The 288,358-nt window shown below is 40.9% G+C and overlaps 1 protein-coding gene and 1 pseudogene across 3 annotated transcripts; both read left to right on the top strand.

Annotated features, from left to right (window-relative positions):
- The first annotated feature begins 5,442 nt into the window (after positions 1-5,442).
- LOC137227144 (protein ARK2N-like) lies at positions 5,443-6,538 on the top strand (annotated as a pseudogene).
- Positions 6,539-169,074: 162,536 nt separating this feature from the next.
- ADRA1A (adrenoceptor alpha 1A) lies at positions 169,075-268,339 on the top strand. 3 transcript variants are annotated; one of them, XM_067745204.1, is made up of 4 exons: positions 169,075-169,401; positions 170,687-172,228; positions 252,278-252,663; positions 265,724-268,339. In XM_067745204.1, the coding sequence occupies exons 2-4, from the start codon at positions 171,346-171,348 to the stop codon at positions 265,793-265,795; spliced, it is 1,341 nt and encodes a 446-aa protein (XP_067601305.1). In that variant the 5' UTR covers positions 169,075-169,401; positions 170,687-171,345; the 3' UTR covers positions 265,796-268,339. The 3 variants fall into 3 exon arrangements, with proteins under 3 accessions (XP_067601305.1, XP_067601306.1, XP_067601303.1); XM_067745205.1 differs by lacking the exons at positions 252,278-252,663; positions 265,724-268,339 and adding an exon at positions 257,106-259,070; XM_067745202.1 differs by lacking the exon at positions 265,724-268,339 and having other exon boundaries at positions 252,278-255,533.
- Positions 268,340-288,358: the final 20,019 nt, after the last annotated feature.

Here is a 288,358-nt window from a genome sequence, read left to right as displayed (position 1 = left end):
TCATGCAGAGGTGGGGATCTAAATCTTGAGTGAGGTGAAGCTGGCCTGTGAGTGAGCCAAACTGACCACATCCTAGTGTGAAGTTTTCTTCCCCAGTTATGTCTGCACTTCAAGTGGGACGTGTTAGAGCAAACTTTTATAAATTGGAATTTAATTGAAGTAAAAAGTCTATTATATATGTTTAGAGGGAAGGTAGGAGCCCAAAAGATGGGTGTGGTAGAGTATCATTCACATTTTGTGTGTGTGTAATGCAATCATGGTATGATTGAGTGTAACCATGCCAACCTTTGGTCAACAGAATGAGTAAATGAAAAATTAAAGAGGAAGTAATGAGAGGAGTGTGTTTCTCCTTAACACCTTTACCTCTGTCATGTGCTTTAAGTTCATTACTTTAATGATCATTCGACCATATTAAGTGCTACGAATACAGGCCACCTGACGCTCCTGGTGGGTTTGTAGTGATCCTTCAAAGTCTTTCTTTAGACCTTTCTTATTGCGAAATGATGATATGGAAATAGATTCAGCAACCATAATCCCCCAGGAAAAGATTCCTGGGAAAGATGCTGAAGTCTCTGTTTAAAAGAAAGAATGTGGGAAGTTTATCCATGGAAATGTTCCTACAAGAGATTAGTCACTGGATATACATTTTTATATTTTATTTGTGCTAATATTTCCCGTCAATAACAAAATGTAGCTGCTTCTGTTTCTCGTTGCTGCTTTCAAATCTTGTTTCCTACAATGGAGTCTAATTTAGATGAAGCTAAGCAAGGCGTAAGCACATCTGTCCAGGTGGGCCAGGGCGAAGGCTAGTGAAGTGACAGTCGATGCCTTCCAATGAAGTGTAATTACTTCCATTTAAGCATTCACTGTGTAAACAGCACAGTCACCTTCAGATACGATCTTGTTAATAATTACGTGTCTGAATTCCCCTCCACTGATTCAGTGAGAAGCGGTTATCATCCCTTGCAGGATGGTCTCTTCCTGGTGGCTCATGTCCCTGCTTCATTGCTCTACTGATTGTATGACTGTTGATCAGTGTTCAGAATCACAGCTCCCTTTGACAGAGCTGCTTAGAAATCAATCAAGAGCATATTTCCAATTTAATTACACCTGCCCTTGCCTGAAGTGTAATAAAGGTGATGGGTTACTCTCTCATTTCCTTAAGTAAAGAACTTTTCACAAAAATGATGTCTGGATCATGGTTTTATGTATACATAAATCTTCACAGCCAGCAAGTAATGCTTCCATTATTATTGCATATTTCATTAATTAATGTGTTCCTTTAAGCCCAAGTGGAGGGCAAAGCTCCATGGAGAGCTCATAATAATCGGGATCCCTAAATTTAAGACATTTAACAGCTTTTCAGCATATGGGAGATGTGTGCTTTGTAGCTGGGTCGTCTTAGGCTAAGAGAATAGGTCCACATAGATGAGCGGGGTTCCCTCGTAGATCCTCGATGTCCTTGTTAGTAAAAACCTTTTCATTGTTAAAGGAATGTAAGTGTGATTGCATATTTAAGATATGTCATACTAACAGGTGCACAAAATATGTTACTTCTTTTTCAACTCTTCATAGCCTTATTATGTGACTCTAAGGTTTCCCCCCATCTCTTGAGCAAATAGTGGCATAGCTAGTAACCTCTGTGCCCTGGCTAATTTAATTTGTGGACCCTTATTTGTCCCTTAACCTCAAATATTTTCCTAACTTCTCCCATAATCTGTTATAATAAAATCACATACCATGAATGTTTAACTCATGGGAACGTAATTGTACACAGGTGGGGTGGGAGGGAATGCTGTTGGTAATTGTCACAGTCATGCCTCCTTTATGACCTGATGCCCACTCGCCCCAAAAATATGCACTGGAAGATGTGATCTACTCTTTCCTAGCAGATCTCAGTTCCCATTTGCTTCTTGCAGCACCAATGTGATTTTAGTGTTTAAATAAACATTAAAGAATAAGGTATGATCTCTAAATAGAAACCAAATACTTTGTCAACTGAAGAAATACTTTTAGTGTTGAAGGGAAAACTGACTTTTTTTGGACGTATGGAGAGTTGGAATGTCAGTCCTCTGTGTGGCTTGAGATATGAATATGTTTATTCTACTTTGTGGGCCACTTAAGAGTTTTTCAAGGATTTTTTTCTTTTCTTCTTCTTTTTTTTTTTTTTACAACTTACCAACCTACAAGTCATTTTTTGCCTTAGACTTCAGAACCTAATCCTCTATAGCAGGTATGATTGGGTCAAGCTCCTCTCACTCTCTACTTTCAGTTGTGCTCATAACTATCAGATGATAAACATTTATAGAATTTTTAAAAATCCTTTGAAAAAATATGAATCTGTTTGCTGATGCTAGCCCTTTTATGCTCTGTCCAATCTTAGTTATCACAACAAAACTGTCCTTTGGTGTGTACCATTAGGGTCAGGGAGCTATAAAATGCCTGAGCTAGAGGAAACCTAGCCCTTTTTTCAATCCCATAGTACAGTGATTTGCCCAGCATCCCACAGCAAAGGAGAGGCAGAAGATAGGTCTTTTTTGGTTAGAAGTTCAAATGTCTCTAGTAAAATATAGATATTTTAAAAATAAACTACATTCAGCCACTGAAATATTAGTTTTTCAAAGTAAACTAACTTAACTACCCAAGAGAGAGCTTCTCATGAAGGATGGGCTGAAACAAATAGTTCTGACAAGGGCATTGAAGTCCAGAAAACAAAATGGTCAGAGAGGACAGGCCCAGGTGAAGGGCCACACCCTGAAGGGTCTGGGCATCTGTGGGAGTGGCATGGAGCCAGGGGTCTCCTCCAAAAGACAAGGACACTGAACATTCAGGACATGCCTAGGATGGGTTATGCCCCGGAAGTAGGGGCAAAGCGGAAACAGATCAGCCCTCACCAAAACTGAAAACAGTCTTGAATCCTCTCAGTCCCTGATTGGATTAAGATGACACCTCCACCCCCTTACCCTACCTGCCCGCCAGAAGAAAAGTAAATCTTCACTGAAGTAAGATAATATCATTCACAGTCTCTACGGTTTTTCACACACAATGCCCAGCATGCAATAAAAAAATTACTAGGCAGGCAAAGACACAGGACACAGGACAATGTATTTGAAAACTAGGAGAACAAAGACAGTAGATGCAAGCCCACCGATAACCCAAATATTGGAAAGATCATATATTGATCATTATAATGATCATGATTAATATATTCCAAAAAGAAATAACAAGATCAAAAATTTCACCAGAGAACTGGAACTTAGAACCTAGAATTTAAAAATACTATAACCAGTAGAAAGTCATCAGTGAGTTTAAAAGCAGATTAGATATATCTAAAAAGAGATCTACAGAAATGGAAGGTAAATCAATAGAAAATATACAGACCAAAACCTTGACAGAAGCAAAAGGATAGAAAATAGGGAAAAAAGGTGTAAGAAACATATGGAACATGGAGAAGAGGTTAACATGTCATTTGATAACCAGATGGAGAGGAGAGAGAGAATATGGCAGAAGCAGTATTTGAAGATACATTAGCAGAGATGTTCCCAAAATTGATTAAAGACTCAAATCACAGATTTGATGAGGGCAACAAATCCAAAGAGTTGTGAATAAAAGAAATCCACACCTGGGTCTCAAACAGTGAAACTGTTGAGGTCCAAAGATAGATGAAATCTTAAAAGAGACAGAGAAAAATGATACGTATACTTCAAAGGAGCAGGTGATTTTTCAATACAAACAATTCAAGTCAAAAGACAATGAAATAACATGTTAAAGTGCTGAAAGAAATCAGTGACCTACGTGGAATTACGTATGCAGGAAAAATACCCTTCAAAAATGAAGGAAAAATAGACATTTCAAATGAGCAAAGACTAGAAGAATTTGTCACTAGCAGGATTGCATTGAAAGAAAAGCTAAAAGTTGTCTTAATGCTTTCGAGGAAGTGTGGAAATTAAGGAAGAAATAAATAGCAATAAAATATGTGAGTATACATGTAAGTATATATAAATGAATATTTGCTTATAAGACAATGAAAATAATTCCTTGTGAGACTGAAATATATGTAAGATAAAAACATGACATCGAGAGCACAAAAAGTTGAGATGGTAGTAAGTAGAGTATATTAGCCAGACTTATCCAGAGAAGCAGAACCAATACCAATAAGATGTGTGTCTGTGTGTGTATATATATATATATATATGACATTATATATGTGTATGTATATACACACATTATAAGACATCTATTTTAAGGAATTGGCTTATGTGATTACGGAGGCTGAGAAGTCCCACGATCTGCCATCTGCAAGCTGAAGACCCAGGAAAGTTGTTTGCAAACTTGGCTACATGTTAAAATCACCTGGGGGAGGTTTTTTTTAATTAAACATTGTATTTTGAGATAATTGTAGATTCACATACAATTGTTTGGAATAATACAGACAGATCCTGTGTACCCTTCACCCAGTTCCCCCCAGTGGTAACATCTTGCAAAACTGTAGTACAATATCACAACTAGGTTATCACCACTGATGCAGTTAAGATACAGGGCATTTTTATCACCTCAGAAACCCCTCAAGTTGCCCTTTTATAGTCACATTCATTTCCTTGCGGCCTCCACCCCCTCCTTAACCCCTGGAAGTCATTAATTTCCATCTCTATAATTCTGTCATTTCAATAATGCTCTATAAATATTACAGTTTTGTGATTGGCTTTTTCACTCAGCATAATTCCCTGGAGAATCATCTGATTTGTCGCATATATCAATAGTTTGTCCCCTTTTATCGCTAAGTAGTAGTCGTTATGGAGGTACCACAGTTTATTGACCCACTGAAGAACTTATGGGTTGTTTCCAGTTTGGGACTATTTACAAATAAAACTGCTATAAACATTCATGTACAGGTTTTTATGTGAACATAAGTTTTCATTTCTCTGAGAAAATGTCCAAGAGTGCAATTTCTGAGTCTATGGTCATGGCATGTTCAGTGTTTAAAGAAACTGTCAAAACTGTACAGAGTTGCTGCACAATTTTCTGTTCCCATGAGTAATATTTCTTAAGAGGTGCTCCACATTCTAGGAAGTAATTATTATGCTCAAGTGGGTGGTGCTTCAATTGGTCAGTCCTGGGTTATTTATGTGCTGCTGGAAGAGGCAAGTTCAGCTCCATCCCAGACACAGAGCCTAAGAGTAGCTCCCTAAAGAGTATCAGGAAGCCATTAGAAAAAGCCAATATTTGGAGGTGGCGATCTGTCTGCAAGGAGTGCAAGGTTCATCCAGAAACTTGAATGGGATGTTGATACCACTGCATGAGAGGAGCACAGCCAAATCTCCCTGAGCCGAGCTGTTGGCATCTGCAAAAAGGTGGGGAGAGAAGGGAGCAGACTCCCTCCTGGAGTGACTCAAGGATTCAAACACCACGAGCTTCATTCGCGAAGGCTTCAGGAGGGGTTGCTTTCCCGTTGCATCTTTGACGTAGTTTCCTAGACTCTGCTCCATGATTTAACTTGCAAGTCTGAAATGAAGATGGAGGAAGCAGTGGGAAAAGTTGAAGAACTCATTGAGTCTGAAGTCCCACCAAAAACATCTGAACAAGAGTCAGCTAAGGAGGAAGATGGATCTGTGGAACTGGAATCTCAGTTTCTGAAAGATGGTGTGGTGGATTCTACAGTTCTTTCTTCAATGCCCTGCTTGTTGATGGAACTGAGAAGGGACTCTTTGGAGTCTCAGTTAGCATCCACGGAGGGTGACAAACCGACAACTGGCTGAGTTTATGAGGGAGACTCCTCTAACCACTGCATGCTTTCCACTTCCTCTACTGGTCACCTGGCCGATTCAGATACGCTGTCTTCTGCAGAGGAGAATGAACCCTCCCAGGCAGAAACAGCGGTAGAAGGAGATCCTTCCGGTGCCACAGTTGGGCGCAAGTCTCACCCGTCCTGATCTGAAAGTGAAACATCCACCATGGCTGCCAAGAAAACCCGGCAATCCAGTGATAAACAGAATGGCCCAGTTGCCAAGGTTAAAGGTCATCGGACCCAAAAGCACAAGGAGAGAATCAGGCTACTGAGGCAGAAACGGGAGGCTGCTGTACGAAAGAAATATAACCTGTTGCAGGACAGTAGTACCAGTGATAGTGACCTGACTTGTGACTCAAGCACGAGCTCATCAGACGATGCTGAAGAGGTTTCAGGGATCACTGCAGAGATACCAGGTCGTTTGGATCCAAGATTCCTAGCAAGTGACAGAACATCTGCTGGCAATGCACCACTCAATGAAGAAATTAATATTGCCTCTTCACATAGTGAAGTGGAGATGGTGGGAGTTCAACGACATGCAAGGTGGGTTCATCCTCAAGGAGGTGTGCCTCAGAGTGTCTCTTCATGGAAGCAATGGCTCTGGCATGCAGTATGTTAGCACCCGGCAAACACAGTCATGGACTGCTGTGACTCCCCAGCAGACGTGGGCGTCACCTGCAGAAGTTGTTGACCTTACATTGGATAAGGATAGCAGACGTAAATACCTACTGTAATGCAGTGTCACTGTGTTTCCTCTGCACTGTTCTCTTCCACTTACTTCTCTTCCTCTTTGTGACATGGAAGCTCATTGTCATAGCTTCAGCCTCAGAAGCTGTTTGTGGCATTTGTATAATCAAAACTCATGGAAAATTGCTCCCTTCCCCCCCCCCCTTTTTTTTAAATTAAAAGAAGTCACTTAGGAAAGTAACATCACAGAGAAAAGAATTTCTTCTTTCCCTCAGTAGGAATCTGAGAATGATGAATTTTATTAGACGACTTCATTTTACTTGGTGACTTTCAATCTTAGGAAACTGCCTTCCTTTTAGAATGATATTTTAATTACCAGGTGAAATGGATTTCAGTTTTTGAATCTTGTATTTATTTTTCTGTGTAATAAAATTAATACGTAGACTTGGGAAAAAAAGCCAATATTTGATTACCTACTATTACACTACCAGGCAGCGTTCTAAGCATTTACAGGTATTAGCTCATTAAATCCTTTCAACCACACAGGTACTATTACTCCATTTTACAGATGAAGCACCTGAGGCCCCAAGATTTAATAACTTGCCTAAAGTCACACAGCTAGTAAGTAGGGAGCCCAAATCCCACCTCAGCCTGCCTGGCTCCAGAGCCTGTGCTCTTCTCCATTCTGCCATGCTTCCCCCAAAGGAGGGGAGAGGTGCCCGGGCAGGCAAATTGAATAGATCCTATAGGAAGGCTCTTCCCTGTCTGGGACTTGTCCTCTTCCCTCAGCGTCAGCTATTTCCACTCTTCCTTCCAATCATTTCTCCTACCCCCGCCCCCCAAGATTTCACAGAATCTCCCTCTGTGATTCTAGGAACACTGGTGTCCTCACACTCCTCTTACTAACTCACTGTTATAGATTAAAAGAAGAAAATCAGCAACAACAATGCCAACAGAAACACAAACAACCCAAGCAGAAGGCCAGCTCTCCAGTGTCTCTGGATTAATGCAGCTTCTCAGGTTTCAGAGGGGACAAATATCTGATGGGCAAGCACCTGTCTGGCAGGTGAGGACATCTCTCTCCCAGGGTGTGCTGGCTCAAGCTGGGATGGAATGCTGCTATTTTCTTCTTGACCTTGAGGTGACCCATGCAAAGCACAGTCAGCACCTCATGAAAGGCTGGTGAAATCTGTCTGTCTCTCCCCACTGACTTTGCTTAGCTTGGGTGCCAGCACAGTGCAGTTTCAAAATCAGCATTGAGCATTTGCCAAGCATTGCCTGGGGTCAACTGTTTGTTGAAAGCAATGAGGGTATTCACCTTCACGTAAGAGTCACAAAATTTTCTTCCAGGAGCTCTATAGGTAGAGGAAGGAGGGAGAAGGAAGGAGTCCAGAATGACCTTTAGCCTTCTCAGAGCTCCCTTGCCGGAGGATTGGAGCTGGGAGGAGGCTGTAAGAGGGGGAAGAGGATGGACAGCCAAGGAGGAAGGAAAGAACGGTATAGGGGAGCATTCAGTCAGGGCAGGACTGGCTGAAGATACCATCAAAGCCCTACTAATTCTGATTTTTCTATTCTCCCCTTTCTCTGCCATAGGCTCTTCATTGCCATGTTTTCTCAGCTGACAATTTGGCCACAAAGTCAAATCCATAGTCTGACAGTGGAAGAGAATACTTTTGTTTGGGCATCTTTTGGAAATAGGGGGTATATTCTTGCCATGCTTCTGACTCTCCTGTTCATGCTTCCTCTACTCTCTTCACACGCGGGATGAGGTGTATGTAGATTATTTATGGTTTTCACTATAGATGTGGATTTGACATCAGCTAAAATGTGCCCACTGAAGAGGTCATTATAGAAAGAGGTTTTTCACACCTCAAAATATAGGCTGAAATAAGCATCACATTGTTGCATCACAGACCCATCTAGTTGCTCTATATTATAATTGAAGCATTATTTCCCTGACAAGAATGCATGCTGTTAGATTCTAAATCCCATCTTAAATGATTTTAGCCAACATTTAGCCAATAATCCCTTTTTATTATATTGGCAGTATTTTCTTTTTAAGGAAAGAATAAAAAGTCCTCAAGAATCATTTGACTATGCGAAAGGCAATGTGAGGGCACATTGATTTTTATTCCCTGCCATCAAGGTAAATTTAGCTCTGGCCTGATTATAAGCCATTTAAAAAGTGTGGTACAGCCAGGCTGAAGGTTAGAAATGCCTGATGTAAGCAGATTTTTTAAATATATATATATTCATGTTTATCAAAGTGATATATGTACATACTTTCAGTCAAATGTGGTATAATATTTATAATGACAAATAGCTACCCTTTTCCATCCCAGATTTTTACTTCCTAGAGGTAACCACTGTACATTCTTTTCTCTTGCTATTTACTTTGATTATTCTACATAGATACTTAAATGACTGTTTCTTGACTTTTTGGTTTTGTATCTTATCAGTATGACCTGGTGGCTTCTCACTCTGGAAGCCAAGAATTTAGCATTCTTACTTTGTTTCACATACGTATCATCACAGAATTCTCTTTTCTTGGTTATATTCCTACCAAGTGCGTGCAGTATTGGCTGTATGCAAATAAATATTGTTCCCTGATGAGCCAAGTAGTTTATTATGTTTGCATTTCTGTGTCAACCTCTAATTTCCCAAAGTACGTTTCCTCGGATGTTACTTTTCTGGGGCTTCCTTAGAATTTCTTGTTGTTTGCACATCAGAATACCCACCAGTCAATTTTCCACATAATCAAACTAATCCCCCACCATCCCTCCTGGATCCCTCTGTGCCTGTTTCTAATCTCGACCAGGTTTGCACTCTCAGCCACTGCCCAGCTGTAATTCTGGGAACACTCTTTGCAATTCCGCTGGACATTCCCATTGCTCCATCCCCTGCATTGGATCCCTTACTGTCTCTGTTCCTTGTTTTATCATTTAAGATGATGCTTGCTGCTATAACAAACATACCTCAAAAGTTGTTGGCTTAAAGTAATAGAAGTTTATTTTGAGGACTTCCCTGGTGGTCCAGTGGTTAAGACTCTGTGCTTCCAATGCGGGGGGCATGGGTTTGATCCCTGGTTGGGGAACTAAGATCCCACATGCTGTGTGGTGTGGCCAGAATAAATAAATGAAGTCTGTCATGTACGATAATAATTTTAAAAAGATGGTAAATTTAAAAAAAAAGAGTACGCAGACTCTCTTTGTCTTGTGATTTTGCTGTCCTTTAGGGTCTTTACGTATTTTGCTTCCAGCCTGTAGGCAGAGGAGAGAGGATTGCCTGTAGGAGATTTTGTTCCTTTGGCCAGAGCCCAGTCATATACCAGCACCTAATGGCAAGCGAGGCTGAGAGATGTAGTCTGTGTGTCCAGGAGAAAGAAGTGGTGGTGAAGAAGCGATACTTGAAGAGATGCTAGCTGAGAATTTTCCAGAATTAATGAAAGACGTGAATCTTCATTGAAAATGTTTGGAATTCTGAATCCTACACAAAACAAATAAAAATAAATCCACACTTAGACTCATTATAGTGAAAATGAAGGTCGTTTTTATTAGTTTTATGACTCACAGCCTCCCTTTTCTTTTTTCTAAGCTTGATATTCAATTTTGGTTCATGACTCAGTTGCCTGTAACATATCCTTAAGTCGTTTTCTTTTTCTTTCAAGAGTGGTATCCTTTATATGACTCGGAGTCTGAAACTGGCAGTTGCCTTCACATATAAGTGGCAACTTGGTTGATGGTATCATTTTTGTTCTCAAATATATAGACCAGTGGTTCCCTACAAGGGATGAGTACCCTTCCCCTACCCCTGGGGACACTTGACAATGTTTGGAGACAGTTTTGGTTATAATTGGGGGGCAATGTTCCTGACATCTAGAGGGTAGAGGCCAGGTGCGCTGCTAAACATCCCAGGATGTACAGGACACCCCCCTCCCCATTGGCCCCAAATGCCCATAGTGCTGAAGTCGAGAAACACTGCTCTAGACATTGCCTCATTGCTGTCACTGTCTTAATGACAATTAACAATGTGGAGATGTCTGAGGTCAATCTGGCTTTTAAAAAACAATTATAGAGGTGTTGATAGAATTTGTGAGATTTTAGAAAGCTTATACTTGAAATGTAACAGAATTTCATAAGGCTACGTCTAAATGTAGTTTTTTAACCTGGCAGATTCAAGGTTTTCCTTGGCACAGGAGAGATTCAGTGGTTGGTTCCCACCACTGATGAAGAAGATCCCTGATGAAAACCTGCAAATTGGTCTGACGCCTAATCATTGGCGTACAGCACTCTTTCATCAGGGTTGTTCTCACACATCTCATTGGACACCCCAGTCTAGTTTGCTTCCAGAATTAGAACTTTAATTCATGTAACAAGCATTAACAAATGACTACTGTGTGTCAGGAACAGTTCTAGACTTTGAGGATGCAGCAGTGAAGGAAAGAGGAGAAAAAAGGCCCTGCCATCACGGCGTTTATATCCTTTGGTTTTGGGAAAATGTGCCTGGACTAAGTGACTTTTCCGAGCCAACCTCGAAGCTAGACCATTTTCCACCACTATTGCTCCATTTGGTTCAGAGTTTTTCATCTCTCTGTTAGTCCAGAGTTGCTGAGATCTCAGCCTGCCTTGCCAAAGTAAATAAGTAAAACGCAACACACATAGAAAGAGAGGCATTATTGGAAATTATTTGTCTAAAGCTGGGCTGGGGCTGCGTGGATTAGGACCGCGGTTAGAACTCTAGTGCAGACAAGTCTACCTCGTGTCCTCAAATAGGGATGTCGGGGTCTTGACCAATGGGTTGCAAGATGATGATAAGCCCCCAGGAGGGTTGCAGTTTCACAGTTTAGGACACAGTTCGTGGTTTCTGGTTTTAGTCTACTTAGTTCAGAAAACATAGTGAGGCAGCACGGAGGTTTTAGCAAAGTTCTTCATTCTCTCTTGGTTCTTCAAGGCCAGAAACTCCCCTTCCAGGTACTCTGTCCTCTTATTTCCAGGTATCCTTAGCTACCCAAAAACTCGACCTTCTAGGCAACAGCAGTGCTAATAAGCCTAAAAGGACATAGGTAAACACATTTATCAGACTAGAATACATATATAGCATATTCAACCAATTTATATTTGGGTGACTGACTTTCAGAGTCATAAGCTGTGAGCTTATCTTCTAGGTGAGTTTCTGTACATACACAAACTTTATAAAGTTACCGGTGAATACGTCACCCAGCTCAGCCGGGTTTCCCTTCCCTACACTTCTCAGCTGCCCTTCTATGGGAGGGAATTATCTTCGTAAAATAAATACTATCTCTCGAGGACACATGGCAAAGCAATACATTTTAAATGGTGCTTGACCAAGTCCCTAAAACCTACCTTTATAGATTTATAGACCACATACCGTCTCTTTGTGAAGTACAAGGCCAATACTTTGAATTCGGCATGATGAACTGAAATCCCCTGCTTTCAGAGGAAAAATTCATAGAGAAAGCAAAAGTACACACTGGTGATGTCATCTGTCTGTATGGCTCAGAAAGGTTCATTTAATGTTAATACGGGGGTCTCTTGCTATAAGAACAGGTCCAGGAAGAAGGTGAATGAGTTATTAGCACAACAAGGAAATTTAGGAACAAACTAAAGATCAAAGATCTTCTCGTGCTTTTCTTATTCCCAGCACCCGACCTTGGGACCAGATGTTACCGATCCCGCCACCCAGCTAGTAGGAGCCTTTCTAGGGAAGACTCTTGGGGTAATAAGGTAAGGTACAGGAAGGGATAAAAAGGTAAATATCTTATTTAAGATTTTGCATCTATGAATATAACTGAGATTTCTGTAAAATTTACTTTTCTATAATCATGCAGTTTGGGCAGAGAACTACCTCATCAATTAGCGCTTAAAATTAGTTGGGTAGATGTTTATCTTTTTCTTGTGTCTGAAGCAGTTTAATAAGAGATGGATTATTTATCTGTTCCTTGAAGGGTTTGGATAAAATAATTTATAAGCCCATCTGGGCCTGATGTCTGGTGGGTGGATGAGTGTGGGGCAGACTTGAGCAATGATTGAATTTTTTAAAAGGTTGTTGATTTACTCATGTTTCCTATCCATCACTGAGTCAATTTCAATTTTTTTATATTTCAGAAAAAATCCATTCCATCTAATTTTAAAATTTCGTGGTATAAATTTATTGTTAATATCTCTAACTATGATCTCATTTTCATTCTTGATATATTTTTGTGTCTTTTCTCTGTTTTTCTTGACTAGTCTTATCTATTTTATTAGTTTGTTCTCTAAGTACTGACTTTTGGTTTTGGTGAATGTCCTACAAGGTGAATCCCCTGTAGATTCCATACTGTCAGACCAGGTGGGTCCCTATCTGGGTTTCCACCTGTCATCACCAGGGTGTGGGATGAATCCGCAGCACTGCTAGAAGACAGGGATTCAGGAATAGGCTTCACTGAGAAAACTTACAGAGGTCAAGGTGAATCAACAGGAGAAAAGGCAAGGGTTCCCCTCCATGAACCAGAGAGAGGCCTGTGGGTGAGCTGCTCCTGGCCTGCAGTGAGTGTCTTCCTCTCCAGTGGACGGACCTCCTCCAGCCATGGCCTCTCCAGTTATCAGGTGAAGGAGGGAAAGCAGCTTTTTGGTGGGGAAACAAACAGGTAGCTGGATGCCAGGATGTCTGGATTTGGGGCAGTGCCATCAGCAGTGTTAGCTGCCAGGCACCTGGAGAGCTTGTCACTGACCCCCGCTCATGGCAGGCCATGAGAAAGCCATTAGTCCCCAAGGAAATTGAGTTCAGGTGCAGACCCCATCTGGCTTCAGCTAGCTCATTTCCAGAGAGTTCAGCACGAGCATTCAGGTCACTCCATCTGCCCACTCTCTCTGTTTCTGCTTGAGATGCACTGTAATCACCCACTTGGATTTGGATCATGTCAATACTTCCTTGCAACTGGGTGGGATTTTGCTATGTGTGTTTCAGAGTTATGTACATGATCACAAAACTTTATGATTATCTTTTTGACGGCGTGTTCTCTTATTATTATGTAGTGTCCCTCATCACTTTTAATATTTTTCTGGGAAATTTTTAAAAATAAACGTTTTGTTTTTCAACAGTTTCAGGTTTATGAAAAAATGGGAAAGATAGTACAGAATTCTCATACACATCCCCTACACCTAGTAGATAGTACAGAATTCTCATACATATCCCCTATACCTAGTAGATGTCTCTACTAATAACATCTAACATACATTTTTATGGTACATTTGTTATGACTAATGAACTGATATTAATAAATTACTTTTAACTAAAGTTCCGTACTTAATTCAGACTTCCCTAATTTTTACTTAATGTCCTTTTTCTAGTCCAGGATCCCCTTCAGGACACCACATCCCATTTAGTCACCATATCTCCCGAGGCTCCTCTTGGCTGTAGCAGTTTCTCAGATGTTCCTTGTTTTGATGACCTTGACAATTTTTTTAAAAAATTTATTTATTTGGCTGCATCGGGTCTTAGTTGCAGCACATGGGATTTTTCATTGTGGCACGCGGGCTCTTCCTTGCAGTGCGCGGGCTTCTCTCTAGTTGTGGCACACGGGCTCCAGAGCGTGCGGCCTTAGTTGCCCTATGGCATGTGGGATGTTAGTTCCCAGACCAGGGATTGAACCCATGTCCCCTGCATTGGAAGGCGGATTCTTAACTACTGGACCACCAGGGAAGTCCCAATGACCTTGACAATTTTGAGGAGCATTGGTCAGGTGTTTTATAGAAGATCCCTCAACTGGAACTTGTTTGATGTTTTTCTCATGATTAGACTGGGGCTGTGGGTTTTGGGGAGGAAAATCACAGAAGTAAAACGCCATTCTCATCATATCACGGCTTCATACTATGAGTGTGACTTAACCACATTGATGTTAAGTTTGATCACCTGGCTGAGGTAGTGTTGTCAGTTTTCTTTTTAAAGTTACTCTTTCTTTTTAAAGTTACTCTTTTTCTCCTCTTTTGATACTGGACTCTCTGAGAGGAAGTCACTATGTGCAGTCCACACTTAAGGAGAGTTATGCTGCATCCCCTTGAGGGCAAAGTATCTAATAAATTATTTGAAATTCTTCTGCACGGGAAGTTTGTCTATTCATCCCCATTTATTTATTTATTCAATTATTTGTATTTATATCCGTATGGACTCATTATTTTATACATTGGATTAAAGTGTAACTCTAGGGACTTCCCTGCCTGTCTAGTGGTTAAGACTCTGTGCTTCCAATGCAGGAGGTGTGGGTTTGATCCCTGGTCAGGGAACTAAGAACCCACGTTCCAGGTGATGTGGCCAAAAGAAAAAAGAAGTAACTCTATGTTGCCCAAAATGCTCCACCTTTGGTGCTTGGGAGCCCTTTCAGTTGGCTCTTGTGTCCCTTTGACGTACCCCCTTCAATGTAGGCTTTTGTTTGTTTGTTTGTTTTAGCACTTCCTCACTTTCTGCCATTACAAGGCTTATCATGGGTATCTTCTGCTACAGCCATAGGATTAGTCATTTCAAAGAATCCTGGTTCCTTTTATTGGAGGATATTAGAAACCAAAATCTGGACACTATACCGAGCATCATTCCTTCTAGTTCCTCTCAGCTGAGAGAGCAAGAAAATATATGTGTGTACGCTAGCCATATACATGCACATATCTATATTTCTATGTGTAACCATCTGTAATTACGTTAAGCTAAACATGAATTCCTACTGATGTCACCAACTGTAATCCATTATCATGTAGATCATTCTAGCCTTTTATCCTAGCTTACCTGTAACCTTCCATTCCAACAGTGAGAAAGCCAGCTCCAACCAACTGTCATTCATTTATTTAATTGTTCAATTCTGGTATACATGTATAGCAGTAGTAGAAATATTAACCCATACCCTTGTGAGAAATAACTTTACCAACTAGACTGCAGTGCTTATGTGCAGTTTCTTTTACCTTTAGTCTTATGAAGTACACGCATTTTCAGAGTTACTTAAATCAGCACTTTTCCCCCCATCCCTTTCAGTGAGGTTGTTTCATACATTTGTGATGTAGTTAGATTGTTTTGTCACATTCTGCATTCCTTCCTTCCTACGAATATTTCAGAAATCAACTTTATTGAGCTATGATTTATGTACAATAAACTTTATCAATTTAAAATGTAATTCAGAAGAGTCTCAAAGAATTTGTGGCCATATTTTGTCACCCACATCAGCATTTCTAAGAGCAATTTCTAAGTGCACGGGGACTGGTACTGCTGGAGCCCAGCGTGCATGTGTGAATCATAGTCGGAGATGAGATCTGGAAGGTTGATTGGGTGACTCAATCATGTAGAGAATTTGCTGCCAAGCTGACACCCTAGGCTTTTACTTAATGTAAGACAGGAAGAAATTGGAGCATTTTTGAGCAGGCTAAAAAAGGTCTCACAGAGTTTAACGAACTCACTCTGGCTATTGTGTCAAGAGCAGACTATAGGAGGACAAGGTTGGACATGGGAAATGAGTTAGGAAGTTTTTACAACAATCCAGGCAAGGACGAAGGTGGCTTAGATCAAGGTGGAAGCTGTGGTGGTGATAAGAGGAGGCCAGCTTTTGCATATAATTTGAAGGTAAGCCCAAAGATTTGCTGGAGGGCTGAATGTGGGATGTGAGCAAAAGAGAGGAAGGAAGGATAACTCCAAGTTCTTTTTGGCCAGAGCCATTAGAAGGATGCAGTTATAATTTATGAGATGGGGAAAGCTGCTGGTAGTTTAGAGAAGAAAGAGCAGACTTCAATTTTGTATGTGTTGAGATGCCTATTCGATAATTTTATAGTAAGTTTGAGGAAGCAGTGGGATATACAAAAGAGTTTTGGGAAGAGGTCTAAGCTGAGGATACAAATTTTGGAGCTGTCAGCATATAGGTCATGAGAGTAGATGCAAACATCAAAATAGGGAGTATACAGAGATGATGACATTCTAGGCAGAATGTTCCTAGAATTCTCCAACATTGAAAGGTCAGGGAGATGAAAAGGGACCAAAAAAAAAAAGAAAATGCTAAGTATTCATGACTATTGAAGTAGAAGGAAACCAGAAGTGTGTATTGTCTTGGAAGTGAAGAAAGTGTTTCAAAGGGTTGGAAGTGATGAATTCTGTCAAATAATGTGCAGATTGAAAATTGATTACTGAATGTAGCAGCATGAAGGTCATCCATGAACTTGATAACAGCAATTTTGATAGAGTTGAGTGGAGTGCAAAAATCTGATGAGAATAGTTTCAAGAGAGAATGGAAGGAGAAAAATTGGAGATAGCAGTCACTTTCAAGGTGTTAAGTGCTAAGAGAAGGTGATAAATAGAGTGGTACCCAAAGGGTGAAGGGAAAAGTTAGGGTGGTTTTTAAGATAGAACAAATAGAAGTTTAGAGTAGATTCAGAGGATTCCACATAGAGGGGAATATGATGGCAAAGAAAGAAGGAATAACTGCTGGAAAGATCCTTGAGAAGCCCAAAGTGATGGTCCTAGATTGGTCTTAGCTAGGAGCGAGGTCCTAATTCCACAGGGTTGGTTCCAGCGAGGAGCAGGTAGAACATCCACATTTTGATCCCGTCTGCCCAGAAAAGCCAGTTATAGATTAAGAAAAGCCATAACATTTAGGCAGCAATCCTTTGCTCATAGGAAATCCAGCCCCTTATTTTAGAAAACTAGAGCAGTCTCTCTAGAACCTAAAGAAATAAAGGGACTTGCTTATATTTAACCCATGATTTTTATGGCTTCATCTTTTCCATTTTATCTTTTAATTTTTAAATGACTTCTATAAAACAGTTTATAGAAGAACTGATTTGAGAAACAATAATTAAGCATAATTAGAAGACAAGTTTCTTAAGTAAGAACTTTATAGGGAAATAAAGAAACCTCCATTTTGTCCACAATCTGTCACTGAGAGAATGAAATTTCCCCCCCGAACCTGTGAACAGCATTTCACAGAGAACATTCAAAAAAGCTCGTTTTAGTAATGCTCTCTAAAAAAATATCAAATAAATACTAGAAAGCTATGAAGCTGGTTTTGCTATAAAAGCCCAAGTACTTCCAAATTTCCATAAATAACTAAACATTCTCAGAGGCTGCTTGGGTTCAACTAGGAACAACATACAGTTTCATCACTTTTTATCCCCTGTGAGATAATCTCTTATTGGAATTAAACACAGTGGCAGGCCAGACATTTCCTGGAGTTAGTTAAGCAGGAACTTTGAGGGATGGCTGTTCCCTACATAGACATGAGGGTTCATAGCAGCGCTATGCACAATAACCAGTAGGTGGAAACAACCCAAATGTCATCAATGGATGAATGGATAAACCAAATACATTATGTCCACACAATGGAATATTATTCAGCCTTAAAAAGGAATGAAGTACTGATACGGACTATAACCTCGATGAACTTTGAAAGATTTATGCTATGTAAAAGAAGCCAGACACAGAGGGCTTGTATTGGATGATTCCATTTTTATGAAATATCCAGACTAGGCAAATCCGTAGAGACGGGAAGCAAACTGGTGGTTGCCAGGGGCTGGGGATAGGAGAGGATTTGGACTGACTGCTTAATGGGTACAGAGTTTTCTTTTGGGGTTATAAAAATGTTTTGAAACTAGCAAGAGGTGGTGGTTGCATTGTGAATGTATTAAATGTTACTGAATTGTGGACTTTAAAATGATGAATTTTGTTGTGCGAATTTCACCCCAATTGAAAAACTTAATTTGGGAAAAAAAGCTTCAATGGCTCCTCATTACATTCAGAATAAAAAACAAATTCTTTGGAATCCATAGCAGGGCTCCTGCCTATTCTCCAAGCTCACCTTGTACATCTCCGTTGCTCACATGTTCCAGGCACTCCAGACACCTTGCTGTCCCTATGTTTTTGTCTTAGGGCTTTTCCCCTTGCTCACATCTTACTGGGCATCTCTCCTTTAAGCTTCAGTCTACATGGGACCCCCAAAAAGACACCTTCCGCTAAAACTGAATCACTTTCTGTACACCTGAAACATTTTAAATCAACTATACTTCAACAAAAATTTTTTTAATTAAAAAAAAGAAGAAGAAAAAATAAGAGAGACACCTTCCCTGACCTAGCTGTAATAGGCACCGTTTCACTCAGTTTCTCTCTGTCATCTGATTCTACTTATTTCTTTCATGACAATTACCACACCCTATAGTTATCTGTTTTCTTATTCAAAATTTGTTTCCTCTTCTAGGGTGTATGATTTTTTTCCTCTTTAACAATTATTTTTTAATTGAAGCATAGTTGATTTAAAATGTGTTAATATCTGCTGTACAGCAAAGTGACTCCGGTATATCTATTTAAATATTCTTTTCCATTAAGGTTTATCATAGGATACTGAATATAGTTCTTTGTGCTATACAGGAGGACCTTGTTGTTTATCCATTCTATATATAATAGCTTACATCTGCTCACCCCAACATCTCACTCCATCCCTCCCCCAAGCCCCTCCCCCTTGGCAACTGCCAGTCTGTTCTCTATGTCCGTGAGTTTGTTCCTATTTTGTAGATAGGTTCATTCGTGTCATCTTTCAGATTCCACATATAAGTGATATCATATGATATTTGTCTTTCTCTTTCTGACTTACTTCATTTAGTATGATAATCTCTAGCTGCATCCATGCTACTGCAAGTGGCGTTGTTTCTTTTTTTTATATAGCTGAGTAATATTCCATTGTATATAGGTACTACATCTTCTTTATCCATTCATCTGTCGATGGACATTTAGGTTGTTTCCATGCTTGGCTATTGTGAATAGTACTGCTAGGAACATAGGGGTGCATGTATCTTTTTGGATTAGAGTTATGTCTGGATATATGCCCAGGAGTGAGATTGCTGAATCATATAGTAATTCTTTTTTTGTTGTTATCATTGGTTTATGTAATATTTATTTTTTTTTAATTTTTATTGGAGTATAGTTGCTTTACAATGTTGTGTTAGTTTCTACTGTACATCAAAGTGAATCAGCTATACATGTACATATATCCCCTCTTTTTTGGATTTCCTTCCCATTTAGGTCACCACAGAGCACTGAGTAGAGTTCCCTGTGCTATACAGTAGGTTCTCATTAGTTACCTATTTTATACATAGTATCAATAGGGTATATATGTCAATCCCAATCTCCCAATTCATCCCACCCCCTCTTTCCCCCTTGGTATCCATACGTTTGTTCCCTACATTTGTGTCTCTATTTCTGCTTTGTGAATAGTGGTGGGAATATAACTGTTTACTATGGAAAACAGTATGGAGGTTCCTCATATAGTAATTCTATTTTTAGTTTTCTGAGGAACCTCCATACTGTTTTCCATAGTAGCTGCACCAACTTATATTCCCACCAATGGTGTATGAGGGTTTAGGGTGTATGATCTTGAAGGCAGATCCTTTTCTATCTTTTTCAGTGAATCTTCTATTCCTGACGCATAGTGCTTGACAAAATAGGTTTTCAGCGTGGTCTGCTAAATAAATGAAGGACAGTGGTACCGTGGCACTGTGAGCTGTGAAAAAGTGTTGAAACCCCGTGCTGGACAAAGCAGAGACAAGAGGCAGAATGTGAGGACTCCAGTTCCCACTGAAGATGAGGTCTTGCACCCTCATCCTTCCTGGGGTAGGGCTAGTAGCACCCTCTTTGGATTCTGTGATCCAATGTGCTCCCATTTTGCACAAGCCGCTGTCAAAGATGAATAAAACTAGATGTTAGTTAGAGAGGCGATCAAAAATGATTTCATTCTGTAACTGCTGCAGTAGGGGAAGAGCTGAGCTCCACCCTGATTTGCAGGAGGTGACTGGGCATTTTAAAGGGAGAATGAGGGAGACGGGAGGAGAAGTGATAGGGGGAGGAGGCTTGAGCAGTCCAGAAAGTGAAAAGTGGGCTTCCCTGGTGGCACAGTGGTTGAGAGTCCGCCTGCCGATGCAGGGGACGCGGGTTCGTGCCCCGGTCCGGGAAGATCCCACATGCCGCGGAGCGGCTGGGCCCGTGAGCCATGGCCGCTGAGCCTGCGCGTCCGGAGCAGGAGGGGCCACAACAGGAGGGGCCGCAACAGTGAGAGGCCCGCACACCGCCAAAAAAAAAAAAAAAAAAAAAAGAAAGAAAGTGAAAAGTTACAAAAAATGAGTAAGAGGGCTGGCCACCGTGGATGTGAGTAGGTAGTGTGTGTGTCTGCTGACTGACATTTATGGAAGTTAGGCTTCTACCTTCCCATAGAGACTGGAGGCAGAGACCCCTTCCTTTCTAAAGACTGCATTTCAAAGGAATGGCTTTCAGGTCCTTGAGGCAGACTTTCCTGTGTCATAGGAGATGCCTACACATCTCGAAGGGACGGTGGAAGGGTTTACACCTTGAGCTTTTCCTGACCTGGCTCAAGGGGAAGGAGGCTAGGTCATCCCAGGGACATGGTCCTAGGCTACTGAAAGCCGTGGGAAGTTTGGTCAAGTCTTTCAGTGCAAGGATTTGAAAGAAGTCACTCATGAGGAACTTTTGCAGTTCTCACTACTATAACTAATCTCACGTCCCTTGAAACCTAGAGTTCTGATTTATAAGAGGTAACATTACTAAAGGACACGACATCGTATGCACTTGACAGGTAGGTCATCTGTCTATTTGTCATTCAGCAGGATGCTAAGGGTGATGATGACCCTTGTGGGTGATGGGTTGATGAACTGGAGCAGATCACCAGTTAATCTGCTGCTTGTCTCGGCCAAAAAGGTCAGTGAAAAGGAAAGTCTGTGGCTCAGCTGTGTTCACAGGGGTGGAAGGTTTATACTCATCAGGCCTGTACTTTATCCCTCTGCTGTTCGTTTGTTGCTCAGTGTGCCTTCTTGGTGGGGAACAAGCCATCTCTTTCTGTAATATAACATGATTCATAGTCTCTCTTCCTTGCTATGCCCCTGATGTCTCTTGTAACATTTAATGATCAAAAGGCTTTCCCCCTGGGGGCTCAGCAGCAGGCCATACAGTAAAACTGGGTGATAAAATCGAGTACAATCATAAAACCTAATTTTTTGCCTGTAAGTGAATCTAGAATGGGATTATCTCTTAACTAAAATATTTATGGTTGTTCTTTTTTTAATTTCATAGAGCCTGCGTGAGGTGGAAATAAAGACATCCCCACACACTAAAACAGAGCATCCCTCTGACATAAGAGTAATCATGGCTGTTCTGCAGAGGCATCTTGAAGGCTCACACGCCATGCATTGCACTGAGAATTTCCCCGGTTTGTTAAGTAAATACTCAACTATCTAAGACTACAATCCTTAACATTTTTAGAGATGGGCTGTTTTGGAAATTTGATGAAAGCTATGGACCTCCTTTATAGCTTACACTCATAGACACAAACTTTTTATTATTTTAGCCTTTACAAATGAGGAAACTGTGGCACAAATAATTACATAATTTGTTAAAGTCACATGGGCTTAGGACCAGGGCTTAGAATAAGGATTGTCTGACTCTGAAGTTCATGCTCTTTCCAGTTAAGTGATGAGTAAATAATTATACTATTTGGAGACTAAAGAAAGTGGGAAACAGAGACTTCAGCAGTTGGTTAACATTTACCATTTCTATGAATTGTTGCCCAATTTTTCTAAGGCAGAATAAATTATTTTCCTTCACATGGTTCCTCCTTCTTGCATATATCTCCCTTTGTATGTGTGCAAGAGTGTCTCAGTATTTACACAGGGATGGAATTTTGGGTAATACGTTATGCAAATTCAACTTTACAAGATAATGCCCAATTTTTCTACAAACTGATGGTACCTGCTTATAGCCTCACATGAGAACATAAGTAACTGTTGCTCAGTGATACGTGATATTGTCAGACTTAAAGTTTTCACGTATTTACTATTTGTGTTTCCTGTTCTATGAATTACCTGTTCATCTCTTTTATCGATTGTCCACATTTGGGATTGTTTGCCTTTTTTTTTGCCTGACGTATAGAAGTTCCTAGTTGATTCTGGATATAAATACTTTGCTATGTTTGTGACATTTGTCTTTTTTTAGTGTGAGACTTATCTGTGGATCTTTAATAAGAGTAAGGAAGCTTTTGTCCCAGAAGCTACCAGAATACCTCTTCTCAACTCTTATGAGCCTCCAGTGGCTTAGGACTTCTTGTCCCTAAACCAGTCACTGGCAAGAGGAATGATGGGGTTATCACTACTGAGTCAGCTTAATGAGGGCCATCTTTGGAGATGGGCAAGGAGTATAGTCCTCAGCAAAACCAGAATTGTGTTAGAAAGGAGGAAAGAGATGAAGGCGAATGCTGTGTATTTTCTTCTCCCCACATACCTTTCCAGCTACCATACATTTTCTAGACTCTCCTTCCAGCAAACTCTAAAAAAGAGTTGCCCATAATCACAGCTACAATTCCTCAATAAGGCTGCCTCCATTTGAGGTTTCCCCCTGCTATCCCACCAACAATGTTCTTGTCAGTGTCACCACTGACCTCACTTTGCTAAGTCCAATATGAAATGTTTAACATTCAGATGGCCTGGCAAGATTAACAGCTCGACACAGAATTCCATGTCAATATTGCCAATATCAGCACTTACTTTGCTTCTAAAATTTTTTGTTTCTTGGAATGCCACTAATAGGATTTGTAAAGTATTCTATGAATGTACATTTACTTATGTTTATTTAATTTACAAAGATGCAGACAGGGTCACAAACACACACTTTAACATGGCAATAACTACAAGCCTGACAGATTGATTAAATTATGACAGATTGGGCTTCCCTGGTGGCGCAGTGGTTGGGAGTCCGCCTGCCGATGTGGGGGACACGGGTTCGTGCCCCGGTCCGGGAGGATCCCACATGCCGCGGAGCGGTTGGGCCCGTGAGCCATGGCCGCTGGGCCTGCGCGTCCGGAGCCTGTGCTCCGCAACGGGAGAGGCCACAGCAGTGAGAGGCCCGCATACCGCAAAAAAAAAAAAAAAAAAAATTATGACAGATTTCCTGCTACATACTACTGTAGTAGTTCCAGGAAATGATGCCCTTAACTTCTGACTCCTGTTCTTGCCCGTTTCTGTTCTTGTTGTAGACCTGATTCAGTGAATCCCTTCCAATCAGCAATGTGTTTATGTTTATGGTGAAGCTTTAATTTTTGCAGGAGAATTATAATATATTGCCCTATTTTTCTTGACTAATTTTTTTCAAGCTTTATGATGATATGATTAACATATAATATTGTGAAATTTGGGGGGGGGACCTATGAGCTTCATGAACTTGAATAGCGAAATCTCTCCCCTGCTTTGTGAAGTTCTTATTCATTATTTCTTTAAATAAGCTTTCTATCCTTTTCTCCCTCTCTTCCCCTTCTGGTTCTCCAGTAATTCTGTAGATTGTTTCTCTAATGGTGTCCTGTAATTCACATAGGCTTACTTCACTCGTTTTTATTGACTTTTCCTTTGTTCTCCTCTAACTGGGTAATTTCAAATGATCTGTCTTCAGCTTGACATATTTTTTTTTCTGCTTGATTCAGTCTGTTGTTGATGTTCCTGTATTACATGTTTTTTAATTAATTAATTAATTTTATTTTTGGCTGCGTTGGGTCTTCATTGTCAAGGTGAGCAGGGGCTACTCTTCATTGTGGTGCATGGGCTTCTCACTGCGGTGACTTCTCTTGGTGCAGAGCACAGGCTCTAGGAGCACGGGCTTCAGTAGTTTTGTGGCTCACGGGCTTTGTTGCTCTGCGGCATGTGGGATCTTCCCGGACCAGGGCTCGAACCCTTGTCCCCTGCCTTGGCAGGTGGATTCTTAACCACTGCCCCACCAGGGAAGTCCTGTATTACATTTTTGTATCCATTCAGCCAGTCTATGTTTTTTGGTTGGAGCATTTAATCCATTTACATTTAAGGTAGTTATCAATATGTATATTCCTATTACCATTTTCTTAACTGTTTTGGGTTTGTTATTGTAGGTCTTTTCCTTCTCTTGTGTTTCCTGCCTAGAGAAGTTCCTCTAGCATTTGTTGTAAAGCTGGTTTGGTAGTGCTGAATTCTCTTAGCTTTTCCTTGCCTGTAAAGGTTATAATTTCTCCATCGTATCTGAATGAGATCCTTCTTGATAGTTTGATTAATATGTGTCTTGGCGTGTTTCTCCTTGGATTGATCCTGTATGGGACTCTCTGCACTTCCTGGACTTGACTATTTCCTTTCCCATATTAGGGAAGTTTTTAACTATAATCTTCAAATATTTTCTCAGTCCCTTTCTTTTTCTCTTCTTCTTCCGGGACCCCTATAATTTGAATGTTGGTGCATTTAATGTTACATTTTTCATTTCAGTTATTGTATTCTTCAGCTCTAGAATTTCTGTTTGGTTCCTTTTAATGATTTTTATCTCTCTGTTAAACTCATTTTATTTGAGTATAGTTTTCCTGATTTCTTTGAATTATCTTTCTGTGTTTTCTTCTAGCTCACAGCTTCCTTCAAACAACTATTTTGAATTCCTTATCAGGTCGATTCCAGATCTCCATTTCTTTGGGGTCAGTTATTGAAAAATTATTATGTTGCTTTGCTGGTGTCATGTTTCTTTGATTTTTCATGTTCCTTAGCAGTCTCACATTGCTGTCTTTGCATTTGAAGAAACACTCGCCTCCTCCAGTCTTCATGGATTTGCTTCAGGAGAGAAATACCTTCTGTTATCCCTGTTAGGGATTCAGATACCTTCTCAGAACTTTTCCATGGATACACCTGTACCACATTTCTTGTTCCCTCTTGAGGGGGGAATTTTTTTTTTTTTTTTTTTTTTGCGGTACGCGGGCCTCTCACTGTTGTGGCCTCTCCCGTTGCGGAGCACAGGCTCCGGACGCGCAGGCTCAGCGGCCATGGCTTACGGGCCCAGCCGCTCCGCGGCATGTGGGATCTTCCCGGACCGGGGCACGAACCCGTGTCCGCTGCATCGGCAGGCGGACTCTCAACCACTGCGCCACCAGGGAAGCCCCGCTGAGGGGGAATTCTTAATGTTGTATGCATGCAAAGCCAGGCTGAGTACTGACAGCCTTATGTTTATTTTCAGTAGTGAAGTTTTGAGTTCTCAGGTTTGTGTCCTTCCTCCCAGTCTTGCAGAGTCAGGCTGGCTTTCTGCTGTGCTCAGTAGCTCTCTACAGAGGTTTACACTCTCCCCACTGTGAAGGAGCACACAGGGAACTGACCACGGCAATGTATGTGTGTGTGTGATAGATACGTGGAGCATTGGGGGTGCCTGTGGGCCAGGTGGGAGGATCTGCAGGTGAAGTTCCCCCACAATTCATGGAAGGGCTTCCTGGTAGAATCTGCATCCCCTTGATACATTCTGTTCCAAGCCCTGCTCTGTGTCTAGCCACAGACCACCCCTCAGTTGAGCAGTTCATGACTCCGTGTTCTGAATAGGATGATAAAGAGATGGGCTTCCTTGGAAGCATGCTGCACAACTGGGGAACCTGGGTGTTCATTCGTACACTCTCATTTTCCCCTGTGGAAATAATCGCTGGCCAGTAAATCTCTCTAGGACTGAAGTGCGCCACTTTGTGGAAGGGGTTATGTAGGTAACATAAAACTGTTCCTCTTACTGTCTTCAGTGCGTCCGGTCTTGGATTCTTTTGTCCTCTCTGACGGTGTGCTGGAACTTCTCTGTTGGGCTCTTGGATTTCCACAAAGACTCACTCATCTGTGGGTAATTGTCAAAGTAGGTGTTCTTTGGTTGGAAGATGAGAGAAAACTCTGATATTGCCATTTTGATGCTGTCACTCCTCTCAACTGATTTTCTTGGAATTGGAAAAGCCATTTCCCAAGAAATACTGGGAAGAAATTCCTGTATAGATGTGCTAGTCTTTTAATGTTTAAATGCACTATTTTTTCTTGGGTATGTACTCAGAAGTGGAATGGCTGTTACAGGGGAAGATTTAGAATCACAATTTTCAAAGTGTTTGCATTATTTTAGATTCCCATTATCATGGGAATTTACCCATTGCCAATTCCCTTTTTGGGAATTCCATTTTTCTACAGCCTCAAAAAGTACCCAGTATTGTTCATCTATTTCATTTTATCCATTCTGGTAAGTGTGTTGTGATATCTCACTGTAGTTTTTTTTTTTTTTTCCTTGCGGTACACGGGCCTCTCACTGCTGTGGCCTCTCCCGTTGCGGAGCACAGGCTCCGGACGCGCAGGCTCAGCGGCCATGGCTCACGGGCCCAGCCGCTCCGCGGCACGTGGGATCTTCCCAGACTGGGGCACGAACCCGCGTCCCCTACATCGGCAGGCGGACTCTCAACCACTGCGCCACCAGGGAAGCCCTCTCTTCCTTTTAATTTCTGCTCACATTTGTTTCTTTCTTTCTTTTCCTTGACTTTTTTCTTTCATACAGCAAGAATTGTTTTATTATGGAACTCAGTTATGAGTATTCAGTTATTGAGAAAGCAAGCTAATTTGCTGTAAAAAAAAATATTAAAGAAAACCCACAACGCTGTTTTTCTGCAGAAGGAAATAAAGGATGGGAAAGGAGATAGTCTTATAGGAACTCCCTGCAGGAGTTCTGAAGCAGGCTACCATTATAGAAAAATACAGTTTTTGGTGGATCTGACAAGTGATTACTAATTGATGTGATAGGCATTTAATTTTGGTTGCTGTTCGTGGGAAAGCTTGCGAAAACTAAAGTAGTGCACATTAAGTACTGCACATCTCATGCTTTTATAGCAAATACAATTAAATATGTTAAGATAGCTATTGTCTATTAGCAGAAACTTATTAGAATAAGTTCTGAAGCCTCTAGCAAATGTGCATCCTGTGTTCTCAGCAGGGAGCAGAACAATCTTCACATAATTACTAATCAGATATGGAGGCAAGGAATTGATGAGCAACAGGAAGTTATCAGCATCTTCTGTTATTGGCAGAGGATTCCACTGCATAAGTCATCGGATTTTCATCAAGGCTCATTTGAACTGGGTGCCATTGGTGTCATGTTTGCCGTGGATGAATCAAATTATATATATGCATAGTGGAACAGTAAAATGATGTTTCTCTCACGGAGATAATGTCCTCATGGCATTTTTTAGTCCATTGATCCTCAGCATGGCAGATACTGATAGCTGATAGCCAGGGTACGAAGGCCAAGTGACAAGCATAAGAAGAATAACTCTTTTTGGTCCTGCTTATTAACCAACTGGTATAGACTTTATGTTCCCCCCCCCAATTCATATGTTGAAATCTCATCCTCAGTGTGATAGTATTTGGAAGAGGGGTCTTTGGGAGGTGATTACACCATGAAGGTGGAGTCCTGATGGATGGGAGTAGTGCTCTTATAAAAGAGACCCCAGGGCTCCCCTGGTGGCGCAGTGGTTGAGAATCCGCCTGCCGATGCAGGGAACAAGGGTTCGAGCTCCGGTCCGGGAAGATCCCACATGCCGTGGAGCGGCTAGGCCCGTGAGCCATGGCCGCTGAGCCTGCGTGTCCGGAGCCTGTGCTCCGCAACGGGAGAGGCCACAACAGTGAGAGGCCCACGTACCGCAAAAAAAAAAAAAAAAAAGAAAGAAAGAAAGAAAGAAAGAAAAAGAAGAGAGGTTTGCATTATGAAGAATTTTAATTGGAGTTGGAGGCAAAAGCTAGTCTGGACCAAATATGATCGATTGCTGAAGCTACCACTAGAGGGAGGTAAAAAAAAGTCTGTTGCTGTGACAAGTTGCAGGTGTTCTTGCAGAGTCCTTGGAATATTTGTGGTTTGGTCCAGTTCAGAGGATGTATGTAAGGTCCACTCTTTGATATCCTCCCAGGTCCACTTTAAAACCACTCGACATAAGTGACTTCATTTTATTTCACATTTCACAAGGCCCTTCAGATACGGTCTCAACCTATGTTTTTAGTCTTACAATTCTACAATATGATCCCACCCTCCAGAGGTACAGTTGTATGAAGGGCTTAAGCTCCAGAACTGAATTGTTCCTTCATCACTTACTGATGTAATCTTGGATATATAATCTTGAGCAAGTTTCTAAGTTTGTTTTCTCATCTCTAAAATAAGTATAGGGCTTCCCTGGTGGCTCAGTGGTTAAGAATCCGCCTGCCAATGCAGGGTACATGGGTTCGAGCCCTGGTCCAGGAAGATCCCACATGCCACGGAGCAGCTAAGCCTGTGCACCACAACTACTGAGCCCGCGTGCCTAGAGTCCATGCTCTGCAACAAGAGAAGTCACCACAATGAAAAGCCCCGCTCACCACAACTAGATAAAGCCCGTATGCAGCAAGGAAGACACAACGCAGCCAAAAATAAGTAAAATAAAATAAATAAATTTATTTTTTAAATAAATAAATAAAGTAAGTAAGTATAATAATAGCTAAATTTCCCCTGTACTTTTTCTTCTATTATCCTTCCTTGCCATGAACTCACCATACTGGGATTTCCGCCTCTGATATTATAATATATTAAGAAATATATATTTAGCCTTCCTCCCTTTGCTTCTGGAACACAGCTCTTAGAATGCTTTTAATTTCTTAAGTGATGAGATTGAGTAGCAAAGTCTAAAAGACCATCTTCTGTTATTCGCAGCAAGCCCCTTTCAACCACACCAGAGTTTGTTTATGAGATGATTTTTGGAAAGGCCCCAGATAACCACCCAAGTAGGAGGGGAAGCTGGTTGCCAGAGGGGAACCAAACGTGATTAGAGAGTTGGAACTTTTAGCCTCTGGGGAGGGGAAAGAGGCAGTAGATTGAGTTTAATCAATGATGTCCAATGATTCAATCAATCACTCCTATGTAACGAAGCCTCCATAAAAAATTCCTGAAGCAGGAGGTTCAGAGACCTTCCAGGTTGGTGAACATGGGGAGATGCTGGGAGGGTGATACACTTGAAGAAGTCATGGAAGCTCTGCCCCCCCATTTCTTGTATCTCTTCCATCTGGCTGTTCCTGAGATATATCCTTTTATAATAAACAAGGGATGTCATAAGCAAACTGTTTTCCTGAGTTCTATAAGTCATTCTAGCAAATGATTGAACCTGAGGAGAGGGTTGTGGGAACCTTCGATTTATAGCTGGTTGACCAGAAGTACAGGCGACAACCTGGACTCATGATTGGCATTTGAAGGGGGGGTGGGGCAGTCTTGTGGGACTAAGCCCTTAACCTGTGGAATCTGATGTATATAGTGTCAGAATTGAGTTGAATTGTAGCACACCCAGCTGGTGTCACTGAATTGCTTGGTGTAGAAAACCCACACCTTTGGTGTCAGAATATTGTGAGTGTGGTAGGGTAGTAGAGTACAGAAGAGAAGTAGTTTTTCCTTTAAAAGCCAGGGACAACCAAATCTCCCTGGGAATGACTTATGTGTTTGTCATGGCGGTCTTGGCCATCCAGTGACCATGGAGCCCTGATATTTGGAGAGAGAGGGGCCCATGGAAAATTTTCTTGGGTGGGATTGACTTTTACTTATTATGGGAAGTTGTCAGCTGCTTGCCAGCTAAGAATTGGATTATTTGGAATGAAGAGAAATCATCTCAGTCTTGAATAAAATGAAAACAAAGTGGGGGTCATAGGAGGTAGGAGTTGGTTTTGACATTGGAAGGACTGACAGACTGAATATAAGAAAAGTGAACAGAATCATTTTAGTGCAAGAGCTGAAATGGGAACAACCATAGCCACACACCAAAGGGGATTTGCTTGGGTTGGGGTTTTCCAATGTGTGTTTTTTCCCACACCACCAAGCAATTCACTCAGTTCTGCATGGACCTTTGCAAGGTGTCCCACAGATTTAACTCAATTCTGCCGCTAATCTGGAGTTAGCGTTAGATCCCACAGGTTAAGGGCTCAATCCCACAAGCCTGCCCCACTTCAGACAACAATCATAAGTCCAGGTTGTTACCTTGTTTCTGACCCAACAGCTATAAATGAGAGGCTCCCAAGACCCCATCTTGGGTTTGATTAACTTGCTAGAGAGGCTCACCGGACTCAGGGAACCAGTTTACTCACTAGGTTACTGGTTTATTACAAAGAATATTAAAGGATACGAATGAACAGCCAAATGAATAGATACCCGGGGTGAGACTCTGAATGCAGGAGCTTCTGTCTCCATGGAGTTTGGGGTCTGACATGCGAATGCATTCTAGTTCACCAACCTGAAAACTCTCTGAACCCTGTCTTTTGGAATTTTTATGGAAGCTCCATTATGTAGGCACAATTGATTAAATCATTGACCACTGGTGATTGACTCACCCTCCAGTGGAAGTTAGGGGTGGAACTGAAAGTTCCAGTCCTCTAACCACATGGTTGATTCCCCTGGCAACCATCCCTCCAACTTGAGGGGATTTCCAAAACCCATCTCATTAACATAAACTCAGCTGTGATCGAAAGGGACTTGAATAATAAGACATCCATTTCATCTTTGAGTCCCTGAAGCGATTTTAGGGCAAAAAATACATATATATATATAGTAACAAAAGATGCTCCCATTGCTCTTACTGCCTAGGCAATTGCAAGGGTTTTGGGAGCTGTGAGTCAGGAACCATGGCTGAAGACCAAAATATATATATTTATTATAAATCACTATATCACAGGTTACTGTGCAACTATTATCATTTTCTTTGTGTTCTATGACCTAAAAAAATTGGCAAGCATTTATTTAAATATCACGTGTAAATCTAGCAAGTTCAATTTATGAGAACCCTTAATTCCTCTTAAATATTCCAATGCTGTTTATAGGCTTAATAAACTACTCGCGGTACGCCGGCCTCTCACTGTTGTAGGCCTCTCCCGTTGCGGAACACAGGCTCCGGATGTGTGGGCTCAGCGGCCATGGCTCACGGGCCCAGCCGCTCCGCGGCATCTGGGATTTTCCCGGACCGGGGCACGAACACGTGTCCTCTGCATTAGCAGGCGGACTCTCAACCACAGCGCCACCAGGGAAGCCCATAAATTACTCTTATACCTTCCAGTTAAACTAACTATTCAGTGTGGTAGGCTGAGTAATGGCCTCCCAAAGATGCACCACATCCTAACCCCTGGAACCTGTGAACATGGCAAAGAGGCTTTGCAGATGTCATTAAGGTTATAGGCCTTAAAATGGGAACGTTATCTTGGATTATCTGGGTGGACCCAATCTAATCACTGGAACCCTTGAAGATAGAGAAATCTCCAGCTGGAATTGGAGCAATGCAGCAGAGGTGTTATGTAGTGGTTTGATATGATTTCAAACCCACTTGTTTACAAAGAAAACAAAGTCACTTTGTTAAGAATGAAGAATGTTTTCAAGAATGGAGTTATTTTTTGATATAAAAGTGAAATTGGGGCTTCCCTGGTGGTGCAGTGGTTGGGGGTCTGCCTGACGGTGCGGGGGGCGCGGGTTCGGGCCCTGGTCTGGGAGAGTCCCACATGCCTCGGAGCGGCTGGGCCCGTGGGCCGCGGCTGCTGAGCCTGCGCGTCTGGAGCCTGTGCTCTGCAATGGGAGAGGCCCGCGCACCGCGATGAAGAGTGGCCCCCGCTTGCCGCAACTGGAGAGGGCCCTCGCGCAGGGGCGAAGACCCAACGCAGCCAAAAATAAATAAATAAATTTATAAAAAAAAAAAAAAAGTGAAATTGGGTGTCAGTATGTCAGCATTCACATATGTGGTTGTCGATACACACTCAGTAGGCCAGCTGCTGAGGGTCCCCACTGGGAGCTTATCAATAAGATCATGTGAAGAAGCAACTATGGTGAGGGGATGCTTAAGACTATAAACACCCGAAGTTTGTGAGGACTGTCCGACAGCGTTGCATCTAGGCAAGGCTGCCCTTTGCTGATCTAAATAGCTCTCCAGAGACCTTGGGCATTAGCTCCTGCCATGGCAGTGGTGAAAACCGTGAGGTGGCTGGAGAGCAGGAAAATCTTGCCTGTCAACAGAGCACTGTCGTTTCTTAGCAACATGCCCTAGCAACAAGGGAATTTTACTTTTGTACTGGCAGCTGGACTGTCAGGCGGCTAAGCCATCTCTCCTGAGTACCAGTTTGCACTAGAATACACCTCAACAAAATGTGGACTTTTTCCCTTTCATCTCCCCTTGCCTGGAAGAACAGTAAGCCCCTAAATTTATTGTAATTTGTTGAGACAGCAGTAGAAAGCTTACACACTCCAAATAGTTTAAAAATTAAATCCAAAGATTAAAATTATGCCAAATTTCATATCTATACTATATTGTAAGTTACTTTAGGACTTTCCTGGTGGTGCCGTGGTTAAGAATCTGCCTGCCAATGCAGGGGACACGGGTTCGAGCTCTGGTCCGGGAAGATCCCACATGCTGGGAAGATCCCACAAGCCCACGTGAGCCACAACTACTGAGCCCGTGTGCCACAACTACTGGAGCCCGTTCTCCACAACAAGAGAAGCCACCACAATGAGAAGCCTGCGCACCGCAATGAAGAGTAGCCCCGACTCACCACAACTAGGGAAAGCCCGCACGCAGCAACGAAGACCCAGCTCAGCCAAAAATAAATAAATAAAATTTTTTAATGTTACTTTAAAATCAAACATATGAACTTTACTTATTTCATTATCTCAGTGGTTAATTCTAAATCTTCCTAGATGCTTGTGTACTCAGCAGTAACGGTCTTTGCCATTCAGACCTACTCTAGACCATCTTCCCAAGTAAATTTGGAGTAACCTTCTCAGCTGGATGAGGTGGTAGGGACCAGAGATTTTGATCCATTCATGAGATATGAAGTTATAAACCCTGAGAACATTTTCCCCACAGCCCAGGTGTCTAGTCTGAACTCCTTTCATTAGTGTTGGGGCATTTGGGGATGCCAAGTCCATGCCCTGTAAATGGGGTTGATTTCACAACTGGTGTCCTCAAAATTCAAGGTAAGCTCTCGCCTAACTAACCTTTGTCTCTAGATCAGAGCTGGTGAAATTCTGAACTGTCGGCCAAACTACTTCACCACTAGATTTCATTCAACCAATCTATGTACTGCTCCATTCTGAGTTATTTCCCGATTCTCCCTCTCTTGCAGGACCATAGCACTTGTATTTAAATGACATCTAATTGGATTTGGGGTGTCTGTCAAGGCTGTGGCATTGTGCGGTTACAGGACTAAAGTCGTACTGGTGACAGAAATCAGCACATTTATACATTGGCACTGCTTTCCAACCTTCAACAATTGTTCTGGTTTGTGACTTCTAAAAATAATCACCTGACACTGATGTGCAGAAGAAAATTTGACATTTCACAAGAAAATTTAGATAGCAAAAGAATATACCTGTCTTATTTTCTTAATATAAGAAGCATTTTATGTTTTGAAAAATAAAATACACTATAAATTCATCTGGAACATTCAAGTTTTCATTTTAAAAGGAAGTAAACTTGGGAATCTTTCTTGAAGAAAAACACTTGCACTCAACAAGAATTAACCAGGCCCTGGTTGAAATAGTACTGCTCAGTGCTGTAACAAACACAATAGAATTTTAAGAAAAGGTCACAGCACACAAATAGTTTAAGACCTAGAAAAATATATAAGGAAAACATGCACAAAACAACCAGAGCATATGTGGAAAATTTTAGAAACTATATCTAGATGTCAAAGGAAGGCCAAAGAAGTGAGAATCTGTGCCCAAGATGATTAGTTAAGGGAAAGTGGGACATCTTGGAGATTTATAAAGGATTTAATGCATATAAAATGACATAGGAAAAGAGGAAGGACATTCTAGATTTTTCTGGAAATACGTGCATTTATTAATGACATTTTGTATTTCAGAATCTACTGTTATTTTTATCAACCATAGGTCTTGAAAAATGAATAATGCTGTTCAGAACAGTTATGATTCATCCAGCTCTCACATCTTCAATCTTCTCGTCAAAATGTCAGTATTCATAAATAAAATAAATTATGAGTATGCTAATGTGGTTAATAAATACATGAATACACAGGTGCACACAGTGGAAACAAAAATAGGTCTGCAAGAATAAGGCAAGAGGAATAAAAAGGATTAATTTGATAAATAGTGTGTGAAATTCCTCAGTTTTGCTAGGAATTTATTGCCAGGAACCTAACATTTGGGAGAAAGAGCCTTTAGAGAGGCAAAAAAGTCCATAAAAACCACATGATAGAGAAAGGGATACCCCAAAGGACAATAGCAATCCCATCTTTCAAGAAATTAGATAACAGTTCTTAGAACTGCCAAATAAGTCTAGATGTGCTTTAAAAAATGGCTTAAAATTACTAAATTTGAATACAAAATTTTAGGCAAAGTGGCCATTAGTCAATTTGATTAGACATTCTATGTTTAATGGATGTGTTACCACTCCAGACAGGCAGATGAGAGTAAGTGAGCCTCAGGAGAGGGTCAATGCTCTCAGGACCCTTGCTATACACTAAGATATTTGACTATGGGATTTTGAGAAGGGAGAGGGAAATATGCACGTGTGTGTTTATCAATTGATAAACGACTTGTCCAAAAGGATGACGATGGCAACAGAGTTGGCTTGATCTTTCTCCATTCAAAGTCACAAATAAACCATAAAGGAAAAGAATATAAAAAAGAATGTATACATGTGTATAGCTGAGTTACTTTGCTGTACAGCAGAAATTAACATTGTAAATCAACTATACTTCAATAAAAAAATTTAAAAATTTAAAAAAATAAATAAATTCACAATAGTGCTTGTGAGAAGTGTCCTGGAGGACTTCAAGGGCATAATTTGGAATATACTGTTTGGAGGATGTTTAAACTACTCTCACCTGGAGAAGCATCTGCCGTGTTGGAGACTGCAGCTCTGTACTGTATGCATCGATACAGGCTCATCCGTTTCAGAATGAGCCTGGTGGCCACCCAGGCTCTGAGGATTTAGATCTATCATCAATGAGTCCCTGTCTTTCTTGACACTTAAAATCGATTTTTAAAAAATGTGCAAGTAATACATGTTAAGTAATGAAAAATTTAAAAATTGGAGGGTCTTGAAAAACAGACTAAAAATCATGTTATTGCACCTCCAGAGGTGACTGTTATAGTTTTCATCCTTCCACCTTTCCTCTCTGTATATATTTAACCAGTGTGTAGAGGGAGACATCTCATCTCAGTGGCTGAATAAACAGGAAGCAGTTCAGTAGTTCTGTCTAAACTCTTTTTTGTCCCTTACCACCATCTTTGGCAGATTCCATCTTTCTTGTGAAAACTGACTATTCAAAGTCCTGTCTGGGATGAGATGTTAACTTCAAATTTAATTGAGGACACTTCCTGTCTCTCACTACAGGGCAGACTCATGTCTCTGGAGGGACATGATACCCTTTCCCCTTCCAGGCCTCCCCTTCGTAGCTGATCCTAGTTGATCCTAGTTGAATCTAGACTGATCCTGCCTACCTGGGGCAAGCACTGTAGAATGTGTCTGGCTCCACTTGCAGGGGCTCTTTCTAAAATACTGGGGACTGAGCATCCCTTTGTCTTTAGCATTGCCCTCAGCACTAATTCTGGGCAACAAGAGTCTCACTCTGTGTTCCATTACATGTATAGATTTATTTTTCTTACAAAATGCAAACACGTGTACATATTAATTTATTATATGCTGTTGTTTTAATTAAAAGAATATTATGTGACCAAGATGAAGCAGCCACACTTCTCTCTATGCTTCCTGCTAAGTACAGCTGAAAACTCTGCACACTGTGTATAAAACAGAGTCTTTATTGGACTCTGAAAGACAGAGAGAAGGCAGACTGGCCAGGGACCTGGAGACCTAAAGATCAATGTGACAGTGAGTTTGCTGGGTTTTCTTTTTAATCTCATATATTCCAGACTAAAACAGGCAACCTGGAAACTCCAATGGACACAACAACAAAAAAAGACCCCAAGAAGAGTCTGCTCTTGTGAGGGAAAAACCAGTAAAGGAGCAGCAGGTTGGAAACGTTTTAGACAATAACTAGGAGAACTACCATATGACCCAGCAATCCCACTCCTGGGCATACACCCAGAGAAAACCATAATTCAAAAAGATACATGCACCCCAATGTTCATTGCAGCACTATTTACAATAGCCAGGACATGGAAGCAACCTAAATGTCCATCAACAGAGGAGTGAATAAAGAAGATGTGGTACATGTATACAATGGAATATTACTCAGCCATAAAAAAGAACAAAATAATGCCATTTGCAGCAACATGGATGGACCTAGAGATTGTCATACTGAGTGAAGTAAGTCAGACACAGGAAGACAAATATCATATGATTTCACTTATATGTGGAATCTTAAAAAAAAGGGTACAAATGAACTTATTTACAAAACAGAAGTAGAGTCACAGGTGTAGAAAACAAACTTATGGTTACCAGGGGATAAGGGCTGGAGGGATAAATTGGGAGATCGGGACTGACATATACACACTACTATATATACAATAGATAACTAATAAGGACCTGCTATATAGCACAGGGAACTCTACTCAGTACTCTGTAATGGCCTGTATGGGAAAAGAATCTTAATAAAAAAAAGAGTGGATATATATATAATGTATAATTGATTCACTTTGCTTGCTGTACACCTGAAACTAATATAACATTGTAAATCAACTATACTCCAATAAAAATTAAAAAAAAAAAAAAAAAACTAGCCCACCCAAGTCAAACACAGTGGGAAAAACTGCGCCCCCTACTCCACTCCCCAGCCTGTCAGCAAAGGCCAGGTGCAGAGAACAGACTTTCACCCTTTGCTTGGCTGTAATGAAGCTCCCTCTCCCCACTTCCCCTCCCCTCCCATTGGGGTGGTACCAGTGGAGGCCTAGTGGTGGAGGCCTAGTGGGTAGTAGAAAATCTCACCTCTGCTCAGCAACAGCAAGGCACTTCCGCTCCCTGGGGCATCAAAGGAGGCTAACTGGGCTTTTACCCCCATGTGGTAGTAATGAAGTGTTTCTCCCCTTTCCTTACCAGCTTGATGTCAGAGAAGACACTCCAAAAGAGATTATCTAAATAAAATCCAGAACCTCATGATTTAATACCCCAAATGCCCAGGATACAATTGAAAATCACTCATCATATAAAGAACCAGGGAAATCTCAAATTGTGTGAGAAAAGAATCAACAGATATCAACAATGAGATCACACAGATGTTGGAATGACCTGACAAGGATTCTAAAACAGTCATCATAAAAACGCTTACACAACCAATTATAAACATACCTGAAACAAATAGAAAACAGAAAGGCTCAGCAAATAAATAGAAGATATGAAGATGTCCCAAATGAAAATTTTATAACTGAAAAATACAGTAACTGAAAAAAAAAATTCAGTGGGTGGGCTAAGTAGCAAAGTGGCACAATGGAATGACAGAGGAAAGAAATAGTGAACAAAGATGGAACAATAAAAATTAAACAACGTGAACACCAGAGAGAAAAAGAGAACTAAAAAAAATTTTGTAATTCTTCCTTTGCCTCAATATTTTTATTGAACTTTTGCTAAAGTGAAGTTTTAAATTCTTTGATATTTTTCTTTACAATTTTTGCCTTTGATTGGCTTTCTCAGCTCAAGATTCTGAAACTATTCACCAAAATGTTTTAAATACTTCATTTATGTTTATTTAATTTTTCATAATTGACTCTTCTTTGGGGTCCATTCATTAACCAAAGGCATGTACATGAAATATTCATAACTGCCTTATTTGTAATAGCCTAAGCCTGGAAATAACCAATTCTCCATCCACAGATGTGTGGTGTATCCATACAGTGGAATACTTACTCAAGTAATCAAGAGAAATAAATATTAACACACGCAACATTATAAATCTCACAATAATTATACTGAATGAAAGAAGCCAGACAAAAGAAGAGTGCATGGGGTGTGATCCCATACATATAAAATTCTACGGTGATTCTATCGCTAGTGATAGAAAGCATACCAGTCGTTGCTGGGAGATGGGGAAGGCTGGGTGGGAGGAGCAAAAGGTAACTTTTGGGCGTGATTGATGCATTCATTATTTTGATTATGGTGGTGGTTTCACAAGTATACACATATGTTAGTACTTAATCAGACTTTATACTTCAAATATGTACAGTTCATTGTATGTCCATTATACCTCCATAAAAGTCTTAGAAAAGAATATGATCACCTTTACATGTCACTAGATATCCTTCTATAACAGTTTTAAATAACTATTTGATACTCATTAGATGGATACACCATAATTTATCTAATGACTTATCTATGACTTGTTAACTAATTTTCAGCTGTAATAAACGATGCTGCAATTAAAATCTATATACATACGTGGGGAGTGGATATGAAATACACTCTAAAGTCTACAGTTTGAAAGTACTTATTTTTTCATGACAAATTAAATCTAATTGTAATTCCCCATTGAGCCTAGTAATAAAGTTAGGTTTTTTTCATATTAGATTATCCCAGGGTCACTACTTCGTGCCTAGAAAATGGGGGGAAGCCTACTGATTTGATTAGTTTCCACTAATGCTTCTATGCCATGCATGGCCACTTGACCATTCCCAACTTCACCAAGTGTTGTCACAGGGTCAGGCATGGATCCTTGCGGCCAGCAACATTCACAGACACTTAACCCCTTCTCAGCTCAGATGAATCTCTCCATTCTCTCTCCTTGCCCTAAATCAGCACTGTCCAACAGAAAATAAAGTGAGCCATCAGTGTAACCAAAACTTTTCTGGTAGCATATTTAAAAAAAGGAAAAATAAACAGGTAAAATTATTTTATTTAACCTAATATATCCAAAATATTATCTTACAACGTGTAACCATGAACTATATTAAATGGGGAATTTTGTATTCTTTTCTTTTTTTTTTTTTAGTAAGTCTTGAAAATCTCGAGTGTATTCTATTTTACTTACAATTTGAACTAGTCACATTCCAAGATTTCAACAGCTACACGGGGCCAATGACTTGCAAAAAGGACTGAACAGCCCTAACTGGTACCATTTTCAGACTTTCTTCTCTTAGATCACAGCAAAACCTTTTATGAAAATTAGGAAGAGCAGTGCCTACTTACAGTTTCTATTTTCCAAACCTGACAAAGGAAAACAGTATCTCGTCACTGTTTTAGTTTCTATTTCTTTGGTTACAAGTGAAAGTGAACATTTTCTTATCCTTGTTGATCAAAAGATTGTATCCAATCTATTTGAAATGGTAGTTTATGTCATTTGCTTGTTTTTCTCCTGTGGTATGCATCTTTTCCTTTTGGATTTGTAAGAGCTCTTTACATATTACATCTCTTTTGCCTACAAAATATGAATGTTTTCCAATTCTTCCTTTGCCTCAATTTTTTTACTGAACTTTTGCTCAAGTGAAGTTTTCAATTTTGTGCATTTAAATCTCTTGATTTATTTTTCTTTACAACTTTTGCCTTTGATTGGCTTTCTCACCTCAGGATTCTGAAAATATTCACCTAAGTGTTTTAAATAGTTCTTTTATGCTTACTTAATTTTTCATAGTTTACTCTTCAGTTCCTTGGAATTCATTGTGGTGAGTTGTTGTAAAATAAAGACCCATATTTTAAAAAGAGGTAACTAATAATAAAGGTCTGTTAATTTAGCAGCTCATCCTTATGCTACTGATCTGAAGTCCATCTTTATCATGCACTGAATTCTTCTACATGTTTAGATCTGTTTCCAGGTTTTCTTTTCTGTTCCTTTGATGTGTCTATTTTGATGCCAGAAACCCATTGTTTTAATTATCATTGATTTAAAATATGTTTACACATCTCCTAGTGCAAGTTTTCTTTCATTATTCTTTTTTCTCCCTGATGTTTTCTAGGCTATTCTTACTCATTTCTATTTCTAAATTAACTTCAAAATTCCTTTGAGAACTTAATTAGGATTGCATTAACTTTATGAACTAATTTAGAAAGAATTCTTATATTTTAAATGCTGAATCCTCCAGTGCAGGGGGATGATCCTTCTCTCTTTCTGCCCCTCTCTCTCATTGTCTTCATACTGATGCAGCATATTCCTTGTTCAATTTACTCTTGGTTACTTCGTACTTGTTACTGCCATTGTGAATGACTTCTTTGTATCTTCCAACAGGTAAGTATTATACTGGAAAACTTTTTTGTGAGTGTATTTTGTAATTGCAAACTATTCAGATTTCATTTTCTTTTTACAGCTTTCCAGTAGATTTTTTTGGAAGTTCTGGGATTTAACAGCATTGTCATTTACAGCTAACGATAGTTGTCTTCTATCGAAGAGCTTTTCCTCTTGTATATTCATCTCCTCACTGTAAAGTATAGAATTTCCAGGGCAATGGTAAGTAATGGAGGCTATAATGCTCTTGTTGCTTAATGTTTTTTTTTTAATAAGAAATTTATTTATTTATGGCTGCATTGGATCTTCATTGCTGAGTGTGGGCTTTCTCTAGTTGTGGCGAGCAGGGGCTACTCTTCATTGCGGTGTGTGGGCTTCTCATTGCGGTGGCTTCTCTTGTTGCGGAGCACGGACTCTAGGCGTGTGGGCTTCAGTTGTGGTGCACGGGCTTAGTTGCTCCACCACCTGTGGGATCTTCCTGGACCAGGGCTCGAACGCGTGTCCCCTGCATTGACAGGTGGATTCTTAACCACTGCACCACAAGGGAAGCCCTGCTTAATGGTTTTAATGGTTTGATTTACTTTCACTCTTTCACTCCTCTTTGCGGCATGCTGGCTTCTCTCTAGTTGTGGCATGTGGGTTTTTCTCTTCTCCAGTTGTGGTGCATGGGCTCCAGGGCTCATGGGCTTTGTAGTTTGTGGCACTCAGGCTCTCTAGTTGAGGCACGCGAGTTCAGTAGTTGTGGCTCGCGGCCTTAGTTGCCCCGCGGCATGTGGGATCTTCTTTCCCTGACCAGGGATCGAACCCACGTCCCCTGCATTGTAAGTCAGATTCTCTACCACTGGACCACCAGGGAAGTCCCCGTAAGTTTGTTTACTATGTCTTTGAGTCTGTTCCTGTTTTGTAAATAAGTTCATTTGTATCATATTTTAGATTCCAAATATAAGCAATATCATGTTATTTGTCTTTCTCTGACCACTTCAGACAGTTCTATGATGAATCAACAAGTGAACCTATTATCAGTTGAGAACACATCAGTAGCTGCACTTGTGCAAAAGCCATCTATGTCTGATACACCCGGAAAAGCAAACAGGGTAATTCTCCCCCCATCCCAGACTCTGGAAGAGCGATGGTTAACAGCATGAGCAAGTGGTACAGTATTGGGAAAATTGCTTAACCTCTCTTTTACTTCAAGTTTTCACATCTGTAATATGCAATGATCTAAATAGTACCTACATCATAGACTTGTTGAATGGAGTAAAGAGATCATATGTGAGAAAGTGAAAAATGGTGCTGGCAGCTGGCAGCCAGGCTGTGATGTTCCCAACGGAACATAAACTTGCTCACAGAAGATAAGTAATGCTCGGACAAAGCCACCTGAAGACCATGCTTGAAACAAGCTGAGACGAGGTCATTCTGCAACCACAAAATGACTGAACATCCCCCTCTTCAAACTTGTGCAGTGACTACTGCTTCTCTGTTTGTTTCTTAAAGTAAAAATCTTCCTTGCTGTCTGAGCTGAAAATGTGCTCAAAAATACTTATTCTTGCCTTGACTCAGGGCTTCCTAAAGCACCATGGAATGTGTGTTCCTACTACTGTGTCAGTGACAACTGGTTCTAATCCACCTGCCTCCAAGATAACAACTATTAAGACATCCCATCACCAAATTTTCCGCACTTGTAGATAAAATCCATTTCTGAACTGACCCCTCACTACCATCAACCCTCTTGAAGATGACCCAGAGTAGACCCAAATCTACCAGAAGCTCCCACTCGCTCCCTTTTACTGAGATGTCCTACAGTTCCTCTGCGGTATATTTTCTCTTGCTGCAACAAGCCAAACAAAGGTAACTTTCTCCCAATGGGTAAAGTGTGCATGTTGTGCAGTGCCCTTTTGTGTACTAAGAGTCTGCTTCGTTTCTTATAACACATTTAATTTGGCAGACTCCTATTGTCAGCCACCCAGACCCTCTATCTCATTAGGCTTTCACAATCCCCAATAAAGTTATTTGGAGAATTTCCATAGTAAGCCAAAGAGACCTCTGGTTCTAAACAGTGCCTGGCTAACAGCCTCCATGCAGCCTTTTCCAGCTCCTCATTGACAGCCCACAAAGTCATAGAAGAGCCAGCTACAAACTGAGAGTGGCAACTCAATTCCAGAATCTTGGAACAAGTGACACTAATTATAAAGCATATGGAGCAGGGCTGAATAGCCCACCATGCTTTAACTCATGGCAACCCCGGACTGGCTCACAAATTAGACAACATCTGATACACAGAGATGAAGATGGTCTGTAACCCTGGCTCACAGACCCAGGCTCAGGTCAACCAAAAAACAGAGGAAGTGTTCGTTATTCCATGTGTGCTTTTCAGGGAGTTTTGTTTCTCATCTCCACCTGTCCCCAACCCACCATCTTTCTACATTCAGGCAAAGATGGAAAATCCCAGAAACCATTGGAGATGAATGGGAGAGAATATGAGGAAAGACTAAGGGAGGCAAGAGAGACTGGGGATGATGCACCAACCACAAGTCAGGAAGGAGAGGGGGCTTAGTAGCAGTGAATTCTGGGAGTTGTAGTTTCTGTGTATTACATCAGCAGTAAGCAAGAAAATCCTTTGGGACACAGGCAGAAAATGTTGAAAATTTATTTCTATTTCTTTTGTTTAAAAATTTAAAAAGAAATTAAGCTAGTCAATAATAATATTAATATCAGGCCATTAATTGTAACAAATGTACCATGCTAATATACAATGTTAATAACAGAGGAAACCAGGTGTGGAGTATATAGGAATTCTGTTTTATCTTAATTTTTCTCTGAATCCAAAGCTGTCATAAAGATAAAATCTATTAAAATACTTGAAAATAAAGAAATGAAGATTTATTAATATTTAATGTATGATAAGACTTGTGCCCTAATTTGTTCTATATGTTAGATGGTCCTTGTCACCTCCTATAAATAAGGGAAAAGTGGGAGTTCTATAGCATGGAGGGTTGACAGAGGTACTTTCACTAGGTCATTCACTTCTAGCATTTAACAACATATTGTGGTTTATACATGCTTAATTAAGTGGATATGTGGATTACGACATTAGGTTTTATGAAAGCCAATCTTCCCAAGATGATAAATGGGTTTGAAATATTCCCACAAAGAAAATGTGTATTATATATAATAGTAGTAATGTTTGCACAAGTGAATAACAAAATGGCGGAACTGACTCTGGTCTTATTCCTGGTTGGGCTCTTTTTTTTGTCACATTACTAAAAACAGTGACTCTCTTGGGGCTTCCCTGGTGGCGCAGTGGTTGAGAGTCTGCCCGCCGATGCAGGGGACGCGGGTTCGTGCCCAGATCCGGGAAGATCCCACATGCCGTGGAGCAACTAAGCCTGTGCACCACAACTACTGAGCCTGCGCCCTAGAACCCGCGAGCCACAACTACTGAGTCCACATGCCACAACTACTGAAGCCCGCATGCCTAGAGCCTGTGCTCCACAACAAGAGAGGCCACTGCAACGAGAAGCCCACGCACTGCAACGAAAAGTAGCCGCCGCTCACTGCAACTAGAGAAAGCCCAGCAACAAAGATCCAACACAGCCAAAAATAAATTTAAAAAATAAAAGTAGGGCTTCCCTGGTGGCGCAGTGGTTGAGAGTCCGCTTGCCGATGCAGGGGACACGGGTTCGTGCCCCGGTCCGGGAAGATCCCACATGCCGCGGAGCGGCTGAGCCCGTGAGCCATGGCCGCTGAGCCTGCGCGTCCGGAGCCTGTGCTCCGCAACGGGAGAGGCCACAACAGTGAGAGGCCCGCGTACCGCAAAAAAAAAAAGAATAATACCCCCAAATAAGGGCAATAACCACTCCACCAGTTGTAGTGAGAATTAAATGACATCTTGGAGACGGAGTGTTTCCGCTTTGAAATTGTTAGTCATTTGGAGGGAAAGCTTGTGCTGTGCACTTGGGTCATTTTCTGAAGCAATTTTCTGTCTCCCCAACACTACCCCAAAGGAGAAAGGGGCCCTGGGAGGACAAGAGGTGGCAGAGAAATAGCTGTGGCCCGGGCTTGCTGGTTGCAGGCTTTCGGCCTGGAGGATGATGACACAGCTTGTCGTGTCTGTGGAAAGGGGAGCAAGGTCCATGTGAGCTCCAGTGAAGACAGCCACAGCCTCCTTCCCAGAGCCCAGGTGATGGGCACAGCAAGAGGGGGGTCCTGGCTGCCTGCACCCTCCACTCCACGTGGGGCCACTTCCTTCACCCTCAAGCTCCAGCTCTCATTCCCAAGCTTATGCCTTACTCTGCTGTCTGTGTCCAATCAGGAATGACCTTTTGGGGGATAAATTATTTTGCGTTCTCTTAGTTTAGCTCGTGAAAATATTTCAGCTAACATAGCATTCTCCAAAGCATTATTCTTTTAAAGGTGTCAGAAGGAGTTTTTAAAGTTAATGGATTTTTTAGTACAAAATGCATGTGCATTGTAGAATAATTTGGACAACGGAAATAGTTAAAGGAGAAAACTAAAACCACCCATAGCTCCAGGATCCAGAGAAAAGCCTGGCTTTTTCTGCTGTCACTGCACACTTCAAAAGGCCATTTCAGCATGCAAAAGCATGACGGTTTTCTTACAGTATCTTTCCCTCATTCAGCACCAAACTCCTCTCCAATCTGCTTTCCCCAACTTTATCCTGATGGGGCTTTTAGATATGCCCCCTTCTATCCTCCTGTCTGTCTCACATCATCACCGTCGGTTGTTGGCTTTTATGTTTTTTTGTTTAAAGTATGGAGGTTTATATTATAACGTAAAGGTTCAAGGTACAGGGTTGAAGTCAGGGTTTAAGGATTTGAAAGTAAATAAAAATGTTCAGTTGCAAAGAACAGAAACCCATTCCTAGAAGCCCAGGTGAAACAAGACCCTCTTACAGGTCAGCTTCCAGAACTCAGCTGATAGAAGGACAGAGGGCTCTGGTGAGGGATTCTTCTCCCAGCTCTCATTCGGGCACCTCCTGGTTTTGTATGTCTGCTCCTGTCTGTGCACCGATGCATTCTATCCACTTAGAGATTTAGTTGTTATCTTCTTTTCAAGGCTGTTCCCACCCAGGAGAAGGACCCTCCACCTCGATCCCTCCACCTCTCGGTCTCGTTGTCTCCTGCCTATTTGGCCCAGTGGCTCAGGCACCTATAACTGGAATGGGGATGCGGTCTGCTGTACTCCAGGAACATGGATGAGGTGAGTTCTCTAAGACGCAAACCAGAGCTGGAGCACACCCTAAACGGTATCCACTATGAATGTGAGAGAGAGACAAGAGGGAGCAGATAAAATCAGCATTTCCAAGAGAACCGCTTCCCTCCAGACATCACCAGTTTGTTGCAGTGTCTGACTCCCTCAGGGCAGCTAATACCTGTTCCCACCTTGAACTTTATTGCGCCAGCATTTATCGCGTTGTATTTTAATTTTCTACTTGCATTCCATACTTTCCGTTATTGATGATGAACTCCCACAAGGCAGAAAATATTCGATTTATCTTTGCACTGCCACTCATATTCCAGGATCGAGCACATGATGGGTTCAGAATAAATGTTTGTGGAATTAATGCTGAAAGAGTAGGACATGAGGAAAGAAATAAGAGGAATACAAGCCATAAGGGATTTCTAGCTAGATGGTGTATTTTCTCAAATAAATAGGAACTCTCCTCATCAAATGAATTGTGGTTCGTGTGGTTCGAAGCAATAAATGATTTCTCTCTGATTAAAAGGAAAAACAGTTCTTTTGTTGCCTGGCTTTGCTGTGATCCTTTCTGAAGGCTTTGAGCGTGATGTACACTGAGAGAATGTGAGGGTTTTGAGTCCTACATGCTGTTTTCCAAAAGGCATGACCCTGAACTTGAAGGGCTTTGTGATGGTTCCAAGGCTGCCTGGGAAAATTGGTTGGGTTGAGGATCTGATTAGAGTGCACTGTCTTTTTTCATTTGTGGTTAGGTGCCGTGGATACTTGGCAAGTTGTAGAGCAAAGAAAACTAAAAATGTCCCCAGTCAGTGAGCGGGAAAGCTTGAGAACTTAGCGGAATTTTCATCCCTGCAGGTTCTATAGATACAGGCTTTAAAATTTTAATGTTATTTTCCCAAATGACCACAGCGGTTTGGCAAAGAGTCATGCCTCCAAGAATGATCATTAGAGAATTGGGTCATGTCAAATGCTAGAGAAGGTTAGAGGAGGGACCTTATTCACTTTTATGGACTGTGTAGTGTTAGGGAGAGAGCCTCAGAAATCAAGATACCTGCACCCCATTTCAACCCTATTAGTCATTAATCATGGCATTTCACGTCAGACACCTAAGTAAACAACACTATGTTGTAATATTAAGGTTAAAACTAGGGGAAGAAATTGCCTTAGAGATTTGTACCATCCTTGGCTGCCTGGTTCCCTAGATGTACTAACACTTTTCTCCAACAATGCTCTCATGGTCTGTCCTTTAAATAAGACTAAACCTGCCAAACAGCAATTTCCTTGCTAATTAGCAAATTCATTTTCAGTTTAAAGATACTATTTGTGTATAGCTCTGTCCTAGCCCCCCTACGTCCTATTAGTTTATTGTTTTTGACTCGATTCTGCCCTCTCAACATTTCGAATATCAACACAACTCTCAATAAGCTTCTCAAAATTCACAGATGAACTTTTTTTTCTGTGTGAAGAGATAATTGCCTTTCAACCATCTAGATGTGTTCTTTCTATTTCCTCACCTACAGTTTAAATAACGAAGCTCTCCGAGAAAGGATCAAGTTGGCCACCAAAGAGTCAGAAAGAGCTTTTCAATACTTAAAACTTGCCAGACCTCTGTAATATGTTCCTGAACTCCCAGAGGCCAGTTTTATTCACTAGCTCTTCAGAATCCTGAAGCCCCAGAGAGTTGTTTTGATAACCGTATCCAACAAATTAGACAATTATTATTCAGTTCTGCATTTCCTGTCAAGGTGCCTAGCAAACGTTTTACAGCTGATGTTTCAACTGGGTCGGTCCACAGTCTGGAAGTGGCGTGCCATTCACAGACGTTTTTTAGCTACTTATTTGCTAGAGCTGTCATTAAATGCTCTCACTCAGACATATCTTGAGGAGACATTTCAGCTGCAAAAATTGGAGGTTGCTGGTCTCCTTGAAGCTGGTGCTATCAGAGCTCCAAGGGGAGCTGTCGATGGGCCTAAATGACATTTTCTCATTATTGATTTGATGTGAACACCTGGCCCATGTCTACAAGATGTAGAAATAGGTCATAATTGGTTTCCGAAGTACCATATAAGTCTGGCAACTTGTTGCATGTGTTTAGGTTCATTAACTCTTTCCTTCTCAGTGAATTAATTTTTATTATTAGCATTGCCCAGACATGGAATTTTTATCTGAACTCACGTAGACTTTAACACTTTGAATAACAAAGCAGGTTCTTGGTTCTGTTCTCTATTATTGCAGTGTTGCTAGGTGACAATACATGTTTTCATAAATTCTCTGTTTATATGGAGTAACATGGCAGACACATGAAACAACTTCCAGAAATCTTAGAAGAGCATACTTCTCAAATCACATCATTTGGGATTCAGAAGAAAATCAATCAAACAATTTTTGGCTTCCTAAAAACAGGCCATCAGGGATACATCTGACATGTGTCATGCTAAGCACTTTCCATGTAGCATTCCATTTAATTCCTCCATCCTTATGAGGAAAGTGATAATGCTATTGTCCGCTTTAGAGATTGGGGTATTAAAGCACAGAGACGTTAAATGGCTCGCCAAAGAAACCGACAGAGGAGCCCAGATCTGAGCAGAGAATTCAGATTGACAACCTGGGCTCCTAATCATTACACGACCTGGTCCATGTACAAGGTGCAGGGGTAGAGTCATAGGAAAAGACACCAGCTGCAATGAAAAGATATAGGATGTCTTTATAAAGGCAACAGGGGAATGAAACTGTGGTACATCCAGACAATGGAAGATTATTCAGAGATCAAAAAAAAAATGTCCGTGAAAAGATGTGGAAGAACATTAAATGCATATAACTAAGTGAAAGAAGCCAGTCTGAAAAGATTATACGCTGTATGATTCCAACTGTATGACACTCTGGAAAAGGCAAAACTATTGGAGACAGGAAGAAGACCAGTGGTTGCCAGGGGTTGCGGGGAGGGATGAATCACTGGAGCACAGAGGATATTTAAGGCAGTGAAACTACTTTGGATGAAACAATAACGGTGGATACACATCATTAGATATTTGTCAAAATGCATAGAATGTGCCTCAAGAATGAAGCTTAAAATGTAAGCTATAAATCCTGTGTGATAAAGACGTGCCACTGTAGGTTCCTCGACTTTAACAACTGTACCATTTGGTGTGAATGTTGATCGTTAAGGAGGCTGTGCAGGTGTGGGGTAGGGGGATATACGGGAACTCTGTACTTTCTGATTAATTTTGCTGTGAACTTAACAGTGCTGTAAAAATGAAGGGAGTTCAGTACAATGCCTGGTACTTAGCAAGGATTCTATAAAAGTTTGTTAAATAAAATAAATTTCTATATGTAACAGCAAAAAAAAAGGCAGTGGGATGAGACCAAAAAATGCAAGGGTGAGATGAACAAGAAGAGGTATAATCTGAGGATGTATGTATAGCATAGGGAATATATATAGTCAATAATATTATAATAACTTTGTGTTAATATTACCGTGACCAACGGTAAGTAGACTCATTGTGGAGATTATTTTATAACGTATAAAAGTATTGAATCACTATGTTGTACACCTGAAACTAGTCTAATGTCGTAAGTCAATTATACACCAGTTTAAAAAAAAAAAAAAAAAGGAGGGCCGGGGGTATAATCTGGAAGAGCAGGGGAATTAATTCCCTGTATTACTTTCCTAGGGCTGCCGCAACAAAGTACCAAATTGGGTGACTTAAAACAACAGAAATCTATTGTCTCACAGTTCTGGAGGCTGGAAGTCCAAAAATGGTATCAGTAGGGCTATGCTCCCTCTGAAGGTTTTAGGAAAGAAACCTTTCTCGCCTCTTCCTGAGTTCTCATGGTTGCCAACAATCCTTCGTGTTCCTTGGTTTGTAGATGCATGACCCCAATCTCTGTGCTACAGTGTTGGGTTCAGTAGGTTTATATTTCATTTAGAGTTATTGTTTAGTCTTAGTTTTATTTTATGAATTATTCTTGTTGGGATTTAAAATCAATGGTAAGCTGAATTCTTAAAAGAAGAGGACAGTCTTTTCTTTTATGTTTGGGAACAATTTAATTGTATTCAATTGTTCTTTAAATGTTTGAAAGAAGTTCTTTGAAAAATTGCTTAGAACTAGTGCTCTTCTGGGCAGTAGCTTTTTAAAACCTCTTTCTAGGGCTTCCCTGGTGGCGCAGTGGTTAAGAATCCGCCTGCTGAGGCAGGGGACACGAGTTCGAGCCCTGGTCCGGGAAGATCCCACTTGCTGCGGAGCAACTAAGCCCGCGTGCCAGAGTAACCCCCGCTCACCACAACTACAGAAAGCCCGCGTGCAGCAACGAAGACCCAACGCAGCCAAAAATAAATACATAAAAAAAATTAAAATTAAAAAAAAAACCTCTTTCTATTTTTCTCTTTAATTGGTATGCTTGGATATATAGTTTCATTAATTTACATTACTTCCCCCAAAAGTCATCAGTTTTTTTCCATTTCTCAAATGTATTTGCCTAGAGGTGACAGAAGTTGTCTGATGATTTTCTAAAATTTCTCCAATCCAATCTTTATGGTTGCCACGCTCTCTTATTTTGTGTATTTGGAGGTTTTTTTTCACATTGTTTCTTTATTAGGTGTGCTAATGATTTATATTTTGTTCTTCTTTATTTCCTAGATAACCAGATCTTGGATTTATTTGTTGAATTTTAGAATTTTTCCATTTTTAAATGTGCATTAATTTCTACTTAAAATTTTTTCTTCATTATGTTTCCTTAGGTTTATCTTATTATTCTTTTTAGAACCCTTAAGTTAGATGACTAATTTGTTTTTAGTCATTCTAATTTTCATCCAGTTGGTTGGGTGTCTGAGACTGAAGTATTTCCATTGATCAAAGTGTAGTGCTCTCTCCACCATGAAAAAAAGAAGGTATCAAATTATGGTAGTCCAACAATCAGTGGTATCCTACCATCAAGAAAACCTAATAATTAACCAATAAGATAAAAATGATGCAAGCAGTAGCCATTACAAGATCTTCTGTTTTACAAGGGGCCAACCTGCCCTTGAAAAGAATAAAGGGTATAATGAGTGTTTGGTCTCAATTAAGGGTATTGTGTAGGGAACTGAGCAGCTGGAAGAAAGCAGACTTCCTCAGGAAGAACCAACAACAATCTTCTTGTTGAAGTCAAAAAAGTATGTTTAGCGTATCATGAGGGAGAGCAAAAGAAGATGTAGGAGAGTGAGGAGAAGTACCAAGTTCAGTGGCATCAAAGGTAAGGATTAAGATTAGAGTCATAGAGTCAAGAATTCAGAAACTGAGATATAATACCAAGCAAAGGAACACAAGAGATGTAGAGAGTGGAGGGTCTGGGGCAATTTTCTCAAATGCCAGTTAGCACTTGACACTGCATTCCATGGATGTCCTTAGCAATGAGAAAGGGCTGCCCCAGTCCTAAGTGGCTTTCCTGTGTTAGGGAGTAGCCATGAAGGGCTGACCCTCTGTCCCATCCTTCTTAGCCTTTTCTGGTCCCCATAAAATATTTCTGAAGAATACCCTCTGTTCTGTATAGGAATTATTCCAGACCTGTTTCCTGACCTGCATTCTGAACTTTCTCTCTCTGGTTGGTAGCCAGTTTTACAATCTTTATTCTTTCTCTTGGATAGAGACTAGCCCTACAAATTGACCACGTAGGTCACACTGCCTTCCCCCCCAACCCCAAGGGTCTGCATGTGCAGTGAGTCTAGTATTTTTTAAACCAAGAGTTATTTAGTTAAACATATTAATCTTATACACAGTGTAAATTCAACCCTTGGTATACAGAAATAAATATTGTGTTCCAAGAATCTCCAATGGTGAAACTTAGGTAAAACTCTTTATTCAAGTTCATGCTATGGCTGTTTGTAATGGCAACAAGTGAAATACTAGCCTTATACTATCTAGAAATTGAAGAAACGGAAACAACTTACTTATGAAATTTCCTATAAAATAAACTATATTTATAAATACTATCCTAAGACTTATAATTCTATCTAATTTCCATCAGAACAATTATACGATCACTTAACCATAGTAGTGAAACTAAATGAAAGAAGATTCAGGAATGCAGAACAAAGAAATGGTAAACCTATGAGTAAATTGAAAAAATCATAGACTCTAGGACAGTAATAGTGCTAATTAGCATAGCGATGACAGTGAATAATGTGGAGCTATAAAACCATATTAATAAAATATTTCACAGTACTGTGTAGAATGATGGGATGGGGTGGGGTGGAGAATTGAAACTAAAGTATTCTAAAATCCTCATGCTCTTCAGAAAGGTAAAGATATTGATTAAAATGAGGTAGAAAGGGAAAAAATTAAATAACCAGTAAAAGAACAGAAATAGAATGTCTAACTTCCAAACCTGGTGGGGGGAAACAGTGGATTAATCAACTAGAAAGAAGAAAATGAGAAAAGATACAGCTTACAAAAATAACGGTTAATAGAAAGCCAAAATAAGATGATAGAAATAAATCTAAATATAGAGGAAGTAACACTATGCGTATCCTCTTATAGAAATATTGCTTTCGATAATACTTTAGTGCTTAGCTTTCATCTGCATTGTTGGACCACTGCATGATCATGAAATCATTGATGTCTAATAATTCCATCTCAGATAACACACACAGTACCACAAGTTAGCAAGTTAACCATGGACCAAGTACATCTTTAAGAATCTTCCCAATCCTTTATTTTCTTTGTTTCTTACAGTTCCCCACAAAACAGGGTATTAGATTAGAGTGCTGTGTCTTAGACAGTTTGGGTTATGTGATTTAAGTCAAGATTGGTTGACTCAGCGCTCTCTCTAGTATCCACAGCTGCAGTTCTTTGATTCTCCTATTCATCATATTTTCTATTCTTGTCATCATTAATGTGGGACGATTTTATTCTGGCTTAGGTTTTTAAAAGAAAAAAGCATAGAGAAATTAGGAGGCTAGGGAGAATGGTAATACTGAGAAGCTTTTTTAAAAAGGAGTATCACAAATACGGAATAAAAATTGAAGCTAGAGTGACCTCAAAGCACTCTACCCTTCCTCACTCTTTGCCTTTGATACCAGGTGTTTGGGTAGCCACTTCTTTGGAGAGACAAAGAAAATATACAAGTATATTACTCCAGTATCTGGGTAATAAGTTTTCAAAATAGCTGTTAGTTTTCTACTAATTTCCAAACTCCCATCTCTGTTCTTTCAAAACTACTGGGACAGGAAATTTATTTGGTATAGAATTTCCAAGAACTCTTGCAGGGAGCTTAGAATTGTTCATTGGCTCTGTATCATCAGAGATAGGCAACAACTAATTGTCCTTGGTTTATTCTTGATCATATCCATTTGAAGGCTGAACCTCAAATATGGCTCATGGCTAGGGTAAGTATATGTCCTGCTTTGTTCGGGAGAACCCTAGTTAATATGATATTTTAGCGTCATCCTATTGATAGCATGTTGGTGGAGAGTTCCCTTAAAGGACTCAAATTGTTTTAAAATACAACTTCTCTTCTCCATTTTTAAAGGCAAAGAGCTCTCAATTCCAACTCTGAATTGCGAGAGATTCTGTTTTGATTGGGCTGGGGTCATAATTTTAAAAACATTCCTAGTGACTCTAATGAGTAGCCATAATTGCAAATGATCGTCCCAAGAAGTCCAGTGGCAAGCAACACTTAACATCAAGAAGATCTTCCAGCGCACACGTGCACAAATATAGGTGGAATTCTTTCAATTTAGGACAAAGATGCCTTGCAAATGAGCATATTGTTTTGATAGATCATGGTTTTTAGTTGCTACTATCTTGCTTTTTAATTTAGAAATTACTGTCAGGTTATCCCCAATATTACTAATTGAGTTTGTTTGTCTCTACTTTGGTTAACCCTACAAAGCCCATTGATGATTATAATTTTGGCCTAAAATTGCCCAATAACTAGACATTATGATGGGCAGGCATTGAAACCAATTACCCTAAAGAAGATACGAAAAAAGATTCAGATGAAGCGATTAATTTACTTAATCAACATTTATTGAGCACATATTATGTGCCAGTCACTTTGCTAGGTATTAAGATAAAGAGGTGCATGAGGGGAAGGTGGTGTGTGAATAAATCAGTGCAGTCAAGTGCTGTAGCTTTTCCCACAGACTAATCTACATGATCCTGAGGGAATGGGCAGAGGTCTGCCAGGAAATGCATGGAAAGGCTTCGCAGATGAGGAAAAATTAAATTGAATCCTGGATAATAGTAGATGCTCTCCTGCTTGACATGTGATAAGAGAGGGTCAGGGCAGAAGGCAGAGGAGAAAGAATTCTGGGCAGAAGGAGCAGCGTAAGCAAAGGCACTGAGGCAGGACACAAGGTGGTTTAGGGACATTACAGGATACTGAATATGCTATTTATTCAACATCGTTGCTACAGGTTTGGTGACCCCTATATCTATTTACATTAACATTTTATTTTTTAATTTTATCTATTTATTTTTTTGGCCGCACCCCACCACGTATGGGATCTCAGTTCCCTGACCAGGAATCGAACCTGTGCCCCCTGCATTGGGAGCACGGAGCCTTAACCACAGGACCACCAGGGAAGTCCATTAACATTTTATTTACGTGCATAATGTTTGTTTCCTATCAGCAATGTCTGTTCACCTTTTGCATGCTTTTAAAATAATTTACCTGTATTTTTTCCCTTTTCAGGACTTGTAGAACTAATATAAAAATGAGGGAAATGTGACATCAAAAAGAAGAAAATTAAAACCACCTATAATTTCTCCACAGAGACGACCACTGTAAGGGTTTTATCCTACCTCTTCCCTGTAGCTTCTCTGTGTTATCTACACATACTATAGTGTGGTGTTTTATATATCCAAGCCTTTGTTCACAACAATATATTTTGAACATTTTCTAGACTATTAATATTCTTCTACAGCCTCAGTTCTCTTTACTTTCTTATTATATTTGCAATACATGTTCATCATTGAAAAATGAGAGAATATAGGTAACTATAAATGAAGCAATAAAAATCGCCTTTAAACTTTATGAACCAGAAGTAATCGACATCTTGGGGTTCATCCTTCAATATATTTTAAATGCACATTTTCCAGGAAGCTATTGTTTAATATCATCTTTCCCGTTAATGAAAAGAGTAACCCGTTGAGCACATTTTATGTTTTATTAACTCTATGAGGTTTTCACATCCATTATCATACTTTCTTCCCACAAAATCATGGGCTCTGTTTCACAGACGAGGAAACTGAAGCCCGGCAAAGGTCAGTGGCTTCTCCAGGGTATCACAGCCCCTAAATAACAAGGCAGAATTCAAACCCATGTCTCCTTGTGCCGTGCTCTTTTTCAAAAGGCAAAGGTGAAGGCAGAGGAGTTAGGGACACACAGAGGGTGCCAACGCCCTGTGGGCTTTTCCATCCCTCCCTACAAGACCGCAGAGCAAATTGAGTCCTTGTTCTCCCTCCCTGGGTGGCTTCCCAGGAGTCTGGTGTTTTCTTCTAGTTCTTTTGCAGCTTTGCCTCTATGTGCTTTTGGCACCAGCATTCGGTTGGCATCTGCTTTGGAACAGTTCCTGCAACTGAAGGCAGAAGAGGCATCTGTTGTGAAAGGTAAGCCACTGGTAGAGTTTTGCTGCAGCAGTCAACAAAATAAATACAAACAGAGAAGAGTGGGCTTGTCATTTGTGTTCGGCCTTTTCCTGCCTTTCCTGCATGGGGGAGTGCAAGGAAACACCCTCAAGTATGGCTGCACCCAGAAGAGAGTGGCTCACTCACAGGGGGAAAGAGAAGAACAGGTGGCAGCCAGCCCAGAATGCCCTAGGCAGGGGCCCTTGATGAAGAGCACACCATAAACACTTCCCTTTACATTTGGGGTCATCTCTCTCTCTGAAAGAGCCCAGAATCTAACCCACTCTCACAGATTTCTTTACCTGTTTTTGGTTTTCCTGGGAAGGTACTGTTCCCTTAGGCTTGGGGAGGGCTTGGAAATGAAGCAACATTTATTTTGATCTGAGAGTGTTTAATGAAATAATTCTGTGTTTAGAGCAAAGGCGAGGAGAAGGAAAAGAGCTAAAACTTATTACTCACTGCAGTGAGCTGGCTGCCTTCACACGTATCGTCCATCTAACCTCCAGAGCATCTCAGGCAGTAGGGACCGTTGGTCCCAGTTACAGATGAAGAAACTGAGATGCAGACAGATTAGCTCATCCAAGAGCAGCCGAGTGGCAGAGTGAATCGTACTTTCATTCTGACCCCTCTGATGCCAGTCTCTCACCGTGTGTTTCTGTTAGAAGCACTCAGAGGTCACTAATATTTAAGAAGCACATTTCTCTTATCCATTTACATTCTTAACGTGACAGGAAGCAGAAAAGACAGACAAGAAGAAAACCAAGAGTTGACCACTCTTTTAGAGCAGCTCAACAACGTGTTTTAATGCATTTTAATGGTCCTTGGAATGCCTTAGGTGGTGGCCACAGAGAGGTGCCCGAGAGCCCCAAGCCTGCTTTCCCAGAAAGTTCTAATCTCTGACATTCAAAAAAAAAAAACAAGAAAAAAACCATTGAGTGTGTAAATGAACCATGTTGCCTGCCAGCTCAGTAAACAAAGGGTGTTGCGGCCATCAAGCCATCACATTACAGCCACCCCATGACAGTGAGCCCTGAGGGAACTCAGGATAAAAACAGGATGCCCATCAAGCCATCAGCCAGTGCAGCCACCCTCAATGGTGCACCCTGAGGAGACTCAGGGATGAGAAAACACAGGATACTGGCCCCAGATAGCTGAGGTATATACCAAAGGGATGATTTCAGTGAGCCCAGACTTTTGCATCTTCCCATACATAGAAAAGCACTAAATTCATTAACTTGAGAGGTCTGTTTTCCTTTAATTAACAGTAATCTTTTGATGTTCCACTGATCTAGTTTTTGTTACAAAACTCCTATATATCCTGGCTCCTCCCTTATCTCTTTGGGGCAGTCCCTGAGAGGCTGTATCCCGGGCTTGAGATCCTCAGAAAGTCCACTGAATAAAACATAACCCTCGACTTTTAAGTTGTGCATTTTTTTTCAGTCGACAAGTGGCTGTTCAAGTTAGTATCTGAGACCTTCCATGGACCAGTAGGCCTTAGATGGCTGGGTAATCAGTGTGACACTGGAGGTTAAAGCTCAGGGGTGGAGGATTTAATGGAGAGTCCATCGTGTAAAGATCCTGGCACCGTATCCAGGATGTAATATGAGCTCCATAAATGTGAGCTTTCCTTTTCTTCTTCCTTCCCCTTCCTTGTCCCTCCCCACCTCCACCCCCACTATCTCTCACTCTCTCCCCACCTATCTGTGTTTTCAAAGAGTCAAGGGAGTTCTTAGGCATCAAATTACAGGAATTTCAAGCAAAATTCCACCAACAAAAGCAAGAATCAAACTGTGCTGAGCCTTTGTGGGGAGGGAAGCCCGAGCACACTCGTGAGCCCAGACAAGGCCCTCAAGAAGGTTGTGCAGGGTGCTGAAGCAAAAAGAAGTGGATGTGAGTGTGAGATCTCAAGTCAGCTCCCAGCTCAAACAGGTCACAGCTGTGTGACCAGAGGTGTTTTGCAGACCTTCCCTGGGATTCAATTTCCTCTTCTATAAGGACAATACCTACCTCACAGGATTGCTGCAAGGATTAAATGAGAGTCGATTCCATAAGGGTTACTGTCTCAGTCTGTTTGGGCTGCTATAATGAAGTATCCTGGGCTGGGTGGCTCATAAGCAAGAGATATTTCTTTCTTATAGTTCTGTAGGTTGGGAAGTCCAAGATCAAGGTTGCCAGCAGATTCAGTGTCTGGTGAGAGCCTGCTTCCTTGTTCATAGATGCTGTCATCTTGCTGTGTCCTCACATGATGGAAGGGGCAAGGAAGCTCTTTGGGGTCTCTTTTATAAAGGCACTAATCTCATTCAAGAGGGCACCACCCTCATGACCTAATCACCTACCAAAGGACTCACCTCCTAATACCATCACATTGGGGATTAGGATGTCAACGTACAAATTTTGGGAGGACACATTCAGTCTATGGCAGTTACCTAGTGGGAGCCTGCAGGCCAACAGACTCCCTGTAGAGGAAGAAGATGGTCTTCTGTTCCATGGACAAGCCACGTTTTTTTTACCACCTTGGGCTCTCCTTCCAGCCTTTCTGCCTGGACGGCTGTTTCCCCGAGTCCAGAGGTTGACTCCTGTGGCTCATTCAGATTTCAGATTAAATGTCACCTCCTTAGTCTGCCCTTCCCTGACAGCCCATTCTAGAGAAGCTCAATACACCCTGTCTATCACTCCTTTATCTTGAGAACATTGACCATGTCCTGACATTTTATTGTTTGTTTTCTTATTGCTTGTTTCCCCTTCACTAGAATTTAAGCTCAATGAGAGCTACAATTTTGTCCATCTTTCCATCTCTCTTATTACCTCCAGAAGTGTCTTGTAATAATAGGAACTCAACAAATATTTGCAAAATGTTGAAGTAAATATGTGTTCTTGTACCATAAGTCCAAAGCACTCTAGACTTAACTTTTAAAGAGGAAATGGAAGCCATTCCAAAAAAAAAGAGGGGGGAGGAGGAATAAAAAGAAAAAAAAAACTGCTAAAGAAAAGAATATGCTTAAAAATTCTGGTTTGTGTTTTAAATTTTTTTGCAAAGGAGACATAAAGTGTTTCACTCTCCTCCTGGACCTCTGACAGCAAAATTAGCATGAAGGAAAACAGTACATAATAGAAAGTAAAGGTAGGCATTAAAATGTTGTTCATCTCATGCAAATTGCACAATTCAGTTCTGATTCATGATGAAAAAAATCTTTTTTCAGGAGTCTTAGAATTGATAGATGTCAGTTTGAATACTTCAGAAACACAAAGCCTTCACGTTGAGTGCAGAGCTTTGTGTAGTATGTATTTATTGAATGCTTCTGAAATGCTCTCTACCATGCTAGGCACTGGGGTGACAAGGATAAACAAGAATTAGTCCTCTCCCCTGTCTAAGGGTAGTAGAGATAAGCAACGGGTTAACACAGCATAGTGTAATAAATGGTATAACTACGACTGCTATAAAAGCACAGGGGGTGGTACCTGCGGCTTCGTGAAAAATTTGGCTATGAAATAATGAAGTGGAGGAACATTTAATGGTCTTCAAATATATGCCTGAAGTAATGAAGGCTTCTTATGGATACGTAAGAAGCACACAGAAATCAAATGTAACAACAGCAGATGTGACACATTCGTCAATCACGAAGTGTTTACTGAGGATCTCCTTGGTTTCCGGAACTTTTCTAGGTGCTGTGACTCAAGCTCTCAGCTGACCATCATGCTAGGTCTGTGAAGCCACCCCAAAGAAAAGTCAAGTCTTGCTTTCTGCTTTCAGAAAGCATTGGGTTTAAACCTCAATAACCCACAAGAAGGTCTTTGGCGCTTATGGAAACAATCGGATTGCTCTACTTTACCCCGTTAGCATGCCAACATTCTGACCAAACCCGAAAAGGATGTTGGCATGGGAAGAGAGAGTCTGTCGGATAACTCAAAGGCCATCCCTAGCCTTTGGGGACTTATGCCAAATCCCTTGGGAAAATCTGTGCCCTCGTTGGTTCCTGTTACACAGAATCTTCCCTTTTCAAAAGCTATTCAATGCTCTCAGTTTTGCATGCAACACTTGAATAGGATCCAAGTTTTACTGAGATTGGTGGGATGATTCGATTTATGACAGCAGAGAAATAGGCTTTCAGCGAGTTTTTGAGTCAGAAACATTAACTCCCAAATAAATTGTGACAGGAAGTGCAGTCCCTGTCAAACGCCCTGCATCGTGTTGAGTTTAGGCGTCAAATTTAAAGAGAATGTTAATAGCCTTTGCTCGCTAAGAAATCTGCAGCTTCCTTGTGCAGGAAGCCATGATATTGAATTCCCCAAAACGCCGATCCTCTTCCCCTTTCTGGTTTCTTGCTCAAATCTGGTTTTTCCTGGATTTCTCCTTTCTGTTCATATGGGTTTTGGGTCAAGTGATTTCTGGGAGATTGACACAGTCAGAATTAGGTGCTGCAGTTGCCAAGCTGGTACAGCCTTTCTGACTGGTATTTGAGACCACGAGGGGGTGACTGCGGCAACCCTTTCTAGCAGTGCCTTGTAGTGGGGAGAGGGGGGTGAGAGCAAGGCCACCAGTGCCCCTGGTAGGTATGAGGAAACCCAACTGCTGCTTGGTAGACCCCATGTGGCACAAGTCCTCGCACAAGCACCCAGCAGTAAGGATGCTCCCTCTCTGCCTTGGCATTCCTTGAGAGACTTTTGATTGTAGCTCATCCAGTCACCAAGAGAGAGAGCTTCAAGTTCACAGTCCCAGAGCTGAAAACCAATGTCTCATATATGCTTCCAGGCAGAAAACATTAAGAACGCCTTACCCTGACAAGCAGAAAATATCAATGGATTCAGAGAAGGTTTAAATATAGTGCCTAACCTTATAAAGAAGAGATTGGAGATATTTGGACCATATCTCCAAAGCCTTTAAATCAACATTATGGGAAGCAACTCCCACAAGTCTTGCCAAAGACAGATATATGGGTTGGCATTTTGACATACAGGGGCATTTGAGAATGCACTTATGTCTAAGGGTTCCCAGATTATTAATTACTTTTTTAGTTAGAGTGAATTATTATACTTATTTAAATAGAGAGATGAAGACAACTGCAGCAGAAATAAATAGTAAAGAAACACCCCCTCCTTCCATGTATGTCCCACCTTCCCCACCACCATAGCCACCACGAGCGGGGATAGCTGGCATTATCATGAATCCAGCACTGGGAAGTCTATTCACAGGCAAGATCTCATTTCATATTATAGAAAAACCTACGAAGGAGATGCTGTTATCACTTCCATTTTACAGATGAAAAAAATTTAAGATTTCAAAGGTTAAATAACTGACCCAAGATTACACAGCTAGTAAATCATAGAGGCAGCCCTAACAGCCTTTGTGATTTCAAAGACCTTGCTTCATGACACTGTATTGCCTCTCCTTAATGAAAAGTAGCTCTAAAAAGTGGGGCCTTCCACTTTCCCTCCAACTGGTGTTTCCCAGGCTGGGTTTGACCTCCGGCTGGGCTAGTGTATTTCCAGCTTTCTCCATTCCACTCATGGACTCATATGGATTGTATGGTCTCATGTGGATTGCATGTGCATTGCATAAACCATGCACAAAACAAATGCCACTAAAGAAGTACCAGACCAAGATAGAACCTTTAATTTTGCCCTTAAAAAATTTCTCTAGAAGAACGATAAATTACACTACTTAGTGTAATGCTAAATTTTCTCTGCTTTACTTACTTGCTTATGTGGTCCATTCTTCTCTATTCTGGTCCTCTCTATAGAACCTAATGAATTTACTTGAAACCTAGCAATTTTGTGGCCTTCAGTTTATTTATCCCTTAGGAACATCTGGCAGCTAATTATTCCCTAGCTGTGAGCCGCTTTTAGACCACACTTTTCTGTGGTAGCCTCAGGAGTCAGTCTTGACTTAGGCTCAGACATATCTTTTTCTAATTTGTTCGTGAACTCAGTTCGTTTCCTGCCGGCCTCTTACTTTTTCCTTCCAGCATTATCTGCATTGAGGTTTACCAGATGCTTCTATTTAGTCTTGTTTATTTAGGTTAAATTGTTAATGCTGTTGGTCCCTCTGCTCTTCCCACTAGACTGTGATCCTGTGGAGGGTCCTGGTTTTTAGTCATCTTTGTGGTTCTGGTATGGGCCTGACATGGTGTGAGCTGTTGCTACGTAAAACTTGGAAGGAAGGCAGGCAGGCAGGCAGGAAAGAAGGAAGGAAAGAGGGAAGATAGAGAGTCCTTCCCCTCCTCTCCTTCTTCCCCTTCTCGTTCCTCTCCTTCTCCTCCTCCTTATTCTTGTTATTATTATTATTTGGGTTTGTTTTCATATGGTATGGTTTCTGTGAAGATACTTGAAGTAGAGAGAGGATAGAGAAGAGGGGGTTGGACTCCTCCACCTGACCTCTTGGACTCTTTTGAAAGAAGTAATTCAACGGGAAGTTAAGAACTCTGACTCTGAAAGCATACCGTTGATGTTCAGAATCCCAGTTCTGCTGTCCCAGGCTCAGAGCCAAAGTTGTTTGATGTTCACGCTACCATGTCCTCACTTGTACTCAAAGACTGGTGATGTCCAGGGCATTTGGGTCACTCGCCAAAAATGAGAGTTCTGCAATTTTTTCTATTGACTGTGGCCGTTTTTAGAAGAACTGCAATTCCTTCCCTATAGGTCTAAGAACTACAGAGAGTTAAGCTATAAACTGGTCTCCTGTACTCTTCATTTTTTTAAAATTTGGAGTGTGTATATCTGACAATTATTTTTTTCCTCTTAGGATATTATTAAAAATTGATTTGTGTGCTCCTTCCTTTTTAGCACGTGTTTTCTGTTTCTGACCTAAAATTACTATGTTATTGTATATTTCTTGAGTAGGATTCATTTTTTTATCTTTTTAACTTCTGGCAATAGTGAGACTCCTTTGGTATTTCTGAATTTTTACAAGAACAAGATGTCAAACTCCTGATTCCATTAAATCATTTAAGGATTGGGAATGACTGCTTTTGTGAGTAATAATAAAGATCTGGTCTTCTTTAAAAAATAAAAAAGAGCAAAAAGAAACAGAAATTATTCATCTACACTTTTACATGAGACTTCTGTTTTATTCTATATTTGAAATTTATCAGATACAGTATTCTTGTAAAGAACAAGCTCTATTTAAGACAACTGGGGGGAATTCCCTGGCCGTGCTATGGTTAGGACTCGGCACTTTCCCTGCCGTGGGCCCAGGTTCCATCCCTGGTGGGGGAACTAAGATCATGAAAGCCTTGAGGCATGGCCAAAAAGAAAACAAAAATGGGCTGATGAACTTGGAAAATAATGCTACATTACTTACAGAAGTTAGCACTGTTTGCATCAGTTTTACTGACAAGTGTATATATATATATATATATATATATATATATATATGTGTGTGTGTATATATACACTTATATAATATATAATATGTGCATATTATATATTATTTCAGGAAGGAAACCCTCCATTTCATTCAATATACATATTGTGATATATGAAATATAATTTCTTATGTTATTTTTATAATATTTTATATTATTTACTATATATAGAATAAATGTAAGTTATGTACTATATAATATATATAATATTATATATATATGTATATATATATGAGGTTTCCTTCCTATAAACCATTAGCTGGATACTCTGAATTAGTGATTTCCCATTTGCTTCTCAATTCCTGGACAGTTGATATGAGTACCCACGTGAAAGTGACTGAGTGATGGACTAAATCTAAGCAAACAATATGATTTGTGGAAGAGATGCATTGTAGAAATAGTGTTTCCAGAACCGAACAAATGGATACAAGCATAGCCAACGTTCAGCATCCTCCCCAAATTCCACTTTATTGCCAACTGACCGCTCTCTCTCTCCTCTTCTTCCCCCCACCTGCCACCATCTTATAACTTGCTCTCCTGGAAACTGCTTCTGCCTCTGGAAAGCTGCTCCTACCCTTTGTCACCTGCTACTGATGGCATGAACCCTGCTCCAAAGCAGACCCTCTATGAAGCCAACTTTTAAGAACAATCAGAAATGACCTTGCGGGACAATGGCTCAGACGCAGATCATTCTTTCAAGGTAGATTTCCAGTGTGTCCTCTTCTGTGTAAACATTCTTCTTCGCTGCAGCTAGAAATGAGAGACTTCTCTTCCACAGCCCTGTGGCAAGTCGCTTTTATTTTTCCTATGGTATTTAGGATTGGTGAGGTCTTGAAGACCAGAGAGTAATCGTCTCTGACTACCACTTCCTGTGCCTCCCCCCACCCCGCCCCCATCCCAGCAAATAAAAAAATGGTTTTGAATGAATTAATGAATCAGAATGAAACAAAGTATCAAGTATGATCAGTTTAATTTATCATGGGCTACCTGAATACCACTTTGATAAAAAAAAGAATTTCTCTTCTGGGTCTCCTTGTCAGTGGACAAGTCACAGTGCAAGGAACTGGCCTTGCAATCCGATACTGTTTTTTTCTCTCCGGAGAATACATTACAATCACTGAACTTTGCTCTCCCCGCTCATCCGCCTTCTCCTCGCCTCCCCCTTTCCCCTTCTCCATAGAAATGCCAGAAAAAACACAGGTCAGTCAATTACATTTTAATGTCAGTTGACAAATTTTTGGTATAAGCCAAATATTGCATGAGATATGCTAAAAATTATTTATCATTTATCTGAAATTCAATTTAACTAGGCATCCTTTGTTTTTATTTGCTAAATCTGGCAAATCTACCTCTTTTGATTTTTCTCAGTATCCTTAAGAATAGGAAAAAGTGAAATTCTATGGAAACCCTCCAGCCTTCGGCCCTATTATCAAAGTTCCAAACCTATCATATTCTAAAAGTTTCTGAAAAAAGAAAGCACACATTTTAAATAAAATTGGGCAATAGAAACAGAGGTCCTCTTTTCCTAATATTGGGACCATAGTGCATTTGCTGATCATACATCCGTATTTTAAAAGGAGGAAATGTGGTACAGGTGGAGGAGAAGCGAGAGCACATTATCCATTCTAAGGAGAGCTAGGTATCACTCCGTTTAGAGAAATGGTCAGGAAGAGAAATTCAATAGGGGCACATTTTCCTCACAGTTAGTTTTCTCCCAGGCTCACTGTGAGTCAGCATCCTTGATAACTAGGAGGAAAGATTTTGAGTTACGGTACAAGGGCCACCTTGAGGACGGTATTGAATTTTTTCTTTTTTCTTTCCCATTGCAATAACAGCCTCATTTTTTTTTTAACTTTTTATTTTGTATTGGAGCAAAGTTGATTCACAATGTTGTGTTATTTTCAGGTGTATAACAGAGTAATTCAGTTATACATATACATGTATCTATTCTTTTTCAAATTCTTTTCCCAGTTAGCTTGTTATAAAATATTGAGCAGAGCTCCCTGTGCTATAAGGAGGTCCTTGTTGGTTATCCATTTTAAATGTAGCAGTGGGTACATGTCAATCCCAAACTCCCTAACTATCCCACCTTCCCGTCCTTCCCTCCTGGTAGTCACAAATTCGTTCTCTAAATCTGTGAGTCCGTCTCAATAGCAGCCTCGTCTTAACAGGAGGAAAAGTGAAACTATCAACAGCACCAGGTTTTCATATTTGTCATTTAGATTTTAAAAAGATGTGCATTTCTAGAATGCTGTCTAACTTTGATCAGATGGAGAGCTGCATTTTAGCTTTTTATGGAGCAGAGAAAGCAAAAAGGAGCCAGGAGTCCAAAACCCCCCCCGCTCGCCACTGCTGCTAACTGGCTGTGTGATCCAGAACAGACCGGTCAGCATCTCTGATCCCTAAAATCTAGTGGGCATGAAATCTCTAAGGTCCTTTCCTGGTTGCAGTCCTATGAGTCCATAATGATCCAAAAACATTAGCAGTAGGTCTTTGTGAAATTCTCCCTTCCAAAATGCTAGACTTAACGGTTTGTCCTATCTCATTCTGCGTCTCTCCCCTTTGCTCTGTTTAGTCAACAGTAGGGCAAAGGTCTGTGGAAAGCCCTAAAATAGCAACAGCCAAAAAGCCGACACGGAGTCCGCTTGTCTCCACTGTGCCCAGATCCTGCCAAATACTTGTCATCAAGTCACCAGCAGGACATGGGAAGGAACCAATGCTCGGGCGGCAGTGGCTCAGATTTGTGACTTGTGTCATTAACCTCCCCAGAGAACCTGAGCCAATGAGGAAGTCGCTCAAAGAGCCCCTAGAAAGCCAAAATCCCTGCTAGAGCAAAAATGCCCACAGGGACAGCAGCCAGTTAACTGCCTGGGTCCTGGCTGGGCTGAGAGCTGAATCAGTGCCTGGCCATGGACTCTCCAACCTGCCCCCAGAAACCCTTAGTTCCTACGGTAACCCGGAGGGTTCTTTGAAAGAACTCTGAGACTGGGCAGTTTTATCAATCGTGTGCCGGGGACTCCGTCCTGGGCGCCACCCGAAATCTACAGAGAAGAGGGCTTCTGGTGCCCACAAGGCTCCAAACTTTCGAAAACCACGGTAATATGTTCCACATTTTGGCCCTTGACATCATTTACTAAACATGGAATGAACTGAATGCTTACTAGAGAACTAGCTCAAGATGAAAGTGGTTTCTGGTTATTGGTACCTAGCAACTGGATTTCTATAGTAATCATTCCCAGCTTTATCAATAGTTCGACTTAATCCCCTGGAAATAAAGGTGGCTTTAGCACTATGGGATGGTGGTTTGTACCTTCTTTTGAATTCAGTTTGATCAAAGTTGTCATGGAATAGTTATCCTTTGAAATGCTGATTTATATATTACCCTAAATTCATTTTATTGTATATCTTTAAACTGATCTTACACATACAGATCTCTCCCCGGACTGAAAAGCAGAATGTGAAATGCTCTGAAGTGTGGGTTGTAATTTCCATTAAAAGATTTTAAAAAATTCAAGTCCTGGAAGATAAGCCATCTGCAATGTAAATTGCAAGGTTGCTACATTTGGAATGCAACACTGTGTAATTTCAGGGAAGGGAGGAAAATAATGCAGTTCTTTTTCTCATGAAACTTGCAGTTAACAGTGGATTTTCACTTACCAGTTCAAGTCTCCTAACATATACTAAGTACCTATGATCTGCTAAACTTCACACCAGGCGTTGGAGGTATACACATAAACAGATCATTAAAATGCAGTGCTGGGCGGGTGGTGGTGGTGTGATGAATTGGGAGATTGGGACTGACATATATACACTAATATGTATAAAATAGATAACTAATACAAACCATCTGTATAAAAATAAAATAAAATAAAATAAAATGCAGTGCATTAAATAAAGAAATCCATGCTGTACTGTAAGAACAGTAGCAGTACTTAATCCAGGAGGTGATTCTATTGAGAACTTAATCCTTTGAGGAAATGTTAAAAGTTCTGTTTAAAAGAGAAGACTAAAGCTGTGAAAATGCACATGGAGGCCAAGTCCATGCTCTTGGCAATGTCTCAGTACCAGACCTTTTTCACTTTCCCTTTTCACCAAAAAAATGCTAATCATTTATGCAAAATGCTAATCATTTATGCAAAAAAAGCAATCACTTTTTAACAGATCTCCTATGATCTATTTTTATATCTCTTTACTCTTGCCATATGTTATCGTTCTCTTTTCTTGATTAGATTTCTCAAGAACCAGGTTTTGAACTTGTTTTATTTGAAATCAATTTTATCTTTTCCTTTTATATTCATTATCATGAGTCTTTCTTCCTGCTTAACTAGGTCCTTGTTTCATTTATTTTGATATCTTAACAGTGAAGATAAATTTCTTTTCTCCTAAGCTTCTCTTCCATAAGTTTTCTCATCTTGACAGGATACTCCAGAATGAAAAATCTCACTCATCAAGAAAATGTGGTCTGAATATCTAACAACGTTAGTTTTCTCTATAGTCCATCAGCATATGAAATCCTCTAATATTTTTTTTCCCTTTGGAAATAGCAGGCTTAAATCTGAACACAAGAAAGGACTTAATGTTAAATTCTGATCTGCGAGATCTGCGAGAAAGCAGACCACTAATGCAATGTAAGAAACAAGGTGTCACATTGAAGTCATACATTGTGTCAGATATTAGACTCTTGGAAAAAGATCCTTCACAGTGGAAAACAAGCTGAATAAGAAGATTTTAGCGAGTTGGCATAATCTAAATTTTTGTGGCCAAGAATATGAGTGTGATAGGTGGGGGAAAAGTGGAGAAGTTCCTCCCGTATATTGGTGAACTGGGAGATTAATGAGAAGGATTGCAAACAAAAGCCCAGAAAGGGATGAGTGCCTTGGAGCAACAATGTATCTTGGTCTATAGTACTGAGCAAAGAATAAGGCTTGTAAGGATCAGAAACCTGTGCTACATGCAGGCTAGTGGTTTATACATGTAGCTGCTCTGAGATTCACTAGGGAAATAGCACATAAATTACAAACAGTAGACTGAATTTATGTGTGAATGGTGATTTAAGTACTAGTGTTGGAAACACACCACATTTTGGGGGGGGGGGTGGATTTCTAATTGCATGTAGAACAACTGTGTCTAAACTAAGAAAAACACTCTCAGTAACTCTGCCAGCTATCAAATGTTTCAAATTTTGCTAGTGTTGAAGGGAGACTTGGTGTCTAGTAGTTTTAACCGGCAAACCCTTGGATTGCAAATGAAGTTATTAACTTCGGGCAATCACTGATCTTTTTACTATAGTTTTGGTTTTCTAGAATTTCATATAGTTGGAATCATACAGTACGTAGCCCTTTCACACTGGCTTCTTTCACTAAGAAATATACATTTGAGGATCCTCCAGGTCTTCTGCTGGCTTTATAGCTTATTTCTTTCCTAGCACTGAATAACATTCCGTTGCCTGGATGTACCACAGTTTGTTTATCCATTCACCTATTGAAGGACATCTTGGTTGCCTCCAAGTTTTGGCAATTATGAATAAAGCTGCTCTAAACATTTGTGCGCAGGATTTTGCGGGGACATAAGTTTTCAACTCATTTGAGTACATACGAAGGAGTGCAATTGCTGGATTGTGTGGTAGGAGTATGTTTAGTTTTGTAAGAAACTGTCAAGCTGTCTTCCCAAGGGACTGTACCATTTTTCATCCCTACTACCAACAAATGAGAGTTCCTGCGTTTTCATATTCACTGCAGCATTTAGCGTTGTCAGTGTTTTGGATCTCAGCCATTCTAATATGTGTGCAGTGGTATCTTATTAGTGTTTGAATTTGCAATTCCCTAATGACATATGACGTTGAGCATCTTTTCAAATGCTTATTTGCCATCTATATATATTCTTTGGTGATGTGTCTCTTCAGATTTTTTAGGCATTTTTAACTGGTTGGTTGTTTTCTTATTTTGAGTTTTAAGAGTTTTTAATATATTTTGGATACAAACCTTTTATCAGATAAATGTTTTGCAAATATTTTCTCCAGTCTGTGGCTTGTCTTTTCATTCTCTTAAACGTGTCCTCTGCAGAGCAGGAGTTTTTAATTTTAATGAAGTTCATATTAATCAATTTTTTCTTTCATAGATTGTCCTGATGGTGTTATATAAAAGGGTCAAAGATAGCTCTTGCTTTTGGCATAAAATAGCCCATGTTGTTACTTTTTCACATCAGGTTAGGACCATTAGCCCAAAGCCCACTGGTACCAAATTCAGATTCTTGCAAGTCCAATTGCTTTACCTATGATGCAAATAAACATTCTTAGCCATTTAGAACTTACCCACTTTGCATACCCTGTGAAACTGCATTTAACATCTGCTAACCATAAATAAGACAAACCCTGTAGCCATAAAAGACCAGACACTGCTGCTACCCTTCAGAGCTCTCTGACTCAAAGACGCTTCACCTTGCTGCTGACCAACATCACCCAGACTCGCAGCCCCCTTCTCGGATATCCCCCTCTTCCCCAAGAGATCCCCTGCCCTACTCCCTTTCTGGGTGACGGGCTTGTTCCAATGTCTCTGGAAAGTCCCTTCTTGGGAAAGACTTCCCCTTTCCTGCAACCCTGTTCAATAAGTTTGTTGTGTGTTACTGCATCTCATGTCCATGTCTCTTCCTTAATCAACCCCAAATCTTGAAATTTACCACAGTGTTTAGACCAAAACTCATTGCTAAAGCCAAAGTCACCTAGATTGTCTGCTACATTATCTTCTAGGAGTTTGTAAGTTTGTATTGTACAAAATTTAGGTGCATGATCTATTTTGAGTTAACTTTTGTAAAAGTTGTAAGTAGGCTCTGTGTGTAGACTAATTTTTTTGTACGTAGATGTCCAGTTGCTCCAGCACTATTTGTTGAAAAGACTACCCTTTCTCCATTGAATTCCATTCATGTCTTTGTCAAAGATCAGTTGACTATGATTGCGTGGCGTTTTTTTCTGGGCTCTCTCTTCTGTTCCATTGATCCATTTGTCTGTTCTTTCACCAATACCACACTGCCTTGTTTATTGTAGCTTTACTGTAAGTCTTGAAGTCCAGTAGTGTCAGTGCTGTGACTTTGTTCTTTAGTATTTTGTTGGTTCTTCTGGGTCTCTTGTCTCTCCATATAAACTTTACAATCCGTTTGTCAGCATCCACAAAATAAATTGTTGGGATTGAAGTACACTTTTATCAACACATCTCTCATTACATTCTTAACCAACCAATCTAGTTAGATCTGATAGTTTTCCAGTTAATTCTCTTAGGTTTTCCTCTTTCCTTTCTACAGCTCTTTTTTTTTTTTCAGTTTCTTTGTATTGGCTAGTTCTACCAAAACAATATTAAATACAAATTGCATTTGTAGGTATCTCTACCTTGTTCCTCTATTTGATAATAATGTATTTATTATTTTACCTGTGAGTTTGACATTGCTTTTAGTTTTAGACAGACTTTTGTTCTATTTTGTCAGTAAGACTTTGCTTGTTTTTTCTTGATCTCATCTAATTGATGTTTCCTTTTATGGAGTGTTTTTGTATACTTCGAAATGACTATTTGATTTATTTATGTTGTCATGTTAATATAATCATATGTATCAACTTATTTCTCAATCTCAAATTCCCCTTGAATTCTTAGTTTAAGCCTTTCTTGAATTTATCTGGGGAATTCTTTATTTTATTATACCCAGATTTAACTTGTTAATGTTTTAGTTAATATTTTTGCACTTATAGTCATAAGTGAAATTGATATAATTTTATTTTTTTAAATAACCTTTGCTCTTCTCTATACTCTCCAGCAGTTTAAATAGCATATGAATTATCTGTTTTTTGATGGTTTGAAAAACGTTGTCTATAAAACTGTCTGGGCTTGATGCTTTTGTAGGGAGCCATTCTTTGATAAAACTCTTCCAATTTATTCTCTGATGAATGTCTATTCAGGATTTTAAAACATGGGTTGGTATTCAACTTCGGGCATTTGTATTTTCTGAGAAGATTACCCATTTCAATGTTATTTTCAAATATTTGAATATGGAGTTGTATATAGATTATGTCACAGCTTAGAAAATCTCCTATGATCTATTTTTATATCTCTTTACTCTTTCTATATGTTATCGTTTTCTTTTCTTGATTAGATTTCTCAAGAACCAGGTTTTGAACTTGTTTTATTTGAAATCAATTTTATCTTTTCCTTTTATATTCATTATCATGAGTCTTTCTTCCTGCTTAACTAGGTCCTTGTTTCATTTATTTTGATATCTTAAGTTAAATGCCTAGTTTACTGACATCCATTAATGTTCAATAAGAAAAGTACCAAAATCTATTAAGTTTCTTCTAATACAACTCATTCCTTGCACTTAATTTTTCACATATAGTATTCTCATTGGTATCAATTTCTTTTTCAAAGCACACGGAGGAAGTGTATTCTTTGCAGAAAAATGAGAAAAGTAAAAAATCACTCGTAGTTCCACCCGATCTAACATCTGTTATTAGTTTTGACAACAAAATTTGTTTAATTGCCTAAATGTCAAAACCCATAATGAACAAAGTTAAGAGGGCCAACTGGGAGAAAATGTCTGCAAGGAAGTTTAATATTCTTAGTATAAAATCAGCTTCTGTAAAGTTTTACGAAAACGTGGAAGGATAGGCCTAGTGTCTGATCAGGCACCTCAAAAAGGAAAAGGTGGGGCTTCCCTGGTGGCGCAGTGGTTGAGAGTCCGCCTGCCGATGCAGGGGACACGGGTTCGTGCCCCGGTCCGGGAAGATCCCACATGCCGCAGAGCGGCCGGGCCTGTGAGCCATGGCCGCTGAGCCTGCGCGTCCGGAGCCTGTGCTCCGCAGCGGGAGAGGCCACAACAGTGAGAGGCCCGCGTATAGCAAAAAAAAAAAAAAAAAAAAAAAAAGGAAAAGGTGTGTTGGCCTGAAACGCATTTTAAAAAATCAGTTTCATCTATTAAACAAAGAAGTGCAAGTTAAAGCCACAGTAAAAAACCTTTTCTGCTTATAATTACCATTTTTTTCCTTTAGTTATAATCTTCAAATTTGACAGAGTGGTGGGGAAGTTGGCTCTCTCATCATCTTTTGGCAAAAGCTGAAATAAGTGTAAACAGCCTTCAAAATGGATATATCTTAAAAGACATAACTACCAGTGTGCCAAAGATTTAGCTCCAAAGACGCTTAGTGCACCTGAAAATCATAGACAACCTGAATGCTAAACAAACGGGACTGGCTGAATTAACTATGGTAAAGTAAATTATCTAATTAGATAGCTATTACAAATGACATTACAGACAATATTTATGGAAAGAAAGGATTGTCATAATATACTGATATATAAAAAGGCAGGTTAGAGTTGTATCTATTGCATGATCTCATTTTGGAAATATAAAGGTAGGTGACTTGTACAATTTTATCATATATTTAGGTTTGTATATCCACAACCACAGTCAAAATACTGAAACTTCACCATGAAGATCCCTCATGTGACTCTTTTATGACAAGACCTCCCTCCCTCCTGCCACCCTTCAGATGCCCCCTGAGAACGACTACTCTGTTTTACATTTCAAAAACGTTATCTAAATGGAATCATACAGTATGTAACCTTTTTGGACCGATATTTTTTTTCCCTCAGCATAATTCCCTGGAGATTTTCTCAGATGCTGTGTATATCCACAGTTCATTCTTTCTATTGCTCGGTAGTATTTCATGTTATTGGTGTACCATGGTTTGTTTAAAAATTTACCTGTGGAAGGACATCTGGGCTGATTCCAGTTTGGCACCATTATGAATAAGCTGCTATAAATATTTGTGTATGGAATATTTGGGTGAACATAATTTTTCATTTCTCTGAGATAAATGCCCAAGACTGCCATTGCTGGGTCATACATTAATTGCATTGTTAGTCTTGTAAGAAACTGCTGAACTGTTTTTCAGATTGGCTGTACCATTGTACATTCCCACCAGCGACCTATGAGTGATCCGGCTTCTCTATATCCTCAGAAGCATTTGGTGTTGTCGCTATTTTTTATTGTTGCCATTCTGATATTTATATAATGATAGCTCATTGTAGTCTTTTTTTTCTTTCAGTTTTATTGAGATATAATTGACATACAGCACTAGTAAGGTGTACAGCATAATGATTTGACTTACATACATCATGCAGTGATTACCCTAATAATTTTTTTAAATTTTTTTTTAACATCTTTATTGGAGTATAATTGCTTTACAATGGTGTGTTAGTTTCTGTTTTATAACAAAGTGAATCAGTTATACATATATCCCCATATCCCCTCCCTCTTGCGTCTCCCTCCCACCCTCCCTATCCCACCCGTCTAGGTGGTCACAAAGCACCGAGCTGATCTCCCTGTGCTATGCAGCTGCTTCCCACTAGCTATCTAGTTTATGTTTGGTAGAGTATATATGTCTATGCCACTCTCTCACTTCGTCCCAGCTTACCCTTACCCCTCCCCGTACCCTCAAGCCCATTCTCTAGTAGGTCTGCGTCTTTATTCCCGTCTTGCCCCAGGTTCTTCATGACCATTTTTTTTTTTTTAGATTCCATATATGTATGTTAATATACGGTATTTGTTTTTCTCTTTCTGACTTACTTCACTCTATATGACAGACTCTAGGTCCATCCACCTCACTGCAAATAGCTCAATTTCGTTTCTTTTTATGGCTGAGTAATATTCCATTGTATATATGTGCCACATCTTCTTTATCCATTCATCTGTTGATGGACACTTAGGTTGCTTCCATGTCCTGGCTATTGTGAATAGAGCTGCAATGAACATTGTGATACATGTACCCTAATAATTTTAATACACATTCATCATGTCATATAGATATAAAATTAAAGAAATAGAAAATTTTTTCCTTGTGATGAGAGCTCATAATTTACTCTGTTAACTAGTTTCATATACATCCTACAGCAGTGTTAGTTATATTTATCATGTTTCATGTTACATCCCTGTACTTACTATCTTTTAAGCTGTGCTTGACAGGAGGAGCAGGGAAAGACAGGTGGCGTCTTGTCAGGACTGGAAGTCCTATTTTGCTAAAAACTTAGAACTTGATTTCTGAAGAGATTTCACAAATGCAATGAGTCCGTTTCTGTGCATTGCCATGCCAAATAACCCCTAAATAATCTGAGAAATGAATATAGTGTAGAGATATGTATCAATTTAATGTGATTAATTCTCCATAGGTTTAGGTGTACCTATGACTAGTACTGGTTTGAGAAGCAAACCTGAGAATTAGATAGAAGAAAAGCATTTTGCTCTATAGCTATGGCATATGAGGTTTCCCTCCTGATGAACACGAGAAAAATTATGCTAAATAACAATATAAGCATATGTCTGTCCTCTAAAAGCAATATGTTTAAAAGAACTTGCATAATTACTATAAGGTTTTAGACTAAAGAATTTCATTGTTAAAATGACATCCACTTACTAAAAATACACAAACCAATGATGTGATGCTGTATCAGGCTCCCCTGATCCCTCTCAACTGAAATTTACAACTGGAATTAATTGCAGATGACTTCAACTCATGACTGTGTAATTTATTCCAGGCTAGAGGTTTCAGAAACAAAGCATCTCCTTCTGTCTCTGTCTTCAGCTCACATGAGGACCCCATTTATCAGCCTTCTTTATTAACTTTTTATTTGTAGAAGTGATGCAATATGTACTAGACATTCAAATAGATTGCTGACCATCCTTCTTTGCATGGTTCTGAATCTCAAAAAACTGTGTGCATATATGGCCTGTATCATTCTGTTATATATGAATAATTGATGATACTAGCAAGTGCTCACCCTTTAATTCATACATGCACAAATATGCATATACAACCTACCTGGCTTTTTGTTTTGTTTTGTTTAGAAATGAGAATTCTATCGACAGGCTATTTTTGATATCTCTAAAGGGATCGTTTCGTTTACATTAGCTATTATTACGATCTACAATTGTATTTATGCGTAGACTGTTTAGGTATCTTATATTTGTGTCTATTACAATTTTTTCAGCACTTTTACATTCCTGGTCTTTAAAAAGACACTGCTTTATAAAGTGTCTTCATTTTGCAGATGTGCAACTTGAAGAGAGGCGTTGAACTTCTTTTTTTGTCAAGTCAAATCGTTATCTTCTAGCAGCCCTGAGACCAGAATACAGATCTTCTGACTCCAAGCTCTTTGCAGTAAACATCAATCCCTCTGTGACTAAAGTCTAAACACAGAATGAAAGAAAACACGGAGCAGAATACAAAAGGAGTTATTTTGAGCTGCATCTAGGGGTGTCATCCATAACCAGGGAACATTGCTAATTACCAACCCGGTGTTAATTTACTGATCTGTGTCTTGTCTATGACTAAACATTACTCCGCCTATGTTGATTAATTTTGATATAAATCAGATAATTTCATCAGTGGGTAAAATTCATTCTTTAGCTGTACCTCTGTGAGCAGTCTCTTACCCCATATAGCCATATACAGAGACTATTTGAAGTTATTTTAAAAATGTGATTCATAGAATTTAAATGTATAAATTTCCAAAAATGCATAGAATATCATTATATTGAAAATGATGTTAGACTCATTAGATGCCAGTTAATCTAAGTTGCATTCAGGATTCTGTGTAGAACAGGAAACTAAATTTAGGACTCAGTTCTTTGTATGCTCATGGATTTAACCAGAGAATGCATCTCTACCTTACATGAACAATATAATTTTCTTTGTTTATTCAGTACATTGCATTCTTCTTTTTATCATAAAAATTGCCTGCTCACAAGGTTTTAAAGTAATTGAGTCCATTTGTTTCATTTCCCCTGATGTATTAATATTTTCTTTGCATGGTGCTTTAGAAAATATATGACCTAGAAAGCAGCCTAATTCTTGTCACAGCTGCAACCTTACTGAGGCAGAAAATTTGGCATTTATATAAAATGAAACCATCTCTAATGCTTTGTTTGCCCTTCCAGAATCCCCTTTGTTTAATCACCATGTTTGGAGTCTCTAAAAAGGGACTGCTTTCAGGAATAAGTGGATAGGAATGACGGGATGCTGATGTGTGAATAAAATGATGATATAAAAGAAAATGGATTTCCCCCCTTCCAGATGAAGTCTGTGGAGGTTGCCCTGATGGTCACTGAGAGCTGTATAAATCAGTCTCTAATTCGTGAATTTCAGTCCTTACCCCGTCCCATACCGGGATTGCCCTGCTACACGTTTCCATGGTGCCGACTTCCCCATCATAGCACATTATTGTTGTCGCTTATTGTGTCTTCTGTATTCTCTGATAGATGTATGGGTCAGGGAGAGGGTCTGCCTTGCTTTCATTGTCGCACCAGCATCCAACACAATGCTGGCACGGGGAGCCCTTAATAAATGTTTGTTCAATAAAAGAATAAAAACAGTTTTAAATCTGAGCTCAGTTCCAACTCCTATAATTCTTAAAAATTTTTTTAATTGAAATATAGTTGATTTACAATATCGTGTAATTTTCAGCGGTACAGCACAGCGATTCAGTTATATAATTCTTTTTAAAAAACAGCTTTATTGAGGTGTAACTGATATACTAAAAACTGCACATATTTAATGTACAATATGATGAGTTTGGACGTATGCAGACACCTATGAAACCATTACCAAAATCAACTAATAAACATATTCATCACTCTAAATGTTTCCTTCTGCCCTGGCTTTTTTTTTTTTTTTTTTTTTTTTTTTTGTGGCAAGTATACCATAGACAATTCAAAGCCAAACTTTACTACATTACCCGTCGTTGTTACATTTCTAAGCTGCTTGTTACTGTCTCTTTCTGCCCATCTTCCACCCCTCTTACAAAGGTTGTACAAAGTAAACCATACTGGAAACAAATAAAATGAGTATGGGGACTTTCCTGGTGGTCCAGTGGCTAAGACTCCCTGCTCCCAATTCAGGGGACCCGGGTTTGATCTCTGGTCAGGGAACTAGATCCTGCATGCCGCAACTAAGGTTCGCATGCCGCAACTAAGGTTCGCATGCCACAACTAAGCGTTTGAATGCCAAAACTAAAAGATCCCACGTGCTGCAACAAAGACCTGGCACAACCAAATAAATAAATAAATACTTTTTTTTAAAGAGTCATTTAAAATTTTTTTAATTAAAAAAATAAAAATGAATGTGGAAAAATAAAAATAATAACATTGAATAAATACAGGGAAAACACTGACTGGAGCAGCCTTCCCTCATTCTCCAAAAATAACGGGCATGAGCTCTGATATTCGTATTTTCATCATTTACCTGCCTCCTCTTTATCCTGAGTGACAGTTTTGGAGCAACGAGTTGGAAATTGAGTATTCATGGCAGCATCATAATGCTTGTTTGATTAGCTTAAAAATAATTCTGACCATCTATAGAAACTGTGCCCTAAACTAACTGCCTGTTTAGTCTTAATCTTCTAAACATAACAACAGGTACTCTACGTTATGGCAAGGGGTTCTTTATCTCACGGGAGCGGGTGGAGGAGAAGGGGAGGCATGAATTCTGCAGAGTCTGGGTCTCCCTTTGACAATGCTGGTGGGAGAGGAAAGGACTAATTAGAGGAGAGAGCAGATGCTGAAACTGAAGGAATAAGTTTAATATTTAATATAATAATAATATCAGCCCCATGAGGTCAGAGAGTTGTTTTTCACTGTAGTGCTGAAGACTAGAAGAATTGTTAGCCTGCTCTAGAGGTTCAAATGTCTTGGAATGGACTATTTCTTTCCCTCCATGGCCTAACAGAATCGGCCTTTGAGAGCCTCTCAAATGGGAAGCTCTTCTTGTTCACAAGAGGTGATCCTCAGACCACCTGTACCAGAACCACCTGGAGTGGTGTGAACATGGAGACCTCAGAGCTGAGACGTGGAATCAGCATCCTCCTTCTTCCCAGTATCTCTTCTGAACTCCTGATCCTTTGAACGCCATGCCATTTCTCTCCACCCACCCAGACCACTCTACTTACTATTTCTATGAACCTCCTGGTCACTCTCCCTCATACATTGAAGACTTTGCCTCAATATCCAGTGGGTATCGCCCTTCAGAAACAACATCCTTGGGCTTCCCTGGTGGCGCAGTGGTTGAGAGTCTGCCTGCCGATGCAGGGGACACGGGTTCGTGCCCCGGTCTGGGAAGATCCCTCATGCCGCGGAGCAGCTGGGCCCGTGAGCCATGGCCGCTTATGTTCCCTTTGGTAGTATCAACATCTAAGTCAATGTCTGGCCCATATTAAGTGCTTGATAAATGTTCCTTAAGTAGTTGAATTAATGAGTCATACAATGAATTGCTAAAAAAAAAAAAAGAAGTAATAGACTGGCTTTCTGGTTGGATTTTGGGTAAAATGTGCTTAAGGTCAGAGCTCTTCCATGTAGTTCATTTTTTTCAACTTTAAAAAGAAAATAAAGATAGGTGTTACATTTATATCTGCCTGTTTAAATTCTGTCATACTTCACTTCTAGGCTTCTCATGTGGCAAATCATGTTTTACTTTCAATTAAGCATTGGTAATGGAGTATCTGGTAATACTAGGAAATAATTCTGCAGTTGAGTTTTGTACTCACCGTATATGGCTCATTCCTCATCTGTAATGTGCCCCAAATGCAGCTTCCTTTTCCAGATACCTTGATGCAGAATCAAGTATTTCATTATTAGGTGCAAAAAGAACAACTGTTCTCACCTTGGCAGGGGGCCAGTTCATCTGTGGCTCAGGTCTGGCTACCCTCCGTTGATTGCATCAGCTAAGTGTTGTCTTCTGGACTGTGTAAGCGTAGGGAACAGGCACATTTACCTGTCAGTGGCATTTCCCTGACGCACAAGTTAAACAAAGTTTGTATCCCAATTTCAAACCTACTATAAGCTAGACACCCAAATAAATTCAACAGTTCAATTCTGATTTTTCTGGCACTCTGACTTTGCATTTTGATAGGACCAATGAAGAATGCAGTCCCAAGTCAATTTCTGACCATTCTTCATTTTGATTCTGAAAACTGTCACATAGTGATGAGCAGCAGCCCTTCGGGTGTGCTGGGTTTCATGCCTCTGACCTGGCATTTTTTCTGGGTCTTTTTCCCCCCTAAATTCAAATCCTCTCATGTGGCATTTGGAAGACTGACAACATTTTCAGCATCCCTGAATCAATAAAGATTTAAGTTCATTTTAAAAAGCCAAACAGATCCGGTCCCTGTAAAATAGAGCACCTAAGAATGCCAATAAACAGAATTTTATGTTTCTATTACTACAGAGCTGTGCAAGCTATGCAATAGTCTTGTGTGTTGGGTTAGCCAGCTTATCACAGAAAGGACCTAGGATGCAGTAATTTTTTGTTGAACTGGTGAACACAGGTTTATAAAACATTCTACTCAATGGGAAAAATTTGGAGACATAGAAAATGTGGTATAGTCTCTCTAGCTGTTGCAAAATGAAAATGGGGAACAGAAGATACAAAAATGAAAAAAAGGATAGGAGGGATCTTGGTGGAATATTGACATTCTCAGTGAGGAGTAGGGAAAATTAATTTGCATAGCTGGTGAGGGAAATCTGGATGGGGTAAAAGAGATCTTTCCCAGAGAGAAAAGGGAAAGAAAGGCAGAGGGGTCACATCCTCTGCCTGTTAAAAGGAGGAACGCATTCCTTCTCAGACCAGGGGTTAACACTGGCCTCCTACAGGTACCTCCTGGCGCCAGATCAGCACAGAGGAGAGCCCATGAGCCGCAGGGCAGGTCGGTCTGCCAGGCATCAACTGTGCAACCGTCCACAGCTTGAGGCTGAGCCAATCCGCTGGCCTGAATCAGTCTGGGATGGTGGTGCTGGCCAGGCAGCATGAACAGGTGAACAAACAGCCTAGAGTGAGGGAGCAGTGACCCAACCTCAAGGCCAGAGGAGACTCGACTCAGGTGCAGCCCCAAAGAAGAGAGTGATGGGCCACCAGGGAATGAGTTGTATTAACGGGGAGGGAGTCACCAAGAAGATACTAGCCGGATGCCTGGGTGAGTGGTGTGTTTAGCAGTTGGTAGCGGGAAGGAGGTTTCCTGAGTCTCCCCAGGCGCTTCACACGAGGTGGAGTGATCTGGGGATTTTCTTGGTCAGTTTGTGTGGCAGCAACAAAATACCATGGACTGGATGGCTTATCATAAACATTTATTTCTCACAGTTCTGGAAGCTGGGAAGTCCAAGATCAGGGTGCTGGTGAGGACCCTCTTCCTGGTTTGGGATGGCTACCTTCTTGCCGTGTCCTCACCTGGCAGGGAAAGAGCAGTCTCTTCTCTCTTCCTCTTCATATAAGATCACTAATCCCATTATGAGGGCTCCGCCCTCATGACCTCATGGAAATCTAATTATAATACTTTCCAAGGTCCCACCTCCAAATATTATCATACTGGGGATTAAGGTTTCAACATAAGAATTTGGTGGGGGTGGGGGGTGGGGGAAGGGCAGAAACATTTAGTCCACGGCAGTGATTAAATGAATTAGTATACCTCCAGTGTTCAGAGAAAGAGGTATTTTTATTTCCCGTTACATGATCTACAGCCCCTCTTGATATTTCCTGTGGAGACTTTCAGGTGTCAGTACCATATATCAGATGACATGTGATGTGGTGCCTCTGAAGGTGCTGTTCTGACCCTCATGTCCCCTTCAGGGAAAGCACTGCGTCCATCAGCAGAGCCTGAAGTGCTGAAGAGGGGAGACCTTGGGATAAAGGTCCACTCACACAGCATCCATTAATTATGTGGAAGTCACGCTTCAAGGTTACAGAGATACAGATGCAAAGAAGAGAGATCTACTTCCTTCTCTCAGGAAGCTTACACTCTAGAGAGGAGGCAGAGATCATGCAGGTCAATTAACACATTAACAAGATAATGTTGAAAAGTGACACATGCCATGAGAAAAATAAAATAGGAGAAACTGACAGAGCGACTGGGAGGGGTGGAGGGATGTACTTCAGATTTAGAAGTAAAGAACGGATTTGGAGGGAAGAAGTGACGTTGGAACTGGATCCAACATAAGGATTCAGGCAACCATCTATTTTCAGGAAGTCTCACTCTCAGATTTGTCATTGCACCTTGTGTTCCCTCGAATCACATGTTGAAACCTAATCCTCAATGTGATGGTTTTAGGAGGTGGGGCCTTTAGGAGATGATTAGGTCATGAGGGTGAAGTCCTCATGGATGGAATTAGTGCCCTTATGAAAGAGACCCCAGAGAGCTCCCTCACCCCTTCCACCATGTGAGGAAACAACAAGAAATTGGCCGTCTATGAACCAAGAAGCTGGTCCTCACCAGACACCAAATATTCTGGTGCCTTAATCTCAGACTTCCCAGCCTCCAGAACTGTCAGAAATAAATTTCTGTTGCTTTTAAACCACTCAGTCTATGGTAATTTGTTATAGCAACCCCAATGGACTGAGACACACTTTGTTTTTCAAATGTGTTTCTTTTCACTAGACATTTGCAACTGGAATGCCCTTCACCTACCTTCCTGGCCCTCTTAGAAACTTTATCTTGTTAATATATTTACACATATACTTTTGCATAAGCTCATTAATATGATTATATCAAATAAGGTTTTTAGTGCATTTTAATAACAAATTTAATTTCTTCCATAGTTTTTTTCATGCATACATACATATATAGTGTCACATACACACATAAATATATGTGTAGGATCTTTGTCAGCACTTTTTTTACCAAAAAAATGTGATCATATCATACACACTTTACTGAATATGCATTTCTTTCTCATCAATAACTGGAAATATCTCCAAATTAAATTAGTATAATTCTAACTCATTTTTTTTTCAAAATTGCACAGCAATCCCACTATTGGGCCTAGAGCCTGAGAAAACCATAATTCAAAAAGAATCATGTATCACAATGTTCATTGCAGCTCTATTTACAATAGCCAGGACTTGGAAGCAACCTAAGTGTCCATCAACAGATGAATGGATAAAGAAGATGTGGCACATATATATACAATGGAATATTACTCAACCATAAAAAGAAACGAAATTGTGTTATTTGCAGTGAGGTGGATGGACCTAGAGTCTGTCATACAGAGTAAAGTAAGTCAGAAAGAAAAAAACAAATACCGTATGCTAACACATATATACGAAATCTAAAAAAAAAAAAAAAAAAAGGTTGTGAAGAACCTAGGGGCAGGACAGGAATAAAGATGCAGATGTAGAGAATGGACTTGAGGACATGGGGAGGGGGAAGGGTAAACTGAGACGAAGTGAGAGACATTAACATTGACATATATACACTACGAAACGTAAAATAGCTAGTGGGAAGCAACCGCATGGCACAGGGAGATCAGCTCAGTGCTTTGTGACCACCTAGAGGGGTGGGATAGAGAGGGTGGGAGGGAGGGAGAAGCAAGAGGGAGGGTATATGGGGATACATGTATAACTGATTCACTTTGTTATAAAAACAGAAACTAACACACCATTGTAAAGCAATTATACTCCAATAAAGATGTTAAAAAAAAAGTCGATACAGTTTATATGTTTTTTGAGACAGAGGGCTGTACATTAAATGACATAATATTGACAGCTTATACGGTGGATCATGTGACCCCTTACAGGACCAAGAAGGAATGTTATCTTTTAAGGAGTTGTCTTTTGATGCTAGGAGACCGTTGCTCTTTATGGTTGAGCAGGTGGTCCTGCCAATGGGAGAGGTTTGGTCCAACATAATGTGGATACACAAGGCAGAGCGGGGGGAGAAAGGAGGCCAAAGGGCAGAGAAGAATTTTTATGTTTAAATTTTTCTTGTCTTGCCATAAAATATGAATTTTATTTTACAATATGAAGTAAAGGTATACACATGAGAATGACACAGCAACTTTAAGATAGCAGAAACCTCCTGGAAAAGAAGGAAAGAAGGGAATGAGCTGGTAGTTTTGATTTCACTTTAAAATTTGTACCATTCTAATGCTGTACAAAAAGTGAGGTTTGCTGGATTGCAAGGCAATTCATTAGTTAGTGGCTCATTCCCAGAGCACAATCTGGAAATGCTCCAGGGTGAAAGTGAAATTGATGGACCTGACTAATTAACTTAAACGCTGTCAGAAACCTCTGGCAACATCTGAAGTGGGTGAGTTGTGAAGAATCACAGGCCAGAATGTAGGAGGACGGTGAGCCATAGCAAGGGAGAAGCAGAGAGACAGCTGGAGGAAGAAAATCTGAATTACAGTCTAGTACTGGAGCCAGAGCCTAGCAGGTATGAGAGACAAGATTGCAATAGGTCCTGGTTACCACCTGAGGAAGGTGATAGCCCTCCGTTAACATGAGCTCATAGAGAAACATAATGACTGTCCAAAATTTAGCTGGAGACCCAACACAAGGCAAAGCACAATCAGTCAATTTAATGTAAACAAAAGAACGATTTTTCAGGAGGATATTGGTAATTTGAAGTAGGAACAAACGGTTATAAGAAAGAGGCAATTGCAAGTTAGCATTACAATAAGAAACTGTAGATGGATTGAATATTAGAATGGATATAACGAAAGAATGAGCTAGTAAACTAAAAAAATGTAAAGGAATCCTCCTAAAAGACATCAAGTATGTACAAAAAGAGCAAAATATAAAAGAAATGTTGGGACTTCCCTGGCAGTCCAGTGGTTAAGACTCCGTGCTTCCACTGCAGCGGGCATGGGTTTGATCCCTAGTCGGGGAATTAAGATCCCGCATGCTGCAGGACTAAAAGAAAAAAAAAAGTTAAGAGAAAGAGGATAGAATGAACTTCAGGAGACAAGAATACAGTAAATGAAGAGGAGAAAATATTTGAAGAACTAATGATTGAGAATTTCCTGTAATTAAAGAAAGAAGGAAGACCACAGATTGAAAGAGTTTAGAAAACATCAAGAGACTAGATAAGAAAACCCCACTCTTGGTTATACTATAGTAAAATGTAAGACCATCAGAGTGGAAAAAACATTCTTGAGACAAAGGAGCAAAAACCAAATTGATATTAGACGTTTTAGCAATGGTATTAGATGAGACGAGGCTAATATTTTCAACGTGTTGAAGGAAAAAGTAATTTGAACCCAGAATGTTTTCATCCAGCTGTTTTTGTTTAAGTGCAACAAAGATATTCTCAAGCATACAATTGTCTCAGAAGGATTAGCACAAAGACTCTTTGGTATCACTCTTAGAGGAAGTATTCCAGCAAAAGAGATCACATTCAGAAGGTGCAGAGAGATCTATTCAGGAAGTAAAGATGAGTAAACCTGAACTTGGATTTCATACACAGGATTCATACTGTATGTACTTTTTTTTTTTTTTTTTTTTTTTTTGGTACGTGGGCCTCTCACTGCTGTGGCCTCTCTCGCTGCGGAGCACAGGCTCCGGACGCACAGGCTCAGCGGCCATGGCTCACGGGCCCAGCCGCTCCGCGGCATGTGGGATCTTCCCGGACCGGGGCACGAACCCGTGTCCCCTGCATCAGCAGGCGGACTCTCAACCACTGCGCCACCAGGGAAGCCCTGTATGTGCTTTTTTGTTTCTGGATTCTTCTGCTTAGTATTGTGTCTTTGAGATCCATCCACATTATTACACATGTCCTCTGTGATAGTTTCAATTATTCACAATTTTAGAAATGAGAGGGAAGAGAATCAAAAGGGCAAACATCATACATTTGAAAGACCTGAGTTGAAATCCTGACTCTTTTTAATTGTGTGACTTTGCACAAATGACTAATCTCAGTGCTGGCTGTTTGGACAAATCTCTCTAAACTTCAACTTCCTGCATTTAAAACGACTGTGAAAATACTCCGCTCATAACGTGATTGTCAAGATTGAGATAAAATAATTGAGAATGTGGTGCTAGACACATAATAGCTGTTCCAAAAAAAATGTTTTATTCAATCTGAATATAGCAGGCCAGTCACAGATATTGACTAATTACACTCTTTAATGACCAACGGCAGAGATGAAAGTGAGCAGAAACTGTTCTTTTTCCATCAAACATGACAATATAAACTTTATTCATCCCCTGGAATATGATTTCAAGGTTTAAAAGGTATCCTACATAAGAATATATAATCTCAGATTTAAAACAAACGAGCAAGCAATTAAACCTACAAAGCTAGCAACGAGGCTTCAGACTGGGAATGCTTTTGTCAGTCTTTTCTGTGTACTTCAGAGTGTGGAACCTGGCCATTCCATTTGTCTTTCCTCAGGGAGGATGGAATTAATTTTAGAGATTTAAAAGTAGACATTCTTGCTATGTTAAAATATCATGATGTTCTTCAGCAAATTTGCTATGACTCAAGCAAAAATCTTTTTCATGAGAATAAAGCAGAGCCAATATACCTGGTGGCAGTAAAATGAAATGATTGATTAAAAAAAAAAACAGACATTTTTCTGCCTATGTTTCAATCAGCTTAGAGAAATTCTTCACATGCACATTAATTATTCCAAGATGTGAGAAACTTAAAATGTAACGATCGTTTTCAACTATTTGTTCTGTTCTTTAAGAACTACGGGGCCATGGACTTTACTGTAAAGAGCTATATTGTGAATGAAGGCAGTCTTTTAACACATTGAACATTTAGACAACCTGGAGTTACACTGACACTTTGTTATTATCTGGTTTGATGCGACAGTTGACATTACCATTCAACTGAGACTTTTCTCCATTAATACTTCTTGCACTGGGCAGCTGGTGGTGAAAAAAAATACTGAAGCAATTGTTTTTCTTCTTGTGATTTTTACATGTATAGAAAGACATAATACAAGTTGGTTCCTTTCCTAATATTTATGAATAGGGTTATCCTTGTAGAAATCTAATTATAAAATACATTTATGAACCATAATGAACCTATTAGGTGGCTGTAGCATAGATAGAGACATGAAAGTAATTTCTCTCAGATAAGACCTACAAAGTTAAGAAAAATAAATATGCCATTGATTAAAAGAATACATCTTATAGTGTTTTTAGGTTTCATATATATTTATTCACTTATCTATAAATACTCTTCCTATAAAATAGGTAAGGTGAGAGAGGATGCATTTTCCCGATGTTACCACTGCCTTAAATTTTTATAGCCCCCGTATCAGGTATGAAACACTTAGACAGACATGACTTGCTAAAGCAGAAACTCAAACCAGTTTAATCCAGAAAGAAGGGAATTCACGGATTTCCATGACTGGGAACCCAGCATGACTGAATGCGGATAGGTTTCTTGCTTCTTCCCTTGCCTCAGCCTTCCTCTGCGTGCTGTCCTCCTTCCTTCCCTCTGCAGATGGGCTTCCTCCATAAGACTGGGAAGGTAAGTGTCAAAAGCCCTCATATGGGCTGTAGCCCAGCAACCAGATTACAAATGCCAGGGGCACTCTTCTTCATTTCCTCCAGTTGAAAACCCCACAGCCCAGCTTGAGTCACATGCCAGGTTTTGAAGCCCAGAGACTAACTTCTAAGACCAGATGTGTAGGGAGTTCTGATTGGCCCATGCAGGACTCCTGTCCCTCTTGTGTCAGGTGAGGACAGAGGACAAGATTGACCACATGTGGTGGGAGGGGTGATGCCCCAATGAAAGTGATGTTGGCAAATATTAAATGTCTCCTATATACTGGCATAGAAATAAACAGGTAGGCAGCTGCATGGGCCAATTAGAATATCTAGAAACAGATACATGTGTATATAAGGATTTATTACAGAGTTTTTCTGGAAATGCAGATACGTGGGGAAAGGGTGAACTATTTAATAGTAAATGATATGAAAACTGAGTTGATGATCTGAAAGCATCGACTTAATATTTGTTGAATACAATGAAATGAATAAATAAAATGAAGAATGAATGAATGAAGAGGTCTGCATTAGAGTCTCAGTTCTGCTATTTATAGCTCTGGGATCATGGGACAGTTACTTAATAACTTCCACCTTCATTCCACTTCTTCATTGTTGGAGGATTAAATGAGCTCTTAAAACCACAGAAGCTCCAGTGGAAGTATTGGCAGAGGACACGAATACATAATAAAGATTTACAACCCTATACGAATAAATGCAAAAAGTACATTGGGAAACATTAACACTAATGCTCCACTTTGGTGGAGAGGCAGGCATACTCACACATCACCGATTCAGGTTTAAATTGGTGCAATCTCTTTGGAAAGTGATTTGGCGACACTTTGTCAAAATTCTACAAACTTTGTTATGTCCTTTCATGCTGGCATATCACATCTATGAATATTAACTCTATAAGTTATAGATGTGAAATTATCATTTTTGAATTACAGATTCCTTTCTAGCATCGTTTGTTAGCACGATTAGAACTGACCAAAATATCTAACGATATGGAATCACTAAATAAATTATGGTAGTACTTCAATAAACGGAAACACTATAGTCATTGAAAGTGAATCTGTAAAAGAATATTTAATGGATTTTTAAATTAAAACAGAGAATTTACAAATAGTAATGGAAATGATTCCATTTCAATAAATAACATGTATTTAGGTGATTAAAAAAAGGAGTTGAAAGCTGCTCCAGTGTAGCATGGACTGTCAGATAAGAACAAAGGCTTTTCAGTCTCGCTGACCTTGCTCATTCCTGAGCCTGATATTTTCACACTTCAGAAATAACCATACATACCTTACTGCAAAACTGTACACTTTAAATGTGTTAGTGCATGACCAGCACTTAGAAGACTGGCCTGAAGCACATAAGTACTCAGTATATAGTATGGAAAAATTGATATACCCTCAAATGTTAACTGCTGGACAACGGTTTGTTTCCATTCTGTTTCTTTGTTTTCTATAAATTCTTTATGATTCACATGTTCGTTTTGAAACAAACACAAAGATAAAAGTGATTTTATAAAATCTATCAAAAATGTGAAGAACATTGTAAAATGACTGGTGGGAAAGAACTAACATGAAAATCGCAGTTATCTTTGGAAGGTGAATTTTTGGCCATGTTTTTCTTTGTATTTTTCTCCATTTTCAAAACTTTTCATAATGAGCATATATTTCTTTCAGTGCTGGTTTTCTATTCTAGACTCCTTGCTGTTTCATGCTCAGCATCCTTTCCTCTTACAAGGGAAAGGTGGAGAATGCGAGTATGAAGTAACGGAAACGGCTTTCTTTGCCAGCAAGGAGATTCTGTTCCACTTTCTACACATGCTTCAAGCACAGCAAAGTCAGTGATAACTGTGGACTTTTTTTTTAATCCAAAACTTGGTCATGCCAATTTTTATGTCATCTGAAATAGTATTGCTATGGAACTTAATATCCGAATTTAAGACTTTCCAGAAAATCAGAAAGGAAATCTCTCAGAAGTCAAGCCCCCTCTTCTTTCTTTGTGGCACACACATGTACAATGTTCAGGAACAAAGCATGTTACTGTGTCCTAACAGAAGAATGATTATTCTTTTACCTGTTTTCCCACTACTCCTCTCATGTAAGAAGGATCCAGATACTTTTTGCACACCATTGTTTCCATACTTAAGGAGGAGAAGAATTTGCCATTGCAGTCATCGTTACATTAAAGTGTATGTGTCAATTCACTGCTATTTCATTGGATAGATTTTCTTCTGTAAGGTGATCTTTCACTTATCTACAAAGGCTTAATTTTTAATTTAACATTCTTAGAGGGAATCATAAAAGTTACCCCAAAATACAAAGAAATATTTATATGTATATAGTACTAAGATGACAACCTAAGAACAATGGAAGAATGTATCGTACCCCACGTCTCTCAATTTTTTTGCTGCTAAAGAAAGTGAGTGAGCTTGAGCCCAATGTAAGCTCAATCTTTTTCGTTTAAAAATGTATTTTTGGTCTTATTAACTTAAGAGTCACAAGTTTTCACCCATTTTTAATTTTATGTTGAATTTCTCTGCTCTTTTTTGGCTTCCTAAAGCAGGAAGACAGCCTAGAGAAGATCAGAATAGATCCAAACAAAATCCACTAGCACCTTGCACAGAATCCATGAACATATTGTTTCTTTTTGCTTGCCTTGCCTTCTCTCTCATAATTTGCAAATGGACCAAATGATGCCATGGGACCAACATGCTTGCCCAGTGGTAGGTGTAAGAGTGATCTGTATTTATATGGATGACCTCCATTCCCAAGAAATGGACTTAAAGGGAATTTTCCTAGCTTGACCTGTTAAGATTGCTTCACAGTGTATGACTTTTGGCACCAATGACTCCGCTAGCTCTCCCTTGTACAATACTAGGTTGTGTAGGAGCTAAAATAATATTTTGATGTAGTTTTGTTACCCACCGGGGTTCTTGGCCTTCCCCAATCAATAGAAATTGACTAGAGGCCAGACAAGAAATTCAGGCAAGGCTTTACTGGGGCCCCAGCTGCAGCAGAGGGGAGTGATAACAAACAACAGGTCCCCTGGCTTGCTCGCTCTCTGAGGAGGGGGCAAGCTTGTTTCTCATACGGGGTGAGGGTAGGGGTGTGTCCAGGGGTCTGACCGGAGGGGTGGCTTAGGAGTTTTGCCCACCCCTTAGGTGGTGTTGCGTGCAGGGGGCATGCACAGTACCCTGCTTTTGCTCCCGACACCCTGTTTTTGCTCCAGGCTCTTCAAAAGGGGCAGTTGGGTTTTTTTGGTTACTTTGTATCTTTTGTCCAGAATTTGTCCCAACTGCTTATGCACGCAGTTATTTTTAGTCCCATACAGTTTCTCTGTATTTTGTTGCTGGAGGAGAGGTGAGTGCAGGTGCAAGCACTGCAGCAGAGGGTCCCAGGTCCCCGCCTGTCTCGGTTTGACTTTCTAAAGTAATATTTAAAAGGCAGAGTATCTCAGGGTGAGAAGCATAGGCTTTGGGGTTAGACAGACATCATCAACTCAGTCTTTACTGAATGTGATGAAAGGAATGACAAGCAAGGTGAATAAGTTCTAGAGATCTATTATATTGTATATTGCACCTATAATCAGCAATAGTATATTGTACACTTAAAATGTGTTAAGGGGGCAGATCTCATGTTGTGTTCTTTCCACAATTAAAAAAAGAAAAGAAAAGGAAGGAACAAAGAGGTCTGACATAGACTCTCAGGTTTGCCACTTAGAGCTCTGGATCTTGGGATAATAGTAATCTCTTATAGCTTCCATCTTCATTGGATTGCTGGAGAATGAAGTGAGGTAAAATGTATAAAGCACTTGGTGAACTATATATGTGTTCAGTAATTGCTTTGAGATGATGTCCCAGGCTTCATAAGCACTGCGAGAAAAAGTAGTTACTCCACCGTCATGTCAGCCAAGATACAAAAATTTCTTCCTGGCTGGTGCTTTTTTCCTCAGGCGTGTGGCAAATCTTCTCACACGTGAGGGGGCGTGGCCCTGAGACTGTTGCAATAGCTAAAGGACACCAGTAAAGGGAAAACATTTCCCCCAGAACAAAAGACAAGCCTCCCTAAAGTTGGAATTGCACCTTTGCTACAAATCAATACAAACAAAGAAAGGTTATTCGTTCTGTGTCGCATGCCAAGAGTAAAAAAGAAATCTTGGACTTGGAAAATAAAAAAACATGTTCACATTCTTTTCACTTTAAAACTGTTGCTTCCTGCATTTATGTGCATATACTCTAATAAACATCCCTTTTATTTACTTTGAAAAGAGGGTTGATATGCTTCTAGAAAGACGATTATTCTCAGAATTTCTGACTGGAAATTCCGGCAGTTCTAAAGGCACTTGTTTTCTCCTAGGTTCTCCCTTCCCCCATTTTGTGGTTTTAGATCTTCCAGGGTCACTGGTCAAAAGTGAACATTCATCTGAAAGGTAACCCACGTAACTGTTCTCTTTTGAATTCATAGCCTGTTGTACTGCAGCAAGCAACAAGCTCGTGTTTAGGAAAGGAAATGAACAAACAACAAATATCCTGGCTTCCTTCTAAGCTGCAGAGTTGGACAGGGCAGCCAGCTCAGTCTCAGCTGCATAAGAACTTGGCCTCTACTTACGCTGCAGAGTATACAAGAGACTGGAAAACAGATGCAATGATGTCGGCAATGCCTAAAGAAAGAGTGTGGCAATCCATTTCCCAAAGAGCAGTGATTCCACAGACCTGAAGCAATGTCTAGGAGCAGAAAAAAAAAAAAAACAAATGCATGCTCAGGATTTTATTGCCACAGGACCAAGCAGATGACCTGCCTATGGAAAGGAGCCTGGGTCTGAGCAGTTCCAGTGGTTTGTTTCCTAACGGGTACTTAAGTTTTATTCTTTGACAAAGTTGCATTCAGTTTGCCTATAAACATGTAAGAATACTTCCACCAAAATATGTTATCTCCCATTTGCTTGAAACTCTTGCCTCTCTCAGTCTCTCTAGCATTTTCTCACTTTGGAAAGAGACCTATACATAATGACTAGTTCATTTCCTCTTACATTTGGTAGAAGAAATACACCAGCCCATGTGTGATGACGAATGGAAACTGATATCCCTCAGTGTTAGGGAAACCATAAAGAATAGTGGAGACGGTGGCCAGCTGGAGAGTATATGCCTTGTGCTCTGTACTGAATTGTGTCCCCCTGCCCCCAAATTTGTATTTTGAAGTCCTAACATCCAATGTGACTGTATTTGGAAGTAAGGTCTTTAGGAGGTAATTAAGTTTAAATGAGGTCATAAGGGTAGTGTCCTTATCCGATAGGATTATCATCCTTAGAAGAGGCACCAGAGGGAGCTCTCTCTCTCTCCTCTTCCCAATTACACAAAGAAAAGGTCGTGTGAGCACACAGTGAGATGGCCCTACACCCGTAGAAGAGGCCTAAGAATGAAACCTACCTCGCTGGCACCTTGATCTTGGACTTCCTAGTCTCCAGAACTGGGAGAAATAAATTTCTGTTATCTAAGCTACCCAGTTTGTTATGACAGCTCCGTCAGACTAATATACCTTGTCAAAAGTAGGCAGCTACTTCTTAGTTACAGATTATTATCACCAGGTAGGAAAGAGCCCAGGATGACTATATATTACTTTTTTTTTTTTTTTGCGGTACGCGGGCCTCTCACTGTTGTGGCCTCTCCCGTTGCGCAGCACAGGCTCTGGACGTGCAGGCTCAGCGGCCATGGCTCACGGGCCCAGCCGCTCCGCGGCATGTGGGATCTTCCCGGACCGGGGCACGAACCCGTGTCCCCTGCATCGGCGGACTCTCAACCACTGCGCCATCAGGGAAGCCCTATATTACATTTTTATAATAAGACAGAAACCTAGATTTTTACATGCAAGTTTTCTAGATTTTTAAAATTAGTAATTAATAAAAATTTTAAACCCTGTAAAGATAGGAAATGATGGATACAAACTTTTTCATAGCAACGTTATTTGTAAAAGTAAAATGTTAGAAATAACCTAAATCAGTAAGGGACTTATTAAATAAATGGTGGAACATTCATGAATGGATGTAGAACTAGTATACACTTTATTAACAAATGTTTTGCAATGTCCTCTTGCAGTGAAACTGTTAATAATAAAATTGATCTCCAGACACAGTTAAAAAACTGATCAAGTGTCTTAATTCTAATATGAAAACTATATAATTTATAATTAATTACAAAATATTTATTTCAGAGGCAACTACTCTAGATAATATAACAACACTGTCAGGGATACCTAGTCATAGAACCATTGTAAATGCAACAACTACAAATGCAGACCAACAGATCAAGTGGCATTGAAGAAATTTGTGAAGAAAGCAAAGTATATTCTCAGTTTCCATAATCTGGCAATTTCAGTGTAAAATATATTTTCTGTTTCTAGGTAAACTAGAATCAATCCTATGAATATATAATTATAAATAATCCTATGAATGTCCACTAATGCATTTGAAAAAGCTGCATAGCTCTTTCCCTTTGGCGTGCCACTGAAGATCCTAGTGTTGCCATGGGCTACTGCCCTGCCGGTGTTAACGGTATTATAAGAACAAGCCGTACCCAAAGTCCTGCTTCTGCGGAGGGGTACCTGATGCTACGAGCCGTATCTTCTTAACCTGGGGCGGAAGAAGGCAAAAGTGGATGAGTTCCCACTCTGTGGCCACACGGTGTCAGATGTAGGGCTAAGGGTTCATGGGCTGCATTCTGAAGGAGGATCAGGCACACTGGCATAGGTAGACATTGCTTCTTGTGACGGCCACGTCAGGTGGATCTCTGCTATGGAAGCAAGAATGAAACCAACTCTGGATATCCGAACTCAGAGTAGTCTGATTTCCAGTGCATTTTGCACCCAGTTTTCCATAAATAAGTCTCCCTTTACTTCTGAAAATTATAACCTGGATCTAGTTTTGCAGAGGCAAAAAACAATCCGTCTTTGATGAGTCTGAAGAGGATTTGAAGAATCTTCAAACTAGGAACTTTATTTACCTGCCTCTATGTGAAGTCAATAACTTGGAAGAGTCTGTTTTTCGTGATTCATATAATTAAGTTGGCTTTAAGCTTAGAAATTACTTCTTTTAAAAAAGAAAGAAGATTTTTTTGAGCTTGTGAGAGCATAGAAAACTTTGAAGACTGACATCATTTGTGAAATTACTGGAGTGACCTTGTTCCTAAATAAGGTATCTGTTTTGAGATGATCTTTTCTGAGGAATGTTTTAAAAATATGATCGAATAGCTTAAGCATAATCCTGCTTTCTCTTAGCCGAAAAAATCATAGAAAGTTCTTAACTAAAACTATAAAGTCTAACTAAATTAAACCGATAAAACTCTTACCATAGGCAAAAGATATATCATTATCTTGCTATAATACTGTATTAGGGTTCTTGTGGAGGCTAAGTGCCCTGATCTGTTGTCTACAAGCTTAAGACCTAGGAAAACCGGTAGTATAGTTCCAGTGCAAATCTGAAGGCCTGAGAACCAGGAGAAATGATGGTGTAGCTTCTGGTCCCAGTCCGATGACCTGAGCCAGGAGCACTAATGATGTACGTTTCAGTTTGAAAGCAGAAGATTGATGTCCCAGCTCCATCAGGGAGAGAGAGAGACAGAGAGACAAAGAGATGAGCAAATTCTTTTTCTCCACATTTTTGTTGTATTCAGGCCTTCAGTGGATTGGAATATGCCCACCAACACTGAGGAGAGCCATTGGCTTTACTGAGTCTACTGATTCAAATGCTATTCTCATTTGGCAAGACTTTCACAGACGTAGCCAGAAATAGTGTTTAGTCAAATATGTGTGCGCTCCGTGAACCAGTCAAGATAATACATAAAATTAACCATCACAAATACCTTCAGACGTTGTTTTCCAAACACCTTTCTTTCTTTTTGAATCAATTATGTGTGCCCACAGCTAAAATTGTCATATAGTTTTATGAAACTTACTCCAAAGGACTTCCCTTGCTGTCCAGTGGTTAAGACTCGGTGCTTCCATTGCAGGGGGCACAGGTTCAATCCCTGGCTGGAGAACTAAGATCCTGCATTCCAGGTGCCGCAGCCAAAAAAAAAAAAAAAAAAAAAAACTTCAAAAACCAAACAAAAACGCTTCTCCCTCTCCTCTACCCACATAAATACCAACTCATACTTGCAAGAAGCAACCACTCTCAACTTTTTTTTTTTTTTTTTTTGGCGGTACGCGGGCCTCTCACTGTTGTGGCCTCTCCCGTTGCAGAGCACAGGCTCCGGACGCGCAGGCTCAGCGGCCATGGCTCACGGGCCCAGCCGCTCCGCAGCATGTGGGATCTTCCCGGACCGGGGCACGAACCCGTGTCCCCTGCATCGGCAGGCAGACTCTCAACCACTGCACCACCAGGGAAGCCCCACTCTCACCTTTTTTAGCTATTTCCCTTGGTTTCTATCTTGATATTTCTAAATAACATGGTTTTATTGCTACTTGTTGGTTTTTCCATCTTACCCATTATCTAATGTATGTCCACGATGGAAAATGATAATTTAACTTTCATTTACACACTCAATCCATACATATTTACACTTTTCATAGCCTCACCTTCCCAGTAGATTTATACCATAACTTTGGTTAGATCAATATGTATGACTATGTACACTGTTAATCGTATGCTCTGGCATAAGTCATGCTACATATTAAAACTTCTTTTCCTTTCTTGCACAACTGAGTTCTTTTTGGAGATAATGATTCCTTTGTTTTGTTGTTGTCACAGTTTCCTCTATACTTATAAATGCATCCCCAATTACTACTACCCAAACTGTCTATCAGTTTTCCCTACTTTACGATGACTTCCTGATATCAAGACCAATGGCATCTTAGGGCTCCTCTACAGTTGTCACTGCAGGATCTGTTTTCATTATCACGCTGGGGATTCTCTCTCCCTCTCTATTCTATTGTATCTCCCTTTTCTTGGTTCACCCATATTTCTATCTTTTCATTTATTACATTGTTTTAATAAAAAGTACTGCCTCCAGTAACTTACTAAGAAAGGAAATATAGGAGATAAATTTTTTGAGACATATTTGAAAATGTCTTTATTATCAAATATCATAATTCATTAATGATGGGTTTGGACTTTTTGGGTAGGAATCCATTTTCCCTCAGAATTTGGAAAGCACGACCCCCATTCTCTTTTTGCTCCAAGTATTGCCATTTAGGAAGTCTGATGCCATTGTGTTTCTTCTTATTTTGTGTAGAGCTTGAAATTCTTTCCCTCCCCCTGTTTTTGGATCTTGCTTTTTGTCCCCATTGTTCTGATATTTCACAATGAGGTGCCTTAATGTGGGTCTATTTTTAACCATTGTTCTTAATACCCAGTGGGCTCTTTCAATCTGGAAACGTTTGTACTTCCCTTCTAGGACATTTTCTTGAATTATTTCTTGGATCACTTCTTCCATTCCGTTTTATCTATTCCCTCTTTCTGAAACTTCTACTGTTCAAATGTTGGGACCTCCTCTAATTGTCTTGTATTTTCATCTTTTCTGTTTCCCTTTTTTGCCTTTTTCTTCTACCTTCTGGTATATTTCCTCAAATCTATTTCCCAAATCCTCTATTGAGGTTTTCCTTTTCTGATCTCATGTTTCTTTTTTATGATTTCCAAGAACTTTTAAAATTTTATATTATTTATCGTTCTGTCTACACACACACATACATACACACAGGATGTATATATAAAATCATCCTGTGCTTGTTTCATGAATGCAATGTCATTTTAAAAATCTCTTGGAAGATATTGGTAATTGTTTTAAAGTTATCATCTCCTTAGATAATCTGTATTTCTTCCAAGTGGCTTTTTTCTGCTTAGTTGTTTTTGTCTCTAATATTCTTATCAGAATCTTTCACCAGACATCTGCAGATATCTGGCTTTCTCTTTATATGTTTAAGTGTGGATACTTTAAAAAGCTGTTGCAAAATCTTATTGCATGAATAGGGCTTCTGTGCGTCACTGTGAAGTGACCAAGCTGAGATTTTCACTGTGGAACTCTTGATATCATTCTGTTTAGTTTTTATTTTGTTGTTGTTGTTGAGTTTTTTATTTCTTTGGCCTAGTCAGATTTCCCAGAGAAAAATCTTCCAACATCTTACCTGAGGGATATAAACGTAACTGCCAGTGTTCCAAGAACCAAGATAGGAAAAAAACTTGGAACTATCAACAAGGAGTAGTAGATTCTGCTTAAACTCTGGTCCAGTTTGTACCCCCTCCTTCCTCTGTGTCTACTGCCCCTCCCCCAATATCCAGAGAACAAATCTCAATTTTTTTCCTGGGGTGTGGAAGGTCCTGAATGCTTCTTAAACAGATTTTGAAACATTCCTCTAGTTTTGGGAGAGCACTCACCCTTCAATGGAACCTGGTGCCTCTAAATCCTGAGATTTGGGAATTCTGTGGTGGACATTGGATTAGTTCTCCCCTGTTCCTCCTGCCAACTTGGCATCAACTTTGTTATGTCTAGTTAGTTATTCACCATTTCTCCTCTGCTTTTCAGTTTCCAAAATTTTGTCCTAATGGTCTCCAAACATTGTGCAGGTTTATTCCTTTTGTCACAAATATAATCCCTTTTCTGTTATTTTCTGTTTCGGGAGGGAGCAGAAATAAAGGTTTGAGTTCAATCTGCAAGCTTTAAACACCATCTCCACCATCAATTTCTAAAGATAGAATTTTTCTTTCCTTATTGTGGGGTTTTTTTCCCACAATGCTGCAGGTAAAGGAGAAATTTTTGTTTGACATTTTCCCTCAGTTAACTATTAATAGGTTTTCTTTTTATTTAAAAATGTCCTTAATTATTTTAAGGCATTGCCGGGGTTTTTTTGTTTTGTTCTTTTTTTTAGCTACTACAGTCTCAGATAAAAAAATGCAGTTTTGGGCTTCCCTGGTGGCGCAGTGGTTGAGAGTCCACCTGCCGATGCAGGGGACACGGGTTCGTGCCCCGATCTGGGAAGATCCCACATGCCGCGGAGCAGCTAGGCCCGTGAGCCATGGCTGCTGAGCCTGCGCGTCCGGAGCCTGTGCTCCGCAACGAGAGAGGCCACAACAGTGAGAGGCCCGCGTACCGCAAAAAAAAAAAAGGAAGAAAAGGGCAAATTTGGACACAGAGACATGCACACAGGGAGAACCCCATGTGAAAATGAAGACGAAGATCAGGGCGATGTATCAACAAGCCAAGGAATGCCAAAGATTGTCCACAAACCACCAGAAACTAGGAGAGAAACGCGGAACAGATCCTTCTCTCACATCTCTCAGAAGAAACCAACCCTGAAAAGACTTGATCTTAGACTTCCAGCCTCCAGAACTGTGAGACAATACATTTCTGTTGTTTAAGCTTCCCAGTGTCTGGTACTTTGCTAGAGCAAGCTAATACATTACTCTTTCTGGCGTGGCACCTGGATCATTGCCTATTTGCCTGATCCTTCATTTGCTTTTAACTTAAGCTTAACAATGGGCTCTTAAAGCTGTGTACTCAAGTTATTCAACCTCCTGAACATCAGTGTCTTCATCTATATAATTAGGATAATAATCATATCTACATTGTAGGAGTATTGTCAGAATTTTAAAAAACCTGTATATAGGGCTTCCCTGGTGGCGCAGTGGTTGAGAGTCCGCCTGCCGATGCAGGGGACACGGGTTCGTGACCCGGTCCGGAAAGATCCCACATGCCGCGGAGCCGCTGGGCCGGTGAGCCATGGCCGCTGAGCCTGCGCGTCCGGAAACTGTGCTCCGCAACGGGAGAGGCCACAACAGTGAGAGGCACGCGTACTGCAAAAAAATAAAAATAAAAAAAAAATAAAATAAAATAAACCTGTATATAAAGAACTTCTTAAAATGTCTTGGAAGTGTAAGTTTTTCATAAATATTTACTATCATTATTATATACTAAGTCACAACCTCAATAAATTCTCAAAAGCAGAACTTGTATAAGCCTCATCCTCTGGAACACAGAAACATGCACAAAATAAATAAAAATAAATTCTCCTTAATAAAAAACATGAAAAAGGAAATCAAAACTGTAGTTACAGACTATTTGAAGATAAGGCAATCATGACATTAAATCTTAGGGATATAGACACAATATAGTTCTTGGATAAAAATGTAAAGCTTTAAGTGCTTTTATTTTTCATCAAGGAAAATTTTAAAGAATAAAATAAAGTGAGTGGCACAATGAACTAGAAAAAGCAAGATGAAGAAACTGATAATGACAAAAGCAGAAAAAAAAATAACAGTAACCAAAAGTGTCATTCTGGGAGCTAAAAATTATGAAGCATTTTCTTCATACCAACCCTGTGGTAAATGTTCTACCCAGATGGTCATTGAATTCTCAGTATTATGGGATAGGTGCTATGATTATTCCCATTTTACAAGTGAGGAGACTGAGGTTTTGAAAGGTAAGGTGATTTGCCCAAGGTCACAAAAATGAGAGGGAAATTTTGCTCCAAGAAGTGACTACAGACCCTAAGTTCTTAATCACTGTAGACTACATGGTCTTCAGCCACCGTACAACTGGTCACATTCTAGAGAATACCTTGCTGCTGTTCATACACTGTTTCTACTCTACTGCATATCCTGTGCTTTTGAATTTAATCATGTCTTATAACCCAACCCACAGCATCCCTGGCTACACACATACACACACACACACACACACACACACACACACCTGACACTTGCTTGAACTCTCTCCATTAGACATGAATGACAAAACAAAGATGAACAATTTCTCATTCCTAGGCTGGACCTCTAAACCGTTGATGAACAACTGGACTTCCTACCATTCAAATATGGGAAGGTTCTCACTGCACAGCCCTACTGTGTCCACCTTGCCTGTGGCCATGTCCAGTCTCTGCTTCTTTGTGCACATGTGTAGCTCTTGGAGCCCACCTCTGCTCACGCTTTGCTGCCGGTTCTCCTGTCTTATCCTGTCCTTCCAAAGACTTTTGAAATTTGCAGTTCATGGCTTCTTTTCCCTGAAAATGATTTAAAGTCAAGTTGAGAATAGATTTTTTTTTTTCACTTAAAATCCTCAAATAAGAACAAGTTCCAAGGACAGAATTTTTTAAAATATCAACATTTGTAAATCTCTGGTCCCTATCAGTTTGGCAGACAGTGATTATTTTTAAAAAATTTACATCTCCACTTTCATGTCATGCTCTCACAAAAACACATACAGTTAGCTGCAATATATCTTTATTAGACTGCAGTATTTTTTTCAGGTATGACAAAAGTAAATCTTTTAAAAAAAAATTTTTATACAACATAAGCAGTCAGTTGGCACATACTAAGACAAGCCCCACAAGTAGAACAGAGGTAAATTGCAATTAATTGTTTTGTAGGCATTGTGTTCAGAAAGCCCCTTGTTTATTTCAGCTTTGCACACACTGTATAATGATATAGTATATCTGGAACCGTACACATTTAGAGACTATAATTATAGCAATGCTGCACTTTACTCCCTTATTTGCTAAGCTTAGTTGAAAACTGAAGCTAAGTGGAATGAGTCTACTAATTTATTCTACAAATTTATCTCAATTAGAAATAAAATTCCAAAAACAATAACTCTTTTAAAAAGAAATGAAATTGCTGTATTTTTCATCCATTTAGAGTTTGACGTAGGTGGAAAGCAGAAAAATGGAATTTTTCATTGGGTTTTTATTGCCATTCAAGGAAGCAGGTTGGGTTATGTCTTTTGGCTTCTATTAATGTGACTCTGTTATAATTAAAGATGGATGGACCTCAGTTTGGCTCTCTTTGCACATTTCATACCCTTTGTAAAAATGTTTTGGGTTCAGAGAAATTCAGAGTGTACTTTGTCCTAAACACTTTTTCTTTTTGTTTTTAAGTGGCTGTGTAAACATTTACATCAGTTTCAGATTCATTTACACTTATCTCATCAAAACTTTTCACGGCATAACTCTGGATGGACTAAAATAAAACCAAACACTCTTACTTATAAAAGACACTGGATTCCAGAATCTCACTGCAGATTCTACCAGATACTTTCTCCTTAGAAGCACAAAATCATATTTTGCCAAATATAATTGGATTAAAATATCCACTGGGCTTTCATTCCATCTGAAATTCTCTGTCCTATGTGAGCACTGGGGAGCTGCTGGGCCTAGGATTTTCCATCCTACCTGATTCTTGGTTTCATGATAAACCCACAGTTGAAGCCCAGTGTACTCAAAACTCATCATCTTCCCTCCCAACCCCCTTTTTTTCCCTTTCAAGTCCATTTTCTTAGGAAGTGGCACAACCTGTAATCTCACCCAGAACCTGGAATCATCCTTGACTCTTACTTCTCCCTCACCTCCTGCCTTCCTACCAAATCCTGATCATTTCACCTCCTAACTTTCTAATTTTTGTGTGTGCTTTAACTCCTTCAATCTATGCAACACTATTTCTTGTCCATATTTATGCAACAACCTCCTTAAACTAGTTGATCTTGAAACTGAGTAGGACCCTGTGGGGCTCCTGGGCACAAAAGCCTTTCTGTGTCCCCCATTTCTTGATTACAGGAAATAGGCTTCATTCAGCCTCCAAGACCTTTTCTGCGTTCCAACCAGCAGGTTCAAACTGTTGTTAATCAGGGAAGGGAGGGATTGGGAGACAAGGGAGGACCAGTCAAGAGAAACAATAGTGCAGCCTCGGGGCAGGGTCCTGGTTCCCCATCAAGGGATACACATAACAATATCTTTGAGATGTTTTGCAGATACTGAAGCCCCAGCTAAGTGGGAGAAGTTAACGGTTGACAATGGTATGCTGCCCACAAACAGGTAGACCCCAGACCCCGTTGGAACCAGAAGGTTGATGATGCCGACTCCCACTTACCTCCCCACCAACCAATCAGAAAAGTGTCCATGAGCTGATCACGCCCTCTTTGAACCATTACTATAAGTCTCCTCACTACCCACTCCAGGTCAGGACACATGGTTTTGAGGGCATTAGCCCACTGTGGCCCCCTTCGCCTGACAAAGCAATAAAGCTATTCGTTTCTACTTCACCCAAAACTCCGAGATTCAATTTGGTGTTGGGGTACAGAGGCCGGATTCGGCTTCCATCTGCCTCTAGACTTGTCTCTCCCCAGCCCATTGTTCACGTAAAACCAGAGGGGTCTTTCTAAAGGGAAAATTTGATCATCTGAATCCCCTTCTCAAAACTTTTCAATGGTCTCCCATTACTTTCAGAATAAAGTTTAAGCCTCTTAGAGTTTACCAGGCCCTTCTTGCTTCTATCTTCCTCTTCACTCCTCCCTGCCTGCCTCTCAAAAAGAACTTCTTCAGTCCCTCAAATGTGTGCTGGTATTTCTTCCTCCAGGCCTTCAATCGGTTTAGCATAATAATTAAGATTTATTGAACTTATCAGGTACCAGGCACTGTTCTAAATTCAGTCAGTTCTGCTCTAATGTGATATTTGCATTTCAAGATGTCACAGCGTTATGCAAAATCATGCAAGGAATACCCTTATGGAAAAAAATGGAGTTGGGGCACAACCCTTGAAAATTTTATCAGTGACAAATTAATAAAAGATAGAAAACTAATAAAAATGCTAGCACACTTTGATATATATTAGATAGTTAAGAAACACATAAATACTAATATATGTATTTGTTCTTGTGCATGGTTTCTGACCCAGAGCTTCTAAAACCCTTGGAATTTCCTAAGTGATAAAGGTGAGATAGATGGGCCCACGGGGCAAACGGTTGGAGTTCGTTCCCTGTGGACCAATATTCTGAGACAAGAATAACAGGACAATTGAGAGAGGTGGCTGGGCCCTGCCCAGACAGAAGATAAGAGACCACATATTCCTCATTCTCAAAGTCAGGAGACCTCCCCGACTACACAGGCGCAGAAGGGCTCCTTAGAGGTCAAAAGGGGAATGATGCTAAGTGGCTAAATCTACCCATAAGCCTCTTCGGTAGAATCCATCTTGGCTAAGGGATGTGCGCAGACACGTGGGAAGATCCTGAGATATACCAAATACGGACTTTGAACCAGTCAAATCAAAATGATTGGCCAAAGGAAACCAGGAAGAAATGCCCCATATAAGTGATTCAAACTGCAACGAGGACGTGACTCTCTCTCTGAGCCCGCCCGTGTGTCTGTCTACGTGTACTGTACTCTTTTTCTCCTAATAAATACTTGACTTGTTTCACTACTTTCATCTTTGTGGGAATTCTTTTTCTGCAAAGCTGGAGAGCCAGGGCCTTGTCACTGATCACTGGTCTAGTGGCTAGGATTCGATGCTTTCACAGCCGCTACCTGACCTCAATCACTCGCCTGGAACTGAAACCCTGCTTCAAGCCACTGCAGGCCGAGGCCTCCTGATATCAAGAGGAGTATATTTTGTTACTCACAAGCCCTTTTCAGAACCTGAGTGTTTGCTAGTGAGGTGACTCTTGGACTATAGGGACTGGTTACCAGAGAAACAACCGTGTGAGGCAAGGGTTGGAACTTTTGGCCCCCTGCCTTTAATCTCTGGGGAGGGGAGAGGGCCTAGAGATTGAGTTAAACCACAGTGACTAATGATTTAATCAATCATGGTTATGTAATGAAGTCACCATAAATACCCTAAATGATGGGGTTCAGAGAGCTTCTGGGTTGGGGAGGCCCTAGTAAGGGACTGTGCATCCAGGGAGGTCATGGAAGCTCTGCATCTCATCCCTATATCTTGCCCTGGGCATCTCTTCCATTTGGCTGTTTCTGAATTATATCCTATATAATACACTGATAAGAGTAAGTAGAGCAGTTTCCTGAGTTTTGAGAGCAGTTCTAGTAAAGTATTGAACCGGAGGAGGGAGTCATAGGAGCCCCCAATTTATAGTTGGTCAGTTAGAAGTATGGGTGGCCCAGACTTGCAATTGGCATCTGAAATGAGAGCCGTCGTGTGGGACTGAGCCCTTAACCTGTGGGGTCTGAATCAACTCGAGGTAGTTAGTGTCAGAAGTGAGCTGAATTGTAAGCCGCTCAGTTGGAATCTGGAAAGTTGGAGAATTAGTTGGGTGTAAGAAAAGAAAACCCATATGCTTGGTGTCAGAAGTGTTGATAGTAAGAGAAAGCTCAAATATCACCGTATCTTCCAACAGTCTTTATTAGAACTTCTGTTTTTAATTGTATCAAACAGCAATTTTCAGGAGCCAAACATGGCCTGAACACCCACTGTTATCATGATATGTAGGGGAAGAAAATAGGTTTTGAGTCAAACAGATGTCAAATTTCACGTACAATCTGTGGTAAGTCAACTTCAGCGGGTCCTTTTCCTTATCTCATAGTGTTTGCATAGAATAAAAGAGATATCTAGGAAAATAATAAGATATCCCCAGTTCTTCTTGTTTATAGCTGAAATTTCACAACTAAAGATTCATTTTTCAGGTTAACGTTTGCCTTCTTCATAAAGTAAACATAATCCACTGAGTCCCTAGGAGCTTCCTCCAAATAAATTTTTCAGATTGCTTTCTTCCAAGAGAGGGTAGTATAAAAGCACTAACTTCCTTGAAGAGAATACAATCAATGAGGAGAATTAATGTAGAAAAGTTTTCTTACTTCACAACTTTGCCTGGAGGTGGTTATATTTGCAGCATCAACATGGTGACGAAGCATCCTCTCTCCAGCCTTAGCTTTTCACACTGTGGTAGTTTCCAGTTCACACAAAACCCAAAGGAATATAGAGGGAGAAAGCATAATGCCAACAAAATTATTTTCTATATATACAGTATTCATAACTTTTTCAACAAAATTATAAGTCTGGTGAATGGATTGTATTATATTAAACAGTTAAAGAATCTTAAGCACAGAGCTTAGGTTAATGGACTTTTAAAGAACTTAGAACTAGTTAGTGGCAAGGCAGGACTGGACTGGATCTCCTGTTTCTCTACTTCTGTGTCTCTATGTCTGCTTTGCAAATAAGATCATCTATACCATTTTTCTAGATTCAACATATATGCGTTAATATACGATATTTGTTTTTCTCTTTCTGACTTACTTCACTCTGTATGACAGTCTCTAGGTCCATTCACATCTCTACACTTGACCCAATTTTGTTCTTTTTTATGGCTGAGTAATATTTGGATCTCCTGTTTCTGATTCTAATAGCAATTTCAATTATTCTGCGGTTTTTTCATAAAAGCAGAAGAATATATTATTAAGTCCCTCATTCATTCAAAATCTTCTGTAATCTAAACTGTACAAGCCCTGTGGGAACTCAAAGATGAGTACAAGGTAGCATAAACTCTCAGCAAGGCCAGGTCTGTAAAGTCTGAGGGAAAGGGCTCTTCCTTTCTGGATCACGGAGAATGGAGAAGCCTGGGCAGGAACTGAAGAATGTGTTGGGTTAGTGATGGATCTGTCCAGAGTTTTGTTTTCTGGGAAAACTGAGAAGCAAGACAATAGCCCAGATCAGAAGAGGTTAGGTTCTGGGGAGACTGTTACTGTTACCGAGTCCAAGCTCGCTCTGCTTCCTGCACGAAAGGCCAATAAATTGGGAGCTGAATTGTTGAGGCAAGGGATCCGACTTTATTCAGAAAGCCAGCAGACCAAGAAGATGGCAGACTAGTGTCTCCAAAAAACCATCTTATCGGAGTTTGGATGCCAGTTTCTTTTACAGAACAGAGAGGGGGAGGAGATGAGGAAGTAAAGTAAAAAGGCCATAAGTTTTGCAAAGATCCCCTGGAATGACCAGCCTCCAGGAGGGGATGTATTAATTTCTTCTTCCTTGCAGACATCCACAGGTGGACAGGTTCAGCATACTTCCCTGAACAAAGGTACTTTGGTTTAACATTCAGGCAGAGACGCAGGGTTCCCCGAGGCAGGCCACTGTGTATAGACAGTATCCTTTTAGTGAACAAAAGCAATGGGAAGCAAAGGTTAAAGTAAAAGAAATGGATCCAACATGTAGTCCAATTTGGCCCTTCCCTGTTACATTACTATATGGAGTCAGGTCTCGGGAGGATTATTGGGTTTCAGGTAGAAAGTGCAACCCAAGTCACAGAAATAAGGCAGTAGACAGAGTACTAGAAGTTGGACACAAGATTAAGATCAAAAGCAAGTGGGCTGGATGTTGAGTTCCACAAATCGGAGCATCTTTGAGGTTGCTAATTTCCTCTGATGATATAGTAAACGGACTCTCTAGCTCATGGTTCTCTGTGTTGAAAAATGACCTGCATTCAGCTAGGAAACTTTAAAACATAAAAACTTAACGTTCAAATCTCCACCTCCCTGGGGTTCTGATTTCACTACAGCAGCCCGATGTCATTTGTTGTTGTTTTTAGTTTCTCAAGTGATTTGAATGTGCAGCCAGGGTTAGGATCCACTTAGAGCAAAGCTGAACCTCCAGGTGGGAAACACCTGGTGGCAGAGTGTTATGGGAGCCAGGAAGGTCCTTAGCACCCACATCAGCATTTGGGCTGGTTGTCATTGAACCCTCTACTGGTCCCAGAAGCCTCCGAACCTGGGATCAATAAGACTTCATTGAGGAGAGAAAGAGTCAAAGCCCCACCACATTAACCTGGGTTTGAAAGTATTTTTATGGTCTCCTCAAGCTAGATTTTACATTATGAATTGACTTAAGTACTGTGCCCCAAATTAATTTCTGCAAATTCTGAAGTAATCTTGTCTCAGAACAAGAAAATCAGCTTTAGAAAACCTATTAAGTACGTGAAGAAGTGTCAGATGCATGGAAAAACTTTAAGAATTGTGACAATGATACTTTCGGGTGATGAGTATAAAATAGAAAAATTGACCAGGACAGCATTATTTTCCATGAAGGTCTAAAAGATTAAGAATCAAAGTAAACTCCTGACACCAGGTTAATGGGGCAGGTTAATGGTCAAAGAATGTGTCATAAACTACTAAAGTTTTCTATACAGCAGGATGAAGCGGACAGAGGACAGTGTTTCCCAGTGTCTATTTCATTAGATACTGATTTCTTAAAATTTTATAGGAAATGTTAAGTAAAATAAAATGAGATAGGTTTCATTACTGTTAGATTGCTTTCAGTCTTTATTATGAAGGTGTATGTGGTGAACCTCTAAGAAGGAGATGACAGTAAACCATGTTTCCAAAATCTCTCTACTCTTTTTCTGTCTCTTTCTCTGTAGATCTGTGTCAAAACACATACTTTTAGTAGTCTCAGCATAGAGGATTTGGGAAAATGAAAACCAATTAATTCCGTCTTTCTCAAAACTGCTTCTACCCAGTTCAAATGTTGGGTTATACTCTATGCCTTAGGTTCTTTCCCTTCTACTGACTTGTGGACCCTGTCAGGCTACGGGCATCAAGGCCAAACTCTGCAGCATCAAGGAGGAAACCTGGAGAAGAAGGAACAGAAGATGCAGGAGAAAGTGAGAGCTAGAAGCCAAGGTGGGGATCTGATGTCAGGTCTCTTTAACAAGCTGGTCATGAGGTGCAAAGTTATTTCCAGGAAAGGACCTGGGACAAGGGCCAGCGAGGCGCCAGAAGGCGCCTTGCCCCAGATGTCAGGCTCTATCCCGCCTCTGCCTGCCTCATAGCAGCCGCTTGGAGAGGAGGACAACGAGGATGACTGAGAATCCTAGCGGCTCAGCCACTCCTTCCTCCACAACCCAGACTTAGGCTACTGCCCTCACATGGAAACATGCAGGGAGCTCCTCGGCTTGCCAAGTCTCTGTTGCCCTTGGAGGGAGAGGGATTGTAAAGGACTGTCCCAGTGTAACCAAGCAGGACCCCGTGGGGCCTTCCCGGGGCGGGCGGGGAGGGAGAACAGACCTTCCCCCATATCCTCTGCTTTAGCTCCTCTCTGAAGTACCTAGATAATAGTATTTGATGCACATTTCCTGAGTTGTTTTGCAGATGTAAACCACCGCCCCTCTCCAACAAATGGAAGATGTTAACTACTTGACCACCGTGAGCACAGAGCCCCAGGCCTCCTGGAGCCTAAGGACTGATAATGTTAACCCCTGTGACACCACCCACTACCTCACCATCAGCCAATCAGAGAACTGTGCACAAGCTGATCGCGTACCCTGTGACCGCCCCTCTCCCCCTCAACCTGGCTTTTAGAAGTGATTTGCCAAAACCCTTCTGGGAGCTTGTGGCCTTTTAGGGCATGAGCCATCCTCATCTCCTTCCATGGCTTTGCAATAAACCTTTCTCTGCTCCAAACTCCAGCGTTTCCATTTGTTTGGCCTCACTGTGCATCAGGCCCACGAACTTCCGGGTCTGAGCCTGGACCTCCTTCAAGGGAAGGGGAGGCTGGCTTCTGGAGAGGAGTGAGGAGTGGGCGACCCTTGTTCTCTGCCAGTGCTCTACCCACCCCTTTCACCAGCAGGCTCTCCTCTTCCCTAAAGAGACTTTGAGGTAAAAGAGTACATGAATCAATGAAGAAGTATAATGCAAGAATTGAAAAAAAAACCTTTCATCTGCATCTCAAATTAACAAACTAATATATAATCTAATATAAATGAATCAGCTATGTATTAATGTGCAAAAAAACAACTCTCTGCCCATTGATGAAAATAACCCAAGACCCTGTTCTGCAGTAATAGTGCACCCTTGGTCTTTAGCGTCGGCTGTATCTGGGTTCATCGTGGCTCTCTGATGGGTGATTTTTAGGGCTGTCTGTCATTATTTTCCTGTGATTTGTGATACTTCTCATGTCTATATGTGGTCTCTGTGCTTCCTCTCAGCTTCTGAATAGGTGCTATGCAATTTAAAAATCACCCTGAATAGTAATATGGACAAATGAGTTTTCTGTGAGCATAAAAGACAAATTGAGTAAATGGACCAGCCTAGTCTGGGAGCCAGAACTTCAATGAATTTTCCAGCTTCCAAAAGAAATAATGCTGTTTTACAGCAAGTTATTCTTCTCCATTCCATTTTAGTAGTATGAATCCTGAATTTAAAATTAGCATGAAAAAGCACTTACTTGTAGATAGATCCCTGCTTCAGGCTGCATTAAAGTTGCAAGGGTTTTGGTTCAGCAAGTACCAACCACATAAAAGTACCACCTTCAGGCTCAAAGAATGTTTTTTCTTCCTTGCAATCTTCGGACTGCTGGATCCTCCCAAAACTGTCAGGGAAATCTTTTTTCTCTTCTTTCCAGGGAAGGGGAAATTCTAGAGTGGAGAGTAACCATTTCAATAATGACCTGTAAATCCTTTCATTAAAGTTGGAGAGCAGAGTCCTTTGAGTGAGGGAGTACAGACTACAGCCACCGTTCAATTTGCTGTTTCCTGAAGCCCTGCGGGAAAAGGTGTCTTCTCTAAACCAAGGGAATAATAATCACTGCCAGCCTGGCCAAAGATGGAATCAAGCTCTCTCTTATTCATATGCGCTATCCACAATGCCCCAGGGCCTCCCCAGAAGCTACAGAATAAGAACTAAATAAATACACAAACAGAAATTAATAAAAAGTAGAAAGCTCATAGAATTGATAAATAAACCCAAGGGCTCATTGTTTTATAAGACTAATAAAACACAAATGCTGTAACTAATCACAGTCCTGATCCAACGTTGCCATCTCAGAGAAGCCTTCTTTATTATTATTTTTTTTTTGCGGTACGCGGGCCTCTCACTGTTGTGGCCTCTCCCATTGCGGAGCACAGGCTCCGGACGCGCAGGCTCAGCGGTCATGGCTCACAGGTCCAGCCGCTCCGCGGTATGTGGGATCTTCCTGGACCGGGGCACGAACCCGTATCCCCTGCATGGGCAGGCGGACTCTCAACCACTATGCCACCAGGGAAGCCCCTCAGAGAAGCCTTCTTTGACTTCCCTAAAGTAATTCTACCTGTCCTTATCACCTCATCACTCTCTTATCCCTTTATCTTCCTTTAGTTTCTTCAGACCACTAACATTCCGTTGCATATTGTTGGGGCAGAAAATTTTTCCTTCCACCCTTCTAGATTCTTTGGCTTGTCAGATAATTAAACTGACCGAAGACAGAATAACAGGAGAAAAACAAATTTCATTTTGTACCTACGGGAGTCCCATAAAAATCTGAGACCCAAAAGCAGCCAGGCAATTAAAGCTTATGTGCCATCCTGAGCTAAGGAATAGGATGGACCTGGCGCTTCCAAGGGGAAGAGGGAAATTACCAGGAAGACAAGAAGAGCTGTTTGGTAATCAGATGTTTGCCCTGCCATGCAGGTAAGTCTTTCAGATAAAAAGTTATGTCTACTAGGGCTTCCCTGGTGGCGCAGCGGTTGAGAGTCCGCCTGCCGATGCAGGGGACGCGGGTTCGCGTCCCGGTCCGGGAAGATCCCACATGCCGCGGAGCGGCTGGGCCCGTGAGCCATGGCCGCTGAGCCTGCGCGTCCGGAGCTTGTGCTCCGCGACGGGAGGGGCCGCGGCAGTGAGAGGCCCGTGTACCGCAAAATATATATATATATATGTCTACTAATAGCTCTCTCTCTGGGCCAGGCCACCTATCTAAATTTGTTTAAGCAGTTAAGGGAGAAGTAAAAGTTTTTCTTGAGTCTGCTAGGTTTTGATTGCCTTCAGCTCAAAATAATTCATAGCCCAAAGAGACATATGTTGGGGTGGCATATTCTGCTCCCCTTTAATATGTACTTGTTTCCTTTTTATTGCCTCCCTCCCCTTCTGTGGTATAATCTCCTGAATGGAAGGGATTTTTTCTGTTTTGTTCACAAAGATACCTCCGGCACCTATTAATTTCAGTGTCTGGAATATAGTAGGAGGTCAATAATTATTGTTGACTGGATGGATAATAAAGAAGGAAAAGAAAACAACATATGCTCAATAGTAAACATGAGAAAAATATACGTAATCTTGGTATATATATATATATATAATCTATGTCTATAGATAGATTAATATATATGTACAGTCTTGGAAAAATTGGATAAAAATGTATAAAGCAATAGCCACATGTTAGTTATATTTTATGTCTGTTAAGTCCCAAGTATATTAAACATGATAATGTCAAACAAAATACTAGGATAAAATATATATGACTGTGTAATCATGGGTCTTGAGCTGGGAAGGGTCTTTATAAAATGATCCCAGAACAAGCATAAAGGAAAAGAATGGTAGTTGTGAATATCTTAAAATAAAAAGAAAACCAAAATTTTAGAAACAAACTAGGAAAGTATTTGCAGCATATACTATAGACAAAGGATTCACATCTTAATGTAAAAGAGACTTGAAAATTCAAGAAAAAGATGAACATCTCTTTCAAAATAAGCAAAATGTTTAGGCAGGCAATTTACTAAAGAAGAAATGCAGGTAAGGTGGCTGGTAAACATATTAAAATGCCCTACCTCCCGTTAGCATAAAAATGCAAGCTTAATGCAATTCCATCTTCACCTATTATAATGGCCCAAAAGATAATCAGTAAGGTCTAATCCTCAGTGTGGAAGATGCAGAGGGAGAGATACTCAAATACTGGTGATGGCAGTTGATGGTGATGGCCTGGCAAATTGAGCCTTTCTGGAAGAGTCTTGCAATTATATATACTAATACAAATCTTTAAAATGAGTATAACCATTTATGGTTATAAATGAGTATAACAGTAGTTTTACTTCTTAGAACTTATCATGAGAAAAATGCTAAGGGAATAGGTCAAGATTTAGTTACCGGGATGTTAATAACAATATTGTTTATAGTTACCCTAAATTAGAAACAAACTTAATATCTATCAATTTTGGATTCATTAAAGTAATCATGGTTTGTCCATGGGATTTATATAGCCATAAAAGCAATTATGAACTAGGTGTTGAAAACTACTCTTAATATTATTAAGGGTGATAATGGACTTTGGTTGTGTTTTCTTTTTACGTTCTTATCTGTTAGGGATGCATTCAGAAATAGGTGAAATGATATCATGTCTTCACTTAGATTGCATTAAAATGACCCACCCTTTGCCATTCCAAAAAAGCATGTGGGTAGGATAGATGAAAAAATAAATCCTGACTCTGGGGGGGGTCACTACTCTGTGACTCTGGGCAACTGACTTAACCTCTCTGTGCTACAGCCCCCATGGGACATAGGGCTAATAATAGAACCTATTTCTTTGATTGTTGTAAGACCGTACAGGTATCAGGCGTCCCAGTGTGCCTGGCGCAGAGTGAGGTAACTTCCGAGGATGTGGAATATGCAAGATCATAGCATGGGCTCAGAAGCACTTGGAGAACTAAAGAACACCTTAGCCAGCATCACCCTCCAGTTTTTTTTGTTTTGTTTTGTTTTGCTTTGTTTTTTTGCGGTACGCGGGCCTCTCACTGTTGTGGCCTTTCCCGCCGCGGAGCACAGGCTCCGGATGCGCAGGCTCCGGATGCGCAGGCTCCGCGGCATGTGGGATCTTCCCGGACCGGGGCACGAACCCGCGTCCCCTGCATCGGCAGGTGGACCCTCAACCAATGCGCCACCAGGGAAGCCCCACCCTCCGGCTTTGAAAGTTTAGCTTCTTTCTTCCAACAGATGCCTGAATTTCAATGGTGCTGAATGAGGGAGGCCTGAGTAAGGTATAACATCATTGGGTAGAACCCCCTGCTGCTGGGAGAGAGTCAGAAACCAGCGAAGACAGCTCTTAATGGGTGAGAGTGTATCTGATAGAGAAGAAGAAAAAAAATGCTTCTTTTAAAATTTTGCCAGATGCCTCCCCTGTTGCCTGTAATAACTCAAGAGGCAGTAATGATGGGACAGCAGTAGGGCGAGGAGGCCAGTCCAGAGACTGACTTTGGAACCTGTTCTCAAAGCTGCTGACTCCTTCTTAGGAAGCTCCTACCCACTCTTGGTTTTCCTTCCTGAACATCATTTTCTGGACCTTTACTGCTGAATGCAAAGGACTGGCTGGAATGGGAATTAACTTACAGCTTGGAGAGAGCATAGCTGTGTACCAGGGCCCTGCAGGGAAATTTGTCCTGTAGTTACTTTCCAGCTGAAGTAACCATTCTGAGTCTCAGATCCTTCCCTTTTCCAATCAGGGGGCCATGGCTTAATCAATGAAAAGAATTATAGGGTGGGATGGAAGGTTGGATGAAGTGTAGAGAAATAAAAAACACCTTGATCTGCTTCAAATTAGACTTAATAAAACACAAAGTGCAGTAGGTGAGCCGAGAATGGAAGGAGTCAAAATTATTGTTTTTATCTAAAACATTCAAACTAATCTCCCAAGCACTGGGTAACTAGACAGGCAGTTGTGGCTTCTCGTACAGGCTTTAAAATAAGACACAACCAAGCGAAAGACTTGGTTCTTTTAGTTCTATGTGGTTATGCCATATCCTCAACATGAAATCACTATTTCTTTCAGGAGTGAATACTGATAACTCAACCCAGTTGCCTGTCATAGAAGCAAGAGCGTCTTCATTTTAGTCATTCCCTCCTTTGGACATTTTTTTTTTTAATAAGAAGGAAGGTTTCATTTTTACAAATAATCCAGAAATGTGGAGTGTCAAAGCTGTTATCCTATTTCCAATCCTCCATCCACATGCTCTGTTATTTCAGCCACATCCTTAATGTGTAGGGGATAAGTAACAAGGACCCTGGGAACAGCCAGTGTAAGGAAATTGGTTCAGGAAGGTGTGATTATCCAGAAATACTGATTGTGCTTTCGACTATATAATTAAGGGTAGTATGTTAGTTTGCAAGGGCTGCCATAACAAAGTACCACAGGCCAGGTAGCTTCAACAAACAGAAATTGGTTTTCTCACAGCTCTAGAGACTAGAAGTCTGAGATCAAGGTGTCAGCACAGGTGATCTCTTCTGAGGCCTCTCTCCTTGGCTTGTAGATGGCTGTCTTCTCCTTGCAAGACCCATGTCATCTTGGTCTCCCATCTGTGAGCTAATCTCCTCTTCTTCTAAGAACACCAGTCATATTGGATTAAAGCTCACCTAGATAGTCTCATATTACCTTAATTACCTCTTTAAAGGCCTTTTCTCCAAACACAGTCACATTCTGAGGTCCTGGATGGTTAGGACTGCAACATGGGAATTTGGGGAGGACACAATCAACCCATAATACTCAACCTTGTTCCCCCAAATTCATATCCTTCTCCTATGCAAAACAGATTCACCTATTCAGACTATACTGGTATCTATTCAAAGTAAAAACTCTTACCTAACTATCATCCCAATCAGATATGAGTGAGACTTGAGTTATGATTTATCCTGAGTCAAAATTCCTTTTCTGCTGTGAATTTGTGAAACCAGAAGACAAGTTATCTGCTTCCAAACTACAATGGACGCAGGCATGGGATAGATATTCCCATTCCACAAGGAAGAAATAAGAACTAAGGAAGGAGTCATGAGTCCAAGCAAGTCTGAAAATTTCAGGGATTTTTCAGGCTCAAGATAATCTATTTTGGCTCAGTGCTCTGTCCTCCAGGCCCACCCTGGTGGCATCCCTGCCTTTTAGGCCCACCAGGACAGTGGCCCAGATTGAACAAACCATGTGGTTTGGGGAGATGAGCAGTAGAATTGAAGAGACAGTAGATATGGCTTTATTCAACAACCAGCTCTGTGACTTTGAACATGACATTCAAAGTCTCAGCATCATGGTTTCCTCGTCTGTAAAATGAGATGGCTACCAACTCTAGGCTCTTTTTTATCTCTAAAATTACTTAGTTTGATAGAAAACATTAGCCTTCTTTTTTGACAATCTCTGTTCCCAAAAGAGGATAGATGGATAATGCTCAATGATTTTGAATATAAAATTGCAATAATATTTAGGGCACACTTATCTGTCTACAGAGATCACTAACACGATTTTTACAGAATAGTAAAAGAAGAATGGCCATTTTTCAATATTCCTAATCAAGTAGTAAATCAATAAAGCTTGAAACTCAATTTGAAGACATGCTTAATACAGTAAAATGCAGACTTTTAGGTTTTGATCCAAGAATATGAAGTTCAGGTGCCTAGTTACAGACATGGCAAATACGGTAGCTCAAATCGCCACTGTGGAGAAATACTCTGAATAACCAAATCCCTTCCTGCAAATCTGGGGAAAATTATATTTCCAGTGACACTTGGTCCATCCTTCAGCAGCTAATTGCCTACTCATTCAGTAGTTCTCCAGTTCTCCCGTTAAAATCCTTAGTATTTTGTCTTTAAGTTACAGGCAGAAAGGGTTTCAGCAGGGAAATTAGAAAAAATAAAATGCAGAGGAGTTAAAATGAGAGCTGATTCATGCAATTAGAAAAATGTGACTCAGCAGGAAATAAAACTAAATTATAAGAACGCTGAGGTTAGCAAGTCTCACAGGCTCAGTGCATCAGAGCCCTGTCATCTCATTAGGTAGGAAATTGTGCCAATGAATTAATTCACATCGTCATTACTCACTAGTATTAAAAGAACCTCAAGAAAGTCCCTTCAGCAGCTTCAGCCGTCCACATTTCTGAAAGTTTAGATCCATCTTCATTCCAAGTATTCCATCAAGTAGACTCTAAGCCATAAGCTAAGATCGGTCACTCCTAAAACTGAGCATTAGGTTGGGGGTCATTTGTATTTGGATGATCGTGCATATTGTAGGAGGTCTACAGGTAACTGGGATTATTGAATATTAGAGACAAGAAAAAATTTTGTCATTGTCCAACCCAGTATTGTCACTTAATGAACGGACCTCAGGTTCAGGAAAGTCACCCAAGTCATCCAGAAGACATAGCAAGTCGTCTTCCACTACGTTCAACACTCTCCCAACTAAACGGATTTTGAGTGTACCACAGAATGCAAAGGATTTTGTCTTTTGTGGGTCGGGGGGAGGTGGTGAGTTTTTTTCATTATGGAAAGGATATATCTGACAGTTCTTCATCTCTATAGAGGCCAGAAGAAGAGAAGTGAAGGTTTTAGCCAAAGTGTGTTTAATTTAAGAAAAATATATATATATTCAACAAAGCTCATGCATGTATTGTATATATATATATGCATATACACATATATGTGTGTGTATATACTCAACACTGCTCATGTGTATATGTGTATGCATTAGTGAATATTTGAACATGCTTTATAAAAATGTTCAGTCAGTTTTCAGGCCTGGAAAAAACACTTTTAATTTTGCTAAAATGATTATTCAATATAAAAGGCAAGTAGGGAGGGGGGGAAGTTGCATTTGGAATAAACACACTATGGCTTGAGTTTGCTTGTGTCCCTTTTCTCGCTTTGTACTCTAGGACAGTATCAGAGTTGTTTTAGAGATTAAATGGCTGACGTTGAAAGTGCTCACATACATGCCTGGCAACCTGGAGGTAATTAACTGTTTCCCACAAGACACATAGTCTTTTGTGAATGGATGTTTTCATCCATGGTGTAGCAGGTATCATTACTTCATTCTTTTTATTGCTGAAAAATATCCCATCGTATGGCTATACCACATTTATTTATCCATCAGTTGATAAACATTTGGATTGTTTCCATATTCTATTATAAATAACATTGATATGAATATTCATGTACAAGTTTTTTTTGTAGAAAATGTTTTCATTTCTCTTGGGGATATTTCTAGGAGTAAAATTGCTGGGTCATATGGTAACTCTGTGCTCCCAATGTGACTGCACCATTTTACATTCCCACCACCAGCGTGAAAGAATTCTGATCTTTTCACATACTTACCAACATTTGTACTGTCTGTCTTTTTTGTTATAGCCATAGTGGTGGATGTGAAGTGATATCTCATTGTGGTTTTGATTATCATACTGTTACCAAGCAGCACCCTGTGGGGCTCCAGGGCACAAAAGCCTTCCTGTGTCCCCTATTTCTTGATTACAGGAAATAGGCTTCATTCAGCCTCCAAGCCCTTCCCTGAGTTCCAAAGGGCAGGTTCAAACAGTTGCTAATTAGGGAAGGGAGAGGATGCGGAGACAAGGGAGGAACAGTCAAAAGAAACAATAGTGCAGCCCTGGGGCAGGGTCCTGGTTCCCCCTCAAGGGATACACATAACAATATTTTTGAGCTGTTTTGCAGATACTGAAACCCCCACCAGGTGGGAGAAATTAACAGGTATAGTGCCCATAAGCAGGTAGACCCCAGACCTGGTTGAAACCAGAAGGTTTCTAAGCAATTTTCTCTTCTCCAGGACTCTGTTACCTGGACTTTCAGTTCTGTGTTCTCAATTCAAGGAGCCTACTATGTTTTACCTGATTTCCTCTCCTTATTTTAAGTGGTGGATGCTCTCTCAAGGCTCTAAGCTTGGGCATTTACAGGGTTCATTTCATTTGTTTCCCATCTCTTGGGAATCACTATTTCTCATTGTTGATGTCCAGTGTCTTAAAAACTATTGCTTCATATATAGTCTGTTTTTGTCTTTTGGTTGTTTCAAGCAGAGAATAAATCTAGTCCCTGTTATTTCATTTTGGTTAGAAGTGGAAGTCTGGAGAACATACTTTTAAAACTTACAGGAAATGGAATGAAATCTTAAATATCATCTGGCATCTTTCACAAGGAAATTAAATAAAACAAAATTCTATGTAAAAAGAGAAGATGAGATTGAGATGATAAAAGAGCTGACAGTGTTAAAAAATTCAGAAAAAGAAAAAAGCCACGATAACTTTTTTAAAATAAACATTGTTTTTAAGAACAATATTAGGTTTACAGAAAGATTGCAAAGACGGTACAAGGAGTTCCCATATATACCACGCCCAGTGTTCCCTATTATTAACACAACATTATACAGTACATTTGTCACAATTAATGCACCAGTATCAATACATTAGTATTAAGTAAAGCTCCTAATTTATTTGGATTTCTTTAGGCTTTACCTATTGTCCATTTTATGTTCCAGGACCCCACAATAATTTTAGTTGTCATGTCTCACTCAGCTCCTCTTGGCTGAGAGAGCTTCTAAGACTTTCCTTGTTTTGATGACTTTGACAGTTTTGAGGAGTACTGGTCAGATATTTTATAGAATCGGTTGGAATTTACTTGATATTTTTCCTCATGATTAGACAAAGGTTATGTGTTTTGGAGAGGAAGACCACAAAGATAAAGTGCCTTTTTCATCACATCAAGAAAAGAAACTATCGGGCTTCCCTGGTGGTGCAGTGGTTGAGAGTCCGCCTGCTGACGCAGGGGACACGGGTTCGTGCCCCGGTCCGGGAAGATCCCATGTGCCGCGGAGCGGCAGCCGGGCCCGTGAGCCATGGCCGCTGAGCCTGCGCGTCCGGAGCCGGAAGAGGCCACAGCAGTGAGAGGCCCGCGTACTGCAAAAAAAAAAAAAAAAAGAAAGAAACTATCACCACAAATTTTGACTGTTGATATTGACTTTGTTCACCTGACTGAGGTAGTGCTCATCAGACTTCTCCATTGCAAAGTTCCTTTTGTGCCCCCCCTGCCCCCATCCATACTACACTCTCTGGAAGGAAGTCACTATGCACAGCCCACACTCAGGGAATGGGGATTTATGGTCCACCTCTTGAGGGTAGAGTATCTAGATAAATTATTTGGAATTCTTCTGCATAGGTGATTTGTCTATTTTTCCACATTTACTTATTTTTTAAGTCATTTACTGAGATCAGTGTGAACTCATAGATATTTATTTTATACTTGGGTTATAATCCAGTACTGCTTTATTTTTTATTTTATCGCTCAAATGTTCTGGCTTTGGTCATTGGAACTTCTTTAAGTTGGCTCCTCTCTTCCTTTGGCATACCCCCATCATTGCAGATTCTAGCACTTACTTTCTGGCACTACAAGTTGCTCCAGACACATCTTGTATATTTCCTACCCCTGTCCACGAATCAACTACTTCTTCAAAGAGCCCTGGTTTCTTTTATTGGAGAAAGGTATTAGAAACCAAGATCTGGGCATGAGGTATGCTCATTGCCACTGGGAAGTCATGTCTTCTAGGCCCTCTCAGTTGACAGAGCAAGAAAATATATGTGTGTATACTGACCCGGGTATATACACATTTCTGTAAATATTTCCACATCTGTATCCGTATTAAGCTAAGTATGAGTTCATACTGATACCCGTAATTCTAATCCATTACCAAATGGATCATTCTAGCATCCTTCCTTTGTTTATCTATAACCTCCTGCTCCATCAGTGAGAAATCTGGCTCCCACCATACACCATTCATTTACTTAATTGTTCAGCTCCAGTATACATGTATAGTGTATGGGAATTGTTAACTAGTACCTCAAGGGAAACAAATTTATCACTGCTTATGTGCAGTTCCTTTTGCTTGTAGTCTTATAGACTCCAATTATTTCCACAGGTAGTTAGGTTACAGCCTTTTCCCCACCTCCCTTCATCGAGGTTGGTTATATGTTTGTAGTACAACTAGATTATCTTGTCACATTCATCATTCCATCTTGGATCCCCTGAATAACTTTTTAAATACTTTAGATGCAGCGAATAACGGAATCAACACAGTATCAAATAGAATAAATGATAAAAACTTGAAAAATTTTCTCAGTTTGCTGAGGCAAATGCCAGAAACATGAAAATGATCAGAAAAGAAAGCATTACCCAAAATAATTAAGCTCAAGTAAATCCCCATAACAAAGAAAATTTTGAAAGAAATAATAGTAAGAAGTTTTCCTATGGTACACTAAAACATATTTTTAAAATTATAATAATTATAATTGTGTAGTAAAGATATATGAATAGACTAAAAGCTCAATAGAATAAAACACAGAGAACAGAAACTAATCTAAAAATATATCAGAATTTAACTTAATATGAAGGTGGCATTTGAAATCAGCCTCTTCTGATATTCTTTCAGGGTCTATTCTCCCATACCAATCTTCCATCGTATCTTCTTCAAATGAAGTCATTGCTATAAAAAGCACTGTTCTTCAGGGGTCTGTTCATGGGCTATGCTGGCCTTGGCCACACAGGCTGGTTTGGCTGATGTATGAATGCCTAACTCCTTTGTATAATTGTTCCCCAAAGGTGGTGACCAACTACCCCTATCACTGCCCAAAGAGGCTGAGCAAACCTGTTTCTGGTTAGAGTAACTGTAATAGGGAAGCGAACTTGATGCAACTGATAATTCAAACGATATAAGTTCACAAGCCTCTAGTGAGAGGAAGCATTTGTGATAAACTTCAGCTAGAAAGCCTGGAGTGCAGAAAGCATGAGACTGTCCCTGGTGAAGATGATCTAGTCTTGGTCAGCAGCAGCAAAGCTCTAGCACAGTTTGCTGAAGTTCAAAACCAAACTTAAGAGGAGCTGGGCGGCAGATCAAGAAATCAAGGCAGATGCCTACGCATATAGAGTAAGTCAACTGAGGCACTGAATACCAGGAATGAGGCAGCGGAACTACTTCTGGTCTAAGATTGGTAGAGCCTGGGGCTGGCTGAGCCTTTTTGAGGATTAAATGCCCATAGCTGGCAACATTGGAGATTGCAGGTATTATGTAAACAATACCTTGGAAATGGGTTGAATAAATAAAGGTTGATAAACAAAAGAAGGGGATATATGTAGAGAGATAAAAAGCCACTGCAGAGAGTGTACCTTGCGATTTCTTCAGCAGATGTGTTCATAACATCACTATTTTTGTAACTCACTCTGAGCGCGGTCTGGGTGAGAAATTGATCAGCTGTAGTCTCATAAGGAAAGTGAACAGGTTTAGCTGATTTCTCTTAGGGTGGGGTTTCTCAAAGTAGGAACCCTGTACCCCTGGATGATGTGTCACGTACCATTTCTTCATATCCCTGAAGCTGATCACGATGCCCATATCCCACCTCCTCTTTTTTTGGTCACTACCTCCCCATTCTTCTTTTTGCGATACGCAGGCCTCTCACTGTTGTGGCCTCTCCCGTTGCGGAGCACAGGCTCCGGACGCGCAGGCTCAGCGGCCATGGCTCACGGGCCCAGCCGCTCCGCTGCATGTGGGATCTTCCCGGACCGGGGCCCGAACCCATGTCCCCTGGCATCAGCAGGCGGACTCTCAACCACTGCGCCACCAGGGAAGCCCTCCCCATTCTTTTCGTCCACCCTGTTCTGGAGTTCAGGAAGGTGCTGAAAGGAGTAGACTTGTCAAAGTCAAATTTGAAAGATTCATAATTTAGCCTTTGGCCAGGACTGCTGTTTTCATGTGTGAGCCAAGAATAAACCTAAATCAGACAAATGCCACTTTTTGAAGCCAAGAAATTTTAGAATCACTACCAGAGCATAATTCTAGAAAATACAAATTCTCCTTTGCTGTCATATTTCTGTTGATGCTTCGTGTTTCATATTCACATTGTGTGTGTGTCTGTATATGTAAGAGTGAGACTAAATACACTAACCTGTGTCCTGCAGCAGCTGCCTCCTTGATTCTTTGACGTGAGCTCCCAGATGAAGCCACCTTAATAGTTTTGATTTCATCTATACACCCATCCCCTCCAGTTTTTCACTTTCCAAGAAGCGCCTAAAGCTTACTTATGATGTAAATAACTTCTACTCTCTAAAAGGAAGCTAACATCAATAGAGCACCAACACTTCATCCAACTCTAAAGATCAAGATGATACTATCGTTAATTTCATAAACTTTTAGGAAAACTAATTTGTTTATGATCTCACAGCTCTTAACTGACAGAAACAATTTTTGAGTATAAGAGTGTGGCTCCCAACACACTTGTTCTTCCTACAAATTCTCATGTTAGTGCTAAAAGGTAGAATTCTTTTTGAGCTGTAGGGGGAACAATATGTGCCTTACAAATAACCCCCAAAACACAAGAGTCAATCAAACACAACCTAACCAATTCAGCAGAACTTTTCCAGCAACACTTTGTTCATACATGCTAAGAGGAAAACAGAGGGAAAAAATCAGATTTCTTCAAAAATGCATTCAGCCCCAATCTAATTCATCCTTGTCCATTTTTAGAACTTGGTGCTGCTTGGAGGGAAAGAGAGGGTATTGGTCCATGAATATGGAATGCTCAGTTAGAGGAAAGTTAATTAGAACATTGACTGTTTACACCTATATTTCAGCAACCATAATTTTTTAAAGCACATTAAAATCACTGAGAAATGTGATCTTTAAACATTACCAACTTAGAAATGAACAACATCAAAGAATCAGAATTTTTAATATTTTATACACCCTTAGAAATTATCTTAGCTAATGATTTTCAAACCCATGGAACCCTTAGGATTCTATGGAAGAAGTCCTCCAGGACCTTGGGAGGGACCAGGGGGGCAAGGAGTGTCAGAGGAAAGTAAGTGGGCCACCAAAGATTTTTGGGGGGGAGGGAAAGAAGAGAAAAATGTTGCTTAGCTTAAAGAAGTCTTTTCTCGTTAGTACTCACTAGTAACAAAATCCTAATCATACTTGAGATGACAAGGTACCCGGCTCAGAAGACTACATTTCCCATGCCCCGTCACAGAGATGAAGATCTAGCCAATGAGATGTCAGCAGAACTATTACATGAGACTTCTGGGAAGACTCCTTGAAAGGTAGGGCCACCCTTTGGTTCTCCCTTGCTTCCCCTGCTCTGGCTTGGAATGTGCAGGTGATGCCTAGAGTTCCAAGCCTCACCTTGAGCTCTAGGGGACACTGGAGACAGAAACCATGCATTGAGGATGACGCAACTCAAAGTGAAGAACTTCAGTTGAGGATGTTAGTATGGAGCCGTCATACTATAGCAGGTCCCAGACTGCCTATTTCCAGACCTATTTTAAGTGAAGCATAAAATTCTGTCCTGCTCAAGCCAGTGTTCATTTCTGTCAGTTACCACCAAGTGCAATTCCTAGTGATCAACCACATTTAACATATTAAAAATCAGAGGTCCTAAGAATTGCCTTTGAGGAGTCAGTTCTAAAGAAGTTAAACATTTATCCACTGTTCTTTTCGGAATACCAGTTTGAATAACTTCCCAACCACCTGGGTGTTCTTTTTTTTGTTTTTTGGGTTTTTTTTTGCGGTACGCGGGCTTTTCACTGTTGTGGCCTCTCCCGTTGCGGAGCACAGGCTCTGGACGCGCAGGATCAGTGGCCATGGCTCACGGGCCCAGCCGCTCCACGGCATGTGGGATCCTCCCGGACCGGGGCACGAACCCACGTCCCCCGCATCGGCAGGCGGACTCCCAACCACTGCGCCACCAGGGAAGCCCTGGGTGTTCTTAATAAAGAAGTTGTGACCATCTATAAACACGTGCTCATATTTCAAAACAAATTTTACAGCAAGAAAAGGAATTTTTATAAGCAGTTCTGTGAAATTAAGCCATATAAGCTTATTTTCAGAAACAAGTTAAATTAGTTGACCATGAAAATAAACACATAAGTTGAAATAATTTAAAGATGATAGTAAAAAATACTATTACATTAAGTCAAGGTATGTTTACTTTTGGACAAAGCCTCACAAAAACTTTAGAAGAAGAAATGTATGTAAACTGCCCATTAAAATTAGGTATAAAGTTAAAAAACAGTAGGAAAATACATAGTATTTTGAGTTAAGAGAGGAAGTATCCAAACAGTGTACTACTGTGAACACGTCTTTTTTCAAGGATGTTGAAAGAGATTTTGAATTTGGTTTTGAAGTAAGGATTATGAAAAAGAGAGAGTCTAGTAAGTATTCCTGCTCACCTGTCAAGGTGAAAGCTTGACTCCACACCATGTAATGTCTATTAATCCCCTTTTATTTGTAAAATATATAAAAATTGTATGTAAAATATAGAAGAAATAAAATTAAATCCTCTCTACTCTACATTTCACCAAAAAAAATGGCCAATAAACCTCCATGCCTTTCTGTTTTGGTTTGATTTTGCTCTGAGAGATTGTTTGAAGGAATATTTACATCTCTAGATCAAAATTCCTTAACCTTGGCACTGCTGACATTTGGACAAGATGATTCCTTGTGGTGGGCTGTCCTGTGCATCATGGGATGTTTAGCAGTATCCCTGGCCTCTACCCACTGGATGCCAGTAGCACCACTCCCCACACAGTCATTTTGTCTGGAGACAAAAATGTCTCCAGACATTGCCAGAAGTTCCAAGTGGAGCACACCCACTCTCCATTGAGGACCACTGTTTAGGCTGTGTTTTACTTTAATCAAAGGTTAGAGAGCTTGCCTGTTGCTAAGCACGTTGGAAGCAGGAAAAGAATGAAATAAGATTCCAAGCCCTTCTTCTGCCGATTCTGTAAAACCCGTTCTCTTAGAGGAGTTAGCAGAGATGACTTGGAGAGGCTCACCAGCCATGTGCTCTTCCCAGGCAAGGGCCCTTTCCTCTCTGCTGAGGCCCTAACAATTTAGTGTTTCTTATGGCCAAGTTGTCCTGTAACCGAGTCCAAACTTGCTCTGCTGGCCTCACGACAGGTTAAGAAATCGGGAGACCAGGCGCTGAGGCAAGGAATAGCGACTTTATTGGGAAAGCCAGCAGACTGAGAAGATGGCAGACTAGTGTCTCAGAAAAACATCTTATCAGGGTCTAAACGTCAGTTTCTTTTATAGAACAGAGAGGGGGAGGAGGTGAGGAAGTGAAGTAAAAAGGCCACTTACCTTGCAAAATACCTCCTGCTTGGCCCGCAGAGAGGAAGGGAATGTGTTAATTTCATCTGTTCTGCAGCCATTCTCAGGTGGGCAGGGTCAGATTGTCTCCCGGTGAGCTGAACAAAGGCACTTTAGTTTAACCTTCAGGCAGAGGATCAGGGTTCCCTCAGGCAGGCCATTATGTATGATTATAATAACAAAAGCACCCAAAAGCAAAGGTTAAAGTAAAAGAAATATATCCAGCATCAGTCAGAATTGGCTCTTCCCTATTACAGTCCTGGGCACGGTTATTGCAAAGAAACCCTCTCCCTGCTGGTAACTGGTGTCTACCTACTACTCCTTGTTTCCTTCCCTTTGGCCTTGAGGTCACTTCCTGGCAGGGAAGGAAATAAGGTCTAAATACTGTAGAGGAGGAAAAAACTTTCCTGTACCCTTCTAGGCATTTCTGGCTGGTCTAAGAATGACATTGACATGAGACAGATTAACAGAAAAAAAATCAAATTTAATTACATGCATACATGAAGGGGATATATATATATATATCTCCTATTTAAAATAAATTAATAACTTTTTAAGCCTCCCCTTAATCCCACATCTCTCTCTGCTTCCATTCATCTGCTTCTGTTCACAGACCAATTTCCTAGTCACGTTCTACACTCACTATCTGTTTCCTTCCTCCCCATTCACTCACCCCTCCACCAGCTCCAATATGGCCTTTGTCCCTGTTTTTCTATAAGAAAAGCATTTACTAAAGTCCTGAGTGACTTGTAGCGTTCAAAATGCACTGGACATTTTTCAGCTCTCATCTTATTTAACCTTTAATCAGCGTTTGACACTGCTTTTCTCTCCTTTTTGAAACACCCACTTTCCTTGCTTCCCTGACAACCTACTCTCCCGGTTTTTCCTACTGGTTCGACCTTCTCACGGCCTTTGTAGGCTCATCCCCTACCTGGCCGTTCCATTCTCGCAATGCTCAAGGCTCAGCCCTAGGCATCCTTCTCTCCTCTCTCTGTCCCCCTCCCTGCATGTTCTCACCCTTGCTCATGGCTTCATTTGGCCGTGCTCATATCTATACACCAATGATTCTCAATGTCTATCTTTTGACCAGTTCTACCTTTTATACATTGGATCCTTACGTACAACTATCTACTTGAAATCTCCACATGGACTTCTCAAGGATATCTTAGGCTTAACAAGTCCAAGATCAAATTCTTGATCTTCCATGCTGTCCAAACCTGTTTAATCTTCCAGGATTCCTGTATTGGAATGACACCAGCCCTCCGCTTCATCTCGTACCATACTTCACCTTATTCTCTGGCTTTGGATCGTATTCGCTCTCCATATGGACCATGATCTTGTCCCCAAAAGGCATGTTGTTCTCTCTGTCTTGAATACTCCGCTTGCTGTCCTCTTCTAAACCTGGACTCATCTTTCAGCTCTCCACTCAGCATTGCTCTGCAGGGAGTTTTTCCTGATATCTCAATATATGTGGGACTCATCTGATATCTGCTCTCGTAGAACCATGCTCCCTTTGCTTCATGTAATTACATGTCCATCGGTCAGTGTCTGACTTCTTTGGATTGTAAAATTCATGAAGGCAGGGGCCCCATCTGTTTTTAATCTCCATTTTACTCCAGGGCCAATATTTTTGGAATGAATACATGAATGAATCAAAAACAAGAGAAAATTGCTTTCTCACACTGAGTTGTTTGCCTTTCCTCATTATTTATAGTGTTTTCACATACTGACTTTCTTATTTTTATGAAATCTAATGGGTCCATCTTTCTTACTTTAAGACCGTTTTTCAAATGGCCTTTGCCATCCCAAGATTACATAAATATTCACCAAAATTTTCTTCCAGTACTTTTATGATTTCATTTGCAAGGTTTAATTCTTAAATCCATCTGGAATTTATTTCCAAAAGCAATGAAATAGTGCCAGCTATTTTATTTAGAGCCAATTTTTCCTAAATTGAAAATTTCAGCTATAAGCGGTAGTGTGATGTCATTAAAGATAATAAGATTTGGAATCAGAAGTCCTGGATTTAAGTTCAGCTCCCTCGCTCACTGTGCAAATTTTAGCAAGTCATTTGATCTCTTTGAGAAATCAGAAAGCTTTATGAGAGGAGGACTCAGGGGAAGAGACATTTCAGAAATCCTCATGAGGAAGATGGCCATTGAAGGGGAAAGGGAAGGGAAGGACAGACTAATGGTTAAGAGCATGTCTGGGTGTCAATCACTATGCTCCTTACTTTACCATCTGTCAAACAGGACAACAACTGAAACCTTTATATGGTTTATTGTGAAGACTACACAAATTAATGAATGTAAAGCACTTAGACCAGAGTCTGGATCTTGGTAGTGGTAAGTAATAAGCAATGGTCCTTATACAAAAGGGATGCCATTATTTCAGCGAGGATAACAGAGAAGATGTCTTTTTCATACTCTCTTGAAGAAACTAGGAAGGAACGCTGTCAGGGTGTACTCCATAATGAGCTAATAGGAACAGTAAAGAAATGAAGTCAAAACATCAGCTTACCAGCAATACAACCAAAAGCAACTCTCTCTCAGGTCTAATTTCATGTTCTTCTTGCAAATCTGTTGCCTGTGGTATATTTTTATTTTTTTAATTAATTTTTATTGGAATATAGTTGATTTACAATGTTGTGTTAGTTTTGGTTGTACAGCAAAGTGAATCAGTTATACATGTACATGTCTTATTAGTTATCTATTTTATATTTAGTCGTGTGTATATGTCAAACCTAATCTCCCAATTTATCCCTCTCCCACCCCTTTCCCCCTTGGTAACTATAAGTTTGTTTTCTACATCTTTGACTCTATTTCTGTTTTGTAAATAGGTTAATTTGTACCATTTTTTTAGATTCCACATATAAGCTGTGGTATATTTTTAACACAAGCAGAATAACCTTTCATGTTTTCCAGTTTAAGGGAGTAAGTTTATTAAATTCAGTAAATTATTAAGTCTAAGGTTATAAAAACCAAGTCCTTTGACATGGACAGATTTTAATAATATCGCTGGATATGAATATTTTTCAAAAAGAACTGATAAATGTGTCACATAGTGTAAGTGAGCGAGTGAGTGGGGGAGAAGTGTTACCTCATATGCCCAATCTTAATGAATTTTTCATTACCATTTTGGTCCCCAAAACGCAGGAGTAACCAGAGAGGTGGCATGTTTTAACTGCACAGTATCACAGAATAATAAACACGAAACCACGATTTTCACCTCTCCTTTCCTTTCTGAATATTTCCTTAGGTTGCAGACCCTGATATGGCCTAACCTCACATCAAAACAGTCATGGCCAGGCCAAGACATGTGGTGTCCAGAAAGCGATTTCAATGATGAATGGAATTATGTGTCTCTTTCATTGAGTTCAAAATAAGGGATTTATTACTTGCACAGAGTTTAACACTGTAGCTCATTTGGAATAGCTTATCATTTTACAGTTTGTCACATAACTATATAACATCAGTCACTCAACTAAGGATAAAATAAATCTGTTTTATTGGTTTTTGTTTTGGAGTTTTTTGTTTTATTTGTTTGTGCTTTCATGCTGGAAAAAAAAAGTGTTTTTATTTTCTGATGTGTTCACTTTCATATTAGAAATATTTTCAGCCGGCAAGTTCCCACAGAGAATTCAGGTGCTCATTTGACATCAATGATTATAAATACAGTAGTTTAGTCATTTTATAAAAATTATAAAATATAATTTTATATTGTATTATATATATTATGTATACACTATAGTAAAATTTCTAAACAGAATTCCTGTTAGCAGTTTTTCTATAATGTATTGAATCAGAGAAGCAGCAGTTATTGGAAACTTCAAAATAAAAGAATTTTTTCCCACATGTATCTACCCCCCTCCTCCATCACCGGTTCAGTGAGTAGGGTTGGAGGTGGAGCAGGGAGCAGGTGTGAGTCGTGGTTAAAAAAAGCCACCCGGGCTCCCCTTCTCTGGTTAATTCATGTTCAGTGATTAACCATCCACGCCCACCCAACTCCTGGGGTGTGTAGACCCAGCTCTCACTGCTGGGACTGCCCAGCCAGGTCTCTTGATCCTTTGCTTCTGGCCTCTGGGTGCATAATTGAAGTCAGTTCTTCAGTGGGGGCCAGTTAAATTCAGAGGCAGGAGTCAAATCCCCATTTGCTCTCAGGTTCAAGCCAGAATGTCCAGTCCAGGGCTGGCAACAGCAAAATTGGTGCTTCGAAGCCTCCCCCAATCCCACCCCCTTTTGCCATCTTGTGTTTCTTCTCTACATATTGGAAGCCAGAGAGAAAACGTCCTGATTAACCCGGGCTCGTGCTCTCATGGCATAATATGATCAGAGTTTGCTCGATCCAGGGCACCGGGCAGAATCCTCATGATTAATTTTACCAGTTCTAAAATTATATCTGGCCAGTTCTATTAGTTTCCTAGGGCTGCCATAAGAAATGAGCACAAACTTGGGGGCTTAAAACAGCCAACATTTATTCTCTCACAGTTCTGGAGACCAGAAGTTCAAAATCAAGGTGTCCACAGGGCCATGCTCACTCCGAAGTCTCTAGGGAAGAATCCTTTCTTGTCTCTTCCAACTCTTAGTAGCTCCAGGCTTCCTTGGTTTATGTCTCCATAATTCCAACCTCTGCCTCTGTTTCCACATGGGCTTCTCCTCTGTGTGTTCTTCCTTCCTATTGTTCTATCAAGTCTTTTGTCATTGGATTTAGGGCCCACCTTTACCCAGGATGATCTCATCTTGAGATCCTTAATTACATCTGCAGAAACGCTTTTTCCAAATAAGGTCACACTAACAGGTTCCATGTGGACATATCTTTTGATGGGCCACCATTCAACCCACTATGCCAGCTATGTAAGAAGAGGATGTTGGAACCTGAGTTAGCTGGTCCTGTATTTCTGATGTATTTTAATGATTTCAAGCCCCTTAGAGAACACATTGCCTTTTTTTTTTTTTTAGTTTAAAAATTTTTTTTCGCTGTGTCACACGGCTTGTGGGATCTTATTTCCCTGACCAGGGATTGAACCCGGGCCCTCAGCAGTGAAAGCACAGAGTCCTAACCACTGGCCCACCAGAGAATTCCCCCACTGCCTTTTGAAGCTTCCCAGCTGGCCCTATCTCACATCTGGCTCTTGGCTAGGGAGGGGAGGGCAGAAGTTGTGCACTGATTTAAGAAACAGACATTTGAAAGAAGTCTTACAATGGCATTCTGTACGTTCCTCCACCAGAACGCCACTGGTGAGTGTTCAATAAACCTAGTTTCGTGAAACTACGTCTACCACTATAACTAATATAACTCCCTTCATTATCCTCCCCAGTCAATATTACCATCCTGCTTAAACCCAACCTCTACCTTCCCACTCTTATTCCCAATTATTGACCAAAGTACTCACCTGCCTCATATTAAATTCATGACCACCACCAACAAATGGACATTAAACACTGATCAGCAATCCTACCTTGTTTTCCTAATAAGTATACTTCCCATCTCCCAGAACAGCTATTTCATACCTTCTCCTCTAACATCAAGAGTTTATCCCCCAACACTCTTAGCCAATAATTGTGCTTCTCAATGTATTGGTAAAATTGAAACAGTATTTCCATTCTCAAATCTGTAATCAGCTGGCATGTATATCCATAATCTCTGTCTATCTTTGTCTTTCCTCTTGTTGTAATTTTTTCCTATCACACACTACTTCTTTTGGATAGCTTCTCATAACCCCTTCTGAAGGACCTCACTCCTGCAATGAGCTCTTCTTTCTATCAGCAGCTCTCCCTCCATGGATCATTCCTACTTCCATCTATCAATCCTGCTAGTATCCAAGCATGTTCTAGCAGCTCCAATACATTATGAATAAGCTCATCCTTGGCCTGAAAGCCCTCATCTATTTGGCAGTCTTTTTCTCCACTCCCTTTTTCAGCAATTCTTTTTCATTTTACAACTCATTTTCCTTGGATTTCATTTCCCATTACTCTATGGATTCTATCCATGTTCACGTCTCAAACACTTTCATGTTGTCAGTTTCATTGATTATCTCTGTATCCTCCGCTTCCTTAAATTTATTTGAACAACTTCCCTGTTCTTTGCAGATTTCTGCACATTTTATTTTCTTTATTGTATCAGTGACTTCATTTTTTTGTTTTGTTTTGCTATATCCAATTTATGCAGAAATAAAATCCTATGGTCAATCTACCTACTGCAGTTTTCCACTTGGGGGACTGATTTTTTTTAAATCTTGGAGCACTGCTGAATTATGCATATATCTGTTTCAGCAATAGAATTAAAACATCCCTCTGTAGTATAAATTCTATGTATCAAACAAAATGGTCATTGGGTTCTAAAATCTACCAGAATAATGAATAATTATCTTTAAAAGTTGTCAGGACTTTTGTTTCCTGCAGAAGTGATGGAAGCATGACTTTTTGTGCAAATTAGACTGTTAAATTATTTCTTTACAGCAAGAGGGTCTAAATATATTCTAATAGTGTACATTTGTATAGCCCTTTATAGCTTTCAAGGAAATTTCATATCCATTATTTTATTTCATCCTTACAACCACCCTGTAAGATACTGGTATTTAGCTAATTTTCACAAACAGGAAGAATGAGGCTCCCAGAGTGTGTATGACTCAAGGTATTAGTATTTTTGAAAACTCTCCAGGTAGTTTTAGTGTGCAGCTAAGTTTGAGAACCAGTAGATTACCTGTCCTTTTTGGAGGCGTGTTGTCTCTCCAATTCAACTCCTTCTACTCTTACCTCCAAAGGGATTTTTACTGCAGTTTAAAGGAGAAGATGACCCTCTTGGGACCAGGTTTCTTACAACACAGATATCAGCCATTTATAAGGGAAAAAAAGGAATTAAAAAACACTATAAGCCCCTTTAGATATATAATTTTCTCCCACGCTAATGGATGTTTCTGCATCTGTATTGATTGGAAGATAAAGGAAGTCAAAATGTATACAGTGTGATTTGTGGGAAAGTATCAAAACATTCGGACCTGTCTCATAGGTTTTCACACCTCATATGGATATTCATATTCAAATGTACATTTAAATATCTTATGAATATCGCCATCTTCTGATTCTTTCTAAAGGAATTACAAATGTGGCTCTGATAATATGGCTTACCTGTTTCTTTTTAATAGCTGGGGATGACATTAGAATGATTTGAGAAAGAGCCTAAGTATCTTAACACATCCCAACATATGCAAGGTCTGAGAACTGTTGGTTGTAAACTAATTTTTACATTTCTCCACTAAGCTCTGAGGCTGAACTGGAAAATGGGAGTTATTCTGCTGTGATGATGAAATGGCTCTGCTCCGAAGCATGCACTGGGGAGAGGCAATGTTGGTAAAATGTAAACTAGCAGCACACTGCAGTTCTTCAGTTATTAAGAGAGCATTTTTCTTGCAAAGTTGGGCTACGAATGAAGAACAAATAAAAAATAAATATTCCCAGAGCGCAAGTATATTCCAAGACGGATAGCAATATTATTGAAAGAAGAGTATAAAAATTGAATTAAAAATGATGATCCTTATATCTTGGAATGATATCAAGTCTTAGGAATATAAGGTTGCATTGTTACATTATATTCTGAAATCTTTGCTTCAGTTTTGCTCTATGTAAAAATGGAGAAAATAGCTTTTAAATTCACACAAAGCCCGGAGAGTTTCCTACTTAGTTTTCTCAGCGCATAAAGAGCAGAATGAAATCATTTTTTGTTGTCGTTGTTACCGAATTAGTTTCCATTACTGCATTTTAAGTGAAATACACTTAATTATGATTGCTTAGGTGACTCATTATAAGGGAGCTGTTGAAGACTCATGCTCTGTCCATTTATTTGTCTCTGAGTCTTATACTGAAATGGCAGACAACACTTTCTTGAATGCCATTTTCATCAGATGCATGCCCAGCTCAAGAACATGGATTCCTGTTACTATTAAATGAAACCTAAATACTTTCGTCTAATTTCTAAGGTGCCGTCTCTATCCATCTTGTTCCTTCCGGTTTCCCAGCATGCACTTTGTCCCAGTCAGACTGTTTTCTGTCACCCCTCCCACTTCCTCATGCTAATGCCCAGACCTGTGGCTGTGTTCCTGCTGCTTTCTCAGCTGGATTGCCTTCTCTCTCCTCTCCATTCAGGAAAACAGTCTTTCTCCAAGGCATCGCTCAATTCACATCACTTCTGTGAAACCCCTTCCAGCTGCTTCGGGCCACACTGATCTTGCCATCTTTCTAAGCTTCCATGATACACCAGCAGCAGATTTTCCTGTTCCACCTGCATTAAGAAATTTCTAGCACAGGGCCCTTGCTCTCAGGTACCGAGCGGAATGCAAACTGATGTCCAAAGTTGAGATGCCAAATCCTAGAGTACACACCACTGACCTTGTACTTCCTGTGTAAGGGCAGGGTCCATGGGAACCAAAGGGCAATGTAGCTCTTGTCCAGACAACGCTACAGTTACTGTCTCAAGATGGAAGGGTTCCCGTAAGCAGGTTTTTTGAATGTTTGTGTTGTGCTGCCAAGATCAGTTGACTTATTGGTGCCCCTGCTTACTCATCAGAAAATATGTTAGGTTTACTGCTCCTTGGGGAATAATCCATTTTCAAAATTCTGCAACTGATTTTCTTTGTGTTCAACAGATGGACTTTTTTTTTTTGCGGTATGCAGGCCTCTCACTGTTGTGGCCTCTCCCGTTGTGGAGCACAGGCTCCGGACGCGCAGGCTCAGCGGCCATGGCTCACGGGCCCAGCCGCTCCACGGCATGTGGGATCTTCCCGGACCGGGGCATGAACCCGCGTCCCCTGCATCGGCAGGCGGACCCTCAACCACTGCGCCACCAGGGAAGCCCCAAAAGATGGACTTTTGCTCATTGATTTAGCACCATGTTGGCATCATTAAATTTAATTAAACAAACAAGTTGGTTATAATCCCCTTTCTTCTTATCATGTACTTCCCTGAGTGACATTGACCATGTATAAATGGCATGTCACCATTTCAGCTGAGGTGTGAATTACGCCCTACTATAGACTATTAGCAAGTAATCCAGACTATTCCTACCTCAATCCATACCCCTTATGTGATTCACCAGTGTGTGAGGAACCAATACTGCTTTGCCCTGTTTTCTCCCCAAGTCTGAGGTGCCACTGAGCAGACTGAGCCTGTTGCACCTGCTGGTATAGCAACCCGCCAAGGCTACCATGATTTTTTCAGGGAGGGAGGACTACAGCTTCTACTTCCTGTGAAATTCAATCAAGAATATCCCATGCCCAAACTGACCTGGTTTCTCAAAGTTACCACTCACAAGTACCTCCACTGCACCTCGTCTTACTCTCTGTCCTCCAGGGATGGGTTAGAATAGGTTAGGACAGAGGTTCTCAATTCTAGCTGAACATTAGAATCACTTTGGGAGGTTTTTTTTGGGGGGGAGGGTGTGGTAGCAGCTTTATTGAGATATGATTCGTATAGATGTATAAAGATGTGTGAATTCAATGGCTTTAGTATATTCACAAAGTAGAGTAACAGTTAGTTTAGAACATGTTCTTAATCTCAGAAAGAAGCTCTATACTTTTTAGCTATCTCTCCTCTAACTCCCACCCCCATACTCTCAGCCCTAAGCAACCACTAGTCTACTTTGTCTCTACAGATTCACCTATCCTGGATACTTCATAAAATTGAGATCATATGATATGTAGTCTTCTGTGACTGGCTTCTTTCACTTAGCATAACGTTTTCAAACTTCATCCATGTTACAGCATATATTAGTACTTCATATAGTACTAATGAGTAAATTTTTATGGCCAAGTAATATTCCATTGTATAGATATATCACGTTTTGTTTATTCATCCATCAGTTGATGGACATTTGGGTTGCTTCTACTTTTTAGCCATTATGATCTTTTATCCATCCTGAATAATGTTGCTATGAACATTCATGTACAAGTTTTTATGTGGACATAATTTTCAATTTTCTTGCATATATATCTAAGAGTACAACTGCTGTATTCAAATGATAACTCTATATTAACATTTGAGAAACTTCCAGACTGTTTTCCAAAATGACTGCACATTTTTATATTCCTACCAACAGTATGACTTCTAATTTTCTCCATATTCTCACCAACACTTGTTATTATTTGACTTTTTAATTCTGGCTGTGCTTGTAGATGTGAAGTTTCTCATTTTGACTTTTATTTGCAACCTTTTGTCTAATGATGATGAGCTACTTCTCCTGTGCTTGTGGGTAATTTGTTTATCTTATTTGGATAAATGTCTATTCGGGTTCTTTGCCCATTTCCAATTGAGTTATTTGTCTTTTTATTACTGAATTATAAAAACTATAAAATTTCATAAATCATTTAAAAAATCTTTGTATATTCTAGATACGAGTCCCTTATCAGATATATGATTTGCAAATAGTTTCTCCCGTTTTGTGGGTTGGAAAGTTTTTAATAATGTTAATGCCTGGATGTACTTATAGAGATGCAGGTTTACTTAATCTGCTGGCTACCTCCACTCATATTTTTTTTAGTGTGCCAGGCATAGAAGTACTGCGTTAAGGTATCTACCACCTTAGAGTCCTAGAACTGTCCTCTTTTGCCTTTAGAGCAAGGACCAATTTACTGGTAACAACTATTTCCAGATCCAAAGTAATTTTCTTTGGAAGTTTTATTGCCCTTTGCTGCCCCAGAGCTTTGAGCGGGGTCACCCAGGTTTTCCTAAGCAGACTGATCTAACTTTGAACTTGAGAAGAAGAGATTGAGAGTCTCATTCCCTTTTCTCCCTTTGAGTTCCTCGTGCAAAATCTTTGATGATACCCTCACCGTCACCCAGACTTCTGCGCAGATCTCAAGTAGTTTTGGAGGGAACAAAATTTACCAAGTCAGAAAGAGCAAGGTAAAAGTAGAGGGTCTTCTAACACCTTTCCTCAGAGAGCAAAACACCCTTCCTTTGTATTTATAAACCTACAAAGACAAATCTATTGACATTTGCTACACTAAAGAATATGCCCCAGATGACCTGCTATTGTTACTTCTAGATTCAGGTGCAGTTGCATAATTTTGAATGGCAGTTTTCCTTGCTTAAAACATCAATAGATAGGTGATAAGTAGAGGATACATAGATGATCGATAGATAGATAGATGATTGATTGATAGATGATAGATAATAGATAGATGATAGATAGATAGATAGACAGGTAGATAATAGCTAAAATCCTATACCCTCTACACAGGCTTATGATTTCCACCACTGCATCCACTGTTTGTTAAGAGGGTGCTAACTGATATTTAGAAGGTCAGTTCCTCATCTTTTTCTTTATAGGATAGTTCAGCATCCTTCTTCCTCCCTTGAATTTAAATGTAGTCATTTTGAAAACCCCAAATGCCCCCATTTAGTTTCAAATTATGCTTTTAAAACACTGATTCCCAAATCCCCAGGGACAGATTGTCCCAGCCGGGACAATCTGTGCCCTAAAGCCCTCACCCGAATTTCTAACTGCCTGTGCTGTGAATCAGTCCATGTGTAAATCCCACGGGCACCTGAAATTCCATGTTTCCCTGGAAAACTCATTTTCCCTCCTTCCAACCTGCTCCCCATCTGCATTTCTTGTCTAAGACACCTTCCACTGTGCGTTTCATCACCTTAGGCTTCTGACCTCTCCTCCTGCTCTCCTCCAAGTTAATTACCTCCTAAAAATCTCTTGATTTCATCCCTTCGAATCCCTGGTTATATAATAAATAATAAATAAGTCACAGGGATGTAGCATACAACATAAAGAATGTGGTTGATATATTGTAATAAATTTGTATGGGAACAGATGGTTAGTAGATTTATCCTCATGATCATTTCCTAATCTATGCAAATGTCAAATCACTATGCAGTACACCCAAAAGTAACATAATACTCTGAGTCAACTATATTTTAATTTAAAAAGGGAAGAGAATTAAAACTATATTTTAATACTCTGAGTCAACTATATTTTAATTTAAGAAGGAAGGGAGGGAGGGAGGGAGGGAGGAGGGAAGGAAAGAAATAGATTGGACACAGCAGCCTAAAATCTTCTCTTGTCTCATCATGTAGAAACATAGAAATGAAAAAGTTGTTTCTTTAATTCATGAGCAAGAAGACAGCTTTTTGCCCTCTTTTAATGAAGTAATTAATATTTACATTTAATATGCATATTAATACACATTTCATTACCACACCAAAACAAGTTAGTCACTCCTAATTTGTCAACAAATTATACTTGCAACAAATTATGCTTTTTACATAGTTAATATAAAGTCAAATAGTACAGATCATTGATAATGAGAAAAGGCAGATTTTGTCTATAATAGGACTATTATTAAAATTAAAATTATATTTTAATTGGATTTTTTTAAATCTAGAAGAGGCAAGATCAATTGATTCACATGCTGCTGCTAAGTAAAGAAACATGACTGAGAACGCCTTCACTCATCCAGTTTTTCCCCAAACCCACAGAAAATCAGAGTTTTCTTTAGGCAATGCTATCAAATACTGAACTCATATAGTCCTCAGTTACTCATTCAGCAAATATTTTGAGCACCTATCATGTTCCAGACCCTTAGATACAATGCTAGCAAGTGGTCTCTGCTCTCATGAAGTTTAGAGTCTAAAAGAAAAAAAAAAAACTAAAGGGGGCTTCCCTGGTGGCGCAGTGGTTGAGAGTCCGCCTGCCGATGCAGGGAACACGGGTTCGTGCCCCAGTCCGGGAGGATCCCACATGCCGCGGAGCGGCTGGGCCCGTGAGCCATGGCCGCTGAGCCTGCGCGTCCGGAGCCTGTGCTCCGCAACGGGAGGGGCCGTAACAGTGAGAGGCCCGCGTACCGCAAAAAAAAAAAAAAAAACAAAAAAAAAACGAAGGGAAGAAGCAATCTATTAAATAATTACAAATTGTTATGAGTACTATGAAAGTGTCACTTTCAGTCTACCTGAGAAGGGGACATTTGAGCTGAGACTTGCAGGGTAAAAAGTGAGGACCTGCCGAGGAAATATTTTGCATCAATAACCCCGAAGGAAGATAACTTGAAGGATTCATGGAATTGAAAGGAGGCCAGTGTGACTGGAGCTTAGGAAGGCATGGGGGAGGGAAGTAGCCAAAATGAGGTTAGGATGGTAAGAAAGGGATATGGTGAGAAGTTTCGATTTTTTAAATAATAAAATGGGAAAAAAAATTTTTAAGTGTTTTAGCCAACTGACTAACATGGTTCGATTTACATTTAAGAAATATAAATCCGGAGAGTTCTGTTTTCGGTGGAGAGGAATGAACTCCTGACAAACCTATCTCCCACATATAATAGTGTAAACTCTGTGAAACAAGAAAAAGCAACTACTTGAGGTTTGTGGAAACTCAACAAAAGGGAGAGATTCAGGGCCCTGTGTAACCTGGTCCCGACCACTTTTCTGATATTTTTTCTTTTCCTCTCTCCCCCTTGCTCCTTCTTTTCCAGGCACTTACTGTGCTGCCCACCTGGAGCCCTCTTCCCTCACACATGCTTAGCTGGCTCACATTCTCTGCACACCTGCACAAAGCCCTCTCCTGACCCTCTAATAGAAAATAACAACCTTCTGGTCCTCCACCCTGCTGGGACAGCCTACCCCCTTGCCCTGCCTTATTCTGCCTCATAACACCTGTCACCATCTGACACACCATATATTTGCTTGTTTGTTTATTGTCCCTTTTATCCGAGCAAACCCAGTAGAATGTAAGCTTCATCAGAGGAGGGACAACTCCAGGACCTAAAATGGTGCCTGGAACAAAGCAGTAAACAAAACAAAACAAAACAAAAAGCAGTATAGAGTAATTGAATGGATGGATGAATCTGAGATATTCTGAAGGACTGGAGGGATCTCATTTGACAGTCTGATAACACAAAGTCCTTCTGCACATAGTGATGTCCGTGGACAAAGGAACAAGGGCTGGTGCACTGACCCGACTGGACAGGCTGGACATGTCTGATGTTAGTGTGACCCATAAAACCTTGGAAGGTCAAGTCCACAGAAGCCTTGTGATTTTTCTAATGCAATTCCCTCAGATGAGATAATTAAGAGTTGAAATGTGAAATGACTTGCTGAATTCACATAGCAACAGGGGAGATAATGGGCTTTTTTAAAAAAAAAATTTTAAATTTTTAAATAAAGCTATCTTTTAATAAATAAAAATAGCTTTATTTTTTTCTTTTAAATCTTTATTTAATCCTTTTTTTTTAACTTTTTATTTTATATTGGAGTAACGACCTAATTGGGAAAAGAATCTGAAAAAGAATAGATACATGTATATGTATAACTGAATCACTTTGTTGTACAACTGAAACTAAGACAATGTGCTCTCTGATTCCTGGTCCAAATCTCTCCACATATACCCATATCCCCCAGCCTACCTGCGATGGACTAAATTGTGTCTCCCCAAATTCATATGTTGAAGCCCTAACCCCCAATGTGACTTTAATTGGAGATAGGACCCATAAAGAAGTAATTCAGGTTAAATGAGGTCATAGGCTGCTCTGACAGAATTAGTGCCCTTATAAGAAGAAACAGCAGAGAGCTTACTCTTGCTCTCTTCCCCGTACACACTGGGGAAAGGCCTTGTGTGGACACAGTGAGAAGGTGGCCATCTGTAAGCCAGGAGGAGAGCCCGCACCAGGAACCAAACCCTGCCAGCACCTTGATCATAAACTTCTCAGCCTCCAGCCTCCAGGACTGTGAGAAAATAGATTTCTTCATTCAAGCTGCCCAGTCTAGAGTATTTTGTTATAGCAGTGAGCTGACTAAGACACTTCCCTCCCTCCTCAGTTACTGCCTCTTGTACAACAGGAGTCAAGCTGCTAATCTACATCACCAGGTGGTTGTGTCAGTCACTTAGAGAGGAATAAGGAATAAACTGGGAAGTGGGTTATAATTAATATCTTTAGTCGGCTCACATTCTCAGGCATAGCCTTCACAGGTGATTCACTCGACCAATTCAGTGGCTTCAACTTGACGTTTATAACAGCCATCAGAACCATATCTATGTGAACATTTCAGAAGAGATTCCAACCATCTTCTCCTGTTGTCTTGTTCTCTGAGCACAAGCTGAATATGAAGGTGGAGGCAGGAACAGTCAGGGAAGACAAGCTGCTGTTTTCCAATTCAGTCTCTCAGCTTCCCTGGGTAATTCACCCAGTGTGAAAGCAATGAAGCATGGATTTCACTTATAATGATATAGACTCAGGCATATTAACCCAATTATTTTATTAAATTACTTACAGAAAATTTCTCTTATCTGGTGTTTGAATTACCTTCTTATTCCTAAAACCGAAAAAGAAAACTGGAGACTCAAGGCTTATTTTAGAAGAACCCCTGCCAGCAAAATTATTGATATTTAAATCCTGAGTTGGAGGTAAGAAAGTGGGGGAGACTGTGTTACAATTCAATCCAATTCACCCACAGTTTATAAAATGTAAATGATATGAAAAGCTCTGGTTATGGTGTTGAAAATGCAAGAAAACCTACGGCTTGCTCTGCCGTCTAGTTAGAGATACATTCAGGACTCAACAGAAAGCATTCAGAAGCAATGTGGAGACCAGGCAAGATGATGACATGTGTACAAACATCAAATCGCTTTTCCCCAATTCCTACTGAAATGATGATAAAGATTATGGAAGGGGGCTTCCCTGGTGGTGCAGTGGTTGAGAGTCCGCCTGCCGATGCAGGGGCTGCGGGTTCGTGCCCCGGTCCGGGAAGATCCACATGCTGCGGAGCAGCTGGGCCCGTGAGCCATGGCCACTGAGCCTGTGCGTCTGGAGCCTGTGCTCCGCAACGGGAGAGGCCACAACAGTGAGAGGCCCGCGTACCGCAAAAAAAAAAAAAAAAAAAAAAAAAAAAGATTATGGAAGGACCTCCAGTGCTGCAGTTCAAGAAAAGATTGTATATACATATATACATGTAGATGATAGATAGATAGATGCCATAAACATTGAAGAAATCATTTAGATATAGTGAGATAGGATTGGATTAAAAGAAAGAATCATCTTCTACCATGCTGTCTGCCCAGAAAGTAAGGGAAGAGAATCTAGCAAAACTGCATTAAAATCCTACGATGCAAAGCAGTGAGGATTAGTACTGACAGGCTGTGGGGTAATGTGGAGGGAGATGATGATGTATTACTTCCAATATCCATTGTAATATTGAAGAGCTGGATGAAACCTTTCCATTCTTCCAGCATATTTGGACATTCTCGTGAGCTGTAGCCATGTAGAAGGTACACATCACGGCAAGCATCAGTGGGACTGATCCTCTAGGGATTCAACACAGGGAAGGTCCCTGCTGAGATGCCTTCCCAGCCTGGGTCAGGCTGTACAGTGACTGATGTTGAAGAGGGGATGGAGGTATGCCAGAAGGGAACTTCTATGAAGTAAACCAGAGAAAAGCTGAGCACTCCTGTCTCCCTTCCATTAGACTGAAAGATTGAGGAAGGGGTAGAGTCATCCAATCTTAGACAAAGCACACACACAAAATCATGAAATCCTAACTATACAAGCTAATCTTGAGCAAACATGGACCTCCCTCCTAAATGGACAATAAACAGAAAGCTATGTAAGCCATCAAATATTTCATAACAAAAGGAACAAATGTCATCTTCTGAAATCCACAGTTATTATCAGAAACAGGGGCATTTAAGAGAAACTGTGTAATCTTTGTTCTCAGTTTCTTATATTTCACGTTTGTCCTGTGTGTCCAACTTTAGCACTTAATGCCCTCCACCACCATCAGAGGTGATTCCTCTTGCATGTTTGCCCTCTCTCAGTAATCCATGTGTTCATCTTTCACTGATTTCCCAGGAGCCATTCCATAGTGGCTCAGCTCATAGTAGTAGTAGTAACTCTTTTTGTTCACGTCAAAACAATAGAAACATTTAACCGAAACATTTCCTCAAAATAGATCATCACGAATATGCACCTACCTATCGGGTGTGCTTATCCGATTTCAAAGGAGTATATGCCATAAGCCTCCTTTTCAACAATGATTGCAAATAGAATTGATTCCCACCTTAACAGCTGACTATTTTCATTATGAAAAGAAATTAAATATTATTGTTGGAGATGAACAATGAAGCATATGAGACTTCAAACGAATCTGAGTTAGTTGAAGATCAACTCCGCCCCTTTCAGCTGGCATAATGTCTAAAACCCAGTGACAGAATAGATCACTGAAATAACAAACCAAGTCAGATACTTAAAATCACTGGAATCACCAAACAATTAGATCACCTTCAAGGTCATCTTTAAGCCAATACTCCCTAGGCAATCTGCAATCAGTGGCTGATAAACATTAATAATTGTACATCCATTCCCTGTGCAGAGTCAGTTGAGGGCTATGTCAAGATGGACCACATTTCTGATGGGCATGCAATACATCTGAAGAACATAAAAGACCAGAACTGGCAAGGGGCTAGCCCAGTAAGAAGAGAGAATGGGTGGAGTTGGCTGGGGGTGGGTAGGCAGTAAGGGTGAGACTAGTAACAAATGATGGATGTGTAAGCCTGCATGCTGTAGGATTCTCCCTACACGGAAAAGGCAAAACTATGGAGACAGGAAAAAGATCAGTAGTTGCCAGGGGTTGTGGGGGGAGGGAAGTATGAATACATGAAACACAGGGAATTCTTAGGGCAGTGAAACTATTCTGTATTATACTGTAACAGAATAGATACATGTCGTTATACACTTCTCAAAGCCCATAGGATGCACAACACCAGGAGTGAACCCTAATGTAAACTACACCCAAGTTGGTCCTTAGTTGTGACAAATAGACTAATGCAGAATGTTAATAATAGGGGAGATAGGGTAGTGGATGAGGAGGGGGGTGTATGGGGACTCTCTCCATTTTTCTGTAAACATAAAGCTGCTCTAAAAACATTAAATCTCTTATTTTTTAAAAAATGGATGAGTACAAGAAAGACACCATAGGAATAATGGGAGAAAATGAAATAAGACTCTAACAGATTAGCACCCAAAATGAGCTCAGACACAGGGGGCAGGTTTCAGGAATGTTGAGTAGTTAATAAAGAATAGAAGAGGTGGAAGTTGAAGATCCTGATCTGCACAGAAGGGCAGATAGAGCCTTCCTTCAGAGCACAGAGGGCTCCTCTCCAAAGCAGCTCCCTTCTACTTAAATTTCTTCATTATACAGAAGCTGAATTAGTTAATCAGCCATGAGATCTAGTTAGATGCTTGTATAATTCGCTTAAATATGTTTGAAAACACATGTCTAGTTTTACTGTGAATGTAAACCTTGTGTAACCATAGTTTCTTAAAAAACATGGAACATTATTCCTCATCTGATAGGGTCACAGATGCTTACCAACTGAGTAATAGCGATCCAAGTTTTTATTTCACTGGTCAAGGAGCTAAAGATGAAGATACAGGTGAAGTTTTTAAAGTTCTAAAGTCTTAGCCTGTGGTGAATTTGAAAAAAAAAAAAGGAGAAATCTGTTGCATTTCTATACACTAGTAACAAACTATCAGAAGAGAAATGAAGAAAGCAATCTCATTTACAACTGAATCAAAAAGAATAAAATATGTAGGAATAAATTTAACCAAAGAGATGAAAGACTGTACTCTAAAAACTGTAAGACATTGATAAAAGAAATTGAAGATGACACAAATAAATGGAAATATATACCATGCTTATAGGTTGGAAGAATTAATATTGTTAAAATAACCATAATCCCTAAGGCAATCTACAGAGTCAATGCAATTCCTATCAAAACACCAATGGCATTTTTCACAAAACTACAAGTAATTCTAAAATTTGCATGGAACCACAAATGACCCCAAATAGCCAAAACAATCTTGAGAAAGAAGAACAAAGCTGGAGGTATCATGCTCCCGATTTCAAACTATAATACAAATCTGCAGTCATCAAAACAGTATGTTACTGGCACAAAACCAGATGCACAGATCAATGGAACACAACAGAGAACACAGAAATGAACCCACACTTATTATTCTTGGCAAAAGGGGCAAAAATATATCAGGAAAAGACAACTTCATCAATAATAAATAGCGTTGGGAAAATTGGACAGCTACATGTAAAAGAATAAAACTGGATTACTTTCTCACATCATATACCAAAATAAACTCAAAATGGAACAAAATATATTACCATTTTAACAGCAAAGATTTTAGATGATCAGATTATTGATGGTCCTTTTTCACTTCTATACTTGTTATTAATTTTATATAATGTGTCTATGTTACTTTTTAAATGAAGATAAATGACCATGACTAACATTAATTACTGTTTATACTTAGCTATTTTCATCAAGTTTTTTAAGGCATAATTGAATTTTAAAATTGTTCTTCCCTCTGTTTCTGTTAACCACAACTCTGGGAGGTCAGCTGTTTGGATGATGAAATCGTAACCAGGGTACAACTAGTGGGAAAAAGAAAGGATATACAAATTGTAGGCAGAAAAACAAAGGAAAAGGTAAGCAGACATGTATAGCTAGCATTAAAGATTTAAATGTTCATTTTGAATTGACAAAAAAAATAAAGAAGAAGAAAGAAAAACTCTTCTATTTATTCTACATATGACAAAATTAATATCTCCAGAGAACTGAGTGGCAGGCAGGATTAGCGATGGGTCCACTGGGTCTTATCAGGAACTTTGAGAAATGGGAAGACAATTTCTGGTGTTCCATTTCTTTCAAATACAGATGTATTAACCTAAGTGAAAATTTCTCCAATAAATGGATATATAAGCAAAAAAGAAAAGATTTAAATGTTCAATTGGTAGCAAATATCAAAATATGGAAGTCACAGTCTGTATTGCAAGTAGCATTGTTATAAGATGCTACTAATGAGACTCTTGTCTAATGAACAACCTAACCTCAGTCCAAATTGTTTCATCAAAGTTTAAAGTCTTCCCAAAATCTCGTCTTCATCATGTTCAATAAAATCAAAAACATTATAGCCCTTGGTTAAAATATCCTTAAGAAACATATTAAAAATTATGGCTTTTATAATGGAAAAAAGTAGCTGGCTGTTTTTAAAATTCCCCTAGGATTAAAGAAACTCTAAGCTTGTATCTAATAAAGTAGAAACTAATTTAAATGATATTGCAGATTTAATGTCCTCCATTAAATTTCTCCCCATTCAGCAAGGAAAACATTTTCTTTCTGTCTCCTTTTGCAGTTATCAGCCACTGACCTTGCACCCCAGTCTGACTCCCTGAAGAATTGTGACCCCAGGGCCTGGGGACAGGAGCTGGTTACTTTGAGTCACAGCTGTCTGAGCCAAAGATGTCAGTTTTGTTCTGTTTTGTTTCTTACTGAGAACCGGATTATCGGAGAGGGAACTTTGAGTTAAATGGTGCTTACAATACAACCCAAGGCAGCATAATATTGCACCTCTACTCTTGGAGAGGATGCAGGCTAATAGCTTATTTGCCTTTAAACATTTTGTTTTCTTCAACAAGTTAATGTCACACAAAAAAGGTGGAGGAGGTTGCTTGGTATTAAAAGAGAATTTTAAAGCATAACAACCCGATGAAATGTGTGGACCCTAACTGGTTCAAACAAACCAAAGGTAGAAAGTATTTTGGGCACATCTGGGGAAATCCGACTAAAGGCTGAATATTAAGCAATGTCAAAGAATTGTTATTAATTTTATTAGTTGTGATGATGGTATGTGACTATGTAAGCAAATGTCTTTATTGTTTAGGGGTGAATGTCAAGGTATCCAAATTTTAAAAAATTAAGCAAAAATAGATAAAGCAAAAATGTTAATAATTATTGAATATAAGTGAGGAATTTTTAGAGGATTATTATAGCATTTTTTTCTACTTCTCATTATGTTTAAGTTTTTTTTTACTACAAGAAGTTTAAGCTTTGCAGCAGTAGCAACAATATAAGGCTTGAGAATACATCGATAATATCAGAGAATTTTAGAACCGTGAAAGATATTAGGGAACATTTATTCCAACACCCTCACTTAGAGATATGGAAATTCCTGCCTCAAATGGTTGGCAAGTTACCCAAGGCTCCATAACTGGTTGGTGACAGAAGCCAAAGAAGAAACTTTTGGTTTCTTACTCCCAAGCACCATTTTACAAGTACATCCTGATTCCTAGGTTCTGTCCTGCCCACACATGACATGTAACTAAGCCAACATGGCTGCCACTCCAGAGCCACCAACTCCACTTCTTCTGGGGAATCTGCTGTGACCTCAAGCGCAATCCTCACAGTTGTCCCTGCTGCTGCTATAGAATCACAGGAGTTTCCGTAAATCACACCATCCCTGTGCCCCATCCCAGCTGAGACGCTGCCCCCACCAACAATGCAACAATGAGACATTAGCACAGCCCCTTCTTCCTAACGGCACTCAAATTTCTTCTACTGCTCATTGCTTAGATTCTACCAGAGTGAAGTGAAGTTTCATTGTCATTTTTAACAAAGCGGATTTCCTCCAAAAATGCTTTACTCCCAAGAGATACATTAATTGAGCTATACTGGCATTTCTCTAACGTAGTAATTCTGCTTTTTCTTTTAATTTATAAACGTCTGAGGTATGTTAACAATGAATAGAAGAAATGACATGAATTAGATGTGTGTTCTTTATTTTAGCAGGAAGGCCCTGCAAGCATTTAGGCAGGTTATAAAATTACAAAATGCCTAAACTTATAAAACAAAATTGGTTGCACAGTTCATATTTATAGAGTTGAAAGTTGTAAATTCAATTCTCATTTCTCATTCTAGATTCACAGTATGAATATCCATCTCTCCTTCCTTCCTTCCTTTTTTTTTTTTTTTTTGCCGTATGTGGGCCTTTCACTGTTGTGGCCCCTCCCGCTGCGGAGCACTCTGGACACACAGGCTCAGCGGCCACGGCGCACGGGCCCAGCCGCTCCACGGCATGTGGGATCCTCCCAGACCGGGGCACGAACCCGTGTCCCCTGCATCGGCAGGCAGACTCCCAACCACTGCGCCACCAGGGAAGCCCCCCCTTCCTTCCTTTTTTAATGCATTCATTTTTATAATGAAACTTACCGAAGGTGAAATTGTTGAAAAATGCAAAATACTGCACTCAGAGAGAAAGAGAAATACTAAAACATCACTTTCATTATGACTTTTCTTTACCACAAAACTTTCATCAGCCTATGTAGTCTTTTGGTAAGGAAGTTTAGTTTCCTTATTTCAATTAGGGATTAGTTTCAGCAATGGGATTTTTCCTACTTTCTAGTTCATTTAGTGCCTGTCCACAGGCCTGTGACACCCAACAGGCAGCAATATAGGAAAGAGTAAGTCACTCCTAGGCTCAGCATCCATTGACAATGCTCAGTACTCCTGCTGTAGATGGCTCTCTGAGACGGTGGTTCTGAACCTCATCTTCCTGCGCTTTCCTGCTTTAACTGGCCTCTTAGGACTTCCCTCCTCCAATGTCAGAACTTGCACAAGTGTCCAAACTTCCTCCCATCTCTCCTGAAGTTTTCCTGGTCCTAAACCCTCCTGAACAACTCTGTCCTATTGCTTCTTGCACTAGAACATAACAGTAATATCTCGTGATTGAAAACAAACCCCCAAATTTCTAGAACTGAAAAGTATAATGATCAAAAGTAAGAATTTAATTATTTTGGAATTTAGGCACTGTTTTGCTATTATTTTAGTAGTTACTCTAGAAATTTACTAAGTTAACTAAATATCTTTTACAACAAGTTACACACAATTGAAAAAAGAGAATTAGTAAATAACATATAGGTCAAAAATTATATCAAGAGAAAAGCACAGAGTGATAAAATGATGAAATTTAAAAAAGAGCAGATAAGTGAGGCGGGAAATTCAGTGACAAATTCTAATATATAGTTGATTAAAGTCCCAGAAGGAGAAAAAGAAAAATTGAAAGAATAGTGACTAAGAATTTTTCCAAACCAATGATAGAGATCAATCTACAGACTTAAGAAGCCCAATAAGGGGCTTCCCTGGTGGTGCAGTGGTTAAGAATCCACCTGCCAATGCAAGGGACACAGGTTCGAGCCCTGGTACAGGAAGATCCCACATGCCGCGGAGCAACTAAACCCGTGCACCACAACTACTGAGTCTGTGCTCTAGAGCCCATGAGCCACAACTACTGAGCCCCCCTGCACAACTACTGGAGCTCGCCTGCCTAGAGCCCGTGCTCTGCAACAAGAGAAGCCATTGCAATGAGAAGCTTGTGCACCACAACAAAGAGTAGCCCCTGCTCGCCGTAACTAGAGAAAGCCTGCGCACAGCAACAAAGACCCAATGCAGCCAAAAATAAAGAAAGAAAATAAATAACTTTTAAAAAAAGGAAACCCAATAAGTTCCAAGTGGAATAAATAAAAAAGAAACTGAAACTTAGATGCATCATAGTAAAATTGCAGAAAACTAAAGATAAAGAGAAAATCTTAAAAGCAGTCAGAGTTAAAACAACAGACTACCTTCAAAAGAATGACAGGATATAGTCTACCTCACAGGAATCAGAACACAGTAGAACAAAAAAACCTTCAAAATACTGAAAGAAAATAACTGCCAATCTAGAATTCAACTTCAATATCTCCAAGAACCAAGTTGAACTAAAGATATTTTCAGGGAAACAAAAATGAGGTAATTTGCCCCCAAAAGATTATAGTAAATGATATCCTAAAGGTCTTAAGGCAGAAAAAAAGTAATCCCACATGGAAGGCTCAAGATGCAGAAAAACAAGGAAGAAGAACAAAACTGATAAATATAAAGGTAAACCAAAATGAGCACTGATGTTATCACAACAGTGATAACGTCTTGTTTGGATATTATATCTATGATTGAATTAAATGGGAACAATAACATAAAAGTCAAGAGAGGATTAAAAGGAAGCCAAGTGTTCTTAGGTCCTTTATTGTTTCAGAGAAGGGTAAAATGATCGATTAAAATTAGACTTTGATAGTTCAAGTGTACATACTTGAATTTCTAGGGTAAGTACTAAAATAAGAGTTAAAAAGTGCATAAATTCCAAACTAAGAGAAGAAATAAATGGAATAATATAGTAAATCCAAAAGAAGCCAAAAATCAAGAAAAAGAAACATACAACCAGTAGGGCAAATGGAAAGTACACACTAAGCTCTTTTGAAGGATTACCAACCTGAGTGTGTCGTTTAAACTCTGGGATATCAGTATAAGTTGTTTTTCTTGTTTGTTTGTTTGTTTGTTTTGTTTTTTTTTGTGGTACGCGGGCCTCTCACTGTTGTGGCCTCTCCCGTTGCGGAGCACAGGCTCCGGACGCGCAGGCTCAACAGCCATGGCTCACGGGCCCAGCCGCTCCGCGGCATGTGGGATCTTCCTGGACCGGGGCACGAACCCGCGTCCCCTGCATCGGCAGGCGGACTCTCAACCACTGCGCCACCAAGGAAGCCCTCAGTATAAGTTTTTATGACTCATTTTTGGTTGTCATCACCTGCGATTATGGAAGAGAAAGAACAAAATCCACCCAGGTTTCTCAACACTTGAACTTAAGGAGTTCTAATGTGTTAAACCAACGTGACCTCAACCAAGTCCCAGTTACAGGGAAGGACAGTGGGGTCCCTGAAATACAAGTTCATTGAGAAAAGTGGAGTGCGAGCTCAAAAGGAGGATTCAGGATAAGAACTGAAGGTTCCATATGAAAGGATTGGTTTCTTCAGTGGGGCTGACCCTGCGAGCTCCTCCAAACCAAACACACTGTCATAGTGCTTCTCACCTTGGAAAAATAGCTGAGCATCAACTAGACAAAAGCCCAAATAGGAACCTCCTGGTATGAACCTGGCACTCATCTGCCCTCAGAGGACTTTAACAACCTACGTATTAATTACTTATTGCTGGTTAACAAATGACTCCCCAAATTAGTGTCTGAAAACAATGAACATTTATTATCTCTTGGTATCTCTGATGGAATTAGGAGGTAGGGCGTTTGAGAGGTAATTAGATTTAGATGAGGTCATGAGGGCAGAGCCCCCTTGATGGGATTGGTGTCCTTTTAAGAAGAGGAAGAGGAACCAGAGTTCTCCATCTCTCCACCACATGATGACATAGGAACTAGGAGGCTGTGTGCAAACCAAGAAGAGGGGTCTCCCCAGACACTGAATCTGCTGGCACCTCGATCTTGGACTTCCCAGCCTCCAGAACTGTGAGAAATACATGTCTGTTTAAGCCACACGGTCCAGGGTATTTTGTTATAGAAGCCCAAGCGCACTAAGATGCATCGATTAACTCATTTAATCCTCACAGTGACTCAGTGAAAATGTGTTATTACTATACATTGCACCACGGAGGAAAAAGAGGTACAGAGAGGCTAAACAACTTGTCCAAGATCATAAAGCTAGTAAATGGCAGAGTTGGCATTCAAACCCAGGAAGTCTGGTCACAGAGCCCATCCTTTCATCCATTCATTCCACTGAGTGGACGTCGGTATGAGCACACTGAGTGGACACAAGTGTCCTCCCTTAAGACTGTGTAAGTCCTTCGGGTTTTGGAAAATTTGTAGTGGGGAATGTAGACAGATTTATCTGATTTCTTTCCAGTATGGCAGGTGGGGCTTTGAGCAAGTGTGAACCAGAAAAATAAAGAAATATGACTACATCTGTTCCTGTAAAGGCAAAGAGTTATGAAGTGACTTGCTCTAGTCTGCAAGCTGACTCTGGGGTGTTTACCTTCTTTGGACTGAGCTGCAAATCCCTCTGCTATTGGGTAACTGTGGTATGTTTCAGGGAGCAGAGAGGTTGAAAATCCCAGGAAAGGCGTCTATGGTTCTGACTGAACTCCACAAAGATTAGCTCAAAGAAAGTCCTCAGAAGACAGCCCACTTTCCTCAATGGATTTTGATTCATCCCTTTCCCATATTCATCCTGAAAGTATGTAATAGACAAGCCTCGCCTTACATTGACAGCCTGCCATAAAAATGAGTTGGGATAGGGCTTCCCTGGTGGCGCAGTGGTTGAGAGTCCGCCTGCCGATGCAGGGGACACGGGTTCGCGCCCCGGTCCGGGAAGATCCCACATGCTGCGGAGCGGCTGGGCCCGTGAGCCATGGCCGCTGAGCCTGCACGTCCGGAGCCTGTGCTCCGCAACGGGAGAGGCCCCAACAGTGAGAGGCCCGCGTACCACAAAAAAAAACAAAACAAAAAAACAAACAAACAAACAAAAAATGAGTTGGGTTAAATTGACTTGAGTTGGACATAATAAAAAAGCAAAGGGGATTTTTCACTTGTACCTCTGAATTTTTTCCTCTTCAATAACCCTACACCTGAAATCATGGTTCATCTCTCAACAGCCATCACTGTGTCTCCCCACAAGTACAAGCTGTTTGCAGCACAGCATGGGGATAAGCTTTCTCACAAACTGGGATTGGAACCTATTTGCGTTTCTTCCTACAAATATGAAAATTCCGAAATGTCTTTGATTAGTTTTGTTTTACCTTTGAAATAGAGTCCACTTACTTCTCCAGCTCACTTAGTTCCATGTGGTCTTCCTTGCAGTGGAGGACATTCTCAGTGGGTACATGCTGCACCCAGGGTTTGCACCCAGTAAATATTTGTTGGGTGATACAGTGAAGGAAACCTTCCTCTAAATGCTTCACATAAACCTAAGTTTTCATTGGCCTAAAAGGAGAATGACTATTTCCATTTGAACTTGGCCTGGCATCAATACTTTCGGCTTCTCTGGTTTTGATACCACTGCTCCCTCTGCCAATTTCTCATAGTTCATCTGGAAGCCTGGGACAACTCAAAATGCCTTGATAGCCAAAGAAACTCCAGAGCGTGAGAGAGTAATTCTGTGAGCACCAGTCAACAACATCTAGGGACTTGAGACCAGTTTAGATTGAAGCAATGCTCCTTTTGGAATCTCTGGGTACAGAGGGGAAAAAAATTGCCACGGGTAGGTTTCGTTTTGGTGATTCTTTTGCTCCAGTGTAAAGTAGAAGCCGTGACATCTGAAAGGGAGTAAGCAAAACTGGGAAGTGAAAAAGCAGAGCCAGTCTGCAATGGCAGCAGATAAAGCTTATATGTGCATGGGATTCAAAACACTGAGAACAGAGCCTGCCCCAGTAGCTGTCATGTAGCATACGTATCCATGGGTCAACGCCTCAGCCATTCCCTCTGCCAAACCCTCTCACTTTCCCAAACTCGCTTTGATTGCTAGATGTGAATTACCACTGGTTTCCTTAGAACTTTCTCAGGTTGACACAGCAAACAGATTTTGTTGCTGCCAGCGCCTATCTGAGTTGCCATTCGGCAGTGGTGGGATTCCTGGTTCCGTACTTACCTGGAGGCTTAAGTGGTTTTTGGTGTTGGTGTTACTTGCCATTTTATTTGTAGAACTTTCTTAGGTGGAAGGACAAAAAGCCTTCCTGGTATACAGTATGTTCCTAGTAAATGTTTGCAAAATGTCCTGGACCTCCACTTCCTAGTCATTGACATAAGGCTATCTCTAAAATTCATTTTAGCAGTAAAAAGCTATGGGTATTGTCAAGATCCAGGCATATTGGATATTAAAAATGCATTTATCTGTTTCATTGAATTTCTCTTTAATACTTATTATAATGTGTTAATGCAGTTATTTACATGTCTAACTCCTTCTCCTGTCCATGAAGTCCCGAGGGCAGGTATAGCTGTTATTCATCTTCATACTCCTAGCTTTGGGCACAGTGCCCTTCCATACTAGGTATTCAATAAAAGTCTGTGGAAAAGCCATCTTTAGAAACTACGTTTCTCAATTATGAGTCCCATGTTAAATATTTTAAATGATATATAAAAGGGGGAGGGGGCTTCCCTGGTGGTGCAGTGGTTGAGGGTCTGCCTGCTGGTGCAGGGGACACGGGTTCGAGCCCTGGTCTGGGAGGATCCCACATGCCGCGGAGCGGCTGGGCCTGTGAGCCACAATTACTGAGCCTGCGCGTCTAGAGCCTGTGCTCCACAGCAAGAGAGGCTGCGATAGTGAGGGGCCTGCGCACCGCAATGAAGAGTGGCCCCCGCTCGCCACAGCTGGAGAAAGCCCTCGCACAGAAATGAAGACCCAACACAGCCATAAATAGATAAATAAATAAATTTTTTAAAAAATTAAAATTAAAAAAGGGGGAGGGATAAATTGGGAGATTGGGATTGACATATACACACTACTATACATATAAGATAGATAACAAATAAGGATGTACTGTATAGCACAGGGAACTCTACTCAATACTCTGTAATGACCTATATGGGAAAAGAATCTAAAAAAGAGTGGATATATGTATATGTATAACTGATTCACTTTGCTGTACAGCAGACACTAAAACAAGATTGTAAATCAACTAGACTCCAATAAAAATTTTAAAATAAAAAAAAATTCAAATAGAAGGAAACCTTTTCAACCTCTTTATCGCCCCCCTAGTATGAGAATGGGAAAACTACCCTGTTTTTGTGCTCATTATTGGAAAATACTCCTTAGGCTACCACCTTCATGTAGGGTTCTAAGCCAGACGTTTCAGAATATCATTGGATAGTTTGAAATATAGAATGACTCGAAAATTGCTCCTATCCTCACCAAAGGTGGACAGCCAGCCTGCCCTTGAGGCAAAAGCCTAGGGAAAAGCCAGGCCCTTTTCCACTGGGGACCAGTTCCTTATCTTCAGAAGTCACACAGGTCAGTTCCTAGAGACCTTCTGCGAAGTACAGGCCACAGGTGCCCTGAAAACCCCTAAGATTATCCTCCTCCCAAAGTCTTCAGGCTAGAGGAGCATTTGCAGTCCTAATACCAACCATGCCATAAAGCAGGGATCAGCAAAATTTCTCTGCAAAGGATCAAATTTTAAGTATTTTAGGCTTTGCAGGTCACATACATATCAGTTGCATATTCTTCTCTGTATGCTTGTTTTCACAAACCTTAAAAATATAAAAACATTCTTAGCTGGAGGACATCTACAAAAAATTTTAAGGAGCCAGACGTGGCTCATGGGTTCACCAACCCTGCAAAACGCCAAATGGATATGCTTGATGTTAGCACTATTCTTTCACTTTGTTGATACCTCCAAACCAACAATAAGTTCATTTTCTTTTGGACCTTTTCTTATTTAAATGTGTTAAGGATTTAGGTTCTGAAAACCTAGGTTTCTATCTCTAAGGCACTGTGTGATTGGGCCAGCTCATATGACTTCTTAAGCTTCAGTAACCTCATCTTAAAAATATGAGTAATGAGTATCATATAGGGCCGTTCAAACCATACGTGACAAACCCAGTGACAAACCATACGTCAAAGTTCTTTGTAAACTATAAACTTTATTTAAATTTTAGCTATTATTACTCTTAATGTTATTGAACTCTTAGGAAGTAGAATCACTCTGATGACATTATGGTTTAGTTTGTATATATATAGTTCCAATGATAGAGTGTGGGAAAAGTCCCAAAGAAATATTTGGTTTGAATCATAAATTATTCAAAAGCTTCAAACTTTTCTTAGAAGCTATTATTTGGTTTATGTGGGAAATTACTTGCATGGAAAAGAAATTGTGGTTTTTTAACCTTTCACACTCAAAGTAGAAAAACCACAAAAGAAAAAAATATATTTTTCCGAAAACTATTTGTAGAGATTTGTTTTCAAATGCCAAAGCTTCAAAAAAAAATTAAAAAAAAAAAAAAAAAAAAAATGCCAAAGCTTCTATCCTCCTGAAGTTAAAATGAGTGAAGACTCATTTCTTTAGAAAAAGAGAAATTCAAAATTTTGCTGCAAATTAATATAATACGTTTGGTAAGGAGAAAAAGCACATTCAAGTAAATGCTGCTGGCTGATTGTGACCACAATGCTACCTTGTCTAATACATTCAGGAATTGAAGAGCTTTTAAATGTCTCCAAACTTGGCAACAAACAAACAAAACAGTGAAATTATATTCCACCCATGAGCCTCTTAAGGTATTTCTGCCTCCTCAAAAGTTAACAAATTGTGGTAAATGGTGATAGCAAATAGTGTGTCCATTTCCAAAATGTGTATAATAAATTATCTCTAATGCCTCAGTCTTTCCTTTTGAGCCTTAGCATTTGACATCAGATCACGCTTTTTTTTAAAAGCCTGAAATTTTTGATATTTTATTCTCCCAGCTTTTTATTTTTCCCTGGCTCCTCTTCCTTACCGCACCCTGAAAACTTGAGTATTTGCCAACATTTTTTGATTGACCCAATTGTCTCCTCAGCTGCGTCCTCCAGAAAACAAAATCACTCATACTTATAAATAGTTGTCTAATGCACCTATTCCCGTTAGATTTTTTTTTTTTTTTTTTTTTTTTTTGCGGTACGTGGGCCTCTCACTGTTGTGGCCTCTCCCGTTGCAGAGCACAGGCTCCGGAAGCGCAGGCTCAGCGGCCATGGCTCACGGGCCCAGCCGCTCCGCGGCATGTGGGATCTTCCCGGACCGGGGCACGAACCCGTGTCCCCTGCATCGGCAGGTGGACTCTCAACCACTGCGCCACCAGGGAAGCCCCCCGTTAGATTTTAAGCTCCATGAGAACAGGAACTTTGTTTTCCTTCCTGCTAAATCCCTATGTAAGAAACATGGAAGGTGGCTCACAGTAACAACACCCAGTGTTTTAATCACCACTGTTACCCAGCATTCTCTGTAGGACTGTATTCTGCCCCATAGCTCACTAGCAACCTCAAACTCATCATATTCAAGCCACACTTATCACACTTATCAGCCACCTCCTAAATCTTCTCCTCCTGACTTCCTTCATATATGTCACCAGCTATTTTCTCAGTCACTTAGAGGCATTTCCTTTTATCAAACAGCAATTTAATTTCTAAGTTATTGTCAATTCTGTCTTTTGAAGGGGGGGAGCTTCTAATATGGGTAGAGAGACCAAATAGTGCCACATATACACTAGGACAATGTTGAGAGTAGAAAGGAGTGCTAACTAGTTGGACCATCAGGACGACAGCAAAAACATGGGCCGTCCTGAGAAAATGAAGCATGTACCTTAGCTATGGACGAATCACCTTAGCTATGGACGAAGAACTATACTAGAAATCATAATACATAATACAAAGGTGTATACAATACAAATAGTTCCCGCCTCACAGACTATAAGCCTTATTACAGGAGGTAAACACAAGTAACTCTGAAATTAAGTACAAAGTGATAACTACCAAAATTCTGGAAGTTTAAGAGCAAGATTAATTTTGGCTGGGTTTATCAGGGGAAGGGTCATAGAAGATGTAACATTTGAGTTTTGAAATACAGAGCTGATTTGCCCATGTAGATATGGCAGCAAATAAGGCTGAATGAACACTGAGAACAAAACTTTGTGATTGGCAAGTAATTCAACACAGCTGATGAGAAAAGGGCAAGAGTGAGAATTAGGGCAGGGAATACATATTGTAGATTTCTAGTCAGACTGGCACTGTGAGTTTCAGCTTTTATTTGCCCTTCCTCTTCCCCACTGGTATAAACAGCAACAATATACAAAACATTAAACATTTTAAAAGGCTAAAAATAAAAAGCCATACTCTAAGAGAAATACCTTTATGGATCTAAAAAACAGATATGGTCAAAGTAGTAAGTAAGCTTTAAACAGGTTTGTTGAACCCAGATTTTAGAGACAGAGAAAGGCAAAGCTTTTATTACTCTAAAGAATAAGGAACAAAATGCACCAGAGCCAAGTTTACCACTTGAGTGTTTTTGTTTTGTTTTGTTGTTTGTGTGTGTGTGTTTGTTTTTTATGTTTTTTCCCCAGAAATTAGCAAAGGATTCCAAAGTCTATATGGAAGTGTGAAGGGGCCAAATGTAGTTAACACAATAATGAAAGACAAGATCATAGAACTTTCACTATCAAAGTTACTGGAAAGATGCAGGAATTAACCAGTTTGGTATGGTGCAATGATAAACAAATAGACCAGTAAAACAGAACAAGACCAGATGCTAGCCTTACACACTCAATTTATTTAAGACCAAAATGACACTACAGAGTAGTAGAGAAAGGATGATCTTTTCAATAAATGCTTCTGGGACACTGAAAAATAAAAAAATAATTTGGCTCACATGAAAAATAAGTCACCTTGATCCATACCTCACACCAAACACAAAACCTATTTCAGGTGGATTAAAGACCCAAATTTGAAAGGCAGGTAATATAGCTTCAAAAGATAAGATGAGATAATATTTCCACAGCTTTGGGGTATAAAATATATGAAACATAAAGGAAAAGACAGATACATATGTTAACATTAAAAAAGGAACCTCTGTCCATCAAATGATACCATTAAGAAAGTAAAAAGACAAGCCATACCTCAGGAGAAGCGATCTGCAATACATATAACTGCTGAAACACAGATATTCAGAATATATAAAGAACTCCCACAAATCAATAAGAAAAATACAACCCATTAGAAAAATGGATAAGAGATTTCCAAAATTAGGATATTCCAAATAATTAAAAAGCATTTTTAAAGATGTTCAACCTCATTATGCACTAATTAAATGCAAATTAAAGTTGCTGTGAGAGACAATACACATCCACTAGAGCGACTAAAATGATAAAGATATTTGAGGAGGTGAAGGAACTAGAATTCTCATATTCTGACCTATGAGAATAAATTAGTATGAGCTACTTTTGAAAACCATTTGACATTTATCCACTAAAGCTTAATATACATGTATGCTAAGATTCAGCAATTTCACTCCTAGGTATATACTCAACAAAATGTGTACATAGGTGTGCCAAGAGACTTATGCAAAAATGTTGCCGGCAACTTTTTCGTTAAAGTAATCCTTACATCCATAAACAGTAGAACTGATAAATAATTTGTAGCATATTCATACAAGGGATTATTTTAGAGATGTGCTAGATATGGTAGCCACTAGCCACGTGTGGCTATTTAAATTTAATTATTTAAAATTAAATAAAATTTTAAAATTCAACTACTCAGTCACACTAACCACATTTCAAGTGTTCAGTAGCTATATGTGGCTAGTGGCTTCCGAATTGGACAGCACAGAATATAAAAAAATTTCTATCATTACAGAGGCTTATTGGAAAGCAAAATATATATAATATATCCATATATTATATATATATATATATGCTTGGGACTCCAATCATATAAGTATTAAAAAAAAATAGGGAAAGTAACCTCTGGTCTTAGAAGTTAGTATAGTTGTTAACTTTGGGAAGGACAGAGATAATAATAATTGGGAGTGAGCAGGAAAGATCCTACTGGGATTCTAGTAAGAAAGTATTTCTTAATCAGAATGTTTACCTTGTGAATATCTAGCTAGCTGTACACTAACAATTCTACTGGGTTTTTTTCACATGTTATCCCTCAATAAAAATTTTATTTAAAAAATAAAACCTCATAAGAAAAGAAAATTAGATAACTCAATAGAAATTTCAGAAAGAGACCTGAACAAACACTGCACAAGAAAGAGAGTCGACCAATAAACATATGAAAAGTTTCTCAAATTCATTAGTAATCAGGAAGACGCAAACTAAAGCCACAATAAGCTATTTCTACATACACACCAAGATGGTTAAAATTAAGAAGACTGACAACAGAGACTCTTGTTCCTATGTTAGGAGTGTAACTGGTACAACTACGATGGAAAAGTATGTGTCAATATCTACTACAGTAGAACATCTAGGAATTACACTTTGCCCTATGAGCCACTGATTCTATTTCTAGGAAATATACCCAATGGAAATTCTGGCCCATGTGCACCAAGAATCTTTACACAAAGTTCATAACAACATTATCCATAATAGCTAAACAGTGGACAAAGAAAGGATAAATAAATACTGGCTTATTTATATACTGACATACTATAAAACAGCGTCAATAAATGATCTACGTGATTTATACGAAAAGCATGATTGAATCCCACAAACGTAATTTGGAACTAAAGAAGCTAGATATGATTGAATATGTACTGTATGATCTACATAAAATTCAAAAATAGACATAAGTGTAAAGTTAGACATCAAGATAGTGGTTACCTTTAGGGAAGAAGATAATTGCCTATGAAAGAGGCGTCTAGGGAATTGGCACTGTTTTTGTTTACAACCCGGGTCACCGTGATAAGCCATCGAGTTGCACATTTTACAATTGGTGCATTTTTCTGCATATGTGTTTTATTTCAATTTTAAAAGTTTAAACAAAGAATAATAGATAAGAATTGTCCAGAAATGATTACATGAATCTTCACTTTGAAAAGACAAAATAGTACCCAAGGCTAGTCTATCTATCTAAGGCTAGTCCAATAACAAAATGACTCAAAAAGCTGAAAATAAAGGTCTTGAAAAGCATAAACCAGAAATAAGCTGCTTAAAACAAACGCTGTGTTATAATATTAATATCAGACCAAATAAAATTTCAGGTAAAGATCCTTAATAGGAGAAATAAAAGGGCATTACATTATGATGTGGCAGGGAATTTTTCTTGCTCTACCCCTCAATACTATGAATATTATGGAATGAATAATCATGAATTGGATGAACCTGGCTACAATATCAACATACACAGTGTAACAACTGTCAGAATTATGAGACAATGTTATATCCATAATCATAGTGGAAGACATTAAGTCACTTACATCAGAAACTTTTAGACCAAGTAGACCTAAAATTAGTAAGGGTCAATAGAATTTTCATAACAAAATTAATGTGTTTGGGATTCCTGTGCCCAAGAAATAGAGAAGATACATGCTTTTCAAGCACATATGAAACCTTTCAAAACTGATCATATGCTAAGTTACAAAGTTAGTCTGAGGAATTTCAAAGACTCAGTATCATATATATTTATTTTCCTAGGTATCATGTAATCAAATTATGTATCAACATTAAAACAGTAGCTTAAAATTTTGATACAAAGAAAAATCACACTCCTAATTAATTCATGGGATAAGAAAAAAAAATGTATTGGAAAGTGTGAAAAGTTTCAAACTAGATGACTATGAAATCACTATAAAACAAGTCAAACCTTGTGGGAGTGTTAAGTGGAATTGAGAGGTAAATTTCTTACTGTAATGGTGTTTGGTTTGAAAAGAAACTAACAAAATGTCCAATTTGTGTATGTCCAATGTGACAGAAAAAATAACATCAGAATAAAACCAAATGAAGTAGAAAAAGAAAAAGGAAAGGAAAGAGCAGAAATTATTGGAACAGTAAGCACAGTAACATGTGTTATGATTCCAGAGCAATTAAATTTGAAATCAACAATATAAAGATAAGTTTCTTTAAAGAGACAAAACCAATACTAATGGAAACTAAAAGCGTGATGTTTAAAAACTGAGTTAAAACTATGAAACTTTTAGAAAAAAAAAAACCATAGGAAAGCATCTCTGGGCTAGGCAGCGTTCTCAGACTTGATGACAAAATCACAAGCTATGAAAGGGAAAATTGACATAGCGGATTTTATCATTAAGAAGAACTTTTGCTTTTGTTAAAAAGTAAAGCTAAAGACTGAGGAAATTCAGAATGGATCAAAGATTTAAGACCTGAAACCATAAAACTCCTAGAAGAAAACATAAGGAAGAAGTTCCTGGACATTGGTCTTGGCAATGATATTTTGGATATGACACCAAAAGCACAAACCACAAAAATCAAAAAGTGGGATTATACCAAATTTCTTTTTTGGGGGGGGTGGATTGTACCAAATTTAAATGCTTCTGTACTGCAAAAGAAACAGTCGACAAAATTAAAAGGCATCCTATGAAATAGGAGAAAAAAATTGCAAATCATATATAGAATAAAGGGTTAATAATCAAAATTTATAAAGAATTCATACAACTTAATAACAACAAAAAAAATCTGATCGTAAAATCGGCAGAAGAACTATACAGACATTTTTTTCCCAAAGAAAACATCCAAATGGACAATAGGTGCATGAAAAGATGCTCAACATCACTAATCACCAGGGAAATGTCAATTAAAATCACAGTGATATATCACTAACACACCTACCAGGATGGCTAAAATAAAAGAGAGTGACAATACTAGTAAGGAGGCAGAAAAACTGGATCACTCATACATTGCTGTCGGTAATGTAAAATGGTACTGCCACCCTGGAAAAATAGCTTGGTGGTTTTTTATAAAACTAAACATATCCTTACCATACAATCCAGCAATTGCACTCTTTGACATTTATCTCGGAAACGTGCAAACTCGTGTTCACATAAAAACCTGTACACAGATGTAGATAGCACCTTTATTTGTAATAGCCCAGAATTGAAAACAATGCATATGTCCTTCAAAAGGTGAATAGTTAAACTAATGGTGGTACATCTATACCTTGAAATACTGTTCAGCAATAAAGAGGAATGAACTATTGTTACATGCAACCACTTAGATGAATATTTAGGGTATTATGCTGAGACATAATAATCAACCCAAAAAGATCACAAACTGCATGATGATATTTTGAAATGACATATTTTAGAGATTAGTTATTGTCAGGGGAATGGGACAGGTGAGGTGGGAAAGGGAATCTGAGCAGCTATAAAAGGGCAACATGAGGGATCTTTGTGGGGTGAGGCTATTCTGTATCTTGACTCTGTCAGGGTCAACATCCTGATTGTAATATTGTGCTATGACTTTGTAAGACTTTATCAACGTGGAAACTGGGTGAAGACTGCATGAGATCTCTCTGTATTATTTCTTACAATGGCATGGGATCTACAACTATCTAAAAGTAAAAAGTTTAACTGAAAAAACTAATTAAAGAAAATTCCTGATGATATTAAAGTATATCTAGAACTTAATAAAAAAGTAAGGACATCAAACCTCTAGAATATAGCTAAAGTGACATTTAGAAATAAATTTATATTCTTAAATACATGTCAAAATATAAAGATTAAAATTAGTTATTCAACACCAAAAAACTAAGGTATTAATTGCAGTGTAAAACCAAAGGTGGTAGAAAGAAGGAAGGAAAGAATGAAGATAATGGCAGAAATTAATAGACTACAAATAAGCAAAACAACAAAAGAGATGAACAACAAAATCAAAACCGGTGTTTCAGAAAAAAAAAAAACCAAACTAAAAAACACTAAAAATAGGCTTCCCTGGTGGCGCAGTGGCTGAGAGTCCGCCTGCCGATGCAGGGGACACGGGTTCGTGCCCCAGTCTGGGAAGATCCCACATGCCGTGGAGCGGCTGGGCCCGTGAGCCATGGCCGCTGAGCCTGCGCGTCTGGAGCCTGTACTCTGCAACGGGAGAGGCCACGACAGTGAGAGGCCCGCATACCACACACACACACACACAAAACACTAAAAATAGAACTACCATACAAGCCAGCAATCCCACTACTGGGCAAATACCCTGAGAAAACCATAAATTCAAAAAAAGTCATGTACCACAATGTTCATTGCAGCTCTATTTACAATAGCCAGGACGTGGAAGCAACCTAAGTGTCCATTGACAGATGAATGGATAAAGAAGTTGTGGCACATATATACAATGGAATATTACTCAGAAATGAAATGAAAAAGAAATGAAAAAGAAATGAAATTGAGCTATTTGTAGTGAGGTGGATGGACTTAGAGTCTGTCATACACAGTGAAGTAAGTCAGAAAGAGAAAAATAAATACCGTACGCTAACACATATATATGGAATCTGAAAAAAAACAAAACAAATGGTTCTGAAGAACCTAGGGACAGGACAGTAATAAATATGCAGACATAGAGAGTGGACTTGAGGACACAGGGAGGGGGAAGGGTAAGCTGGGATGAAGTGAGAAAGTGGCATGGACATATATACACTACCAAATGTAAAATCGATAGCTAGTGGGAAGCAGCCACATAGCACAGGGAGATCAGCTCAGTGCTTTGTGACCACCTAGAGGGGTGGGAGGGAGATGCAAGAGGGAGGAGATGTGAGGATATATGTATATGTATAGCTGATTCACTTTGTTATAAAGCACAAACTAACACCATTGCAAAGCAATTATACTCTAATAAAGATGTAAAAATAAAAAAGCTTTCCTGAAAGACTGATTATGAAATAGGACAGAAAGAGTATTTAAACAATATTAAGAATAAAAAGACATAAATAGACATAAAATAGAATAAATATTTTAAAAGTTGTATGACAATATCATGAAAATGCATATTTTCATAAAAAGTTAAATTAAAATATAACTTAAAAAAGTTAAAACCAGAGTAAACTATAAACTAGTAAAGAAATAGAAATAGACAAAACTTTCCCCTCTAAAAAGATATTAAGTCAAGTGTTTTGTACCTGAATTAGCACAACCTTCAAATAACAGAAGTTCTAATTTGTTTATACTGTCTCAGAGAACAGAAAAAGAGGGAGAACCAGGTATCATTTTCTGGGCGAGTACAATTATAATTTCAAAGCAGAACAAAGAAAACATAAGAAAAGGAAATCATAGTCCAATCTTACTGGTAAATATCCCTAGAAAAAAGTATAAATAAATTACAGAAAATGAAACAAAAAGTATATAAAAGAAAATACTATATTAAGACCAAGTAGCGTTTATATCAAGAGCAGAAAAAAATATTCAATATAAAAAAATCAATCCATATAATTCACCATACTAATAAATTATAAGTGAAAAATCATATGATCATCTTAAGAGCGAGAAGAATTTTTAAAAGCCTCTTAACAAATTAGAAATATATGGGAACCAATTTAACAAATTATTAGCAAAAGATATATACACATCATACTAAACATTGCAGTCTAAAAGCATTCCCATTAAAGTAAGGATTAAGGCAAGAATGTCTATAATTATCCCTAAAATTCAACATTATACTGGGGCTATAATTAAATATAAAAAGACTAAGAATAGGTATAAACATTTGAAAGAAAGGCATAAAATTGTTACTAAATATAGATAATTGTCTCTGTAGGAAATCCAAGATGATCCAGAAATTTTAAAAATCAATAATAATTTTTTGAAAAGGAAAAGAAATAGAAGAAATTCAGCAAATAAGATCAGTGTACAAAAATTAATGCCATTCCCATATGTCAGCAAAATCTAATAGGGAAAAGACACTGTTTATAATAGGAACAAGAAACATAAGATATCTAAAAATTACTAACCAAAATCAGGCCAGATGCTTACGAAAAATTGTTTAAAAATTATTAAAGAATATATTTTGAGTAAAAGGAGAAATAGACCAATGTAGCTGATAGGACTATCAGAAATTTGCTCATTCTCCACAGTCTAACTCTTGCAATTACAATTAAAATTCCAATAATATTTTTGTTGAAAACCAATGAACTCATTAAAATTCAAATGACATTTCTACCTTCTGGAAATGGTGGAGTATTTTTGTCATAGTTATCCCACACATAACAATTACAAATCCTGGATTATCTATATGTATGTGTGTGCATATGCACACTGTGTACATGTCTGTGTGTGTGATACAGACATACCCAGACAGACACACACAGTTTATTCACACTGGTGGTAGTTATATTCCATACAGTCACTGCAAACACTGAATTAGTGAATATGGTACCATTGCTCCTATGGGAAATACAGGTTAGGTTCTTGCAAGCCTCTGGTCACATCTTCACCAGCTGATCAACGTGAATCAGCTAGAAAAAACTGTATATTATCTACAGTGACAGAATGATATAAATTTGTCTGACTTCTCAGAAACAATGAAGGTTAGACAGTAGAACATACATACTCTGGAAAATAATTTTGGTGTGTTATACATTTTATAATACTTGCTCCCAATTAAAGTTATAATTTAGCCTTGCCCTTTTGTCTCTTTTATCATACTGAAAAGTATTGAATATTGATGTAAATTTGTCAGTTTTTCTAAAAAATTCTATTCTTTATGTTTTATTTAAAAATTCATGAGATGTTTTCCTTTAAATATCTGTGAATGGAAGAAATGACAACATATATCACAAAGGGCTAACATCTTTAATGTATATGTTAATTTTGTCCTCCAGTAAGCAGACACCAAGACATAATTAATCATACAAAATACATAAGGGGGAAATTCCTGTGAAGGCGAAAGGAAGAGCTGGAGAAGGAGAGCCTTCAGACCATGATCCAAGTCAGAATCCTATGAAGCAGAGAGGACAAAAGGAATACTGGGAAAGAAAAGCATCAGACAGTTGCACAGTTGGAAGAAAGTTTTGGCCAGCTGATGGGGAGCACTTGAGACAAAATCCCCTGTTCAAGAAATCCCAGGTCTTGGGCTTCCCTCGTGGCGCAGTGGTTAAGAATCCACCTACCAATGCAGGGGACATGAGTTCAAGCCCTGGTCTGGGAAGATCCCACATGCCGCGGAGCAACAAGGCCCATGTGCCACAGCTACTGAGCCTGTGTGCCACAACTACTGAAGCCCACGCGCCTAGAGCCCATGCTCCACAACAAGAGAAGCCACCACAATGAGAAACCCGCCCACCGCAACGGAAGAGTAGCCCCTGCTTGCCGCAACTAGAGAAAAGCCTGCGCCCAGCAACTAAGACCCAATGCAGCCAAAAAAGAATAAGATAAATAAAATAAAATAAATTAATTAAAAAGAAATCCCAGGTCTTGTAGTAACAGGCCTGCTTTAGAACTTCTGCTATGCTTAGCCATCGGTAGGGAGCAGCCTAGAGGAAGTGTGAGATCTGATGGCACATTTGCACGGTTGCCATAATATATAAAGAGTACTTACAAAGCAACAAGACAAAAGGGGGAAACACCAATATAAAAATGGCCAGTGGACATTATACAAAATTACCCATCAGCCACTTAGAACTATTTTCCCCCTTCTATGCTCCTCTCTGCATTGCAACGGCTGGAAGGATCTCTGTCAACCAGATTTGGGGTTACAATGTACTAATAAGAGGAATTCCTGTAAAAGAGAAGCAGAAGCCATTGTGCACCATGTAACACTGTCATGTAGGAATGAAGGCTTCAGCCCACAGCACATGTGAGGATTTGCCAGAAGATTCTTTCTGGGTGTCCTGCACGTTATTGATGCTTCAGGCACCTGAACTCACCATTATGATTTCCTGATATTCCTGTGCTTACAGATTTCCTGAAAGAAAATAGCAGCTCTCCCTGATCTGTTTTCCAGTCTTTCTTAACTGTCTTATGAGCCTCTAATTCCTTGTATTAAATCACTCCCTGTTTGAAACACCTACAGCAGTTTCTGACTAAATCCTGACTGATAGAAACATGGACAAGCAAATCAGAAAAGTATAAATGAAAATGTCAAATCAGTGCATAAAAATACACTTATAACTACAGAATAAAAATTTTAATGAGATTTTTTTTACTTGTTAAATTGGCTAAGGTTTATTTCATTTATATTTATTTATGTACTTATCGATTTTATTATAAATACTCAAGGTTAACAAGAGGAAAAAAAAGGAGGTTCTGCCATACACTACTCTTAGGAGTTTACACTTTCCATTTTTGCATTTGTAAAACCTTCTTAGAAGGCAATATGTATTATAACCTTTTAAGTGTTCATAATTTTCGATTCTTTAATTTCACTTATAGAAGTTATCCTTAAGAAAAATTTAGAGTACAATGTTATATATGGGTATTTATCACAGTACAAGTTATAAATCAGACATCTGTTAAAAACATAAATATCCAAGTATTAATTATCCAAATATTTAAATTTATCATGACATATACACACAATGAAATTGCTAGGCAGCCATTATCAGTCATGTTTGGGCAGAAATTTAATAATATAGGGTTAATAATATTAAATGAAAAAATAAGATATATAACTGTAGATACAGTATGATCGTAGTATTGTATACAATGTATATTTACACACATAATATTGTAAATACATGTATGTAATATATTTCATATATATAGCTATGTATGTCATTTATACACGTGGGTTTAGAAAAAGGGAAAATATTGCAAATATTTAAGTGTCTATTTCTCCAATGACAGAATTACAGATTAGTTTTATTTTTATATATTTCTAACTTTTTAAAATGTGCTAGTCTGAGCATATATTTTATAATGAAATTCAGGTCAATAAGCATTTTAATGTGCCTGTAAGAGCAGGTCAGCAGATGGAGAAATGAGATAAAGAATTTCTAAATTTGTTACAGATATTGATTTAGGTGTTTCAATTCCCTTTCTGTTGTTATTGGAGAAAGGTATTGAAAGAATTTGATTGATATGCCTCAACTAATATTTGCTATGCAAAGAGCAGAGTTTTATTCTTTTAAAAGTATAATTGGCTACAGGCTGGCTTGACTCCACATTCCCACCATAACATACACTGTAGGGATGGGACGCTGTGACTCCCATAACTTGAAGCAAGTAATTTTCTCAGGGCGACGAGAACAATCGGGATGAATGATGCCAGAGACAGAATCATTATCTCATCCTCGGCTTCCTTCAGCAGTGTCTGTGCACTGTGAGTCTTCTTGGTTCATTAAAGGATTAGAACACAATGTTTGTTTGGAGAATCATGACTTGGATACTGCATCAGTATCATTCTGAGCAAAGTTTTTCATTTCCCTCACACTTTTTTTTCAGCCTTAGGAGAATTCCTGGAAAAGCCAGGTCTTCTTGGTGGATACTAACATTAAACCCTCTACCCTGTCAGTGGAATTATAAATTCCAGAAAGCAGTTCCTAATTTCATTGTGTATTGTCTTGTAAGATAATGATTGACAGATTCTTTTTTTTCTTCAAAGCTTCCCACACTAGCTGACTTTCTCACTAGTCACTAACAGAGTCCTGCCAGTCTAAGGCATCAGTGTATGTCGATTGCAAGCCCTTCTTCTCCAGTTAGGTTGGTTCCCCCAGTGTCTGTGAACACACACACACACACACACACACACACACACACACCACTCTACTGTACAGCTGTTGTTCATCTGCTTACCTTACCTTTTTCTACCAATCCTGCTTATCTGAGCAAGCACTAAATCAAGCAACATCATCTCGTGAGGCTTCCCAGAACCTCCCCTGCAGGAGATTTCTCAAGTTCCAGCACATTTGAAGTCTACAGAGTCGCACCCTTAGGTCCAGGTAATAGGACCCGTACCTTGGGTTTCGTGCTTTAGAAAGCCCTGCTCGGACTCCCTCTGGCTGTGGCCCTTCCCAAGGAGCAAAAAGTCCACAGGAGTAAGGTAATATCCCAGCCTGGAGCCTGTGCCCTCTCTTCTAGATCATGCTCTGGGATCTAGCATCTCCTGCCCCAAATGGCCACACAACCACTTTCAAGGACTTTAGGCCTGTTTTCTGGGTCTACCCTCTCAAGGGAAGACCATATCACAGGTGTGTGCACCCTGAGGCCCAAGGCCAAGAGGCAGCAGTTTGGGTGTACAGACGTTCACACGTATCTGCATGGCCCTTCAAGATGTGGGACAAGAAGGGATGGGAGGGGTGGGATAGGGAGGGTGGGAGGCAGGGAGATGCAAGAGGGAAGAGATATGGGAACATATGTATATGTATAACTGATTCACTTTGTTATAAAGCAGAAACTAACACACCATTGTAAAGCAATTATACCCCAATAAAGATGTTAAAAAAAAAAAAAAGAAGGGATGGGAAGAAAAGGAGGAGTAGACAGGAGTCATAGCCAGCTCTCCCACTCTGCCATGTAGGGTCACTCTGGTTACATCAGTGGACCGGGGCATAGTTCGCAGGGCATTTCAAACACCTCTCTAGCTGAATACTTTGTGTTCTTGTTAAATGTGGAATTTGGACCACTCTGGGTTAGAAGTATGTTTCACTTTAAAGTAGCACACAAAACAAGCAGAAAGGAAAAGGGTTAATAAGATTAATAACAGGAGAGTTGATAAGCTTCATGAGATATAATCTCACTCAGTCCAAATAACCCTGGGGTTGGGGGTTATTGTCTCCCTTTAAAAATTAGGAAACCAAGGCTCAGAAAAGCTGAGTTTCACCCTGGTTTCATAGGAGGGCAGGAGTGGATCTTTACCACCCCACAGCCTCCTCTTTCTTCACTCCACCTTCCCATGGGTCTATGTCAACATCTTCTGGGACACCGGCATCAACCATTCTTTATGAAGATGAATAGTGTCCTGTTCGCAGGTCTGTGATCAGCCATGGAAAAATTGGTTCTGAGAGCTAGTTTAGCCAAGATTGATGTTCACCGGCTTGGAAGTGGATTTGAAAACCTACCTGGTAGCATACAGAGGCCAAGGTGGAAATAAAGAGCTGCTTTTCTCCATCTGGGCACTAGCTAATTGGTTGAGGGGGTGGGATTGTGAGTCTGCTTGTTTGTTGGAGGTGGGGTCCTGGTGGGTCCAAAAGCATTTGTACATTTTGACCCTGCAGAGTTGAGCAATTTTCAGTCGCTCTTCTTGACAACACTACTTCCCTTATTTGCCACGGAACAGGTCTTACTAGAAAGCTTGCATTCACGGTGTAAGGTTAATGAATACGAAACTAATATCATCCTCTGGTGGATGGGATTTCTGAAGAACAGACTTTGTACACATATTTGATGATAAGATGTAGGAGTCTCAGGGAGCTGTATTAAAGCCTCTTCCACGGAGGGGACGGCATCTCAGAGAGCAAGTGACTTAGTAAATAGAGGGAACCCAGCTCTCCTCTCTCCTCACCCCATATGCTTTTCCTACAACATAAAATTCACCCCCCTATAGATGTGGCGGGTGGGATGGCATCGTTTACAGGAAAGAGGTCATCTAAATATTAGGTCTTTGATGAAGCAGGGCTCCCTGATCCTTCTGAGGGCATTCCTCTGAGGCATTTGGAGGTATACTGCTATAAAAAAGTCTCCCAAACATCTCCCTTGGAAAAGGTAACAATGTTAATAAACTTTTGTTCAGGTGAGGGAATTCAAGTACGTATTTACCTGTACTGAAAGTTATCTCTTTATTACTAGGTTTAAGAGAACCTACTAACTACTTTATGAACAGTGTGTTTTGTCTGAATCAATAAAGATGAAAGGAGGGGACTTCGAGGTAGGAATCAGAGTGGAGAAAATTCTGGTATTTCCCCAATATTCTAAAACACAGGTGGTTTTCTTCAATTTTAAGCTAGACAGAACATGGAATTTACCAGAAAAAAAAAAAGTAAATAAGACAGGTGATGTCACCTTTTCATACTCCAACTATTCATGCATTAAAGAGAAGTAACACTCTTTTAAAGGGTACATTTTCTTACGTAAACTGGAAAATAATTAATAGCACTTTAATAACACAGCCACGTAAGAAACTGCAGTGCGACCATCTTACTTTCTAAGTCCATTTGTCTGAAGAAATGAGAGATGGATCGTATTTCAGAAGATTTAGATATGCTTACTTTATTTTCCTAGAACTATAATTTTATTATAATCAGATTTATTGAATTTTATCTGATTTTACATTCATCTTAAAACATCTGCAAATAATATAATTTACCTGCATATTTGGCATAACAATATGCTTCTTTTTGATTTTAACAGAACCTAAGTGTTCATTGAATCAAGGTGTTCAAAAGTAACTTTACTGGGCATTTCTTTGAACACATCATACACACAGTAATATGTGTCTGGCAAGTGTCTATTTTTCTTTACTTTTAAAATCAGATCATTTAAAAGAGTTATTTACTACAGATAAAAAATCCCTTCTCCCCGCTCCCCCCACCTCCACGCCACACACACACACACACACACACACACACACACACACTTTCTTAAAGTGAAGCGAGAACCCAATTCACCCAAGGCAAGTGAAAAAAATACTGCTGTGCGCACTGTTCCTGTTACCTCAGACTAATACGGTAACAGCAGGAGATTACGGTACTAGCTGGGGCTACTGACTGTGTTACGTCAGCGAGAGCTGCAAAGTTCCCTGCCATTCTTTGCTGATGTCGGGGAGCTGAATATTAAAAGGGTGAAGGTGGAGTTATTGCCTGGCTGTATTTGGTTTTTTCTCTTTCTATTTTCTCTCTTTATTTTTAAAATCTCCAGGTAAAGCGTCTGTGAGACAGGCGCTTAAAGACGTCTGTGGTAGAGAAAGGGGTGAGTCAGCGGGTGCAAAAGGACTAGAAATTGGTTCGTCGGAAACGGTTCCCTCTCCCCCGAGGGAGGAGGCGGCAGGGCTGCTCCTGGGACCGAAAGCCCGTCCAGTCCCCGCCACGCGCGCGCGAGTGGCTCTGCATCCGCGCTCCAGGTGAGTGCGCTGCAGCGCCGGGCGCCGGCGTCCAGCAGGGCCGGGTGGATTAGGGAAAACCTCCCTGGGCCTCAGGGTGAGACCCAACTCCCACTTTTTCCCCCAAGCTCCTCCCGCTTCTTTCACCCGCACCCTTACGCTACCTCGTTTCCCTTATATATTCTGGGAAGTTATCTCCTCGTTAACAAGTGTGTTTTTTAACCCCGTATTTACCGCTCCGAGGTAGGGGGAAACGGGTTTCTGCAGTTGCTTGCTTTTTGTACCGCCTGTGAGCTCTAGAACTTGTGATGTTCACAGCAGCCTTTGCCCGGGAATCCCGCCTCAAGGCCCAGCCGCAGAGTCCTTACAAGGCAAGGTGTGTCCCCACTCCCTGCATTCCTGCCTGAGTCCCTGCGGTCGGCCCGCAGCTGTGGAAACCTAGCTTTCGTACGCAGACCGTGGTCCCCAGCTCGGAAAATACGAGGCGTCCCCTGTCCGCCGGCGCGCGGACTTGATTTTTACACCTACTGTACAAAATCCGCAGTGACTACCGCCTGCACAGCCCCTTAGACAGAATGACGCTCCCCGCTCCCACTCTTCTTCTTGGACCCCCCGGAGCCCGCCTGAGTGTGGCTTGAGGCTCGAGTCCTCTGGGACCGCTGATCCTCTGGCTAGGAAAAGAATCCTGGACCGATCTAGGTCGCATTCAGCCCTCGTTGGGTCGCGAGGGCTTTGCTCTGGACGCGGCTCTCAGGCTGGCTTGGCTGGTCGACAGACCGACGCTCTCCGCACACTCAAGTGTGAATTCCTCGAGCGTGAGCGTGCGCGTGGCACTGGCCCTGCGGTCTCCGGGTCGCAGCGGCTCCCTCTCCCAGGCCGCCTCCTCCAGGTGACTGCGAAGCAACCTGTTCAAGTGGCAACCGGGTAGATCCTCCGGGTTTCCACCGGCTTGGCTCGGCGCTGCATGCCCGTCAGCCGCAATCGCGTTTCTCGGGCTCTGGGATTTTAATTTCACTGCACGGCTGCTAGCAGTCCGACCGCCGGGCGCTGCAGCTTGGGGTGTGTGTGTTTCGGATCTCGAACCCCGCGAGAGGCCGCGCGGCGGAGCGCGCCAGGGCAGATTCCCAGCGGCGGGGCACGGCTCGCGGTCCCCTCCCGCGCGCTCGCCTGCTGCTGGGCGAACCGCTTCGGGATCGCAGAGTCGGCGGGACTCCCCGCCGGGTCCGACCGCCAGTCGAGGCAGGGCACAGCCTCGCTCCCCAGGGCGCCTGGCTTACACCCCGCATTTCTTTTTGCGCTCTTTCAGGAGGACGCTGGCAAACGACGCTCCGCAGCCGCCTCGGTCTCGGCAAACATTTCACATCCACGTCCCCCGGCCTGCGCGGCTAGAAGCTGGATCTACCATGAGTCCAGCCACACTGACCGTAACTGCGGGTGGACAGAAGTGCCCAGATGCCAACGGTCCCCGCCTTTGAGAGTCGACGGCAGACCCGTACGTGCTTGTGGTTTGTGGGAGAGACAGGCGCTGGATTTTTGAGTTCCAAATTATGTGCAGAATGCTCAGTCTTCACACCCGGACGGATCCGACAGTACAGGAAAGGGGACTCGCGTAATTCTGGGACTGCATTTTTCATCGCGTCTCCTCGAGCTCCGTGCTGAGTCTCGCGTAGGGAGGGAGTTGGGGCCCCGGGCCAGCGTTGCTGGTGCAGAGGGTCGGCGGGCAGCCCCGCGCGCCCATGGCCATGTTGCCTTTAATGCCCTGCCCCTTTGCGTGGCCTTCTGAGGGTTTCCAGGGCTGGCCCGGGTTGCTTCCCACCCGTACGCTCTCTCTTACCCCCAGACAACCCCAGCAGGCAAGGCTCCTCGGAGCGGAGACCTTTTGACTTCCCGCTCCCTCGCTCTCACCTCCGCCCAGGCCCGGAGTGGCCCTCAAGAGCCGGACCTCGCCCGGCCCCGGCTGGGACCATGGTGTTTCTCTCTGGAAATGCCTCGGACAGCTCCAACTGCACCCACCCGCCGCCACCGGTGAACATTTCCAAGGCCATTCTGCTCGGGGTGATCTTGGGGGGCCTCATCCTTTTCGGGGTACTGGGGAACATCCTTGTGATCCTTTCCGTGGCCTGCCACCGGCATCTGCACTCGGTCACTCACTACTACATCGTCAACCTGGCGGTGGCCGACCTTCTACTCACTTCCACGGTGCTGCCCTTCTCCGCAATCTTCGAGATCTTGGGCTACTGGGCCTTTGGCAGGGTCTTCTGCAATATCTGGGCGGCGGTGGACGTCCTGTGCTGCACTGCGTCCATCATGGGACTCTGCATCATCTCCATCGACCGCTACATCGGCGTGAGCTACCCGCTGCGCTACCCCACCATCGTCACGCAGAAGAGGGGTCTCATGGCTCTGCTCTGCGTCTGGGCGCTCTCCCTGGTCATCTCCATCGGGCCTCTGTTCGGCTGGAGGCAGCCGGCCCCGGAGGACGAGACCATCTGCCAGATCAATGAGGAGCCGGGCTACGTGCTGTTCTCCGCGCTTGGCTCCTTCTACGTGCCGCTGACCATCATCCTGGTCATGTACTGCCGGGTCTACGTGGTGGCCAAGAGGGAGAGCCGGGGCCTCAAGTCCGGCCTCAAGACCGACAAGTCGGACTCGGAGCAGGTGACGCTCCGCATCCATCGCAAAAATGTCCCGGTAGGAGGCAGCGGGGTGTCCAGCGCGAAGAACAAGACACACTTCTCCGTGAGACTCCTCAAGTTTTCCCGGGAGAAGAAAGCGGCCAAAACACTGGGTATCGTGGTCGGCTGCTTCGTCCTCTGCTGGCTGCCTTTTTTCTTAGTGATGCCCATTGGTAAGTCTTTACAGCACCTCATTTTAGCATTTAGGAGTCTTCACCCTCTTCCCATTATGCTACCCCAGACTCACAGTCAGGGGTGGAAGAAAAAGGATCTGCATTTCAAACAGCAAAGCTAGGGAGGGCAGTTTTAAGGAAAGGCTCCTATGTAGAAAAGTACATTTTCATTCCCTTTCTGCTCTGGTTTCATTTATATAACGTCCTAGGGCACTTTTTCAACTACTGCAAAGTGGCATCCTACTGAAGCAGATTAATTGTTCTCCTTAATAAGAACGTCAAGTTTTCTTAATGCCTTAAAGCATGTGTTTAATTTAAATACATCCATCCTCGGATTTCAAGTCTCAGTCTCCACCAGGCACTTAGGCAGGGGCCATGGAGTGCCACTTTCACCCCTGCTGCTGTGGACTGCAGATTCTTGTGTCCTAAAAGTAAGCACCATGCTTATTCTGAACAAACGTGTAATTTTATTAGTAGATTAGATTATTAAGGGTTAGTTATAACGGTCTGCTTATGTTCTGTATCTGTGTTCATTTTGTTTTCTGGATTCAGTGAGGAAGAAAGCACGGTGAGTCACTGACAAGAAAAAAATAATAATATTATGTCCAGACCAATTTAACCTTTAAAGAATTCAACATAATGTTTCCAATAAGTAAATACATTCCGCTTTATTTTAATACCAAGTATTAAAGCAAACACTACTCTTATCCAAATTCATTCAGGAAGCTTCAGATGACACTGTTTGAAAGTAATACAGTAATGTTACAAATCCAATTTTCGCAAATGCTAAATTAGCTGTTGTCCAACTAATTAGTTCAGTATAAACTAAGCTAATCCACTTGGAATCGTCGTCTATCTCTGGAAGGCCTTCCTGAGATCCCAAAATGGTTGTTTGCTATTTTTAGTTTGTGAGCTCAAATATAGACCCACACATTGGTTATCCACTAACTCTGGCAAACAAAAAATTACAATAAAAAATGAAGAGAAGTCTGTTTCTGGACTTTAGAGCCAATTTACATGGCACGTACTGAAAGTAATTTGCAACGCTGTGTAGTAATAGCAGCTATTATTTTTTGAGGGCTAACTATGTTTCGGACATTGACAATTTTCCATCATTAGTCCTGTCAATAACTCAGTGAGGGGGGAAGGGATTCTTCGGGTTCTAGAGCTTTGCTGTCTAATGCCATAGCCACCAGCCCCACGTGGCTATTTAACGTAAGTTAAAATTAAAGAAAATTAATATTCAGTCCCACCAGCCACACTTCAAGTGTTCAGTAGCCACATGTGGCCAGTGGCTGCTGTTTTGAACAGCAGATACAGAACATTTCCATCACTGCAGAAATTTCTACCCAACATGGCTGCTTGGGAGGCCCTTCCAAGCCCATTCCCTGGCCTTTCCTCATTACTGCTTTCTCTGCTCCTAGAATTATATCAGAGTTTTGAATTTATTTAAATAACACTCTTTGCTTGAGCCACTGGCTGCTCACCTGCCTGTCTGCATACCATCCCCTCCTCCTGAAGTTTGCACGTTTATTCATGCATCTATCTGTTCACTTGTCGAGTATTTATTAAGCACTTGCTCTAGACACTTAGGATGAACAAGGCAGAAGAACCCTTGCAGTAAGATGTTTGCAATCTTTGGGGGGAAATAGACAAAAACAAATAAATATATCTTAAGAAGTCAATGACTAATAAGCAGTATTTTAAAAATGAACAGAATAAGAGGATAGAGTGGTGCTCTATCTATCGATGTGGCGAGTGGTCAGAAAAGTCCTCTCTGAAGAGGTGATATTTGAGCAGAGACCTGACTGAATTGAGGAGCAAGCCTTGCAAAGTCTGGAAGGAAGAGCTTTCTGGGTAGAGGGAACGGCAAGTGCAGAGGTGGGAAGGAACCTGACCTATCTTTTAAGCCAAAGTAGAATTTGCATATTCTTCTAATTGTGATGGGAAGCCATCCAATCAAAGGGGCTTTAGCAGGTGAGTGGCTGGCCTTATATTTTTAAAGGATCATTCTGGCTTCTGGGAGGAGTGAGGGCTATTTTGGGGTGAGAGTGGAAACAGGGAGACCAGTTAGGAGGCTGTTGGAGACGTCAAGGAGAGAAAGGTGAGGATGCCCTGCACTCAGGTGAGACAGGTGGGGGTGATGTGAAGTGATCACATTCGGCACTTATTTCAAAGGTAGAGCTGACAAGTTTGGACATGGGATATGAGAAAAGGAGAGGACTAGAGATAAGTCCCAGGTTTGGGGACCTAACAACCGGGTAAATAGTAGTGTGTTTTACTGAGATTGGGAAAACTAAAGGTCGTAAGGGGCTGGTGGGAGTGTGAAGTACAAGTGCCTATTTTGTACAGACATGTTGAGAAGTGTCTACTAGATGTCTAAGTAGAGATGTCAAGTAGGCAGTTAGATACATGAATTTGGTGCTAAGCTGGGCTTATGATATAAAGTTGGGACACATCACCATACTTAAAGACACAGAAATGGAAGGATCTGCAAGAGAGAAAGTCTGGAGAGAAAAGAGAGATAAGGACCGAGGCTTGGGGTGTCCTGATATTTGAAGGTCGGGAAAAGGAGAACCAACCAGCAAAAGAAATTGGGAAGGAGTGGCCAGGGAGGTAGGAGAGCCTGATGTCCCCGAAGCTGAATGGAAATGTTTCACCAAGGCAAGAGTCATCAGCTGTGTCACATGCAGCTGCTAGGCCAAGTCAGAGGAGGACGGGGAATCAACATTGGACTTGGCCATGTGGAGGTCCTTGGTGATATGAGGAGGTGCTTTGAGGATAGTAGTTTCCGTGGAGTGATGGAGACAAAAGCCTGACGGTGTGCTTTCTTGAGAGAATGAAAGATGAAGTGGGGACAGTGAAAACAGGCAACTCTTTGGAAGGGTTTTGCTAGACAGTGGAGCAGGGAAATGCAGTGTACCTAGAGGGATCTAGAGAGAATTTTCAAAGGTGGGAGACAGGATATCATATTTATATTCTGTTGGAAATGATGCAATAGAGAGATCCTGACGGTGTAGGCAAGGAAGGAGACCAGAGGGTTTAGAAGTGACAGGGAAACCATGGTGTATGAGCACAGAGGCAGTAGGTATGGAGGGAGAAAGGTAAACCTCTCTTCCAAATATATGTATATCCTCAATGAGATAAGAATCAAGATCATGTCAAAATTTGATGAATTTTATGTATTTTTAAAACTAAGTTATTTTTAAATTTCATAATGACCAAGAGAATAGAAAACATGCGAGTTTTTAAAAAGCAAGTGTTCCTCACTACCAAGCCAAAAACATTGTTGTGAGAGTTAAATTTTAGATGTGGGTAATGGCAATTGCTTGTGCTTTGCTTTGCACCTCAGGAGCAAATTGGAGTCAGACAGATAAAACTAGACATCAGCTTAATTCCTCTTTCTTCAGGTTCCCTTCTGTATCGTTCTGCTCATTCTTTTTTTTTTTTTTTTTTGCGGTATGCGGGCCTCTCACTGCCGTGGCCTCTCCCGTTGCGGAGCACAGGCTCCGGACGCGCAGGCTCCGCGGCCACGGCTCACGGGCCCAGCCGCTCCGCGGCATGTGAGATCTTCCCAGACCAGGGCACGAACCCGTGTCCCCTGCATCGGCAGGCGGACTCTCAACCACTGCGCCACCAGGGAAGCCCTCTGCTCATTCTTAAAAAGAAATGAACCAAGTATCTAAATGTCTATGAAACTATCCTGTGATATCTATATTCCCTATCTTCAGTAAATCGAGCTGAGTTGAAAAGAAAAAAGCAAGAATCAAGATCATCACCTAAGAGTGGGGAAGGAATAGGAAATGAGGGAGGTTTGAGGAGCAAAAGAAGATGTGAAAGATTAATCTTTGAGATGACGGAGTACATAGATCACGGACATTTAGGAGGTCCTGAGGATGTGTTTGAGACTTAGGGTCATAAATTTAAAGGAGGGCCAATCAGGAAGGCTGGATACTGCTTTCTCACAGCTAAGAGGCTGAGGGTGATAGGGAATGTTGCTGATGGCTGACTGTATCTAGGGACCCTGGTAAAGAAGGGGAGTGTGCTATAGCTGATTCACTTTGTTATACAGCAGAAACTAACACAACATTGTAAAGAAATTATCCTCCAATAAAGATGTTAGAAAAAAAAAAAGAGGAGTGTGTGAAGGGACATAGGCTAGATCAGATTAGGGGTCATACAGAGTTAGATGGTGGAAAAAGTTTAGGTGATTGGGAAAAGATAGGTGATTGGGAGTTTGGGACTGCTGATGGTGGCTTAGCTATCCAAGGAGATGAGCATGATAGAATGGGTCTTGAGGTCCTCCAGGGGAAGGGAGACTCTGGTCTAATCATAGCCTCCCTCTCGGATCTGCTGCCTTGGAGACCTGGTAATGTTGAAGTGAAGATGGGCACAAGATCACCGAACATACCACATCTATGGTCCACGTTTTCTTCCTGACACTAAACTAGTAAGACACTATTTCTTCCAGGAGTTATGGCTGTATAATAAATTCCAGGCACTGCGTTAGACAGAACAAAAAAAAATGACTAAAGCACATTCCCTGCCCTCAAGGGCCTCACAATCTAGTTAAGGAGACAAATTGAAAAAGATTATCACAAATCGGTGAGATTGGTCCCCAAAGTGGTATTACAAGTGCTGAGGAATAGAACAATGAACTGTGTCTGGAGATCACTACAGAAGCTTCTAGAAGTATTGCAGTTGACTAAGCAGGGACTTGAAGACAGCACGACGTCTGCTGGGCCATCAGTGAGATGTTATTTGTTTTTAGTAACTATCTGAAGTACATAGTTCATGCAAAATGTGAATAGAAGGATAAACATGCCGTTATTATACACAAGGGACACGAGCTCTTAAGTATAACAAGTAGTCTCTTGGGAAGAATAGCTTATCAGTTTGTGCTAGGCTGCCAGAGAACAGTGGGATTGGAAACTAAAACCAGAGCAGGGATGAGCGACTGCAGTGTCCAAAGCTGAGAGGTGAAGCACCCACCTGTGTAAGAACCAGACCAGGATAATCAGGTGAGTGAGGACTTTCCATTTCATTGCTGAAGGTCCCTCTGGATTTATGAGAAGGTTCTGTCTCCTCCTGGACTCTACACTTCACTCTCTCCCCAGTTCCTCCCAACCAGGGCTGGGTTGGTTGCTGGATTTAATAGTGTGATTTCAGGTAGGAATCTAACTTGTCTGCTCTCAAGTCTAAGTCTTGCTAGTCGTGTTTTCTTTCTGCATCCTAAATGTTTGTTTGGCGGAGGGGGCGGGAATCATGCTTCACGTCGTTATCAGTCACTTATACCTTAGAGTGAATGTTTTTAAAAAACAAGTTTTGATCATGAAGCTAAATAAAGAGAATGTGAAGGTGTTAGCCTTCAACAGATGAAAGAAGGAAGGGTATACCTGTGCCTCAAGGAAGCTTGGGCACCTGAAGTGCGTGCATCATCTTTGCTTATTTCATCCTTTTGTCTAGAGCCCAACAGTACCAAAGGCAGTGTGCTGGGTGGAAAAAGTGTTGACCTGAGATTTCAACCCAGGCTTTCTTTTTCATAAAATATGCCTAGCATAGCACCTAACACAGAGCAAAGGGCAATAAATGTTAATCTTACCTGAATTCATATGATTCACAGACCATCACTGACATATGTTTTTTTTTTTAATAAATTTGTTTATTTATTTTTGGCTGTGTTGGGTCTTCATTGCTGCGCACAGCCTTTCTCTAGTTGTGGCGATCGGGGGCTACTCTTTGTTCCAGTGCGCGGGCTTCTCATTGCGGTGGCTTCTCTTGTTGCGGAGCATGGGCTCTAGGCGCGAGCTCAGTAGTTGTGGCTTGCAGGCTTTAGAGCGCAGACTCAGTAGTTGTGGCTCACGGGCTTAGTTGCTCCGTGGCATGTGGGATGTTCCTGGATCAGGGCTCTAACCTGTGTTGCCTGCATTGGCAGGCGGATTCTTAACCACTGCGCCACCAGGGAAGCCCGCACTGACATATGTTGATGCAGGATGTTGCCATGAGGAGTGGATGCCCTTGGAGGTCTGAGAAAAAGAAAGCATCAGAAAGAAAAGGGATGAAGGGGGGCAACATCTACTGAACATATGGTTATGTGTCGGAACTCTGGGCACATTATCTGATTTAAATACAAAACAGGCATTATCGTCAGACTGAGCCATTGCTATTATCTCTGAATGAAAGGAGACAGCGTTGGGCTGAGCTGTGGTTCAGGTGGAAATCAACTATTTGAGAATTAGTTTAAAATAAAAAAGGCAGCAGACAGCACATGGTAAGGAAGGAGAATAAGTTTTAAGATGGAGTGTTCGGGGAAAGGCGATATTGGGAAGGAGATTATCAGGTGGAAGCAGTGAGGCAGAGAATGATTCCTTCACTGAATCTGCAAAATTTCATTGAGTGTGTAGTATGTGGCAGGCAGCTAGAGAATCCCTGGAGATAAAGACAAACAAATCCCTGCCGGGACTTCCCTGGAGGGCCAGTGGTTAAGACGCTGTGCTCCCAACGCAGGGGACGCTGGCTCGATCCCTGGTCAGGGAACTAGGACCCTGCATGCTGCTCCTTGGCGTGACCAAATAAATAAATACTCATCTGCTTTATCCCACAGCATATATACAACACTCTTAGAATAAAAATAACGGCACAACCAGCAATATGATTACTGTAAACATTAAAAAAAAAATCCCTGCCCTAGTGGAGCTGAAAATCTGCACAATTAAATACATAGCAAAGTCTCAGATGCTGACGTGAAAAAAAGCCGGGAAAAGGGGCGAGTACATATAATGACATAATGACTCTGACTCTTGTGCACGCCCAAGACAACGTGAGACTGTTGCTTCGCTGCAGGTACAAAAGATCAGGCCCCTGATATCTATGGAAAAGGTTGACTTCTGAGAGTTAATGGGGTGGAGAGAAGCTAAGAGCCACTGTGATTTTAACATGAGACCAGTTTTTCAGTTACTCTTGCTGTACCACCAGTCATCTCAAAACATAGTAACTTGAAGCAGCAGTCACGTTATGGCTTGTGACTCTGTGGGGCAGGGATGAGTCCAGGATCAGTTCACTGGACTGTCTGGCTGGATGTCAGAATCGGTGGCCGCTCTTCCTCCAGGGGTTGAGACTCGCTCTCCTGCAGTGTGGCAGTTCTCTCTCCAAGAGGGCAGGAGCTGCCGGGCTACTGAAGAGAGCGGCCCAGACCGGGCCCAGTGTCACTGCTGCCTCATTCTGTGAGAAAAGCAAGTCATGAGGCCAGTATACGTTCAAGGGGGGGAGAGAAATAGACTCACCTCCTGATGGGGGAGCAGATCCACAACGGGATGAGGGGATTTTTGTGGCCATCCTGCAGCACCTCTTCCTCACAAGCATATCAAATAGCGTTTCTCTTTCATCCTCCAGTTATTTATGGAGAACTCCCCATACGCTGGGCTTTACACGATGCACCATGTAAACACCAGTCTGGGTGCTTGCCTTCCTGCAGGCTTCTAATCTCCACAGGGAAATAGACATTAATCAGATATCCACATAAAAAGTGCAATGAAGATGATGGGGTTGTACCTTGGAAACCTACGCTGTGGATAAGGGTGACCCTGGGCACGAGGGCAGAAGAGTCTTGCTAGGAAGGAGAGCTTGACCTTTGAGCTGAGATCTGAAGAATGAGGAACTCTTCATTGGCTAAAAGGAGGAGGGAAGGAATGGGATGGGTAAAAACTCTGATAGGACTGGCCTGATGCTTAATGAGGATTTTCCAGGAGGCCAGTGTGGCCAGAGATGAGAAAGGCTGATAGAAAACTAGTATCGAATGAAGCTGGACAGAAAGAGATCTGACCAAATAAGCCTTTAAAGTCATATTATGAGTTTGTGATTTTATCTGAAGAGAGCCGGGAGCAGAGATGACATGATCAAGTCTCTATTTTAAACTATCAAAGGCTTAGAGAAAAGAGGACTGTGTATAGACCAGTTGGGAGACATTTACACAGGACAGTTGAGAGGTATCCTGCCAAGTAGGATTCTTCTCACTCGTGATTGAAAATATTTATTTCTGTGAGCTGCCACATAGCTCTTGAATGCCTCTTCTGTCGTTGCCTCCAGAGCAGATTTACGAGAAAAGCTTTCCCTGATCACAAATAGTCTGACCAGACTTGGGTTTAAGTTAATTGTGGCTCTTTTCCGCAAGACGCGTGTGTCAACAGAGATTTACCGTCATATTCAAAAGAATGTGCTGCAGGCTCAGAAAACGTCTCCTGTAAGTTCTAACAAAGCTTTGAGCCACAGCCACCTCTTTCAGACCAGCTGCACGCTGGCAAGTCATGACTTTGAAGGAGACGATACTTAGTGACCTAAGCATTGCTGTGTTTTGTTACTTCATAGTTTCAGGTTCAGATGCTGGGATGTTTTAACCTGAGGCATTTTCTTTGGTGGTTTCACTGTCTTTTAGCCCTTTTACTTGGTTTTCCAACTGGACACTTACATAGTGGCTTCTCATTTTGAAACTGCATGTTTCTTTACTGTTTGAAAATTCCCCCCCCCCCATGTTTATATTTCGATTTTGTGATGTGAAATTGCTCATCAGTGCTCTTGGGCCACATTTTATTAAGTCATTGATTTTCTGTTTGTAAGATTATTGAATACATTGAACATTTATCACTTCATATCCTGGGTTGCCAGCTTTCTCATGCTATATTCAGACATGCTGAGAAAATGTACTTTCTTTATTTTTCAAAAACTGATATGATCTTTTTCATGAACTCCAGCGGAGACACACACACACACACACACACACACACACACACACACACACACTTTTAGTTGAATCCAATAAGTTCAGTTAAATCCAGTCACTTAAGCAGCGTCTCTATATACTCAGCCCCCCTTGGATAACTCAGCCTTTCAGGTTTGCCTGCTAAATTGTTAATCAGGGGCACACAAAACCTCGTGGTTATTGGGGTCGGGGAGAGAGGAAATTGTCGGGCCCTCAGTTGACCTTTCATGGTGATTTTTAGTTTCCTGCACTGGGGATGTTGGCCTAGTCTAGTGACTGGTCCCCAGGCGCTAGTCCCCAGCCATCACGCAGCTGTCTCCCAATAAGTCTGAGGGTGCTCCCCCATGGACCATTGACCCACCTGATGACTCAGCCCCACTCAATCCTTACTGCGACTACAGACACTCAAACGTTTATGTGTGTCTCCATTTGGTTCCTGGCTGGGGTGACAAGTGCTCTGTGGGCATTAGCCAAGGAGTCACTTTATCCATAACAGCCCCCGTGATCACCTTTCACAAGCTTCTGAGCTAAACCCTCAGCAATGTTTCATCCCTGTCTCAAGGTATGGAGAGCCCTGTGGGTTCCTTCCACACCCCTCCATGCCACACCATCTCATTCCACACCCAAGCACACCACACCAAACAGGTGTGCCAACCCAGACTTACTCTCTGCCCACCCACATTGGCTGTCACTTTAATGGGTGCTAGAGAGCCCTCCTGTGTCCTCTCCCAGATGCCCAGAATGGAGAGTGAGGAAAAGCACCTTCACTACCACCTTTATCTTCTTAAATGCCTCTGTGGTCCTTGTTGAGAGGGGAGCTCAGAACAAACACCAGGCTGCCTCTTTTCACTACCTCCTTCCCCACTTTTCCCCACAGTCCACCTGTGGAGGACAGATGTGGCAGGCTTTCCCTTCCTTTTTCTGGCTGAATGGGACCCTCCTCAGAACCATGTCTTCTTCCTTCCTGGGGGGCATCCATCTTCTATGGAATAGCAATGGCAAATGGATGCAGGCAGAGAGAGAGAGATAGGTTCACTAAAAAGGGAAATAAGACCAGGAGTATTTAACAATGTTATAATCTTGATACATATTCAGCAACTATTTTTCCCATTGGTTATTTTGCATTTTATCCTTTTTGCGGCTTTTACAAATACATAGACATTTAAAATGTTTATGTAGTCACATATTTTAATCTGTCTCTTCATGGACTGTGCCTTCTCAGGGATGCTTGGAGAGATCTTCCCCCACGTAAGTCAGATAACCTCTATTTTCTCCTCGTTCTTTTAAAGCATCATTTGTCATCTACCTGGAATTTACTTTTGTATTTTGGTAGGCGATGTCTGACTGTATTTATGTAGAAATGGTTAACCAGATATTCTTAAAAGATTTATTGAATAATGTATCCTTTCCCATCTTCTCTGGAAAACTGCCTTTGTTGTATTCGAGAGAATCCTGAATCTAGTTTGGAACTCCCACTTCTGTTACATTTATCTATCTCTCTAATATTGGTGCTACATTATTTTAACTACTGTGGTTTCATAATACATTTTAATATTTTCTAGGTTAAGACCCCTGGATGAATATTCTTTTTTAAAAACTAAATTTATTTATTTTATTTATTTATTTTTGGCTGTGTTAGTTCTTCGTTGCTGTGCGTGGGCATTCTCTAGTTGTGGTGAGCGGGGGCTACTCTTCGTTGCGGTGTGTGGGCTTCTCATTGCGGTGGCTTCTCTCGTTGTGGAGCACGGGCTCTAGGTGTGCAGGCTTCAGTAGTTGTGGCTCACGGGCTCTAGAGCACAGGCTCAGTAGTTGGGGTGCACGGGCTTAGTTGCTCCGTGGCATGTGGGATCCTCCCGGACCAGGGCTCCAACCCATGTCCCTTGCATTGGCAGGCGGATTCTTAACCACTGCGCCACCGGGGAAGCTCTGGATGAACATTTTTTTCAAAATGATTTTGTCTGTGTTTGCACGTTCTCCCAGGAAAAGTCTGGACTCATTTTGTCAAGTTACATCTCTTAGCCCCACCAACACCAACACACACACACACATGCACACACACGCACTCACACACACATACACACACACACACAAATCCTGTCACATGTTAATCATAATTTTTAGTATGTATAGATTAATTTGAAAGGAGACATCTTTATCACATTGAGATCTTCTGTTAAGAAATATGACATATGTAAATCAACTCTACTTCAATAAAAAATATATGACATGTTTCTCCATTTACTTCCCAAACTACTTTCGGACTATTGTTTAAACTTTACTTTTAATCACACTTACTATCATGTCCTAGAAAAATGATTGTTACAGTGAAGTCAGGAAATGCTGCTTTGGTATTTACGTTAGATACGTAAGATACGTAAGATACGTTAGATACAACACGTTGGTTTTTAGATCAGTACCCTTCATCATGTCAAGGACATATCTTTCTATAGTTTACAGAACAATTTTATCAAAAATGAATTTTTAATTTTATCAAATGCTGCTTTTTAAATATGCATCCGTATAATATTTTTCATTGATACTGATTTGATAAATTTTATTTCCTAATATTAACCTATCCATATATTCTTGGAATAAATTCTATCTGATCAGTGACATTATTCTTTTGTATGTTACTGCATTATACTAAGTATTTTATTTCTGCTTTGCATCTATATTTCTATGTGAAAGGAGTATATCGTTTTATTTTACAGTGTGTTTTTGTTGCATGTTGGTTTTGAGTTTATATTAACTTTATAAAACGAATTGTGACACTCTCCGTTTTTTTTTCTACCATCTGTAACAATTTAAATAGCGTAAGAATTATGTGTTCCTTGAAGGTTTGAAAGAACTTGCCCATAAAACATTTGGGCACAGCTCCTTTTATGGAGGCAGCTCTCAGAGACTGGTTTCTATTTCTTCCATGGATAGCGGTCTATTCTGATTGTCAGATTTGATAATCTTTGTTTTCTTATTTTCTATTTTCCTTCTCATTGAGGTTTAACATTTTAGCACAGAATTCTACATGAAACTCTGTTATTTTTCATTTCTTTTCTATCTTTCTCATTTCCCACATCATACACTTGTGTTTTGTTGCTTTTTGTCTTCACTGAGATATCTTGAAAGATTGTCTATTTCATTAGTTTTCTCAAAGAACCCATGTCCTAGAGTTATTAATCACTGTGCTCTGTTTTCCAGTGCACTAATTTAGTCTCTAGAAATTTATTTTTCTGGTTATATTTTGTTCTTTTATATTAACTTGAGGAAAATGTTTGGTTCACATACTTTAATTTATTCCTGTCTAAGATTAAAAACAACCAAAGTTGTACATTTTCCTCCAAACAGACTTGAATTCTTTACTTAGGTTTTGCTAGGCAGTACTCTCATCCAGTTTTTGTTTTTCCTCTTTTAGTAAGTAGCTCCTTAGTCCTATGTGGACAGAAGAGGATTCATTGTATTATTGTTGTTCGTTAATTTAAAAAATAATTGGTGTTTTTATCCCCCCATTTTTAAAAATTAATTTTGAATTTACTGTATAGTGGTCAGAGAATGTGAATCCAATAATTTCTAGCTTATGAAATGAATTGAGGCTTTTTTAATGACTTGATATATGACCAATAATTAGCACATTTAATAGATTTAATGTTTGAAAGATATATATTAATTAAACGTTAACAGGGGTGTTTTTTTTTTTTTTTTTTGGCGGTACGCGGGCCTCTCACTGTTGTGGCCTCTCCCGTTGCGGAGCACAGGCTCCGGACGCGCAGGCTCAGCGGCCATGGCTCACGGGCCCAGCCGCTCCGCGGCATGTGGGATCTTCCCGGACCGGGGCACGAACTCGTGTCCCCTGCATCGGCAGGCGGACTCTCAACCACCGCGCCACCAGGGAAGCCCAGGGGTGTTTTTAAGATCATCTTTATCCAGTATTCATTATCTTTACCTTTATCCCTGATCTACTTTATTTGTTACATATTGAGAGAGGTATGGTAAACCTTCCTACCGGGAATAATTCTTCCAATTATTTCTTATATTTTTAACAGGTTTTACTTTATATATGTTGATGCGGATGCATTTTACTTAAGAGATTAAGTCAATAATACCTTCATTTAAAGTATTATTTAGATTCATTTATTTAATTAATACACTTTTTGTCCTATTTATTTTTCCTTGATACGTACATTTTGGAAAATTAATATTGCAATCTCTAATATATTTTTATTTGCATTTACCAACATACTTTTGCCCGTCTTTTTTTTTTAAATTTTATTTATTTAATTTATTTATTTTGGCTGTGTTGGATCTTCGTTGCTGCGCATGGGCCTTCTCTAGTTGTGGTGAGTGGGGGCTACTCTTCGTTGCGGTGCGCGGGCTTCTCATTGTGGTGGCTTCTCTTGTTGTGGAGCACGGGCTCTAGGCACGCGGGCTTCAGTAGTTACAGCACACGGGCTCAGTAGTTGTGGCTCATAGGCTCTAGAGCGCAGGCTCAGTAGTTGTGGCACATGAGCTTAGCTGCTCCGTGGCATGTGGGATCTTCCCAGACCGAGGCTCGAACCCGTGTCCCCTGTATTGGCAGGCGGATTCTCAACCACTGCGCCACCCAGGAAGCCCCTGCCCGTCTTTTTATACATCAGCTTGTGTAACTTGCATCAAATGGATTTTGCAGTGTCTACGTGTCTTATCTGGGTATTTGTCTCTTAGTAAAAATATAACTAATTTCCACTGATTATAACAGATATATTTGGGTTGATTTTTGTCTCCTGGTTTTATGTTTCCTTCCTTTTCTTTGTTTTCTCTTGCAAACTGGGCCATTTTATTCTTTGCTTTTTAAATTCTGCAGTATTTGGGAAAGGTGGTTTCCTATTTTTAATTCTACTAGAGATTATCTTTGAGCTTTTCAAAAGCATTTTTTTAAACCTTCGTTTCTCTCTTAAACAACCATCCCTATCACCCACCTTTGCCCACATAAGGGAGGAAGTTTATCACACTCTTATTTTCCCTTCCTCCAGAAACCTACATCTTTTGGTTAATAAAATTTTGTGTTTTAAATGTCGGTTACCGCTATTAAATGTTTATATTTCCTATCCTGTCTTTTGTATCTTTCTGTAATTTAGTTTAGTAATACAAATAGCCTTCTATACTATGATTTACTCACTCATGAGCTCTGGATTTTGCTTTATCTACCATGGGAAATAGGGACCAGCACACTATGGCCTGTTTTTGTAAATAAAGTTTTATTGGAACACAGCCATCTACATTTGCTTACAAATCATCCATGGCTGCTTCCACGCTACAGTGGCCGAGTTGAGTAGTTGCTGCAGAGACTGCATGGCCCACGAGGTTTAAAATGTTTGCTATTATATTAGAGTATAATGCCAAATAAATTTTGACCAATAACAACATAAGCCAAACGCGTTTTTTAAGCGCGTATATGCCTGAGTCTAAATACATGGAAGACAACTTCTCTGAGTATAGAACTCGAGTTATATATTTTTTTAATTTCAAAATACTGTTGTTGGTACTCCTCTGTCTCTTGATATTTAGTGCTTTATAAATGACTTGAGGCCAACTTGATTATTGTTTTCCTTTTCTCATGTATTCTCTTTATTTATGTGTTTATTTTCTCACCAAGATGTTTATAGAATTTTTTCCCAATCAAATTAAAAAATGTCCCCTGGACATTTCTGGTTGTGGGGTAACTTTTTCATTGTGATTACCTGGAACCCCGTGCACATTTTTTTTTTTTTGTCCTGAAGCTAAAGATAGCATCCTTTGGTGATCACTTCATCTGCTTCACTCTTTCTCTTGGAATTCATATTAGCTCTATTTTGGATCTCCTGTACCTGCCCCCTTTTTCTCTTGCTCTTTTACTCACATTAGTCATCTTCTCGCTATTTTCCTCTGACTTCCAAGTTTCTCACGTTTCTCCAGTGCGTGTTCTATTTTACCTATTAGCCTTAGTAGCTACCTCCACCACCTTTGCTCCAGTCCACTCCATTTTATTGGCATATTGTTCCATCTTCATTATCGCCTACACTGAATTTGTAAACCCAATAGCTCCTTAAATCACATTTCAATACAACATAGAGATTTTCTTCCATATCACTGTTTTAAAAATGGAGTTTTATTTTTTATTTATTTAAAATATTTATTTAGTTGCACCGGGTCTTAGTTGCAGCATGTGGGCTCCTTAGTTGCAGCTCACCAGCTCTTTAGTTGTGGCATGCAAACTCTTAGTTGCGGCATGCATGTGGGATCCAGTTCCCTAACCAGGGATCGAACCCGGGCCCCCTGCATTGGGAGCATGGAGTCTTATCCACTGTGCCACCAGGGAAATCCCAAAAGTGGAGTTTTATATTTGAGGATCTCAGATTCCTCAGATCGATCTCATCTCCTGAACAGCTGAATCTTTTCACGGGAACAGTAATTCTTCTCTTTTTGTTCAACCTCACCGAGAGTGACATAGGGATAAAATTTGCAATGGGTTCTGTTTGGAGCTGGTTGGGTCCTGGTCCAAATCTTTCAGACCCATATTAAGGGGAGAAGGAAAGAATTGTCTTTGTTGTAGTTTATATTTGCCAGAGTATACCGATCTGTTCACCCAGAGTGAGCAGACAGGAGGTAGAAGGACAAAGATTTCACTGTGGCACAGCAGAAGAGTCCTTGTCCTGTTTGGTTGACACAGTGGGTGCAGTGATCTCTCCTCCAGGTGGGATGACCGGCCCCCTGGGATCCATGTCCCGAAGAGCCTCCCTTTACTTGTTTGCTGGTCTTGATGGGAAAACCGCGGGATTTCCCACCCTGTGTGGACCTCAGCATCAGTACTCTCCTCAAACGCTCGAGTGCAGTTACGATTTGTCTTTGAAAAGCTACCCCTGAGTCTGCCTGTATCTCTAGCATCTGCTATTCCAAGCCCCTGGGGGTGTCACCTGGCAGCAGTTGGGAGCCATCTTCCCTTCACCCCTTTTCTTGAGGTAAACTGAGGACTCATTAGTCCTTCATTCAGGCTGGTGGTGATGGAATTATAGTTTCCAGACGTCTCTGAGACGTTCTAGCTTATGGATATGGCCCTTCCCTGGTGTTTTTAGTAGTGATGTAAAATTTCACCTATATGTGTATTCTTTTACATTCATTAAGAATTTAGAAAAGGGATGAGGAAGTGCAGCTCTACACATCACTGCCTCAGCCCTGGCGGCTTCTCAGGTTGACATCAAAATGTGAAGCAGAAATGAGAAGAGCCTGACATGTGACCATTTCCTTTGGTTTCATGGAAGCTTGTGGTTCAAGACAAAGCAATCCGAGGGAGATACCTGTGGATGGGGCAGGGTCTGTGTAGGTAAGCAGGCTGAACTTTCTCTTGATCACAAGTGGATGAGATGAAATCATGTGAAAAGCTTAACAAGTCTTCTTCTAGGATAAAGAAATGAAGGAGTTTACGTATGGGACGTGAGGGGTGGTTGCCCTGGTCAGGTTAAGCTGCTGTAACAGAACACCACAGACAGGATGTCTTAAACAATGGATCTTTATTTCTTACAGTTTCGGAGCTGGGAAGTTTCGAGGTCAGGGTGCAGCGTGGTCAGGTTCTCGTGAGGACCCTCTTCCTGGTTTACAGACGGCTGGTTTCTCGCTCTGTCCTCACACCGTAGAGAGCGAACCAGCTCCGGTCCATTTATCTCCTTATAAGAACACGGATCCCACCATGGGGACTCCACCCTTGTGACCTCATCCAAACCTAATTACCTCCCAAATTGGAGGCTCTGCCCCAAATGCCATCACAGTGAGGGGTAAGGCTCCAACAGATGAATTTGGGGTGGGGGACACAAGCATTCAGTCCATAGCAGTGGTGCTTGCAGGCCACTTTTTGCATCTAATTTAATTCCTAGAAAAAGCCTGTAAGATAGAAATCGCCAGGCTCATGTAGAGAAGTGGAAACCAAGGCACAACAAGGAGGAAATGACATCTTGATGGAGCTACCTGGCTGCTCTCCCTGGAACAGAGGATAGTGCTCTGGCCATGAGTTAAAAGCCCTGGGGGGCTTCCCTGGTGGCGCAGTGGTTGAGAGTCCGCCTGCCAATGCAGGGGACACGGGTTCGTGCCCCGGTCCGGGAAGATCCCACGTGCCACGGAGCGGCTGCGAAAAGCCCTGGGTTCCAGCTACTCATCTGTAGAAAAAGGGGCTTGCATGGGACCAGTAGATTTCCAGCTTCTCAGCTTCACAATTCCTTGTTCCAATGATATCCTACTCAGAATCCCAAGATATGAAATGGATGAAAGTGATGCTGCACCTATGGAAGCGGCCAGGGAACCCCGAGTCCTGGACACTGAGTCCTCGCCTTCCCGCTGGCAGTGGCCGCTGGGGGCGTCTGGAGCACAGGTTGCTCTCTGTAATAGTATCTGATTCCAGACTCACTCAGTAAAGGGTATCAGAAGAAGTTCGGTTTGCATTTTCAAAGGAGAAGGAGGGAAAGTTGACAAAGGGCACATTGGCTGTCATTGTTCTGGAATGCTGGCAGAGCCGTAGTCTTTGCCCAAAAAGGGTTTGAAAAGGGAACATTGCACACTTTATTTTTTGTGTACTCTCCACATTTAGCTTATCGCTGGGGCATTTGGTTGCCAGTGAGAAACCTGCTGTTTACAAATTGGTCATGTAGTTTGATCCCATAGGATGAGAAATGTTTTTGAAGGTTACCTGCCATCTGCAATCATTTGCTTTGTAAAATGATTTTGCTGTCATCAAGAGATAACTAAAGGACAATCTCAGAAATGGATTTTCTTTTTTTAAGGAAACTCTAGGAGAGGGGGTAAGTGCGCACATGCAAGGGACAGCCATCGAAGACAACATTGACCAGGCTTGGCGGACGCCATTCTCCTGTGTGTCTTATTGAAAACCAGACAAGGATTTTGGCCTTGAATTAAGAAAAACTGGGGAGCCACTGTGGGTAGAGAGCAGGGAGGTGACATGGTGGACAAGTGTTAGAATAAGATGAGATCAACAGGTGGGCCAAGACCCAGGCTGACTGTCTATGTTTGAATGAGAACCTGAACAGGGGTGAGGCCATGAGGCACAGAGAATAGGGATATTTCAAGGTAGAATCTATGGGAATCAGAGGCTGCATGTGAAGAATCGGAGTGGGATAAACAAAACGTAGCATTTGTGCTTTGAGTGTGGAGTGGGGTTGTAGTGCCAAGGACAGTGACACTGGGAGGATGAATATCTTCTGCAAGGCCTTCAGTTTTGACCACGTTCAGCCTGAAATGATGGTGTTTAAGTGAAACTATCAAGAGCTGTGCTGTTCAATACAGTAAACTCTAGCCACATGTGGTACATTGAAGTTAAATTAGAATTCATTGACTTCAGATAACGTCAAAAACTTAGTTCTTGTAAAAACACATGTAACATTTTCCCCATGTGGTTCCACTCTAAATCCCATCTCATACATCCCCTCTCCCCTAAATTTCTCAGTGCTTTGGAAATACCCCATACTAGATATAAATGCCATGTCAGCTGCAAACACAGTTCCATAAAAATAAAATAAAAATAAAAACTTAGTTCCTCATTCAGGCTCACACATTTCAAAGGCTCATTAGTGACATATGGCTAATGGCTACCATATTGGACAGTTGCAGGTATAGAACAATTTCTGTCATCTCGGGATGTTCAGTTCACTGGACTGATCTAGACATCAGTAGCAAACATCGGCATTTTGGTGATGGGGTAGCTCCTGGGATGGGAAGGGTAAATGGTGATGCTAATTCAATGGGTCATCTCTCAAGGAGGAGGGCCTAGGGATGAATCTTAGGACATACATGAAGTTGAGAGAATGAGGCATAAGAAGAACAAATGAAAATTGCCCTAAGTTTTAGGAAAGTGGGAGACTCAGCATAGCATAACCTCCTGGCAGCAAAACAAGGAGAAAACGTCAGTTAGGAGGGAGTGGTACCAATGTCAAATGCTGCAGAGACGTCACGGAGAGAGAGAACCAGAAAAGAAATCGTGTTTAGTAATCTGAGGTCGTTGGTGACCTATCAAACTCGATGGCGGAGGGAGTGAGAGATGTGATTAAATAGGAAGGTTACCCTCTCTCTCTGAGACCGGGGTAGGATTTCGGGAACTAGGAACAGTTTCAGGAGAGTGGTGGGACCAGGGCTTGGTAAGGAGGAGATGGAGGAAGAAAATAAATGTGGGGTGCAGAGCCAGCAGCCGGGAGAAGGGAAAGGAAGGAAGCAGATGGAACTGTCACCACCAAGGGTGTCACAGTCAAGTATTCTTTCCTTCCCCAAGAAAAGGAAGATGGATACAAAAGAGAGACTCTTCAGGGATTGGTTGAGAAGATTAGAAGAAGAAGGTACCTGTGAAAACGAGACACCTTTACTGTTGGGATGGAATGAGAAAGGGGGCATGAGGAGAGGGTTTAGACTTTGGGGGGCCCAGGGGATGGGGGAGCAGGGGAGCCGTGGGTGGGCTTGTGGCCGTTGTCCTCTGAGATCAGAAGAGTTGCATGAAGCCGGGGAATTGCTCAGTTTGGTCTCGCTCTCCTGTCTTCCCCACTTCCCTTCCACTGGATTCTTCCTTCATATCGATTTAATTCTGACTTTTTTTCCTAATGCATTAGACCTTAACATTTATGCATAGTATTACTCCCTAGCTTTCTAGATTTCTCTAAAACGCTTGCAATTCTACATGTACACTTATTATTTGTCCACGTCAGTGTCATCTGTTTTATAAACTTTATTTATTTATTTATTTTTGGCTGAGTTGGGTCTTTGTTGCTGCGTGCAGGCTTTCTCTAGTTGCGGCAAGCAGGGGCTACTCTTCGTTGCGGTGCGCGGGCTTCTCATTGCGGTGGCTTCTCTTTTTGCGGAGCACAGGCTCTAGGCACGGGCTCAGTAGTTGTGGCTCGTGGGCTCTAGAGCACAGGCTCAGTAGTTGTGGTGCACGGGCTTAGTCGCTTCGCGGCATGTGGGATCTTCCTAGATCAGTGTTTGAACCCGTGTCCCCTGCACTGGCAGGCGGATTCTAAACCACTGCGCCACCAGGGCAGCCCGTGTCATCTGTTTTAGATTGTAATGACAAGGACGGGCTCAGTTTAACTTGAGCTGCACAGGGCTCATCACACTACTATGAACATAGGGGCAATTAATTCAATACTATTTAATTATAAAAATCAGTAATTACACTTGTGTTTGAAGAGCTGCTTTTAAAAATAGATGTATACAGGGGCTTCCCTGGTGGCACAGTGGTTGAGACTCCGCCTGCCGATGCAGGGGACACGGGTTCGAGCCCTGGTCTGGGACGATCCCACATGCCGCGGAGCAACTAGGCCCGTGAGCCACAACTACTGAGCCTGCACGTCTGGAGCCTGTGCTCTGCAACGAAAGAGGCCATGACAGTGAGAGGCCCGTGCACCGCAATGAAGAGTGGCCCCCGCTTGCCACAACTAGAGAAAGTCCTCGCACAGAAACGAAGACCCAACACAGCCAAAAATAAAAAAATAAATTAATTAAAAGAAGGCTCAACATTAAAAAAAAAATAGACGTATACAGTTGAATACATGTGCATGCGTGTGCACATATGTGTTGGCAACTCTATTGGCCAGACAAAGATCATTTATCCTCGTTGCCATTAGGGTGAACAGTTGTTAGAGACTGATTTAATTTTGGATTTTAGTTTATTGTGGGCCGACAGTAAATGCTTTGTGTGCATTATTTCATTGAATCCTTGCAAACGTTTGGAGTAACAGGTACTCTGATTCTCATTTCAGAGATGAGGAAGTTGTGGCAGAGGCTGGTTAAGTAACTTTCCCAGGTTCATGCAGCAAGTGCACGTGGCAGAGTAGGTATTGGAACATGATTCTCTCTGGCGCCCAACCCTCGTGCCCTTAATGTCCTCTGTGTTCTCAGGCTAGTGTGCTAAAGCGACCAGTCTATTCCTGCTATCATGACCATGTTGACCACAGCTGTGATCATGCCCACATAAGGATGTGTCTGCTCTCTAGAGCCGTAATTCTCCTCTTGTTACTGAGAGGTGGAAAAATGGCTATGGGGAAATAACACAAATAACACCTCCTGGTGTCAACCCAGCCTCCATGGGGGACAAAATGCTTAGCAACTCTTTTCCAAGTATCCAAGACAAAACTTGACCTTTACACAGTTTCTCCATTTAGAGTTAAATTTGTTTTAACAAGTATGGTTTGAATAAATAAGACCTCCTGTTTTAGCTATGTAACTGGGAAGGTAATATTTTCAATACGATTTAAAATTTTTCTGTTGCCAAATTCCGCAGGGCAAGGGGAAAAAAGGAATGCTTAAGTTCAGGATAAAAAGAAACTTCCCAGGAAGTGCGCTGATACAAACCATAGCTGTGGTCATCCTAAATATCACTTTTACCTTCCAAAGTAAAGTCGGGGGTTTCCATGGGAACTGCTTTTACCCCAGCTGGTTTGCATCATGTTTTTTGTATAGACGTCAGTGGAGCAGAACCCAGCTGTCACAAGGTTCAGGTGTCAATATCAGACAGGTCTCCTGGGACAAACACCAGCGAGAAGAATATTGCACGCACACCTTCTCCACCCAACCGCTGCCTCCCCACACCCTTGTACCTTGCTGCTGTGCTGACCAGGTGCCCAGAGCTCCCCAGGGTCAGCCGTCCTCTCAAAGTCAAACGGTCAGCTGCGTCCAACTGTGACTTCTCTCTCTCTCTAACTGTGTTCATTGGATGGGAGTTAGAGCCACACGCTTAGATTTACCAATGTTGCATCTGTCAGTACTCTTGGGCAATCGTGTTTCATCAGGGTTAGAACGTGGATTCGATAGTCCAGGCCAATTGCAAACTGGAGAAATTGCATCCTGCCCTCCTGTGACTCACCCCAGCTTCCAGAGGGAAGTGATTTCCCAAGGTCACTACAAAGCTCGGTACAAAGGTGTCTCGTATGGAGAACATATGGCATGACAGTGCAAAAGAAATTGTACCGAGAGTCAGGAATGCCTTTCCTGTTCCCACCCTTGAACCTGGCAGAAGAGCCTGCCTCTGAGAACTTCCCTCTAATCGTGGGAGAATCAGAGGAACAGCGAATGCCTTTCCTCTTCCTCACGCCCTTCTCACCACCCTCATCCCACGCCCTGCTCCTGTTTTCTAGGCAGAGCGAAGGAACCAACAAAGAAATGTGCCTCCTTCCACCAAACCTTTTCCATTTCTTAAAATAAATCCCAGCATTCCTCTTCTGGGAAGCCACCCCAGAGTGGACTAGGGTCTCAAAATATCTTTTATTTACTTTATGCAAGAAACATATTGAGAGCCTCCTGGGTGGCGGATGCAAGCAGACCCTGACTTCAAGGTGGAGACCTAAGTCACTGAGCCCAGTAAAGGGCTGTGATTATTACACAGGTACCGTTGGAAGAGGTTCCTTTTCCAATTTGGGGGCAGCGTGTGAAAAAGGCTTCCTAAGACAAGTGACTTGATGAGTACGATCTTTTTAATGTAATTAGCATGCACATTTCATAATTAAAATGTAGATTTTAAATACACACATCTTCATGCAAGTCTGTCTCGATATCTCCTTAGATTACAAAAATCTTCAGCATGAAAACCTGGTTTTTATGACTATGGGTTAAATAACTGACTTACCTAGAATAGAGCTGAGGACGTAGTGAGAGTCATTGTGGCCTTGACTCTGCCTTCAGAACTGAGGGGACAGATTGGAGAATCTGCGGGCAGTTTATGTGAAGGGGTGGCCTGCTGGACAGCTGCGTGTGTAGCGTCCAGCTGGGAAATGGATTGACAACTAAGCCCCAAGATCTACAGAATACGGGACATGCATACACGACTCTTATTTTCCACCGCTTCTTTTTATTTTCTACCATTTCTTTAAAAGTAATGGCACCTACATTTTAACCATGATTTTGAACTTTTGAATTACCTTGGTTCAGAAGCATGACTTTTAAAGGTTCACACTTGCTACTATGTGGCTCTGGGAAGGTTCCTTCTCCCCTGGCCTCAATTCTTTTTTTTTTTTTTAATATAGTTATTTATTTTTTTTATGTTTTAGCCGCACTGTGTAGCCTGCAGGATCTTAGCTCCCCGACCAGGGATCGAACCCATGCCCCCTGCATTGGGAGCACAGAGTCTTAACCTGTGCTGGACAACCAGGGAAGTCCATCATTTTTTAAAATTAATTTATTTATTTTTATTGAAGTATAGTTGATTTACAATGTTGCGTTAGTTTCAGATGTACCGCAAAGTGATTCAGTTATACATACATATATATCTTTTTTTTTCAGATTCTTTTCCCTTATAGGTTATTACAAAATACCCAGTGTATTTCCCTGTGCTATACAGTAGGTCCTTGTTGGTTATCTATTTTATATATGGTAGTGTGTATCTGTTAATCCCAAACTCCTAATTTATCCCTCCCTACCCGCCTTTCCCCTCTGGTAACCATAAGTTTGTTTTCTATGTCTGTAGACCTCAATTCTTCACCAAAAGAATGATGGGCCTGGTTTAGGTGATGTCTCTTAAGCCCTGTATTATATTCTACAGGTCTCACCTAAATCTGTCTTAATCAGCTTTGACTCCTCATGTCCAATGCACAGTAGTAAGTACTGAATAAATATTTGTTGAATTAAATAAAAGAGACTCAAAGCCAGTTCTACATGAGATGATAAAACAGGTCTTAATGTAGAGTTCAGAGATCCTGGGGCATATTGCATATAAACAGAACCAAGAGTTTGGGTTTTCTCCCTGTCACAGAGACTTGGTGATGACTTGGTCCAACTTTAATCTTCAGATGTAGATTCAGGCAAAGACTGGCCCGAGCCTCGTGTTGTTAAATATTTAAATTTAAAAGAAAAAAAAATTCAATTATCCAAAACACTTATATGCGATCTTGTAAACTAAAAAAGTCTCTAAGTTTTCTTTTGGTGCCAGAAAAGTAAAACACCAGTAAAAAAAAAAGTAAACGGTGTGAAACATCTGTACGATCCGAGGCCTGTTCTGGTTCGTACTCGGTTACTTGGCTTAGCTACATGGCCCTGAGAAACAGGAGTCTTGTGATCAGTGTCTACAGCCGACTGGAACAACTGAAGCCAAAAAAAAAAAGAAGAAAAAATCGGCATTTTCCTAATTGTCTGTTGTAGCGCTTCCAGTAATTGAAAGACAATTCTGTTTCCCTGTCCTGAGTTGCCTTGTTCGAGAATAAAGTGTTAGGACAGGAATCAAAGCCAGAAAAGGTGGAAACACTGAGCCGTAGATGATATATCTTCTCCTTGTGTGTTAGATCCTTGGGGTGGGTGTCAGAATAGCCACTGCAAGTAAAGCATCCCCACTGTGGACTTTGATCAGCCCTCCAGCTATCCATTTGAGTACCAATGGCTAGTGCAGACGTCGATGCAACCCTTACTGCTTCTCCTTTTGACTGTGTAGTTTCCTGTAGATTCCACACTCCACCTGAAGCTATTTTAATACTATAGAATCTGTGTGGGACCAAAATAAGTCAAAAATCTTTCAGAAGGGTCTTTTGGAAAAGATGCAGGCAGACGCCTGGTAGAGGAAGTGAACTCCACCTGCTTTTTTCTTTCTATTTACAAAGACAAGTATTTTCCAGCACTTATGTGCTAAGCCATTTCCATGTACCTTTGTGTAATAATTGTTGTTCTATTAGGCCCATTACCCAATAAGGAGTGGCAGGGTTGGGATTCAAACCAGGACCCTCTGACTCTGGAACCAAGGCCTTGCCCCTGCACTGCACTGCCTTCCAGAGCTGGTCATGTGCTTCCCTGCAGCTCTTTTGGGCTGCGTTTAACCGCACGAAGGCTGAGGTGACGTGAGCATTCACCTTTACTATCACCCACACCAAACACCATTGCTAGCACCTCCTGCAGAAGACAGAGAAAAGCATCCCCTTTTGAATAATGAGCAGAGATTTTGTTTGAAATTTCTGAGATTTCTTTGTAGTTTAATTTGCAAATTTGGCATACAAGAGGCTACTTACCTTGCTGTTACATAAAGTCCCTGCAGGTAGGAAAAACAACTAGGAGGTGAGCATAGCCACCTTAGTTATGGCCACGGAGCCTAAATAATTTGCTGTGCTTCTCAAAGAGTTTAATGAGAGCTTTTAGTTTTTAGTGCCATTGCTGCAGTTTGATTTTGCTATTGTTTTTGAGAACTATGGATGTTTGAAATTTGTTGCCTAACACAGTGTTGCAGTATAAGAACAGTATCATTAGCCCTAGGGCTCTGGACAATTTGGTGGGCTTTCTCTTCGAGGATATGGGGTCAAGAAAGGTAGAGAGGGACTTCTGTAGTGTGAGTACTAAACATGCTCTGTGGACCAGGGCCATGAGATTAGACTCGTTGCGTAGACCAGTAACCAGGTCACTGCCACGTGTCTGGCTCCTGTAGGGCGTGGGAAGATCTTGGGATCATGAATCAGAACACTTCAGGTGAGTGAATATAGCTTCCTCACCAACCACTTTGGCCGCATCACTAAATATCTCTGCCAGGATCTGAATTTCTTGCCTGACAAATGGGGTTTGTTTAAAAGCTGCCTCAATTACCTCAGAATAATATTTCTGGAGAGTCATCTGAGGGAGAAGATTTGAGTGCTATAAAAAGTTGTGTTATACAAATGTAAGACTGTCTTGTTACATAGACCGCAGGGCGTGAATAACCCTTGTCTAAAGCGGCAGCCAGTTTGGTGGTGACGAGGTTTAGAACGTGCAGTCTGTGGACCGGGTGCCTGGCCAGGGACAGTTGTCACGGGTCTGTGAAGAGAGTATTTGAGACATTTATAGCAAGATGACAGAAATTTTATGTCTGTTGAATATCATAAAAATAGGAGCTTGTATTTGCTCAGTCTTTTTTTTTTTTTTTGCTCAGTCTTTAAGGTATTTTTCTCCCTTTTTAAAATTTATTTTTCTTACATTTAAAAAAAGGACTGGTACATGTTGTATTTGGAAAAAACTGGCCCTTCACACAGATTTGAGAAACTGTAGTATGTGGGGCGTCAAAAATCCAGAAAACAAGTGAAAAATTAAAAGAAGGGTTGCATGTTTTACCTATCCCTTAAGAGGCTGATAGGAAGTGGAAAATGTAAGAGTTTGTTCCAGCTGGATGGGTCACTTCTCTCGAAGATGTCTGGTGTCTTGTAAACACAACCAGAGGACATGCTCTAATGTCCCAACCTCGGAGTCTGACCCAGTATCGTCAAAAGGGATAAAGGCCCAGAGTGTAGGGCTACAAGCGCTTTTCCTAAGGTGGTGTCGAGGACCACAGGGCCAATGGGACGTGGGTGGAGGTGGCCAGGAGAAGAAATCCCATCCACAGGACGCCACGGTCAGCTGAGGAAGGAGAGGACGCTAATTTCCATAGCCGGACCATCAGAAGTGGCTAAATGATAGCAGACAGCCTGCTTTCCATTCTGGTATTGATATTTATAAACTGATGCACAGTTGACCCTTGAACAACAGGGGTCTGAGCTGCACAGGTCCACTTATATGCAGATTTTTAAAAAATAAGTACCTCCTACGTACTACACAATCAGAAGCTGATTAAATCTGCAGATGCCAACCGCATGCAGAGAGCCAACTGCAGAGTTATTCACGGATTTTTCCACTGCGTGGGCACTGACGCCCCTAACCTGCATGTTGTTTGACAGTCAACTGTAACTTTGAAATATATTTTAATATCGAATGGGACAGTCCTCATCTGATTTTGGCTTTTCATCCGTATTTATTCTTCTAGATGAAATTTAGAATTGCCTAGTTCTAAATAAACTCTAATTTGGAATTCTGTTCACTTGTATATTAAAATATATGAAAGTGACATTTTCACAATATAAAGACTCCCCATCCAAGCATGTATCATTTCATTCAAGTCAGTTAATTTTTGTAGCTCTCCCTTTGTTTATTCTATACATTTCCTGTTAAATACATCCCTAGGTATTTGAGATTTTTATTGTTACTGTGAATGGAATCTTGACCTCATTGCATTCTAATTCTAATGATCGCTGGTAGATAAGAAAGCTATAGATTTTAATATTCTTTAGGTTTAACCAGTCACCTTCCTGCTCTCTCATTACGGTTCTAGTAATTTTTTAGCTAATTCTTTGGGGCTATCCAGGTATACAAAAATCATTTGCACTTACTAACTGTGGTCCTCTTTTCCAATACATATAATTCACCCTTTTCTTGGCTAATTGCATTAGCTATTATTTCTAGAACAACGTTAAATAAATGAAGATATCCTGTTGGGACGATAGGCTTTCTTTCTTACCAGCACAAACATGGAACTTCAAAGCTCTGTGTCAGCCTCCTCGTCCTCTCCATTGTTTCTCAAACACTTGGCTGATAGAAGTAGAATCTCATTCAGATGACTGGAAAGGCAGTCTTGCGAGAACTATGCAAGTTGAGTGTGTCTCTTGGCATTGCCTTAATAATAACGGGGCAAGAAGGAGAAGGTGGGATTGAAGGACTGATTCTAGTTTAATTATGAGGTTCCTACATTTTAGAGCATATTAATTAGTCTCAAGAGGATGTTTACCTGAGTCACCGCGGGGCTCCCTGGCGCGGGCTGGGTCAGAGCAATTGCTCCACTTGACAGCACCCTATATAGCTCTGCCCTTTAGGGAGACAGTGGGGGTCCTTCTGAGGTCTTTACTTTGCATTTCCTACTTGACTTCAATTCAAACCCTTATGCAAGGTACCCACCCCTGACAAGCAAAAGGAAGATAAAATTTATCCCTTGGTTCTATTTCCAACCCATTCAAAAATAGAAGGCAGGCAGAGTTCTCAGGAGTGGAAGTTGGTTCAGCTGGGAGACTGGGCGCCTGGTTTCCACTCTGACAAGGTCAGAGGAGATCACTAGAACTGCCCAGGCTGGGCATCTCCTCTGTTTCCCCTCGATACGGAGTCTGGTTAGGCTTCAGAATTGTCAACGTTCGAAGTACAAGATAAATCTGAAAGTCAAAGAGGCTGCTCTTTTCTTCTGCTTACGCTTTTCCTTTATATATCTGCATAGACACTCTATCTGTAGTTTCTCAAATACACATACATGTGATCATATCCCATGCAGTGGATGCTGTGCTGGGCCATCGTGTCCCTTGCCTCCGGGACCGAAGCTGTCATCCTCTCGGTGCTGGAAGTGCTGATGGCCCACAGTTCACAGTTCAGTCTCACCTCTGCTGGTGGGAGCAGCCCACGTCCAATGACAGTCTTCGTCCTAATTCAGGGCAACTGTCCAGAGCTCTCCCAGCTGCTTTGGGATTGGCCTCACTGCCCTACAGGTGTGACCCCGAGGGCACATCCCATAAACCTCCTGTACGCAAACCTCCATCTTAGAGTCAGCTTCCCGAGGAGTGGAGTCTACTGCCCAGAGTCTATACCTCAATCCATTTCCCTGACCTGCACAATCTGCTTGAATTTTTAGTGTCATTCTTTTGCTCTTTTTTTTTTTTTTGGCCAACTCCTCCCTTATGTACACAGGTGCTTTGGCTTCTAGGAGATAGGTCCCTAAGGGGAGGATTGCTGGTTTAAAGGGTATGTGTGCTTTCAATTTTAAAAGACGTTGCTGGATAACCTTCTTAAGACTCGGGGACATCATTTCACCAGCAACGGAGGAGACTTCCCAGCTGCTTCTGCTCCCCCCTGAAGATCAAAGGGCTCATCTTCCATCAGGGCTTTGTTCAGGCCTTTGTCATTTCTCACTGCAGACCCAACCTTGTCTCTTCCCTGTTGGAAAGAAGGAGAGTTTGGTGAGGGAAAGACAAGGCTGACGGGCTTGAGAGAGTCCCGAGGCCTCCAGGTGACTCCTTCCTCTAAATGGATGGAAGACACAGTGGGCCCAAAAGGGTCCTTAGCTAGTACCCTGTGAGTGGAATTATGCTCTTCTTGTCCCTAAAAACAAACAGGAAAAAAGCTGGCGTGTCGCTGGTGTACCCAGGCTGGACAGGGGAAGACCAAGGTGAGTATTCTTAAACTGAGAAAAATCCATTTAGGATCTTTGGGCACAGATGCACCTCCTCCCATGTCTGAGATGCTGGATGTGACCTGGCGCCTCCATGACCTCTGCCTGGTCGGGCAGTGGGCACAAAACATATCCCCTGGCTGGTCTTCTTTGGCACCTCCTCTCCTCTTTCTGGTGTGTGAAACTGAGCTGACCCTATATGCAATTATGGTGACACAGGATCATTACCCCTAATAAGCATTTCATAACTCAGTCTATTTTTGCCAATTGTTTTAAGTCTCTTTTATTAGCTATGTTAGGCATGCTGTTATCTTAATCTTCTTAACGTCCATGTGAGAGTTTGACAAGTCAGCAGGGGATCTTGCCTTAGCTGCCAAGGATACATGATTAGGTTACAGCTCCAGCGACCCCGCCTGCCCGCCTCCTGGCCTACGATTGATCTTCCCAGCATATTTCTTTATAAAAGACCTCCGTCTCCCGAAGTCTGGGAAGTAAGGATGCATCAGTGAGAACAAAGACCTTATGAAGACCAATATCTTGGGCTTCATTCAAATAATTTAATCCTGTGAAAATAAGTAAAGAGGAAAAAATGTGTGTGTGTGTGTGTGTGTGTGTGTGTGTGAGAGAGAGAGAGAGAGAGAGAGAAAGAGAGAGAGAGAGAGAGGGAAAGACCCCAACCAGCTCCATCTGGGAGGCTACGCAGCTGCAGAATCAAATATATATATATATATATTTAACTTAAAAAACTTTATAGAAGCACAATATACCCATAGAAAAGTGCACCTAAGTGTCCAGCTTGATAAATCTTTACAAAGTGAGCACATCTGGGTATCCAGCACCCAGCTTAAGAACCAACATCACCAGAACCCAGAGGCCCCAGTGGCCCTCTTCCTCTCAGCCCAAGTAACTGCTCTCTCAACTTCTAACCCATAGATTCGTTTTGCCAGCCTTTGGCCTTCATATAAATGGAATCACACAAGACGTGGTATTTTAGACATCTGTGAGCCTTTCCCATGCAGTCAAGGTCCTTTTAGTCTCATTATGCAGAATCATATTTTAATCTTCTGGAAGGGTTAACACGGAGTCCAGAGGGAGTAGCTGACACTGTGGCAGAGCTTGAGCGATTCTTTTCCTAAGATCATTTCAGGGTAGGAAAATAATTGAGGTTTTGGCAGCTGAGATGACCTTGGGCAGAACAGCTATTTCTCAGTTAATTCCTTAAGTAAAGCATCGTCTCTGCCAACTCTCGCTGTAGCCACTCTGAGGAAGGTCCGACTCCGCTGTCCCTCCAGCCAAACCATCTTTGGTTTTTACCTTCTGTTAACTCTTCCCCTTTTTGATTGAAAGAATACCGTCCAGAGCTTCATCCTTTCATGGCCATTTCCCTGTGGTCCAGACATGGGTCCCGATAACTAAGTTGGAGGTTCTGGAGACAGCAAAAGCAAGCAGGGCTTGGGACCGGGTCGACAATAGTTAGATCGTAAAGGGCATCCTCATTTCATAGCCATGTTCCTGCAGGTCCTCCCCTTTCTTTAAATGCAGGGTATCGGGCTTCCCTGGTTCGCAGTGGTTGAGAGTCCGCCTGCTGATGCAGGGGACGCGGGTTCGTGCCCCGGTCCGGGAAGATCCCACATGCCACGGAGCGGCTGGGCCCGTGAGCCACGGCCGCTGAGCCTGCGCGTCCGGAGCCTGTGCTCCGCAGCGGGAGGGGCCACAACAGTGAGAGGCCCGCGTACCGCAAAAAAAAAAAAAAAATAGGTCATGAAGCATCTTCTGCTAACAGTGGTCTTGGGCTTCGACCCAGCCTCTGCTCCCCACTCCATGGGACCACTGGGCCCTGCCCAAAAGCAGCCGTTGGTGTCTGGGTAGCAGGTGCTAAAGTGGTTGTTCTCAAGCTTTGGTGAGCATAAGCATGACCTAGAAAGCTCAGTAAATGTACGGATTCCCAGCCCCACTCCCAGATATTGTGCCTCGTGAGGGCTGGGCCGGGTCCTCGCGGTTCTGACACAAATAGTTGAATTGAGTCTATTAGACGTTTGTTCCCACACACCACGTTCTCCTCAAGCTTTTGACATTTCTTCTCCCTGCGATACCCAGTCCACCTTCGTCTGCATTTCGGAATGTACAGCCACTATTTCCCTAATGAATCTGCCTCAACTCAGCTTGCCTGCATCTTAGGTGAGGGTTTTCAGTATCTCCTCTGAAGACCCTTACCAGGAGTACGTGTTATGGAATTACTTATCGTTTTCTAGGTTTCCATGTTCTGTAAGGTAGTCTTCTGAGCCCTGACACTAGCTGTTTGCCCACGTTCACAACAAACTCCAAATGCAGGCTCTGTACGTTCAGAAGTGGGATCAAAGATTACGTAGCTGCATTTCTTTGCTATGTGATTGAGCCTTTTATCCTTTTGCCTAGTGTTCTTCTGTTGTTGTTTTCTTTCTCCATTTATTGAATTGTCATCTTTTCCTTGCCATATTTTCTTATGGGTGAAATTTATAACATAATTTTAAGTGCCGATGAAAATTCCATTAAAAGTAAATTTATTAAAAATAAGGGGTGAATTGGAATCTTTGCAATATTGCTCTTTGCTTTAAGAGACATGCATAGCTCATTTTCTCATTTTTTTGGAATGTTCTGGAACTGTCTTGTCTTCCTGTTCCTTTTTTTTTTTTTTTTCTGTTGCTTCCTTTTAATGGATACTACTGGTAGCCATTAGAATCTGCCTTGTTTTGTGGTCATTTTCTTGTCAGCCCTATATTTCCCCTCTTGTCACCTGGTCTTGAATCTAGCAGGGTTCATCCAGACCCTGGCTTTGCCAGCAAGTGAGGCAGGCAGGTTACCTGTGGCTCTCCAGGTAGGGGTGAGTGATGGTTTGATCCCCGGCTCAGGTGGAAGCTGGAAGGCACCATGGTTCCTGGTGTGTTTCCCAGCTTCCAGCAATTGTTTGTGTACCGTGGCTCTGCTGTACTGAGATACAATGCTTCTGGCAAAATTATGTTCCAGACACCGTAAGCTTGACCTGAACTACCTCATGTGTACAGCCCTGCAGGTACTGCTATGATTCAAATTTAAAGGAAGAAACAGAAATGGAGGAATCCCATGATTCAGTGATGTGGCTTGTATGTGGCAAAGGCAGGACTGGCATCAGGCCCTGGGTTCTAACCAAGGATACCCTGCGTGTGGTTATGATGTGTCCCTAGCAAATATTAATGCTCACTAGGCTACAGGCGTTTCCAATGTTTAGGTCAACTGACTCTTGGCCACTGACCACAAAGACTTGAAAGAATTGAAGTGTACACCCCACGACTTCATTTATTAGAGAAGAGGTCTACAGGGAGAATAGTCACTCTAAAACCAAGAGGATTTCATCATATTGTGGTCGTGCCAGTATCCCAGAAACAACAGATGCCTAAAGAAAGGAACACAGTCAGTCCTCAGCATCTCAGGCTTTAGCCCCCAGCCCTGCGTTCTGAAATCTTCCCTCCTCCACCAGCTGCTGGAGCTGCTCTCTGGAGACGAGAAGCAGGTTTATGTTAAGGTGTTAACAAGTGATGAAGAACTTGGGCGTTCACCCCTTCCAGGAGTACAGTGTTTTTATTTTAACAGGGATGGGACAGGGAAGAGGACCTAGTATTCTTGACCTTTGTACCCAATCTCCTGGTCTCCCATGAGGACTTAGAGGCTTCCGTAACCACAGGCAAGTAGGAGGGGTTTTGTTAGACTAATCTTCTTCCTCAACAAAAAAGTAAGGCAACCTGGTGGCAGGGAGACCCCGGATGGTTTTGTTTTGTTTTTGTTTTTTAAACTGAACAGCAAAATGAACTAAGTGGGTTTATTTTTTTAATTTTTATTTTATACTGGAGTATAGTTGATTAACAATGTTGTGTTCGTTTCAGGTGTACAGCAAAGTGATTCAGTTATACATATACATGTATCTATTCTTTTTCAAATTTTTTCCCCGTTTAGGTTGTTACATAATATTGAGCAGAGTTCCCTGTGCTACACAGTAGGTCCTTGTTGGTTGTCCATTTTAAATACAGCAGTGTGTACACGTCAATCCCAAACTCTGGGACGGTTTTTTTTTAGTACTTGCAAAGCAACTGATATTATGATTTGATTTTATAGATGAGAAAATGAAGTCTCGGAGAGATTCAATATGTCACGTGTCACCCAGCTGGTGAGTGGCAGAGTGGAATTCAAATCTACATCTGTCTTATTCTAAAACCTTTTGGTTAAATCTCAACATTTTCCATAAACCAGCTTTGGCTGCAGTGAGACGTGAAAACCGTGGCCACACAGTATCATCCTGTGGTAGTTCTTTGAAAACCCTAGCATTCTATAACTACGAGTTATCGTCGTATTAAATCATAATGATAACGAAGTTAACATTTATGCAGTGCTTACCATGTGCCAGATTCTGTGTTAAGCACGAACCGTCTCATTTCATCCTCACAGCAATACCATGAGAAAGATTCAGATCTTGAGCTCCATTTTACAGATGAGGAAACAGAAGTTTACTGAGTCAAGGAAATTGTCCAGTCGTGCACAGCTGTGTCATCAGTAACACATAGAGCCCTAGCTCTGGACCAAGCACTGTGCAATATGCTGGAGAGCTAGCAAGAGGCCTAAGACCCTACTGTCTGTCTGATGTGTCCATATCACGTGGGCAGAGCAAGTCCCCACGAGCTGGTTGCCAAGGGCATGGGCAGACCAGCACCATGGAGCTTCAGACCAGGGAGAGATGACCACAGACTGGATAAGAACCGTACCTAGGAACCAGGATGCTCTTAAGGCCTCATGGAAGGTTTTAATTTAAGATCAGAATCAAAAAATAAACTTTTAGGTCAAAGAAAAGGTATTCATACATAATATATTCATCTTTATACCAAGTCATAAAATATAATTTTTAATATTTTGTATGGAAGAAGAGCCATGAAAGTTGTAATGTGGCCCTACTGCCGCCTCCGGATCGTAGGTGACACCATGGCCTTTGGGGGTGGCAGAGCACAGGTGGAAGGAGTCTACTGAAGAGCTGCCTGCCAGTCAGAACACCCAGCCACCAACTGGAAATAGATTCAAAAGATCATCTCGTGGGGCTTCCCTGGTGGTGCAGTGGTTGAGAGTCTGCCTGCTGATGCAGGGGACACGGGTTCGTGCCCCGGTCCGGGAAGATCCCATGTGCCGCGGAGCGGCTGGGCCCGTGAGCCATGGCTGCTGAGCCTGCACGTCCGGAGCCTGTGCTCCGTGACAGGATAGGCCACAACAGTGAGAGGCCTGCGTATCGTATAAAAAAAAAAAAAAAAGATCATCTCGTGAGACAATCGTCTTAGTCAATTATTCTAACCTTCCTCATTTCATTTCCTTGGGGAAAGTGAAGGTACTTACGGTTACGCAGTCTGAGGAAAGTCACAGAAGGAAGTCCAGCTTGAGCTGAGCCTTGACAGACATGAAGTATTGGCTCAGCTGTAAGGCATCCTGTTTCCATTATCTTCGTGATGAGAATAAGGTCAGTTTGTGGGGTTGGCCATCTCCTGAGAAAGAAGTGGTGAAGACTGCATTGCACAGAGTGTGTTTCTGATACGACCAGTGGCCAGCTCAGTACCTGGAACACCGGGGGAATTCAAAAAAATATGTTCTGTGTTGAATTGAACCCTAGCACCGTGGAAAGCTGTCTCTGTGGCTTACCAAGTTCGTGCCCTCATGCAAACACCAGCGTGTGGAAGTTGGAAGTGGGTTTTCTGTTTTAAGCAGGTATCAAATAGGCAACCAGGTCTGTGCCTAGCATTGAGCCAGGACACCCATGTGGGATACAAGAGTGATGCGAGATTTGGTCTCCTTCCTTCAGGATCATTAAATCAGGACAAGGAGTCTACGTTACACGACAATACAATTTGTATATAATTATGAAGTACGCTTTGTGTTTTTCTAAAGAAGCAACAGGAGTTGTATGAGGGCTGAAGCAGCTAAGGAAGAAATTTTAAGGAGGTGGTACTTGACCTGGACTTAGAGAATAAATAAGACTGAAGTAGGAGGGATTAGGACATTTTGACAAGAATGGTGGACAGCTTGCAGGTGGGGTAAACACAGCCTTTGGGGGATGAGAGACCCAAGGCTGACCAGTGAGAAGGGCTTTAGATCTTGCAGGTAAGGAAGTGGGGCAGACTTAGGAAGTGAAGGAAATCCATCCTCCTCCTCGCTTGCCTTACGCCTTTTGTAATGCAGCCCAACTGTCTGTCTTTGGTGTTGGATGGATATAGGGTTAAAAGCAGGAAGAGAGAAGAAAGGAAACAAAGGTACTGTTGGGAGGTGGAAAGCCAGCTAGGGGTTGGGGAGGGATGATTCACAGTCGCCCTAAAACCCTCTTATTAAAGAAGAGGCTCTCTCCTCCCCCGCTCTCAGCACAGAAGTGGGCAACGAGGCCCTGGAAGGGCCTCAGGGTAAGAGGTGTGGGTGTGGATGGCTTCTCTGAAGCATCGTTGTTTCATGCACTGCTTGAATTCAGAAAAATCAAATGCTCACAGAATGGAGCGGGCACATTTTTGTGATGATAATTCAGTTCCACGCTGTAAATCTGCCCACTAGCTTAAGAACAATTACCAATGCAATCGAAATCTTATGTCCAGTTGGAAACGGAAGCCGCCGTCTTTCTGTAGATTAAGAAGCAAGTATACTCGTGGATCAGAGAGGCTTGCTGTCTTTTTCCCCAGAAATAGTGTTGGGCTCATTTAACAGGATTTCTACCTGTTGTTCTGCAATTAGTGTTTAAGTGACCATCTCTGGGTATTAGTCACTCCCAGGAAATGAAATGATGCTGCGGTAATTGGCCATGTAGGTTTCTTCGCATCCCTGGGGATTTCACTTGGCTCCTAGAGCATTTTTACATAGACCCTGTCTGCACTCTTTATTTAGCTAATTAGATGGCTTAAGGGAATGAGCTGGCATTGGGGTAGGAGGGAGGGAAGAAGGGGGGCAGCATATTATAATAGGAAGATCACTTGATTGAAACAATATCTGGGCTCTAGTCCAAACCAATAAATCTTCTCTTCTATTATGTTCTTATCTTGGACAGCTGTGTTACATACATTATCTCGTTTTAATCATCACAATAAACTTATGAAGCGATTTCACAACCCCCTTTACAGAGATGAGAAAAATAAAATTTCAGAGAAGCTGCCCTGACCGAGGTTTCCCAGCTGGAGTGTGGCAGAGCTGAGACTGGAACTAGAATTGGCCTTAATTCCCAGGCTCTGCTGTCCATTATTAGTGTCCACTTACTAAATAAACCTCTGTCGCCTGAAACAAGTCACTCCACCTTCCTGTCTTCCCTTTTAACTGTTCATGATTCTATGAAGATGCTGGCTCTCATGGAAACTCTAAGTGCCTTTCTTTCTGAACCAATGGAAACTATTCAGCACCTTTTTGTACTTTTTTTGGCTCCCTATTTCTTTTGTTCTGCTTTTATCCTCCTTTCTACATATCTGAACCAGGGCTGGTGTTAACAGAAGTAGGGGTTGAGCTACGAAGGCAGGGGAAGGAGAGAGAAGCAGGTATATTCACTAGGCATTCCGTTTTCCAGCCCTGAACAGTACTGTCTTCTAACTGAGCTCAGAGGACTTCCCTGGCGGTCCAGTGGTTAAGACTCTGTGCTTCCACTGCAAGGGGCACAGGTTCGATCCCTGGTCGGGGACCTAAGATCACATGTGCAGCACAGTGAGGCCAAAAAAAAAACAAAAACAAAAACTAGTAAATGAGCTCAGAGCACCATAGTATATGGCAAAGACCCGAGGGCTTGGAGTTTGAGGTTTTCATTTCCAGTTTTGCCACCTTCTTGTGAGGCTTTGACCAAATCGTGGTCCTACTGTACCTCTGGTTCCTCATCTATACAGCTGTAACTGTGATATACATCAGGGAGTGATGTTTCCTTTTCCTTGTAGTCACAAAAATGTACACGTCAGGTGGAAATAATGGAATTGTGGTCCTGGTGGGGATCTTGAGCTATTGAGTTCTGATCCTTCATTTTACACAGGAAGAAAAGGAGCTGAATTTCCTGGTGCCACATACATAGTTGGTGGCACAAATATGTCGAGAACCCGGGCAGCCTCACAGCATTCCCAGTGCTTCTGGAGCCAGCCCACTTGTCCTCATTTCCAAGATGGAAGAAAAGTTCTTTTTCTTCAGGAATTTATACCTGTCACAGGGAAATAATGAACTATCTGTCAATGAACCTCATCTACTTTCCTTGTACACATTTTTGAGAGGGGGGAATCAGAGCTGGGGCTAATCAGGGACAAGTTTTTCATGCCAGAGCACATCCCTGTGGGGGACCTATCTCCATAATGAATTCCGTGAGATGATGCTTTGTGAGGAAGCAGAAGAAAATTGCTACCCGTGCCCAGCCCCCAGCAGAGAGCCACCATGTAAGGTGGAACTCATCAGGTGACATTGTGGAAGGAAGCTGCCATGCTGTGCGGGTGTCTGAGTGTGTCACAGAGAGGGACACACTTTGGAGAAGACTAGCCACACATTTTGCTTCCTGTTGCCATCCTCCTTCACTTTGTCCATTTCTTGCTGATATTTATTTTTCTTTTTTTAAATTTTATTGAAGTATAGTTGATTTACAGTGTTGTGTTAATTTCTGCTGTACAGCAAAATGATAGTTATACATACATCTATTCTTTTTCATATTCTTTTCCATTAAGGTTTATCATAGGATATTGAATACAGTTCCCTGTGCTATACAGTAGGATCTTGTTTATCCATCCTATATATACTAGTTTGCATCTGCTAATCCCAAATTCCAATCTATCCCTCTCCACCCCTTGGCAACCACAAGTCTGTTCTCTCTGTCTGTGAGTCTGTTTCTGTTTCGTATATATGTTCATTTGTGTTGTATTTTAGATTCCACATATAAGTGATATCATATGGTATTTGTCCTTCTCTTTCTGACTTACTTCGCTTAGTATGATAATCTCTAGGTCCAAGTATTTATTTTTCTATTCATGCCTATAATACAACAAGTCAGTTCTCAGTTGGAAGGCAGAAAAAACCTTTCTCCTTCTGTACCCAAAAAGTCCTTGACTTATTATATTGACTACAAATATCATTTTAGGTTACATACTAGAATGTCTTCAAAGCAGTTTTATTTTCTGTATTTCTATTTACTCTACTTAATGCTGTGAGGATTATTGTTCTCCTCATTTATAACAGTCAAGTCTGTGTTGTCTAATATTGTAGCTACTAGCCACATGTGGCTATTTAAATGACTTAAAATGAAAAGCTTCACTTCCTCAATCATACTAGCCATATTTCAAGTTCTCAGTAGCCACATGCTAATAACTTGTATGTGTAATCTCCCCTTAAAACAATGTATGAGGTAAGTACAATTTACAGATGAAGAATGTAGGTCTTGGAGATATTTGTTCACTTGCCAAGGTCATATATGGTGGAAGCATGGTGCATATTGGCTAGTCTGACTCCAAAATCTCCTCTCTAACCCACCACAGTGTATTTTATTTCTGATGGATAAATAGCAACAAAAAATTCTTACAAAATGTGACTAGTGACTTCTTCCAGAAAGATGGAGTATATGTACTTTGGCCTATCCCTTCCACTAATTTCAACTAAAAATCCTGGACATTATGTATAAAGTAAACATAAGAAGATTCTGAAAGATGGAGAAAAGGTAGACCAGCTAGAGACCTTCAGACCTGAGGAACAACACAGTGATAAGTTTCCTGTGTTGTCATTTTTTGCCTCATAAATCACAGACTTGGCAGAGTAGATTTTAAAAACATGACCCATCTATATGCTGTCTACAAGTAACTCACTTCAAATATAGTGATATATATGAGTTTGAAAGTGAAACAATGGAAAAAACAGACTATGCAAACATTAACCAAAAGAAAGCAAGAATGTCTATATTAATATCAGATAACGTAGTCTTCAGAGCATGCAAATTACTGATAAATAGGTCAGCCCACCAAGAGGACATTTAGCAATCCTAAATGTGTGTGCACCAAACAACATAGCTGCAAAAGATGTGGAGCAGCTGAGAGAACTGAAAGGAGAAACAGAGAAATCCACAGTATACGTGGAGATTTCAACACCCCTCTCTCAACAGTTGATGAAACAACCAGACAGAAAATCAGCAAGGATTTAGAACTCAACACACTATCAATCAAGAGTGTCTAATTGACATTTATAGAAGATGTCACCCAACAACAGCAGAAAACACACTTTTCAAGGACTCCTAGACTATATATCATTTTCTAAACCAGAAAACTCACATCAACAAATGTAAAATTAAAAGCATACGTGTACAGGTGATCTCTGACCACAGTGGAATCAAACACGGAGTCAATAACAGAAAGACAACAGGGAAAAACCCAGACACTTGGAAACTAAAAAACATACTTCTAAATAATCCATGGGCCAAAGAGGAAGTCTCAACAGAAATACATTGAGCTGAGTGAAAATGAAAAGCAAACATATCAAAATGTGTGGGACACAGCTAATGTAGTGCTAGATGGAAATACTGACATCCTAATGAAAAGTCTCAAATAATCTAAATTTCTATTTCAAGAAACTAGAAAAAGGAAATCAGAATAAACCCAAAGCAAGAAGAAGAAAGGAAATAAAAAGATAAGAGTAAAAAATCAATGAAATTGAAAACAGAAAAACAATAGGGAAAATCAATAACACAAAGAGCTAGTTCTTTGAAAAAAATCAATTAAATTGACAGACATTTAGTAAGACTGACCAGGAAAAAAAGAGAGAAGACATAAATTGCCAATATCAGGAGTGAAGCAGGATATCACTGCAGATCCTGCAGACATCAGAAGGATGAGGTAGTACTACAAACAACTCTACACACATCAATATGACAGCTCAGATGAAATGGACTAATTTCATGAAAAGTGCAAACTATCACACCTCACACAATATAAATAGATAATTTAAATAACCCTATAACTATTAAGGAAATTGAATTTGTTACCTTAAAACTGTCAGAAAAGAAATCTCCAGACCCAGATGGTTTCCATGAAGAATAATATCCAAAGAAAATAGAAGGGGATGGAATACTTACCAACTCATTTTGGAGCTAGTACCAGAAAGGAAGGAAGAAAGGAAGGAAAAGAGGGAGGGAGGGAGGGAAAGAAAGGAAGATAGAAGGAAGGAAGGAAGGAAAAAAAAGAAAAAGAAAGAAAGAAAGGGAGAAAGGAAGAAAGAAGGGAGAGAGAGAAAGAGAGGGAGAGAGGAAGGAAGGGGAAAAGGAGAAAAAGAAAACTACAGTCTAGTATCTTTCATGAATGTATGCAGAAATTCTTAACAAAATAATAACAAATAGAATTTAGCAATATATAAAAATAATTGTATATCATCGCCAAGTGGAATTTATTCCGAGGATGCAAGGCTAATTTAATATTTGAAAATCAATCAGTGTAATTTATCATATTAACACACTAAAGTCACATAATCATATCAATTGATGTAGAAAAAGCATTTGACAAAAGCTAACATGCAGATATTATGAAAACCCTCAGAAAACTAGGAGTAGATGGTGAAACTTTCTCACCTTGATAAAGATTATCTACAATAAACCTACAGATTACATTCAACATAATCGTAAAAGAGTAAATGCTTTCCCCCTTAAATTAGGAACAAGGCAGTGATCTTCACTCTCACTACTCTTTTTTTTTTTTTTTTTTTTTTTGCGGTACGCGGGCCTCTCACTGTTGTGGCCTCTCCCGTTGCGGAGCACAGGCTCCGGATGCGCAGGCTCAGCGGCCATGGCTCACGGGCCCAGTCGCTCTGCGGCATGTGGGATCTTCCTGGACTGGGGCACGAACCTGTGTCCCCTGCATGGGCAGGCGGACTCTCAACCACTGCGCCACCAGGGAAGCCCTTCACTCTCATTACTCTTATTCAGCATATTGCTGAAAGTTCTAGTCCATGCAAGAAAAGGAAAGAAAAGACATGAAACTGTTGTTATTTGTAGATATGATATATACATTGAAAATTCAAAGGAATTTATTTTTTAAAAAACCTTCTAGAACTAGCAAGAGAGTTCAGCAAGGTCTCAGAATACAAGTTAAACAAAACAAAAAATATATATATTTATGTACCGGTAATGAGCACATGGACATCAAAATTAAATATATCAATACTATACAAAGACTTAGGTTTAAATCTAATAGTGCATTATACAGTATCTGCATGCTGAAAACAATAAAGTGCTGATGAAAGAAATCAAAGAAGATGTAAATAAATGGAGAGACATATTGTGTTCATGGACTCAATATAGCAAATATATCAATTCTCCCCAAATTAATACAGAGGTTTAACACAATCACTATCAAAACTCTAGCAAGATTTTTTTTGTATCAATAGTTATACATAAGACTCTTCTAAAATTTATGTGAAAGGCAAAGGAACTAGAATAGCTAAAACCACTTGGAAACAAATTTAAAGTGAGAGGAATCACTCTATCAGATTTCAAAATTGATTATATAGTGACAGTAACCAAGCAGAGGGACAGACACGCAGATCAATGGAACAAAATGGAAAACCCAAACATAGACCCACACAAATATGCCCAATTGATTTCTGACAAAGATGCAAAAACAATTCAATGGAGGAAAGATAGCTTGTTCAACAGATAACGCTAGAGCAACCGGACACCCAGAGGCAAAAATTGAACCTCAACCTAAACCTTACACACTAAACAAAAATTAACTCAAAATGTATCATGGATGTAAGTGTAGAAAACACAAAGCTATAAAACTTTTAGAAAAACAAAGGAGAAAATCGTTGACATCTAGGTTTAGACAAGACTTGGCACTAAAAGCATTATTCATAAAAGGAAAAATTAATACACTGGACTTTATAAAAATTTTAAAATTTCGCTCTGCAAAAGACCCTGTTGAGCAGATGAAAAGATGAGTTACATACTGGGAGGAAATATTTTCAAATCCTGTATTCAGCAATCCTAAGACTGCTGTCTAGAATATCTGAGGAACTCTCAAAACAACAGTAATAAAGCCAATCCAAGTAGAACATGGGCAAAAGACATGAACAGACATCTCAATAAGTACACGAAAAGATGTACTTTTGAATGATAATGAAAAGCATCACTAGCCATTAGGGAAATGCAAATGAAAACAATAGTTAGATATCATTACACAACTATCGGGATGGCTAAAATAAAAAATAGTGACAACATCAAATGCTGGCAATGATGCAGATGAGTTGGATCACTCATAAATTGCCAGTGGCAATGTAAAATGATACAGACACTGAAGAAGTTTGACTATTTCTCCAAGTTTGGATATATTTAATTTTTGTTATGGTTCAGTTCTCAACAAAGACTTTTCTCTCCCACAGTCAGGATCCAGGCTGAGACTGGTAAGGTTCCTAGTCATCTACCTTTTCATTGAAGGCCTAGCCCTTTGAGGATTCCAGGTTTCATGCAAGGATCTTAGTTTATATTCCCCCCACTCTTGTGCAGACCCAGAGCTTCATGTTCTGTCCCCATGTGGTTCCTGAAACTCACATCTCTTGATAATCAAGAACAGTAAGTGCCCATAAGGCAACATTAGGTCAGTGTTATGTTGATACTCTGTTTTCAACAACCTCTTGTTTTTGGGCCTTGGAGAACTTTTTGTTATCTTATAACTTAGCTATGTACGTACAGGGGGTCTTATTAAATTTTACCCATTATGTCTAGGTATTCTGTTACAGGAAGTTTTCAATATATCTCATCTATCCTATTTCCAGAAATGGAAATCTACATGTTATCTTTAAGTCTCTTTAAGAGTCTTATTTTACCATCTTGTATCATAGAAGTTAATCCAGTATGTCTTGATGAGAATTTGGTAGTGAAAAATTTTGACATTTTGGCCCATATGTCTAAATGATATTGACCAATAAAAGGAATAAAATACATGTTTTTCTAAATTATTAAAATGAGTTAAATAATAAGGGTTGGTATTAGAGGTAAAAGCTACCCAATAGAGAAGCTCTGGATTTTAAGTTTTTCTTATAATCTGAAAAATGATGTTTATTATTAATTTAGATTTCACTAATCATATCCATTAAAAGTTCAGTTCAAGAGATAAAAGAAATATATTTGAATTTTAAAGATATGTGTTAAGTGACAAGACTATTATTATATAAAAATATGTGTTGAATACTAAAAATGACAGCACCTCAGAAAAATACAAAAAGAAAGTTAAAGGCCACCTAAAATTCTACCATCCATAAATAACAGCCATTATCACTTGGCCAACACAGTCTGAAAATGGAAAAATTGTTGGATGGAAGGATGGTTGGATGGATGGATGGAAAGAAACATAAAATGGTGACATATATGCTTTTTAAATTTTAAGGTATTAAATTAAATTTATTTGGCAGGAAGAAAATACATTAAAGCCAAATTAAAGGAACCATTTCATTCCAGGGAGTGTGTCTTCACTATATCAGATAGTAATCACTAAAGATATTCTTTTCAAGTTATGAAAAAGGATCATGAAAATCATGAAGCGTCCTCTTTCTGTTAGGATAAGCCAGACTCAAGTTTTTTATGTGAAATAGTCTAATGTTAAAATTTAACAATGTATTCATTATTTTAGAAATATGGTGCTGGCCAAAACAAAGCAAATGTGTGAGCCCCACACGGCAAAGCTGAGAATCAGGACCTTGTCACTTGTAGAGAAATCATTCTCCTGCTCCAAAGCTTATAGAAAAACTTGAGCTCTAAGACTTGCCCTTCATTTTGTCTAGGTTTTAGATCCCAGTCTTCAAAGACCTTTACATACGAAATTGCCTTTTGTTTTTAATGTCCTATGGCACAGTGGCCGAAACGATGGTTATAGCCATGAAGAATAAAATAAACAGAACACAAGAATGCTAACTTACCAAAGCTACTTGTTGACCTTGCTACTTTGTCAGGAATAAGCTGGCTGCTTGGTTTGTGTGCGTCCTATATCACTGGAAAGAATGAAACACAGACCGGATGTCCACATTGTGGAGCACTGGTCTGGGATCTAAGCATCAGATGGATAGATGGGTGGATGCCTGCATGCATGCACAGATAGATGGATGGATTCAAGGGTAGTTAAGATCCCTTTCAGCCACACGTTCCCTTACAGGGAGAGTCTTCATTCATTCACTAAGTCTTCGTTAATCCGTGGGGCAGAACGTTTGAGAGGGGTAGGGCTGAGAAGGGCAAGACAAAAGAGTGCCAAATATTTATTATGCCTTCTTTCTAATCTTGCCTTTAAAAGCTTCGCACTAGATATGTTACTGAAAATCATTTTACCTGATCTTTTGGTGGCTTGGAGTAGGTTGCCTGCCGTGGATATAATAGGAGGAAGCCAATATTTATCAGTTTCTGCTTTTTCAGAGCAACTGAACAGCTTTCACTGAAAAACCTTCCTCTACTATGTTTAACTATTAAAGCGAGTATAATCTTTCATTACCTGTCCTTCGGCTCACAATTTCTAGAAGTATATGGTTGTAATTAATGCTTAAAAATTGTAGTTACACTGTTTCCTGTTAATATGCATGTAGCATCAGGACAGTGGTGTCATTATTATTTAAGCCTAAGTATTAGTCACTTGATTATATTTTTTTCTGAGTAGATGTAAGTTGAAGGCATGTGGAGAAGGTATGGAGAATGCCCCAGAATAAGAATGGGTGAGTAAGAGTTGCCATCCTTAGGAGTGGATGCAGAAGGGGAGGAAGAGGCAGGAGTAGGCATATCTAAGGCAGAAAAGACACAATTTTGCAGAGGTTACTTCTGGATTCATCTGATCAGAGTCCTGTTTTCTCAGCTTCCTATTGCAGCAGGTCACGTTGCCTTTTTCTTCCAAGAGAAAGTACATTAAATATATCTAATTTATCAAATCAGACTTTTTTAAAAAGGGCTTTTGTCTCCCAAATACATTTATAAGTATGTTCATAGCTGTTTTATTTGGAGTAGCCCAACAACAAGAAACAACACAAGTACCCATCACCTATTAAATAGGAAAATGCATTGTGTTGTATTCATATAGTGGAATACTATACAACAATAAAAAACCCAAACTACTGATATATATATAACAGTATGAGTGAATCACACAGAGAACGTTGAGTGAACAAAGTCAGACATGAAAGAGAACAAACTGCATGACTCTGTTTATATGAAGTTCAGAAACAGGTAACATAAGCTATAGTGTTAGAGGTTTGAAGAGCCACTACCTTTATGGGGAGCGTTGACTGGAAGCAGGCGTGAGGGGGCCTTCTGAGGTGATGGAGATGTTCTGTATTTGGGTCTGGTTAGCAATTTCCTGTGTGTTCACATCCATATAAGACCATTGAGCTGGATACTGAAGATCTGGGCACTTTACAAATTTTAAGTTAAATCTCAATGTTTTTCTAATGCAAGAAATTTGAAGTTAGAGCCCCACTTACATACTCTCGTGCGCTGGAGTTAGCTCACGTTAACTCACGTTAACTCCAAAACCTAACTGAGCACAGAAACACATTTGGAGGAAATCGTGAAAGAATAAAATGCCATGCCAGGTGAATCTTGATTTTTTTAATTTTCAGGTAACTTGTCAAATAATTGGTTAATCATAGTTTAAATTAACGCAACTCTCTTTTTTTTGTTGTTTTTTTTTCACTTTCAAACTCTTTGGGGTCAGTCAAGTAGGAAGCACACGTATTAAAAACAATTGCAAAACCTGCCATCCAAGGAACAAAGATGTGTTGTCCATATATGATTCACAGGAGTGGGTATGTGGGATTTGGAAGGTAGAAATGAAATATAAGTTCTGGTCTCTGCTAAAGTCTCCATGCTGTCTAATGAACTAGTTGGTTTTCTGCAAGGAAAAATCACTGTGCATCCTTTAGGCTGGAATATGCCAGGTCTGCCTTGCCAGGGTGACTTAGGAGTGAGATGTTAATAAGGGCTTGCCTTCTTATTTAAGTTGCTTCAGATCATCCCATAAATATTCAGTTACCTTTAACTGAGCTTCTTGAAATATTCTCCACCATTTCCTTCCTTAACACACTGTTAGAAGATTCTAACATATGGTTTCATTCAGAGTACGTGTGCAGCCTCTCTCCCTGTTGAAATGGAGCAGCTGTTTTAAGCTTGTTGCCTGTCACCAACTCCTAGGATGGAGCAAGTAGAAAAATCTGCAATCACAATTACATTCAGTAGAAACTGCAGAGGGAATTCAGAAATTCAATGTGAAATTAACCCACAGTGCAAATTACCTGAATTACTAGAACTACATGACTGCTCTTTTGTTTAAAAAAAAAAAAAAAGTTACTTGTAATTTTGTAAAACTTGTAAAAGTTACTTGTAAGTTACTTGTAATGTGTCTGTACTTGAGACAGACACATTACAAGATGTTGGCTTTTATTGACTTGACCTCTCAGTTTAAAGCGTTAATGGTTAACAAAAAAAAGACATGTACAAGCCAACGGAGCATAGTTAAGAGAAGGGCGGCCAGTTTCCAAGGGAAGATCTCCTTCTTGGAGAGTTCAACTGCTGTGATAAAATTTGCAAGCTGAGACACAGGAAAGAGTTTAATAATCTAAGGAAGAAATTTTATTAACCATCTAGGAAATCTGAGGACCAAATTGCTGGAGAGACTTTGCCAAAATTATACAGCAAGTCTTTTACAGAGATAAGCCATGTTCAGGATTGTCACTCTTTCATCTTCCTTTGAGTAGGTGACATCACTTTGCATTTTATGAGGCTAACTCAGTGGCCATGACTGTCCCTCAGCTCTCTGAGGGAACAGGTCATCCCTGCATTCCATGTATAGCACAGTGCCCAGCATATAGTAGAGGTAAAAACTGAATACATGTTTGTTTACTTATTTGAGTTTAAGTGTCCTTTGTGCATCACTAAAGTAGATAAGATTTTGTGGGTTTTTTTTTTTTTTTTTTTTTTTGCGGTACGCGGGCCTCTCACTGCTGTGGCCTCTCCCGTTGCGGAGCACAGGCTCCGGACGCGCAGGCCCAGCGGCCATGGCTCACGGGCCCAGCCGCTCCGCGGCATGTGGGATCTTCCCGGACCGGGGCACGAACCCGAGTCCCCTGCATCGGCAGGTGGACTCTCAACCACTGCGCCACCAGGGAAGCCCAGATTTTGTGTTTTTACAAATGGTTACTATCTATTATTTCATGGGATTCTCCCTATTTTTCAATAAAAATTGTAAGGCAAGTATCGGTCTAGGACCAGATGACACTGAAATAGAAATGAGTCGCTTCCAACAGCAGAGTCTCTTACTGTTTCTTGGCTCATGGAAGCTGAGATACCAGAATTATGGTTCGGTTTTCTCTACTAAGTAGCATGCTTCCTTTGGGGCCTCAATATTTTTAGGATAATCAGAAAGTACTTCTCAGAGAGGCTGGACCTTCGGGGATAATGGGTTTTCAGTATGTGGCCAGAGGGGCGTATGAGGAAGAGCGAAGACTGTTCCAGGCAGAGAGAATGGCATAACCCAAGATATGGAAGCCCAAAAGGCATCTTTCACAGTGTTCAAGGTGGCTTTGGTTTAAAGTTCAGTCAGAGGATTAGTGGGAGGTAAGATTGGAAACTCCCACTGAAATTATTTTGTAAAGACAAATTCAACAGTTGTATACTTAGCACATTCCATATGCCCTGCCTCATGAGACATGAGAGGGGTAGGATGGTAAACAGGCAGACAGGTTCCCACTCTTACAGAGCTCACATCTAAGTGTGATTATAAGCAGCGATATAAACTTTCTTCACCAGCAGGGGGATATGCGTGATGACAGGAAGTAATCCCATCAAAGTTGTGGTGATCTGCCCCCCACAAAGCCTTCTGCATGGTTATGGTGGAAAAACTAATTATATATTGGTTTTTAAAATGTCTCCAGGTATGAGTTCACAAGAACCCGAACGAGATAGCAGCGATCAGAACCAAAAGAAAGGACGTATGTCCAACATGTTGTACAAAGGGGAAAAAAATGAGGTTTCTTTGCCCCACTGGATGTAGAGGTAAAGGGAGGGAAGAAGTACCAGGCAACAGAAGTTTTAAATCTTAGTGAGTAGCAGAGCGAGCATGACATCTCAGTGTATATACCTTTTTAGTAGGAAAACCTGCTAAGCAGAGGAGGGCGGAGGAGAAATGAGGGCAGTTTTAGAGTTGCAGTTGAGATATTTCTGAGATAACAACATTGTAATATTCTGCAAGCAGCTCGAACCGGGGAGAGGGCATACATGCGCAAAAGGGCTTTGTCACCAGTGTGGAAGTCACCTGTGGAGTTCTAAGAATGGCTGAGATCACCAAGGGACAAAGGCAAGTAAAAGACCAAATTCAAAAACTCTTCAAAATTACTAGGTCATCCATTTCCACAGTGTGTATAGTAAGAAAAATAGGGAGGGGTCAAGCCAAGAATTCAGCAATAGGGGACTGGTTTAATAAGCTATGCTAAATACACACAGTGGAATGCTATCCAGCTAGGACAAAGGATGAAAAGATCTTTACACGTTGATAAAGAAATGAGTACCAAGATGCATTAAGTGAGAAAAAGAAAGGAGTAAAAGTATATATAGTATGCTACATTTTGTGGAGGAAATGTAAGCAAATAAGACTATATAGACACACTTTCTTACGTTTGCAGAAAATAAAGCTTTGGAATAGTAAACAAGAAAGTAATAAAAACGGTTTCCTGTAGGGCTGAGGGGGAATAGCATAGATGGAGTCTTTTCTTTTTTTTGATAACTTATTTTCCATTTTTGTGGGATTTGCGATTTTACAGGGGTTCAAACCAGTGAATAAAAACTAATTTTTACAGAGAACTTGTTACTCTACTATTATTTTCAGAATCATTGCAATAAGAACTCTACCTGAAAAGGCTAATACAGAAGAGAACTTTAAGGTCTAAAAAGATTGTGCAAAATTTTAACAATTGGGGCTTCCCTGGTGGCGCAGTGGTTGAGAGTCCGCCTGCCGATGCAGGGGACACGGGTTCGTGTCCTTGCCCAGGAAGATCCCACATGCCACGGAGCTGCTGGGCCCGTGAGCCATGGCCGCTGAGCCTGCGCGTCCGGAGCCTGTGCTCCGCAACGGGAGAGGCCACAGCAGTGAGAGGCCCGCGTACCGCAAAAAAAAAAAAAAAAAAAAAAAATTAACAGTTGGCATTAAAAACAAACAACCACGGAAGGCTCTGATATTTGGCCTCACATCTCTCTTAGAACAGTGGTTTTCAAAGTCTGTTGTGTGTCAGAATCAGCTGGAGAGCTACTGGAGTCTCCAAAAGCCAGGATCATTTCCATACGAGAGGACTGGATCTCTGCATCTTTACCAAGTTCTCCAGCAATGTTTCCAAACCGGGCTGATCAGAATTGCCTAGGGGTATGACATCTCTGTGCATACCTCGTTATATTGTTCTAATTTTTGAACCAAGTAAATGTATTAGCCATTCAACTGTGAACTTAAAAAAATAAGGAATTGCAGAGGACATAGCATAAGGGGCTTGGGAACTGGGTCTGTGTCCAGAGAGGAGAAGGAGGTGTGATGATGGAGAGAATTAGCCATCTTGTGAGGCAGTGAAAAGGAAAAAGGGAACAGAATTTCCAGGAGCAAAAGCAGGTGGGTCCTGGCATCTCTGGCGGATCTATTTCTCAGTATCCCCAACCCCTGTCCTCCAGCCAGGCCACCGTCCCCTGCCTCTTCCTGAATATTCTAAGTATGCTCCTTCTTTTGTTCATGCCACATTCCCACCAAAGGGAGTACTCTTCCCAATGTTTCCCACCAACACAAATTTTCATTCATTCCTTTGTTCAGTGAATATCCAAGCACCTCCATTCACTAGACGTGCTGGCAGACCACACACCTGAATGAGGCACAGTCTTGAAGGGATTCACTGCCTATTAAGAAGAACAGACACTGAGATTAGTGCTGTAGCATAGCATTCCAGAGCAGCTTCTCAGATAGGGGACACTGACTCTTTTTTTTCCCTAACATCTTAATTGTAGTATAATTGCTTTACAATGGTGTGTTAGTTTCTGCTTTATAACAAAGTGAATCAGCTATACATATATCCCCATATCCCCTCCCTCTTGCATCTCCCTCCCACCCTCCTTATCCCACCCCTCTAGGTGGTCACAAAGCACCGAGCTGATCTCCCTGTGCTATGCGGCTGCTTCCCACTAGCTATCGATTTTACATTTGGTAGTATTATAAGTCCATGCCACTCTCTCACTTCCTCCCAGTTTACCCTTCCCACTCCCCGTGTCCTCAAGTCCATTCTCTACGTCTGCGTCTTTATTCCTGTCCTGCCCCTAAGTTCTTCAGAACCACTTTTTTTTTTTTTAGATTCCATATATATGTGTTAGCATGCGGTATTTGTTTTTCTCTTTCTGACTTATTTCACTCTGTATGACAGACTCTAGGTCTATCCACCTCACTACAAATAACTCAATTTCATTTCTTTTTATGGCTGAGTAATATTCCATTGTATATATGTACCACATCTTCTTTATCAATTCATCTGTTGATGGTCACTTAGGTTGCTTCCATGTCCTGGCTACTGTAAATAGTGCTACAATGAACATTGTGGTACATGACTCTTTTTGAATTATGGTTTGCTCAGGGTATATGCCCAGTAGTGGGATTGCTGGGTCATATGGTAGTTCTATTTGTAGTTTTTTTAAGGAACCTCCATACTGTTCTCCACAGTGGCTGTATCAATTTACATTCCCACCAACAGTGTAGGAGGGTTCCCTTTTCTCCACACCCTCTCCAGCATTTATTGTTTGTAGATTTTTTGATGATGGCCATTCTGACCGGTGTGAGGTGACACCTCATTGTAGTTTTGATTTGCATTTCTCTAATGATTAGTGATGTTGAGCATCCTTTCATGTGTTTGTTGGCCATCTGTATATCTTCTTTGGAGAAATGTCTATTTAGGTCTTCTGCCCATTTTTGGATTGGGTTGTTTGTTTTTTTGATATTGAGCTGCATGAGCTGCTTGTAAATGACACTGACTCTTGATAGTGAAAATTAGTAAGAATTGACTAGGGGAGAGATACCCTGCAGTCAAATCAGAAAGAAAGAGTCGTTTCGCTCTGATTCTAACTTAATGGTACCAATCATTTGTATTTCTTTCATTACTTAAATTAATATTTTAATCACCCTCCCTGATTGTTGCACGTACACTGTTATTTCATTGCTAAAAGAAATCCTGTGAAAATAGCTATGATCATCCTCATTAGACAGATAAAGAAGGAAGACTTGGAGAGGTAAGTGGCTTGCCCAAGGCTGGAAGCTAATTCCTCTTAGGAGGCTGTGCTTAATGGGAGGCAGGTAAGCTTGTAATCTTTATGAAGGAAAATAATTATTGTTGTGAAAACTATTATAAGGCTCTCTCTTCTTATATCGATTGCACCTGGTTATAGGACGTTGTTGAGCCACGGGTTTTGGGAATTTTAAGCTCATTCATTGAACACATTTTCTTTTGTAGTGTTTCCCCTACATAAGTTTCACATTATGAACAAGGCCAAAGTCAAGCTCTGCAGGCCCTCAGTAGAGAAGGAGATGGTCCATACGTATCCGAGCCCCGGCTCTCCTCCCACTGACCCATCCTCTCTCAGTGCTCACAAGGTCTGCTTCCCCTACTCCCATCCACTCTGGTGACCTGAAGCGGAAGGCTCTGCCCTGTTCTCCTTTCACTTCTTTTAAGTGGGGTCTAGATCGTCACTTTCCTTTCTGCGTACCTGGCGGGTTCTTTCTCCTTTTCTAGGACTTTCCCTCAGGCCATATCTAACCAGGGCCAACCACACTGTCTCTTCCTGTTTCATCCTTCAAGGCATGTGGCTGCTTTATATAGTGACTGAGCTCTCAATTAATCCAGAGACTTGCTCCCAAAGACGCTTAGGGAGCAACCCCGATTCTCTGGCAATAGCAACAGCTCTACTCTAAACTCTAAGCTATTTTCACTTACTGCCCTGTGTAAAGCTTGACATCTTCCCACTAATTAATAGTGACCCTCTCAGTGATGAGTTACTATCTGGATTCCCATGCACCATCTGGAGAAGAGCCTGGACACCAGAGAATTTCTATTTTTATCAGGCTCTGGCATTGTACTTACATTCCGTTAAAACTGAGTCAGAAGCCACAGAAAACTTGAATAGTGCTTCTTTTTTCCACCTAGGGCCACTGTATTAACTGATAAAGAGCTTTTTACACCCTCTTCGCTATTATCCTTCAAAGGATGAGCAAAACAGAAGCCTGGTTTCAATTTAAAAAATAAACTCTTATGCGTAAACACTCAACTTCTGGGGCTGGTTTCACCGTGTCCAAAGGAAAGCTGTGGTGGAAATTATTTTGATACAAACACAGTTAGGAGGCTGAATGAATTGCAGCCAGTTAAAAATAGAACAGTAATAATTCCCCACAGTGGGTCATGCTGGGGTTGGGGGGAGAGCAGAGGTGGGGCAGAAGTGGCGGCCTGATAGATAGAGGTTTTCCTTCTTCCTTCCGAGGAAGAAAACTGTTCGATCAACATGCCAGCTCATTCTTCAAACAAAAAGAATGTGGTTGCATGTGGTAAGGCCAAGGGGTACAGGCTGAGAGCATAGGTTCCAGATCACTGGGTTGCGTGAGTTCAAATCCTCTTCCTCTATTTCCTTCTCGAGTGGTGTCAGGCAGGTTCCTTAGCCTCTCATGCCTGTTTCCTTATCTGTAATAATACTTCACTTCATAGCATTTTTGGAAAATTAAGTGAGATAATATATGGAACACATTTATAAAGTTCTGGGCACATAGTGAACATGAAATAAATGTTGGGTCTTGGTTGACCTGGTCTTGGGCTCCCTTCATTACAGCAAATCATTTGCCTCATCTTTAAGGTGGAAATGATATACCCACCTTGTTGATCCTAACCAGCAAATACCAATTCATGTTAATCTGCTGTCCAGCCCGTGACACTTTAGAGAATGAAAGAGAGGCTAGGAATAATTATGCCAAGACAACTGGCATGAACTGCTTCTGCCCTGGGCAAACTCGGAAGGTGACTTTAAGTAAAAGAGATAGGTAGACATATGTGACCCCAATTTCAGTGGTCACAATGAAGCTCCATCTAACTGATCTTTTAGGATTTGAATCCTAGCCTAAAATGAACATCCAAATCACCGGTGGCATTAGAAAAAAATTCAGAGCTATGCCCCAGATCCCCAGAATCAACATCTGTGGAATCCAAGTGTGTGTGTCTATGACTCCAAAGTTGATTTTAATATACACCCATAGTTGACGCTCACTGATGAGCTATGAAATCCCAATTTCATGACTTCTCTCTAGCTGTTAATAACAAAACAATAAGAATAAATTAAATTTCTATCAGACCTTATCATTGCTATTATTTTTCATAAGTCATCTCATCTGATCTCTAATACAACCAACCTCTAAGGTGTTAGATATTCTTCCGATGGGTTGCACAGAGGTTACCTGACTTGTCAGTGGTCATTCTAGAATTAGCCCCCAAACTTTTAGTTTAGAGATTCTCCACTTTATATGAGCATTTGTTCATTAAACAAACAGTGACATATGTTTGAGTAATTCAGAACACAACTCTGGAGTCATGGACTTGTGCCCCCAGGCAAACACTAGTCTGTTTTCTGTCACTATATATTAGCTTGGAATTTCTAGACTCTGTGTGAATGGAATCATATAGTATGTACTCTTTTTTTGCCTCTTTAATTCACCATGATTTTGAGATGTGTCTATGTTGTATCAAGTTAGTTCCTTTTTGTTGCTGAGTATACTTTCAACTATTGCTGAACATTTGGACTCTTTGAAGTTTGGGGCTATTACAAACAAAGCTGCTTTGAACATTTCTATCTAAGCCTTTGTGTGGATATATGTTTTCATTTCTCCTGAGTAAATAGAAATGACTGGGTCATGTGCTCAGTGTGTGTTTTAACTTTTTAACTCCCAAAATCTTTTGCAAAACGATTCGACTATTTTACATTCCCACCAACAGTGTATGAGGTTTCCAATTGCTTTTCACCAGCATGTGCTATTGTCAGGTTTTTTTGTCTATGTAATGGGTATACAGTGGTATCTCATGGTGACTTTACTTTGTATTTTACTGATGACTAACAACGTGTATTATCTTTTCATGTGATTACTGGCCATTTGTTTCTTTTTTGGTGAAGGATATCTTCAAATCTTTTACACATTTTTTGTTATTATGTGACATATACTGTCTTATTATTGAGTTGTAAGAGTTCTTTGTATATTCTGGACACATATCCTTTATCTGATATATATGTTGCAGATTAGTTTCTTCCTGTCTTTTTGTTTTTTTAATAGTGTCTTCCAAAAACAAAAATTTGATAAAGTCCAATTTATCAATATTTTTCATTATACTTCATACTTCTGGTATTCTATCTGAATAACCTTTGCCTACTCCAAGGTCACAAAGCTGTTCTCCTATGTTTTCTTCTAGAAATTTCATAGGTGTAGGTTTTACACTTAGGCTTATGATCCATTTTGAATTAATTTTTATGTATGGTATGAAATAAGGGTTAATGTTCTTTTTTTTTCCCATATGGATAACTAGATGATTCAGAAACATTGTTGAAAAACACTTTTTTTAACCATTAGATATGTATTAGTTTACTATTGCTGCTATAACAAATTACTGCAAACTTAGTGGCTTGAAACAATACAAATTTGTGGTCTTACAGTTCTTGAGGTCAGAAATAGATCTTACAGCACAAAAATCAAATCGAAGTCAGCAAGACTCTGTTCCTTAAGGTTCTAAAGGTGAAATTGTTCCTTACCTTTTGCAGAATTCGATAGACTGTGTGCCTTGCCTCATGGCCCTCTCCATCTACAAAGTCAGCACTCCCATCACTCTGACCTCTACTTCCACTCTAACCCGAGCCCTCCTGCCTCCACTTTTACTTACAAGGATCTTCATGATTACATTGCGTCCACCTAGATAATTCAGGATAATCTTCCCATCTCAACATCCTTAACTTAATCATGTCTGGAAAGTTTCTTTTGCCATGTAAAGTAATATATTCCACAGATTCCTGGGAGTAGGACATGGAAATCTGTAGAGGGTTGTTATTCTGCCTACTACATGTTACCTTGGCATCCTTGTCAAAAATCAAATGACAATATTTATGTAGGCTCTTGTTTGGACTATAATGTGTAGTTGATCTACATACCTAATGTCTTGCAAATACCAAACTGTCGTAGTTCTCTAGCTTTCTACAGTGTTGAAATCAGGTAATATGAGTTTTCAAACTTTGTTCTTTTAAAAATTGCTCTGTTTATTCTAGATGTTTTGTATTTCCATATAAATTTTACAGGTTCACTTGTTAATTTCAACAAACAAAAAAGCCTTTTAGCATGAGTTTGGAAATGTTTATTCTTCTTCAATATTTTGAAAAAAATAAGAAAGATTGGTATTTATGCTTCTTTAAATGTTTGGTAGAATTCACCAGTGAAGCCATCAGTTCCTGGCTTTTATTTTTTGGGAGATTTTTGATTCCTGATTCAATCTCCTTACTCATTGTTTGTTCAGATTTTCTATTTCTTCATGATTCACTCTTGGTAGGTTGCATGTTTCTAGGAACTTATCCATTCATCTCAAGGTCAAAATTATTCTCATAACAAATTATTCTCATAGTCAGACAAGTATACTACAAGAAAAAAAATTAGGGACCAATATCCTTGGTGAACATAGATGCAAAAATCCTCAACAGAATACTAGAAAACTGAATTCAAAAGCATGTTAAAAGGATCCTACACCATGATCAAGTGAGAGTTATCCTTGGATACAATAATTGTTCAACATATGTAAATCAATAATTGTGATGCTCCACGTTAACAGAATGAAGGATAAAAATTGTATGATCATCTCAATAGATGTAGAAAAGCATTTGACAAAATTCAGCACCCTTTCATGATAAAATCTCTTTACAAATTAGATATGGAAGGAATGTACCTCAACATAATAATGGCTATTTATAACAAGCGCACAGCTAACATCACAGTCAATGGTGAAAAGCTTTTTTTCTAAGAACAGGAGCAAAACAAGGATGCCCATTCTCACCACTTCTATTCAATATAGTACTGAAAGTCCAAGCCAGAACAATTAGGAAGAAAAAAAAAGAAGGACAGAAAAGAAAAGAAGGAAGGAAGGAAGGAAGAAAGAAAGGAAGGAAGAAGAGAGGAAGAAAGAAAGAAAGAAAAGAAAAGAAAAGAAAGAAACAAGAAAGAAAGAAAGGCACCCAAATTGGAAAGGAAGCAGTAAAATTTTCTGTTTGCTGATGACATGATTTTATATGTAGAAAACCCTAAAGACTTAACAAAAACCTGCTAGAACTAATAAATGAGTTCACTAGAGTAACAGGACACAAAATCAGCATACAAAAATCAATGGTATTTCTATACACTAACAGCAAATTATCCAAAAAAGGACTTAAGAAAACAATCCCCTTTACAGTAGCATCAAAAACAATAAAATACTTGAGAATAAATTTAACTAATGACATGAAATACCTGTACATGGAAAACTGTAAAACATTGATTAAAGAAATTGAAGTGGACACAAGTAAATGGAAAGATATCCTGTGTTTCTGGATTGGAAGAATTAATATTTTTAAATGTTCATACTACAATCTACAGATTCAGTGCAACACATATCAAAATTTCAATGACATTTTTCACAGAAATAGAAAAAAAATAAGTTGGAGGAAACACACTACCTGATTTCAAAATATATTACAAAACTATGGTAATTAAAACAACATGGTACTGGCATAAAAATATACATATAAACTAATGGAATGGAATAGAGACCCCAGACATAAATCCAAGTATTTATAGTCAATTGATCTTTGACAAAAGTACCAAGAATACACAGAGAGGAAAGGATAGTCTCCTCAATAAGTGGTGTTGGTAAAACTGGTTTTCCTCATGCAGAAGAATGAATCTTGTCCCTTATCTCACTCCATATAGAAAAATCAACTAAAATAGATTAAGGACTTAAATGTAAGACCTGAAACCGTAAAACTATTAGAAGAAAACAGGAAAAGTGTCTTGACATTGATCTAGGCGACAATTTTTTGGATATGACCCCAAAAGCACAGGCAACAAAAGCAAAAATAGACAAATGGGATAGTATCAAGCTAAGAAGTTTATGCATGGCAAAGGAAACAATCAAGAGTGAAGTGATAACCTACAGAATGGGAGAAAATATTTGCAAACCATTTATGATAAGCAGGTAATATCCAAAATATGTAAGAAACTCAACTCAATAGCAAGCAAACAAATAACCTGATTTTAAAATGGGTAAAGGATGTGAATAGTCATTTTTCAAAAGAAGACATACAAATGGCTAACAGATATATGGAAGGGTGCTCAATATCATTAATCATGAGGGAATACCAATCAAAACCATAATAAGATATCACCTGTTAGAATGGGCTATTATCAAAAAGAAAAAAGATAAGTGTTGGCAAAGATGTAGAGAAAAGGGAACCCTTGTGCACTATGGGTTGGAATGTAAATTGATACAGCTACTATGGAAAACAGTATGGAAATTCCTCAAAAAATTAAAAATAGAACTACTGTATGACCCAGTAATCTCACTTGGTATCTAACCAAAGGAAATAAGAGCAAGATCATGAAGAGATAACTACACGCCCATGTTCATCGCAGCATGATTCACAGTAGCCAAGTTACAGAAGCAAACCCAAGTCCATTAACAGATGAGTGGATAAAGATGTGGTATATATACACCATGGAATATTATTCTTTCATGAGAAAGAAGGAAATTCTGCCTGTTGTGACTGCATGGATGAACATGGAGAACATTATGCTAAGTAAAACAAGCCAGACAGAGAGAGATAAATACAGTGTGATCTCACTTATATGTGAAATCTACAAAAAAAAAAACAAACAAAAAAAACAATTCATAGAAGCAGAGGGTAAAAGAGTGGTCCAGGGGCTGGGCAAGGATGGGGCGGGAGAGGGTGAGGAGATGCTGGTTAACGGATACCAAGCTGCAATTATGTAGGATGAATAAGTCTAGAGATCGAATGTATAGACATGATTACTATACTTAATAATACTGTGTTAAACACTGGAAATTTGCTAAGAGAGTGATTTCAAGTACAGTTATCACACACAAAACTGTATAGAAGTCTTTGACAAAGTTTTAGATGTATTCCTAAGTATTTTATGTTTTAGGTGCTAGTATAAATGGGATTACCTTTATATGTTACAAACGTTTCCTGCTAGCATATAAGAATACAGTTGATTTTTACATATTAACCATGTATTCTATGAGTTTGCTAAATGCATTTCCTGGTTTCTGTAGTTATTTTGTAGACTCAGCCTTTGCGATTTTCTATATACATAATCTTATCATCTGCAAATAAGGATAGTTTTCCTTCACCTTTTCCACTTCTATGCCTTTTAGTTCCTAATGTCCTGAGCAGATATCAGGGGAAAACAATTCAATATTTCACCATTAGCTGTAGGTTTTTCATAGGTGTCATTTATCAGTTACCATTCTGAGTTTACTGAGAGTTTTTATCATGATTATTTACTTTCATCAGATGATTTTTCTGTATCTATTGAAAGGATCATTTAGTTTTTCTCTTTAATTCTGTTAATATGGTGAATTTTATCATTTGATTTTTTTAATTTTAAAAAAATTTTTTTTTTTTTGCGGTACACAGGCCTCTCACCGTTGTGGCCTCTACCGTTGCAGAGCACAGGCTCCGGACGCGCAGGCTCAGCGGCCGTGGCTCACGGGCCTAGCTGCTCCACAGCATGTGGGATCTTCCTGGACCGGGGCACGAACTCGTGTCCCCTGCATTGGCAGGCGGACTCCCAACCACTGCACCACCAGGGAAGCCCTATCATTTGATTTTTTGAAGGTTAAACCAGGCTTGTATTACTGGAATAATCTATAATTGGTCATAATAGGCCATAACATGAAAGGTCATATCCTTTTCATATATTGTTGGAAATTTGTCCAATTCATCTAAGTTGTCAAATTGGTTGACACAGAGTGGCTCTTAATATTCTCTTATTATCCATTTAATGTCTATATAATATGTAGTGGTAGCATCATTCTTATTCATGGCATTGGTGACTCCTATTTTCTCTCTCTCTCTCTTTTTTTTTTTTTTGGCAGGGGAGGAGGAGAATCAGTCTAGCTAGAGATTTGTCCACTTTATTGATCTTTTCAAAGAACCTGCTTTTGACTTGTTAATTTTCTCTACCATATGTCAGTTTTCTATTCCACTGATTTCTCCTTTTTATTATTTTTTCCTTCTACTTACTTTTAATTTACTATTCTGGTTTTATTTTTCCTTAGTTACTAACGGTGTAAGCTTAGGTCACCAATTTTAGATCTTTCTTCTTTTCTAATGTAGTCATTTAAAGCTCTAAGTTTCCCTCTAAGCTTTAGCTGTGTCTTTGCGTGCCTTAGCTGCATCCCATTCATTTTAGTGTGTTTTATTTTCATTACCTATTGGTTCAAAATATTTTCTAATATCCCTCCTGATTTCATCTTTAATTCATGAATTATTTAGAAATATATTGCATAATTATAAGATAGTGTGGGTTTTCTTACATATGTTATCATTATTAATTTCTTATGTGGTCAGACTTTGTATGATTTCAGTACTTTTAAATGAAATGAGACTTGTTTCATGAAGCAGCTTATGGTCTATCTTGGTGAGTGTACTATGTGAACTGAAAAAGAATATGTACCCCACGCTCCTTGAAAGTAATGTTTTATGTAAATGACAATAGATCAAGGCAGTTGGTAACGTTCAGAACTACACACATTAAATAAACAAATGCAACATAGGTAAGTAACTCTTAGGATTTTTTAGCTAATTAAATTTAACGTCCATTACTGAAAATTGGCACCATGTACCACATTGTTGAGAATCAAATATGAATAAGGCAAAGTACCTGCTCAAAAAGACCTCCCTAGGCAGGGAAGCAAAGGAGAAAGTAATGTAATAAATTGTCATATACAAGAAATTAATAAAGGACATAAGATGAAAATCAAAGTGCTCAGAGGAGCACAAGGGAGTATTTAATTTTGACATGGGGTTGGTGGTGGGTGAGAAGTGTTTTGGAAAAGTTTCTTAAAGAAGTAACCCTCCATTTGGGTTTTGAAGAATGGTAACCTACATAATTCCTAAAATATACTCTTCTTGTAAAGTTTAGAATATTTTACAGTTTTGTGTCTTTTTTGCAGGCATATACCTTTCTAGCCTTATTTTTCATTAGACTCCAGATAATCAAAGAAGTTGGCTTTACCTACCCATGCATTAAATGATATATCAAGAAAAATGAACTAGTATCTCTGAAAAATGTCCTTGGAACAAAAGTAAATGAGAATAAGCAGGAGGTAGGTGAGAACTGTTAGTGTTGATGACTTGTATAAGCAAAGGGATAAGTGTATTTGGATCTGCTGAATATATTAGGAGTCCTTTTTAGAACACGTTTTCTCCATGGGTTAGTAAAGCTACGCTTTTCTTAGTGAGAGATGTTCAAAGCTTTGCTCATCCACTCAGCTAAAAGAGCAGATAATTTGGATCATCACTAGGAATTATTGAAAGCTAACTTCCTTGTCAATGCAGATAACGATTGGTGTCTGACTTGGAATCAGACAGCCAGCTTGACAGCCTGAGGATAACTTTTATCCCTCCAGTTTCATTTCAGTACTTTGGACATAGTGTTTAATGATTATTTACTGAAGTAATTACTACATCTTGACCACTTTTCCCTTGACATTTTTCCTTTTTTTTCTCTGTATCCTTAATAAACACTTGAGTACAGCAGTTCTCAGACTTTTTGGTCTCAGGCCTCCTTTACAATTTTAAAAATTATTGAGACCCTCAAAGAGCTTTTGTTTATGTGGATTACATCTGTTGATGTTACCATATTAGAAGTTAATCAGGTAAGAAGTGAACTGTTTTGATAGTTATATGCTTTCATTCTTTTTTAATTTTTTAAATTTTTATTATCAAATTATCAAATACAAATACAAAAGTAGAGAGAACAGGGTAATGAGGCTGCCCTATCACCCAGTTTTAACAATTATAAATAGAGATGTAGACCGTTCGTTTTATTCAAATTCCCTACTCCATGCAGATGCTTTCGAAGCAAATTCTAGACAGCACATTGATTCATCTGCAAACTTTTCACTATGTACCTCTATACAATACTCATTTTTGAAAAGCATAACCATAATATCATTATCATTTCTAAGAGGAAAGTCAACAATTATTACTTATTATGAAATATCCAGTCAGTGTTTACATTTCTCCAATTTTTTTATAATACTATTATAATCTTTTTGTTTAAATTGAGATCCAAATAAGGTTCATATATTATGGTTGGTTTTATGTGTCTCAAGTCTTTTTCACCCTACAAGTTCCCCCTTCATCTCTTTTTTTTCCTTTTCCTTAAAAATTTTATTTTTATTTTATTTGAATGCACAGTTTTCCATAGTCTAGATTCCGCTGACTTCATCCGTGTGTTGTCATGTTCCTTTTCTCCTTGTATTTCCTGGAAATTGGTCATTAGAACCAAAAGCCTTTATCAGATGTTTGATTTCATTTTAAAATTAATGCCCTGATGGTGTACTTCCATCAGGAGGTACATAATGTTTATTGGTTCTCTCTATCGATAATGATGACCTCTGCCTCGATTCATCAATTTGCTTTACTTATTAGGATCACAAAATGGTTACATTCTATCTATTCTCTGTCATTCTACCTTCATTTATTATTAGCTGGAAAACATCTAAAAGGAGCAACTTCCACTCATCAACTATTTGAGTAGTTGAGGTATAGATTTTACAAGAGAGGCAGGATAAATGCTTGATTCAAACTTGTAGATTGAAGCACATTATTAATCCTTACTGTGATGATTAATACTTTTTTAAAATCCTTATCAAGCCTCAAACTGTGCCAACTTTGGCCGGTGGCAACTTCTTCAGGTTAGTTCCTGAGTCCTTTTGACATGATCCCATGGTTTCTCATGACTACCATATTCGTGTCTGTTTTTGTCTGTTTCCTGCCCAGACCCGATTTCTCCAAGAATCCTTGGTTCTTTTTAGTGGGAAACAGTATTTGAGGTCACAGTCTAGTAGGAGACTTATTACACTGCATTGTTCATTGTTTCTAGGTCTTTTTAGTAGTCAAAGCTAAGAAATATGATTTTTTAGGATAAAATACACCATTTGTTTTCCAGGCAACAAATCATTAGTATGCAGTATACAAATAATAATAAGTTGTCTTTTCCATTATATCCCGTTTCTTTTCTTCTGCCATTGCATTGACTGTGCCTTCTAGAACATTGTTCATTAATTATAATTTTAGACACCTTTGTTCCTAAAAAACATTTTTAATAATCAAGGAAAGAACAGAAAAAAATATTTCTAATCTCAAACAAATTCCCCTTAAAGTGAGGGATAAATCCTTCTTTAGGTATTAGCAAGCTGTGGCCCATGGGCCAAATACAAGCTGCTTCCTTTTTTTGAAGGCCTGTGAATTAAGAATGATTTTTACATTTTTTAAATGATTGAAAAAAATCAAAAGAAGAATATATTTTATAACACATAAAAATTATATGAACTTCAGATGTCAGTATTTTCTAAGTTGTCTGTCATTGCAGTTTTGATTTACTCTTCAACTGAAAAATTATCAATAGATATTTTGCTGAGTTTATATTTTAGTCATTCTACTATGAGTACGGCTTTATCAATCTTTTTCTAAGAGCATTTTAATATCTATACATATACACACATACATATATATTTGATATCATTTGATACATAAAATTTAACAAATATAGCTCTATTGGGAAGTATGCCTTTTATCAACATAAAATAAGCATCTTTATCCCATGAAATGCCTTGCACTTTGAATTCTGTTTTGTTTGATACTAATAGTGCTACCCCATGTTGGTTTGTGTGTGTGTGTGTGTGTGTGTAATTCCAAACTACATTTTTCTTTTAGCCATATAATGATATTTCGTTTTTTATTTTAGTTCTTTCACAAACAGTACATATTTAATTTTTTTTAACTCTGAAAGGTTTTTTCATTTTCATATAAAAGTTTTAAACAGTTTTTGATTTACAGCAAAATTGAGAGGAAAGTACAGAGATTGCCCATATACTCCCCCCACACACACAGCCTCCCTCATTATCAACATCCCCGACCAGCATCCTACATTCATTACAATTGATGAACCTACATTGACATGTCATAATCACCCAAAGTCCACAGTTTACATTAGGGTTCACTCTTAGCGTTGTACATTCCATGGGTTTGAACAAACGTACAATGACATGTATCCACCATTACAGTAACATACAAATGTTTCACTGCCCTAAAAATTCTCCATGCCACACCTATTCATCCCTCCCTCCCTCCCCTCTAACCTCTGGCAACCATGGATCTTTTTACTATGTGCATAGTTTTGTCTTTTCCAGAATATCATATATAGTTGGAATCATACAGTATTTACCTTTTCACATTGGCTTCTTTCACTTAGTAATATGCATTTCAGGTTCCTCCGTGTCATTTCACAACTTGATAGCTCATTTCTTTTTTATCACTGAATAACTTTCCATTGTCTGGATGTATCACAGTTTATTTATCCATTCACCTACTGAAAGACACCTTGGTTGCTTCCAAGTTTTGGCAATTATGAATCAAGCTGCTCTAAACATCCATGTGCAGGTTTTTCTGTGGAGATAAGTTTTCAACTCCTTTGGGTAAATATCAAGAAGCATAAGCTACTGGATTGCATGGTAAGAGTATGTTTAGTTTTGTAAAAAAAACAAACCACCAAACTATTTTCCAAAGTGGTGTACTATTTTCACATTCCCACCAGTAATAAATGAGAATTCCTGTTGCTCCACCTCCTCACTAGCATTTGGTGTTGTCAGTGTTTTAGATTTTGGCCATTCTAATAGGTGTGTACTCATTGTTTTTGTTTTATTATTGAAATATAGTTGATTTACAACACTGTGTTAGTTTCAAGTGTACAGCAAAGTGATTCAGTTATATATATATATATATAAAAAAGAAGATATTGAATATAGTGATTCAAGATATTGAATATAGTTCCCTGTGCTGTGCAGTAAATCCTTACTGCTTATCTACTTTATGTAAAGTAGTTTGCATCTGTTAATTCCATAGGTTATATGTCTTCCTCTATGTGACTTACTTCACTTAGTATGATACTCTCTAGGTCCATCCATGTTGCTGCAAATGGCAATATTTCATTAGTTTTTTAATGGCTGAGTAATATTGCATTGTGTGTGTTTAATATATTATACCACATCTTCTTAAATAAATCACCTGTTGATGGGCACGTGGGTTGTTTCCATGTCTTGGCCCTTGTAAATAGTGCTGTTATGAATATTGGAGTGCATGTATCTTTTCAAATTACAGTTTTCATCTTTTGGGGACCCATGCCCAAGAATGAGATTACTGGATCATATTATAACTCTATTTTTAGCTTCTTAAGGAATCTCCATACTGTTCTCCATAGTGGCCCTACTAGTTTACATTCCCACCAACAGTGCAAGAGGGTTCCCTTTTCTCCACATCCCCTCCAGCATTTATTATTTGTAGACTTTTTGACGTTGGCCATTCTGACCGGCGTAAGGTGATACCTCATTGTAGTTTTGATTTGCATTTCTCTAATAATTAGCGATGTTGAGCATCTTTTCATATGCCTGTTGGCCATCTGTATGTCTTCTTTGGAGAAATGTCTATTTAGGTTTTCTCCTTTTTTGATTGGTTTGTTTGACAAGTTCAGTATTACGGGGTGCAGTGCAGGATCTGGAGTCAAACAGAGGTGGATCTGAACACAGCTTCACTCTTACTAGCTGATTGTTCTGTGGCAAGTTATTAAACTCCCCAAGTCCCATTTTCCTCATCTGCAAAATGGGGATAAACAGTATAACCTTATAGGGTTGTGATGAGTTAATGAGGTGATTCATGAAAAGCACTTAACACAATACTGGACACTTGAAAGTGCTCAACAATTAACATCTGTTTTTATTGTTATTATTACGAGAACCGCCATCGTCACTCCCATGGTCTCTGAAGAATTCTTGCAGGTTTTATGGGACTGTGAAACTTTAAAAACTTTGAAGACAAAACCAAGAAAACTATGCCTCACTCCTAAGAGCCTTTTCATCTAAAACAGACAAAAATAAGAAACAAAGTGCCAGGTGGTAGAAAGGCCAGGTGCCCCTTAGTGAGGAGGGGATTCAAGAGAGAAATGCAATGGAATGAGCGTGTGGCTCTAGCCCTAGTCTGGACACAGCACAACTTGGAAAAACACCTACTATTTACGTAACTAGACTCAACCCAGTCCAAGAAAATTCTCAAACGGACAAAATTATACCTTTCCTTTTTGTTGCCAAAGTTAGGTTTTATCAGGCAGCAGGCTATCCAAGAAATGGGAACCCACGTCAGTGTGAATGAACTTTTCCCCCTAATACAGTGAATAAGAGTCAAAGTTCTCTCCAAGTACCTGGGAATTCTCAGAGCAGCTGCTTTGAGAAAATGACAGGTGAGGTACCTGGCTGATCACTGTTTAAGGAGATAATCAAGTAGAAATGTTGTCAGGGAGGGCACACAGGAGACCAGAGCCCTACTGTCAGAACAAGAATCCCAGATGCATCTCGATAGGAAGATATACTCATGGATAACCAGAAGGTCTGGTTTCTGACCTTGGAAAGTATCCCTGAAGGTTAAAAATAGACAAGATCAGCACTAATGAATGAGGGAGATACCCTGAAACTAGATGCAGAACTGACATATATGCAAGAAGAAATCGCTCAGATGTAATGTGTGCTTACAGCCAGGCACTGTGCTTACCTGTAGGAGGAAACTGAGGCACAGAGAAGGTAGGAAACCTGCCCTTAACAGTAGACCAGTAAGTGAGCATTCAGGATTTCCTTCCCAGGAACAAGGAGCAGCTCTAAAGAGTCGGTAGCAGGAATTGTTTTTTGTTTTTTTTTTCCTTGCGGTACGTGGGCCTCTCACTGTTGTGGCCCCTCCCGTTGCGGAGCACAGGCTCCGGACGCGCAGGCTCAGCGGCCATAGCCCACTCTGCGGCATGTGGGATCGTCCCGGACCGGGGCACGAACCCGTGTCCCCTGCATCGGCAGGCGGACTCTCAACCACTGCGCCACCAGGGAAGCCCAGGAATTGGTATTTTTATGCACCACAATAGATGGTGACTATTTTCATTTTGCTCTCCTTCACTTTTTCCTACTCTCCATGTTCAAGAACTGAAGATTTCAGTTCTCCTTTTAGGCCTGGACTCTAATTTTTTTTAATAAATGACGAATCATACCTTCTGACCTAGTCTAACCTGACTGTTTTCTAAGACTACTTTATTAAGAGTTTTGTCAAAGGTTTTTTGACAGAATATAATGTTCACAGTTTTTCACGTGGCCAATCATATCTAACCCGAACAAACAAAATTATTAACTTGGAGGAATTTATTGTTGTTTCAATGATTTGAATTATACATTTCTCTGCTTTCTGAAAAATAGTACATAAGATGTGTGATTAATTTTCTTGGCCCCTCGGATGATTGTTTTTGTTTTGAACTTTGAGCATTGTAACAGTGAACACTATTTTCATTAGAAAGCCCCCAAAGCAGAGACCTACTCTTAGCGTAATCTGGAGGTTAAAAGCATAAGCTTTGGTGTCAAACAGGACTGGGTTTGAAGCTGAGCTCAGCTATTTCTTTAGTTGTGAATTAAACTCCTTAAGCCTCAGTTTCTTCATCTGTAAAATAGGGGTGAGAATATGTCCACATAGGGTTGTAGGGAGGAGTTAAATGGGATAATGTTTGCAAAATATATTGCACGGTGTCTGGCATATGAGTGCTCAGTGAATGTGAGTATTTTTCATGAATATTTCCTAAATGCCTATGCTGTGCCAGGCACAATTCCTATCTTGATGAAATTTATATAGGGAAAGACGTTAAGCAAATCATCATACACGTCATCATATAAGAACAATTGTGACAAGTGTTAGGAATGAAGAGTATAGGATGTTTTGGTTGCATTTAACAAGAGAATTCCTAGGTGGAATCCGGAGTGTGTAGGTGGGTAGAGAGAGATCAGAGATAGTTTTCCTGAAGAGCTGGAATTTAATCTTAGACCTAAAGGATGAGGAAGAGTAAGCACCACAAAGGGGATGGAGATGGAGAGAACATTACATGTAAAGGGAACAGCAGGTGTGAAGGTCCTGGGGCAGAGAATTGAGAGAAGGTGAGGATGATTGGAGGCGTCATGGAAGGTATGCAAGGCAGATTAGGAGAGAGAGGCAAGACCAGATCGTATGGCCTGATGAGCCGTGTTAGTGATTGTGGATTTCATCTGAGAGCACTGGAAAGCACTTGAGACATATAGGCAGAGATGTCACGGAATTGGAGTTAGTAGCATTTCATAAAGATCATCCTAGAGAAAAAGGAGGATGACACATGCATGCAGGAGACCAATGAGAAGACTCTCTTGCAGATGATAGATGGTGGTGGCTTGGATTGGGCCATGACAGTGAGACAGAGGGATGTGCAAAGACTTGGGCATTGTTAGGAGGTATAGTCTATTGGAGATATCAAGAAGGTATCAGGATTGACTGCCATGTTTTTGTCACAAACAAATGAGTGAATGTTAAATATCATTTATAGAGATGGGGAATACTGGAAGGCAAACAGATTAGGGTGTCATTTTGGACAGATTAATATTGAGGTTCCTGTGAGACATCTAAGTGGAGATGCATGTATGGGTCATGAGCTCAAAAAATAAGCAAGGGCTCAAGCTATATACTTAATATCTAAATGCTAGCTACAGATAATAATCTTGATGGCATCCATATTTCTTAGAGCAGATTCTCTGAGCACTCCCAAATAATCAGAGATATTTCTACTCTTGCAATTGAAAAATTCAGTGTATTAATGAATAGAAAGGTTTATGAACCGGCAGTCTGAAGACAAGAATTTTTAATCTATAGCCCTTCTGCTCACCAGCTGTGTAACCCTGAGCACGTGCGTTACTCTTTCTGCATATTCACATCCTTCTCTATTTGTAGCCCAGATGTCCGCTTGGCTCTAGGTGCCTCAAGAGTTTATGGGAAGTGGTTATAAATAATTTCAACAACAAGTTAGATCAAAATATGTATGCTGGATCCCAAATAGACTATGAAGAAAATTTACAGATTATTGAAATACATGCCATTCCCAGAAAAAGTTAAATCAGCTGAGTAAATTGTCAGATCCAATAACATGTCCATATTCTTATGTGTATGTGCCTCTTAAAATCCTTCCAATGCACAATTTCTTTATTGCAGTATTAAAAAGGAAGCAAGACATTCACAACAACCAATGTTTTGTCCCCCAGTACTACTGTTTGCTTTCCTAGGGAGTTCTAAAACTTCCGGGTTAGAAGGGTCCCTTAAGAGTGTTTTAATAGGATGCTTTATGATGCTTGGGTCCCCAGTATGATGCTTCAGTGAGTGGTTATACATCCTATCTTAGGATACTTTCACTGATGCTAAGACTTATTTTCAGGGCAGCCCAAATCTGATTTCCTACAGCTTTTAGCCATTGGTCAGAAATCTAAGACAGATTAATGTACTAGTCTCCTAGTTGGTCTCCCTGCTGCTAATAGCATCCCTCTTTAGTTATTCTTAGATATGTAAGCTTTCTGAAAAAAACCAAACTACTAGGAAAATGGAAACCTGCCAGAGCCCCAGGTTCTAGCATGTTCCTAAGCCAGCCACTTGCTAACACTGATAGCATCTCGAGACGTAAAGTGGAGCTAACTTCTAACTCACCAGAATCAAACTGGAATAAGAGACAACAATAAGTGTCATTATTTTCATGCTACAAATTGTAGCTTTCTTCTCTTCCCATGGAAATTTTTCTGTGAATGAGAGAGACAAATTGACAACTAGTCCAGGTGAAAGTTCTGCTGCTTCCACACTTGCCTGGGGACTGAACCCAGCTGGGCTGGAGTTGCTGAGGGAAACTACTTTTTCTAACAGTGCATCCAAAAACTATTGTTTGTGATTATCTAGTGAGTTCTGAATTAATCACCTGACGAGCAGATATTGGGTGGGCATTTCAGAGGGGAACCACCACAGTGGGGAACAACCTTTCCTTAGAAACATGACTGTTTTTGGTAACAGAAAATCACACCATGCAGCAGGGATTAGTTCTTTTCAGGAAGCCTCGAAGGCATTTGTCTGTGCCTTTGCTTTTTCTTCACCATTTTCCATGTTTATCCTCCAGGCATCTTTATTCCCAACTCAGACCTTCCAGATGTTGCAAAACTCTCTGAACCATTGTCATCACTATCACTGGAACGGCTGGAAATTCATAAGTGCTTTCTATTCCTTGACCTTGAGAAGACTTTTTAGTGGGCATGATTCTGCCTGGAAGCCAAATATTTGTTCCTTAGGATTAAGGACTCCTTAATGATACCTCTGTAACCTAAACCCTATCCTAGCGAACAAAAATGCTCTCTCACTCACTTGAGGTAACAGTCACACACCGTTATTCCTGTTGGTTATAATTTTCTACTTTTCTATAATACTAACTGGAGTCTTTGAATGGCACTGGGATCACCGTAGTCTACTAACTAGTTATCTAGCAAAGTGGATTTTCACTCTCCCAGACCCATGAACCTAATAAGTCCTAGTACAGGATTTGTGCTAGGTCTTGAATTCAGTGAGGAGTCACTGAAATGAGTTAATCAAGGAAGATAAAATCAGCCTTGTTTTCTCAGACTCTCTCCGGCTACAATGTGAAAGTAGGTTGGAAGGCAGCGAGATGAGACTCAGGAAGCTTAGTTGGTAAGCTGATGCGGGATCCTAGCTAGAAATGATGGCGGCCGGAACTAGGATGGATGGTGACAAGAAGAATGAAGGTTCTGTGGTCTGCACCGGGTGGCTGGATGGAGTGGAAGAGTTGGGAGAGTGAAGGGTTGAGGATGACAGTGGGTTTCTGGCTGGGACAACTTAGGGAAGGGGTACCATCTACTGAGGATGGACCAGAGAAGGAAGAGTAGGTTTTGTGAGACACAGTGAACTCAGTTTGGTTATGTTAAAGGATGAGATGGTTCGGGAACATCAGGAAAAATGTCTGGTAATAGTTGTGTATACAGAACCGGAACTTAGGAGCCAGCTTAGGGCCTCAGGATAGAGATTGGAGAATTCATCAAGGCAAAAAAAGAAATTGAAACCATGGAAATGGATGCGCTTTCCTGACCTCCATCTCCCCCCTTAGAGTGTCAGACAGTTCTCAGTTGAGACTGCAAAAGGCTTGGTTAAGTTGGAAAAGAATGAGAATGTCTCCTGCAAGCAAAACTGAGATGTCTCAGCATTGCATTTATTATGAAAGATGGGGGCATAGTCATTTCCTTTTTTCAAAGGTGTCTATAATCAAAACAGGGACATACTCTATTGCCTTTTAAAATTAAAAAGTAAATTTTCCCAACCCTTTTCTGCATTTTAAAATTAGTTTGCCCAGCTATATTTAGAAGTCAGATTACAGCTTCCCCAAAAGCACCTTTTATTTTGAAAAATAAGCTAGTAAAATGCCTATGCGTGTGTGTTATGTCAGTTTGAATACCATCTGCTTTTGATGGAGGTCAGGCATTCTGCTGGTCTGGTCCAGCTTGAGTCTAGGGCTGGGGAGAAGTAGCAGGGGCCAAAGGCAATCTCCATCCCTGGTGTAACCCAGGCAGGGGAAGGGGATGTACAGGAGCTCCCGGTGGAGAGCAAAGTGTTTTTCGTATTCTACCTTGAACTGAACTAGATGATATTCCTGGAGGATGCCTACAGCATCAGGGGACATGCCTCTGGGTGACCCAGTGGCCAGTGAGAGGACCTGGGATGTCATTTCCAAGTAGGGACTTGTCCAGAGAACTCAGATTCCATATCGTTACCATCAGTCCGGAGTCAACAGTCCCTGCTGGCTCCCCTGGTCACTTCTGACCTCTCACCTCTCACCTCTTACATGGCCAACATCCCCATGTCCCTGGTGGCCAGACCCTGGAACAGAGCCTGCAGTAGCCTTTAAGCTGAACATGAAGGCACACCATCGTGAGGAACTCCCATGCTTCCTCCCTGGGCGACCGATTTTGGTTGTTTCTGTCACTGTTTCGGATTTGTGGTGTTTGGCCTTGGATTCACATCCCACAAATATGCGAGACTGTTGATGACTATCGCATCTTAATGACAGGCTCTGACCTTTCCTACAGGGCCCTATAAAATGTCTTTATAAGTACTGGAAGTAATCATTTTATGAAGTGTCTACAACTTAGCTGTATAAAATTATTTGTAGAATGGTTTTATTTTTGTGTAAATATAAGTGTCTTGAAGATCGGGAAGATGAAGTGTTGGAATGGGAGTTAAGACAGGCTCTCCTCCATTTAAGAGTGTATTTCCACCTTTAAGTGGTTGAAGCAGGAGTTTTATACAAAATTTCCTTTTCTTCCATCAACAAATGTCATCCATTGATCTGATACACATTTATTGAGAATTTTGTTCGTCACTGAAGGAAATTTAAAGGAAGGATAAGGAGTCGTATGTGTCTTTAGAGAGACATTAAAAGTAAGGATTGTGGTATTTGTTCAACAGTATTTGTTGTGAGCCTCCTCTATGTTATAAACTGTTGTTGGCATTGCGGACATAGCAGTGAAATGAAAAGACAAAAACCTCAGCCTTCAAGAAGTTCGTATTCAAGGAAAGGGACAAAGAAGAAATAAGCATAGAAGATGGTGATGAGTGCTATATAGAGAAAAGGAATTAAGGTCGAATGCTTAGGGGAGGTGAGAAAACAAGTTACACTATCAAGAAGGAAAGGTTCACGGATGAGCTGGATTTTAAGCACAATTTTGAAGACAGAGAGATTTTGAAGGAATCCAAGTTTGAATAGGGGAGAGGGAAGGTCACCGAGAGAGGAGCAGGAGGATGAAGGTGACAACCGTGTGAGCAGAGGCCATAGTCACCTTGGTGGATTAACAGTTACAGTGAAAAGTCAACCATGGCAAGAAGATACCCTTGCTGTTGGAAATTCACAATTCAGTTCAACAGGTATTTATTGGAAATACTCATAAAATGTAAACTCCAAGGGCAGGAACCTTGTGCATTTTCCTGATCATTCTATCTCCAATGTCTACAACAGTGCCTGTCTCGTAGAAGGCACTAAGCAAATTACTTGTTAAGTGAATGAATAACGGGAGAGAATGTCGTGTTAAGGCTGGTGAAACCAAATGATGAAGGGCCTTGAATGACAAGGTGATGAGCTTGAACTTGATCTTATCAGCAACAAAAAGATCATGTACAACACATATCTTGGCCGATCTCACTATTACGAGGTTCCCTTATCCCCTTGAAAAACCTCCCCTTCCTTTGGTTGTTTCTGGGAATTTTCCCTCATGGCTTCCACTGCTTTCTGTCCCATCCCCTTGGATGTGACCAGATGACGTCTCATAGCACCTTAGGCCCTAGATGTGCGTGTGTGAAGCCCCCATGTTGCCAAGGAGCACGGGTACCCTGGAGCCACCAGCAGCCTGGACCACAGAAGAGCAAATGCCATTCTCACTTGGTGTGACTCACTGTCATTGGGCCTCAGAGTGTCACACATGCCTCTACACAGGTGTGTCTCATGACAACAGCCCTGGGATTTCTCCTCCCAGCCCTTCTTTCCCTCCAGAAGACACAGATCTCCAGGATGGATATCAGGATGTTTTCCCTAAAACCTAACCTAGGACCTCGAGTTCCCCCCTTTCAATCTGCCCTCTTCCCTTCTGGCCATCTCCCCACAGGTTTCTTTAATCATCCCTCCTGGCACAGACTTGGGTATCGTTTTTGACAGTTTTGGTTTTCCAAAAGAAAACCATTGGAGTGCTTATTAGACACTCTGGAGAATGAGACTGTCAAAGAAAACAAGTAAACAAGACGACTTACAGGGTATGAAATGGGTGAATGGATCAAAAGATAACAAACTTCCAGTTATAAAACAAATAAGTCCTGGGAATAGAATGTGCAGCATGGTAACTATAGTTAATAATACAGTAGCATATTTGCAATTTGCTAAGAGGGTAGATCTTAAACATCCTCATCACAAAAAAAGGAAAAAGAAAAATTTTTTGAAAGAAATCGTACACTCACAGGTGTAGGCTTGAGGATACCTCTTCTTTACACTGGGTGGTAGGAGAAAGCTTTTGTAGAGATGATAAGAAGATGCTTCTAATGTGAGACTCATGAAACAATGGTGACCTTAATGAAAAAAGGCAAAGTTTGGAAAATAAGTTGGTTTATGAAAGGAGATTGCTTTTGAGGAAACAACCTACAAAAGAACATGTGACTTAATTACTATCGTTTTCCTGAATCAAAATATATTTTGTTAAGTAAAGGAGAAAAAAATCTTGCAATCTGTTGAAATCGTTTGAATTATGTATTCATTTCAAAAGGAAACAGGCAACACAAAGAGCTCTTCTAGGGAAATGTACATGGTGGGTCGAGTGCACCTGGGTCAGAGTCATTCTCTCCCGAGTCATCGTGGGTTTGGGGGCCTCACATGCACGTTCTGGGAGACACAGTCCTCTTTGCTAAAAGGAGAAATACTGTTTGGGGCTTCGGTAACTGGAGAGAGGAACTCTTTGAAGAGCTTTACTTCGAGCAGCTTGGACTCCTCCAGGATAAAATCCCTGATTCTGCAGAATGACACTTGACCAGCCAGAAAGATCCCATGAAGAATGTCTCCCACTTGCAGAAGTATGAGGTATGAGAAAATGTCTCCCCAACCAACCTTTTTCCCCACCATGGTTGGAAGAAGCAGTGGTTTTTGACAACAGTAACCATAGGCTGATATACCTCAGTCCCCAGAAAAAGAGAAAAGGGGCAGCGCTCCCATCCTCCACTGGGTCCCCACAGTGCTCCAGAGTTGTTCTGTTCAATGCTATATACCCAGCAAACAATGTGCCTCTCTTCCCCTGCTCACTACACCCTCCCACACCATCCTTCCTCACCTTGATTGCTATTCAAGTTTCCCTCCAGAAAGTTCAGAAAAGACCCAACATATTAACTCTCTCCAGGGAGCAATCAGATGACTGCCCTCAGAGGCACAAGATGAGAGCTGTGCTATTTCAAGTCCCAGTTAACTAGGAGAAGAAAAGAGCAGGTCCTTCTAAAGAGGTGTAAACTGGCATCCTCTTACCACGTTCGTAAGCTGGATGCTCTTATCAGGACATATGGGCTAAATGACGTGCCCCAGCCAGAGGTTCAGCTTTTGCTCAGCTTTTGCTCAGTAGCTGGGAGGCAGGCTCCGCCATCTTTTGCGTCTCCAAGACCACTGTGTGCAGCTGACAAAAGCTGAATTCCTGTTCTCAGGAAAATCTCTGTTCATACACAGACTGTATTTCATTTCATGGGAAGTCTATCCATGAATCTTGGGTTGAGAGCCTAGGGTTCTAGTCTGCGGTTAATCCGGTCAGCATTCTTAGAGATTTCTGACCACCATTCCAGGTAGCTAACCTAAATATTCTTGTCTGGCTGAAAACTGCCCAAGGGTGGCCCCTGGATAAACCTCAGGAGGGCTCAGGCAAGTCACTGTGACACAGGAAAACCAGCAGCGAAACATGGAGGCGTCTGGTAGACTCCAAGATGACAATAAACTTGGGTCTGTCTGTGCTCATACTCTGATTCCAACAGCTTTTCTCTGGAATTACATCAATGGGACAGAACTTTTTTCCTGGCCAGAAGATGCCAACTGATCTGGCCTGAATATTGCTTGGCACTGGAGCTCCTTGGCCTGGGGAACTGGCCACCTCTTTGTGTAACAGCTTGTGTGTCTCCCCTGTTCATTAGAGGTATACCGGCCACATTGGACTGGTACCAGACATGTGCAGAGACTACTGGTTGGACAAAGAGAAACGATTAAGGGTTATTGTCTCCTATGGTCACATAGCATTAGCTTCTGCTTTGGAGTTCATATTTTTTTTTAATTGCAGTCATTTAAACTCCAGTCTTCAGAATGTGATACCCTTCAGATAAGCCCTTCCAAGATCATCACCCACTGCTTTTTTTCCCCAGTGTTTGAACAGTACAACTTTTTAAAATGATGTAGTTATTGATGATACTACTCTCCTCCCCCTTCTTTCTCATCATCTCTGCAGAACCTGTTGTCATCCTGTGACAACAGCTAGACATATTGCCATTAACACTTCCCAGCCATTCTGGGGTTGCCACATGGTGCACAAGGTCAGGAGCAGAAATGGGGGAAGCAGAGCAGAGTCTGGGTCTCATTCTGACTGGACCACAGATGAGCAGATGATTTTGTGGGAACCACTTTCCCTTCCCATCTGTACTACCTTCATCTGCATAGGACAGGTTGACAGTGCCTGCTAGGTTTCTGCCACTTTTCACACCCTAGCATTCTGTGACTCCAGCTAATTAGGGTTTGTCATAACCCAATGTCTCTCAAGGTTGTCATTAAGATGTCAAGTTTTCAGGTAGGTGAAACGAAGCTTAGAAGCTGGGAGGTTAGAACCCAGAAGACTGACTCTGCTTCTATACCGAGTCCCCTGATTCTGCAAGAGCTGAACTGAAGAGGAACCTTCTATTACCAGTGCTGGGTTGGAATTTGAGAACTCCATTTTTATCCTCACTGTGTCTTAGAGTGAACTGGAACACTGGTGGAGAAAACTCACTTAGGAGACCAACATTGGCCGGAAAATGGTTTTCTTTGTATTGGGGGCGTTGAGAGCAAATTTTGCTGTAACTTTGTAGCTAAAATGTGACTCTAGTGGCACAGCCTTCACTAAGATGGTCCCCAGTGTCCACCATCATAAGCCTACAGATAAGCCCCAGATCAGAAACAAAAAGTCAAATGCTTCCAATGGAGGGGACATCAAGTGATGAGACTTAAGTGGCATCCCTCAAACACATCAGTTTCAATTTCTCATTGGAATCTAGGGACCCTGACAACGGAAGCCAAGATTTTGACTCTCCAAGGGTGAAGATGTTGTTCATGGATACAGTCATGCTCTGCCCATCTCAGTCTGGCCAAGTTTTAGTCGATCAGGGAGTTTGGAGGGTCCTGAAAAGAAGAGTCAGAAATTCTGCAGCAGGATCAAATCGTGGAGGAAAACTCAGTGAAGGGAAGAGTCCCCAGGGCCTTGGGGATTTTCCAAAGCTCAAGAATTAAATGAGGCAAATTTCATATGCAAAGGATGACCGGGCCTGCAGGGCGAGGGGTTCCCGGGAATTAAGCCGGAAGCTATTTGCTCCTCTTGAAGCAGAGTCTGGACAGAAGTTGTTGAAGAGCACAACATACCTACGGTGACAAGAACAATAGGAGACCTTATGCTTCTGTGGATAAGTCAAAAGTCTGGCTCTTCCTGTGAAGCATGGGGAGAAAAACTAGAGTGTTAGACACCAGGTGATGCAGCAGGAAAAATAAAATAGTGTAATAACAGCCCAGAGAAAAGCAGAGGTTTGAGCAGAAACTGGGCCGAAGAAAAAAGAAAGAGACAACAGAAGGAAGGCGGGGACAGGAAGAGAAATAAGAGCTGACCCAGGCAGAGCAGAAACCAGGCCACACTGTGAAGCAGAGTCATGGGGAGGACCATTCATTCATTCGGTAGGTCATTCAAGGAATCGGCTATTCATTCAGCAAAAATTAGAAGGATGCCTTTGAGATGCCAGCAGTGTGCTGGGTCCTGGAGCTCCATGAGCAAGCAAAACTGACATGGTACCAGCTCAGAGGGAGTTTACAACCTAGTGACTGGGTCTGAGGTGCCCATCCCTAAGCCAGGCAGGTTCAACCCTGGCGCTCCACGCCATGATGGGTGGACGACAGAGAGAAGCATGGTCCGGCTGCTTTCCTAGTCTAAAAAACACCATCGTCATCAAGAAGAGAGGGATCTGAGAAGAAAGTGAGGTTGGGAATAGAAATTGTGAGGAGTTCAGAGAAGATGGTGCCTGAGTGGAAAGATTTGAGCAGGGAAGTGGATACCGAGATGAGCACACCCTGATCGAGACCAGGAAGCAACAACTCTTTTCCAAGCCTGATCCCAGCTCAATCTTCTCTTCCTAGGAGAGGAAAAATGAAGGGAAGGAAGATATTTAAAGATGTGAATAATATAAATAAGGATGGAAACAGCCTTGTGCTGTCTTTTCTTAACTTTTGGAAAGCCTCTGGAAGAAGCACAGTTATGAGTCTCGCTCTTAACCCCAGCTGGGAGCTGCCAAGAGAGAATCACCCCCAAGGGAGGAAGGACACAGTGGGCAGGAGAAATAGGTCCCATGAGCCGCCCCTGTGGGCTCATCAGATTGGGAGTGGGCAGATCATGCTAGGTTTAAACACATCTAGGTGCTGTCACACACCTGGTGGGATAAACCAAGTGGCTTCATTTATGGGAAAGCCTCTGGCCAGAAGACTCTCCCATTCACTATCTGAAAAGGCAAAAATCTAGACATTTGCCTGCATTAGCAACACAGTCTTCCTGCAGGGTTAAAGCTGGACTATCTGACTTTCAGATCTTAGTGTAAATTCATTTTAACCATCTCCTTTCTCACCCTCTACCTCAGCTGCAGTGAGGAAATGGGTGTCTTGAGCAGGGCACATGAGGGAAAGGACCAGTATTTATCTCTGAAGCTGTGGACAACAACAGGAAGGCCAGAGTGACCTGGCGCTGCGTCGGCCAGACCTGGCATTAAGGGGGCCTCGAAGGAGAGAAGAGAAATGGGAGGAAAGGGACTAAAAGGAAATGTTGAGATGTCTGAATGCAGAACGGGGCTCTGTGAGCACAGAGTGTCCCTGAAGGAATTATGGGAAATTCCAAGGATCCCAAGTCACCTCACTATCATTCACATTCAGAATTCATGTGCTTTTTTTTTCTTTTTCTTTTAATTTAAGCTCTTCAAATAAGGGAAATACACTTCCCTCTCTAGCTGATTTACAGAATAGTGAAATTCCAAGACAAGGTAACTTGGGGCATGCCCTGCTCATATATTCTCGTTAAGCCTGAGCCAAGGTCTGCCTTGTGAAGCAGGTTCCCTTAATCCTGTCACTGTTACTATCAGGAAGAAATATTGGACAACATGTAGGCATCAGAATTAAGATGAACTTTTTCTGGAACTGACGACATTCACACAAAACCACCATTCATGTTGGTATTGGCTGCTTTCTTCACCTCTCTGCTTGAGTTTGAAAAACCATCTTTCCAATTTAACACCCCCACCTGTACACCTCCTCATTCTCTACACACCATCCTCATTCCCTAGAGATGTATTATTCTAATATATTTTGAGACTCGATAAAGGAACAAAGGCCCCAAAGTCAGACTTCCCAATTACAAATCCCAGCTCTCCCAGTAACCATCTGCTGAGTGACTTTAGTTGAATTATTCAATCTCATTAAACCAGTTTCTTCATCTGTAAAATGGGGATGTTGATACGAATCATATAACTTTTAAAAAATTTTTATTGGAGTCTCGTTGATTTACAATGTTGTTCGTTTCTGCTGTACAGCAAAGTGCATCCGTTATACATACACATATATCCACTCTTTTTTTAGATTCTTTTCCCATATAGGTCATTACAGAGTATTGAGTAGAGTTCCCTGTGCCATACAGTAGGAATCATGTAACTCTTGATGTTACTAATGATGATTAAATTGTATGTAAAGTATTTAGCCTGTTCCAAACCAGACATTCCATATGAGTAACTTATAATTATAGGAAAATGTTAAAAGCTTTGGAGCTAAAGAATAATACTTTCTCACTTAACATCATCATCATCTCCGTGTGTGGTTGTGTGTGTGTGTGTGTGTGTGTGTGTGTGTTTTAATTTCTTTGAGACACACTGAATTTATCAGGGAGTGTGTTTCAGAGAGAGAAAAAATGCTCTCATTAATCACTGTACCATTTTGCCTTCTCTGGCTCTGCAATATTTAACTTTACTCTTTGTTTATATTTATGAGAGTCTCTGCAAAATTTCAGGGCATTGCTTGTCAGAGTAGATTTTTAAGCCTACCCATCAGCTTTTCATGACTCTGATGGGTCTCTAGAGCAGAGACAAAAAGGAAGACATAAAATCAAGACCTTTATTCAGCTGAGGCAAAAGAAAAAAGTTGTGCAGAGAATACAGAACACTGGGTTTGGAGTTCTATATCTCTTTATCCATCACTATGTTAGTACTGTAGCTATTAAGTTTGTGACAGCCCCTTTAATCATCATTTTTTTAACTTGGAAATTGAATAAAATAGCCTCTAAGACAGTTCCTGCTTTAGGGTTCCATGCTTTTGCCATTCTGCTTCCAAGAGCTATGAGATAGTGACCACATAAGATGTAAAGCCGCCTGAAACTTGATCCCTGCCGCGTAAATTAGCAGATTTCACCTAAATCACCTAAAATAGGTGAAGAGGACAGGAAAGAGCGTTTTAGACATCTGGACCCAACTTAAGAGAACAAAAAAAATGAGCAATGATCTGGGGAAAAGTTTGTGGTGAGTCTTCTTAGAGTGGAAGTATTAATGTTAGAAATCTAGAGTAGGTTTAGCACTGTGGAGGACCCTGCATGTCAAGCTATTGACAAGCATCTTGTTGCTACTGGAGTATTTTGAGCAGACAAGTATACTGTAATGTCAAAAGGCATCATCAAAGGAAAATTGTCAAAAGGCATCATCAAAGGAAAATAATCAAAAATCACTGGCCAAAGTTGGCCAAGTCAATATTTTATAAATTTGGGATTCTCATTAAAATATACAACTCCAATATGCAGGAGAGAAAGAATTCATAATTATTTAGGCTGTGCCTATATAATACTGCATCAAAGAACAAAGGGAACATTCAGGTAACCCTATTTTATTATGAATTTTTGAATGGATTTCAACTTATTTTTAAATTCAGGAAAAACAATTTGCATATGTAGACTCAGTGTAAATTTCACATTTTCATTTTTTAAAGCTTTATAGCGGACACCAAGTAATGTTTTATCACTAAGAACCAGCACAGCCCTAACCCTTTGGGTCTTTTCCCTTAAATAATATTGCACATGTGGACCAAGTGAGAATGGCCTTTGAGGATATTACCAAGGGGTTCCTAGGGGACAGTCAGTCAAACGTGAAAACTCCAATGCATTGGGAATCATTTGAAACTTTTTAAAGATATAATAAGGTGTTTGTTTGTTGGTTTGCTTTACTTTCCTAGCCAGTTGGCCCGTTGGCTTGCAAATAACATGTATGAATCTGTGTGTTTTCTTCCAGGGTCTTTCTTTCCTGATTTCAGGCCCTCAGAAACAGTTTTTAAAATAGCATTTTGGCTCGGATACCTAAACAGCTGCATCAACCCCATTATATACCCATGCTCCAGTCAAGAGTTTAAAAAGGCCTTTCAGAATGTCTTGAGAATCCAGTGTCTGCACCGAAGGCAGTCTTCCAAACATGCCCTGGGCTATACTCTGCACGCACCCAGCCACGCCCTGGAGGGGCAGCACAAGGACCTGGTGCGCATTCCAGTGGGATCCGGAGAGACCTTCTATAAGATCTCCAAGACGGATGGGGTCTGTGAATGGAAATTTTTCTCTTCCCTGCCCCGTGGATCTGCCAGGATTACAGTGCCCAAAGACCAATCAGCCTGCACCACTGCCCGGGTGAGAAGTAAAAGCTTTTTGCAGGTCTGCTCCTGCATGGGGCTCTCGACACCCAGCCATGGAGAGAATCATCAAATTCCAACCATTAAGATCCATACCATCTCCCTCAGTGAAAATGGGGAGGAAGTCTAGAGGACAGGAAGGATCAGGACAGGGGCATGATCTTAGGCACCCACTCCACTTCCTACTGGGAAGGCCAGTTCACATTTTGTGGGTGATGAGACAGGACCATTAAACCAGGGACCATCTGGGAATGGGCTGGGGAGGAGACCCGACTCTTGGGCAGTGGGTAGGGCTTAGGGAAGAGGGAGGGTGTCACACAACCATCTCGTTCACAGTGATGATAAACAGCATCTCCTTGAGGCTGATGCTCTCTGGGTCATCCTCTGAGCCCGCTTTGCATGTCTGGCCCTTTCAACGAAAAACACCATGGGAAACAGAATTTCATACACAATCCAAAAGACTATAAATATAGGATTATGATTTCATCATGAATATTTTGAGCATGCACTCTAAGTTTGGAGCTATTTCTTGATGGAGTGAGGGGATTTTATTTCCAGGCTAAACTTACTGAGAACCACTTTGGGTTTTTACGGGGAGAGGGCCTGGAGAGGAAGAGACTTAAGATGGTGGCCGGTATCCAGACACGTTATTTTTAGAGCAAGTTTTAAACTCCACCATTCCTGACACATCCAGTTTCTCGGCTTGGGTGAAACTTGACAGTGAGAGTTAACTTTGGCTACAATGTGACTGCTTCTGATTCCCTAAGGATGAGAGTGAGGGGCACTCATTATGTCTCTGATATAATGGAGGTATATCATCTACACTTGGGTCTAGAAAGAGTCAGGGAAAGATGGCTTTTCCTAATGGAACACAGTAAAGATGAGGGTCAATGTTTCAACTTAACTTCTAGGGACAGAATTCCATTAAGTGGCTCAAAGATCGGGTGGAAGAAGGCTTCTTGTGTAACATATTTAAAGATCAAGAGGTTGGGTTGGGGTATGCTAATTTCATGCTAAGATAGAGCCTGCAAAATTACTCCACAGCCTTTTCAACCTGGCCTAGGAAGGCTTTTCTTGGCAAATCACTTGCCTTTTCCAGAACTCCATTATGAAAAACCAGAGCTTCTAATACTTTGAAAGGCACATCACGACTCCCATTTTTTCTCAGCTGCTTCACTACTGCATAATGAGTGAGGTCCACAGTCCCCGGGGCACATGGGACATGTTGGAATGAGTCTGATGATCCAGAACTTTGAAAGATACACACGCTTAGCTTGGGAGGATGCTTTCTGGTCACCAAAACCCCATCAGAAACAGAAGTTTGCAAACGGTTTTGGACAGAAGCCTGTTTATGCTGATAAAAGATCCAATCGTCCGTTTATTTAATCTATCCCTACTTTTTACAAGAACTTGGGGAACACACTGTTTTTTGCTTTATGTATACCAAATTTCGGTCAACCTTAATAATTCCGTATATTACAAAGATACAGATGGTGACTATATGTAAAAATTAAAATATTTTCACATTCCACAATAAGAATTTAAAAGAAGATTTATGTTTTTGAAATAATTCTTGACTAGAATCACTGGTCTTAAACTCCTGACCATTTCTGTGGCCTTCTTCGCCTATTGGGGGTAATTCCCTCTAAGAATTTCAAGGCAGATTGTAGCCATTATTTAACCTTCACAGCAAAGGTAGTGTCCCCATCATCCTTTCCTTCTTTTCTTGCAGCAAAATGATAATTTCCTGAAATCTCTCTAAAAGGCTAATTTCTCTGCATAGTGCCCTGGAAAGTATGCTCGCGTGTGGATTTGGGTTTGGTTGTTGGTCGTCTTTTGACCTAGAATGTTACTGCTTTCTCAGCCCTTTCTGGAAAGTGTCTCATGGTTGACCAGATAGACACTGTGCCTTGTACTCGTAACTTGGATTCTGGCAGTAGATGTTGGCTGGACTTTTAGACTCTTCTGGTCTGTCTGTATGTCTCCTGACAGCTCTTCCAGATGTAGGTGTCCTATTATGCCTGTAGGCATCAGGGAAGGACTTGACTATGCAAGCCTCACTTCAGTTTCATTGTTGAGAAGAACTTCTTTTAGGATCTGAATTTTTAAATCTTACCAGGCTCCCCCTTACAGGAAGTGTGTCCCCATGAAAAGAAGGGTAATAGCTTTTCTTCAGCAGAACGTGGCTCCACATTTGAGATGTTCTTTAAACACCTCTACAGACGAATTTAAATTTTAGATACTAGAAAGCTTAGGATCGCCGGAAAGCTAGCTTTAATGCCGCTTCTAATCAAAATAAACAACTCGAGGGCTTCCCTGGTGGCGCAGTGGTTGAGAGTCCGCCTGCCGATGCAGGGGACGCGGGTTCGTGCCCCGGTGAGGGAAGATCCCACATGTCGCGGAGTGGCGGGGCCCGTGAGCCATGGCCGCTGGGCCTGCGCGTCCGGAGCCTGTGCTCCGCAACGGGAGAGGCCACAACAGTGAGAGGCCTGCGTACCGCAAAACAAAACAAAACAAAACAAAAAAAATAAACAACTCGAAAATCTTTCGGTCATCAGATAAAAGCCATGACAATTGTATTCATGTAAAACTATCCATAAATAATTGTCTGCTACACCCTTCTCTATACCCACTCCCTCCAGGGAGGCAAACTTTAACATTTTTTTCCTTTCCCATGACATGATATTAGGTATAAACATGCCAATTTTACAAGAAATTGATAATGTCACCCAAGACTTAGTCCAAAGCGGGATAAACAATGTACGAGTTATATTTTTACTCATCCACAAAAATCTCTGTACCTTTGAGCATGCCAAAAGCTCTCTAAAATTGTCACAGTTAAATAAATGATCGTCATATTTATACTCACATGTTTACTGCTTCTATTTGGAGTTTGAAGAACATACCCAGAGTAACAGTGGTCAAAATATCTTCTCTAATGTGTTATAAAAAGCAGTTGCTTTGGGATTGTCTAAACATCACCAAAAATCAACTTGACATTGTGGGATAGGTGAAATTTGAGTTTCTCCTGCAATTCAAATTGCACGCCTTAAGAGAGACCTTGAGTCTCTTTACTCAAGAATTTCCCCAGACCTTTGCAGGGATTTCAGAAAAGCACTTTACGCGTCAAGTTTTCTTCCTTTTACCTCCCTTTTGTCTCATTTAAAGACCGCTTCTGCCTGTTATCACTTGGGATCTGCTAACACGCCCCAAGATATTAAGGTTCCTAACGCTCTGAGCCACCTACTTGGATTGGTCCATCCGTAGTAGACAGTGATGTTTGGGTAAATAACTATTTTCTTAAGGCTTTCTGGTTAGATGCTACTGTATGCCAGGCATTGGCAGAGCGCTTGGCACCCACTGCCTCTAAATGTCATAGCAATTCCATTCTTCTTCTTTGACAGATAAAAAATGTGATAGTTAAATGTGACTAAGGACTCACCCAAGGCCAAGGAGGAACCATGATTCGACCCGAGGTCTTCCAAACCCTAGAGCCCGCATGAGGGGAGAATGGCCTGGAATGTTCTTCAGGCTTTGCATGAAGGACAAATGATATCAAACTGGGTGAAGATGGACATGTAAGAGAATGCAGAAGAGGCTGGCTTGACTTAGAACAGCCAACACAGTTGTGGATGCAAAACGCATTGTGCAGTGTGTTGAAGTTATTGACGCGCAGCCACCGTTCATCAGCACACTTTCAGGAAGCATATCCCTATTTAAAATAAATAAAAAGCAAATGCAGTATCACTTACATTCACCTGTACTCCAAAACAAAGGGTATTTCTGAGTTGGAGAGAGAGAAGGAATTATAGCTATTTCACCAGGAATTACACAAAGCCCAGAGAGTGTGTTAAATATGTGAATTTCGTATCTGTCACCATGAGGAAATGGTTCAGAATGCTGGTCTTCAAGTAGCCAGAGACCTTGGCAATCTTTGAAAATGAAGAATCAGTTGGCAGCTATGTCTGCTTCTTAGATGACATCCTCTTGTTCCTGGATTTCACAAAGGAAAGCTTTAAGTCCTGAATGTCTCAGCTACTCCCATCCCTCAAAGTGAACCATCACACAGACCTTCTGGCCCAACAGGTTTCACGGTTATGGCCTGGGAGTGATAACTTGTTAGGAACTATCTCCTTGGGCGGGGAATTATTCTCTCTTTAATCACAGCTGCTTAATCACAGCTTGACAAACATTCTCACTTGCTTCTGGGGCTGCTTCTGCTCAGATCCTCTTGCCAAAAGAGACGCTGCCTCTGTGTCTGAGTACTTGTTGACTTAATTAAGAGCTCTGCTTGTCAGCGAAGGGAGAAGGGAGCCCAAGCACATGGAAAGTAAATTCTTCAAGCAAAACCAGGGAGACTAAAAAGAAGACAGCGGTGGTAAATATGGAGGCATCCGAGGTATGCTCACTTGTTACTCTGATTTCTTTTTACACTACTAGGACTTTTAACCATGAAACTACCTGCACACAGCTCCGGTCGAGCCCGGTTGGAACACTGTTGGCCCCATGCTCCTTGTCTACAAACTGCTGTGGAGCAGGGCTGAGCCCTGGCTGCTGTGGGGTCCGCCGTCTTCAAAACGCAATGGCAGCAACGGCCTCTGGTCCTCCGAAGTTCCTGCAAGATGAGTGTTGTGGGTTTGGGCTGGCGAAAGCCAGCTGGGATTTGAGCAGAGGACACCAGCCCTTGCCAGTGATCCCATCAGCATTACCTCTTTCATACTTCCCCACACCCAAATGTCATGGGGGCTGAGGATGGACCTTGTCTGTTCTGTATAGGAAAATGTCACTTCTTTGCTACTGCAACACGGACTACTGAGTCTCCCGCCTAAAAGGAAGGTCATGACGTTGGAAGGGGGCTGTTGAGGAGGAAGAAGATTCACTGCGGACATTGCTTGGAGCTGTTCGATAATGCGTTGCAGCAACTGATAAACGAGGAACTTCCCTAAAGCTGATGCTTATTCATTTCCAAAGACAAGACAGTTGTCTTTCTAATACTTGTGGCTCAGGAGTTACTACAATACTTGCCCTCCATTTCACAGTCAACGTTGCACGTTATGAGCTGGAAATGATTATTGCGAAACTGTAAGAAATACATACTTAATTAGGTAAAAAAAAAAATCTAAGAGCAAATTAATACTATATTTGGCAGGGAAAAAAGTAATGAAGGCACTGACCTATTAAAAAACCTGAGGGGCTTCCCTGGTGGCACAGTGGTTGAGAGTCCGCCTGCCGATGCAGGGGACACGGGTTCGTGCCCCGGTCCGGGAGGATCCCACATGCCGCGGAGCAGCTGGGCCCGTGAGCCATGGCTGCTGGGCCTGCGCGTCCGGAGCCTGTGCTCTGCAACGGGAGAGGCCACAATAGTGAGAGGTCCGCGTACCGCAAAAATAAAAAACAAAACACAAACAAGCAAAAAAACCCTGAATATAGTAGTTTCATTCCGATGTGATAGAAAAGAAGCTACAGAAAATCCCAACATGAGTTTAATATTTTCTTCTATTTGTTTAATATTTCATATGGGTCCAAAGTAGTTTTGCCTATCTCGAGTTATCCCTGTGAGGCAGAAAAAGAAGGAAGGAATTATTATCTTTACCTAGCATGTGAAAAAACAAGGGGAAAGATGACGTGAGGTTTAAGGATTTCTTTGAATATCTTCAAATCCAGCCTCTGACTTCTTTTTCCATGATGCTCTCAATATCCCCAAGGTCCACTGCGTTTCTCGAGACTCTGACATTCACATTTCACTCACTCACCTCTTGAACCGTATTTTCAGCTCTATTTGTACCTTCTCTCCTGCTGTATCTCGGCCAGCGGCTGGGCTGATCAAGATTGTTCTAGGGGCTGAGTGCATATCTGTCTAGGGTTCTCTCACTGACTAAAAGACAAGCAGATGTAATCTGTTTCTCCCTAGATAGGCAGCAAGAGCTAAGGAAATAAGCAAGGTGGGGGGCTCTTGGGTTGCTCATCGGGGTGACATGTAAGGCAAAGCCAGCAGTGATTGACACCTTAAGGACTTCAGGAAAGGTCCCAGAGAGTTTCGGGAATGTTTGTTTTACAGTGAGCCTGAGAACTGTATACACCCCGATCATCACCATCAACAAGCTGTTCACTTCTTCTCTTGCACCAGGCGCTGCACTTGGCACAAAAAAATACAGAAAGGCACAGACAGTCCCCAGCTTATGATCTGGGTTGTGTTCCAAGCTCATCTGTTGCATTTTTCCAAGAGGCATTGTTCTAAACGGGGACAGGGAAGCATGTTCCCAGATGAACCAAAAAATAAAAATCTATTTAACGTCCACCAGCGATTGGTCAACTTTTTCTGCAAATGGCTAGATAGTAGATATTTTAGGCAGTGTTGGCCATACGGTCTATTACACACTCTTCTTTCTTTTTTTTTTTTTTTGGACAACCCTCTAGAAATGTAGAAACCATTCTTAGTTCACAGGCTATACCAAAAAATAGGCCATGGGCCACAATTTACCATCCTTGATCTCTGCTATTACTAGTTAACAGTGTAGTACAAATAATGCTAAGCAGTGGATTTAGGTGTTCAACATACAAGCTTTTTTTTTTTTTAATATTCCATTGCCACATCTGCACTTGACTACATTAACATTCCCGAACTGTATGAGTTGTTAGGTCAAGTGACAAGTTCACGTTCAGGGCTGGCTCCTGCCGCATATGACCTGCCCACCGAAAAGGTAACTTTAGTACGTCGTGATTTTCGATCCCCCCTCCCACTGCTGTATTCTGCAGAACAAGCAAGTCAGCAGAAGCCCAGGGGGCATCCACGGGGGTCTTGCAGCCCTTCCCCTCATTGGCAAAATGCCCCAGCACAATCTGGCCAACTTTGACAGAAGCAACAGCCAATCAGAGCCATCTGACCAAGGTCGATGTGAAATCCCTCCCAGCCCCATGGAGCCTGCTGAAGGGAGGGCCCCAGAGGCTTTAGGGGCCACACTTGGCTCCTTGGGAAGGCCTTCTCACCGCAGCGCAGGCACCCGGGCATCTGAGGGTCTGCCCTGGAGCTCATGAGGACCTGGGGTCCAGAGGAGGTGCCGGACGGGAGGACAGCAGCCAAAAGACCGGTGCTAGTTACTAGCAGGCACTCTCCTCTGCCTCCTTCTCTTGTTCTTCTCTTCCTTTTTGTTTAAGTCTGAAACGACCTAACTAGCCTCGAAATGGCGTTACTATGGGGAACATATTTAGACCTCCCCTGGGATGACGGAGCCATATTTCTCTGAGCTGGCCGCTTTGTGGGCGGGTCTTCCTTCCCGGCCCCTCCCAGTTCTGATGGGCAGTCAAGCGAGGAAGGCTGTCCCAGCTGGGAACAACGTGTGCCGTTCCCTTGGCCCAGGACCGGGTGTGCACGGGGCTGAGAGATGAGACTCCGCTGGGGTGGGGCATGGGATGGGGGGAGGGGCAGACCTGATCGGGAAGGACCTGGGAGTGTCGAGACCAGTCAGTAATAACACCACTGCCCGTCGTGGGCACAGAAGGGAAGGCTCTGGGGCAGGCGCTGTGTGGCAGCTTCCCTTCCCTCCTCCCGGCCCTGTCTGTCTTCACCATCTCCTTCCCTTCCTTCCCGTCTCCCTTCTCATCCCTTCCTCTCTCTCCATCCTTCTGCCCTCCCTCTCTTGCCAAGCTTACAAGCAGTGGTGATGCTGGGGTAGGTGCCCTTGCTCCACAGGGGGCCAGTTCCCACGGGGTTCAGTGCTGACAGCTTGGGGCTTCCCTCAGCTGCTCTGTCCCCTCCCACGGCAGGTCCGTGCCCTCAAGTGAGTCCAGGGCAAGAGACACTCCTCCACCGCCCCCCTCCCCCGCCCACCGCCGGTTCAGAGTGCAGGTGAGGCCTCCACAAGGACCCTTACCCTCTACCCGGATTGCTGTCTTTGTCTTCTTATACTATTAGTTCCAAATGAAGGCTACAAACACCACGTGCAGTCACATCACAGAAGAGAGTCAGGAGTGGTATCTATTACCTCCCCCAAGATGTGCGTGTCTCCTTTTACCAACTGCCACCTCTCACTCTCAGACACTTCGGAAGTCTTTAGGGACCCTGCAAAGTCCCCTTCTCTTTCTCTTCTTCAACTTCGTCTCTTGCCTTTGTTGTTGCTGCTGTTTTTCCTTTCACTTCCCTCTCAGGTGTGCCTCAGGGCTTCTGAGGCCTTGATTAATCTTGTAAACTTGGTTTCATGTTAGCTTGAAGCAACGATTATTCCCCCAGAAGAAATACTGTAGGCAAAACTCAACTGGGTGCAAGGTGGTCCTTCTCTTCTGGTGCTGCTGTGCCCCGTCTCTATCCCACCAGCCCATTTGCTCCTGGACCTTGTTCCTGGACTCCTCCTATTCTTTCATCATATCCTTGCACCGGGAGACTTTTCTACTGCAAGCAAAGGGTCCTCTCCTACCAAACGTGCTCCTGCTTTTGCTGAGGCAGGTCCTAGCATTTGTAATCCCTCCGTCTGCTCAGACCATCATAACAAAGTACCACACACTGAGTGGCTTAAACAGCATTAGTCTATTCTCTCACAGTCTACAGGCTGGAAGTCAAAGATCAAAGTGTCGGCAGGGTTCGTTCTTCTGAGGCCCCTCTCCTTGACTTACAGACAGCCACCTTCTCCCTGTGTCTGCACACGGCCTTCCCTCTGTGTGTCTGTGCCCTAATCTCCTCTCTTTAGAAGGACACCAGTCCTGTTGGATCAGAGCCCACGCCAATGACCTCATTTGACTGCAGTTACCTCTTTAAAGACCCTGTCTCCAAATACAGTCACATTCTGCAGTACTAGGAGTAGGATTTCAACATACAAAATTTAGGGGGGCCGCAATTCAGCCTGTAACACTCCCCTTCCCTCTGTCTTCTTTCTGCCCATAAAAATTCTTCCCCAGTTCTTTTCCCAAATCAGAAGTTCAAATGCAGCCCTTCCTGATCACCCTCTCCAAGTTCCTACAGCAATTGTCTATAAAATATATTTAACTACTTGTGCACTTTATTGTGACCTTTCTGTTGCTTTTTAAAATCTGTAACTTTTTTCACTTTAAAACGTACTTTACACTCTACCTATATAGGTTTCGTCTTCTCAACTAGATGAAGACTCTTGGAGGACAGGAAGTGTCATATGGCTTCATATTCCCACAGCAGTCCTCAGCATCTGGGTGGTCATCTCTGAGAACTGGGATCCCCTCATAAGGAGGCAAGGAGAAAGCAAGGGACCACTAATTCAAGCACTAGTTACAGGTATCTTGGGAACACCAGATGCTCCACCAGGAAGGTTCGGGTAATAGCTGATGACAAGAGGCTTCTGGTTCTAATCAGGGTTCAGAACCCAGCAGTGGGCAATCCCAGGCTAGTGACTGTCTCCAGACCCACAGGCACGGAATCCCTCCCCAGAGCCATCAATGAACGGGACAGACTCTAGACCCCGAGAGAAGGTGAGACAGAGCAAGATGGGATAAAGAACCAAAGCCAGGGAATTTGCTGGTGATCCAGTGGTTAGGACTCTGTGCTTTCACTGCCAAGGGCACAGGTTCGATCCCTGGTCAGGGAATTCAGACCCCACATGCCTTGTGGCCAAAAAAAAAAAAAAGAACCGAAGGCAGAACCCAGTCCTGGGAGTTGGGTCACTGAGGAGCACGTGGGAGGCTGTGATCACCACGGGGCCCCCATCCCAGCAGTGGGTGAGTGCTATTTCAATGACGCCTGCCCTGCATCAGGGTTAGCTTGGAAAATGGGTGCCAACCAGCCTCCAGTTAGTTTTTACTCTGCTTTGTCTCACAGCCTAAGAGTCGAGGAAAGGAAAGTACACTGACCTGACTGGATATGAGGATGTAGACAGCCATTGCCTGCTCAGAGGCCTTTTCATTCAGACCTTCTGAAGACCACCTCCCACTCTCACTGCCCACACCCTTAGTGACTGTAGTGGTACAGTCTCAGCTGCTGTAGTCCTGCGTCTTGGGTCCCGCTGCCCATTCAGTGTGGCATTACAGTACCTTGGCCTGGTCCCATTTCTGTTTCATCAACCCCCCCCCCAAGCCCCTCACTGTAGACAAATTTATTACCTACGTGGTGCTTCCCTGACAGCCCTAGAGAGATGCCTTCTCTTCTGCCTGGATTTTGCTGAGAAGCACGAGCATTTAACCTCGTTTGGAAGAATCAGCGAAGCATCTGTTGTCATGCTTTCTGGATGAAGGACAATGCCACTTCGGTTCCCGTCCCCCCGTCTCCTCCCCAGAGACTCTCATATTGGAAGTGTGCCTGGTTCCACAGTATCTATCACAAGGGAACACGGTTTTGTCTAGAGTAATGTGGTGTACCAGCTTCAATCCAATCTAGAAATTACAGGAGGAAAAATCACATGAAAAGGCGGGTCCTACAAAAGCATTAAGTGTATTTAAGCCAAACCATCCAAAAATAGGTTTGAATGTGTGTCGCGGTGGCTTATTGATGTATCCAGTAAAAACTGTCTTTTCCTCCCCACTCTGGTGCCCATGCCTTTTGCTAAACCCAGCCTTACCTTAATAGTGAAAAGATTTTAGCTCTGCAGCTTGGCTAATTGAAGTCTCAAGGGTGGGAAGGCCCTGGGGGTATTAATCAAAAGCTGAGCATCGGTATAAATGCATCTTAGCTCCAGCGTCCTCCCCACCCAGGCCCCATGTCATAGCAGAGGTGACAGTGGTTGTAAAGAGCTGGGAAAGAGGGAGCACTGCTGACTGGGTAGATGAATGAGCAGATTTAATAAAAAATAAGGATGCTCAAATTCAATCTGATAAGTAGGAAGGCTGTTAAAAGGTAGGCTGATGAAGTATTTTTAAGAGCAAAACAAGCAAGGATTACAAATATTTACATAACAAGTTATTGCGAGTTTTCTACATACTTTCATAACGGAGTTAAACATTTAGTAGGGAGTCACTGAAGAAAACAGTGGGGTCCCCTTCTTGTCTCCATTCCTAAGAGCTCCCCTGACCCTCTGCCTCTTTATTCCAAACGTCGCGTACAACCTTGATCCCTAAACTTCAGCACACGAGAGCTGCCATCCTGCAACAGAAATTTTGCTTCAGCTTGTAAAGCCTGAGTCAAAACACATGCTTTCTTCATCAGATGTGGAGGGAAGAAAATAGCTACTTTTGTCTCTGGGGTATTACAAGCCATAAGCAATCCATTCTCCAGTATTACCACACCTACTTAACCCAATATTGCAGACAATGAAACGAGTCTGCTCCATACAAGGCACTGTGATGGATTATGTAGAGATAAATTCTGAAGAGTAAAAATTACATTTTTCCAGCATCTGCTATGTGTCAAGCCCTCTGCACGTGTTTGATATGGTAAGATACAAATTTTTACAGTCGCGTTACCAAATAAATATTTTCACAGGGAACCACCACAGTGATATGGGTGTGAGAAGAATAAAAACAGTAAAATCATAAGGGAGTTCAGGAAAAAGAGAGAGACTGGAAAAAGTTGAGCTCTCTGTGCACCTTTTTCTGGGGTTCACCTGTGCGGGCGGGCACCCAGTTTGTTGAACCCTTGGCCTGATTTTACCCCATAGCTCATCATAGGAGGGGAACTGGTGGATTCCGTAAGCAGGGGCCTGGGAGCCACAAGGCCTGGGCTTAATTTCAAGCCCCAACTCTGCACCTAACTGAGTGACCCTGGACAAGTCATGTGACCTCTCTTGGCCCCTCGGTCTTCCTCATCTGTGAAATGGGTAAGCAAATGAAATGGTGGAGGTGAAAACACCTCCTGTGCTGATAAAACGTATGAAATCACAGTAGGCCCCCGATAAATGCTAGGTCTCTTTCCCTGTCATTTGCCCTCACAAGTGCTATATAAATAAAACATTATTATAAATTAGATCACCTTTACGGTATCTTAAAGCACTGAAAACTCCACATGCAGGAAAAGATGGAATAAGTCTTTCCATTTCCTTTGTTCTTCATCCTAGTTCAGGTTGGTCCTTTCTAGGTGTTGGTCATCACCAGTTCAAGACACTAGTGACTCTTTCACTAGAAAGGAAGTCACAGAATAGGTGTTTTACCATTGCCCTGGGTGCCGTCATTCCCACAGTTAGTGTGCTGGCCACCAAAATCCAAGTTTCAGTTACAGAATTCTCCACACCCCCATCCCTGACACCTTTCACGATCCTATTTTCTTCTGGTTGGAAATATCCCCACCAGAACATTTTGTTTTAAATTTTAAAAGTCAGACTCACTGTGCTACTTTGAGGCTTTCCACCCAGCTTTCAAATTACAGACGACCCAGAACAAGAGCACCCAGTGCTGGTGTTTATAATCCTTCTCACACTGACGACTTACTTGGCAAATAGGAAGTATTTTGCTATCATCATTGTTCTGTGAAAGACAGTCTATAGGATGCAGTCATTACATAAAAGATGTGTATGTGTCTACATAACCAATGTTACAAGAAAGAGAAGTAATTTTGACCCGTGGAAGACAGCAGAGCAATTGAAGCAAAGCTTGGGTCTAAAATCGTCTCAGGAAATAGGGCCGGACACCACCTGGGCTGGGGAACTGTCAGAAGTAAGTGTTTACAAGACAAAATAGCAAATTCCAGTCATGACCCGCGGGCAGTTTAGATTTCAGCCGGAATTAAAACCCACATCATGGGAGCACCAACTCATAGTCTTAGCTCTAATTTCAAGTTCTGCTCGTGACAGGCTCGGCATTTCCGTGGACCCCTTTAAATGATCTCCAGGACCCTTCTGGGTAAGTGGCTTGATAGGAGAGTCCATGCTGCAAGCTCAGCTCACCACGACTCAGTCTGCCCAGGGCAGTCAGCTGGACTCAAAAGGCGGTGTTTGGCTGAGGAGCTGCCACCGTCTCCCTGCCAAATGGCCTCTCGTGACTCAGAATCTCAAACTTGTTTTAAACAGAGGGGAAAAGTCACTTTCAGGGATGAGGTTCTTGGCCCAACTCTGCTTCGTAGAAACACAGTCTATGTCTATATCGGTGTTCTGGGTTTTTGAAGCAGCTGTGGATTTGTGGCAGGGGTGAGTGGATTGGTGTTGGCCCAAATTAAGAGTTTTCTATCCTTTCAGCGCTGGGAGATGGAAAACAGAGCATCACCTCATAGGAAGCAGAATGCAACGGGGCTGCGAACAGGGAAATAAGCGTGGGCTTCGATTTACAAAGAACCAAAGTCTGAACTTGTACAAATGAAGACATGGGTTTGGAGTAAGAATTCTTACTCTACAGGAGGATAAAATTTTCATCAGTTTGATGCATAACCTTAGTATATTGAGTATTAATATAATTCATTAAAGGTTAATCTGCCTTGTTTTTTGAGGGGTCATACATCCATTACATGAAGCCAGCTTCACGTTCATGAGTGTGGTCCTTACCACCCATTGAAGGCGAGGGTGGGTCTCCATCCCAACCACCTTTCCTGCTAGCCGCTGTCTTCTGAATCCACCTAGGAGCTTGTACGTCTTCCCTGCCACGTGGATCTCCTTCTTTATCCAACATTTATCTGACTAAGGCACAAACCTTGCAGATTACTCTTGTCAGTGCTGGGACAACAGTGATTTAGGAAATGACTTTGAATGTAAAGAGAATGAAGAACACAGATTTGAGGAACAAGAGCTCAGCGTTTTGAGAGTCAGCTTAGTACAACTCCCCCTGTTCTGTTCTGAAAAGGTAAACACTGAAGTTCCTTTTGTGTCCCTCAAATTCTAGCACATCGATAAGTAGAAGTCATACTGCAAAACAAAATCACCTTCCTGCAAAGGAAGCTGCCTTTGCACATGCAGCTCCTTCCCTCATGTATCTGTTCTGTAATATCCGGTGAGGCACCTGTGGTCTGTGGAGAGTCCAGGCAAATCAGTGAGAGCAGACAGTGGTAAGCGCTAGAGCACGAGCATTCACGGGGTACCCTGGGAGTTTGGTAGAAGCCTTCTCAAAAACAGTGACCTCTTGGTGGGATCCTGGAGGACAAAGTGGGATTGGGAACAGCGAGAGTTGTTCCAAGCAAGGAAGGGATGCACCCGTGCAAAAGCCGAGGGGCTGTGATCCCCAGGCACGTGCTGGGCTGCCTCTTCCTCCAGTGGGCCAGGGCGAGTGGAAGTCAGCCTTGCTTATCGTGGCGGCCAAATCCCCAGCCCTCACGTCCTCTGCAGGCAAACCACGCTGGCTGTTCTTCTCACTCTTCTTTTAAGCCAAGGAAGAACCAAGGACAAGCCAATAAATCATGAGTCTGGGGCCTTTCATACCAGAGCTCCTGCGTTTGGCGTGGCTGAAGGACCTTATTTTCTCAGTCTTCTGATTATCTTAGGTCTCAAGGCTTAGCGCAGCATTACAGGGGGATGGCTAAACAGAAGAAAACAAGTCTAGTTCTCGTCGTGCAAATAAACATTTGCTTGAACATGAAGTAGCTAATCCGTTAGAATAACCAAACACTTTGTTAGTCTTAACGAGCAAACCTTAGATGATGCAATTAATGTTTTTAAAAAGGGAGGAATTGTTTTTAGCAAGAAAATGGCCATGCAATACGTTTTCAAAGAAAGAGTTTTTCCTACCAAAAAAATGCAGAAAATAATTGGATCACTACAGTACCCCCGGAGGCTGCCTTTCCCACCGTCCATCAGTGAAGGGTGGGTATCTTACGCTGGCTGTATCAGGGCACGTTATTATTGAAGGGTGCCTAGGGTTTTATTCCACACCCAGTGCAGCAGAGGTATTGGGAGAAACTGAAACGGAAATGAAGGGCTTGGAGCTGCACTTTTACAATCAAGCAGCCATGAGGAGGGACTTGACTTTCTGGGACTAAGGAAAACAAATCTGGAGGTTCCTTCTGTCTATGAAAATAAATCTGAGTTTTAGTAAATAAAGCTGATGCCATTTAAGCATGAACCCCGGGACATTCCCGGCTTACTGCAGCTTTATGGCTTGTCGCCTCATTAGATCTGTTCAAAACACAAACTCGGCATTTCCACATCGCCAGGGAAGCAAGTGTGAGCGGACGGGCTGAGTGGAGCTGCTATGGTTTTCCTATAACCCCTACTATTGCCGTGACAAATAAGATCCCCACGAGGTGTGAGTTCCACTACGCGCTGCTCGCGTACACGTCCATCTTCTCCAGGTTTGCTATGTGGTCGGTTGAGTTGATCTCACCGACCTTTCCCGCCATGTAACAAAGTTTGTCTGAATCATGCTGGGAGTTCGGTCTGTGCTCTGTGCTACAGGAGGGACGATTCTCTCTGATGTCAGATAAACATGCTCACGTGTGTGAATTGTTATACTTGAATTCGTTGCACCATTGTGTGTGGATGCATGTGTATGACTCCCAGGCTGACGACAACGGCTTCTAAAGCATTTAATTCCTTTTAAATGGATTCAGTATCCATAGAATGTGCTGTTTAAGTGTTTCTGCATTTTCTACATGAAATTTTTACAGATCCATTTGTTTCTGATGTGATGTGGTGAACAATCATGTTGCTACTTTTTTTTTAAGAAAACAAAAGTGTATATAAAGCAGATGAATAAATTATTGAAAAAATGGACTTTATGAATCATGTAACCCACTCTTCAAAAGGAATTTATTTGTTTAATAAAGTGTTCAAATTATAAGCATTTATACTATCCTTCTAAATATGGATGCCATAATGTTTAAATTGTGTTGTTCAATATCTATGTATATTCTCTAATAAAATATTTTAAACCTCTTTCTTTATACACACAGTGCCCTAGTTCTTCAATCATAAGGCATTGTTAATATGTCTGTTGAGAACTGGAGTGGATAACTCTTAAGAAGGAGAGTTGATGCCTTCGGTCAGCTATATAGGGTAGATCGTACATCAGATATGCAAGTTGGCAGTATTCAAGGCACAGACAAAAGCTGAAATATAACTGCATCATCAGGTTTAGAGGAAGGGGAAGTTGATACTGAAGCCAGACACACAAAAATGTTGAGTGTGTTCAAGGATAGACGTGCTAAGTAACCCAAAGCCAAGGCAATAGGTGAGGGGGGGCTAGTGGTCAGAGAAGATCTTGGGAAGCACAGTTCAAGGAGAGTTCTTTGATGGAGATTCTTGTCTGACCATGGTCTCCGAACCTGGAAGCCCCAAGACAACACTTTAGCTCCATTCCCTCAATGGGACTCCTTGGCAACATGATGTCATCATTGGGGACAGGAATTCTGGAGTCAAATTGTCACGGGCTCCAAATTCCCTCAACCTCTTGCCACCTATATGATCTGAAGCCAGTTATTCCACATCTCTAAATCTTAGTTTCCTCTTCTAAAAAATGGGGACGCTTACTGTACATCGCTCAGAGGGTTGCTGGGATAATAGAATAAAACAAAGCATATACAATGCTTAGAAAAATGCCTGACATCTAGTTAGCACTCAGCAATTATAGGCTGTTCCTTTTCTCATTGATCTTGATGTTTTTGTTGTGGCCATTGTTTTTGGCTGCCCACAGAGATGAGCATTGCCTTCCTGGTGATAAGAGACCATTATGTTTTTTACCCAAAGTCCTTAGCATCTCAGTCAAATGACAGTACCACATCCCCTATACATGCTGACTCGGGTTTTGCCAAATGATGTCATGTCTTAGGGATGATCTGCTGGTCACAATCCAGCTTCACTCCCTGGGGTCCCACAGAGGGTGTGGAGTGCAGGGCAGAGGCAGGGTGGGAGGTCAGTTATTCAGGCTTTGTTTTCATGGAGCATGGAACTGGCAAAACGGGTTTGTAAACTAACAGCACAGATTATCCTGATGACTTCTCTCCTTAACTCATTTATTTTTTGCCCCAGGATATAGACTCTGGAAGAGGGAGCAAATGGAGATATGGTCAGTTTTGCTATTCATTAGTTCCTATGAAGGTAGAGAAATAGTTTGAAATTGATGACCGCAGTGACGTTAGGGACATATCTCTGCTGGGCATTCTTCTGTGGCTAATATTTACTATGGGAAGCCCTATTCTAACTAATTCAAATGCATCATCTTATTTAATACTCATAACAACTCTATAAGGAAGTGCTAGGAATCAATTACTGTGCATTTGTCTGGAAGTAACAGAATACCCAACTAAAAGTGGCTCACGCAATAGGAAATGTGTAATACTATTAGCAATAATTTGGCATGGAAACATTCATCTTTGCCAAAATGCCCTGAAATCAAACTGCCTGGGTTAGAATCCTATCCAGTGATGTGTCAGTAAATGTTTAGCAACCACGTCTCAGGGAAAAAAAAATAAACAAAAAAACCCCCCACGATGTACAGCATTTGCCAATTCTTGGGGTGTAAATTCTCCCACAGTGACCCATATCGAGCTGTCAACATGAGGTCATTGAACATGGTGCTGGGGAGAGACGAGCATCATCGTCTCTCTAGAGCCATAGGCGCCAACTTTAGCACACCTGGGATCCCAACCTTGCCCCCTTAGTAGTATGTGACCTAAGCCTACCTGTGTGTTCATTTCCTCAGCTGTAAAATGGGATAACGACAGTACCTTCCTCACTGGATTTAATACATGTAAAGAATTTCTGTGCTTATTTCACAGTAAGCAATCAGTGGATGTTAGTTATTATTGCTATTGTCATTGTTAATACAATACTGCTTCACATAGACACAAAGCAGAAGCCATCTCAGAATAACAAAAGTGTTCATCCTTACTCAATTCCTAGAGGAGCAACTCTTCCAAAATATATGTGACAACATTACGATCCCATTTTAGACACTATATAGCAACTGATTCCTCACCCCCCATTCACATTGAATGTGTTAGAGTCTGTTTCAGACACCAAAGTTTTTCAGTGGTAATTCTACTTCTTTGCATTTTTATCCTAACCAAAGTATTTAATGATTCTATGAGCCAGTTTTCTCTCTTTTCAAAGATAATATACGCACACGGCAGACTAAGTAAATAAAAGCACTACAGTGTCATAGGATTGGGATGAGTTTTGGGTCCCTGAATGCTACCACACACCACCCTGTAGTCTCTTCTCCAGGAACTGTACACAGAAACGTAAGAGCCAAGTGGGAAACAAAGTACAACTCTCATTAATCCCCAAGAGAACTCTGTTCCCACGCGAGTTTTCCTACACCGACTTGTCTGAATCTAAAATGTCCAAGTTTGAGGAACAGACTCCGGTGTCTACTTGGATCCAGTCCCACGAGCAAGGCATTGGTAGGAAAGCTGAAACTGAGAGTCTGATTTACGGCCACGCCTGCTTTCGGAAGTGAGGCCTGATCATAATGCAGTGCGGCTGGGAAATGGACAAAAAAGAGTGGATTCCTGCCCACTAACAATACAAGAATACCAAGTCAGAACATACATTCCTCCTCAGGGTGGCCGGTGTGGGAGATGTGGTTATAAGGGCAAAGGACAGCAGTAGAATAAGAGCAGATGTTTCTTCGTCTTCTGTGGGCAGAGGTACAAGGAGAGGAGCAGACATTCTTCCCACCAGCCCCATACGAATAAATCCCACTGTGGGTATAAAGCTGAAAAGTAACAGTTCTACCAACCCCCAGTCCCACTCCCCAGAGGCAACCACCTTTCCACTCAACACATATCTGTTGAACATCTGTTATATGCCAGGCATCATCACGGGATACATTAATAAACAAAGCAGGCGAAAAAAGATTTGCCCCATGAAGTTTCCATTCTAGAGCCTCTTCCAGAAATGCTCTACACATATGCAAATATATGGATCCTTTAAAAATGTTTATAAAAGGAGAATGAGCCAGATATTCTGATTGGTTACAGTAGATGCATTTTTATAGTTCGGGGATTGAGCAATTGGTCGATCCTTGATTATCTTAGATCTGTAAAGTTTTGCCTTAACAGACACCTGACAAAGTTAAGAGAGCAAAGTCTAGTCTCCTGCCCTTGGCAAAGTTCCTGTTTGATATTTTGAATTCTGGAAGTCTAAAACGACTTCAAGAGCCATAAACTTATTTCAACAGCGTTGTCACTGCTTAAAATATTTGGGGAACTCTTTTTTTTTTTTTTTTTTTTTTTGCAGTACGCGGGCCTCTCACTATTGTGGCCTCTCCCGTTGCGGAGCACAGGCTCCGGACGCGCAGGCTCAGCGGCCATGGCTCACGGGCCCAGCCGCTCCGCGGCATGTGGGATCCTCCCGGACCGGGGCGTGAACCCGCGTCCCCTGCATCGGCAGGCAGACTCTCAACCACTGTGCCACCAGGGAAGCCCTGGGGAACTCTTTTGAGAGTATCTTTGGAATCAATTTATATGTGGTACCTCTTCCTCCTCCTTCCCGTGTTATATACTTATGACCGCAAATATCCTAGCCTTGACACGCTAGGTCTTTCTGGAACTTCTGGGTCCCCTCTGTTTGACTCTGTGTGTGACTGGTGCCAATGTCTCCGCCAGATTGCTCTGTCATCTTGGTGGCCAAACACAAGCTGGAAGAAGGGTTGAACCACTATAAAAAGTTATTCTGAATAAATTCAGTGGAAAACATTAGGTCGATGGTGTTCAAATTTTTTTTACAAACAGTGCAGTCCTCTCTGTGGATAGAATCCTACACAGAAGGCCGACATGCAGAACAAAGAAAAGCAGAGGCTGGAACGACGTGGAACGTTCTGGAACGACGTGGGAGGCAGGGTAACACCGCAACCACTCAGACACGCCCACTGCACACACACTCTTTCCCTGCTGCTGCCTGAGGAGCCCCCGCGGGACCCTTAGGACCCCCAGGAGCAGGGTTTAAGCACCACTGAACTACACATTCTTCTGGGCCAGGGGGTAGCTCACCTTCTCATAGACTTGGCACAAAGCAATCAGCCAATAAAGGTTTCCCAAGTGAGGGAGGGAATCAGGTAGAAAAAGGCTTTTGGGGTCAAAGTGTCTCCCTAAAGAACTTAGTTTTTAAAGAAGCCTGCTAAAGATAAACAGAGGGCCGATAACCAAAGATAATTGCCAAGCAGGGGTCCATATCTGCAAGAACGATTTGCTGAAGGTTGAAATCCAGAGGCAGCACAAGTTTATGAGGACTGCAGAGGAAAGGGCGCTGACGACTCTTTTGAATCCACGGCCTGGGTGGATGGTGTAACGATAACTGATGACAGAGAAGACAGACACTCAATTTCCAGCAGAGAGAATAGTCTACTTAAAAACTGGAAAAGTAGCACAGTGGAATTGAAGCAGGATTCGTGGGAATTACAGCCAGGACAGGTGGGGTGGCCAGGAGATGCTGGGGCTCAGAAACAGTGGCAGGGGTGCAGGGGAGCCGTGGAAGAGCAGAAATGGGGATGGGAGTCTCTGTGGGGCCCAGGGTCCACCATCTGCCTTCCCTGAGCAAGTTCTGAATAAACTGCTGACTGTGACCAGGGACTAGCAATTAGTTAACACTTGTTTACCAGGTACTGTTCTAAATGTTTTCCATATACTACTGACTCATCCAAAGTTCCCAATAAACCTATCAAGTAGGTTCTATTATTTTCTCCCTTTTATAGAAGAGAAACTGAGGCCCAATAGGGCTTAGGGGGTTGGAAATTTTACATACCAGTAAGTGGCAGAGCTAAAATTCGAAGCCAGCCAATCTGACTCTGGAGACCAATCTCTTAATCAATATGCCATGATGCTTCTGGAAGCTAGGCTCTCAGTTTTATTACTAATAAATCTTCAAGTTGCAGGAGACAGCTTATACCCGTGGACAATTGAGCTTTGTGAGGGGCTGCCCCATCTGCTTTTTCCAAATTGTCCAATCAGGAAACGTCAGGCAAGCAATGAATTCAGGGCAGTACGAAGACCCGGCGACCAAGCAAAGCCGAGGGGCTGATTCCCTGCAAATGGTGGCAAAAGGTAGAGCCATGGGCCTGGGCAAAAAGTCAGCAACTATGACAGTCATTATATGGCTTCAGACACCCTTATATGACAGGCACTTAAGACACACTGCCCAAGCTCCTCTTTACAGCCAGCTTTTAGAGCATGTAGTAAGCTCCTTTTACAGATGAGGAAACCGAGGCATAGCGAGGTCAAGCCCAGCTCACAGTTTCCCAGCTGCAGCAGGCCAGAGTCACATTTCCTGTCTGCCTCTAATAAACCTCACTTTTTGGCAAAGATGGAAGAGAAACTTGCTGCAATGCAGAATATTCAAACGCTACCCTAAATGAGTACATTGCCTTTAAAATTCTCCACTGCATGTAGTCAAGCTTTTAATAAAATGCTGACTATGGCTTCGCTACAAAAGTGTATTCACTGTTGACAATATTCTCTCATTCCAACATTAGGACACGCGGTTTTCAAATTCAGACAAGGTATTTAGAGGTGGGGCATCCCTAGACCTATGGTTGCTTAACCACACTAATCCCCAGTTCCCCAAGCAAGCATCGTCAGTTTAACACTCTCCTACACGCAACTGCATTAAGTAGCCCCTAAACTAATTTCATGGTCCCATGAGTGAGCTGATACAATCTGACTTCCTGACTTTCTGATGAGAAAGCCCGGCCCGGCACCAATAAAACGTGGACACCAGCATCGAGGCACCAAAAATTATTATTCCTTTTGCAGCCCCATTCGGCCTTGCAGCTGGAAGCCTCCCTAAGGACTCAGATCTTGAAATTCTCCAGATAGTAAATATTGCTTCCAGAAAAATTTCCTCCTAGAATTCATCTCAGTAATGCTCTTTTTAATTACTTGCAAAGACAGCAGCAGAGTTAATACCCTTGCCCCCAGTTAGCTGGTAACTGGAGAGTTGCTGACTTAATCACTGCCTGCTACCCACATCAAGGGCGAGAGGGGTCCTGTCACATTAGGATCAATATTTAGGAAGGGAACAAAGAGTCTCTTTTCTCCAGGCTCAGTACTCTGCAGAAATTTGGGAATACTGAGGTGTGAGAAGAATTCACATTCATACTTGGAAGAGACATCTTCAAGTTATGCCTCCAGCTGGAGGAGAAATACTAGATACTAGAATACCTAGAAGAGAAAATACTAGAACAAAACAGGAAAGACAAGATTCTCACGTCTCTGGTACAAGATCCCTGGGCGCTGCTTTGGATCGCAGTCACCTGAGAAATAATCAGTAGAAATGAAGAAAAATGTCACTGATCAGCTAGCATCACTTTCCCACCTGCTTAGGGTTAAAAGCTGTGTAGGGGGCTTCCCTGGTGGCACAGTGGTTGACAGTCGGCCTGCCAAGCAGAGGACACGGGTTCGTGCCCCGGTCCGGGAAGATCCCACATGCCGTGGAGCGGCTGGGCCCGTGAGCCATGGCCGCTGAGCCTGCGTGTCCAGAGCCTGTGCTCCGCAATGGGAGAGGCCACAACGGTGAGAGGCCCACATACCGCAAAAAAAAAAAAAAAAAAAAAAAAAAAGCTGTGTAGGCAGGCAGGAGAGTCCTCCACCTTGACCTTGAGACGCCTCATTTTGGATATGGCAAGAAATCCATGAGGCCAAGGTGACCCTTCCAACCTTCTAGACCACATCCCGGGTACCCTGGAATGCCCAAAATGCACTGCCCAATTGGCCCTGAGATTGTTTCCAAAGCTTGCCCAGCTTCTTCCCCAGTCTGTCCATTTAAGCCGTGGCCAAGAAGGGCTGTTTACAGGGTTGTAGGCAGAGCTTGGACCTGTAGCCCAGGGAGTTCAGACATAGGCACACACAGAGCTGAAGGTGGCAAGCAAGTGAGCTGCAGGCCAGGGGCCAGCTCTCCAGCACAGGTCTGGTCATTTGAACCTGCCTTCCAGGTCATTCTGAATGTGTATTTGTCATAGTAGGAGGAAGACCATACAGTCATTCTTGTTATGGTCCATAATGTGGCTGCAAACCTGAATAGCAAATACGGAACCATTGCTCTTAGGGGAAATACAGGGTTAGGTTCCTGGAAGCCTCTGGTTACAACTTTTGTCAACTGATCAAAACATACCCTTGTTTTATGTGTGCTTCTATTTGAAGAGACCTTATTTAATATATATTGTTGGTTCACGAACATTGAACTCATGGCCAACAGCGCTGTTAGATGTCTGAATGAAGCTTATCTAACACAGGTGTTTTCTTCATAAGGCACAGCCCAGCCCTCTTGCACTTAAGAACCCCAGACAGCACTTCAGAATTAGACTTGGAGTCATTTTAATCAATGAAATCCCCAACAAAAAGCAGAAAATGCAAAAAACATGACACTAAATAAACTACAGAAAGGGACCTCGATTACAGTTGGAGTTGAAACAAGAGGCACACTGTTGCTTTGTTCGACCTCAGATGGGGACGCAGGAATGATGGTGAAAATGTCACGACTATTGATTTGGGAGTTATAAATAAATTTTAGCAAGTAGACAAATTTGCAAATCCGAAATCTGGGAATAATGAAGATGACTGTATTTGATTTAAGATGATGGCATTTGGGCCTCCACTGACACTCTTGCCTTGGTCCAGAAATGCTATGGGTAAGCCTGTAGACAAAAAAAATAGATCCTTCCAGAACTGTATTCTAACTAGTTCCTGGCCAGAGGAAAACCATCAGTCCATTTGTGCAACTTGAAAAAGGTGTGACTACAAAGAAAAATGACATAACACGGAATTCCCTGGCATCCCAGTGGTTAGGACTCAGTGCTTTCACTGCTGGAGCCTAGGTTCAGTCCCTGGTCGGAGAACTAAGGTGCCACAATCCACGCAGCGTGGAAAAAATAAAACAAAATAATTTGAAAAACAAAAAAGAAAGAAAAATGACATGATAGGTGGTTTGAGTTTCAGAACTTCCATCAGTGAAAGGGCAGAGTGGACTCCTGGCGCCGGGGCTGAAGTATTGGCTGGTGAGGCAAGTTGAAGCCTACATGGATGACTACTAATGTGCTTGGCAATATCAAAAGAATCAGGCCCATATCCTTTGATGGCTCCATATCTGACCCTCCACTCATCCTACTTCTTTCCTCACCGTGCCTGGAGCCCTCAGTCCCCTGGCTCAGTCATTCTTCCCTGCATAGCCCAGCAAAACCAACCATCTGCTACAAAACTAATCATTGCTACCACTTATGGAGTCCTCCCCACACGTCAGGCAATATGATAAATGCTTTACATGTGCTATCATTTATTGCTCCCAGCAATACTATAGATGGTTATTATTAATCCACGTTTTACCTATTAGAAAACAGAGGTTTAAAGAAGTTAAGTAATTTGCCCAGGGTCAAGCAGCTAAAGAATCAGTGCTGTAAAACGATACATATTGATTGATGAGGTCCAATATTATTTAGTCCCTCAGCCATACTTGTCCTTGATCAACTTCACTCTCTTCAGCTGCTGCTGCAATCTTGGACATATTTTGGGTCCCAAGACCCTTGCCCCCTTCCTACAAAGAAGTCCTCACTTCCTATTTCAACAACAAAGGTTAGAAGGTAGGTGCTTCTTTGACTGTACCCCCAAACCTACAGATTTATAGAAGCTATTCCAGGAATAAAATAATAACAACTACCATTTATCAATTGCTAAGAACTTTACAAGTTATGCCTTATTATCTTTACAAAAAAACCCTTCTGGGAAGCATTTTTGTTCCCCATTTTACAAGCAAGGACATTTCAGGAAATTCATAGTATGTTTTATGACCTGCTAGGAAAACTATTCCATCATAAATATATATATATAAATTGGTTTATATGTATCTATATATATCACATTTTATGTATCTAGTCATCTATCAGCAGACACTTAGTTTGTTTCCACATATTGGCTATTGTGAATAATGCGGCAATAAACATGGGGATGCAGATATCTATTTGTGAGAGTGATTTCATTTCCTCCAGATATATACCAAGAAGAGGGATTGCTGGATCATATGGTAATTCTATTCTTAATTTTTTCAGGAACCTCCATAGTGTTTTCCATAGTGGCTGTATCAATTTACATTCCCAATAACACTGCATAAGCTTCCCCTTTTTCCACATCCTTGCCAACAATTGTTATTTCTTTTCCTTTTGATAATCACCATTCTGAAAGATGTGGAGTGATATCTCACTGTGGTTTTGATTTGCATTTCCCTGATGATTAGTGATGTTGAGCATCTTTTCATGTGTCTGCTGGCCATCTGTGTCTCTTCTTTGGGAAAATGTCTATTCAGGTCCTCTGCCCACTTTTAAATTGGATTGCTCTCCAACAAAGTGTGTCCGTTTACTTTTCTGCCAACAATGTTCAAAAGCACAGATGTCCCCCATACTCTCACACCACTCCTTCTACTATTATCACTCTCACACCACTCATTCTACTATTATCATCCTATTGTATTCTTTTTCAGTCTGATAGACCAAAACGACATCTTGCTTTGTAAATATATGTGATTCCTGGGAAGGTGAAACCTTACTTTTTAAGTTTATTGAGAATCTGTATATCTTCATTTCTTTTTATATCCTTTGTCTCTTTTTCCACGGTGGTGCCTGCCTTTTTAAATTAAATTTCAAATCCCAGCCCTGCCACTGACTAGCAGTAAGGTATCCACTCTGTCTTAGTTTCCTCAACTGTAAAATAGGCATTCATCTATTCAGTAGGTTGTTAAACGGATTAAAGGAGCTAATATATGTGAAGGGCTTAGACACATAGGTGACCTGACACATAAGAACCATTACATGAGGGTAGGCTGTCATTCCAGTTATGCCCCTAAGTAGACAACAAATCCTAAGGTTGTCTAAGCTATACCCTGCTTCTGTCCCAGGTGCTACCAAGCCCGTGCCTCAGGCTCTATCGTCTAGTTACCCATGCTGCTCTCTGAGTTCGAGTCCTAGGATAGACATCATTAGCTTACTGGAAACATAAACGTCTATTTCTTTAAACTTCCTTACTACAATAATACACACCTAAATCTCTTCCCTCTGGAGTGCCAGGTTAAGGAACTGTCAGCCAGTTTAAAGGACCGGATAAGAAGGAATAAAGAGACAAAGATGATAAATGCCAGATTGGGACTGACATATACACACTACTCTATATAAAACAGGATACTAATAAGGACCTACGTTATAGCATAGGGGACTCTACTCAATGCTCTGTAATGACCTATATGGGAAAGAATCTAAAAAAGCGTTAATATATGTGTAACTGATTCACTTTGCTGTACAGCAGAAAGTGGCACAGCACTGTAAATCAACTATACTCCAATAAAAATTTGTAAAAATAAATAAATAAAATAAGGGTACCAAGAAGCAGCTATAACTGATCAATCTGATATTTCCATATTCAAGAAAATTTTGTATTAATCTCCACTCCGCAGTCATTTCATATGTAATATTCTAGTAAACTTGTAAATATATTTTTTAAATAAACTTTATCTAGATTCTAAAAAAAAAAAAAAGAAAAAAAGAAAGGATGATAAACGCCGAGCCAACTCCAACCTGAAAAGCCTACACCCTTGAGATCCTCTGAGCTGAGTCCACCACTGTGGCCTTTGAATTAATCTCTAATTTCCCTGGGGCGAGATCTCACCTGCTTCACTGAGGAAATGTCCTATAGGAAGTGATGGTCCAGACTGACTCTGCTCCGACCCTAGAACTGATTGCTTATCTCCAGTAACACCCATTCCTCCTTTGAGAACTTCCCCTACCACAAATGCCTGTTCTCTACGGATGGGAACTCACTAAAGAGAGGAGCGTCTGGTCCCACCCCGGCAGGACCTGGAAGAACAGTATTGAACACATCACAGGTCCCTGGGCAGATGTTCCAGACACCCAGCAGTGTGGGTTGAGGTTATGATTCTGATGAGAGAGTGGTCAGATCCAGAAAACTTGCATCCTATTTTATTTAAAGCTATTCCTGCCAGGTTTCCAAGCCATTTAGGTAAAAAAGGGCAAAGGCAGGCAAGTGACAGCTAATCATAACTAATAAGGATTTGGCCCAAATCCCTCTCTGGTCTCCCGCTTAAAATCCTCCCTGGACTCCCTGCTTAAAATCCTCTACCCTGACCCCCAAGACTAGCTCAGATCCTCTTCATATACATTCTTGTAGCATCCCATACTTCTTGGTAGCACTTATTAAATTATATATATACATAACTCATTTGTAATTATGCGACCAACATATTTAGTAAATTTCACTAAATTTAGTAAAACACAACTGTATTAGTCAGGGTTCTCCGGAGAAACAGAACATTAGGATGTACATATATAAAGATTTATTATATTTACTATAAAGAGATTTATTATAAGGTGTTGGTTCACACAGTTGTGCAGGCTGAGAATTCCCACAATTGGCTGTCTGCAAGCTAGAGACCCAGGAAGACCAGTGGTGAAGTTCAAAGGCTTGAGATCCAGAGATGGTATAGATTCCAGTGCAGGTCTGAAGACCTGAGAATTAGGAGAGCAGAGGGCATGAGAGGACCTGTGTCCCAGCTCAAGCAATCAAGCAAAGAAAGTGAACTCAAACTTCCTCTGCTTTTTTGTTCTATTTAGGCCCACAACAGACTGGAGGATGCTTACCTGCCTTGGTGAGGACCACCCGCGTTACTCAGTTCAACTCAAATGCTAATCTCTTAAAGAAACACCCTCACAGACACATCCAGAAACAATGTTTAACCAGATACCTGGGTATCCCATGGACCACTCAAGTTGACACATGACATTAACCATCACAACAACAATTACCAATTTGGGGTTATACCTTTCAAATTTTCTGTTGGGATTTGGATTTTACGATACCTAAAGTTCTGACAAGTATTTTTTTGCAACCAATTGTTTTCGTATCATGTAGACAGAATTTATGAGAAATCAACACAGAGACACTGCATGGTCCTTAATAAAGTGGAACACGGAGAAATGACTTGGGTTGTCAAAACCTCCTCCTACTAGCTAGCTACTCCATCTCTAGGCTCATTGCCCTATGTAATTTACCTACACATCCCCACAGGATTAATATGCTAGGGCTGCTGTAACAAATTACCATAAACTTGGTGACGTAAAACTATAGGAATTGTTCTCTCATAGTTCTGGAGGCCAGAAGTCCGAAATTACGGTGTGGGCAGGGTTGGTTCCGTGTGGAGGTTTTGAGATAGAAATTGTTTCATGCCACTTTCCTAGATTCTAGTAGTTTCTGGAAAATCTTGGCAGTCCTTGGCTTATAGCTGCATCCCTCCAATCTCTGCCTTCATATTCACATGGCCTTCTCCCCAGTACCTCTGTGTGTCTTCTTTACTGTCTCTTATAAGGTCACTTGGCATTGAATTTAGGGCCCAACCTAATCCAGGATGATTTTATCTCGAGATCCTAATAACATCTGCAAAGACCCTTATTCCAAATAAGGTGGTCACATTCTGAAGTTCTGGATGGATATATCCTTTGCAGGGGATATCATTTCACCCACTATACCCACCAAACTAAATTTTCTCAAGTATCATATGGAAGGCAAATCTTCAGTAGCTATATAGAGCTATAAAATTAATTGCAGATCATTTAGCCTGGTCTTTGGTGCCTTCCACAATCTTACCTCAGCCTGTGTTTCAATCTTATCTTTCCTTCTTTCCATACGTGAAGTTAACACTTCTGCCAGAATTTTCTACTCATTGACAATCTACACTTTCCTCTCCCTCATCCACACTGAGTAAGTCTTCTCTTGTTTTCTTCATCCTTTGTGATGCATTTTTATCCTCAACTTCTGCAGAAAGGCTCCTCTGAGGATATCTGCGTGAAAGATAAGTATTTATTGTTCGTACTTTCCATTTGAGGGACTCTTGCACTGTCTTTTGACATCTTTTTGTTAGTATTTGAGCAGCTATTTAAATTATATTGTTATTTAGCTTCTCATATGTTTCTGCTTTGTCTTCCCATATTTTAGGTTCTGTGCAATAGGATAACCTGTCCTTAAATTCCTAGCATCCCTCCCTCACAAGGAGCCTTTGTTACTTTGATTTAGAGTTTTCCAGAGAAACAGAACCAGTAGGATGTGCATACATACATATACAGAGAGAGAGAGAGAGAATTTATTATAAGGAGTTGGCTCACGTGATTATACAGGCTAAGTCCCAAGATCTGAATCAGGAAAGCTGAAGACCCAGGAGAGCTAATGTTTCAGTCTGAGTCCAAAGGCCGGAAAAGACCAATGTCCCAGCTCACGCCCTCAGGCAGGAGTTTCTTCTTACTCAGACTTTTTGTTCTTTCTATTCAGGTCTTCAACTGATTAGATGAGGCCCACATTGAGGAAGGCAATTTGCTTTACACAGTCTACTGATTTAAATGTTAATCTCATCCAGAAACATTCTCACAGACACACTCAGCATAATGTTTGGCCAAATATCTGGGCATTCCATGGCCCAGTCAGGCTGACACATAAAATTAACCATCACAGAGAGATACAAAGGAGTAGCAGTTGGCCCCAGCTCCGCTAGTGAATAATGCACCACTGATCTCTAAAATCAGACTCAGCAACTTGGAACCACTACATTTTACTGCAGGTTCATTCCAGGTTGAGTGAGATGTTTTTCTAGAACCTCCTCTTTTTAATTAGAGGCAGTTGCTCTTCCTTTAGTGGCTCCTGAAACAGGATTAATGAAATAGAGCAATGTTTATTAGCAAACCAAATAACAATGTAAATATCGGCTGGCTTCTTATCTTCCCAACCCGTATCCCACATGCCATCAGTTCTGACAACGTGTGCTTGAGAGAGACAGAAATCGAGTTCATGGGGTCCACGAGGAATGTTTTAAGATTCCCTCGCGAATCATCACATTTACGCTGATGTACTGTATCTGAAAGGTCACTTGGGTTCTACTTTGCCCGTAACAGATAATAAATATTGTTGAATCAATGACTGCGGAATATTCATTTTTACATTTACGCTCACACTGCTAAAATATTTTCCTCCTATGAATGTGATATTGTATGTCATTTCATCATTTGGGGAGATTTATAGAAGAGAATTACAGTGTGATACTGTGATTAATACTGTGAATGAAAATGTACTGAAAATAAAAAACTCTGTTCAAAATCTGTCTTCCACCGCCTCCGCTTTTGAGCTGTAGTACCTAATGCCTTACCTAAAACTAACTTTTTAATACTTAGCTTGAAAAAGTTTTCCTGTGACATCCCCTAGTGCCTTTTGTGTGTGTGTGCTATAGAAGCACGTTTTAATATTTAATAGACTTCATTTTTTTAGAGTAGTTTTAGATGCACAGCAAAACTGAGAAGAGAATTCCCACATACCCCCTCAACTCCCCACACATAGCCTTCCCCACCATCAACATCCAGCACCCAAGTGGTATCCCTGTTACAAGTGCTGAACCTTCATTGACACATCACTATCAAGCCAAGTCCGTAATTCACATAAGCGTTCACTCTCGGTGCTGTACATTCTCTGAGTTTGGAAAAATGTATAATGACACGTATCTACCATTACAATATCATACAGAGTAGGTTCACTACCCTAAAAATTCCGTGTGTTCCACCTATTCATTCCCTCCCCTAGTGCCTTTGAGTTCCATCTATTTTAGGATAATGGTATCCTGTGTCTGTACCTATGAATCTCCAGAAATAATCGAATTCATTTTAAGTAAGCATTTCTTATTCATCCATTACATGCTGAGCACCGGGCTGCACTCAGACGCTTGTTAATCAAGAATATGTCACCGCAGCTGTATCTGTCCAGCTGTCACTGTCCTGCCAGGAGGATGCGCATCACTCTAAATAATGCAACAAGGAACACAATGCAGGGAATCGGTTTTAAATGTGTTTTAATATGTATATGTATAGCTGATTCACTGTGTTATAAAGCAGAAACTAACACACCATTGTAAAGCAAAAAAAAAAAAAAAATGTGTTTTAAAGGCTGGAAGGGCAAAAGGAATAAGGATATGAAAGGGAGGCTAGGAGAACAAGAGAAAAAAGAGAACTGTCACCCAGATATCAGACGGCTGGCCTGGAAATGCCAAGCCCACGCTAGGTGCTGGGCTACTTGAGGCATGCGCACTGCCGCTGGGGGAAAGCGCTCTGCGTGGGAACCCCCAGATGCCTGTGGTCCCTCAGCCACGTGCCAGTGCCGCTGCCACTGTGCCAGGGGGTCCCTCATGTTCCTGAGTGCCTTGCTGGGTATGCCAAGGAGGGAAGACCTTGACAACCAAAACAAATATGGCGACGTCCACGCAATGTGTTGTGTCTGGACTTGCCAGATTTAACAAATAAAAATACTGATTTAGGGTTTCCCTGGTGGCGCAGTGGTTGAGAGTCCACCTGCCGATGCAGGGGACGCGGGTTCGTGCCCCGGTCCAGGAAGATCCCACATGCCGCGGAGCGGCTGGGCCTGTGAGCCATGGCCGCTGAGCCTGCGCGTCCGGAGCCTGTGCTCCGCAACGGGAGAGGCCGCAACGGTGAGAGGCCCGCGTACCGCAAAAAAAAAAAAAAAAAAAAAAAAATGCCAAGGCAGAAGTCACTTTTTTACCCCCATGTTTCCTCCTCGCAACCAACCTCAACCCCCAAAATTTCCATTCACTACATCTCTTTCCTGACTCCAAAGTGTATACAGATACACATATATATACATAGCTACACACATTTTTAAAAAGAAAAAGGAATCCTGCTATTCAAAATGATTGCATATTACTTTTATATTAGTTAATAATATATCTGGTATGATAATATATCTGAGATGCATCAGGATGTCTAGATCTACTTTGGCCACTTTTTAAAAAAATTGTTATTGGGGTATAATTGATTAACGATCTTGTGTAAGTTTCAGATGTACAGCAAATTGAATCTGTTATACAAAAACATACATCCACTCATTTTTAGATTCTTTTCCCATGTAGTACTTTGGCCACTTTTAATGGCACACACTATAACTTATTCAACAACCCCTCCATAATCGGGCAACTAGGTGGTTTCCACTGTTTTGCTATCATAAGCTAGGCTGCAACAAACTGTCTTATGTACATATGTCTTTATATAATAGTGATATTATTTCTAAAAACATAGATTCCTTGAAGTGATACTGCTGAGTCCGAATATAGACCTGTCTTTAACTGTCTACTGTTAAAAATGTGTTTATCAGGGGTATTTTCTTTTTATTTTATGTACACCTGTATTGCTTAAATTTTTGTAATGAGTGCATAATTTTAATAATAAATAAAACCTCTCTAAAAGAAGATACGGTATAAAAGCCTTTGATCACTTTGGGTCATTCCCTATAAATCTTTCTTCCCAGAAATATTCTCTGCTATTCAGACTTCTCGATCGAGGCATGCGCACATGTGTGAGAGCAGGATTTGTCTGGTGGCTTTGTTGATTGGTTGGATCATTGTTTGTTTGGCTTGTTAGGTTGGAGGGAGGGGCTTCTACTGGCTCTTCGTGGGTAGGTATGATAACATCTTGCAATCCAAGGAGAGATTTCTACACAAAACTGCAACAGGACCTGTGCTGTCAGACTCCAAATCCTGTTTTAGAACATCAGATCCATTTCTTCCTGCTCTGGCTTTTGGTATCAGTCCTTTACCATAATCAATCATGGACATATGGGGCTGCAACATCATTTGCTCCTTGATACACAAGTGTACAGAGGACAGGAAAGACACTAAAGATCCAGTTTGCTGAACTAAATCTGTATCTGCCCAGGCCTACCATTGACAATGTGAATGGCTACACAGCCAAGAAGATTGCTGGCATCCCTACAGCGTGTGATTGCTTTTGTTGAAGCAATCCAATTGATGCAACCATTTCAACTATTAATTCATTGCCCAGCGCTTGCCCATTATAATAATTTAAAAGTAAATGAATTAGAAATCATTCAGCCTGAACTTCAGTCCAATGGGAGACTCACACACAGAAAAGAACTAATTTTATTTCCTAATGGAGTAGCAATGAGACAATAATAATCCTTTGACCTTAAATATAGAGTCTCAGGACAGGAAGTCAGGACCTGTACTGAATGAACAGGCTCCCAACCCTGAAACCTCTTGGTGAAAACCAGGGCTAGTTTTAATAAAACTGTGTGCTCAACTTATCCTATTATTGATAGACTAGTATGTCTCTTGCCAGAAGGACACCTTTCACAGTCTCAAATCTGCAGTCTGGCTATTTTTAGGTGCACCACTGCAATATCGCTGACTCCCCTGATGCCTTCCACAAAACCAAAGAGGCAGTTAAATTAAATTATGAAGCTTAGTTTTCTTATTCCTGGCCTCCTAGCATTACCCAGAGAGGCTTCTACTTCCATTAGAGAATACTCAACTATAAATCTCGCCCCAAAATGCATTTGCATGTGGCTCTGTAGTCACTGATGGGTCCCAGGGGCTTCCTCAAAATTACCCTCCACTCTGGTCTATATTCCGGTGCTCTGCCTTGCGCTGCCTGAGGATGGGGCTTGATAGCAAGAGGGGCATATCCACAGAGGGGACGGAAGGGAGGGAACACGGTCCAAGGAAGGAAGACGATCCTGTCCTCACAACCAGCTCATAAAAGAAGGAGATGGAGGCTGTCATTTTTCCAGGGGAACTCGTGCCTAAGCCCCTGACCCACAGGAATGCAGTAAAGACCCATCAGTTTTAGCCTCAAAGCTTTCTGGGACTTCCCCCACGGTGAATTGCTGCCATGGTTAGATGGCGCCTTAATTAGAATCTAGCTGTTGTAATAGTCCTGGTTCAGTGATGACCTGACGAAGTGTCACAAAAAGAGACAGACTTTATCGTTTGCTTGAAATTTTGTTTTTGCCTAGGGACATCTGGCAGCAATCATAACTTACTCATTTGGACTGAATGAATGGTGTCTTATTTCCTCCCCTATGTGCAAATCCTCAAGTATGGCCATTAGAGGAGGCTGAGTTCTCGCATGTCATCCGATGCTGCTCTATGCCAAGAAAGTCTTGTTCTCTATTTTTAAGCTCTAAGAACAATCCCATTTTAGGATATTTTTATCTGGACTAGCTTTTCAGTAATTTGCATCACCTGTTTTCCTTTAAAAATGATTTATCTTCTTTCCACATTGGTCACCTTTCTGGATCTCCTGGTGGAATGTTCTTGGGTCTCTGTCAAATATTACTGCTCGGGCTTCCCCGGTGGCGCAGTGGTTGAGAGTCCGCCTGCCGATGCAGGGGACACAGGTTCGTGCCCCGGTCCGGGAAGATCCCACATGCCGCGGAGCGGCTGGGCCCGTGAGCCATGGCCGCTGAGCCTGCGCGTCCGGAGCCTGTGCTCCGCAACGGGAGAGGCCACAACAGTGAGAGGCCCGCGTAACGCAAAAAAAAAAATTACTGCTCGTTCTTAAGAAGGAAGCAACCTGGACTTCCCTGGTGGCACAGTGGTTAAGAATCCGCCTGCCAATGCAGGAGACACGGGTTCAGGCCCCAGTCCAGGAAGATCCCACATGCCGCCAAGCAACTAGGTCCATGCGCCACAACTACTGAGCCTGCGTGACACAGCTGCTAAAGCCCGTGTGCTTAGAGCCCGTGCTCCGCAACAAAGAGTAGCCCCCGCTCGCCGCAACTAGAGAAAGCCTGCGCGCAGCAACGAGGACCCAAGGCAGCCAAAACTAAATAAATAAATTTTTTAAAAAAGAAGAAGAAGGAAGCAGCCCTCATCCTTACTGAAGGAACAAGCTACAAAGAATGTCAGTGGTTCTCAACCTTGGCAGCCCATTAGAATTGCCTGGAAAGCTTTTTAAACTCCCAAAGCTCCAAAGGTGACATGCATGTAATTTCATTTAAATGATATTCTTAAAAGGGGGCTGGGGAGACTACAGGGACAGATCAGTGGTTGCCAGGGTCTGGGGCCGAGGGGGGAGCTGAGGGTCTGACCTCAAAAAATGAACCAGGGAAATTTGGGGGTTGTTAAAATTGTTCTGTATCCTGATTGTGGTGGTGTAACAAGAGTCTAGGCATGTGTTTAAACTCGAAAGGAGAAAGGTACGTCCCCCCAAAAGACTGAATACCGCTGTATATATTTTATCTTAAATCCCAATGCCAGGCTATATCCAGACTAATTAATTCAGAATTTCTGGGTGGGACCCAGGCATCCAAATCTTTGAAAGCTCTTCTGTGGTTTCCTGTGTGTAGTCAAGGTTGAGAAACACTCACCTACGTGAGTCATGTTTGATTGACATGGAAAGTTGCTGCTTTGTCAGTAGCTGATTCCCCACTTCCCAGTCAGGACCCTCCCGCCTCAGGTTTGGGTGGGAGGTAGGTTTGTATGATTTGATCCTCAAAGAGATGCTTTTCCTCGTGGATAGTGCACATCTCTGTCTCTGGGGCCCCTTCCCGATGCCCAGAAGTAGTCCCACGAGACATAGAAGGGACTGAGGTCCAGGGTTTCTGGACTATTGCAAATTCACTCTGGCCCCTCCCCCAACCACAGAACATAAAAGACATTAAAAATTTGGCACACGTGATCAGAAAGAGGCAAGGGTTCCATGACAGTGCATTGTATGTGTCAACTTGACTGGGCCACAAGGTGCCCAAATATTACTCTGGGTGTCCCTGCCAGGGTGTCTTTGGATGAGATTAACATTTGAATCAGTAGCCTGAGTACAGCAGGTTGCCCTCCATAACGTGAGTCCCATCCGTTGAAGGTCTCACTAGAACACAAAAGCCAATCTTCTCAGGAGTAAGAATTCCTCCTGCCTGTCTGTGTTCAAAGTAGGACATTGGCTTTTTCCTGCCCTTCACACTCAAAATGAAACATCAGCTCTTCCTGGATCTCAAGCCTCTCGGCCTATTGGCCTGCCATTCTAGCACTACACCAATAGCTCTACTGGTTGTCAGGTCTTCAGACTTGGACTGGAATCATACCCTTGTCTCTCCTGGCTCTCTATTGGTTGACTCACCC

This window comes from Pseudorca crassidens, chromosome 7 (assembly GCF_039906515.1).
Source record: "Pseudorca crassidens isolate mPseCra1 chromosome 7, mPseCra1.hap1, whole genome shotgun sequence".
Lineage (NCBI taxonomy): Eukaryota > Metazoa > Chordata > Mammalia > Artiodactyla > Delphinidae > Pseudorca > Pseudorca crassidens.
Note: the sequence above shows the minus strand (reverse complement) of the source record. Positions and strands in the feature narration are given on the sequence as shown.

Coding starts and splice junctions, on each gene's coding strand:
- ADRA1A (XM_067745202.1), top strand. CDS start 171,346: ATGGTGTTTCTCTCTGGAAATGCCTCGGACAGCTCCAACTGCACCCAC. Junction 172,229..252,277: donor TTTCTTAGTGATGCCCATTG/GTAAGTCTTTAC, acceptor GTTTTCTTCCAG/GGTCTTTCTTTCCTGATTTC.